Source organism: Agelaius tricolor, unplaced genomic scaffold (genome assembly GCF_023055355.1).
Source record: "Agelaius tricolor isolate 1412-34295 unplaced genomic scaffold, bAgeTri1.0.p SCAF_4, whole genome shotgun sequence".
NCBI lineage: Eukaryota > Metazoa > Chordata > Aves > Passeriformes > Icteridae > Agelaius > Agelaius tricolor.
This window is the reverse complement of record NW_027269264.1, coordinates 34,493,237-34,781,594: the sequence shown is the minus strand read 5'-3', so window position 1 is coordinate 34,781,594 and position 288,358 is coordinate 34,493,237. Positions and strand designations below refer to the sequence as shown.

Genomic DNA, 288,358 nt, shown 5'->3' with positions numbered 1-288,358 from the left:
GAAGGGCCACAGAACTGACCAGAGAGCTGTAGCACCTCTCTTATGTGAAAAGGATGAGAGAGTTGGGGTTGTTCCATTTGCAGAAAAGAAGGTAATGGGGAGACCTCTCAGTACCTAAGGGGGACCTCCAGGAAAGATGGGGAGGGTTTCTTATCAGTGTAATTATAGGATAAGGGTGAATGAAAGAGCACAGCTTATATTAGATATTAGGAATAATTATTTACTGTGAGTCCACTGAGGCACTGGAAGAAGTTGCTCAGGGAAGCTGTGGATGCCCCATTCCTGGAAGTATTCAAGGCCAGGTTGGGTGGGGCTTTGAGCAACCTGGTCCAGTGGAAGGTTTCCTTGTCCATGGCAGGGTGTGCAACTAGGAGATCTTTAAGGTCCTTTCCAACTCAAACTATTTTACGAACCTATGATTCTATCACCTGAAAATAGTAGGTAGCTGATGTGCTTATATTTTAAATCCTAAAAATCATTAATTCAATTGCTGCCACCACTTTCTGCAGCTTCTTCAGCCTCATGTTCATGCACTGGTTTTAAGTGTGCTGATGTAGAGTGCAGACCAGACAGCATGGGAATCCCAGTGATGAAATGTGTGCATCCAAGGAAAAGCATGAGATTTTTGCTGTAGGTCAGAAGATATGAATAGGAGACATGACTGAAACAGAAACAGAGACTGAAGGCAAAAAATGGGATCCAGTTGCTTGCCTGCTAAATACGTTCTGGTCTGTGCAGTAAAAGTTAGGGACTCTGAGAGTACAGAGGGCACAACAATATAATTATACATTAAATGATAAAGCAAAAAAACTTAATTGAGATGACAGTGGTGTTAAAGCAGTCAACAACTGGAAAGTATAGTTCTCGCATTTCTGAAGCACTTGAGAGCCTTACTGCAATGATAACAATGTTCTCCTCATGTTGATTTTCTTTGTGATGTATCAATGAGCTCAGCCATATTTTGACTTTGGTTACTATCTCGCATTCTGAGGATCTAGGGCTAGGAACATATTTCTGTTCTTACTAACTCTAACTTAAATTCCAAGTAACTGAACTGAACTCAAAGAGGTGTCATCATCAAAAAACCCCCAATAAACAAAGAGATGCAACCATCAATGAAATAACATCATATTCTTATGTAATCAACAGAAACTTACAAGTGGCAAGTATGGTAAAAAAATACCATTCTGAAAGCCTAAAGTGAAGACTGTTATCTTTACTTTGCATAAAAGGATTTTTTACTCCAAATGAGCCTTATGGATTCCAAAATACACTTTGTAAAGCCACTGCTAACGTCAATTGAGTCACTCCAACTGAAGCCAGTAGAAAAAAATCATGCCAGTGCAGTTGTCAAGAGTTAGGTATTTCAAGGCTCTAGACTATTTTTAACAGTATAGAGAATATAAAACATGTAATCATTCAAAAGAAAGTTACACAATCTGAAAAGTACAGTGTTTTCAAAATAAGCAAGTATCCTGACACCTGTAACATTGCTGCAATTTGGTTGGCACTATGACAACACCAACTATTAGTGCAGCTGTCACTGCACTAATAGTTGGCAATTCAACAAAATGCTGAATACAAACAACCAGTAAATGCTTTATTTAGGTGAGCAAACATAGGGGATCTAAATCAATGTCAATAGAAAGATCTTCCTTGGCTAACTGCAGTAGTGTAACACACATAGTTTGGCAGGAGGATGGTGCTGCAAAATGAGAACACATTTTCTCAGTTTGGGATCATGTTCCTGCAAAGTCTGACATAACCATTTGAAATCGCAAAATGAGATTAGCTCAGTTCATTAGAGCATGATGTTAATAATGCCAAAGTTGTGCATTTGATCCCCATATAGACCATTCACTTAAGAGCTGGACTTGATAATCCTTGGGTCCGTTCCAGCTCAGAATATTCTGTGATTCTGTGAAATTTCTCCTCCAGCTTGAAGAGTGGGGGTACATGTATATGCGTGAAGACTTCTATACCAACACTGTTCAGTTTGCATGGACAGATTTTGGTAGCAAGGGAGCTGACAGAGGTGCCTGCTGTAAGAAACTGCCAGAAGCTTCCACTGCAGCCCCAGGAGGGGTCCCTCATCCGAGCAGGTGAACACCTGAAAGGAGCCTGTGAAGCTTTTTGGAGCACAGTCCTAGCAGGGACCCGTGAACCTAGAGAGGGATGGTCAAGCTGAAGTAGGTTCCCGGTAGGACTTGCGTCCCTGTGGAGGACCCACACTGGAGCAGACTGTGGCTGAAGGACTGCACCCTGTGAAGAGGGGCTCATGCTGGAGCAGTTAATGGAGAACCACTGCCTGTAGTATAGATGCACATTGGAGAAGTTTGTGGAGGACTGTCTCCTGAGGGAGGGACCCCACACTGGAGCAGAAGAAGGACCCCTCTCCTTGTGCAGTGGCAGGAACAACTTGTGATGAACTGGCTGTAACCCTTATTTCCTGTCTCCCTGCACAGGTAGGAAGTAGAGCTTGGAAAAGAGGAAGGGATGCGGGGAAGGAGTTTTTAAGATTTTATCTTACTCCTCATTATCCTGCTCTGATTTTTTTAGTAATCAATTCAAGTAAGATCCTGAAGTTCAGTCTGTTCTGCTGGCAACAGTATTTGGCGAGTGACTTCTCCTTATCTCAATCCATGAACGCTTTGTTGTATTTTCTCTCTCCTGTCCACTGGCAGAAGGGAGTGAGAGTGTGGCTTTGGTGGGTGCTTGGCATCAAGCCAGCATCCAACCACTACCTTGCTCCTGCAAAACCTGACACAACCATTTTGATTTCTCCTGCAGCCTGAAGAGCTGGGGCAGGTGTACGTGTGTGCAGAGTTCTGTACCAGCGTCCAAGCCGTTATCTACTTAGTAAAACTGGCCTATGAGCTTCAGCAGTCAGATCATTAGGTGATGGCAGCCAGTGTGCACTCACTGAAGTCAGGGTGAAATCCCAGTTGAGGGTCCTATCTTTACCTTCCAGAATCTGTAGGTTTCTCTTTTGAGCTGTCAAACCCAGGCACACTGTCTAGTGAACAGAAACTTGTTTCTTTCAAAGCAAAACAAATAAAAACTATGGCGAACAAAATGACATGACTTGTTAGTTAAAATCCCCCAAGAAAACATACTCTTTACCTAAATCAGCAGTGGCAGCTATTAATAATCCTGCCAGCTGTTACAGGAAGCCTTTGAAGTATACTGAGATCTCCACTTAAAGGTCTCCTGATAACACATCTACTGCAGCATTTTAAAAATGAGCCTTACACTCAGTTAAGCCTTTTTAATCTTTATTTGTAATGACTGAAGTGATTTATCTAGGCTTCAACAGTTCATTAGTTTTAATGGTGGATACTGGGAATTGGCATATTACCGTAGCCAGGTGTCAGCAGTGTCTAGGGGAAAGAAAATACTGAATGCAAGTCACAGGACAGTGAGGAAAGAAGTGAGCATCATGTCAATGTTGTAGACAGTTGTTTAAATATTTTTGTAATGCTTCACCATCACTCAAATAACTCCAAATAAACAGACATGGATTTTGCAGAAGACCTGAGGAAGAAGGAATGTAGCAGCTTGTTCACACTTCCAAAGCGTGAAAGGTTACAAGCATTAAAACCACATTCAGTTTTCACTCAACTCTGGCTCTGGCAAAATTCAACGGAAATGGGCATTTGAGCAAGCAAGGTGCAGACTTCAATCATCACCCTAATGGGAGGATGTCTGCAGGGTGCCACATGTACAGACATGAGGGAAAACAGGTAAAGCTGAAAGTCACATCCATCTTTCATATGTATTTCCCGATCAGTCAAAGCATACAAAAACTATCTAAGTTTGTAATGAAGCCCCACATATTGCAAATTCATCAGAAGATATATCCTTCTTTAAATACACTAAAGACAAACAGTGGGTAAAGTTATTTTAGGGAGCTTTTGTACTGTGAGCAATTTCCAAGTCAAGTGTTTATTATATAAAGGTAGAAGTCTCAAATGAAGTATTTATATGATAAAATGTAAAATGGAACAACTGCATTAAAAAAGTGTTCTTTTCAAGAACATCTCGGTTATATCCTCCTTCTCCAAGTGCTTTAAAAAGCTCTGAACTGTTGGACAGGGGACTTGTCCATCCAGTTATGTTGTGCCCAACCTGAACAAAGAGAAGAAGCCCACTTCTAGTGGCCCCCTAGTAACCATGTTCACATCACATTGACTCTGTAGTAGGTAACAACTGCTCATGGCCAAGTAACACACCCAGACAGAAGCTCTGCTCTTTTGTATCAATCACAATCAATAAACCCCAAACCTCTTGGTCAACAAAGGCCAGAAAGTCTCTCAGAAAGACTCCCAAACAGAAAATACACCCCAGATATGCCTCAGCGGGGTTTTTCCTGCCACTGTCTTCAGGAAGGATGAGTGCACCTACATTACATTATATCTATTAACACAGTTGTATGCAGACCTGCCTCTAAGCAAATCTTTGGGGTCACCATAAATTTGCATAACGTTACACAACAGACAATGGCTCTTTAAAAAACACGTGACAACATAAAAAAACCTGAAATGGTCAACTGCCGTGCCACTTACTGATTGTATCACCTTCTTTTTTTTTTAACCTATGCTTCTCTGCTATGCTCAGTAGAAGAATGCTGGACTTGCCAGCCTGCCAAGCCATCTCCAAAACTCTGGTTTAATCTTTACCATTAATCTTTACCATTCAGACTCATCACATGCTTATTGTTCTTGCGATTTAACCTCTGTAGAATCATGAATCCCAGCTTCAAAGACAACTGCTGAAAGGTAGAGTGGTCAGCAGATTTTTCCTCACTGGAAGGACTTCAACTGCCAATTCTCCTTAGGCTCTTTGCTGGTTTTCTTACTAATGTGAGTTCAATACTTTCTTCTGCTTGCCTAATATGCCTACATCCTCTACCCCAGCTATATCCAAAAGCCAATCAGTTCTTGACTGTACCTTCTGTGGTAATCACAGAGTTGCAAAGTAGCTGAGGTTGGAAAGAACATCCGGTGGTTTTCTTTTCCAACTCCCTGCTCAAGCAGGGCCACATAGAAATGGTTGCTTTTTGAATACCTCTAAAAAGGGAAAAAATAGTCTTATTTCTAGTGCATAGTTGAAGAATCAAACAGAATGATTAAGGATTTGCCAAGGAACTTACAGAACAGAAACTGTAATTTTGATTCACAATAAGCCTTACTCAACATCACTGGGCACTTTATTCCTGCCTGGTGGTGGTACAGGCTGAGTAAAGAGGATAAGATGCTGAAAAAACAAGCCCAGCAAGCAATCTGATGGTGGTAACTCAAATATCACAGTTTTACTTACTCAGCATCTTGTTTTTTATGTGTAGAAAGCAGCTAAATCAAGAAATCTGATGATCTAGAGAAAAAAATAAGCTAGAGGAAGCAATAAAGGAAGAAATAAAGGACTGAAGGAGGAAAATGCTGGAGGTGAACAGGTTATTGTGCAGGACTCAGACTGCTACACATTCTAGCTCGACAACCTGTGAATTTTCCAGTCCCACGAAGTACAGCAGTTGAGGTTTGGCCAAAGCACACCACCTGCAGCAGGAACCAGGCTTGTCTGAAGACTATCAAGGCAACATCATTGTCCTTGGACAGAAAAGGGAAGGAATATGAACAGAGGCGCTGGGTAGCAGGGGCTGTAAGGCTTTTTACAACACAGAGGCAGGGCATGACAGATTCAATTTAGGAGTCAGCTCTGTGTGAATGAGGTGCTCTGCTGACTCCCTTGGTGGGCCACGCTAGCTCTTCCTGGCATCTTTCTCAAGATCACTCCTGAGACACCACTCATTCATTCTTAGGATCATTTCTAAGTCTAAATGTTAAAAAAGTAATGTAAGTGTACTTTTAAACTACTATCGACAGCTCCCGTTTTCGTTTGTCTACCTGTCTTTTGGTAATGTGATGCATTCCCTACTCCCTTCGCTGCTCCTGAGCTGCAGAGCAGCATACCAGCGGGCAGCTGGAGGCCCGTGCCGGCGTCGTGCCTCTGCCCTGCCCGGCGGGGGAAGCCGCGGGCGGCGCGGTGCCGGCCGACGCCGCGCCGGGCCCCGCTCCCCTCTTGCCCCGCGCCGTGAGGGCAGACAAGATGGCGGCGGGGAGGAGGCTGGCGGGCGGCGCGGGCCGGCCCCTGCAGCGGGAGGCGCTGCTGGGCGCTGCTACTGGGCGGCCTCCCGGGCACAGCGCGGGAAACCAGGCCGTCAGCCGCGTTTCTTCCCTTGCCCTATTAACGAAGAGCTGCAGGAGCGGCAGCATGTGTCCTGTTTGCAGCGCTGAAATGACACCAGGATGCTTGGGCACAGACGGAGAAGAGCGGATGGTGCCCCGGTGCGCTGAAGGGCTGAACAGGATCACTGCTGCTGTAAAGCCATATGCAGGTACGTTCATCAGCAGAGAAGCAGTGCTGGATTAAAATAAGGTGCAGATGAAACCCCTTTAGAAATCAGAAACTCGCTGAGAAAAAAATTCCCACGTTTAGAGATCAGAGCATTTGGAAAAAGATCACACAGAAAAAAATCCACTGGAATGCACTTTTCAGTACGTCTTCTCGGTAACTAAGATGCTGGTTTTGACCTCTCTTCTGCTGCTGTGGATTCATCTGCTGGAAAGACCCAGTCTTTCACTAAACACAACCTTCACATAACCAGCTGCAGCAGCTTTGCTGGAACAAACACTCCTGTTTCATCCTACTTTGTTTTGTAAAAGCAGTTCATGTGCAGATAGTTCGGGGCCTTGCACACAACACTGATTGCACTCCATGTTTTTCTGTGCCAGCTGGACGGTTCCGCTCTTAATATAAGAATGTACCTACTACTCTTTATTTTGTATTTCAGAAATATGTTTGCTAAGTTGACAAAATTCACTGTGAGGACTACAAAAAACTGTTTATATAAACTGATTAATTTTATTCTTAAGAACTTTAGGATTATAGGTATTCACTAACAGTATTTATATATAAAGCAAACTGCTAAAACTTGACTTTAGCTGTATAAAAAAGTAGCTTGAAGTGTCATAAGCTGGGAAAGGCAACAGGATGGTTGGAGGACTGAGAAGGTAAGACAGTTCACCTTTATGCTGTATCTTACTGGTTATAGCCTCCAAAATTATAATAGTGCAATAGCAACTCATGTTCCCCTTCTGACATGAGGGAAAGCAGTACTGCATTTGCACATAAGACTTGCACACCACTGGTGGTTTTCACCTCATTTGTAAGAGGTGACTGAAGGATGAAAAGTCATATTTAGCACAATACAAGTCTTCCTACTCAATAAAGGCACACAACTGCTTGATGACAATTACTCAAACTTACCTCCAGTTGTTTTGTTAACAATCTGTGTATTAATGGTAGTGTTTTTTCCACTTCCCTAGGCAGCATCAAGAGAGAATAGGATTTGTCGCACCAACACTGAAAACCAAGACTAAGCTTCAGCCCTTTATATGGAACTGCTGAAAGAGGAAGCTGCAGTACTGAAAGCAGTCAGTCTTGACTGCGTGAGACCATGCCTCTCACAGAAAGCAAATGATGTCTTACTTCAAAAGCTTCATGAAATGCAAACTTGTTGATTTACTGTTCTTAGAGCTGTTACACTTGAATAACTGGGGAGAGGGGAAGTTATGGTTCCTACTCACACCACATTAAGGTTTATAGTTTGATTTACTTTGAAGACTACAGAACTAAAAAGAAAAAAAGGTAAAAACATTATTTTAGCATACAGGGGCTTTTTCCTTCTGCTGGCAGGAAGAGGCTTTTAGATAAATGGTGATCTAAAACTTAACAACTACAGACCAGAACTTACAGAACATTTTTTCCACAGGTATAAAAAGCCTCTGAAAAGGTGAAGTTGCCAATAAAAAGGAATGCAACAGCAAAGTACATAATATGGCAATACTTGTATATTATTGCAAAAGCAATAATACATGTCTGTCACTAAATCAGTAGAAAACTAACTGCTTACAAAGGCAAACAGCAACCTCATTTTAGTTATGCTGCTCCATGCACTGAGTGCAGATAATTTTATCTTCACCTCTGTCTGCAGAAGAGTAAGGTATGCTTTGCTTTGTAAACTTGGGCAAGTTTCATGATTTAAATAATAGACTGGACATTTTGCTTCATACTGTATGTGTCTAGATTAAGACAAATGGCTGGTAACTTGTTCTGCTTTTACTCCACAGTGCTTCACAGTTGTGTGCATGATCTGGTAGGATGGTGAGACTACGATGTTTTCCTTGGACAAGTATCAGAACTTCAACTTGAACAAAGTGGGATTAAGTTTTACTCATTTTAGAAGAGCATTCCCATCCCAAAGACAGTTTGAAGAAGCACACTGCTTAAATTGACAATGATTTATTGTGTTTAGGAACATTCAATAAACACCAATCTTTTAGCTTCAGTTTGGAAATCCTTCCCCATCAAAAATCAGTTATTTGTGTTGTTTTTTTCTGGCATAAACTCCATTGCCAGCAATGGATGTATCAGAAAAAGAAGTTAATAAATACAAACAGACAGCAGTTTTCTAAACAAACCTCCTCTTTTAAAGGCATGATACAGATTTACTAAACAAATCTCAAACAAGTTCTTCACAGAAGAAAATTTTGCTACAAGCTGTCTCTGAACATTGTTTTCTTCACTAATGCTGGTAGTTTATTTCATGGAGTATGGTATTTTTGAACAGTAATGATGAATCATTTAAAAACAAGCCTTTTCCCCCTTTTCCTTTGCCAAATGTCTGCTGAGACATGTAGCTAGTACTGAACTGTGTGAATTTAAGAGTGGTGTGCCTCTTGTTGAGCACATCATGACAAACATGAAGAAACAGCAATATGGTACTTTTTTTACTAGGGATCTGGGGAATTTATTTTTTCATCTTGATTTTAAACCACTGTTCAAGTGTAAAGGTATCATATTTAAGTGTAACAGATGTTTTGCGTAACTTTCTGTGAAGTGTAAAAACAATGGAAGATTCCTGTTTCTGATGAAAATAATTTTCAAGTACTTAAATTTGAATATCCCTCTAAACTCCATTCATATCGTATTAAAAATGTGTATAAAAGCATGAAGACTACAGAAAACCAGTTAACAGAACAGAGTTAATCTTGAATAAGGTTTTCCACAACTGTATTTTACATATAACCAAACTCCTGCTTTAGCAAAAGCAAAAAGAATAAAAATAAATTCTCTCCCAACTATTTATACTCAGGAATTACCTTGCTGTGGGACTAGATAGTTCAGTCTACAGTCCCTCTAACCCAAAGTGTACTCTTAGCTGTATCCCTTTGTGATTTAGGGTCTTGGAAGTTTTCAGCAAACCTCTCTCTTGCTTTATCCCAGTTCTTTTTATTCTTGCTCTGGACAAGCTGAACATCTTCAATTGAGGCTGGTCTCCTAGTACCTAAACCTGCATGCTTCTGATGTAACTCCAGTTGGATCTGTCAAATACATGAAATATTATTGTAATTGCAAGTTAGGTATTCTAAATACTACAAATTCTGGTTTTCTAATACACATGCCACCCCCTCTCCCCAAGCACTTCTCTTTTATGTTCTAAACACCTAGATCATACATGAACAGTACCATGAAAATGATGTGTCACATCACCACTTCTGGAACTATGATGTAGAGTCCTGAATAATATCCCAAAATGCCACAAAAATAACTATTATACACCTCACCAAGTGAGCAGCATATGATCCCTGTGCTGGCTAGTTTGACAACACAGGGTATGGTGTGGCTCTGAGTAGCACTACTGCCAAAAGACAACACATCTCTGGTGACAAAAATGGGGCTAACATGGTTGCCACAGAGGCCCACAACTTCCTGGCTACAGTGACTTCTGCCAGCTTTTCCTCTCTCAATGCCCATCATCTAGCTTGATTTTTGTGCTACGTCAGCCTCTGAGAAAGAATTCCACCCTAAACTGATCTTCAAATCACATCACAAATTATTCCAATTTTCCTCCAGACTTTGTATACAAATATGAGATTACTAATTCAATGGCTAGAAACTGTCTGTCTTCCTTTGCTTACTTTCCTAATGAACACAGTGTAGGAAGGGACAACACTACTGAAAAATTTCAAAATATCCCATTAGTCAAAGAAAAAAGAATTTGAGGTTAGTCCTACTGAGATTATTCTTTCTTAACCAGGCTTTTTATAAGTTTCAAGTGAATAGTGGCATAGAATTATATACTTTTCTCTACAAATACATTCCTATTATTTTTGTCTCAAGTGAAAACCAGAAAGACCTACCGGATCCTTCATGCCACCACCATCCTTTCCCAGACCTTCCCCCTTCTTCCATCCCATCTTCTCCAACATTTTATGTCCTTTGTTGCTGTTGCTGATTTCACTTTGAAGAAAGTTTAAGATAACTGATAAGCAAGAGTTAATATAAAAGAGTATGCTTTCAAATACTGAAAAACAGAAATGTGCATACATATAGAAATCAGGAATCAGTCCATCAAGAGCTCTATAGAAGAACAAGCCTCAGGTCAATATCAGCTTTCTAAAACCTCCTGAACTACTTGTTTGCTTTAGGAGTTAAAAGATACATCACGGTTAGGAGGGTATGGATTACAATATGGAAAAAGTGGTATCGCTGCCAAATCATCCTCCTGCACCTATTTATCATCTCACGCTTCCTTTTATTAATTATCATGCACCTACAAGTTCATGCTTCTTAAAAAAAACCCCAACTACAGCTACAGAGGCAATGTAACAACTGAAGGAACATCAAGTGTCATTTGAGAGGTATGTAAACACATCTCCTGTGAGTGGCTGGATATTGACAGTGAGAGAAGCTGCAGGTGAAAAATCTGCATGTGCACTATTACTGGAACTGAATAGGAAAAATAAAAACTGAACCACTTGAAAAACAGACACTATTGAAGATGTCACTAATGCAGCTGGGGAGTTCTTTACATTTTTGAGATGTAAGTGTCCTTACCGCCATCCTCAAGTCCTTCCATATATTTTTATATGGAAGGTGATGAGTTAATATATAAAAGAACGTGAAATGGGAAGTGTGAAAAACTTAAAATTTTCTAGCTCTCCTAACACAATATATACAGGTTATCTGTAATTTAACAAACTGCAGCCTAGTAACAAATTGGTACTTATTTCATTATGATTTTTTTAAAGATTCACAAGAGAAGAACATGGAGGATACTTTCCCCCACCCACAACTTACATATGAACAGAAGCTGAACTATCATCTCTCTGGAAGGTTCCTTCACTTCCAACGGTCTCTCTGCGTTTTCCTGCTCTGTCTTTGTACTTTGGATTTTTCACTGCCTTGTTGTCTTCATATTCTGTGTTCTTTCCAAGCAGATTTAATTGCATCAAGACAAAGAGAGTGGGGTTTAAATTCTTTGTTTTTGTTAACTTCCCTTTTTCCCTCCAAAAGTATGGGAGCTTCAGCCTTTTTTAGGAATTCTAAATCTTGCAACAAAATCTGCAGTCCTCACTTAGTATTTTCTTAGCTTACAAGCATACCTTGGAAACCACATTACTGCCATCATCACGTAACATTGCCAAATTCAGTAATTTCTCAGAAGCTGTAAATAAAATAACAGATTCTTTTGACTCTTCTCTTGGTACGAAGAGTCAATCTCTCCATATTAAGCAGAAAATCATGTGCACATCACATTGGCTTTTTATATAACCATTTAGCCTGTTCCTCAGCAACTACTTTTTTTTCAGAATAAATGACAGAATTAAGTATGTTTATGGATTCTGTATCAGTATTATTTTGGTATCTGAAGAATTTCATAGAAATGATGGCATTTTGTTTTCTACATGAATACTCAGTACAAATGCTGGAAGCAACAGCATGTTAAAATTATCTCTACAACAGAAGTAATTTGAATACATATATTATATTGCCTGTATGTTCATGTTTCTGTTCTCCTATGGACTTAAAAACCTGAAAAAATTCCCATTCCCTTCCATAATTTTTTCAGTTGCTCATTGTGTTTTCTTTCCAAATGAAAGACAGGACTGCAACTCAGTGAAAACTTAGTCTACAGACATAAAAACGAAGTATCTTGCAAAATCTTAACTTCCAAAGGATTAGGAATCTTGTACACTTTGAAAGGATCTTCAATTTTCAATGGAACTTTCCTGTCCTCTTATCATCATCTTTCTTTGTAGAGGTTTGTAAAAAATACTTATTCAGGGTACAAAAGACAAACAAGGATAAGTTTAAGGGCATTTGAAAACCTCCCTTATTCAACAAAGTCTATGGCTTAAAATAGGAATCACAAAGTACTTAAAAGAACCACAAGATTACAAAAACTTAATCAACTTCTACTGTAAACTCACCTGTAAACCGTATTTTACCCGTATTTGTTTTAATGCTTTTCTTCTGACTAGCTCTCTCTCTTCTTTGCTAAGTGCTGGACAAACTAAAAGGAAGAACATAGGATTGAATTTGCAATTACTAAGGTAACAATGTTCTGAATTATAAGACAAAGGAGAGAATTTTTGTTCTGACATTATTATACATAGACACATATACCAAGAAGAAAATACATCATTATGTACAACTATTACAAGCTGACAAGAAAACTATATGAAAACGGAACGAATTTATTTTTATAAAGTAAACAGCCATAATAAAATATGTATCCTGTGATGATATTACTAACCAGAAGACTCTTTTTTCTTGTCCAGGCGAAGATGTGCTCTAACTTGTCCTGGTTCACATCCATCACAAGTATCACTGCCGGGGTGAATATGAAAAGAAAGCACAGTTTCGCCAATCTTCACCTCATCTCCATGCTCCAGGATGTAGGGATCACACTTTGTTTTAGGCTACAGCAAACAAAAGTTTTAGCAGGCAAATTTAAAACTCATGAAGGACACGAACTCTATTTCATGCACACTACTTACAACTCAGCAGTTCAGTTTGCTCTCACAAATGTAGGCAACTGTTTAATTACAGTGGATATTTCACTCTAGTGACTGTAACCATAGCGGATTTTTCCTAGCAAACATTAAGTACTCCAAGTGGCTAAAATCAGAAGGGAACCAAGGCACGCAGTAATGTATGAAAGAAGACATACAATGGCATTGTAAGTGATTTGCCATAAAACATTTAAAATGACCACAAGATTAGTTTTCTGCAATATAAAGAGCACTAAAACAGGAGGTACTCACCTGGAGAATCTGATTTCCATTAACAACTGTTCCATTCTGACTGCCTTGATCCACAAGAACATAATTTTGCAAATCGTGGTCAAAATACACTTCTGCATGAAACTGACAAATAGAAGCCTAAGTTAAACGTTCTTGTTAAGTGAATACTTAACAATTTAAATGTTATTTTACAGTAAGATTTCAGAATATATTTTGAAACCTTTAAAATGAGCGGCTCTGGTGCTCCACGTTAATAAAGTTTTCATATTTTATGATTTCATTCTTATGAAAGGTAAATGAATGGGCCACAACAGTATGAACTAATGTATACAGTTAACGTAATGACTTTGTTCATAAGCTGATTCATTACTGGACAACTACATTCTTCCAACGTGGCAAGTATGCTTTACTTAAAGTAACTGTAAGATTCGGTAATATAGCCTTCTTAACTGTTCTTCTAAATAACAGGCTTTTTCCTCTTAAAGTATTTTAGAGCACTGGCATTTAAAAATGGAAGCACTGCTTCCATTTACTTGGTCTTTCATATCTGAAATAACTCCCTAAATACCATGCTTTTGTAACTTTCATATAACTCACCTTCTCCTGCATCTTAATACTTAGGACACAATCAGTACCAATCTTCTGCTGTTTCTTTTATCTCCTTTCTGATATTGAGACTAATAATATGGTGGGTTTTTTTGTTTTGTTTTGTTTTTTTTTTGTCTTGTTGCAGTTCTGTATAGGTATTGCTCCCACAGACCAGAAAAAGTGCAACTCCTAGCCAAATTCATAAAGACATGTACTACCTCCAAAAAAGGCCACTGAACAAACCCAAGTATCAACTTCTCCAACCCACTAGAACTTTCAGTAAAAGCAGTAAGTCTAGAGAAGTGGCTGTTGAAAAGTGAGTGTTTCAAAATTGACAATTTAAAGCAATTGTAGTTGCTGTTTTCAGTTAAGAAAAAATAAAAATTGAAGATTGGCTAGCATTTCTTACTACATGCAACACTCCCATAATGATGCAGACTGACTCTAGCTCATTCAATAGACATTTCATTTTCTACTTCTGCTTTGCTGAATAGAACTAAAACTTCTAAAGGGGTCAAATCTGCAAGGTGTAGCATTTTTTAAAATCTCACTTTCCACTCAAGAAAAGCAAACACCAAAGTTGATCACAGCTAAAAAGTAAGAACAGTGAGGAAAACAACTAGTACATAACTTTTTATTTCTGCAGATATGTAATTTATCTTTTCACCTTTGACTCCTTATCTAAAAAGTGAAGTAACTTCTTATATAAACTGTCAGTACCTGTAAAGTACTAAAATGGTAACATTACAGAAAAATAAAAGTCTTTTGGTTTCTTTATTTGCCCAGTTTCAAACACATGCCTTAAAAAGTTATTAATAGCAGGGAAATATTTACTCCGGAAATTTTTCTGTATGAAATATAGCAACTGATTAATGAAAACTATCATTTAAAGTAGAAACAGTCAAGTGTGTTTCATGAGATACTTGCATTTATAGATTTTTTTTTTAACAAACTTTTTGCTTGGATGACACAACTTTGTCAATCTACAGTTTTATTTTATTAGGAGTGCTGTATAGAGCACAGAATTTATAACAAAAATTTCTATTCAATCTACCATTGAAAGGAATTCTGTTAATTTTTCAAACTCTCTCTACATAATTTCCACAGTTGCTTGAAAGAAAATAAAAGAAACCCCTTTGCTCTGAGCGTAACTGCAAGGATTGCATTACTTGGTAAAGAAATTCTTACTATCTAGCATCAAAATTTTATATATCATTAGTACTTAACAGGATTTGTTCTCAAGTTCAATAACTACAAAATTAAAGACTCAAAGCTTTTGAAAACACACTGTTGATCGCGTTAAGTTCCCATTCAGTAAAATACTGTATGTTTTCATTTTTTCTAAATTCAAGTCTGGCTAAACCCATATCTCATTCCGAAAGTTCTTTCAAAAGATTAACACAATGTTCCAAATTTAAAGCCATAAAATCTAAACCTTCATTCATACATTTATATCTTCTGATCTACCTTTCAGCAGACATGAACAAGAGTTACCTTACTGACTCCAACTTCAGGAATCTGAAGTGTGTGTCCAACATCTTTTTCTCTGGAAAGGCAAGTTGATATACAAATCACAACAAAGTATAAGTAGGTGTTTTAAGTGGCTCATGAAAGGTATATTTCAGTTGAACTGTAGTATTCTATTTCTCTTCAAAGCTATTAGGAATTTTTTACAGATAGAAAGTATTGTGTTGCTGTATACACAATGTAAAGACTTGCTTTAGGTCCCTTCTGCCATTTGTATAAATGATATAAAGCAGATGATTATAAATGATCAAAGAGTACCAATAAATTCTTATTTATAAAACTGATATTTCTATCTGAACTGTCATGCGATGCCTTTAACACTCTGAACTCTGCATCCTTCAGGCTCTTTAGTGCATCTTGGTGTCCGTGTTCCATGGTGAAGCTGAACTCTTGGTCGCATTAGGCAGGTAATACAAGTAAACAAAGAGTAATCTCTACAACAGGGTGAGTTTTGGTTTATTTGCATTTTTTGTTGTCAAAACAGTGCAGTAGTAGGAAGAAGGGATTTGTGTATTACATTCTTATACTAAGGGATTAAGAAGCAAGGCAGCTAGTAAAAGACCTATATGCAAATTCAAAGCAGAGCTGTCTGTTGATCTTCACATACATGACTCAACCTTTAAGAGCAAATCAAAACATGTCTATCAGCATTAGACAGAAACAGCTTTTCCAGGGTAAGGTTTTCAAGTAAGCATGGAAGAAAGCTTTACATCATCATTAAATTCATCATCCACACTGAACAAACCAGGTTTAGAACTGTAAGAATGCATACAGTCTAGCACAAACCAGCTTATCATCCAAAGCCAATGAACAAACCCTACTGAAATTTGAAGGTGTGAGGAAGTCTAGTGATCCTGGATTTCTGAAGGGCATTCTTCCATTTCTGAAAAAAAAGTACTTCAGTGGCCTGGGACAACATTTACTTACTTTCTAGGAAACAAGTTTTCAAAGAAGGGCTTGCAGCTGTTCTGCCACTGGAACTCAGTCACAACATCAAGTTATCACTAACTATTCAGGTGTGCTGAGCTGCATTAAGTGTGTATGCTGTTACATTATCATGATGACATGTTATGTGACCTGATTTCCATTTCTTACTGTGGACTCAGAGTTCCTCACAACTGATTTGGTTCCTAACCAAACTCAGAGTTCCTCACAACTGCTACAGGCTAGGGAGACAAGCATGAGGAGTAGAGACAAGCAATCCTAAGTGCTTTTCACAGCTTTTAAAGAGAGGTAGTTTGAGATATAGATGTAAAAAAATTAATTCAGTCTTACCTTCCAATTGTAGCAGGTTTCACAGCAGTGATAATATAAAGTGACCCAGTCTGTAGAACTGGTGATCTTATTACAATTACTCTGATACAAGGAGGCCAGATCTTTTCTTCATCTATAATTATATAGGAAAAAAAATCACCACCACCATTACTACCAACACGTTTCAATTTTAACTTTATAGTCTATAGTTTTCAAAAAACTGAAAAACATTCAGCCTTTAGCTGGCTGAATAATATACAACTTTCATTAAAAGAAATATGTAACAACATCTGAGAGAAAACTTTGATGAGATTGTGGTTTCAAAGGCTGAGTGCACACCAAAGTATTACAAATATTTTCCTAATTCTGGTTTACATGTGGACAACTCTTTAGTTACAGCAGTAAAATATATATACATTTACAAAATTTACTATATATAAAGTATACTATAAATTTATGGATCATTAATTGTTACAGATTAGAAAACAATTTTACTTTGAGAAAAGGCAGCACCTTTTTGTTCACCACATCACAGACCTACTGCATATCAAACTTTGTATCTGACAATTTCTATGTCAAATGCATTTTTACTGTTTTTTTTTCTCTTAGGAGTGCTGTTCATCAACATGGATAAGAAAAAATAATAGCTAGAACCTACAGATGCATATGCTTTTTTGCCTGATGATTATATTAAGATACTATATTCTGACAGCTGCATGAATTCTGTACTTGGATGTACATCTGTAAAACAATCTCCAATGATCTCAGCTAGGAGCAGACATAGATAAGAAGACACTACCTTAAAAGGTACTAGGGGAAGAGAAACTGTCCCCAGTTTTTATTACTTCAGCAATACTGCCAAATTGGATATTAAGAAAAGACAATTTAGTCTGAAAGCCTGATGGTAGCAAGCACATTTTGGTTAGCATTAATCAGCCACAATCTGAGTAGTTAAGTAAAGTAATGAAAACATAAGAAACAAACTGACAATAAACTGTGAGCAGGGCACAGGCTACAATACAGTTTTCTATGGGTTGTATTTAATTCTGTGATTTGGAATGTCCTTTGCACATACAGAGTTCCAACTGGCTGCATCAAGCCTTTCACAGGTTACCTTTACTTTTTGTTTTGGTTTTTTAAGGACCTAGTACAACACTTTGTTATAAAACAATATACAGGTTTCCTGTCTATATCCATTTCTCACAATTTGCCACTGGAATATAACAAAATAGGATTTCAACTAGTACTGACTACTCCACACTGCTTTTCACCACAGTAGACTGATCTTGCATTCAATTGCACATGATGGTTTACAAACAGTATAAAAAATACTGTATATTAATTTGAGAGAGTCAATACACAGAATTACTGTAAATTACTGTCTAGAACCCCTATTTTAGCAAGATTTAGAGTTTCTTTTCTCCTTTCACTTTCCCAATCAAACAAAATTTTTGGAATCCCTGAGGTTTTTACACAAGCACAGACGTTACATCAGTAACAGCTTTTATAGAAACTACTATTTACTTTTGTACAAGTGATGAGAGGGAAAGAAATGCTGGTAACATATAGCACGTTTTCAAAACACCCCAAGTCACATACTTTTATATATTTTTCAAATTATACAAACTGTTTTTTTTAACAGGCTTCTGGAAAAGTACAGTAATACCATATATAATCCACAATAATTCACCTTCATTTTCTGAGTATTCTGAATCACCAGTTTCTTCACTTGTTAATTCCTCCTCACTGTAGGTTTCACACTCAGAATCTGTAATTTCACCTTCTTCTAGTTCACTCTCTGTGTCTGCTGTTCTACTGTCATCTGTACACGCTGCAGCATCTGGTGTACTTTTGTGCGAATGTGAATTTATACCATCTGTAGAAATGGATTCTTTGGCTGTTAGACTGTTTAGTGGTTTTATGTCCATTTTAGTCTTCTTTCTTATATTTGGAGACTCATCTTCTTCAGTAGAACTTACTTGCTCGGTGGTGGAAAAGCAATTCAGACTGTTAGATGATTTCTGCTCTTCTGTGTCCAAATCCTGGAGGGGAGTTATACAATGTTACAGTCTTTACAGATTGAATTTTTCTAAAGAATAGCCTGGAAGTAACTTCTTCACTTAGGAAGAATTATTTTTAGAACGATTAAGAAATAGTTTATTTCACACATGCAGTCAGGAGAACTTTTACATTTCAGTGAAAATATTTTCACATCCTGTTGGATGTGACTGAGACCATCTTCTATTTGGGAAAGTGTGACTGCCCTCCTCTTCTAAACTTCACTTACTCCTCTTCTAAACGTCACTCTTTTCTCACACTTTAGAAATGTTTAGAAACTTTAGAATCTTGTCCTCATTTTCAAACTTGTACAACATCACTCTGAATATTTTCCTATTTTGCTTTTATGACACTCACTTCTGTCCCTCTCTTATTCAATTCTTGCAACTTGCTTAGAAGGTCTTTAACAGATCTTCATTGTATCTTCCTGCTGTTTTTTCTTCTTTTTTATTACCAGAGTCTAGAGTATCTGGAATGCTCACTCATGCTTTAACTATAGACCTGTTCTTCCTCCTTTCAAAACCACATCTTTAACAGAGCCTTTAATCAAGACAGCAGACAGAGAGTGCAAGCTTAACTTATGCTATGCGAAATAGTTATACTAAAAATCCATTTTCTACTGCCAAAAGTTTCTCAATTTCTCTACTGAATATCAGACAGATTGGATCATTACAGGTTTTTCCACTTCCACTTATTTCATCATCAGAAAAAAAAAAACAACAACATTTTTTAACGGAGAAACCTGAAGTTTCATATTAATTTTGCCAGAGTACCTTAAAAATGTAATTCTCAATCTAGTAGCTTGACAACTATGTTAAAAAAATAAAAGGAAAACAAATAGACAATAGAGAAAGAAGAACAGAAGTATCTTTAAAAGATAAATAAAATCTCAGATTAAATTATGTGCCACTTTGAGTTCAGAGTAAATGCATTCAATTGCCTTGAATTGTATCAAATATTGCAATACAACGGGTAAAAAATACATCCTTGACCACCTTCCATGTGTTTCCATTTCAAGATAAGTGAAATAATGTGAATATTAATATAATGGAAGTTAAAGCACTTTCAGAATTGTTAAAATGCATCAGTGCTACAGACTGACAAACACAAGAATTCCTCTCAGCTATTGGTTAGGAGAGTGTACATTTGAAACACCTTCAGTAAGACAGCAGGTTCTCAGGTAAAACCAATGCTTTTATGCTTTAACTGAAAGACTATTGGTTTGTTCAGGGTTTCTCTATAATGCACTTGCCCTCCTCCCTGAACTCCTTAAGTTCTTGAATAGAAAGGAACAGGACAGGAAGGTCACTGTCTAATGTTGTTTATTTTAAACAAAAAAGTAGTAGTCTTGCCCTAAATAAGCCTACACAGTTTAGACATGTCAAACACATTAATTCCATTAGAAATATTTTTTGAAAATCTGATTTTTCCTTTTATGAGTTATATTTTTCAGTATGTCTGTCTATATTTATGTTTGGTACGGGTATTATATTGATACCAAACATACTAAGGTGTTCTGCACTCTAAAACATATTACTTCTATTACAGAGTAATCTAATAAAGTAGCTCAGGGTACTAATGTAATCTGAAAACAAAGAAGCTACACCATCTGCTCAAATCACAAGCAAGGTGAAACAAGACATGACTGTGATGCACTGATGCCCAAGTATGAGGCTCTAACCACTCAACTCCACAGTGAACCCCATGACATTCTTTGATTTTTGGCATAATTTCAGATATTTTAAACTAGAAAGTAAAAAGGTGCTGTTTCAAAGCCTGGCTACTAAAAAGACTCTTGGTTCTGTGTTCAAAACAGGAATTTTTAAAAACAGTCTTATAAACAGACCAAGGATTCCACACATACATTCATTCTATGATTTTGCCAATATGACCATTAAGCCTCTTCTCAGCAGCTTCTCTATTTTTTCACAATTGCTGCATTCAACTGTTAAGAAAGCAAATAAACTAAATAGTCAAGTACTGATAAAAATGCAGTCTTTACATTTGAAAACCATGTATGAAATAAAGAATTTTAAAATGGAATATGCATTTTGAGCACTTCGTGATTTCATGGATCTGTATTAAAATGCACATCTGGACAAAGTGCAGATGTATAAACATTAAGCATATGGATAATGAATGAACCTTATAGCATTTGACACAATCTTGTGTTGCAGAAATGCTCTTCCATTGTGTGTGACTATGTACTGGTTTCGGCTGGGGTAAAGCTAATTTCATTCACCGTGCCTAGTGCAGGGCTGTGCTTTGGATTTGTATTGAAGATGTGGCTGATAATGCAGAGATTTGTTTCTAGTTTATTGCTGAGCAGCGCTTACACAAACCAAGGCCTCTTCTTGCACCACTCCACCAGCAAGGAGGCTGGGAGCGCACAAGGAGATGGAAGCAAGACACAACCTATATAGTTGATCCCAGCTGTCCACAGGGTATCCCACACCATATGGCATCATGCTTACCAATAAATGCTGGGGGAGGGACAAGGAAGCAGGAGGGATGTTGAGACTTTGGCCTTTGTCACTATTACCTGTGCTGGAGCCCTGCATTCCTGGGGATGCCTGCCCGGGCAGGGAAACAGTGAATTAATTTCTTGCCTTTTCTTTTGTTTGCGCATGTGGCTATATCTCAATCCACAGGTTTTCTTACTCCTGTCCTTCCAATGCTCTTCCCAGTCCTGCTGCTGGTGGAGTGAGTGAGCAGCTGTCTGGAACTCAGCTGCTGACTGGAGTAACCATGGCTGACTACCCGTTAAAAAAATAAACTACCCGTACTAACACAGAACATGTGTAGCATGTAATAAAGTCTAACTAGGCAAACAGCACCTAATGCCTTGCCTCTGTAGAGTCATCACTTAAAAACCAGGAACTGGCAGTAAGCACAAAATTTGGTAAATACTAGTCTAGTATTTCAGGGTACTAGTGTACCATGAAAAATGCAGTAAATTCTAGCAATGTACTTGATTTCTCAATGACTATCTAACTCTTCATCCCAAACTCACTCCACAAGACACAAAGTATGCAAGCAGATGCTGATTTTAACCATTTTTTACACCATGATATTTTCTCATACACATACATTTTTTCATTGTCACCTTGCCCAATACATCTAGACTGACACCAACAGTCATGAGTTAGACATGGATAGACTCAATGTGATCCAGATTTGAAAAACTTTATATCTACTGGGTATTACCACATGATCTCTGGGATTTTTCTCACTAAACTGAAGCGGAAAGGTGCAATCAATCTGACAGATAATGAACTATTTTTTAACTACAGAGTTGAGTTGGTTCATATTTCTGCATCCCTGACAAAGTCAGCCAAAAGTACTTTGAAATCAGGATATTTATGTATCCTATTAGGACTGATCTTATAAGAATAACAAATAATGCCTATGTGACTGGAACTGATTGTTTTACATTACAGAAAATATGCCACAAACTTTTACAATGACCTGTTGAAGTACAGACTGTCCCACTTAGAAAATATATATTATCATTGTCATTGAACTGTTTTTAATGAAAATTTCAAAGTATTTTAAGCATTTAACTATACATTTTGCTTTACTGTTACAGAGCAAGACATTTTGTCTTTCAACACTTCAATTTTTCTGTACTATGGCTGACCACCATGCATGTTCATGCAATTCTTCAGCATCCCCATACATGGGAACTTATTATTGTGAGCATAATTGGCTCAATTCTAAGAACTGCACTGTTTAAATTTTTTTTTTTTCTAAATTTATTTTATACAAAGCAGAGAAATATAGACAGATACAACTTTTCTCAAATGTGTAGCCTGTTTTTTGGTCTGCTAGAAGTTCAGTAGGTGATTTAGCAGATTCATTTGTTCTCAGCACTCTTCTACAGGACTGAATAGTACGCCTTTAGCATTGACACCCTCAATATGAAATTAATCTGAAATTCAGTATTTTACTAAAGAAGTAGTTTCAAACACTTAAAAACAGCTCTTCCACTCAAATGACTAAGGTTTCATGTGCTAAAATCATTCCGCAAGTACTTTAGTTACTCTTATCCACTCTACACAATACTCAATTTTCCAGTGCAAAAAATCTAATTAAATGTCAGAAAAAAAATCCTCTTCCTACAGCCTATTGGAGCCATTTTATACACTGGTGGTGGACAGCTCTGAATTAAATAACAGTACCTAAAGAATGAGGAGTTTCTTTAGTCCAGTTGATTTATGTTATACAGGGATGCTAAATACTTCTCTTCCCAAATATTCTAGAATGCCATCAAAGTTTTCTTCAGATGTTACTTACAAAGTATTTAAAATCTATTTGAAAGCTACTTTCCAGGTGAATGAATTTTGATTAAATAGCTTTAAAAGATTTATTAATTCCTTTAGGAAAAAAAGGTATCCAAACATCAATTACTAGATATTCTTTTTTCTTCAACAAAAATATCAAGGTTAAAGGTAAACATCCATGGACTAATGTGTGTTTGTTGTCTCAACTCTACCTTTACCAGAAGCTGCCAATCCAAAAGAAGAAATCTTCAGATTAGCCATGGTTTCTGTCAACTGACGTACCTAAAGATGGGATGAATATCAGCAAAAAGTAAACTACATGTGATAAAAAAAGTAAAAAGTCACTGCTTCAAGAGTTGTATGGGAAACACTGCTAAAACCACCTTGCCTCTCCTACAGATGTAGCTATGATGAATCTATAATGGAAAAGAACATGGTAGAAGTTAATTTTAAGTACCACACTGAAATAAAATTTAGTAGGTGGTAGCTTGAAAATTAAAAAAAAAAAAATTATGGAAAAAATGGCACGTGTCAGAACTTCCTTCTAAATTTTGCTATGTACTTCTAACAGCCCAAATGCAGCAAGTAGAACTGCAGGATCACTACTGCACACAGTCTATTCTCCAAACTACGTGGAAGCCCTGGATCTTGATACTGGGCCAGGGATCCTATTATCACTTATGTCACCTTTTAAAAAATTTTTCAACTTTTCCAAATTTAGTTATTTAAAGGTTTTTCTTGTACAGAAGAAAATACCATGTTTCTTGTCCCACCTTTTTTCTGACCTATCCCTTCAAAAAGATACTAGAAGTCAACTGCATGTCTAAAAGTTTCAAGGTATTCTACCAATGCTTTTTTATGAACTGCACAGAGGCCAGCACTTCATCCTGGCAAAAAAATCCTGACTGTCAGTTAAAAACAAGGAAGTAGAGATAGCATACTTTGTTTCACAAGTCAAAAGAAAACTATTTGCAATACAGTTTCAGTTTGTGACTGAAAAGCAAGGATGTCTTTAAGGAAAGTTCTTGTATGAATTAGGAACATTTCCCAGGTGATAGTAAGCACACGATTTTCCACTCTGCTGTTTTTTACAATTAGAATTACTTTCATATTAGCCAACATTTATGAGTATTTTCTTGTTTTTCAAAAGGTTATTCACCTCTTAAAAAATGCAATAATATTTTAACATATTAATTTTATCCTTTGCAATCTCAGAATTATATTGGATTTTTTTTAAGAATGCTACAATATTTTTTGACAACTCACTTGTCAAAAAACAATTAACGCCTATTTCTGTAGGGTTAAGTATCCTAGTTTCCCACTTACAAATAAATACTGTATGTAAGATAGCTGAGTACATGAATTTCCTCACAATAGCTAGAAATTAAACCACAACAAAAAACCCTTCTGTGACCAGAAACAAAGTTAATGGATTGTTCCAGTTACAATAGTTTTTAAAACAAAAAAGGCACTTTGGTTTATATTAAGTCATTCAAAAAATCACACGCAATTTTGGTAAACATCATTGCTTACTAATACCATCTACCTAGACATATATGCTTGATAATCTACACACATAACTGCTAAATTTCCTTATTTCTTGTATTTGACAATTTCTAAGTAATTATAAATATCTATAAATATTTGTTCACATTTATTCCTTTAACTGAAAAAGAGTTCTGTAAGTACTGCTGTCTTCCCCTGCCTTAAGGGGAATGGATATTCTTATAAAGAATAAGAATGGATATTCTTATAAACCACCTCAGCTTCAACCAAGAATTATAAAGTTCATGGGGTGAATGACCTGTTCCAGAAGGACACCCTGTTTTCTTAACACTAGTGGTCTATAGCCCAGGCATTAAACCAAATCCTCCTCCTACCTGTAGAAAGGCAAGTAAAACCTACTTTGGTCAAGAAATGAGGCAATGTTGGGACCAGTTTTCAGGCTAGCAGCACAATTTAATAATGAATTGGGAAAAGCAGTAATGATGTACTAGTCTTCAAAAGCATTGTAATAACCTGAATAATTTAAACAGCATTCAGGGAAAGAAAAGGGAGAAGGCTGGGCAGTATGTTTGGAGAAAAGCATTTCAATATACAATGCTTCAACTACGAAGTCCTGTTTAAAACCAGATGTTTTTAGTTTTATTCTACCATGAATGAATTAGTGCCTTTGCCAATACAAGACTAAACTGGACAATAATAATACTGCCAAAAAACACCATGCATCTATGCACTTGACTGTGCAGCTTATAAACTAATTTTCCAATTTTGTAACAGAAAAATACTGTCTTTTATTCTAGAAAATCTTAATCTTTTATATTAATGTAACATGGAATTTTTAAGTGATTAATAACAGTACAAGAATGAAATGTTTTAACTCAGCTATGTAAACTGTATCTGTAAGTTTTTCTTCTAAATCCAGCAGTGCATTTACGAAGAAGTGCACTAATAAAAAGGCATTATTTTATTTTTGAAGTTTAAAATTGAGAGTGTCCTATGTTTCACTTTGTATTCTCCCTGTTTTTGTTTAAAAAAATAAAAAAAGACCACAATTACTTCTTTGACATAGGCCTTCACTCCCTGTTCACAGAAGAAAAGATCTGTGCACTACAGTATACTTTAAATGATTTCCCTGTTACCTTTTTGGTGAAACTAATTAATTCACAAATAAAGCAAAGTACTCAGTTCTCCATTAATAAAACAGACTAGAAAAAAATGGATGTTTACCTCCTACCTTGTGACTGTGGAAGTCTCACAGAAAAGATCTGCTAACAAGACTAAACAAAAATATTGGTATAAAATAAGCTTAAGACAAACCTCTATTTCTAGTATAATGAGATTACAGAAGCAGACTATGATGGGAGTCTAAAAAGTAGTCAACATTATTTGATAGGTCAGAGCTATACATGGCTTAAAACTTTTATAAACACTCTTGTTGGTTTAGGTAACAGTTCATCACAGAATTAAATTTAAGGGACCTATTAATCAGTTTATGATAAAGACTTATTCCCATGAGCTTTTCGTGATTCTTTCCTGACACATGATGGATAAAGTTCTGTATTGACCAATGCCTTTTGAGAGTGGCAGAATGCTAATTCAGCATTTGCACAGAGCAGGCTGTGAACCTGGGTGCTGGTAAAACTGCACTTCCACTGCAATAGCTCTGTTCTCTTAAGTCTAAAGAATCGTTATGCTTAGTGTTTGTAAGTACCCAGATCAAGCTTTCCAAATGGAAAGGTTCACTTGAGATTTCCTCAAGAAGCAGAAATTCCTGCATTAGCCACAATTTGTTTATAAACAATCAGTCAACAACCACTATACATGTAACCTATTTACACTTTTTCTTAATGTAAATAGTTTCCATTTTCAAGTCTTTCAGATGACCTCACTCTTGATTAAAATTTTTAACTGTGCACTGATATTATATGACTATTACGTATGGATATCTGGACAGTAATGTAATTATTTCAGGTTTTAACCAATCTGCATGTCTGAGGCCTATATAATGAAGTCATGTAATGGTTAAAGCAATAGCTTTGAAGAATGCAAACCAAAGAGAATTCAAACTGGAGAAATCAATATATTCCATTTTATCTTAAAGTAATAAAACAAATTGACAGAATAGAATTCAACATCAGTAAGAGTGTTCGTAACAGAAATGCTTCCTGAGGTTTAATAGCTGTGTTAGTACTTCTTGGTGTTTAGGAGTCAGTAATGTTTTTCAAGAAATGGTATGCTTTCTTAGCACTCAGAAAAATTTTGTAATTTAAAATACGTATTAATTACAATGGGCATTTATTAAGATGTACAGCTTATCCACACACTTATGACAATGAAAATGCAGTGAGCAAGTATCAATAGGAGAACATAATATGCAAAGAAAGAAAAAGAACTTCAAAAACACCAATCCCAAATGATAGCAGAGATACAGTAAAATGGCAATGGACTGCACTCTGGAATGCAGTCACAGAGAAAGGATTGTGTATGAGTGTATTTTCAAAATTTAAGGTTTTTTTGTTCATAATGTGAATCTGAAAAAATCCAACCACACATAAAAACCAACACCAAATCATAAGCCAAAATCCCAAACCCAAGACATTGGATTTACATTCTGATGTAAATCCAGCCCACAAAACACTGAATTCATTGTAGTGTACCTGCTATTCAAAACACTCAATTTTAGACTCCTTTACAGTAGGGTAGTATTTAAAAAAACTTGAAAAAGTGAGGGGATCCAAGTTAAAAGTTTAATTCTTAATCACTCAATGGGAAAGTTATTTGAACACTAACTACACGTTAGCAACCTGCTGTATATAGTTTTAGTATGTTTAAATAGTTTAAAAAATAAAGCATACATTCTCTGCATAAAACCAAGCCCCACAGTCTGTAAATTGCATCATAGACAAAAAACCCAATAGATTTTGCATTTTCTGTCTATCCGTTCTGAGGTTACCTTATACTCATCTGCAGCAATCCAGTCTGGTTCTTTTCTCTTCTTTTTCCCCTTTTTATCCTTGGTATGCTTAGTACCAGAGGCCTGGTAAGACTGCAGATCCACTCGTGAATGAAACTGGTATCGGCCGCTTTCCACATCACAGTAGTAATAAATTCCAGTTGCTGGGTCATAATACAGTTGGTTTTCCTTTATAAGAAATGAAGAACAATGTTATCACATCAATAAAAATACTGTTCAAAGAAGCATCTAATTAATAAAGAACCATATTTGAGTTTTGATAAAATGAAAGAACTGTGGTGGCTTGATCCTGGATGGCTACCAGATGCCCATCCAACCACTCTGTCCACTCTCCTCCTCAACAAGACTGGTAAAGAAAATAAGATGGAAAGCTCATGAGTCAAGATGAAAGTCACTATCATGGGCAAGCCAGATTTGACTTGGAAATAGCTAAAATACAGCTGGATGATAAGGATTAAATTAAAACATCTCTTCCATTTTTTTTTTCACAAGCTCAATGGTACTACTTCATTCCCAGCTCCTCTCCCTGTCTTCTCCCACTTGAGCGGTGCAGGGAAATGAGGAGTAGAGGGGCTGAGATCAGTTAATGAAAGTCTCTCTCTGCTGCTGCTTCTCCCCTGCCCAGCATGGGATCTTCAAGAACTGCTCAAGCATGGGTCCTCCACAGGCCACAGTTCCTACCAGGGAAGCTCCTACCAGGGAGATGTGCTCTGAGCTCTGGCATGGGCTCTCCAGTCCCCTAAGTGATGCCTTAGGATTTTAGCTTTTATATTTTTCATGTATTTGTAATCCTGCAGTTTATTAGTGTCTAACTCCAAACTCCTTATAGAGTGTTAGCTACTGCTTTCCCATTTTGGCCAGACAAAACAATTCCTCTCCAGGCCTGGGAATTAAGAAATGTAAACAAAAGTGAGCTGTGGGTGGAAGCAGACTTGGGGTAAATGACTTCATTATCTGAAAGTGTAAATGGAAGATTAACCCCAAAAATGCAAATGGACCAAACTTATATAAATATAAAAACCCATGACCTGTTGTCCATTTTTTGGGCGTAGCCTCTAGGGGGGCTTTGGCTGCCCTAAATGTACCTAAAGGCCCTTCAATAAATGTAACTGCTTATTCCCTTGATTTTGTCTGGTCTCTGTGTTTAGGTAGCCAAAGAAGGCATCATAAGGAGCTGCTTCTGTGTGGGATCCTCCATGGACTGTAGTATGAGTAGTTTCTGCATGGTCTGCTCTGGTGCTTGGAGAACCTCCTCCTGCTCCTTCTTCTTTGCCCCTGGTGTTCACAGGGTTATTTTTCACACTCACCCCCCATACAGACTCCACTGTGCACAGTTATGCCCCTTCTTACACTGGTTTCAGAGAGGCACCACCAGCTTCTCTGATGGCCGTGCTGTGCCCTGCAGTGGGACCAGCCATGTCCAGGCAGCCCCTGGCCTTCTTCTCAGAGAGATTATCTCTGCACCCCGGCCCCATCATCAGAACTTTGCCAGCAAACCCAATGCAAGAACACTTCCTGTAATTCAGAACACTTATGTACCAAGAAAAGATATTCTTTTGGATAATTTGGATAATTTTACCATAAACTGTAATCTATAGCCCCAAACATTTATGTATAACGAGATCCACAAACAATGTCAAAACCAATGGTATCCTTTAAGACCTTAAAAACGAAGTCCAGAAGCATCCTGAACAGAGTTGCCTACCTGATTCATTTTCTACAGTCGAGTTGAATATAACACAGCAAACAAACTCTCTGTTCTCAGTGCAGTACAGTGTATACATATCTATCCACAGATCTGTATACATATACAAACACACCTCAGAAGACAAAAAGAAAACCTTTGCAAAAGCTATATAAAAACAAACATCAAAAAGTAACCATTAAGAATTTCTAACCCATCATCTAATCTTCTTCTAACATTTCTAAAAGAAGTGTCTTCTTTTCCTGTAGAATCAAACTAGTTGGTAACAGTACTCAAGTAAAAGCACAAACATTTTGTGTATTTTCTCCCAAGACTCTTTTCACTGTGGAGAACTGACTTCAGAAATATGTTTTTTTTTCTAAACAAGACATCTTTAAGCTCAAGCTTTTAGGTTTGAAAGAGTTACAGATCAACTTTATAGCATATAATCTGTACAATTCCAAGTAACTTAGAGACCTATGAGACATCAAAAACAGAATTAAAATCTAAACTTGTATCTTAGCCTGCTATCTTTAATTTGACTGAAATAATTAATAAACTAATTAACAAACTTTTAACTATTCATTTTCAGTAACCTGTTTTACAAAACATAAGATCAGCTTGGATTTTAGTTCTTTGCTCATATCAACTTTTACTAACAAAACTTTTGTGATAGACAAAATATTCCAAGGATTTAGGAAATGATCCTTACTGAATTGTAGTAGAATCCAGTGCTATGGTCATAATACAATCCTGTATTTTCATCATATATAAATCCAGTTTGTGAAACAGCAGCTTCTGCAGCAGCTCTCAAGCTCTCTGCCAAAGAACCTTCTGGTGCTGAAGTTTCTTCTTTCTCCTGATAACAGAAAGCAAGAAAGATAAGTGGTCTGTGAATCTGGACTGTTTCAGAAGGCAAAAATCTGGCTGTGGTTTACTGGAAAACTCCTACTTATTTAACAAGGACCAAGACTTCAGCCTGTGTCTTTCATTTTTCTCCAGCTTTACTCAAAAGTGACTCACACCAAATATACACACAAGAAATATCTTTCAGAGCATCCCTAAGACAGATTTCTGACATCTATTCCATTTCAGATGCTCGATGCACAAACTCAGTAAACTGAGTGACCTAAGAGAAGGCTGAAGATCAGGGAAGAAAACCAACCCACCACAAAATAAACAAAGAAACTCCACCACCAATGTTCTTCTCCTTATATCTTGCTTCCTTACGTCAATGGAAGAAAAAACAAAAAGCACTATTTAAGAAAATCAGCATGGACATATTGGACATACTATGCTGAAAAAAAGATCTCGCTTCCAGGCTATGCAGGATATATATGCCTTTTCACAAGATCTCTCAAATTCCAAGACACAAATCTAAGAGGGTGCTCCACCTGGAACATACTACAAAAAGAACTAGTTTTGAAGTACAAGGGAATTATCAGCACTAGACCATCACAAAAAATCATTTTGTATAAAGCTCTCAGGACCGCAAGCACATCTTTTAGATGGAATATTAACAGAATACTGATTTCAAAACTGATAAAACTCCAGACAGTCCAAAAACCTGTGAATTCTGGACGAAATTTTCCTCTTCTCCACCTTCAATAGCTCTGGTGCTATCCTTCCTCAGCACAATATTAACACCTGCCTCCGATTCCTCTGTGGAGTTATGCTCAGTGCCTTCACTCTCATGACTGTGCTGCACTGGTAGCTCAGATGCACAATCTTGAGTATCAGTGTGATTGTAATAATTTTCATAGTAGTAATAATCTGTTGGGGAAGAGAAAGAAAAGTTGAAGTTGCATAAATTAGCAAGGGAGTATTTTACTAATGCAGTTTAAGGATGCTAAATCTTAAACTGGAAATTTATACAATTAAGTAGTCTAACGAAAATCAAATATTAGGTAGTGCCTCTACTCTGTATTTACTCCAATCCTATGTCTTGTTTTCATATACTTCAAAAATTGGTAAAGCATGTATGCTTGCAACATGAGATTACTACGTAACAAATTACAATGGCATGAATTCTGCTACTTCACGCTACATTTTATCCTGAATTAATGCCTTGAATGAATACCAAAAGGTCTGAAAGATAATGTCAGGTTAAGGAATTTAATTCAGCAAAGGATATAGACCCGAAATGTATTCTATATTACAACATTTTCAAACTAAGATACTGTTCTATATCCCTAGTTAAACAGTCACCACCCTCTCTACCTGCTTGTGACCATGCAGCACAGTCCTCTGTCTGTACTTCTACACTAGACGTATCCTTCTCCTTTCTATTATGGATTTCTTTAGTGAGTTCTTCTACCTGAAAGAAAAATTGCATGTTAAAAACACAATACTGCCATCAATTTTAGTGGTCTGCCATCTCAGAAAAGAGAGTCAGCCTATTTCGCATTCTGTAATTCAAACAAAACATAATGGCATCACAGGTGTTTCAAGTGATTTTGTTTGGCAGGAGACAATTTTGTACTTGAATGGCTGGCATGAAGAAACACATAATTTCTGCTCACAAAGGAGCACAGAAACTTAACCGAGGTTATTCCTAAATGCCCTCCCTGTAAACTTGGATTTCAAGCAACGATCACTGTCCTGTAGTGATGACTGTGGCATTTACAAAGCACAGAATGTTCTGAACTAGAAGGAAACCACGAGGATCACCGAGTCCAACTCTCGGCCCTGCACAGGACACCCCAAGAATCACACCATGTGCCTGAGAGCATTGTCCAAACGCTCCTTGAGCTCTGGCAGGCTTAGTGCTGCGACTGCTTCTCTGCGGGACCTCTTCCATTGCCCAAGCATCCCCTGTGCCAAGAACTTTTTTCCAATATCCAATCTAAAATGCCCCTGACACAACTTGAGGCCGTTCCCTTGGGTCCTGCCAGAGAGGAGATCAGTGCTGCCCGGCTGCCTCCCCTCACAAGGAAGCTGTACACCGCAGAGAGGACTCCCCTAAACTTCCCTTTTTTGCCAAAAGCATTCACAGAGACGCCTTGCCATTCTTCCTTTACCTAACACTTCGTCCAATAAACTTCTTTTCCTCTGATACATGTAATTTTTCCTTCTGACTGCAAATCTAACCCTGTGGTAGAGAAGGTGTTACCATTCTCACCACCAAGCTCTGACTCGAGACCTCAAACCTGCTCTGCCCCTCGCAGGCCAGGAGAGCCCGGCGAGCTCCGGGAGCTGAGGAACCCTGTGGAACGGGCACATCGGGAGGAGGGGACAAGCGGAGCGCATGCCGAGCGGCTCCCGGCCGGGGGGCGGAAGGGTCGGAGGCCGCGGTATCCGGGGCGCGGGGCCCTACCTGCCTCCTGAGCGCCTCGCCGCTCTCCCGCTCCCGCCGGTACAGGCGTTGGGCGCGCCGCAGCCGCCGCCGCGCCCGCTCCAGTTGCTCACGGCACGCGCCCAGTTCGGCCTGCAACGCCGCCACCGCCTCCTGCTCGCCCGGGTCCGCTCGGCTCTCGGCGCCCGGCGGGGAGGCCATGGTCGCCGGCCCGCTCGCCCCTGTGCCGCAGCTCAGCGCCCGCCCTCCGCCCGCCCCGCAGCGCCCGCGCGGCTCCGCCCGCCGGCCCCGGCCATGGCCATGGCGCCCGCCGGGCGCGAGGGCAGGAAGCGGCGCAGGGCGCGCGCCGCCGCCGCACCGAGAGCTGTCCCGCGCGGCGCACGAGGGTCCGTCCGTGGGGCGGGGGCGGGAAAGCGGCGCGGGGCCCGGAAACGCGGGGAGCAGCCGGAAGCGGCGCGCGCGGTAGTGCGCGTGCGCACGGGAAAGGGCTGCGGCGGGGCCGGGGGCGGGGCTGGGGCCGGAGCGGGGGCGGGGCCAGGGCCGGGGCCGGGGCCGGGGGCGGGGCGGGGGCGTGGCGAGGGCGGGGGCGGGGCAGGCGGAGCGGGGGCTCCCGGGGACTGGGCCGACACCGGGAGCTGGGGCGGGCCGTGCCGCCCGTTTACGGCGGTAGCGTCGGGAACAAGATGAAGGATGAGCAGCAACGCCCAAAGGCGGGGTGGTCTCGGCGCCGGACGTGCTCGAAGTCTGTTACTGAGCTCCACCATCACCTAGGCTTGGTCGTGTCAGGCAGAGCTTGCTGCTGGTGGTGGGCCCCAGGGTTCCAGCTGCATCACATAAGAAAATGAAAAGTAATTCTAGCGTGTGCTTTCATGCAAAAGTAGGGCACATTTTTGTTTGAGGGTTTTTTTGTGTGCGTTTGTTTGTTTTAGAGTGGGGAGGGGGATGTTTCTTGAGACTTCTCAGTCAACAGTGTGGCAAACCACACCGTCTCCTGGCTAGAAATTGCCGCGTCCGGAGGCTGTTGCAGTTGGAGCCATTTACACATCATTCAGAGTCAGTGCTGAGAGCTGCGGTACTGCAGCCCTGGATAAATTTCTGCTCCTGAGATTTCTAGACGCAGTTGCAGAAGGTTCTTGGGCTTTCCCCCTGAGCCCCATCTCAATATCATAATTTTCCAAAATTAACCTCACAGGCTTCTTATTTTAAGTGTGCTTAAATGATGATGATGATGATCACGGTGCTTCTCAGTTTTCAATAAAATGTGTAATACACTCTGTTGCTTTTGTGTCTTGCTGCAGAAACGAGAAGTATATCATAGTAGGCTATTAGGTCATAGCCTAATAGCTTTCAGATGTGGCAACAGTGAGTGTGCTGCATACATGGACATCTACATCTGCTTTCAGATATATCCTGAATGATGCACCACCTTTACACTTCAAGTACACTTTAAGTAATATATTAATTTCATTTGCATGCATATGTTTTTAACATATTACATTTCCAAAAATACAGTCTAAGGACACCTGAGTTTGAAAAGCATGGTACCTGGCGGTGCTAATTTAACAAGAATGCTACTGTTCTCTGTGAAGACATGCTGTTATGCGCCACTCATCAGGTACTGTTCTGACTGAAAACCACCACAATCTAATGCCTGATCTCTATGAGGTGGGCTACATGAGCAGGCAAGAAGCAAATCGACTTCTGTCCATATCCTAACTCAAAGGAAATAGGAAAAATAATACATATATTTTGTCTTTAAAGCATTTTGTGAAAGGATGTAAAGCTCAACTGTGGACTGGAGGTCCTGAGAGATACTAAAATAACTAACACAGTTTCAGACCTCAATATTCCTCATTGGAAAGGTATGTCTCATCAGTTGAGAATTAGTGTATTGTCTCTATCCAAAAGTGTTTTATTTTAGATAATGGCTTTTGTTTGCATCAGGATGGTTTCACTCAATGTGTATAAGTAAAGAGACCTGAGCTGGAGTGAGATACTTCCTGAAAGAGCAGATTTCATTCACTGCCCTGTGTTAAATTGTGTGAAGTTTAGGGAACTGCACTATCTTCTTTTTAAAAGACTGGCCTTTGATCTGTACATTAAATATTCAATTGTAAAAGTAATGGATGTTGCAGTTTAGGCAGTGAAAAGAAGATGAAGAATGATGCCAGCTCTCTAAACAGTGCCTATTCCTAAAGGTTTGCAGCAGAGAGAAATGGAGAGGGTGGAGATGATGTGCATCCCTGCCACCAATCTGTCAGTGCCTCTCAATATGCCATGTTCCTACCCATGCTCTTAGTGTGCCCTTGACATGGACTGATGAACTGCTTTTGCCAGCACCCTGCAGTTGCCACCACCCTGTCCGTACTCCTCCTTCATCCTCTAGGATTGAGTCCTTGTGCTTGGAAGTATAGGTGGCATCTCAATCCAGCTAGACAAGAAAGAGATGCTTAGCTCCTGCACCTCGTGTACTAAAAGGAGGTGAGGACTTTGGTCATAGGGGCATTTGCCACCAAAGGACAGAGTGCTGTGGAATAAAGATGAAGTGGCTTGTAGGAAGCAGGGACAGCAAGGCTGCTGAAACACAAACTGTCTGGCCAAGGGCATTATCTCCAGAAGAGCTTTCCTCACTAAAAAGCTGTCACGAGCCCAGACCTGCATGAAAGAAAATGCCACAGTGCATGCTGCCAGCTTTTATGGCTCCAGGATTGCTCTCTCTATTTCCTCATTCCCCTACGCCAGTGGAGGATGTGGTCCTCATCTATTCCTTTTTGCAGGTTTCTCCTTCTAAGGGGAGTGCAAAGAAGTGGATGAGTGCTTGAAGCCATCATTGCTATCACATCTTCAAGGCATTGCCCCACCTCTGAGACGGTAAAAGCCTCTGTGAATATGATTACATGTGTTTTCTATTGCAAAAATGAGCTTAAATATAGTGATTCAAAATTCCTTGTCATTTGTAACCTTGGTGCTCATAGTTCTGTATTCTTGTCTTGTCTTCTCTTCTTCCATGTGAGTGCCAGCCCCACTGCACTCCAGGTTTTGGGGTAAATCTCTGACTGTTCTTTTCAGGTTTGAAGTTTCTTAGGAAGTGGTGATCATGGCTTTGGCAGATACATATTTTTAGCCTTGCAACAACATGGAGATTCTGAAAAAGCTCTTCAGGTGGTGATATCATATCTTGAGGTATGGATTTTCACAGCAAAATCTTCAAAAATCTTCCTGGAACTTAATGGTTCCTTCATCAGCATATCACATTTGATGAGGCAATGACAAATGCAAATTTCAGTGCCCTATTTAAAGCAATAGTGGCACTACTGCACACATCAAAACCTACGCATATATCTTAAAGAGAAATCAGCTACAGGGAAAGGAAAGAGAAAACCAGTTGAAGTAGATCAAGCTGCAGATCTTTTCAGCAGGGAATCGAGATTTTCTTCCCTGTCAGCACTCTCCTTTTCTTATGGATGTATATTATTTGAAAAATGGATGCTTCCAAGCTTGATCTAAGCTCTCTGGTGTGGCCCTAAGCTTTTTTTAAAGGCGAGAACATTGTCTAGAGTGGCACTTCTCAGAGAATAAGTTCTTTAGTACATCCCCTGGAGTCTCATGGTCTACCTCTTGCCATGGTGCTGCTTTGAAGAAGGCAGATTGATTGCCTGTGAGTGGATTAAGGGATCCTTTGCCATGATGAGGAGTCAATACTGCAGGAGAGCAGAATGTGTCATGCCAGAGAACTTCATGCAGTTCCTCAGAGCTTGGGCAGATCTCTGGTTTGGCTTTGCTCTGGTCTGGGGTCCCAGCTGATTGCTGATCAGGGGTCCCAGCAACATCTTCTCAGAGACATGAGGAGTATTTCTGCAGAAAAGCAGCCCCAGAACATTATGTATCCAAACAGAGGACAGCTGGTCAGTGACCTCTGTTCTGATAGGTACTGAGGATATGGCACAGGGGTTTTGTCAAGCAGGACCAGGAAGTGCTTGTGAAAGGCTGCAGGTACCAGCAAAAAGTCGGTAATTTGAGCTGGAATTCATGCTATATAAACCCTTTCAGCCAGCGTTAGCTTGTTTTGCAATGCTCAGAGATTTCAAATAGAATCAGTGAACTACTTGCTACAATCTTGCTGTGGCAACTTTGAACCAGTTTTAAGACACCAGTATTAATAAGGATTTAAAATTTCTGCACGTGAGATTCCTTTTGTGCCTGCACCATGGGTGGCTGTCTCCCGTGACAGCATCCTAAGGCTTCTGGGTTCACCCAGACACCAACTGCATGTCGTAGGCCTACCCATTGTCCTACTGCAAGGACAGGCTCCCCAGTTTGCAGCTGGGGATACAGCTCCCATGTTGAGGCATTTGAAAATGAGACATCACAGCACACAGATTGCAGAGCTTGAGCTCTATGAGCATATTTCCAATATTCCTAGAACTTCTGACCTGGAGACATGCAAGTGAACTCAGAAAATCCAAACAGGTCTAACCATGACTCCATGCAGTGGTCCTTTTCCACTGGTGTCTCCCTGTAAAGCAGGGATGTTAAAATAGCTTTTACCAGTAGGTGGCATTTAAGGATCGGGTTTGGTGGTTTTTGTGGTTTTGTTTGGTTTTTCTTCTTTTTTTTTTTTTCATTTTTCCCTATTTTTAATTTTTTAAAATTTAATGCTCTGAAATACAGTATTTAAAATTGCCTAACTAGGCCAAATGCATTGCTAACCTGATTTTCTCCCTCCCTCCAGCTGCTGGAGACTGTCACTGAAATTGGCTTGTGGCTGTTTCTTGAGATGATCTAAGGGCTGCCAGCAGAGTAAAGGAGCAAGACTTGCCTATTGTGTCTATAGGAATTGGTACCCTAGAGAGAGTGAATCACCTGCTTCTAAGGGACAGATTCTTTCTACCCTTCTCCTTGGAAATGTCTGCTGCTGGGAGATACCTGTATCCTTAGTGCTGTAGAGTGAACAGATAACGTTAGCACAGACACCTGAGCTGCTCCAAAGTCGGAATGTTCTTTTTTGAACTTGCTATTAGTGCTGAGGAGTAAATATGGATGTGCCTTTCTTGCTGTACAAGAGATAACACTGCATGCATTTTATCATTACCCCCTGAGGAGCTTGTCTCAAAGAGTACATGCAGATTCCGAGCATGTGTGACTCACCATCCAGCATCAACCTAAACTCTTTGGCTTTGATGCTAACTTTGCTTACTTTATAAAGGCTATTAAATACATTTTTTCAGTTGCAAAAAGCTTCCAAATATCCGAAATCTTTGCTTAGTGATTGTGAATAAACTTTGACAACTTTGCTGAATTACAAAGGCAAAAATAGATTAATCCAGGAAAGAGTCAAAGTGGTAAATGAAGGCTGGTCTCTGAAGACAGCAGAGTTCAATATTGGGGGCTCAGGCTGAAAATCCCAGAAAAAAACAAGATCTGATGCTAATGATGCCAAAATAGTTGCAGGTAGCCCTCTCTGCAATGCTACATCCCCATCACAGAAGGATCCCACTGGCATGACAATCATGGTGGATTTGTTAGCTTGTGTCATGCGTGCCCCTTTGTCAGTGCAGCAGCAGGTGAGATCTTACTTTTCTTTGGGGTGTGGTGCTGTGGTGTCCAGTGCCTGTCATATGCTCACACCCAAGGAGCATGCCTTCCCACGTGCTCTTTCCAAGTACTCACGTGCAAACCCACTTCATCCGCTCCATCTGCACTTCTGCACCAGCTGTGCTGATATTCCTCTTGCTCTTCACCCTGGCCTCTGCCAAATCTTAGGCTAACAATGGCCAGGCAATGACAAAGTGTGTGGTTTGCCTCACACTGCCTACAGGGCATTTCTCTGCCTGTAGCATGCCCCAGAATCAAAGATGACAGTGCTTGTTACAGGAAGAGAATCAATCACACAGGTCAATTAAAAGCAGATGGCTAAGACCCAGAAAACTGCCCGTGTGGGTTTTTTTATCATGTGATATCAGGGCAGAAAGTGTGCCCACCTCTCCATGGCCCATCACACACTAAGAGCATGCAAATTTTATGCCTGTTTGATCAGCAATTGTTAAACATTAGTAATTGCTACTAGTAATACCATAGTACTTATAGTATTAATTATTATACATATTTCTGGAAGTTGCAGTATTCCCACTTCCTCTCACCGTGCAACAGTACAGGTTGCATAATTTTTAAGTTCTGGTTTTAGTAAAGAATCAAAAGGAACACAGAAAGACTGGATGATGTGCAGGTATGAATTTGAAACGCTTAAACAAATTGCTGACAATTAAAAAGCTCTCTTTACAGGACTTTTTCTTGCAAATGCCGAATGTTTCCATCTGGATAAATGTGGGGAAAATGAAAAAAAAAACCAAAAGAGATAGTTTTGTGAGGGAAACTAGGAAGCAAAGGAAGAAAACTCATCACAGGGTTAATTAAACTGTCAGGTTTCTTCAGCTGATTCATACTTCATGTAAAATTCTATAGGTGTATTATCTGTTAAAAAGTAGCTGGAGTAGTGATCCCAAAACTGCTTTAGACATTTATAGCCATGGACAGATGCATGTAACTATTTATATTCCAATGCTATTTTGTAGAGGCTCCAATTAAGAACAAATCAGGTATGACATATTTTAATACATATGCCATAGGAATTACCTGACATTCTGCTGGAAACCTGATGAGTTAAAATTATTTTAATAGCTTTATTATCTGAATTGGAGCCAAATGGAGTTTAATCTCATTAAAACAACAAAAATTTTAATATTAATTATTAGATAATTAAATGAGAACCAAATGCAACTCAATGTCCAGATTATCCACAGTTTTGATATGAAGCCAAATTTTTAATTTTTACATGTCTTTGGGTTGACATGGGCAATATATCAGATTTTTATCTAGTATATTGCGGTTTTATCTGCAAAAATTACCATCTTTTCTATTCTATGATAAAGTAACATTGAGGATTGTGGAGTTTTAGCTTTTTTCATTCTTGACAGCCTCTTGAGTCTGATTCATTCCTCACATCCAGAACAGCTTCCATCCCTATGGAATGGAACAAAAGTTGTGTCAGATAAGCAATGTTCAACATGATATCCTGTTCCCAATTATACCCCTATGATTTCCCTGTGGTTTCTCCTCCTGGGGGCCCATTTGTCCTGAAAGAGAACACTCAGGCTGTAGTATTTTCAGTTTGCCATGTGAAACAGGTCTTTCAGTACAAACTTTAAAAGGTATTTGTGAATATACTGTCAGAATTTGTATCTGCATTTAACTTGTACTTTCATGTCACACACACACACACACTCATGAGAATGAAAGAGGGTTTAGAGATTTTATAATGAAAAATACAGGGTTTTTTGAGTCACTCAAATAGAGTGGTTTAAAGGGGCATACTTTATTCCCCCCACTTAGTCCTCATCAGAAATTTTCTTATAATTTTCCCAATATATTCCATCAAGTCCTAAACCAGATCAGGAGTGGTGTTCACTGTGAAGAAAGCATAGGGCATGACTAGGAAGGTTGTGCTCTTGAAGGGACATGCTCTACTGTGGGTCAATAGCTGAGGTTCAGCTCAACTCCAAAAACACTGCTGACAAGCCAAAGTGGGGGGATGTGGATGTGCTTCAGAGGGTTCCCTCTGCATGATGGTGAAACTTGTGGTGTCTTTCTTTTCTCACCACTCTGTTTAGCTGGCTTCCCAAACATCAGTAAATCACAAAAATTAATGTTTTTTTAGTATGAGCTCTGAAAAAGTTATTTTCCTGCTGTGTGTTAGAAAAGTGCATCAAGTAAGCAGGAATGCATCTGTGTTTTGAAAGCAGGAAGGTGAGCCATGAAAATTCCACCAAGACCATGGTCTCAAAGCAGTCCTCAATTTGCATGGCTTTTTGTTTTCCCCAGAAGCTATTACAATGGTTTCTTTCCACACAGAGATTCTTAGAAATCAGCTGCTTTGAAACATTTGGGTTTACCAGGGCCTTCTTTTTAACTGGTGCTCAGGGCAGGTGTGTAAAGAGACAGGTAGGAGAATGTTGTTCCTCAGGTGGCAATGTCTACTTTTCTCTCTTTGCCAGCACAAATACACTAAATTCCTTTGCTAGAATTTCCCTGATACTAACTAGCCTGTACTGTTTGTTTGCCACTGTATTATTTCCTTAAATTTCTGTTGAGATTTACATGTGCAAATACACAAATCACCACAAAATTTATGTCTAGATCTCCATCAGCTGCAAGGCATAACAGCTGCCTCTTGTTATTAATCACACCAAAATTGACTATTTGGACTTCTCACTGCAGAGTGCCAGTTTGCCTGCCCAGTTTTTGAAGAGTGTGAGACTGGCTACAAATGAGACCAAGAGAAAGCAAAACTTGTCACTGTTACTACAGTTTTAGATACCTAATCCAGCTACTGAGTTGGTGATGACAAGCCAACTTTGAAACAGTAGCAAAACTGAATTAACGTCTAACTTATACATGAGGCCGCTCGTATTTTCCCTTCTCTTTCTCTCCGCTTTCTTACTGCTAGTTTTGCCTCTGCCAAGTCCTTTAGCAGTCCTCTTTTTCACTGCAGATGGAGCACAAACAATTCTATAAGTCTCTGCTCATGATGATGTTCATAACCACAATGATGTTCAGAACGCAGCTACTCATTTAATGCTGTAGTATTAAAATGTAATGCTACTCACTGTCGTGCCTCTGTTCAAATGACTTCTTGGTCAGTAATCAGTCCCAGCATCATAACTCTGGTGCAAACATCTATGTTTTTCCTCTGCATAATGGGAGGATTGAGGAGAGAATTTTGTTACTACATTGCCAGTATAAACTAATCATCTCTACCCTGAGAAACATACTAATAGCTTTTCACATGAGAGGGGGAAAAATTCTGCTCTGTGCTAGCTAGATTTGTCAGGATACTTTAATAGCAGATAATTTATCTTTTGCCAAAGTAGCAACGAGGGACAGAGAGATAAAAACAATGGGTGATTTTGATGTGAAACTGGACAAGAATTAGGAACTTATTTCAACAGCTATGATGTACTGAGAAATAAATATATTCTCAAGCCATTAAAAGTCTTGGAGGGGCCTGATGGCTGCCAGTGACAAAGGTCTGTGACTTTGATACATGCACCCTTGTCCAACAGCTCTTCAGAGAAAACTGGAAAATTTCACAACGCAAACATTCTTTCTTATAATCAAGCATATCAGACCACTTTGTTCCATGGGATGGTGAAGTTTCCCCCTGATCACTTTGATCCTTCCTCTCTCCCCAGTCTTTCTGATACCCTATGAGGTTATGTGAAGTAGCTGGGGAGCTGGACTGCTAGGCCTGACTGCATGTTGTTACAGCTAATGGAAAAGATCTTTTCTGCAAGGCTCAGGGCTCGTACCTGGGGCAAGCAGCTAGCTTGTTCAAAAGCCATCAGCAGCCACTGGGCCCTCTAACCTGGATTTGCTGAACAAAAAGGAAGGTCAGTCAGTCCCTCTCACAGGAGCGGAGAACTGAAAGAGCGGGCAAAGGCCACAGCTGCAGCAGTGGCTGCATCCTACATGGCCCCAGCCACACAGTTCTGTGAGTGCCTCTGGCATGTGCAGAAATTGAATGGCGAAGGGAAAAGCACATCATTGGTGGTTCTGTGCTCATCATGCTCTCACCTTGGCCATAGCTAGAGCCAAGAGGCACCGGCTCCTCTGCCACCCCAGGACAAGGGTGGCCAGCAGGGTCCTTCCTTCCTGTGCAGGAGCAGGGGAGCCACAGGGACGGCCAGTGGGGGGTACGAGTGTGCTGGCCTGGGGAATTGTGCTCAGGACTGTCCCTGTAGGTGCTTGAATTTGTTAGTGGCAATGCAGCTGTGGTGTATCACTGTTCAGCCCCACAAGGTTCTCCTCAGCTTCTGGAGTTACACAAGCAAGCCTAGTGCTTCCCTGCCCTCACATAGCTGTATGCAAATACTGAGTGTGTGAGAGAGGATTCTGCAGGACTCTTGTGACTCTCCCTTCTTGAGACTAGTTTTCTTGAGATGTTGTGGTCAGAATTTGAGATTAATGAGATTTTTTTCAGGGATTTATAGCAGAATTTGTAGGGGGTGGGGGGGAGTATTTGAGTACTCACGTGGGCTGCTGAGATGTTCTGTCTCTCAGAGAAAAGTGTTTTTTTCCAAATAAAATGGTAGGGCAGCTTGAAATCCATCTTAGCTGTAAGAAGTTGCAAAACTTTAACATCCAGTACTCCAAGCAGATGTTATCAGTGCCTGTAACTCATCTTTTCAGTCACCCTGGTGAAGGGTCATGGTAATATCCCACAAGTTACATATACTTCCCTATAGCCAAAAAGTAACTATGCTAATAAGATGCTTCTTCCTGGAAAATCTGATCAAATAAATGTCTTTCCCTGCAGCAATTGCTCTATGAAATCCTTTGAAATAAATTTTTTTAAAATTTAGAGCCTTGGAGAGTTCTTTAGGTGATGTTTCCTTTTGGAATCCACTAAGGCAGCATCTGCATTTTTCAGTCCAGAAGGTTTTCAGGTGAAGTGAACCATAAGATTTCTCCCAAGTAAACATTCAACTCTAGCTAGAAATGGCCTCATTACTCAGCAGGTTGTACATTCATTACTGGTTCTCATCTGGAGATCTTGCAGAGTCACCTGGAGCCTCGTCTAAGTGTTTTAGCATTGGCAAAAATGGGTATTAATGATTGGACCTAATAGGGCCCCATTGTAAGATTTGATTTGAATGCCACTGAGTAACTGGGCCACCTGGAGTTGACCTGCCTGAAAATGTCAGTACAGCATGTGACTATTGAGAGGGCTAGGCACTGCTGTTTCGATTAGTCATTTTATGACTCTGTCCCTAAATCCATCCATTCAGCCTTTTTTGGGCTTAAATCCAAGCCCAGCTGCTCAGGCTGGGAACTGCCTTCTCTTAGGAAGACCAAAGGAAATTATTTGTGCTGTGTCTGTTTGAATCAAAGATCAGCAGGGGAGACTTTCTTCCCGTCACAAGTGAGTTCAAGGCTCTGGGTGACAGGTAGGCCACCACTGTAGCTTATAATTACTCCAGTTAAATCCCCAGCTGCATAAATATAGTGAAAATTAAATTAGGATATTGTAAATTAGGATATTGTACAATATTAGATATTGCATGGTTCCAGATGTTGGTGTCTTGCTTTCTTAAAATAATCTTTAAAATGCAGTCACATACCTAAAGCTCTGTGATGTGGTAAAACTTTTCTGTCAAGCCATGACAGGTACCAATGGGCTATGCTGCATCTGAATGTATTAGGCAAATCTGACTCCAACTCTAACAATTAAGAGATGCTGTATTTTGAGATAGCCATCCCTGGAGTCATCCCTCTTATTCAAAAGTGGAGTTACAGACTAAATGTTGAGATCAAAATTATAAATGAAGTGAATTTTTTAAATTGCATGAATTGTGGTGGCTGATTTCAGGAAAATGTAGTGATCTCCACTTTTCAGCAATAATATCCATATAGTTGGTGTCTGATTATGGGATTGAAGGATAATTCAAGTCATAACGGATTTTCAGAAGTCCTTAGAGGAAATTCATGCCCAGAACATAGTCAGCAATGAGGCCAAACCAGATTATACAGGATTTGTCACATTACTTCAATGTCCATTGGTCTTTGCCCTTACCTTCTTTCCTCCTGTACAATCTGAGGATCACACACATAAAGGTGGTTGGACTTGATGATCTTGGAGGTCTTTCCTAACCTTAATGATTCCATGAGAGTCTCCCAAGTTTGCACCAAATGATGTGAATGTATGTTTAATATATATATTTATGTTAGGAATGAGTGAGAGCTCCTACCTTAGGCTCAGATTTCTAGCAGTAGCTTTATTTGAGGCAACCTGCATGCACACCAAATTGCTCTCTCTCACAAGTTCTTAAGGATGGCCAAGTAGGTCTATTATAAAATGAATTATGTACACAAGATTGACAAACAAAAGATTTTAACAGACTATTTACACCACAGGATAAACAAAAGAATGGCTAGTACATACATGAACAGTGCATGATGAAGGTACCTATGTTAGCGTTCAAACACACATAATCACATAAGCGGTTATATGCGGTGCTTTTTATTTAAGAGCTCTGGGAATCGGGGTAGTTTCCACCCAAATCTGATTCCGACCATACATTTGAGGAGAACGTGTTTTATACTCTATCATTACATAACTTGCATGTTAATTATTAAACTTATATTGTTCTATTGTATACACAGATTTCAGCTAAACATAGCCCCCTTTAAATTTCCAACATAGTTTCTCACTATTCTTCTTATGGTTATGTAATAATTATATTTAATTACTAAACAATCATCACATCTAACAATTATATCTTTTATCATACTGCTTACTCAGGTGCAGTGATCTGAGAAAACACAAAGCCCAATATTTTCAAAGACTATTTTTAACATTTTCCAGGGCTCCACTATCACCTATATTACAGGTAGTGAAGAAACAGCGCAGACTTAGGAAACCAGTGCAACTTACCACTGAATTGATGACAGAGCACACGACTTTCCTTTCACTCAGTTTCCAGGAAAGTCACTCAAGACAGGTGTCTTCATTTTGAGGAGAGGTCCCCACACATTTCCAGAGAATGCGCAGAAGACTTGCTTTGTGGAAATTTTGTGTAGCTTTTATGATTTGTAAAGTGAAGTGTTGGTCAGTCAGAAACACAAGGCTTACCTCCCTTCAATTTGCTCTCAAGGCAAGAGATAACTCACGACTGAAGAGCTGTCCAGCCTGGGTTATCTCACCAGTTAGCAAATTCATTTGAGGGGGAAAATGCCCTGAGTTATTGGACCAGCTGATAGACAAAACAGAAAAGCTCTTCCATGGTAGAAGTCCTGCTACAATATATTAGAAAAATACTGGAAAATGGAACCCAAAATGCCTCTGCTCTTATTTACACCTTATTAAGTTGGTTCAGTTCATCCTTAGTTTTGATTCTTGCATGACCATCTTTCTTCAGCATTATCAGGCTCTCACAGAGTAACATTCAATTTCTGCATTAAAAACATTTACAAAAATGTGCCATATTTTTGCCACGTAGCTGTCACTATGATAGGAATGTCTCAGAAAAATAATTATTTTATACACAGCAGAATTATATTTCTGAGTTGCACACTGGTCACAGGTCTGTTTCAATTGGCTTGCCAGTTCTTTCACATATATCTTTTTCATGTTCACAAGTACAGACTTCCTTTCTTTGGTGTGTGATAAAAGATGTCTGTTGTTGATACTACAGTCCAGCTTGTCAGTTGATTACAAGGTTGTATGAATTTGCTACCCTATTTCAATACACCATTAATTTTCCTTGGAAAGATCTTAAACAGATGATCTTACTCTTTTAGGCACTTTGGAGAGATACCTCCATTTATTATTCTGTGAATGATATATCTTTAATGAAATACCAGCAGAAATATTTCCAAATCATCATCACTCCTTCCTGTCTGTGCAGGAGTTGATCTTTGACCAAAATGGAGACTGATCTCCAGACTGAAGCAGCTTGGGTGCTCTCCCCGTCTGCTTCAAAGATGCCCTCAAGGACTTGGCTGCCAGATGCTTGCAAATAAGTAGTGTTAATGCTGGAAGTTACCAATGCTGGAAGTTAGGAGAAAGCAGTGACACAACTTCTTTTGCCTATTCTTCAGATTCTATTTACCAAGCAAGCTCTCATCTTGGGCTGAAAGCATGACTCAGACCTGTGTGAAAAAGTATTTCAAGAAGCTCATGAGTCTTAATCATTATCCTCCACCAGATGTCAGGGAGCTCTCAAAGTTTTTCAGAGACAAAACTCCAGTTCTTATCCATCTGCTCGGGACTAATTAAAATATGGTCTGGACAAGACAAAAACGTATGTTGAATAACAGCACAGAAAAAAAGCAAGATAGCTTCTGTGAAACAATTAGCACTCTGCAGGCCACAAACATTTGGTGCTGTTGCCATCCTTTTGCACAGTAATGTTAACAGGCAATCTTTTTGTCCCTGTGCTTATGAGGAATGACTGTAAATGGTCCCATTACTTTTAGTATCCATCTACAGGCCCCAAAAATCCATTTTGGACAACCAAGGCTGAGCTGATCTGTGTTGGTGGCTTTTGCATAACTTTGCTGCATCGTGGTGCAGGCTGGTATGGAGAAGTGTTGTAGGTTTGTCACAGTGCAAAAGAAGATGGTGTTTGTCATCATTGCCTAAAGAAAGGCAGGGAATGTAGAAACAGCATTCAGGAAAAAGGGAACAATTCCTGAAACAATTAATCTAGAGGAATTGCATTCAAAAACAGGATAATGGAGGGATAGTTCTTCTCTAATAGGAGTGAAAGAGGTTTTTGTCTTTAGTTGTTAGTGATAAATAAAAAAATATACATTTTTATGAACACCTGAGAGAGCAAGTAGTCATAATAGAAATCTTCACATAAAATCCAGCTTCTAAGCGTAGAAGTATAAAAGGTTGTTTAGCCTGGAGAAAAAGAGGCTCATGAGACACTTTATCACTCTCTTCAATTTCCTGAAAGAAGATTGTAGCCAGGTGGGTGGTGGCTTTCTCCCAAGTAAGAGGCAATAGGACGAGAGAAAATGGCCTCAAGTTGCACCAGGGGAAGTTTAACTGGATATTAGAATTTTTTTTTCTTGGAAAGAGTTGTAAAGTATAGAAACAGGCTTTCCGGGGAAGTGGTGGAGTCACCATCTCTGGAAGTATTTAAAAGACATGTAGATGTGGCACTTGGTATGTGGTTTAATGGTAGACTTGGCCATGCTGGGCTAATGGTTGAATTTCATGATCTCAAGGGTCTTTTTCAACCTAAACAATTCTATGATTCTATGGTTCTAAATAACAATTCAAAGTTAAAACAATCTGTATTATTCCATACAGTGGGTTAAAAAAAGAAATATAAATCACAGGGGATTCACACTGAAATTTCATTCCGGTGACTCAGATACTTGTTTCCAGAAGAAGCCCCATACATAAAATGTACGATAAGAGAAATAAACTAATTATTTTTAAAACCTGTAAATTGTAGAGACTCATTTCCCCCTCCTCCCCTTATCTGCTTCACCAATGCCATCACAAAGCTATCACCCAGCAAGCAGAGAAGGTAGCACTGCAGAAAATATGTGCAAGGAATTGGGAAGCAGGTAATATGAAAAAATGTCATGCTACATAAGAATATATTTCCTTTGGGACATTCATATTAAAGTGACAGCTACATCCTAAGAAATATGGGATTTTTTTTCTAAAATGCGAAAGTTAAAAGTTTCTCTGCAAGATTCAATCTAAACCTGAAAAAAACAGGCCTGATTTCTAGACTAGCTGATGAATGTATGTAGCACTTTTCCAATTTGTTTTGTGGAATGGTAAGACTCTGGCATAAAAGAGCAATACTGGAAGACATATTCAGTAGCTCTTGGGAAAAGCTGGTGTGAGGGCCAAAAAGGGGAAATGAAGGAAAAGCTCTGCATTCCTGTTGTGAGCTCTGGGCCTTTTAATTTGGATTCTGACTGATAAAGTTTCATACTTCCTACATGATCTTTCTCCTTAAGGTACAAATTGTTAAACCTGAAGTATTCAATTAATCTAGAGGAATTGCATTCAAAAACAGTAATGGACGGATAGTTCTTCTCTAATAGGAGTTAAAGAAGAGGTTTTTGTCTTTAGTTGTTAGTGATAAATAAAAAAATACACATTTTTATGAATACCAAAATAATGTCTTCCACTGTATAACTGTTGTGATATTTAATTATGTGAAGTTACAGCCTTAGCTAATTAGTTGACAAAAATACATTTTTTAGAGCTTTTCCTCTGGATTTTTTCATGGAACTAAGGATGTTTGTTTTTTCTTTAGCTACATAATAAGAAAAGGCTTCAGGAGATGTTCATCAGGAGAACAATGACTATTTGGAATATGAATTTTTCTTTTGAATCATCTTTTCAAGGAAAACTTACATATATCTTACAAAAACACTTCCCATGATTTCCCATGGGGAAAGGTTTTCACAGCTACGTGTGCTGCCTCTACACAATTGCTTGTGTTCAGCTCTTTAGGGAACCAAAACTGAATAGACCAATTTCAAGGATACCTTGATGACTGGTAATAGATGAATATCAGGAAATACTCATCTGATTTAGGGGTTTTGTCTTAACACCTGAGAAAAACAGCAGATATATAAAAACCCAAACACAATGAAATCATAAACATTTAGTCTCATGAGCATTTGAGTGAATTCAAGAGACAACATTGGAGAAGTGGGCTTATATGATACCTGCAGGGTTTTATTTAATTTCAGTCCTCGTCTGTCCTTGATTCTTCAGAGAATCCAAAGACATCAGCTTGGATCTGTGGGCTTTGTCACACCTACAGCTAAGTGATTAATTTGAAATTTGGAAGGACTTTCTGGTTGAGTCATAACCTCCAAAGGCACCTCTTCTGCAATGCCAACAAGCATTTCCACCTTCAGCATGCAGCCACATATTACCGTAACACAGTGAGCCTCCTGTTTGAGTCTGTCCAAAATTTCCTGGTGATAGCTAGGAAAAAGAAAAAAAAAAGGTTGCTTTTATTCTGCTTCATTTTCCTGTTCTGCTGTACAGTGTTGCCCCTGTGTCACTGGGTGGTGGGAAGTAACCAGGTGAGATCTCCAGTACCTTGTCCCAGGTGACACACTCAGTCAAGCCCTTCCCCAGGAGAAAAGATGGGTTTCAAAATGTTTTCCCCTAACAGCTGCTTCTGCTGTGATGCAGCCAGGCAGTTAGATAGGTGTCTGGACCAGTTACCAGAGCCAAGGGTTGCAAGAAGTCCCAGCACATGCCGATGCCCCCCAGGAGAGGACTTGTGTTTACAGCCATAGGCAAGTAGAAGATAGGGGCAGGTGCAGTGGCTCTCAGCTTGGGAGACCATGCTGTTTTTATGATGAGACTGGAGCCAAGGGCCTGCCTTGCTTGCCAAGGGTAGCCAGAAAACTTCCATGGACCTGGGAGGCTGGGAAGAACGTGGGAAGTGCAGTTATTCTCAGCTCTCAGGAGCCGCCTCCATATACCACCCCTAATTTCTTCAGCCTTTACTGTCTGTTTATTAAGCCAATTTAATCTAGCCTTAAAGTAGCTAATATTAAGATCTGTTTCCTGTGCAGAAGGCAGCAGGTCCCAGAAGCTGTCTCACCTGGAGACACATGATTCTGGAGCCGAAAAGCCCCTCCATCACCATGGGCTTCTTGCAACATGCAAAGTTTGGTTTGCAGCTCAGGAAGGTGAGGTGTTGGTCAGAAAGAGGACAAAATGGCTTTTCCCTTCACTAATGTCAAGGTCATGGCTAACATTTCCTTTTCCAGGAATATGGCTTACTTGTTTTCAGTTTCTTCTCTTGGTCTACTCTAGAACTATTATAAAGGTGATTTTTATTACTTTATTAGTGACTAAGTGGCTTTAAAATGGGACTTTTACAATGATGTTATACTAATATCTAATGGAAAATATTTTATTGAAACCTGAATCATGTTGGCATTTTAACTTCACCTCTGACTCAAATAATTAATACATTAAATGGGCACTGAAATATCTTGAACAGCCAGATTTGAAGTAAAGTATCTTAAATTGAAAAAAAATTAAAGCTAATTGAACATGACATATCTTTCAGAAATTTGAAATAACAGCTCAGATGCACTGAATACCAACCCCCTTCCTTCTCCCGTGCACAAAAAGTATTTGTTTCTTTTAAACATCAAAATGTCATGAATGTGCCTTTTAACCACATTTGTTAAGAAATGCACTGAGCGGTGGTTAGAAGTAAACATGAGTTTTAAATGTTCTTAATTGTTTATCCTGCCCATTGTACAGTCTTGGAGCTCATTTGCCCCAAATGAGAAAACAAACAACAGTTATTTCCATGACTCACAAGCACTCAGAAAAAAAAATAATGGAGTGTTTAAATACTAATCTGAGATTTTCTTGCTCCTTGGAGTAAAAAGATATTCTCAGCCAGTAAAAAACCACTTTGGTCAGCTCTAGTCATAAAGGACTAGTAGTAATTGCATTCAGGAGCTCAAAATGTTGGTGCTGCTGTTGGCTCTTTCTGTTCTTGTACCCTAGTCTTGGTCTTTGTCATGTAATGGACAAGACATAATCAAGTTTTTCAGTAAGATAAATAACCTGCTCTCCTTCTTTGAAAGTTAAATAAGATTTACGGGATGGAATGGAGATCTTTACTAGCTTTGTAATTTAAAAACAATTGCTATTAATGAACAGCTTTCTTACGAAACACACAAACCACTTTTGATTCCTATACTACCAATGAAGTAAAAGGCATCCGAAATGTCAAGAATGGTTTTCATTTAATCAATGTTAATGTTTATTCATCAGTTGAGGGATTTATTAAGAAATCATCTCTAGAGGAAAGATGAGGGGGGAAGCTGATGCATCTTTTTAACGGTGGAGCCTTAAGATACAAAAGATACAGACTAGGGCATGCTCATGGCAAAAGATACAGACTAGGGCATGCTCAGAGGAACAAGAAAGTCAACTAATGCAATAAAGAAAAAGGATCTGAGATGAAAGAGGACACTCAGATCTCCCACTCCTTTGGGGACACAGCTGTCTCCACAGGAGCTGGCAGCATCTTGCTGAACACAGAACACAGTTCTGGATAGTCTCACATGGTCACTGAGGCTACCCCAGTCTGGGAACACCCAGGCCATCTGGGCCTCTAGGTCTTGGGGCTCAATGACCTCTCCAGAGCATACCTGGTACTGCCCAGCACATTTGAATGTATGCTCCAGCATGTGGCATCAGCTTCTGCAGCATTCTCAGCAAGGCTGGTGTAAAGGGAGCAGCAGAGGTGGGGCAGCATGGAGGCAGCACCCTTTGGTGACCTAAGCTGGATGACATCTTCCAGCCACATGTTTGTTGTCTATTTTAATGTTGGAAATGTTAGTTTGACCCACAATCATAATGTGGTTTTACAACTCTTGTCCCTTGTGTCCTACTGGTGTCTGATTTTTGGCAGAGTAAGCTAGTCACATGCAGGTTGATCCATGCTGCCTGGAAGAAACTGCTCTCTGAAACATGCCCAGGTTTTGTACTGAAGAGATCTGGTACAGAACACAGGCTAGCAGCAGGTCAACACTTGCCCAGACTGATGGTTGATGGTTCATCAGCCTTTTTTGGTTGCTGGCACCCTGTGGTTAAATGATATAAATATTTTCAGTGAATCTCAAGAATCAACATTCAGGATAACAAATCTATGCTATTCCATTAACATATCCTCCTGCTTTATGAACTGAGCTGACAAAAAAAAAAGGGGAAATTACTTCTCTGTGTTTTGATCTCCCCAAAACAGCTGTATTTCAGCATACAGTTTGACCCATAAATTTTCTCAACTTGCAATTACCTTATTTGATGCATGCAAACTCATGTTGTGGCTTAGAATAATTCTAGATTATCTACTTGAAGCATCTTTGCTATTAAAGTCCTTCCAGTTTTGTAGGAAGAGCTGTACCACTTCCAGTTCCTACACACAAAGTACTATCTCCTTCTACTTTATTCAAGTATCAGTAAAAGTTAATGGATGGAAAAACCTAATATCACTACAGCTAAAACATGATCTCAGTATATCTCCGTGCAATCATTTTCTTTAGGCCTGCATAGAGGGAAGAAGGGTGGAGGATTTTGGACCCTAGCCAGGATCCCTATTAAAGGCTAATTTATTCTTCATTGTTTAATAGACAATGTTGAAAACACAAATATCAGTGGGATAAAAATGGTTTATGTAAGTAGCAGTGGGGAAACTCTGTGGTAAACCAAAGGTGAGACTAATCCCCTAACAGAGAGGAGTGAGTAATCACAGCTGAGTCAGAGAGAGCAAGGTTTTGCTGGGTGTTGAATGTGTCCATGAGGAGCTGAGCATTTCTATTCCTGTGACAGTGGTCACTACAAGCAAGGCAGGACCTATGTGAGCACCACAACAATTTGGAGACAACTGAATTTCTTGAATTTCTAGTGAAACTGGACCAAGTGGCTTTTTACCATCTGTGAAATGAGAATTACCACTGAGCAATTCATTACTGGAGGTAAAAATGCTCCATGTTAGTACTGCAAAAAAACCAAAGAAGAATCATTACTATGCATTTCTTTAAAAAGGCCAGATAACCTTTTCAAGAGCGCTATTAAGCCAGGAACAGCATGATCTAGAAAAAGAGATGTATTTCCAATACTCAGCTAAGATCGTGCCACTTTATAGCTCTTGTTAAAAGTGTGCAACATCAGGGGAGAATTTAGTATGCTGTTTCTCAGGGGAGCCATTTGCCTTATGGTATTTGCAGCTTGCACAAATAGAGGATGAGAGGGATGTTGATTCTGAGTCTTTTCCGTAAGTATTAATACTGAAGAAAACAAAACATGTGGGTGGCTAGGCCCCAGAGTGTGCTTGGAAGATTGCAAAGGGAAATCGTCTCCTTCAACATATCCATTTGCAAACTTCAGTCTAATGGGTTGTCCCTGGAAAGCAAAGGTGTGTTCCAAAGCAATATCAGATCCTTAGTTAGCTGTTGTCTCAACAAACTGGGAAGTCTCAGGCTGTTCCAGCAACCTGTCACTGCCAGAAAGGGGAGATTGTGTTTCCACCCTCTCCCAGCCTCAGTTACTCACACCTGGCCCCGAATCAGAGTGGCTCACTGAGTCCTTTGCTAAGCTGCACTGTCTCACTGGCTTGGCAAGGAGTGATGTGACAGGTTCTCCATGGGAGTGGCACAGAGGAAGGTCACACACACTGGAGAAGCCAGAAGGAAGGAAGAGGAGGACATGAGTGGTGTGACTCCGGCCTCAGTGACTAGCATCCTCTGACATCTCAGCAGAGTGGACAAAACCTACTCTTTTCCTGGCTTCTTTTTTTTTTTTAAAGAAGTAAACAGCTTTAGACCTTCTCTTCTCCCTGTCTCCACCATCATGAAGGATGATGATGGTGATGATATGAACACAACTTACCTGCTGGCTTCATTTGCTGGTGTGTCTGTGTAGGGTCCTAGCACCTCCCCTTGGGGTCTGTGTTCTCCCTGGCAGAGTTATGGTGCTCCCTTACCTTCATGGCTCTTGAGGCTTATCTAGTCTTGATAAAGCAAAAGGGTGAAAATAAACCACACTACAGACTTCAGTCAGATGTTCACTTCTAAACACAGGCTTGTGTTCAGTATCAATGCACATCAGTGCATTGCTATCAGTATCAATGCACATCAGTGACCGTATTGTTCAGTCTTGCATTTGGGAGTGCTTTCCAATTAAAAGCAAATCACTGAAAGCGACTTTCAAATTGGTTTCATTGAAGAAGAAGAAATGAAGGGAAGCTACTCGAGATCTGACAATAGTTGGAGTGATTTGTAAGCATGAAGCATGCAAGATAACATTTAATTAACAGTGGCAAAAATAGAACATCACTTTGAATTTACGTAAGTTCTCTTGTTCTACATATGAGCAATGCCCTCTCTTTAAGTTCCTCTTTTCAGAAAAATGTATTAACCCTCCATTCCTGTAGATGATGTAACAGTCACAGGTTGGGCAGCATTTCCCCTCCCTTTTTTGAAGATTTCAATACTCACATATAGGGTATCCAGACAGTATGTTCCAAAAAATCTCAATCAAATAATTTTCCCTAAAGCGGTGAAAATTACTGTTTGTATAGTAGAAGTTACAAATAAATCCTCATATCTAACTGTGCAGAGATTTGTTTATTAGCTGCTGCATGAATTTGAAGCATCTCTGGCTTAATCAAGTATTATGTCCAGAGCATATGGAGAAGCTGGGATGCCTGTAACTCAGGTGACAATCCTGGCCCCCCTGATCAGCAGAGCCAATCAAACAGGGTTTTGGTGCCAGTCGCCTGATCCATTTTGGATGCCTGCTGTTCCCAGGCACTATTTCTCACTGATGACCAGTGAGAGGACCCTGACACTGTGGATGACTCCAATTATTCAGAGGGTCTTGGCTCAGAGCACTTCCCAACCCCATTATTACTCCAGTGATTCCAATGGATGGGATCCTACAGCCTCTACTCAGCACACTGTATGACAGTGTTACTGTCTGTATCCAATTTCCATCCTGCATCAGAATGCCGGTGTTGAGACACCACTGAAATGGCCATTAGGTTTGCTTCAAAGCCCCCTCCAACCCCTCTGGCCTGCTGCATCTCCCTTTGCAGGGAAGCTGGGCAAGTTGCCTCTCTAAGGACACCATTCCTGCCCACCAGCTTTGAGAGCCAGTGATGGCAGGCTGATGACAGAACAGCAGCTGTTTAGTGGGGCCCATGGTGCTGGACAGGGTACCCACCTTATTCTCTGCTCTTGCAATTCCCTTGTGATGGAGAGGGTGTTTTGGACCTAGAATACAATTGGAGGGACCATATAATGCTGAGTAGCCAGGGTATGGCCTCCCTGTCCATGGAGAACTCCACCCTTCACTGGCTAAGGCCCTGAGCATCTTGGTGTGACTATGGAGCAAGCACCCAGATATCTGCTGAGTCCTCTCCAGACAGAGCATCTTTGAGGGGCTGGGCACTGCAGTGAGTGCACGGCTCACTGGCATTTGAACACACTTGGTTTTACTCCACTCTTGAGTTTTGCAGGCTTACTGCATACTATACTACACCTCTGTAAGTTAGAAAAATCAAAGAAACCATATCCCAATATGAAAACCAGCAGTAATTAGTAGTGATAGTAAGCTGTACGGGAATTAGTAGTTAACCCACTAGTAATCAATAACTAATTATACATGGCAATTAATCAATTCTACAGGAAACATGAGCATAGGTGGGATCTATTTCTGTGATCTTATTATTCAGAATTAAGCTGTGCTCCAGTTTTTGTGACAGCTGTTTTGAAGTTGCTGGCAGAACTGATGGCTTTTCAATGATGGTGCCTCCTAATTGTACCCCTGGGTCATGATGAACCAGCTTGGTCTTTTCCAAATTATTTTCCTTTTTGCATTTGATGCAATGCAAGATCCAAAATCTGCTTGACTTTGATGTGTCCTCTGTAAAGTATGCGAATACACGCTTGTCAGAGCTTTCCCTTCCAGATCCACTTTTCCTTAATAAGATGGTAAGAACAACTGTTCAAATCAGCCAAGAGATGGGAATACACTCTGATGGATCATGCTCCTCAATTAGTCTGGTTTTGGATAAGAGCAAGCCACAACCACTGAGACAAATCCCCCAGGATTCAGATTAGTTCATTCTTTATTTTAGATTAGATCTTCTGAACACCATTGCCACTGTATCCTCACCTCCCCACAAAATGGTACCATTTACTGCCTGTAGAGATTGACAGCTCAGATGGGCTGAGAATGAGCAGGTTTCTTATTTTTGTAATCACTGTTATCTGTGTTCAATCTAACCAGATTATGATAGCACACACAGAGCAATTTCCATGTTTCCATGTGAAGAATCTGTTTCTAACATGAAAAATATTGAATTTGGACAGGTAGGGCTGATATAGCTGTAGCGGCAAATGGATCAGCCAAAACCAATCTCCTTCCAAAAAATAGCTACATATTTGGATGTAATGAGATGATAAATGTGGGTGTCAGCTGCATTAAGAATGGACTTTATTATGCAGGGATGGCTCTGTGAAGCTTTCCAGATTTACTTATTTTCTGCCTTTTATTTTGAGGATTCAATTCTTCCTGCTTCTAAGCAAGTTTTTTTTTTTATTATTTTTATCATCTCCTCTCTTAAAGGAACTCAGTGTACTTGAAGGAGTCTTTTTTCACCAGTTACACTAGTAATATTTCTTCTTCCCAAAGCTTCAGGCCAGACCCAGAGCATCATGAAGACAAAGGATTTTTAGTACAATAACAAACTGCCTGTACATTCCCAAAGGTGAGGTTGGAGCTTGACTGATTAAACACTCAGAGAACCTATTTGGTTACCACTTCATTTGGGATACTTCATTTTAGGCTTCCAATCGATTGTTGTATTTGGCAGAACTTAAGGAAGATTTACTATAACTCAAATTCAATTATGGTAGCGTAAGAAACATGCCTTATCAATCTCATTTGCCTTGCAAACTGGCCAGATTTCCAAACCGAAGTATTTTGAAGAGAAACCAAAAACCTGGGTTTGTGTTTTGACTTCTTTCAAAAGGTGCCTATTTCAATGCTCAGTTTGCTACAATATCTGAAATTGAGCAGGAATGAGACCAACAGCTACTTAGAAATATTGTTGGTTTTGTCATGTCTTGTATCCTCACAGAAGAGACCACAAAGTGCTTTGAGCCTGCTTGTTGTTGTGTCTGATTGGTGCAGTTCTTGGGCCCAAAGAATTCATCAGAAGAGAATTTTTCCCTTGTAAATATAGACTTCTTAATTCAAGAGGTTATGAAATCTTTCCAGAGAGGTTAGGTTTTGACTGTACCCCTATACACCTAGCTCCATACTGAAGGGGTTTTTGGGACCCACAACATCCACATGCAGAGATCTCTGATATCAAGAGGTGCCTGGCTTGGGTTGCAGTAGGTGGCAGGCAGGTGTAGGTTGTGAAGCTGCATGTGTCCAGCTCCTGCTGAGCCACTCACCTCGTGTGACTCCTCACCACCACAAGGGGTTTTGGTCTGGGAAAAGCAAGGTAGGATCAGCTGAGAATCTCAGCAAGTACCCCCATCACTGTAATTGAACTCCTGACATCTGAACAGAAGAAGTCATCACCATCCAGGTTCTTTGAGTTCTACTGTGCTGTACATATCTGCTGTCAGTTAATTAAAGCTGAGTTTTCCAACGACAGTGATTGTTCTTCAGACAAATTATTATGATTTTTTATAATCTGCCATTATGATAATTCTGTAGTTATTTTGTTGTGTGACAAGTACTCAGTCATGCCCTCTACTATTGCCTCTTATTGTTTCAATAACTGAGCTTTATATAGTGTTTTATTTAAATGCATGTCACTGCCTGCCTTTATCTGCACATGTCCAAGGTATGTGCAGTGGTCAGTGGGCCCTGATGATGGTCAGACTGAGTGATAGAGTAGCTTCTTCTGCTCTCCTCCACAAAAATGATCCTTCCCCAAGCACCTCCTCACCACCAGCATTGGGAAGCATCTCAGGGCAGGAGAAATCCTGTGGGAGAAGAGCCAAGATTATCCTCAATCAACAAGAGAGAGCCAGGCATGGCACCAGGGCAAAGGAGGAGAACTGGTGTGCTGTGCCTGTGACCTTAAAATTCAGAAGATGTTTCTCCTCCAGCTTTGGGGCATGTGAGTTCCTGGCAGAAGCAATAAGGCATTTCTCATATGGCTTCTCCTCTAGGTGCTTTCCCTTCTTCATAGCCCTCCTCTGGATGATCTCTAATAGCTTTATATTTTTCTTACACTGTTGCACCCAGAGCTGCCCCAGCACTGGAGGTGAGGCTGCCCCAGTGCAGAGCACAGCAGGACAATCCCCTCCCTTGCCCAGCTGGCCATGCTGGGCCTGATGCCCCCCAGGACACGGGTGGCCCTCCTGGCTGCCAGGGCACAGTGGATGCCAAGTGGTGGGACACCCATGAGAAATGTGCCCTTTGTGAAACAAGCATCGTGTGCTTGGCTTGAAGGACATGCTAGGGGCTCTTCAAAATGCTGTGTGAGTCCTGATGAGGGATACTGAGCACCAGTATATAGATGGAAGGCAAATTTTGGTAATAAATCTGCTTGCTTTCCTGTTGAGGGGCAAAGTTATAAAAAAAACTATTAGTCAACACTGTAATTGATGGTTTGATGGTAATTTGCAGCAGCATGGTACCATGAGTATCAATTTTATTCAAAAGAACAGATAATGAAAACTTTTCATTTTGTAGTGACTCACGTGTAATACACTGCATTTCCTTTAATAGGAAATGATGTGCGTACAAAATCCATAGTTGCTATGATTAGTTGTTGCTGATCTTTAAAGATAAGAAGCAAAGTGGGGGGAAAAAATTGAAAACTGTGTCAATTTATCTACAAGAAAGTTACTCAGATACTGTAAGTAATGAGTCTCTGAATAAAAATGACTATAATGAATCACTTCCTTGAAGTATAATTTAGCTGTGTTTAGAACTGAGTAAGTACAGCTTTGAGGTCCTAAGGAGTGTGCATTTCATGAAGGCAAGTGAAATTTCTTAGACCCATTAAAAATTAGCTTAATCTCTGTAATGTAATTGGTAATACAAATACTCCAGTGAAGGATAATGGAATCTAGAGCTTTTTGAACCCTATGTGAAAGAAATAATGTAGTCCCTGCAGATACATAAAATCTAATTGGCATGTGAGGCCCGTGTAGTGTGATGGCACACAAAATGTATTTTAAATTTGCAGGAGCAGACTTTGGGTGGGAAGGAGGTTATACAGTCAAGCAGTTATTATGTTCTGCAAATCTACTTTCCTTACTTTTCAGCTTTCATGAAACTCCTCCCTGACTGTTGATTGAAACTTCACCACAGAGAAAGCAGGGCATGATTTCACAGACTCAATGTCAGAGCAGATATTTAGGAGATGTTTTAAAGTTGCTCAGACTGCTGTTCAGAAGGACCAGACACGTCTCGCTCTGAGTGCTTATTTTCATTGTCAGTTGTGAAAGATAAAAATCAACATAATTTTAGCAGCAAAACTTCAACTTTAAAAAGATATTGTACATTGTTACAGGGAGTAGCACAGTACTGCTAATAAACCTATGATTTTTTTGTTGCTGCCTTATGAAGAAAGACTCTAATTCTGAGAACATACGGTCACTTCACAAAAAAAAATCGTTGTAATTTCTCACTATTGCTGGTCATTCTAAGTTACAATTGTTCTGAATTTTTACCTCTGAAGACAGAAATCAATGGAATTGAAGAATCATTAAATATCCTGAGTTGGAAGGAAGGCACAAGAATCAAGGTGCATGTCCTGGCCCTGTACAGGACATCACTGTGAATCCCACCATGTGCCTGAGAGCATTGTCCAAATAATTCTTGAGCTCTGCTTGGCTTGGTGCTGGAGAGCCTGTTCCAGTGCCCAACCACCCTCTGGGTAAAGATCCTTTTTCTGACATCCAACCCTGTTACAAATTCAGGCCATTCCTGTGGGTCCTGTCACTGGTCACCACAGAGAAGAGATCAGTGCCTGTCCATCCTCTTCCCCTCACCAGAACAAGATGTAGGCTGCAATGAGGTCTCCCCTCAGTGTCCTCCAGGCTGAACAGACCAGGTGACCTCAGCTGCTCCTCATAGGGCTTCCCCTCAAGGCTCTTCAGCATCCTCGGGGTGCTCCTTTGGACACTCTCTAGCCTTGCATGAGGCTATTGTGGCACCCAGAGCTGCCCCAGCACTGGAGGTGAGGCTGCCCCAGTGCAGAGCACAGCAGGACAATCTCCTCCCTTGCCCAGCTGGCCATGCTGGGCCTGATGCCCCCAGGACACGGGTGGCCCTCCTGGCTGCCAGGGCACTGCTGACCATGTTCAACTTGCCATCAACCAGGACCCACTGGTCCCTTTTCATGTTGCTGCTTCCCAGCATCTCATTTCCCATTCTGTCCATACATCCAGGATTGCCCCATCCCAGGGCAGAATCTGTTACTTGCCATTGTTGAACTTCGCATGATTGGTGATTGTCCATCTCTCTAATTTGTTGAGGTCTCTCTGTGGGGCCTCTCTGCCTTCAAGGGAGTCAACAGCTCATCCCAATTAAGTGTGATCAGGACAACTTTGATAAAAGATTTCTAATCCACCTTACTTATTGAAAATAACCCTTAATTTCTAAGTGTTTTTTTTTTTCCCCTAAGAATCCCAAACAGCTTGAACAAATCTCTATCTGTTCCTGTATCAAGTCCTGTATTATAAGGCTCTTGGCTGTGATTCTCTCAGTTTGTTAGAGCATAGTGCAAATAACACCAGGATTGTGGGTTTGATCCCAGTATGGAGACCATTCAGTAAAGAGTTGGACTTCATGATCCTTGTGAGTCCCTTTCACCTCAGAATATTCTGTGATCTGTGATTGCTCTGTGCTGGTGGGTCTGGTAACAATGTTCCCCTTTCCATTGCCAAAAAACTTGTGACAAATCAGACAACTTTTTCAGCTGACTGATTCTTTCAAATGCCTAGAGTCACTTCTCTAGGAACAGATTTTTTTCCCAGCACCTCCAGAATATTTCCGTCTTCTCTTCTGAATAATTTTGACAACAAAGACTCTGCACTCTCTATTAAATCTCTGCATTATAATTCACATATTTCATTTATACCTGGTATAGATGGAGAGAAAAACCTGAACAATTCAGCTGAAGAATTAATGCATGGTTTTAAGTAAAAGAGTTTTCATTGTCAAACCTCGGTGGATTTGAGATTTTTAAGGTGGGAAATTCAACTTCCCCCTGGGCGCTACATTATTTTTTCTGAACAGCCACCCTGGATTTAATATTGTTTCCTGTCCTATATCCCTCTGTCTTTGATGAGGTTTTTTTTTGCAGTTAGAATTGTTGATTATTTCTTTTCCCTGCCTTCAACAACTCTTGACAGTAGGCTCTTTAGTAGTTTTTGTGGTGCTGCAGAGTTTTTCAGCTTGCTGCTTCACTGCTTAAGTGTTGGCTCACCTATGAGTTCAAGGCTTGTTGTTTTCTTTCCAAGCCTAGCACAGTGCTCTTGTGCCATGTGCTGCTGTGGTATCATGACCCCTTTTATATCACTTCCTTAAAAAATTTCAGTGGTGACGCCAAGTAAAAAAAGATGAAGAAAACTGGTCAATTCTCAGACATCAGAGTCTGCACTAACACTGTCACTCACACTTTTCCCCCAGGATTTTTTTGGTTTTAGCATTAATTGTGAGATTTGATGATTTTGCCTGCAGTTATGGATGACAGGGTGTCTAAATAGTGGACATACAGCTTCTTATCAAAGCCAACATTTCAAAACACTTCCTCTTCAAAGACTTTCATTACATTTTTATTGTTAGGGTCTTGATTTCTTTCTTTATTCTTAGGAGGCTTTCCATTTCTTGTCATCCTCCAGGTTACAACCTTGTTAATTGATAAGTGCTTTCCTTGCTTCTTTCAATAGATGTTCAAGTTATTCACCTATATCTAATCTTTTTCTTTTTACTCATTTGCAAAATTTCCAGTTGCCTTATTTTTTATTTTTCTTCTTGCAGTGCTTTTATTGTCTTTTTAAAAACTTTTTCACTTATGAGGATACTTATTTCCTTATTTCTCCGGTACTAAACCCTTGAGGATTCATGCCATTTGACATCTGAGAGCTGAGTTCTTGTGACTGAAGTTCTGCAACTCCTGAAATGATGAGGGCCTCCATAAATACACATACACGGATTGAAGTGACTTGATTTTCTTCATGAGGTAGGTGTTACAGCACAGACCAGAGAATGCCTCGTTGTTTGGGATCTAGGTTTGTCTAAGACAGCCATCAGGGAGGAGTGATACCATTGATGGTGATGCCTAAATTTATGTTGATTGGAAGACAGCCAGTTCTAAGAAAACCAATATGTACTGGAGTACTTCACATGAAACAGGATCAACAGGAGGTGCTGCCCATCATATCCTGTCTTCTTCATTTTCCTTTATCCATAACAATAAATTTTCTTACTAATAAAGTTGACTTCTGTTCAACATGGAAGGTAAAATCTCAAATATCTTAGCATTAAGATTCTTTTCTACAAGGCCTTGGTGTTTTGGAGGTATTTAAGCAATGTTAGCATTGAAAAAAAGGTACAACAAGAAGCTGAAAGGTGGAAAATCCCACTATGAAACTGCATGAAGTAAAAGACTCTGAGTTTACCTTCACTGGTGACTTAGTCCTCAGCTATTGGATCTGAAAGTTGTTGAAGTTTCAACTCCTCTGTTTCCTAGTGACCAAGGTGTAGTGTTTTAAAGACCTCTACCTCTCCCCACTTTGAAGGGAGGCATATGAATGGGAACAGTGTGACATAAGAGCTTCTTCCCAAATGGCGCAGTGCAGAAACTGCTCTGGTTCACTGAAGGGTGCTCAGAAAATGCTGGTGGGACTACACACAGCTAGGGTCACCCTGACAGGTACAGGCACCCAGAAAGAATGAACTGAGCAAGATGTTAGGGGACAGACATGCTCTGTCACTTCAAGCTTTCTCAGAAAAAAAGCTTTTTCATTGAAAAACCCCTGTTTTTCTCTCCCTGACTGACCAAATCAGTGGCCTTCTATAATGGAGTGACTAAATCAGTGGACAAGGGAAGGGTTACAGATGTTATTTATCTGGTCTTCTATAAAGCCTTTGAAACAGTCCCTCACAATATCCTTCTCTCTAAATTGGAGAGAAGGATTTTATGGGTGGATTGTTAGGTGGATGAGGATTGGCTTGATAGCTGCATCCAGAGTGTAGAGTCAATGGCTCAGAGTCCCAGTGTACATCAGTGACAGGTGGTGTCCCTCAGGGGCCTGTACTGGGACCAGTGTGATTTAATATCTTCACTATTGTCACAGATGAGGGGACCAAGTGCACTCTCAGCAAATTTGCAGATGACACCAAGCTGAATGCACCTGATGCCATCCAGAGGGACCTGGACAAACTCTTGAGAGGGCCATGGGAATCTCATGAGGTTTAACAAGGTGCTGCCCATGGGTCAGAGCAGCCCTGGTACCAGCCCAGGCTGGGGATGAACAGATCCCAGCAGCCCTGCCCAGAAGGAATTGGGGGTGCTGGTGGCTGAGGCTGGACATGACCCAGCCATGGGTACTCCCAGCCCAGAGAGCCACACGTGTCCTGGGCTGCATCCAGAGCAGGGTGGGCAGCAGGGCCAGGGAGGGGATTCTGCCCCTCTGCCCTGCCCTGCTGAGACCCCACCTGCAGGGCTGCATCAGCTCTGGGCTCCCAGCACAGGAAGGACAGGGACCTGCTGGAGGGAGTCCAGAGGAGGCCACAGAGATGCTTAGAGAACACCTAAGAACACCTCTCCTCTCAGGAAAGGCAGAGACAACTGGACTTTTTCAGCCTGGAAAGGAGAAGTGCTAGGGGTGATCTAATTTTGGCCTTCCAGTACCTGAAGGGATCCTACAAGAAAGATGGAGAGAGGTTTTTTACAAGAGCATGCAATGGCAGGATAAGGGACATGGATTCAAACTGGTTAGGTTAGGTATTAGGAAGGAATTCTTTACTGTGAGGGTGGTGAGACACTGGAACAGGTTGCCCAAGAAAGTCGTGCATGCCCCATCCCCAGAAGTGTTCAAGGCCAGGCTGGATGGAGCTCTGGGCAGCTTGGTCTAGTGAAAGGTGTTCCTGCCTACAGCAGGAGGGATGGAACTACATGACATTTAAGGTCCTTTCAAACTCAGGCCATTCTATGATTTTAGGATTATAGGATGTGATGTTTCTGACATTGGGTGGTGATACCAACACTGCTAGCATTTCAGCACAGCTTGGAAAGCCCACAGTGGTTTGCATGAGGCTGGAGCAGGGATGTAGTGGCCAAGAACCCCCCAGTCAGAGACCCGAGTCAGGGTTGCTTCATGTCATGGAACAGCCATCAGTATTTCTGTCTGTTTTCCTTGGAATGAAGTGAAGCATTCCCACAGTCCCCACTTTTCCATAAACACAGCCCTGCAGGGGTGGATACACTCACCAAGTCTGACCAGTCTGCCAAAGACATCCATCTGTTTATGAGTCAGTCACAAAAACAGGGCTTCCAAAACCAAAAGAGGGAGATTCTGAGGCATCCTGTGGTATTCATCCTCTTCAGTCACAGAGATTAACTGCAGAGCTGCTGAATAATCAAGACACTTGATTTTGGATGCATGACTGTGAGATTAAGAGCCATAATTTAGAGTGCAAGATTTCAGGAATGCAGCTGGGTCAATTAGGCTTCATCGTTCATTGAGCCCTGGAGGAGGAACAGTGTACTCTTGTTACTGGCAGGTGCCACTCCCAGAAAATATACCAATCAGACCTTGCTCTCAAAGCTAGGACACAGCTCTGGTCCTCTACTGTACTTGTGCTTCCCAGAGTTCTTCAAGGCTGACAGTCCTTTCCTAGAAAGGCCTGGAAAAAATAAATCTATATTTTTGTATCCTTGCCTTCACGGGTCAGCAGGACACCTGACCAAAAATCTGAAAGAGGGAAGGTACCAGTAAGTGTACTTCTGAAACTGATTCTGTGTGGAGGGAAAACCAACCTAGAGAAACCAAATTTTTGCTCATAATAGTTCATGGTTTTTCAGCAACATGTATTCAAAATTTTCATTTCCAGAAAACTGCACAAGACTTAGGAAGTTTAATCAGTGTGTTAAAAGACCTCTTCATAAAAAAGACAATATAAGAAATCTTTGCCAACTCTTTGAATGTATTTATTTATGTTTGGATTTGTGTAAGGAAGACTCATGCTATAAATTTTCATTAAAAACATGTCATTAGAAATAAATAGTACATTTATAGTCATAAGTAAAACAGTAGTTTTTACGCACACGAATGTTTGGCTTCCTCTTACAAAACAGGAATTGTATTTCACCACCTTTTTTTGTTTATTTGTTTATACTTGATATAAAAGGATAAAGCTGCTGCATGAAGTTTATATTTATTGTGGATTTAATATATCCCCAGACTAGTTATTTTGTCTATTTTCCTAATAATATTGACACAGGAAAAGTACCCCTCTATTCTTGTTATTGATTTTCGATATGGTAAATGAGCTTAAACATCACAGAAAGAATATAATGATAATAACAAAGATTAATACATTTTTTGCTTTCTTCTGCTTGCTGATGGGAATGACTGATTTGTATGAGAAAAGAATTATGTTTATAGAAAGGCTTGACACCACCAGCTACTTAAAGGAAAAAGTACATTATTATAGAACTTTATTTTCATTAGCTATGTGAAGATGCATGTCCTGGTTTCTCAGATACTAGGAAAGCAGAATTCCTCAATGCTGTTCTCCTTTCTTGTTTCTGTTTCCTGCAGATCCAGCTGATGATACTCAAATGTCACACGGTTGATGTGTTTGCCACTGGAGACCATCCGCAGCACAGTGTTGTCACAGCCAATCTTCATTTGGGCTGTTTAGGGAAAAGAGATATAAAGGGGCTATAAAGACACATTTATATGACAGAAAGTGAGGGAAAAGAGATATATAATGATGGGAATTATGAAGCACTAATACATGCAGTTTTGGAAATAAAGAAAATTTGTGTGTCGTGATGACCTGCTGGTGGTGATATTGCTGATTAACATTTGTGTTTGTGAGTTTTGCTTTACCATGCTTGGGTATTTAATCAAGTATCCTTCCCTCCTCCAAAGGCTACTCCATATCTATGTGCTACTGTTAGATACCATGAGTGATGGGTAAGGGTAATGGCACCCTATCCTGGAGTTAGCCAAAATTAGCAACATCAAAATGTTTCCCATTAGAAGGATGAGTGGATTTGTGTGTAAGGACGTTCTTCACAGGAAGAAAGGCATTTGAGAGTCCCATCAAGACAAACTCAAATGGTAGTGCCCAGCACGTGGTCCTTCCACTCTGAGGGAAATTGAGTGTCACTAACTGCTGCTTTAGGCAAGCCATTTGAGTGGAGGCTTGGCAAAGCCTTTTCTTTTGGGGAGCTTGGGGGAACTTCCTCACTTGAGATCAGGAGCTGCTGAGATGGATTTCCACTTCCTTCACACCACCAGGAAAACACATTTTAATTCCAGTGCTCAGGATTATCATTTAACAGCAGCGCTTACCAGTTAAATCTTTGAAAAGTGCCTGGACTGTTAAGTTGTAGTGTGATGAAAGGCAAGGGAGACAACAAGGACCAGGCATGTTCCTGCCCTGCAAGTTTTTGGAAATGCTGCTTCTCCAGTGCCCTGTTGGTACTCCTGAGAAATGGCAGATGTGCCACAGGGGTTAGTCTGTCATATCACTGCCACACTTTACAGTCTGCTATTGAATATTAGGGAAACTGGAAGTTCTTATTTTTATGGGGAGAAAGAAGGCACTGGACTAGCATGATAATGAAACAGGTTCAGAACCCCAGCAAGTTCAAAGTATAGAATGGGCTTTTGGGATATGTGTTACACCACCAGCAGAAAAGGTCTTGGGAACACTAAGTAAATGAGAGAAAAGCTCTTTAACTGAAAATGTAACTATCTGTCTTCATTTGTAGTGAATTTCCAGACCTTTTTATGTGCTGACATTTTAATATTTGTTTTTGTCATAGGACAAGAATTTTTAAAATATGTCTAATTCAGCCTTGTCATAATGACTACTAAAGGGGCAAATGAAGGTGGTCATGGGTGTGCTGTAACACATAGCCAAACCACAGGCTTCAGCTCTCATGTTCTGCTAAATGTGAAATTCACCCTCTAGCAGGAAGTCCAGGTGTGTGGGGGGATCCCTGCATGTCTTATTATGGTTAATTTTATTATGTGGAGGTAATTGGAAGAAGTTCTTACCAGACCCATGAAAGGAATGGCAGAGGTCAGCTAGTGGAAACATCTTGGATGGGTCTAAGCCAGCTCCTCCAAGAAGCTCTACAAAATCTCCCACTCCTGCACAGCTTGCAGATGGTTTCTTAAAAAGGCAGAGGCCAAAAGTTATTTACCATTCATCTTCAAAATGTAGCAGTTCTGCAGACATTATTGGAACTAACAATAGGTTTTAGAAATCCCCTGTGCTTAAAGCTGTGTGAAATCAGTTTCTCATCCTAAGCAGTACTACCTTCATTTTATATTAGTAAGTTAATTTTCTTAAGGCATTCCAAAGAAAGACCTAAGTAGACTCTGAAAATTACTGACAAGTAGAAAAGGTGTTGATTCAACTGCTTTTAATGCAGATAGGCAATCTGGTTCTGGGTGCTTAAACACGTAATCAAATTAATGCAGGCATGGGCTGTATGTATGCCTATATTCAGCTGGCAGGCAGAAACTTCAGTTTCACTATACCATACTCATTCCTAAAAAATGCTAAAATGCACCATTGTGGCAAAGTTCAGTTAAGGTAGAAATTAACAAAAAGAGTATCTTCTTTTAAAGCAATGGCTTACTGTATATTAAACCCACAATTTTCCTGAAATTAATGCTGTTTGCCAAAAATCTCTTGTATAGACACCTTGAGCACCTTTGGGCTGTCACCCCTATGCTACTATTTAAGTGCCTGCTTTCTTTACCTTCCTTTGCTGTTGTCCTTTTCTGCTCACCACTGAAAAAGTCAACTAATTCACTTGCCCATCTCTCAAAACCTAGTTTGTTCAGACACTGGCAATCTCCTTGAAGAGCTCAGGCTGTCAGACTCACTGCCAGGACAAAAAAAAATTCCTTGCTCTATTCTTCTGAATATTTTGTAATTGATACCTTCTTACACCACCCAGGCACAGGTATCACCAATAGCTCCTGTCTTCTTTTGTTGGTTTGTCATCAAACACCAAATACCCCGGATCAGAGCAGAGAATGCTGAGCATATGGAGCAGGCAATCAGCTGTGAGCACATTTGTATTTTGTCTGTGACAAAATACCTTGCTATCTAGTGGCTTCATTCTCTCTTCAGAGCGTTTGCTGCTTTCATTAATTTAAATACAGACAGACAGCTCTCGGAGAGAGGGCTCCTTTCTTTATAATGACATACTTACCCTTTGCTATGGCAAGCAATAGTTACTTTCATTAATGGTGCTTTGCATGATCTGGCTGCCATTGCAAGATTACAGAGACAATAGTGACAGAGACAGCCCCAGCTCTCCTCTCTGGGAGAAACCAGAGCCCTCATCGTGCACACAAGAGGTCCAGAACACCCATGCCTTAGCAGCCAGCATCACAGCCTGTCCCTGCTTCACCCCTTCCCGCTTCTGTGCCCACAAAAATTGCACATGCTAATATTTTCTTAGGCAATAAAGATCTCACCTTTAAAAAGAGACCATTTAAATGTCCCAGGATAAGATCAGATATTTTTATCACCACTGGGTAGATTATGGAGAAGCTGCAGTTTCTGTGCTGGTGAGGAATGACCATGGTAAACCTTCCTGAGGGGGTCTGAGAGATGACATTGCAAGCTGGGACATGGGAAAAGGTACAAGAGTTACTTGTCCAGTCATCGCTGCATGTAGCAAAACTACATCATTACAGTACCAAAAAAGCAGAGATATAGTTTAATTACTGTGAGTTACAACCAAAGGCTGAAAAAAAAAATTGTGGCATTTTCTGAGGTTCTTGCATAGCATTTGTTCCTTAAAAATTCCCTCCCCCTTTTTTTACTATATAGCATGAGGTCTGGCAGAACCTGAGGGTGAAGCAGTCATTAGAAGAGCTCACACCTGAAATCTGTACATCAGGGGCTCATGCTGTCAAGGGCTCATACAGTTTGCCAGTTTGAAGGAGGCTAAACATGGGTAGAGGGAGGAATTGTGTTTAGTTTTGACAGCTTATCGCCTGATATTGCCAGCAATTCCCTAAATCCTATTCAGCTCCTCTGAACTGGAGTTCCTTACATTGCAAAATATCTCATTGAAATGGGAGCATGATTTTATCTTTAAGTTCAAACTTATGAGTTCAGGTAAAGGAGTATCTTCTACGTGAGCAACCCGAGGGATCCTTGGCATAGCTCTGGAGTCCTGCAGTTGCTTCAGCAGGACAGTGACACCAGCCACCTCCAGCAGCTGAATATAATAATCACATCTGTAGGCATGAAGCCACGCCAGAGTGGGGACCTAGCTTGCAGGCCCAAGTCTGAATAACTTGGAGTAAAGACATAGCAGACATACTGTCACTGCTTTTTGGTTTGGGGGGCTTTTTTTTTTTTTGGTGTTTTTATTCGTGTTTTTTTTTTTCCTTTTGTTGTTTTTGGGGGGTTTGTTTGTTGTTTGGGTGGGGGTTTTTGTTTGTTTGGTTTTTGGTTTTTGGTTTTTGTTTTGTTTGTTCTGCTTTTGTTTTGTTTGGTCACTTTGAGTAGTTAGCAGATAAATCAGACTGGCCTGAACAATAATTGTTAAATGTCCTGTCCTCTCTGGAAAACATAATTCAAGTGAGGAACATGTTGCCCAGTCAAGTTGTGGGTGTCCCACTGCTGGAAAATTTCACAACCAGGTTGGATGAGGCCCTGGATAACCTGGTCTACCATGTGACATTCCTGGCCATGGTGAGGGGGGTTGAAAGAAGATGATCTTTATGAACTCTTTCAACCCAAGCTATTCTACGATTCTGTGATAATTTGTGCCTTGCCAGCTCAGTGGCTTAGGCAAAGAACTTGCGGGTAGATCTCTGTGATCATATATCTCTCATAACTACCATATAACATTCAATACACTGATTTTACTGTTGACCTTTTTCAAATATTTTTTCCTCATTGTTCACCCAGATCTAGAAAATGCTGAGATTGAAGTTACTCAATTAATACTATTTGTTCTAGCTAAATGTGTTGGAACATGCCAATATTAGATTGGGAGGGATCTTATTTGAAAGAAAGAGCCTTATGGTCTTGCATATTGAAGCCTGTGTGACCTCTTAAGCTCCTTTGTTTTCTTGGGACACACACTGAGGCTGAGTCAAGCCTGCAGGCATGCAGGTGCACATGGTTCCACCGCAGCCATGTCAGTGCAGACAACCACAGTGAGAAACTCAGTGCAAAGCAACACATTCTCTTGGCTTCCTGCCCCAAATTCAAGCCCCTTTGGCAGAATGAATTGCAGACTTACGGAAGAGATTGCTGCTTTTCTTGACTGTGACAGTAAATCCATTGCCTGGTAGCTGAATCCTGAAGAAGATCATTGCCACGTTCTGTGATGATCTGATGGTCCTCTGAATATTCCCACTTTCACAGAAGTCTACGTATCTTTGAGAAGTGGTGAGAGGATGGTCCAAGGAACTGGGAAATTTCTCTCCCTTGAGTATCCATCCATCAAACACCTACAGAGGTCCAATAATATAAAACTAGGTTTTGCTTAATACTCTGTTAGCAGAGAGCAGAAACATGAAGTATAACAGACACTCTTTTCTTTTGACACCAAATAACCTGTTCAAAGCCACAAACTGAAAACAAAAATTCACTGTATTTATTGATTTCCTAACATTTGACTAATTATTCATGCTTCAATGGATGTTTAGGAAAGGGATGCATATAACTTTTGTTTTTATCTCCTTCAGGTGACAGCTTTTGTTACCTACTTTTTTTTTTTTCACGTTCTTTTTTTTTTTCTTTGCAATTGCATTGTTACTATAAGGAGTTTTTGACCAGCTTGATTTAGATGCTTTACAGCTTGTCATTAATGGTCCCAGTGGACATGCAGAGATATTGGAATACAGAAAACTTTAGGGAGGAATTATTGGCAGAGGTTTTGCTCTCGCTTGTGTCAGCTATTTTACCTCATCCTAACCACTAGAAAACAAAACAAATTCTGCATTATTTATCTGGACTTTAAGTATCAACTTCTACAAATCTTTTCTTCATTAAAAAAAGCAACAATTTTCCCTCACCATCTTCAGATCAGAAGCAGAAATACGTATTAGTTCTAGCATAGATACACAGCTGCCTGCCTTGTTGTTTCAATACCCTCCTAGCTGCTCTCACATGGCAATTCCTTGAACACTTCAGTCAATATTCCCAAAATTCAAGGATCAGGTTCAGCTGTCGCTTCAGTCAGTAATTCTGATGTGAGACTTCCTGATGAAAAAAAGTCAGGATTTGCCAGAACTGTAAGTTTCTGAAGTAATGGGATGTAGGTGTTCAAATTACATGAGAGGAAAGCTGCCTGTATATATATACAGAGAGAGCAATATAATAGAGAAGTTTGGGACACCATTACCAAAGAAAGGAAAGCCCAATAAAACATAAAAGATATCTTGGCATTTTTCTAGCCTCCATGAGCGACCATAAGTGCAGGTACAAAAGCCTTAGCCCCACAAGAGACTGAAATCAGCCTCCCTGCAGCCACGTGGGGAGACATCTCAGCCAAGATATGGAATGGAAGGACAGAATTCTGAGCAGGAGAAAAGGAAAGGGCTGAAGGGCAGCTTTCCTCCTTCACCCTGTTCCCGGACCTCAGCTTGCCACTAGACGGGTTGTGGTCTCTTCTGTGCCTTGCCAGTTCAGCAAAAAGGGAAAAGTGCAAGGCGAAGGGAGCCAGGGACCATTGAACCTCCCCTTCTGTCCTTGACTGAGTTCAGATCTTGGTGAATGCTCCTGCCTGCCAGAGAAATGTGCTGGTAAAGTTTTTCAACACTGGAATATAAATGGTTCTGAGTCATGAGCCTCCTTCTGTTCAGAGCCAATATCCTGAAAAGTTCTAGCAGGGAATTTTTAAAGAAAACCTGCAATGATCCACTCACTATTAATCTGGTGCTAAGTGACCTGAGAGCAGAGGTCCCAGAGCAGTAACAACGATCCAGAGATCTGTATCATTATCTGCTGGCTCATCTGATTCACAGCACAATGAGTAAATCCTACTGCCCAAATTTTCAGCTGTTCACCTGGGTATGGACACTCCACTGAGGCACTTCTGGAAAAGTTCAGGAGAGGTACTGTAGGCTGGAGAGGGATCCTCATCCCACGTCTGGCTTTGTTTTAGAGGAGTGGTGATGGGGGGAACACAGAGTGCCTCAGGGAGGGGAAAGAGCCATCCCAGGGGAGGTTGCCTTGCCTGCTTTTTACACACAAACACACACAAGACGCAGATGTGCACGTGTGTTCGCCTGCCCCTTGCACACACAGTAAACACCTCAAAAGCAGCTTCTTACCTTCAGGAAGTCCCCCCCTTGGCAGTCGATGTTTACAAAGTCGTAGTGAACTGTGATGAGCTCCTCGGGCTCCCCGATGAAGAAGGTTGCGCAGTGCAGCTGTGGTTGGTCTGCGGTGAAGGTGAACTGCCCCTCTATACTCAGCATGTCAATGCACCCTGGAGAAGCAGGGACAAAGGGCTGCTGCTGCTGCCTGCTCTGGAGGAAGACTCCGTGCCAGCTCCCACTGTGCAGGGAAGGAGGGGGATAGGAGAGACCACCCCCCCGCACTGGGATCCGGCTGGCACTGAGGACAGGGAGAGCCAGCTGAAGCAATTAGGAGCCTGCTGAGCATCAGAGGATGAATAGTAACTGGCAGGTGTGAGCACAAACGTGTGACGGGGGGAACGAGGGGGGACGGTGTCTCAGTGCATCTCTGAGCAGAAAACTCTGTGTGTACATGTGCACAAGTGCACAAGCACTCTATTCTTTCACATTTCTCTCCGCTCACAGCTGCTACACCTGCCCCACCCCTTGGCAATGTGACCCTGCCTAGCGACATGGGTGGGAAATCCCCATCTGACTCCAGTTATTTGGGACCATTAACTATGAACCCCAACCCTCTGCCTTAAACCACAGGTTTCTGCAGGTTTAATGCTTTGTCCTTCTTCTCCCTAGTCTTGCAAAAAGCTCCTGCAGCTCTGTTACTCCCAATTAGCCCTTTTCCTTCCCTGAGGTACACCCAGGATTCTCTACCTGTCAGTAGTCCCTACCAGAGCACCAAAGAAACTCACGGAGCGACCGCCGGTAGATCTGTCCTGCAGACAGCTCTCGCTTCAGATCCTCACTGAGTAGTAGGAAGGGGTCATCTTCACCAGCATCCCTCACCTGGTTGAAGATGGAGGGCAAAAAGAGTCTGGGGCAAAGTGAAATGCAGCTCTCTCCCTGCACCTCTCAAGAACAGGCACAGCATATTATGTCCCCCGTCCAGAAACAGTGCAGCTCTGGAAGAGCTCAGGCTGAAAGCTGCCAACCTGCAGTAGAGGGGAAATAAACTTGGGATCTAAGAGATGAGCCCAGCAGCTGAGTGCACTGAGAGTTTCTTAAATCCTCAGCAAAATTGCTGAGCATAAATTAATAGAGAGGTAGTACAGAATACACGGGACTGTTGCATTAATGTTACCCAGGCAGAAGTTTAATGCAGGAGAAGTGGGAATAGGAAATGGAGAGAGAATAAAGCACAACGCTTGAAAGATGAGAGCACAAGTTAGAAGACAGCAGCTAAAAGCACAGTGAGATGTTTAATCTCTAGCCCTATTGCTCACCTCCAGGTATCTGGTTTCTCCTTTGGAAGCTGCCAGGAAGATGAGAACGAGGTGGCATTGAAACTGGAAAGCAGACGGCATGCTGACACCTCCTCTGGCAGCTGTCCCCCCGTGACCAAGTTTCTCCGGGTCTGTGCCGGTATGCAGAAGCCGCTGGGGTGTCTTGGAGCGACTCTTTTTATAGAGCTGTTGGGAGGGGAGGCACTTGGTCCCTGTACTGATAGGGTAACCCATGGTAACTGAATTCCTCTCACAGTGACACAGTACGTGGGCATGACAAGGGTCCAAATTACAGCCACAAATTTTCAAGACGGTTGAATTCCCCTCTCTGGCAGATGTCTTTCCTCCTAATCTGTCTGGTGGAATAGCTGAAAACCTGTGGGGGAGAGAGCCTATCCCTGTGCATATATACGGGGCACTCATACACTGTGTTTATTTCCAGTTATTCCAAAGCAAGCAATGAGGAGCAACCCTCCCTCCTCCTGGGGCAGTACAGGGTATTTCAGACTGCAGGGCTTTCTGCCTACCTTGTGCTGCTCTGTGATATGCAGCTCTCTGCAGTGCCTGTGCCTGTGCCAGGCGCTTCCTTCTGGCCAGGCCTGGGTGGGCACCCCTGTCCCAGGCAGGTTTGCAGCCTGTGCATCCCTCCAGGGCTCTGCAGCAAGCACACAGGCAAAACCAGACAGCTCTTCCCACTGAAAACAGCTTTCATACAGAAATTATGAAAACTTGGGCTTCCCAAGGGCATATTCATTACAAAACCCCTGATACCACTTCAGCCTTGATCCCCAAGTGAAACCTGAGAAGACTTTTAAAAGTTGAGCCTGTGAGAGTTCTGCAGAGTTAAAAAAAATCTGGAACTCAGCAAAGGTATTAGATGTAGGGTATATATCTGAAATCCAATGAAGTTCCTTGGGAATTACAAGTTTTGTTGGAAAAATGAAGGGTTTAGTCCCAGTCTGCATTAGAGGATGGCTGGAACATTAATCAGGAAGGTGAGAGGTGCCTTGGAGACCATGAGGACCAGAAAGGGCTGCAGAGGAGCCCAGCCTTACTTTCTTTTTTTTTTTGCTCACTCTCTAAAGAGATTGATAAGGTTAAAATTATAGCTCGACCCCTCCAATCCCAAAATCTGGCTGCAGTGTCCCAGTTTGCCCTGCCAGTCCCCAACCTATACCTCAGACACTGAGTGTTGAGGAATATTCAGTGCAGGGAGGTGGGTGTGCAGCTGCAGTGAGAGCTGCAGATGGAGGAGTGGGGGCCAGGAGTCTGAGCCCAAAGTAAGAGGCTGTGAACTGCCAGCCTCTTGAATTCCAGAAGGGACCTGTAGTGCCAGGCAGGTGACCAGACATTACAGCAAGAGTCGCAGATTCAGCTGGAAGACCACAGAGCTTCACATCCATAGACTGCGAGGGTGCAAAAGCCCAGGCATTCCTTTGTTCAGGGTCCCTCTCTGGATGCACCAGCTCAAGGTTTCTATTCTGCTGCTGCACCGTTTAAAATTACCTAAAAGAGACAGAGGTCTGAGAGTCTGCTGTGGGAAACCTGGGTTTGAACTGGTGAGGAAAGATAGCCTGCCTGCATGTGGGATGTGTAGGGAGTTGAGTGGGGACCCATCAGCTCACTGGAGCTGCCTGCTATGAAGGAGTTTGGATCCCAGCAGTTAAAGGCTCTCATGGTGGGTGTGACTGCCTGAATGCCTCCTGAATGGTCAGACTGGGACATTATCTTGCTGTGAGTCCTTGAAGATCGTCAGTGAAGGACAGCGTGTTTGATTGTGTGTCAATTTGTTACTGAAGATTTCAGATTTCAGAATTCAACTCCAAAAATTAGTGAAGGACACATGGTACTGCAGCTAAAATATTATGACTCTGTTAAACCAGATATGAGGTAATCTGCTCAGAATGAAACATACAGCAATGATATCACCATAGTTTAAACTCTTGCCTATGAACAGCTAAAATGTGGGCTTAGCACAACATTCACCGGTGGAAGAAAAGCAGGAAGCTCCACAGTCTGGAGGACACTCTGGCAGATGAAGTGAGGGTACTGTCCTTCTCCAATAAACAAGGCGGTGGGAGAGACAATAGGTGACATCTCCATATCTGCTATAATTTATTGCTCACACAGGGCCTAAGGTGACTTTGAAATTCCTATGCAACACCTTGGAGCTTGTTATGAATATACAGATATTCTGTGCAAAAGCTGAACTCAGGTATTCTTTGCTGTTGATGTGGAACTTAATTTTAACAAAAGTGCTAAGATTTTTTTCCCCCCCCCCACTTTTCAGCTCTGGGCTCAGCAGGAGCTGATAAAGCACAATGACATCCTGACCAGCATCACAAAGCCCCCCAGTGCCTGGAGTAACTCTCTGTGTCTTCAAAGACAGGGCTGTCCTCAGCCCCAGTCTCATATGCCTGCTTTTGTGCAGATCTAATGCTTGGGGAAGACAAGAGTTCGGGATGGAGTAGGGAACCACACTCAAATAGATGCAGCTGCTGCTGCTGCCTGGGGCTCTGCTGCCTCAGGTGGAGCTCAAACAGATCCCCAAAAGGGACCACTCAAAGGGAAAAGAGGGGGTTCATCTCCTAGCCCTGTATCCCAGCTGCCAGAAGGTGAGAGAGGATGTGAGGCCATCTTCTCACTCAACTCTGCTGCCTCCTCAGTGTATCACAAGTCCCCTTCCCCTCTACCCTCCCTTTGTCTCCTGCAGCACTGCTTTTGTTAAAAGTCACTTGCAGAAGCTGAGATTTTCAGGGGATGAGAATGTGACTAACAAAGCAAAGAAAAATCTCTTTGCATTGGGTTCAAAACACCCCTGCAGCATTTCAGAAGGAAAAAGCACCTTCAATGTGATACAAACCCTTGGTGAATGAGGAGAGTGTCATTTTTCTTTCATGGAGTTGAGTCATGATAACACTCTGAAGGACAATTTTTTTTGTTAATATCAAATTGTTTAGCGCAGTAAAATGCCTTCCCAGTGACACCCTGTTACAGGCTAAACAATGCAGTTGATTGGCACCTTGGTCTGCTAACAACTGTGGGTTATCCTGGGAGCAGCCCCTTTCCCTGGCAGAAATGACGGAAAGCCATGATGCTGGTTAGAGCCTGGGCTGAGTGCAGGGCATCACTCACTCTGCTCTGCTGCAGCTCAAGAAGGTATTGTTTAGGCACCCCAGCCTTTGCAGAGCCTTGGGCTGTTAAAGCAGGGCTCATGGGTGGTCTTTTCAGGAATGTGCTTTGGAGGACCTGCCTTCCCCACTCGTGCTCAAAGCTTGTAGATGTCTTGTCAGCTATTATAGAAAAGAAGAAATCCCAGCTGTAGTAAGAAGTGGAGAAAATAAAGCTGAATAAAGATGGTAGTGAAACAAACTCCATTTACCCTCTCCCATAGTGATCAAATCATGCTTTGTCCTACAATATAGATGGTAAATGCAGCTTCTTCTCATAAAAAGTAACAGGAAGAATACACTTGAAGAGCTCAGTAGTGAGATTTCTTAGTGAGAAGTGCTTGAGCTACAGACAATCCTTAGGGATGCCTCCCTGTAGCAAAGAGGGGCCAGGTGTTGTGAACCCTTTTGGCTCTCAAAAAGGGTCCCATGGGTGCCCATCTCTTCTTACACCTCAGCTGCAACCAGACTTCATGCACAAGCAGCTTGAGCAGACCAAACCCCTCACTAGCATCAGGGTCTTAAACATGAGTCAATATTTTCTGAATAGACACAGTTCCAAGCAAGCTTCACCCCACAGGGATCAGCCTGGCTGCTGCATGTCCTGTGGGGGCTCCTCTCCTTGTCTGTGACTGGTGGTTCCTTGAACTGAGAGGAGCAGCAGTGAGACTGCAGTACAACTGCTCCAGGGAAGAGGAGCAGTCCTGCCTCAGGCACTCTGTCCTCAGCTGTTCATGCTGATTTCTCACTACTGCTCAGTGCTGGCTGAAGAGATGCCATGTGGGGTCATGCACAGTGTGAGACATCTGACTGGGCTTTAAACTTCAAATCGTGTCTGTCAGCTGCTAAACATTGTGCTGAGCTACACTTATTTCCCTTATGCTTTTTCCCACTCTAATTGAGAATTCATTCAGGGGTTAGCTTTTCATTTCCCTCGTGGTGTCTGTGAGATGCAGTACTAGTCATTCCTGTCTTGTTATCATGTGGCTGCAGGTCTTGTACCAATATCAGTGTCTTTGAAGAGCAGGAGATTGCTACACATCACTTCTAGTTTATTACACATGTTCAACTGTTTGTGAATCCTTCAGTATATTGTTTCTGTACAACCAGATCAGTTAGCCCAGATTAAAATGAGAAAGAAATCTAGTGTCTCTATAGTTTCACAACTGCTACAGTGAAGGCTAAATTTTTTGTCCCATTTTTGCTAAATCCCAGTTAATCACTGCTTTGAAATAACACCCCAGAAAATAAAGCAAGGGGAAGACTGTTCAGCAATTCACAGTCCTGAAAGCCATTAGGAAACCACATCTTTGATACAGACATGTACAAGATTTCACTTCAAACTCTGTCTGAGCCAAAGACAAATGTGCAAGAAGTTCCTGTTCCTGGCTCACAGGACTATGGACATACAATAGGAAAGATAGAATTCAGCATGGCTAAAGTAAGTTGGCCCTGTCAATGGTTTGAAGATATGTCCTTTTTGCAAGAACCCAATCAGAGTTACAGTGACAGCTGAAGGAGAACATTTCTAGCTGCAGGAACACAAAGTCTGAGATCACATTTTGTGCTTCAATCCTTTACTCGTGTTTGTTTCAATATCAGGCAGGTGTTCCAAGAGTCCATGATCCAACCTGAGCCCAGGACTCCTCCCTCTGTAATCAGTCCACAACTCCATCACTGATTTCTCTCGCTACCTGTCTGCCTCAGCTTTGTGCTGGGTATGACAAGCCTCTTCCAAACCTCTCCACACATCTCTCTGTAACATCACTTCTATTACTTCTCTGTGTGTGTCTAAATTGGCTTTAAATAGAGCTGAACTTTCCATTAGGTGAAGTAAGAGTGGCTTGTTAACTCTGGGCAGTTTGACACAAGAGATGGTGTGATTTGTCACATTAAGTGGCTCACAGGGATGGCAAACGCATGTGATTTATGAACTGAAAGTCTATCAGCATCATGCAGGCTTGACAATAAATCTTGCATTAACTCTATTTATGGCATTGGCTAAAAGCAAAGACTGTGAAACTCGCAGTTTAGCGGGTTACAAATAATCAAGCAAACATTATATTCAGACACTGAGATTATCCTGAGGGCGGTTATCACAACCAGCTCTGCCTGTGAGTCAACCAGCATCTACACAAAGCAGTCAGGGCCAAGAAGTGGGAGAAAAGTTTTTTCTCAGGAAGGAGAAAAGAGATATGAGAATGGGTGACTGGAAAAAGCACATGCCATTGCTCTGGTGCCAGTACTGGATGTTTCTTGAGCTGTTTAATTTTATCGTGGACTTTCCTCCTCTGTGGATCCTTTAAACAGAATCTCTGCCCTCAAGGGTTGCTGCAAGAAGGCCTCAACACCAGAGCTGCACGCAGGTGTCAGCATGGCCCCCAGGCGGCCTCTTTGAGCCCATCATATTTGCCTTTGCCAGCTGCAGCAGCTACTCTCATCAGTACCAGTGCCCCTGCAGAAGAACAGTCTCCTTTCCAAAACATGGCACAGTTACTGCATCTAGACTTTGTTTGGAAGCGTAACCCTCATGGCCCAGGTCACATCCTGTTCTAGATCTCCTTTCCCACAGCTGCAACTTTCTCCCAGTGATCCTCCCCAAAGCAACAGCCCCTGTTCCTTCTCTCCCAAATTTTCTGTTCAGCTTGGGGCTACTAGAACATTTATCACTTTGTTTTCAATGCCGAGCCAGTTTATTACATAGAATATAATCTCAGAGGTGTTGAGAAATCCCTGCATTTCCACATATCATGTTTCAAAATTTGTTTCATCTCTGAAATAACTTTGAAAAAGGACCACTTTCCTAAGTGATATTTTAAAATGCTTTGGGTTTTTTATCCAAGGACAAGAATTTCTTAGCTAAAGTGACTCTCCCTGAGGAGAATAATTCTCATCCAGAAAAAACTGTAATTCAACACAATTCTGGCAGTGTTAGACATCACAGTAATGGACCCAACTTCAGAAACACTGTGAACTGTTCACAATTCAGGCAGTCAGTATGAGTCAGATAAGAGATGTCAGCATACCAAACATAATAGTATATTTATCCTTTCAACTGCTCCCTCTGCATAGTCCTTTGTTTTTCATGTGTGTGATTCCTTACCAGTCATCCCCAGTACTGTGCAGTCTACAGAGCCAATTTGATCAATTAGGCTCCAAATGCTTTTAGGTGAAAGTACAGGAATATCTTGTGTTAGTGTAGAAATCACATATGTTGAAGGACCTTGGCTCACCTGGTCAGCATTTTTCCACTTCCTGATGTCTAAAGGCAACTTCACCTTTGCTAGCAATGTTACAGAGCATCTTCAGCTCAAGTGTAGTAATAGGCTTTTTAATTTCAAACATTAACTATTCTCCTTGCAATACTACTCCTAGGGCACCAAAATGACCAAAAAACCCCCTCCTCTGAGAGAGAGGTCTTTCCTAAAAGTGCAGAATTCGGTCATTAGTGCAAGGGCAAAACCAGTTTTGCTTTCATCTACCGAAGGCATCGATAGTGCAATGGGATGGAACTCTCCAGCCCTGTGTCTTATCCAGACCCATCATTCAGCCACAGGGATCTGCCACTTGATGTCCCCAGCCAGAGCTGAGGAATTTACATTCTTCTGCAGCAGTCTCAACTTCTCACCATTTTTCTGCTCCAAGAAAACAATCTTAAGTAGGGCTCCAGGTGGTTCAGTTGCTTTTCTGCCCTTTATAACTTGTTCTACACACAGATCTTTTTCCTGCCATAGCTTTATTCTGTAGTGCTTTTCTGAGTTCATGCAACTACTGGGAATGTAAAATCAAATCCATACATGGAGTTTTAAGGCAGAGTCCATTGACAGATATTTGAAAGCAATACTGTGATGATTGCTCTGCACTCCATACAGTCAAACAGGACTTGAGAGGGCAGCTTGAGATTTAAAGCAAATGTGTGACAGGAACATTTTGCACTGATTTTCCCCCAAAGACTTGGGTTCTGAGCAACTACTTCTTCTGTCCTCCTCTTTGCTGTCTTGTTGCAATATTTGCAGTTTTATAGACATGTCCTTATTTAGCCAACCAGCTTACAGAAACACAACTTTCCATTGAAGGCTAATTTAGAGTCTCAAGCACATGTTCTCAGCTGCTGCAAAATTATGCCACTGAGTGCAATAGGCTCTGTCATTTTACATCAGCTGAGAATCTGCTTGCAAGGGCAAAATAAGTGGATGCAGCTGCAGTTCTCTTCCTTGGGAGTTGCCCCTTATACACAACTGATAGCAGGTGGCTGAGAGCTGGTATTTAAAAATGACAAGATTTGTGGTGTTTCTTTTTTTTTTTAATATTTTTGCTGAAGTTCATTCATGTGCTCTCTTTGATGGCTGCCTGGTCTATAGCCCACCATCCTCCAACTCAGAGGAAAGGATGTGGACAGAAGTAATTTAGAAAATGGATTTCCAGATCATAAATTAAACATTCTCTCTCATGCCATATCATGTGGCAGAAGAAAGATCAAATCGAAAATGTTACCCCTTTTTTCTTCAAATAATACAGTGCTATTCAACAGACGTAATTATCCCTAAAGGCACATGCAATAATTGATGGCCTGTCAATCAAAGCCCTTATTAGACATGCACATGATGTCACATCACAGTTTAAATCTTAATCTAAATCTCAATCTTCCTGCCAGTCAAAAACCTTTATATAGATTAACCTGATTTCAGATACAAGTTTTGTGTGCGACCTTTTACCCAACCTTTTCAAGGCTGTGATCAGAGAGGAACTGGATCTTTTATGTGTGCTGTTGAGTTCATATGATGGACTCTGGGCTGTCCCTGAAAGTTTTTTCTCCTGGCCCTGCCCTGCTTTATGCTGTAGCATGGAGCCTGGAAAAGGGGTCTGCCTTGGGTGGCTGAGGGACCTGGGGTGGACCTACACTGCTACATTGGTGGACGGCAATTAATAACATTACTAGCTACTGGAAACATCATCTGTTCTGCTGGAGTCTCCTGGGGTCACTTCTCTTTCCCTTCTCACAAAGCCAGGCAACTTTGTCTCTCATCTTTACAGGGAGAAAATGGTGTTGTGGGAGATTGTTATCCCATTACACTTGACGCCTTCCAGCTGCTTGGGATTATTCTCCTACTGCACTTCCACACCTTCCTTTGAAAGGTGGTGCCTTCCTACTGGACCTAGCTGGTAAGTCACAGCTTGGAGGCACAGCTCCATTACAAACTCCTTGTCTTCATGGGGGTGTCATGCACAGCTCTGCAGGATTGGTAGCTGGATAACAAATCTGAAGAAGTTATAAATTTACCAACAGGTAATGCATCAAGCTTTGTGTTGCCAATTGCACAGGCACTTCAAATCTCTTTTGAACTGAAATAAAAGCAAATGGCAGAGGCTGAGGCTTTCAAGATAGTGGAATTTGTCTTCTGCAAATCTGCTCTTTAGATGTCAAGCAAAGAAATTTCACAATATAGAGAAAAGATCTTGTCTGGCATTGTTCTATTTTTATTGGTCTTTGATGTAACTGGAAAATATTAGGCCATGTTTTGGTGTTCAAATTTCTATAGGTTTTTAAGACAGCCTGATATAACAAATGGAAAAAATGTCTGTAATTAGACATAATTTCTAATGCTGAGGCACTCTGGAGAAAGCCATACAGCAAGCTTGATCTGCATGTAAAACTTCAAAGTACTCACTAGATCCATGAATTACAGAAGACTTGAAGTCAGTGGGCAAATGTCAGTAAAAAAATCCTGCCTTCAGGTTTGAAAGAGAGAATGAAGACCCAAAAAGGTTCGCATCAACAGGACATCATGTTCATAGTGAGGCTGGCCTTGTATGCACCCTCTTGCATAGCCAATGTCCGTGGTTTCAATGCCATCTTCCTTCTTGAGGAGTGCTTACAGAACAGAGGATTACTCACAGTTTTTTTTTTGGCTCAGAGGCAATTCAAAACTTTCAGGTGATCCTCATATATCTTTCTTAGAAGCGATGTCTACTGGAACAACTAATGGTCTAATGGAACATTAGTTGGCTCCTGTGTGAGAGGAGTGAGAGAGGGTGCCGTGGGTCAGCCCACAGGTAGCCCAAGAATAGGATGGCTAGTCTTACCCCAGGGGCCCATATTGTGTGAAGGCTTTGTGGGTTTGAGCTTTTGAATGTGTTTTGTGCATTTTCTTAGTTTTCTGCTTGGTTTCCTGTCTTTGTACAAAAAGGTTTCTTCTGACAGAACAGACAGAGTTGTAGTTAAAACAGCAACAAAGAAACACCTAACAAGACAAGCTAAAACCAGTGATTTATGAGGTTTTATGAAACTTTGTTGGAAAAAAGATCATTTGAGTCATTCTCCTCTGACTCTCCCACAGCTCATCTGCAAGTAAGCCCCTTCCACAGAGCAGTTAGGATGCACACAATCCCTAGCAAATTCAGCTGATGAGATGGCTCTCTGGCCCTCTCCGCTGCAGCAGTGACTCTTGCTGCCTGACTCCAGGGGAAATTGCTGCTGCCAGCTGTGACCCAGCATAATTCTGCTATGCACATGGGCTGCTACATGTACAAGGGTTCATCAGGGATGGGTTTCTTTCTGGAGCTTCTTTCCAGAAAGATTCTTGTTCAATTTTTTTAGAGAAGGAAGTGGCTTCTACTGGGATAACCTTACTCCTTTTAGCTTGGAGTTGAAGATTTAAACAGGTCTTCTTTCACTTCCCCTTGGAGAACAGGGAAAGGTATAGTGGCTAGCAACTCTCTGGGGCCCCTGAGAAACCGTAAAAGTGGTCTTATATTTTCTGGCTGATACTTTTGCCATCCTGGTCCAACACTTGCAATGATATTGAGGTACACGACATTAAAGGGAGCAAAAAGTTGTCCATTTGTTGCCAGTTTTACTTTTGTACTTTCTGTCATGTTGGCCTAGAAGATATTTTGTGAATCCTGCATAACTTTTTCATTCAAGGGTTAAAGCATGCTGTGGCACTGTCACCATTGCAAAGTTTGCTTTTCTTCCCAGATAACACCATTTGGTGGTGGCCCTGTTCTTAGGATGCTGTCTGCCCCTTGTTACATTTATTACACCCTGCAAAATCCCCTGCTAATAAGAAATTACATCTTCTTAATCATATGTAATTTCATACAAATGTACACTTTGCTAAATGATATTTGGATGCCTGGGAAGGAAAGACAAGTGAACTAATTCTGCAAATATTGCCTAGCAGGGCACATCTTCATTGGGGAGTGGTTTTTTAATAATGTCTTACACAAACAGAAATTCTTCATTTAATTCAGATGCCCTTTATTATAGTTTGAGGTTACCAGCAAAATAACAAGGATATAAGAGCTCTCTGTGCAGGAAAAAAAGCCACAATATCCTGCCACTGAGGATGCTTAAGTATGCTTAATTCAAACAGGAGTGTGTAAATATTCTTAACTCAACCCAGGAGCAAGCTAACACTGGAAGGAGTTTGCCTACTCTCTCTTTGCCTGGCCGTGGGGCTCAGGGAACCCCTACTTCCATACAGGGTGGGGATCAGTGTAAGATGAAATAACAATTTTTCCATAAGATGACTCACATTACAAAGCTGTACCCTGGAATTTCATCATTAAATCTTCCACAAGTGGTCCTAAAAGGCCTCCTTTTAACCATGCCAAAGTAGTCAAAGCAGAAGGCATTTACACATTTCCCCCAAAGTCCTTCCATCAGCCCTCCAAGCAATTTGGTGACTAAATCTTCTATGTACTTGAATAATTTATAATATGAATAAATTCATTTATGCCAAGTGAAGAGGTTGACTACTGGGATGCAGCGATGCCAACAGAACAAAATTGAAGCTGGAGACAGGAGGAAATGAACCCATAACAATGGCAAGCAGTATTGTATGCTCCAGCAGCAAGAGACAGCTGTGACCACATCTGAAATATGAGTGTGGGGAGCAGCAACTAACAAAGGTTTTAGAATAAGCAGAACTGAGCTAAAAAGAATCTGCTGGTTTTGAGCTGCAAAATAAGATTATTATAAAATGACTGATAACTAAATTGCAGGTGTTGTGTCTCATTCCAAATTTTTTCCATGCAGAAGGTATATAAGTAACATTCCCCTGCCTTTTACTTTCCACTGACATTGGAGAAATAGAAGTCTCAACTCGTGCCAAATGATCTGTCACCCCAAGCCCTTGACCTGGCCAACTGATGAAGGCATGTTACAGATGCATGGAGTGCAAAGACTGGAAATATTGCACATCTCAAGTAGTGTAAGCTGGCTGTAGTCCAGCTTACACCAGCTGCTGACTAGGTCCATAAATGTCTTAGAGCAGTAACAGTTGGAGGAATTATGGTTCGCATTTACTAATCACCAATGAGGGCTACCTAACTAGGCATGCTTTGCTTGCATTTGTGGACTGGAGATTGATTACATAGAGGATTTTTAAAATTCCTCTTTCTTTAGCTGTTCTTCAAAGAAATCATTACATGCCACTGTCAAAGCAGCAACCAGAATGACAAATTCATTAAAATCCACTTCATTGTCCTTATTGGAGTCCAGGTCATTCATAATTTTATCGACCAGGAGGGGGTCCTTTTGTCCCTAGAGAGAAAGAAAAGTGACTTAGCTGTGCAGGTCTTGAATGTGCACTTCTGACATGCCTGGCACCACTGCTATGTTACAAGGCTGGTGTTATTAAATAAAGGCTGAATTAAATATGCACCTAAAAAGTAATACATCTCTAGTCACTGCAACATCAGAAACTAAAGAGAGTGCAGCCCTTAAAAGGTATACAGGTTCTAAATGAGGACTGAAATGAGTCAAACAGATTTTAGGAGATACTAAACATGGATCTCTTTTGTCAAGGTGGATCTGTAAAGTGCATTTCTCTGTATCATCCCTTGACAAACAGTACTTAGATTTCCAACAGAATACTCATAAATTGTCATATTATATATCCATTTACCAAATTCAGAAGAACTCTGGTTGGCAAAAAACCATCCTATTCAGTGGGAGCAAGACCATTGAATCTCATAATAATAAATCAATAGCCAAGATTAAAAGAAAATCCAATTCAAGGAAATGAGTGCAATGTAAAGAAAATCATTCTGGGATAGGGACCACAATAATTTTTATAATTAAGAGGATGCATAAAACCATTATTTTTAAAGCTTTGATTCCATAAAAGCATCTATGCTGTGTAATGTAGAACACAACAAACATGCAAAGAGATATTCAAATCAGCAGATTATCATTGAAAGGATTTCCTTAGCACCTCTCTGCAGGGCACACAAGCATCAGTACTGTGTGGCCAGTATGCACAAGCTACTTTCCTCTCTCATGACAACTGGTTGCTGCATTTAAGTCTTCAATGGAGTTATCTATGCCTTATTATTAAAAACAAACAGACAAACGAACAAACAAACAAATTGACCATTATTTAGCATTGATCTTGCTACTGCTCCTAGGCTGGTCTAGGCCTCCCGCTCAAAAGCACTGTGGAGTTTGCAGAGCATCGGTACCCATCTCTGCTGCCAGTGGTACATGGGAGGGTACTGACCACCCTCTGAAAACATATTTCTCAAACGGGACATTTGACATCATATTCTTCTGTACAGCTCCACAAAGAACTCTTATCTGAGAGACTGTCATAGGATGGGCCTTGCACAAGGAGGTGCTATCCCTGTCCAAGCACTTGGATAGCTGCTTAACCCACTCATGACACAGTCACTCAGGAGGTTCAAAAGCTGCATCTTACTGAAAGGAAGTCAGTGAGCTCACTGGTGAGGAGCTCCTTGAGTTCTCCTTTACTGAGCTTGTTCCTGTCTCCTTCTTTGCCCGAGTAGTGATGGAAAATCCTAATCAAGGTGTCCATTGCATCTTCCAGTGGAGTGGTCATAGCAGTGAGCAGGAGAGCTGTGGGGCAAAGATACTGTCACTGACATTGACACAAACCAAAGGCCAGTCTCTGGGAAAGGAAGGAGGGCCAGATGAAGACAGAGATTGTTAGGCTTAGAGTCAGGCTTTCAGTTGATCCATCCTGTTGGCTGTGTGTGAGAAAGGATGGACTGTAATAAAAAAACTCCATGGTCCTGAACTCATAAGCAATTGCTTCAAAAAGGTGAATGGAAAGAAAGGATTTTTATTTAAGAAAACAAGCTACTGTGTTTCCATTTTATAAAGCTGCTGTAAAAGGAAAACTTTTGTGCCTATACCTGAAAATACAGGAAAAATGAAGGCATACTTTCCTTCCTGATAATTTAAAAATTTTCTCAAGAAAATGTCTTCAAAAAGTTCCATCTGGGAAAGTAAAAGTGCATTTATATAGAAAGCTCCACACCAGTTTAAAGGTGGTCAGAGGAAGATCACCCGTAATAAGAATAACTATCATCTGTCAATTTATTCAGTCATATTTGCTTGGGCTGAGCCTTTTCCTATAAATTGCCTGCAGTAAACAGATGTGAGCTGATCATCCCCAAGGTTTGCTTCACTGAGCATACAGTAAGTATGCTGCTTATGAGTGAGTACACAGGGAAGCAACATAAAAAAAACAGATGGAAATGCAATTACTTGCAAAGTAGTGGATTCCAAAAGTAACTGGAAGTAGAAATCCAGAATAAGTGAAACATGTTGAATGAACCCCAGAGAAAGATTAAAAAGCCAGAATGCACTTCAGAGTAGGACTGGAGTCCTAAACAATATCATAATGCAGAGGTTAAGACTTACCTGCTTTACAGGCTAGCGGAGGTGTACACAAGAAAATACCCAGATCACAGAAGGTGATGGTCACCTTCCTTTCAAAACCCATGCACAGGCTCTTGTTTATCAGGCTGAGAGGGTGGATTACACAGAGACAGACGTATAATTGTCACAGGGATGACAGGTCTTCTGTTTCCCTCTGCATTTGCCTACTCTGTTCAATAAAACCTCTTGCTCTAACTGGGTCACTAAAATATTCACCAGGCAAAGTAAAGGCTCCATTTGGAACACATGGGATACTTTTTATCATTTGACCTTTTACAAATATGCCCATTCAGGGCCTTGAAGGTCAAAATTAGAAAATGCTAACAATCACCAAGTTGATATAAAACAACTTTCCACCATTTTTAAAAGAACACTTCCTAATCTGTCTTTCAGCATTTCTACAGTCTAAGTGCCTCAGTGCTGGCAGCCAGAGTTCAAAGGTGCCTGGGTACCTGGGGGTAGGCTTGCCCGTGAGATTGCCACATATCTCTTGAGATACCTACTTTAATTGTCAGATATCTCCATACACCTAAAACATTTTCTCTTGATGAATGAAATTCTTGCTGTATTAAATGAGTCCCCAGGAAGAAATCAGGGAACCAGTTTCAGTGGAAGGTGTGCCTGAAATTGCAGTGTACATTGAACAGCAGTCTTGGCTTCATTTTTACAGTCCTGCACAAAAACTGTAGTCTAGCATTCTTTCTCTGAATAAATGACCTGGCCTCAGATTGTCAATAAGTGTCTTCTGCCCAAACTTCAGGAACTTGTTGATGCTGGGAGTGATGGCTGAGGGATACAGGAAGCAGCAGCTTCACCATGATAGGGTGTACCACCCCAAATAACAAATGACCAGGGTTTTCATGACAGACACACGAAACAGAAAACTGCTTGTGAGTTTGCTTGAGGGTTTAGTTTCCCTTAATAAAGCCTTGTACCAGCTGCACACACTTGTCCGGCAAGAACAACTGTGCAGACGAACAGTGGAGCTGCAGCTCCTTCTTTGTTTCATTCCAGCCAGAGGGAAAGAGAATTAGGTGGGCATTGTTTTTAGCTCTGAAATCCTCTAAGCACTCCTAATTTTGACTACTACCATATATCTCAGCCCACACCCCTGCCTGCCTCCGGTGCCTTCAGATGTGTTTCTTCTGCCTGTGCTGTTGTGACAAGACTCCACAACCTGGGGGCCTTGTGTGGGCCTCTGGGGAAAAAGGGAGGGAAGAAGAGGGGGTGGAACACATAGAAATACTGGATCCCAGTGATAAGGGAAGTGACCATGAGTAAAGTTTCATTTCCAAAATACGCAGGCCCTTCTGGCTAGGGGTCCCTGTCGGCATGCACGGTGCTGTGTGCAGGGCATACACCTGCAACTGCCATCCCTGTGGCCAGGAGTACTCACCAGGGAGGGGCAAGCCAGCACTCAGGGAATTGTTATAAAAGGTTAAGGTAGAAACCAGAGGAACAAGAGGAACATATCTCTCCTGCAGTCAGAGGAAAGTGAAGGAGGAGAGCTGCTCTCCATACCTCTTCTGTATTTGGGGAAAGCTCATGGGTGCCTGATATCGTGCAGGAGTTGTCCTTGTGCTTCTGTCCTCCTACAAACACTGGGATTTAGCTGGATCATATAGAGCATATGAGAGAAGAACATGAGTGATATCAGGCACAGCATATATCTCCCACTCAGTTCTCGGAATCCTCTGTGTCTGCAGATGAGAAGAAAAAGCACGGAGCTCCTAATGTAGCTACAGCCACATGGTTCTCTCTTGCCTGTGATTCACTAATGATTATAACTATTGCTCAGAAATATTATACAGATAAACATCAAAATACTTGGTTGTTTTTTGTTGTTGGGTTTATGTGGGTTTTTGCCATTTATTCAACAGCAGCTTCACCCACGCCCAGAAGAAAAACCACAGCTGACTCAATATATAAGCATGAAATCCCTTTGTTTGTCTATATATTATTACACTGATCCTCTGGCTAATGAATATTGCAAATTAATTATCTAAGCAGAGCCTACAGGAGGTACAACTTCCAGGAAGCAGGTGTAAACTTTCAGAGTTGCCATCCTTAGGACAGAAGAAAGGAAGAGTTTCCTCTATTATCTCCAGAACATCAGCTCAATAATTTATACAGTGATATAATATGCACAGATTCTTTCTACAGGTACTTTCACTCCAGCTAATTGTGCAAGGAACCTTCTTTTCCACCCATTAGTGGGTGACATACACAGGGAGCAGCTGCAGTGAGCTTGTTTGTCAAGGGGTCCACGCAGTTTGCTGTGACCAGTCCTTTCCTCCCTCACTAGCAAAATCCTGCCAGTGGCTCCAGTGACAGCAGATGTCTCACAACTTCTATGAAGGCAAGTCCCAGCACTGTATACTGAAAATTCATGATTATCAATCAATCAGCTGTTTCATACTTCCTCATCCAACACCCCAGAGCAATCTGGTTTAGTATGATAACCAGTTGGCACTGAAGATAACTAAAGTCAGCACAGCCTGTAAAGCACTTCAGTATCAGGCCAAGACCTGACTGTGTCAGCAAACACCACTCTCCCATCAGTTCTCACCCTGCACTCTGGGTTTCCAGCAGGTTAAGCACAGGAGCAGCACCAGATGTGGCTGACAGAGAATGTAGACATGGTGAAGGATGGTGTCTTCCTCATTCATGCCTTAACTTTGTCCATCAGAGCCTGCAAAATGTGTTGGTGGGAAAGAACCTCTGGAGACGCTTAGTTCCACTGCCTGCTCAAAGCTGGATAATCTTCAGCATTAGACTAGACAGACACAGCTTTGTTCGGTAAATATTAAAAATCTCCAAGGATGGAGATTTCACAAGTTCTTGGGTAACCTGCTTAGGTGTTGCTCTATCTCCCTGGGGAAGATGACTGCCCTAACATCCAGTCTGAGCATCCCAAAGTACAGTGGTGGGCACTGGCCATTTTTGCACCACCTACCACTACACCACAAATACTTTGACCTTATAAATTACCTTCAAATAGTCTTGACTCTTCACTTAAACTCAAAAATAAATTTGGAAGCAGTCTATCTATCTACCAGTCTACCCTGACTCACCCAATCTATTTCCATGTTTTACTGTCGTTTCATGTTATGTCCTTGACCCTTATATATTCTCCCAATTAGTGTTTCAACATTAAAGAGTGCCCTGTGGAAGTGATGGCTGTCAGAAGGCAAAGGGGCAGAGTCTCCACCTGGCCTGGCACAAGTAGTCTACAAGGCTGAATTCTGTGTGCCATGTTTTCTCAATCAAGCGATAGACTTATGCTAGCTAGGCTTATACAATGAGACAGTCACCGTGACTTCCAGAAGATCATCAGAGGGATGGGGTACCTCTCACGTGAGGACAAGCTGAGTGACCTGAGGTTGTTCAGCCTGGAGAAGAGAAAGCTCTGGGGTGATCTAATTGTGGCCTTCCAGTACCCAAAGGGAGCTGATAAGAAGGCTGAGAGGGGCTTGTAAAAGAGCAGGTAGTCACAGGACAAGGGGTAATGGCAGCAAATGGACAGAGAGTTGGTTTACATTTGATAAAAGGAGCACATTATTTTCTGAGGGTGGTGAGGCACTGGCACAGGTTGCCCAAGGAAGTTGTGGATGCCCCATGCCCGGAAGTCTTCAAGGCCAGGCTGGATGGAGCTCTGGGAAACCTGGTCTAGTGAAAGGTGCCCCTGGACACTGCAGATGAGTTGGAACCGGGTGATCCTTAAGGTGATCCTTCCAAACCAAAGTTTTCTGTGATTCTATGATTTCACTGGAGGCTGTTGAGAGAAAGGAAGGTTGTTCCTTGCTCTGTAAATCTGAGAAAGGACCCAACATGCAGGACTGATTCCCCTTATTTTAGTTAGGGTAATATAAACATGCACCCAGCTAGAAGGGTCTATAGTACTGTTTCTCCCCTCCCACTTGGAGATGGGACAGTTAGATCATAGGCAAAAAATCTTATTATTCTTTTTGAGGTCTCTGCTCCTCAAACAATGAGCAGAGCTCTGACTTGTTTGAAAATAGTCAGTCTTTGACATAGGTCAGCAGTCTTCTTCCTCCACAGCTGGGAAGGAGCTTTGACTTATTCACCAGGATTTCTCCTTGATCTCGAGACAACATGACATAAGCTGCCTCTAAGCCAGAGCAGTTTATAAAGTGCCACTCTAAGCCATAGTAAAATACTACTCAGCTTAAGTGTGAAAATCTTGTACTTAGGGCATTTGGCTTTCAACATTTGCCAGAATGTATGAGGGGAACATTTTCTCAAAAGTAATTGTTGCACTGGGAAAGGCAAGTCAGCCTCCCACCTACGTCCTGTCATTATTTATTTTTCCCAAACTCACACAGCTCTTGGTATGTACATATTTTGAATCAGTGTTGTAGTCCCAAAGTGGGAAAAGGGTGAGATGGAAGGCAAAACTGCAAGGTTCATAAAGACATTTATACTACACAATAAAAATCCTATATTGGATTAGAGCCTAGATTAGACCAGAGTGTATTAAATAGATTAAGGAGTTTATGAGACTTACATTCGAGTTAGAAGTTCTTGTTAAATTATAATGAGCATTTTTTCATTTTAGGATTGTTAGCATTTTCATTGGTGGTTTGTTGCCATATCTGGGTGGCTGATTGATCTATTCATTTACATAAGAAATGTCTCCCTCCCCTGTAGGTTCCAGCGGACATCTTCAAAGTTGTTTAAACTGCTGTGATCCCATAGGCAGCAGAATAGCAAACAACAGTTGAATGTCTTGCTAGTAGCTTTTACCATCTGGATTTGGTAGTTTACTCTAGGTATCTTTTTTAATGTGTTACACTTCAAGGGCTGCCCAACTGAAGTGTGTCCTTATATTCTCTGTTGAGTCCTGTTTTGAACAAGTTACACACCTCTTTTCCAAATACATAAGTGACTTTTTCACTGAACTGTCAAGATCATTGAACCCTGCTTGTTCCCATAGTGGTCATTCCTCTTGTGATACCCACTTAGCACAGAAATTGTGGCATTGTCAGTATTTGAGGTACTGACTTCAGTTACCACATACTGCTTTCTCCTCCTTCTCATAGAAAATTTTTCACCATTTCCTACCTCTGTGAGCAACCATCCATTACTAGCCTGTGAAGGCAACATCTACTGTATATGAATGTACTGTGCTGTATATGAATATGTAAAATATGTAGAAAACTTTCATTAACCCTAAACTGGAGTTTAGAAGTATTTCTGGCTAAAGTTCTTTCTTCCTCTTATGCCTCTGAAGCAGAGAGATCTGTGCAGCTGTGTATCAGCCAAGAAATTTATGAATTTAACATTGTCTATCTACGCCCAGGAAGGATGCCAAAATAGTGTAAAATATCTTGGTGTAGATGGAGAATCTGAACCAGTTGTGCTCCAGGTAGTGGCAGAGGGTCCCATTACAGAGCAGCCTGGTAATCAGAGACCACACACCCAGTGCCAGCTGGCTGTGGCAGCTCACATTACAGCTAGTACTTGGCAATACATCACCATCTGAACAAAGCCAGGATACTCATTCCCCTTGCATTAGATCTGCTGAGCAGTAGGGCAAACCCATCCCTATGGTGGCTCTGACTGGCTCATGTTTTTTCTAATTCATACCAAAATGCAGCAGTCTTCAGTCTGATTCACTCCAATGTCTGGTTCCTTCCACAAGGGTTTTGGAGCTAGGTCCAGGTTATGTTTCATAATTATTGGGATCTCTCCTTGCAGGCAGTGGTCCTGTGTCCCAAGATGGTGAGCAAGGCACCTAGTAAGTTGTAGTGGTAACAAAATCTTACACAAATTTTCCATAGTCTTAGGTGGGTTGTTGAATTATTCCTGCCTCAGTTCCTCCTTCCTGGTTTCCAAGAATTCATACAGCAGCTGCTACTTTGGGAACAGGACTCCAGGGCCTTGTGTGAGTACCTTTCTGTTGGCAAGGAGCATCTCTGAGCAGTGAGGGCTCCTGCCCCATGCAACTATGCAATGCTACATGTGCTTGGCCATGCCATGGTGTGTGGGGTGGCCACCATAGCTCCAGATGCAGATCTCACTGCGTTTTTCCATCTTCTCTACCCACTCTGTGAGCTCAAGCAGGCCCATTTACAGATGACTGGGAAATAAATTCACACCTTCTTCATCACCAGTGCCAAACTAAATAGTAAAAATGCAACAGGAAAAAAAGCATTCCAAATCAACTTGATTCAGTTTTTCTGGGCACTACTGATGTTAAATCAATATAGAAAAATGAGGAAAATATAGTGTTTTCTTAATTTGTGTGTATATAAAAAGTAGGAATATTCCTTTGGTCTGGAGCTGCCCCTTAGTGTCCTGCTGAAGAACTGCTTCTTCCAGATCTCAAACTAGCAGCAACTGCCAAAGCTGTGGCAACCAAGGGAGAGGAACCCCCTCCTGTCTGCTCCAAGGTACACACAGATGTTTCACTACTGCTTTAGTACAGTAAGCCCCGTACAGGGGTCAGCATTGTCAACAGCACACCAGTCAAGAAAAATTATCATTCAAAATTATGGAGGAAAGAAATAACCATTGCACACAGCCCTGTTAGTAGAGGTATAAACTCTGCGGAGAATTTAAGTACTTAATATAGGTCAGTGTTAAAAGAATGGAATTTAGGCTCATGATTTGCTGAAGTCAGGCTTTGTATTCCACTATTGGCCCTTAACAACTCATCCCAAATTTACCAGCTGCAGAGGGAAAAAGAAAGTTCAGAAGCACTTAAGGTTAATGCTCCTGTTTGAAGGGTAAATGCAGGAAAGGTCTAGAATAGTGTAATGTTCTCCAGAAATGTTACAGGAGCATTCTGCAAACAGCCACGGACTCTTGTCCAAGTGCAATGGGATCAAGGAACCTCAAGAGGGCATCGAGAGTCAGTAGATGGTGAGGGTATAGAAGGAAGGCTTTAAAAAGGTAAGGACTGAAAGCCTAAGCATTTTGCATGTGTTTTTGCTGTTGTGGAGCTTGAAGAGGTTCGCAGAGGATAGAGAAAGAGATATGTTGAAGGATCTGTCCTAGTCTAAAGTGAAGGTGGAAGATGTTATAGGACAGATCCTCAAAACAAGAGGTAACAAGCCAGGATGGGATGGAATCCAGCCTAGGCTTCTGAAGAACTTGAGGTAGATGAACAATGGGAGCCTCTGGCTCAGGAACACAGCAAGGAAAACTGACTGGTACAATGCCAAATACTACCCAGAAAGCCAGTGAACATCAGGTCTGCTGTCATGTTGGACAAAGAGGTAGAGACCCACCTGAAAACCAGAAGGGTGAGAACACAACTAAATACAGTACACTGGGGAAAAGTAAAGAACAGTCACAATGCAAATCTGCTGGCACTCCCTGAAGGAGTTTGTGATGACTGACCTCCCTGATTACTGCCCACATTGTTCCCAGAAAGCATTCCTCACTCTTAAGGAAACTAGGCTGCCATGGAATACAATTAAAAGAATCACACAGGAGATGTCTAACTGGAAGATAGGTAATAATAAATTATTGGGTTTTACAAGGGAACAGAACAAGCAATGGGGTCTCACAGGCACACGTGCTGGAGGCAGTGCTAATCAATATGGTCATTGGTTATTTCAGAAAGGGAAGGAGAATGAATGAACTTTTTGTTCATAAAAGTTAAAGTTCTGCTGTGAAGGATGCAAGAGAACCTCATGAAATTAAGTGATATAGTGTCAGATAAATTCAACACAGATTAAATACAAAGTGTCATGGGTACATTTTAAGCTCTGATTTGACTATAAGAATTCATGAGAGAGATCTTGAGGTTACTGCAAGTGAACATGTTCGTTCAGTAAGAACCTTAAAACAAACAGGGCTAGGAAAGAAATGGAACACAAAAAACCAGAAGTGTTTTTATGCCACTGAGCTCAAGGGAAGGCCATTTATTCAACATCATGGCATTCTTCCCACCTTCATCTTCCTCTCAGTACAGCAGAATTATAAGAGCAGCAAAGAAACAGTTTCTATGTTAGAAAGAGCTAAATATACGAGACATCTCAGCCTGCAGAAGTATTTAACTGGGAATGTCAAAGAATTATGTGTATTCAATAGTGGCACAGAGAAGGTAAGAAGTAATTACTCATTGTGCCTACAGTACTCCCTGGATGTTCTTACAGCTATTGCAGCTGCAGTTGCTCTGAGGGATCTGCTCCAGAAAAGTGAATTTCTGATAGTACTAGGAAAGAAGCTAGACGAACCCTACAGGTGCAATGCATGTCTCAGCAGAAGCTAGCTTGAGTGTTAGAGGCTGATGCGAATTAGGAGGCAGAGGTAGAGGTAGTTAATACACAATTGATTTAATTGTCTTTAAAAGACAAGGAAATTAGTTGGTTGTTCCTGGTTTAATGAGCACCATAAATGGCCCAGAGATATTTTGCATGCATGTGAAAATCAAGAACAGCTGAGATGGTGGAAGTAACTGAGAAAGTCAACAGGCATAATTTCCTCTTCACACCTTAGAGTGTGGGGCTGCATGTTTTCTCTCTATTTGGAGGAGGAATTGATAATACACTATCGTGTGTAGATACACTCCAATGTATCAGCAAGATGCACCACCCCTTCTGTTGTGCCTCCACCCCTCCCTTTGCAGGGCAGTAGCAGGAGCTCCTGGCTCCCAAAGCCCTGGCAGGTACCACATGCAAGCCATACCTCATGCAAGCTGTACCTGGCCAGACAGGGAGCTCCTTCATGTCAACAATGCGATGGTCCCTGGGCTTCCTCTTGGTCTCCTGGCTCACACCCTGGCCACACACTGCCAATCTCATACCACAGCCCTGTGCCACCTGGCATGTATGGTGCCAAGAGGCTAGGTATAAGCCCAGCATGGTGACACAGAATGCACTTGCACTTGTGTGTCCCTGGAAACTGCACAAACATATTCTCAAGCCTTTGCCAGCACTTGCTGGGTACTGCTGTTCTGATTCCTCTGTCACTTCTCTTTGCTGTTTTTATCTTTGCTTCTGCACCTCCCATGAATAACACTTGAAGCATTTCAGCCCCCGCATTTGCAAAGGGCTCCCCTGGCTCTAGTAGCCTTCATCGCATCTCAGTCTGCAGCATGAGTTTCTTACAAGGTTGTGCATCATTTCCCATCATCCTGCTACAGGAAGCCTGTTTTCTGTGGGTGATCAGTTAGCTCACTTTCAAGTCTGCTACATTAGATGCCGAAACTTAGCGTGAATGGAAAAAAAATTAGTATTTCAGCAAACACCTTCAGTGCATAAAGCCAAAGACATAGATGTTGGACGAGACAAAGCAAACACAGGTGATTGCAGAACTATTACTCAACAAATACACATCATGGTTAAAATATATCATCAAAATTTGGAAAAAGAGGGAAATAAAATCGCCAAAGTGAGTTAAAATGGGTGAGTAAGAGTTTTGAAGGATTGAAAGCCTACAAAGCAATTACACTGAAATGTGCACTATGTCCCACTAAAATAAGACATCATGTCTGCTGTAGGAAACAGAGCAGTCATCCACAAATCCTTTGCTCTATTGCCTTCTAAAAGGATGTTATGTTTTATTGCTCTTGTTCTATTTCCCAAGTACTTCTATAACAAAGCCTTGAAAAAGCTTAAGTTACATTCACAGCCTCCTCCTCATCTCCTCCCTGCCATGGTGAACAGTATTACACCTTTTATCAAAATGTCTTCTCTTTACTTCAAGGAGTGACATAACACTGTTTAAACTCTTTCTGAATCACAGGACATTGTACAGGTTGCATTCAAACTCTGTGATTGCAGTTGGTTTTCTATATCTGTTATACCTGAGAGTTTAATAATATTAATATTGTACCTTCTAAGAAGCATATATCACTCTGAACAGAAATTCCTTCATAATCAGATTCATACAAATTTCTGTTATTTGCTTTTCAGATATTTGAAAATACCAGAGTCCCTGAGCTATGAAAAGGAGAATGTCAGTGACTCATATGATGTGCGACATTTTAAAATTTATACTTTTACTTTCCCTGCAAGTATTTTTTGCCTTTTTTTCTTGCAGTGATTTTAGTGTGACATTAGATTTTAGCTGTATGGAAAGTCTTTTCCAAACTAACTCTTTTGCCTTCATTTAAAGGTTTTTTTTAAAGTTCATTGTCACTCTGTTATTTCCAGTGAAAGCAGGACAATACACTGACACATATGCAGAGACTGGTGTTAAATGAGGTTTTAGGTGTACTTTTGATGATACAAAGCACTACCATTAGTGAATTAAAAGGCTTGATGATATCACCATCCCTACTTGTTCTCTTGTTCTAGAATATTCTGGTTTCTTGGGGTAATTGGCAAATATAAGAGGCTGGTGGGTTTGCAGGAGCAAGTTTATGCTACTGTCTTCTTTCTATTGTGTTGAGTTGGATATTTAAATATGTTCCTTTTGGTACAAAAGTGAAAGCATCCTTATTTTCAGATAAAAAGAAGCAATATCAAATAACTGAGGCTGTTAAGACTCCTTGGAGGCATACTCTGAAAGAAGTATGTCAGAAACTAGTATTACATCATTAGTGACTGCTGCCTTAATTGTACAGCCCTCTAATTATGGTTCCTTTATTAATTACACATGCTGTATCTTCCAGTGGTCATTGAAAAATAACAGGCACTGATGTCTTTTATAGTAGGGACTATCTATGTAAAATGATGCCACTCATGGAACTTACAAACAAATGACAGATGTTGCTGATCTGTGGAAAGTTCCTAAATGATATAACAAATTATGTGGCTTTTTTGTCAGGCAACTGAGCCCAGGCATTTCCCATTCTTCATTCTTCATGTTACTGTCAAGAAAAGTCTGCAGAAAAATGAAAGGCAGATGCTCTCATTTCCTCTAATGATGCAATTCCACTAGTAGGACAGGTCCAGCACTCTCAGTTGTTCCTGACTCACCTGACACAATAGGTTGCAGCTCAAGAAATGCATCCCAGCCCATGTTCTGCCTGTGATATCAAAGAGAAGGACTTGCAGCATCTTGCAAGGGTATTACAATTCCTCACTGAGGAATCACAGAATCACACAGAATCACTAGGTTGGAAGAGACTCTTAAAATCATTGAGTCCAACCCATGCCCTAACACCTCAACTAAACCATGGCAGCAAGTGCCACATCTTTTTTTAAACAAATCCAGGGATGATGACTCCACCACCATTCCAGTACTTTATCACCCTTTCTATAAAAAACTTTTTCCTAATATCCAACCTATATTGGATAGATGGCAAAAATTAGGTGCATATCAAGCTCTGCTTTTGCTCAAATATTGATTTCTTACTTAAGAAGTACATTTTTTTCTTGAGTCCACTCTTATGAAGCAGCCTCAGCCACCACTCTCAGCAATATGAAGTTATTTGTAACTACAATGGCCATGGTAAATATGCATTAAGTCAAAAGTAGAAGGTGCAGGTGAAGCAACATTTCCACAATGGAAAGCTTCACATGGGCTCAGATGATCTGGAAATAAAGACAGAAATCAACTATCACTGACAATAAACTTCTGCCTGTCATACTATTCCAGAAATCTGGAGATTAAAAGACGTAGACAGGAACATCTCTTCTTGCTCAGATAAGCTTATGCTTTGAAGATTTGGTTTTAGCAGTGTTTCAAATCAAAGAAAAAACAAAGGAGATTGAAAGATATTGTGAGAATATTCTGCTTTGAAAGTTACACTCCAGGAGCCCCATATCTCCCCAGCAATCTGCTTCCCTGATCCCAAACCTAGCAGGGATATTTAATATCACCTGTTAAGTCGATCTTCTTCTCTTGCATCAGATATGTATGTGTATTTTGAAATGGGGTATTACAAAATAAAGCATAGCACACGGAAACCGGATTGTCTTTCACGCTTGTTTGTTAAAGAGTGTGCAATAACAGTTGGGAACAGAAGAGGGAGCCTTTAATCACAGTATCAGCTCTGTTTGGCGATACTCGGAAAGTTAAAGCATTATCCTGCATGCAACATTCTTTTCCCAGATGATCGACGTCCTCAGCTAGTTCCAAAATATCACTGACCTTCTTGGGCTTGGACTGACAGCTTGGCTGGCGTGTGACACGTACCTCTCCCCCTTCGCTTGCACCTTGCCGTGTCCCTTTTGTCTGCCCAGACGGCACCGTATCCAGCACTGTGAGCCTCCTGAAGCTAGGAGGCTGCTCTGCAACAGTGTGGGTGTGATCTCAGCGGAGGGCTGTCTACTCCACGGAAACACCAAGAGCTAAAAACCTTGCATCTCTGACTTTAGTACAATGGCTTCGGCTCCTCATGGGGAAGTGGGTGCTCTGGGAGGGAGGAAAGAGGCGGCCAGGCAAGATGAACTACCTTCTGCAGGTGTCTGCCTACTCATTTAGGATGCTTAGATACCAAAGTAGAGATGTGTGTCTTGAGCTCACTTCTGATTACAAACTGTGAGGAACTCTCTCTTTGAGAAAAGAATTAATTGCTCAGCCAAGAGGAACCATGAATTCATGCTAAGGGAAACTGTGCATCAGCTGGCATAAGATGTGTCCCATGTGCACACTTGAGTAACACCAGTACCTGAACAAGAACACAAATGGTCCTCAAGCCACAATGCCCTGTGGAGCCTTTGGTCTTCCCAATCACATCTGACAGGTCTGGTTCAGTGTCTTTGAGTGTTATAACCAGACTCTAGGGTTGGTGTTCATGCCAAACACTGTTTAAACTTAAAGCACACATGGAATATCAAAGATTGTTGAAACAAGAGGGCTGCTTTCTAAAGACCTGCTATCTTGATTTCAGGTGTAAGCAGTGGAAAACATGACCTTAGCAGCAATGTCAGGTAGTGCCATTTCCCCATGCCTGGCAGAGGTATCTCCACTCTGTGCTATCCCATGTCCTAGAGACAGAACCTTTGTTATCCATCTGCTCATGCCCTGCTATAGCACAGTTACCAAAGTGAAGGTAGCTGGCAGTGGACTCTCTCTCTCCTCTCTCTCTTGCCATCTCTTCCTCAGTACCTTCTTGGCTCAAGCTGCAGAATTTGATTACACAGACCTCACTGTGGGCTGACTTTTGCTGATGCTGGTGCCAGCCCTACATCCTTCAATAGCAAACCTGAAAAAAGGCACCTGCATTCTTCAGAGGCATCAGACCAAACAGACCCTTGACAAGCAGTTCACCAACCATCACCTTTAGAGATTTTCTTTGTCATCTCCATTGCTGACCCTGCTAACCAAAATGCCATGCTTGCTGGGAGTGCTGCAAGGCTCCTCAACCTTGTCGGCTCACCCAGGGTCTGGCAGTCACTCAGACATTTACTGAGGATAATCTTACTGGCTATTGTTGTAGTGTTCATGACTCTGCCTATTTAGTCATAGTGACACAGAGAGCTTCCAGGCAACCAGCCTAATACACACAACACAGTCTTTATAAATTATGACAGAGCAGTTCCATAACTTCCTTTCAGCATTTCATTTCGCCATCAAATCACTCTTCATGTCAGTAGCATACTTCCCCCAGCTCACAAATAATATCACTACAATATAGCATCCCAAGCATTTCAAGCTGTGCTCCTGAAATTAATGGAGACACATTAGTGACTTCAAAGCAGGCAACTTCACTTGAATGGGATACAGCACCACTTGCCTCCAACATGTCCTGGATTAGTGCTATTGTCCGAGATACTTTTACTCTTTGAACCATGTTGTTCAGCTTATCCACTCACAGAAAGCCAGACAGGTTTGCCAGACTGGGATTTGAAGATGAAATGTCAAGGGTCGTGTTGTGTCAATCTGAAAGTATGTGCTAGTCCTGAGTCACCGCCAGCTAAATACAGGGAACACCACAGTGTGGCGCTCCCTCCCGAGACAATGCAGTCATTTTGGCTCATCGACGGCTTCTTGTGTTTTCTTTATATCCCCCTGGCTTCTGACAATGCATGACACAGGACACTCTTCAGCACATTAAGGAAACTCCTACCCATCACATTTTATCTTTTAATTTACGTTCTTCAAGTTAATTATTTCATTTATTTCCTCTTATTTAGTGGGTTACCCTCTCCAAAGAAGCAGCATATCCCCTTGTTTTACCTACCCAAATTACTCCTTTTTCCCCAAGTGCTTACATATACAGACGCAGGCTCCATCCAAACGAGCTCTAACTCTCCACTTGCTGCAGTCCACAGGATTATGTGACAGAGCAGTCTATGACTGCAGTCATTCAGCTGGGGAAGCATGGACCCAACTGCTAAACCACAACACTATGAGTACATACTGTCCTGAACTCAGACTCTCAGAAAGCATGAATACTGCTAGTGTTCTGTACTACTACACTGCCATATACTTAAAGGCAGCATAGCCCAAATGTTCAAGACTTCCCTGAACTAAGCCCTTACTAAGCAACAGGATCTGTATTCATACCATGAACTATGGAAGAGTATTATCTCCTCTACAAGATATCACATAGCCATTAAAATCCTGGTAAATGCTATAAATTAGGGAAGGGAGGGGAAAGGGTATTATCAAATAAACAGCACTTCAGACTCAAACATACTGAACTCTGTCCCCAGTAGTTTGCTTCTTGAAGGTGAGGCACAAAGCTGGAGTGCAGTTACTGAACCAAATGTAGTTGATAACTGCAACAGAGATATTCACTCATGCCACTCATGTTTGTTCTCAGATGCACTCACCACTTGATGCATGCTCGACAATTAAAATCCTGCCAGCCTTAAGAATTACTGTACATTGATTTTTAGAAGTATTTTAAAACACAGACATCCCTCCTGTCCATTGTTTCACCAGAGATCTCTGCACCAACTGACTGGTTATGGGAGCTGTAATACCTGGAGGCGACCTACTGATAGAGCTGAGAGTTGTTATCAGGGCATTTCTCAAGTTCCATATGTAGATTGGTCAAATTTAGGCTTTTCTTCTCCTCCCACATTTTGTTGCCTTGCTTCACGATACAAGTGCTCATTCATGCTCTTTACTGCATATTACTAACACTTTTGAAACAAAGGATTGAGGCTCAGTCCATGTGTGATACCTGCAGACCTTGTTGTTGACACGCAGAACTCCCAACACAGACCTAACTTTAGCAGCAGGACTTTACTTTACAACATGCATAATAATCCTATGGAGACCAGGTGTAGCAAGTTCTACCATGAAGATGCAGTCTCTAGGTTCCAGCTACATTGGGGCTCTAGCTATGGGTCAGGTGATCCGAGATTACACTCATTCTCTCCTGTGGACACTCCTATGCTCTGGCAAAAAGCAATATCCAGGTGAGCACCACACTGACACAAGTCGCACATAGCATTCAACAGCTATGTGGCAGGGAAGCAGGGTACCCAGAGACATGGGAATGGACACACTAGCTATCTCTGCACTTGGAATGCTGCATCTATACTGAGGCACAGATGCTGGAGATTGACAGGATTTAGTCACAAATACCAGGTCGTCCTTGGTACTACTGAGCTGACTCTGTACCACAGATGCAATTCCAGGTTCTTAATGAACTCCAGAGTAGCTATGAACCTACTTGTCTCCACGTTCACACAAATAGACCTTTTCCCCCTTTTTTCTGGCCTCACCATCAGGGAAGCTGGTTGTGGACATACTTCAATGACATAAAAATCCATGTCACAAAAGCTAGCACTGGATCAGTGAGTCCTCATGGATTGAGAGAAGTGGTCACAGCATCTCTGCACAGCATTCCATGCATCCTTCACAATCTCTAGTCTTTTTTCCATTATCTGAAGCATCTCCACCTCCCTTGGCCTGGATGACAGAGAGCTGACTATGTAGCCAGCCTGTTGTACTGGTCCTGCTAGCAAACAGTGCCTGGAGAATGTTTACCTGCAAACCCAAAGAAGGTTATCACTCCTGAGACAAAACATGTAGGTAATATATACCCTCCTGGCTGTTGTTGAATCAAAATGATGACTACTGTGTTTATGCCATATTTAAGAGTGATGCTGTTTATTAACCGTGTTCAAAGAGCCTGTGACAGATCAAATACATCCGTAATGAAACTTAGGTCCCAAATGGCTGTTTTTGTAGGTAGGCATTATACTGCTTGATTCCCAGGGCAGTTACAACATAATGTGCTAAATATCTTCAGTCATCATACCACAGTCAGACAAAATGAATGCTAAACTTGGTGGGCACAGGTGGTATTCATTGAGGAGATATGAAAAAACTTAAGACAAAAAAAGCTGAATTACTAACTGAAGTGGGTTATCTTTTGCCAGAATTATACCTGAGTACTGGGAGCCAATGCTGTAATCAATAAAAGGTTCTGACATGTCAAGGGAAATATAGTTCCATAAGCTCAATACAAGTACTGAGCAGACAGTGAAGAGCCTAAGAAAGGTCATCACTATGGAACTTCTTGACCTTTCCGGTAAAAGTCACCACTGTTTTTGTTAAGAGAATTCTGGACCTAAAAACTTTATGGAGTTCTTGGAAGAGGCCAAGCACAAGTGGAGATAAGGATGATCCAGCATATCCAGTCTACTTGGATTTCCAAAAGATTTTTTTGGCACAATTTCTGATCAAAGATTTTCAAATAAAGTAGTCAGCCATGGAATAAGAGGGAAGGTTATTCTAGAATAAGTGATTGCAAAGAAAGAAATACACAGTAGCAGAAAAACAGTCAGTCATCACTATGCCAGTAACTCACCAGTGTGGTGCCAGACTTGTAATGTTCTACATGTTTATAAATGGTCTGAAGAGTGTAAAGCACTGAGGAACAAAAGTTTGCAGCTAACATTCTAACTTGGCATACAGAACTACGGCTTGTGAAAAGACTGTAACCAGTCAGGAGAGAGATGTAATTAGACAGCTGCACAAAAATACCAGCTCATTGCTAAGGAGCAGGAGAAAAAAAAAAAATTAAAACCAACCTTGAATAGTCAGGGCAATTGGGGAAGCAACACAGTGCAAAATAGAAGTCATCACTGTACCATCCACAGCTTGACTACTATGTGTCATTTGGAGACAGTGTATGGAAATGGGAAGGTCTGAGAGAAAGGAAACAAGTCTGCTGCTGAGTGGCTGACTGGGAAGGAACTGGCTATGACACTGCAATTTGCAAAGTACCTAAGAGGGAATATGATACTGGCTTACAAAATTTCAAGTGGATGGACAAGACAGTTAGGGACTTACTCATATTATCTTCTTTAGGAAAGAGGGGCCATCCAATGAAGACTGTGGGTCCTGATTCAAAGTGAATAAAGTGAGGTTGACAACATGACACTCAAATGAGGCCAGCCAAAAATTCTAATGCTGAAGGCAGCAGGATTTTGAGACACTGTGATGGGGGATGTGATTCTTGGCTGTGTTGGTTTTACTCCTACCTGAGTGTCTGCCTCTAACTTCTTTTTGTTGCTGTTACACATTCTCTAGTCAGATAGACCTGCTCAGCAGCAGCTTTCCTCACAGCTGGCAAGGACTTCAGCTGCCCCAGCTTTTGTCTCCTTTTTCTTTCTGAACTTCAGAGCACATTTCAACTATGCTCCAAACTGCAGCACACAAGATGTGGTGCTGGCCACATCTTCTGTGTATCTGGTGTGCTGGCCAGGTGCCTCGTGCAGCAGTCCTGCTGTTTTCTTGACATGTCCCTTGATGCCTTGCTATCTTGTTGACCTCCAGAGGAGAAGGTGAGAAGATTACTCTAGCAGAGCTGGATCTACCCTGAGCCAAAGTGAGCAGAGCTATTCCTATGGTCATGGGTGGAGGCTTGCTCCCTGCTGCTTGGAAGATTAGGCAGCTACTGTGCTTTGATTTGCCTTGTAGTTGCACAGTGGAAGCATGTTGATGGTGAGACAGTCTGAGCCTCTCTCCTGTTCTGGACACAGAGCTCATCCAGCAAAACAACCAAATACTGTTCCAAGCCAAAAGTAAACTTTTCACCATCCTCCTAGTTTAACTTTAACCCAGAGCCGATCCAGTCCACCCCAAGGTCACACTTGCTTGTGACAGTATGAAGAAACAGTGTGATCACACAGCTGGGTTAAGGGAAAGGCTAATCTATTTCTCAGGTGCGGCATAAGCTTGAGCTGCTTGTGAAAGCTTGACACGGTGCACATAAAATACACCTGATTTTCAACTCCCCGATGCTTTCATGAATGTTGCACTGATTATTTTTTTAGCATCTAAACCTTTAATCAGTAATAGGCAGGAAGAATTTTTGGGTTCTCTTAGTGTTTGAATTACAAAGTTGGCACTGTTCAGGCATATATTAATTTTAAGCTGAAGACAATTACCTTTATACCAACCAACCCTGCCCAAGGGTACAGCCTCCCCTTCTCCACTCCCCCTCCCAAAAAGGTTTAAGCAACCACCTCCACCCTCACAGGCTGTATTTTTTACCCTACCACTACCTGGCTGCACAGGCACATAATCAGCAATTCCAGGAACTAAATAAAATCAAATGAAGAACCAGACTAGTCTAACTGCTTTGTTAATTGAAGCAAACTAATTCATGCTAAATTCAGGAAAAGGATTTGCAATATAGCTACACAAAAGGAAAGCTTCACTTAAATGACTGTGAGCTCTTTGAATAGTATTCTCCAAAATCTGTCACACATCACAGAGCCCCATTTTAAAAAGAAATCATTCTATTTTTTAGAACTTCTTTCTCAAGAAGCTTTCAACATACTGCAGTACCGTCTAATTCTTACTTGTACCATTGGCAGACCTCCACTGTTGCCACAGGTAAGAAAGATCCTTCATTGCAGCCTGCTTTGCCAACCTGCAGGTGAAAGCTAGAAGGGAGAGATGGTCAAGAGGATCAGCACTTTCCTTCACAGGAGCTGCAATAGAGTTGTCTAATTATTTGACAGGAATGACAGGAAAGAAACAAAGCAAGTATAGATATACAAAGAGTGCTTAGTGCACTTCTGATTAAATAATGCAAGAAATAAATTTTGTTCCCCAAAAGACAGGCTATATGAAGCATGTCATATTTTAGACATTTAACAGTCATCTGTGAATCATGAGCAGTCTCTTTGTGGTATTATACAGACACACACTGCCAATCTATCATCTTTACAACACATAACCTATAACCTTTGTACTCCTGACAGAGCACAGGTAGGTCTGTAAGTACATGAACTGAATGCCCTTTCTTCATATTACTCACTACTGCATATAGAGCAGGAAGCATACTGCTTAGCATGATAAAGGGAACAGACTATGGTAAGAGTTCAGACAGCCTTTTGTGAAGACAGTGTAACTCTTAATTTCAAATTCTTCCAGTGAACTGTGGCCTCTTATGTATGTTCATTTTCCAGAATGAAAGGGTGCTAACACCTTCAGTTCAGTAATAAATATGCAATTATTTCCCTGCACTTGTCAGGAACAGAAAATTGTTTATGTCTGAGAAGCATTTGTGTTCCATGTCATCTAGAGCTGGAGTAACTCTCCACTCCTTAATGAGACATATGTTAATATACATTGCTATTTTAGCTAGGCCCTCTGAAATACTATCACAAAACATCCTACTTTCATTGCTCTCCAAACAAACGTGTCATTAGGTAAATTTTACTTAACCCGTTTAGACATTACAGCTACAGTTGTCATGCTTGTAACAATTGTTAGGAATATCATCTTTGTTATGTGAAGCCAGGCAAGCTGAACTAGTCAAGTTGAACTACTTTTGAAGTGCATGTAAAAGAACAAAAGAGAGCACTCAACTCAAATGTGTTACAAAAAAAATCTTATTTAGATGTCTTAAAAAATACAAGGCGTATTTTATAAAATCAAATATCTATCCATCAAAACTTTGTTGTATATCCCCATATAAGATCATGTACTGGCAAATGTTAAGTAACAGTGGATAATCTCAACTAACATTTTATCCCAGCGCTAGCTGATAAGATCAGCTTGTCAACTCAAATAGGATAACATTATAGGTTTTTGCTATGTTAGTATTTACAGCACAACTTGGAAAACAAAATATAAATTATATTATACCAAAGATAATAAGCAATCTAATCCAAGATGGTGAAGAGGATTCTCTTCTACTTCTCTCTACAGCTTCAAATGATAATCAGTATAAGCAGGTAGACAGAGCAAGGTCCTATACACACAATCTGTTCAGCTGCTTAATAGATTACAGTTACAGTTAAACAAAACAGATTTTTCTGGCAATTAAAAACACTAACAATACTGTGTAATATTCCAGAGACATTTTGCTTATTAGCAACTTTTATATTCAACAAGAATGTCTTCAGCCTCACTTCTAGGTCAGCAGCATTTTTGCACAGCATCTGAAATGTCTTCTTTTTTTCCCCCAGTTTCCCAGGAAGATTTATCTGCTTATAATTTCTACATAAAATAAGCAACTGTCAGTTCCAAATTCCAGACTTCAATGTAATTAAAATGCAGAGGTGTTTCATCAGAGTCTCTTGTACAAAGTCTACTGTCACTCACATCCTTTCACCAGTAATAACAAAAGTTCACTTTCCTAAGATTAAACTCAGTAGGTTGATTTATTGGTCCTACTTGAGTTTGAAGAGTAAGAATTTGATTTCTTGAGGTACTTGCTTGATGAGAGAGACACTTGCATCCTCTGTGTAGTTCGCACACTTCGGCAAAGAAGAGCATATTTAAGGTTGTCTCTGAAGTCTTTTGAAATATAATAGTAGATGAATGGATCGATACCACTATTCAAAGCGGAAAGACACAGCGCAGTTATGTACCACACATACAGATGGCTCTGGCTGTAGGTCTTGAGGAGTGAATAGTGCACAATAATCAGCACATTGCTAGGTGTAAAACAGATGAGATACATGGACAGGACAACAATAATGAGTTTGATTGCTCTTTTTCGTTTCTTCCCAGTGCTTACATCTATGATGGAAGCGCTCAGGGTCTTAATCATTAGAATGTATGCGACAGCAGTGATGATAGCCGGGATTAAGAAGAGTCCAATTGCAAGTGAGAGGAAATAACTGAACATATCATGAGCCAAAACATTTTCAGGCAACACATCATGGCAGGTTGTGATGTTTAGATTTGAAATATATGCTGTCTGATTAACAAGATACAATGGTATGTTGCCCAACAAAATCAGTATCCAGATAGCAATGGAGATACCCAAAGCAATTTCTGATTTCTTTTTTGAATTCACTATGGGGTTCACTACAACCCAATACCGTTGTACACTGAGACATGTCATGAAAAGGATGGAACAGTACATATTTCCATAGAAAAATCCAACAAATACTTTGCAGAGACCTTCACCAAATAGCCAGTTATTACCGTTTAGATGGTATGAAATCTTCAGTGGGAACCAGACAACAAAAAGAAGGTCTGCCAATGCCAAGTTAACCATATAAATCACAGCCGGATGTTTCTTCTTTGTTCGGAAAAAAAAGACCCAGAGGGCCATGGCATTGCTCGGCAAGCCAATTATAAAGACAAGTATATAAACAATGGGAATAAAAACTGTAGTCAGCTTTCCTGTGAGGACTTCTGCTACAAATTCATCCACCTTGTATAACTCTTCTGAATTATTTGCAATTGGAACCTTATAGCCAATGAAACTTCTTCCTTTTGGTTTGCTGGAGCCATCATTCTCTAAAATTAAAAAAAAAAAAAAAAGTTGTTACTGGTGTTAAAGTACAGACTTTTTGCCCTTTTAAGAAATAAACTAGATACAACGATTTGCTCTGAACATTTACAGACAGCCTCATCAGCAGAAGAATTAAAACTGATATTCAAACACTTGATGATTTATCTTCCTTTTCTTTTAAATTTATTACCCAAAGGACAACCTTTATCCCTTCAAGAATTCAAGGATTCTACCAGAAACCAAAACACTTCTCCATGTCACCAGTGATATTAAAAATGCCTTGTTAAAAGGCTCCTACCACCTGAACAGTTACAGTAGAAACTGCTTCAACTACCCCAGGGCACCATTAGCTTTTCACAGAGAAGAGCCAGATCACCTGAGTGCTGGGTCACAGCAGGCTAATTTAACTGCAGTAGCTTTGCCAGTTTAGATGGCCCAAAAATCAGGTATGCAGTTAAAAGAGAACATATTACCTTTCAGACAAGCTAAAACTGAAAGTCAGAATGCCATGTCCAAAGCCCTCTCTATGGCATGCCACACATTACAGTGTATCCAAACAGAAATTTGAACACACTATCTCTGTGCATGAAGTTGCAAAAGCATCTGGGATCTCCTTGAGGAGAGTTGCTCCCTGTGATTTTTACTCGAAGTATCAGGTGGTAGAGCTGACTGACACCTAAGGTTGCTTCATACACAAACTGCTGTCACTACAAGCTTTGCTCTGCCTCTTTGAATGCTGTGGGAGCTTACAAGCTGTATGGGTGAGGCAGGTGCTCCTGACTCGAGTCCTGTAGGACAGACTTTGAACAGCCCAGTTCAGAACCTCTGCACACACAGCACAGTCCTCCTCTGCTAACAGGCTAAACTGCACAAGCAATATCCTGGAATCCACACCATTCTGAAAAGTTAGACATTCACCTATTGACATCCATTCCACACAGCTAAACTGTACGGACATGGAAGCTGACTGGTTTAGGGAGGATTATTTCTAAACTTTCAATCAATATTTGTGGTTTTGTTTAGCCAAAGCCCCCCAATTGTAATATAAAAAGAGTCTTTTTGAGTGCCTGAACAGTGAGCAGCCATGAACAATGTTGAAGCACAGCCTCCCCCTTTGTTAAAAATTATTAATACAGTTCCAAATGAAAAAATGCTTCCACCTTACATTTTAAAGAATTCTTACACAATATGTAAATACACAAGCGTGTGTTTCTCAGTACAGATTCCACAAGGCAGTCCACTTTAGATGGCTGTTCCTTTCAAATTATAACTGCAAAAGTCTGATGTACAGCATTGATTCCTGTCTAGACTCTGCAACCTTCTGAAAATGCATACAGAAATATGCACACTCTTGAGAATTTTGAATTCAGTTAACTTTGATTCACTTGAGCACTTAAAGATCTCCAGACCCAGGCAGCCTTCTCTGGAAAACTGAGGTGCAAGAAAACTTTTTGCCTGTACAATGACATGGACAAATCTTTGCAGTAGACTGCATGAAGACAGAGGCTTAAATTATACTAACAAAACCACCATCCTAAAGAAAATTAATACAAATGCCAAATAGTCATTTTGGTCTATATGTGGTGTAATTACAACAAACAAAGCAGAATAATAAAAATTCTCCGTTCAGACATTCAAGCCCCATGACCACATCCGCATACTGTTCACTGTACTGCAAAAGTTAATTATAATGCAGCAATCCTAGTTCCCTATGCTGAGCTATGAACAGGAGAACCCATAAAACCACCCTAAAGGACATAGCTTACAGATACCAGATACTGAAGTGATAATGAGCTAAGCAATGCTGATTTATTAGGCTCACAGCTTAGCTGAGAAAGATCCTGGGAGATGCTTGGAAGCAGACCCTACAGACTAAGTTGATAGCAGTGATCAGGATACAGTAATAAAATGCAACATACAGTGCTATGTTAAGTACCTGTCCATCAGAAAGTGGTCGATACCATCAAATTCCAGTCATGCTATTTTTATCCCATTCCAAAGACTCAAATTATTGTAGAGAACCAGAAGAGTAAATAATACCACTTTGTTATTACTAAAGTTTTATGATCAGATATAAAACAACGCTTTGCAATTGAAGTTCAGAGGTTAGGTAGGAAAAAAATAAAAAGCCTCATCAAAAAGTCCTGAAGTGTTAGTGTGAGACACTACAGTAAGAGGTACACTAAAGTGGATGCACAGATACCTGAACCACAGACAGGACTTTGTACTGCAAGAGTGTCAGCATAGAGACAAAGGTTTGTTTTATTCTACTTTGTAAGACAGAGTGATTTCACAAACCAAGTCTTGTTTTTATGCTGACTTTAATTCGAGCCTCAAAACATACTGGGCAGCTTTTTTTCAGACCAACTAGCAACCTATACATATAAGGACACAGTGTCCTGTTACCCTGCAGTTAACACTCCCTCACTGAGCAACCAATCCTTTGTTAGGTATGTGCATTTCTACATCCTTTCTTTACTCATTCACCACTTGGCGTTTTCCATAACAATCAAGCTCTTTTCCAAGACTGAGTTTCACCCTGCTTGACTCACATACAGAGAATGCAGTTGACTTGCTAATCTGCCCATGGGAAAAGCGTTACTCTCTCCTCCCACAAAAGACTGTTTCAACACCTCTGCCATTTGTCCAGAAGATATAACCCACTACAAACCAAACACAGGATTATGCCTACCCTGCAGACACAAAAGTGACAGCAAAAAATTAACTAGTTTACTCGTGGTAGTAATACTCCCAACAGGACTAAATTTAAGATTATTCTGGGTTTTGGATCTTTAACCTCTCTCCCTCTTCCCCGAGAATTCCAAATTCCTTACTCCGTCCAGGTCAGACAATTAGGCTATTAAATGGCAGCTTGATTCAGGAACTCCGCTCTGAAGAACACAATTTGCAGTTACCTATTATCGATCCCTTGAGAAAATATGACGTATGCTTGGCTTCAATACGTATATAACGTATATCCTGTGCTTGGCTTCAATATTTGCACAATCTTTACGCATATGATTTTATTAGGTAAATAAGCCCGGTAAATGAAATATGGAAGGACACAGCGAAAAGGTATGCACAGATATGGCAATGGGGTTTATTACAAAACGTGGCAAAAAGTTAACTTCAAGCAGTGAAATATTAATATAGTTAAGGCTTTTTTCCTCAAACTGCACTTATGTTCAACAAGCAATAGCACAGACTAAAAAATTTAAAGAGAATCCTAGCTTTTTAAATCAGGGAAAAAAACCTAACATGGTCTTTAAAGATTTTTCATGTTTATCGCAAGGGGAGGCGGGAAGGGGACTATAAGAAGGTTGGACAGGGGCATTTTACAAGGCCACTAAGTGACAGGACCAGACGAAATGGTTTTAAATAGAAAGAGAGCAGATTTAGACTACACGGTAGGAAGAAACTCTTTATGTGAGGGTGGTGAGGGGCTGGAACAGGTTGCCCACAGAAGTTATGGATGTCCCGTCTGCGCCAGTGTTCAAGGCCAGGCTAGACAGGGCTCTAAGCAAACTGGTCTAGTGGAAGTTGTCCCTGCCCGGGACAGAGGGGAAGGGTTGGAACTAGACGGGAGCTTTTCGGTCCCTTCCAAGCCAGACCGTTCCACGATTCTCTACAAGGCGAGTGAAGCCAAGCCCCACGCGTCCCACAAGCCCTGAGAGGGCTGCGGGCTGCTCGAGGCGCCAGGCTGTGCTTGCCCGTGAAGCGCTTTCCCCGACGGCCAGGGAGCCCTGCCCGCGGGTCCCGGCAGCCACACTGCCACCCACACGAGCTTTCCAACCCTCTCCGTTCCGGGCTCCCCGAACCCCAGACAGGCCAAACACCTGCCCCGCCGAGCGCCCCGCCGTGCCCCCGCCCGCGGCTGAGGGGCGGCCGAGCCCGCCGGGGTGCCGCGCTCGCCGCCCCGCTGATGCCAGCCGAGCTGGCAGCTCACGCCGCTCCGCTCACCTTCAGCAGTGGCGGCAGCTCGCAGCAGCACACAGAACAGCAGCACCAGGCACAACCCACGGCGTGCAGCCATCTCACCGCGCTCCGGCCGCCGCCACTCGGCCCCCACTCCCGGCCAGTTTCACCTGATACCTGAGCGGGGCGGGGCGGAGGGCGCGGCCGGGCCCAGGACCAGCCCCGTGGTGGGCGGGGCCAGGTCGGGCCCTTCCCTCTCGGCCGAGGGTGGCGGCGCAGTCCCGAAATGGTGGGAGTCGCTCGCTGCCGCCTCCGGTTAGCCCGGCGCAAAATGGCGGGTGCGCAGCAGCCCCCGCAGGTTGTTGGTCACCGTCAGGCCGTGCCTGGCAACCGCTCGGCCGCTGAGGGGCGGAGCAGCTCCGGGGGTCCCGGCTCTTACCCTGCTCACGCTGCGCCCGCGGTCGCCCGTCCCCGAGCCCGCCGGTGGGCCCTGCCCGCGGGGACTGCGCTGTAAACGGCCCCTCACTGCCCAGTCTAGCTGAGCGGCGCGGCTGCAGGAGCGGTCCGTGCCAGGCTGCTGCTGGAGCAGGGCAGGATTGTTCTGTGCCACACCGGCAGGGCCCAGCAGCGTTCAGTGGGGGCGTGTTACTTCGGCTGCCTCGTAACACACTGTGTTGTGCCTTCCAGGTTTCTTATTCTTCCGTGTTATAACATCCCAGAATCGTGGAATCTTAGAACAGGGCATATTGGAAAAGGCCATAGAAATCATCTCATCTAGTCTCCCTGCCCAAGCAGGTTCCTCTGGAGTGCATTACTCAGGATTTTGTCCTGTCCAGTCAGCTTTTGAATACTTCTGGAGAAGGAGACTCCACACCTTCTCTGGTGAATCTGTTCAGTGCTCTGTCGCCCTCACAGTAGAGAAATTCTTGCTCATGTTCATGAGGAACGTCCTGTGCATCAGTTTTTGCCTGTTACATTTCTTCTGTTGCTTGGCACAACTGTGAAAAGCATGGTCCATCTTCTTGACAGCCTCCCTTCAGATCATTAAAGACATTGATGAGGTCCCGTCTGTCATGGGTGGCTGCACAGCACTCCGGATAACAGTGACTCCTCCCAGCTTTGTGTTGTCAGCAAGTTCTCTGGGGAGGCATCTGGCCCTTCATCGAAGTCATGGATGAGCACGTCAAACAGCACTGGGCCCAGATATGTCATCTATGTGTTACATGCGTCATATGACAGATAGGCAGGAAAATGTCTAATTGCTGCTTAACCCCCAAGCATTTTGTGGTAGTACACTGGCATGAACCAGTAAGAAAGGTTAAGTAAGATGTTTTCACTTTGCAGCTTTACTTAAGCTTAGAATACACCAACTTCCCTTTGGTTTTGTAAATAGGTATTTCAGGAACAAAATTAAGCACAAAGTAATGTCATCAGTATTTTCTGTTTATCTGCACAGATAAGAATTTTGAACATTTTCATGGTCATCAAATCAAGAACACTGCTTACCAAATTCCAGAATTAAAAGCATGTGTTCAACCCTGGTTGGTTCATACCTACAGTCAGAAATGCTCTCTCTGCCTTATTCTGCAAAATGCTCTGTGTGCAAGCAGTGATAAAATTGCCTTCTTTTCCTCTTTTTTGAATGAGCGTTATATTTATATGCATATACTCTGTGGTTCTGGTTTTACATGGTTCTGAAAGAGAATAAATATTTTTGGTTTTGTCTTTCTGTGGTGGCCATGAGATACAGTTGGGAGTAGATGTCTGGGAGTACAGAGAGATGAAGGTAAATGGCACTGGGAAGTTTTGGGTGTTCAAATTGACATTAAGGGCCTCTTGGTTTTGAGTCTTTGTTATAAATTACTGCATGCTTAAAGCACAGTTCCTGTTTGTCTTCCACACAAGTTCCTGTTTGTCACCCACACAGTTTATGGATTTCTCATCTAAGTCCCAGCCTTCTAGCTAAACACTGGGAAAGTCATAGCCCATCCCTGCAGCCTACCTCCCTGTCTCACTTTCAGTGCCATTTTATTTACTTTACCATTATAAACCACTTCAGAGGCATTTAATCCTGCTTTTAATCACCTTGTACAGTGAGCTGTAGTCTTCTCATTTCGCTTTTTATTTAGCCTCCCTTTACTAGTCTCCAGAGTTTTTCCTCTCAGATCTCTATTACTAAGGAGTGGTCAGTCTTTCTCATCCACCAGCTGTAGCTGGTGCTTTCTGGCCAGTGCCCTGTTACAGTTTTCATTCTTAGTACACTCTTGATTTATTCCATCCAGTCCATCTTTTTGTCCCCTTTATATTCAGAGCAGACAGCTCTTTCTCTCTCTTTCTTGGGTCCAGCAACAGTGGAAGAAACTAAGCACACATGAGAAAAGTATTTATTGCTGTTGCTAAGTAAAATCTGTTCCCAGCTGTCCTGTGACAGATCATGACAGGAGAAGTCCTGTGGCTGTGTGTAGAAGCACGTGTCACTGCAAGCAGCTCTGGACTTTGCTCCAGGTGAGTGTAAGGAAATGATACCAGCATAGATTTGTAATTTGTCTAGTTTCTTGTAGAGGTGTCAGAAACATGTAATTGATGGGAAGATAACTTCCTTCAAATTTTTATATTAATATAAAATCATTAGATTCCCAAACAATTAAAAATGGAGCTTACAAAAGAGAATGTCAGGAGACTTTAATATCAGAGAACACTATCAACCTGTCTTATAAGAGAGACCTTATTGCTGCCTAATGTAGAAGGGGCTTTTGAGAAAGGTAGGGAGAAACATTTTACCTGTAGTGATAGGACAAGGGCTAAGATGTTTAGCTAAAAAGAAGGTAGATTTAGATAAGTGATAAGAAAGCGATTCTTTACTGTGAGGTGGTGGGACAGTGGAATAGGCTGCCAAGAGACATTGTGGATGGGGCATTTCTGGAAGAGTTCAAGGCCAGGTTGAATGGGGCTTTGAGCAACCTGGTCTTATAAAAGGTGTCCCTGCCCATGGAATGGCATTGTACTAGATGATCATTAAAGATCTCTTCCAACACAAATTACTCTATGATTCTATAGCAAACTAATGGTCTTTGGCACCTGTAAGCAGTTCCTGCAGTCTGTACAGTGCCAGCCAGGCTTTTGTTCTGATTTTGTTCTACTCAATTTATTGAGAAATTAGAGTTCCTAGTTTACACTTTCAGAAGGCATAATATTTGTTACGAAGATTCCCCACATATAGTCTATAAATCAGTTCTTCCTCAAGACTTAAAAAATACTTAAGAGAAATTAGAAATTGTCTTACTCCTGCTCAAATCACTAGGACTTCTCAACAGAGCAATGTCAAATCTTGCTTATTTTAGATGTTTTTATTGAAGACAGCTGATTTGTCAAACCTATTTGCAGTCCTAGTGTGTCATTTATCAAACAGTTTGGAAAGAAAATTAACAATTTGTAAATAAACAAAAGCAACTGTGTTCTTCTTCACACTTGTTTATAATTGATTTAAATACAACTGCCACAGGAAAAGTAAGTACATGACTGTAGAGGCTTATGAAACCTTCGTTCTCTGTTACAAATCGGGTTCCCAATTTTCTTGGGTTTTCTATGTACTTTTCTTTTTCTGTTACATATCTGTTTATATCTGTGTCTGTGTACACACACATATATATATAAAATACATATATATGCATATATAAATATAAAAATAAACATATACTCCTATGTTATATTATAATGTGTTGGGAAAAATCATCTTTAATACAGTGGCTTGAAGGGAAGTTTGACCTTGCACATCATTGCTTATCAAAGCATACCCAAAGCTGACAAAAGGTAAGTGAACAGCAGCTTGTCATTCCCTGCTCTGTCAATGTTTGTTTGGAGCATGTTGTCGTGAGAGTCTCGTGCACCTTGGGACAAAGGCCATTACTGGAAATGTACCCTCCCTTGCACTTTGAGTAGCTGGCGAGTGTGGTTTTAACACAGCTCAGCACAGGGGCTCCAAAGGGGACCTTCTGTGATACACTCCTTGGGCCTTGAGTCATTTTAACAGCACGGTGATGTCATGTAATCATGAAGATATATTACTGTCAAAGATAATTGTTACCCCTTTAGTAATTGAGAAATGAACGTGGTGTCATTGCAAGGTATTTGTCAGTACTCGTGAAGTGTGTGCTAGAATAAATGGGTGGGAGCATTTTTATTATGTAGGGTTTGTCGTGTGTACTTTTTTGCTCCATGGGAGTTTCTAAATTCAGATGGCAAATATGTTTTTAGTGTGTGGCTTATTTTAATTATATGGTATGTCTGTTGGGGGAGAAGATAAGAGATAGTTGTTTGTGCCTTGTATCTGACACAAATATATGGATTTTTTTTTAAGGAGCAGGAAGAATTTGGTTTTGGAAGGGAGAAGAAATAAAAATGCCATAACTTTAAAAATCAGTATGTCTTTTAGGGCTGGCACAGCACTTAAAATATCCTTCAAAGAATGTGGCCAGTGCAAGTGTTCTTGGAGGGAGAGTAAAGGTTGGATCAAATGAAACAATGTCAAGAATTTAATTTTAAAAACTAATGTAATTTTGGACTCAGAAGAGCTGATGCATTATCTCTCAGTGCTTTATCCTGCCCTCAGGCTAGCCACCTGTCTTCTTGGAAACTTAGGGGAGTGGAGTACCTAATGTACTCAGTTCTCAGGAATGTAGAACCATGCTACCTTGGTTCTTGCTTGGTGCCTAGTAATTTTGAACATCCACACCAGTGCAGGTATGTTCTGGTGATAAAACTGAGGGCTCAGTTTAGCTTGGTTAAATATGTTTGATAATGTATTTGTGGAACTGACTGCCATAGCTAGTATGTCTGCCCTCCTACTGCCCTCTGCTACTGGGCTGGGGAGGTCTATGTGTGCCCTCACATGCATTATGTGATAAGGTTTCTCTCAGTGGGAGATGAGATGAATTAATTTTGAGAGCAAGTTAAACAATTTTTCGTTTGATATGTCCTTCAATAAAGAATGTTCTGCTCTCTCAGCTATCCTAGCTACATACACCGAATCCATGACTAAATTAAATAGTTGTTTGAATTTCTCAAAGGCCCTAATGGTGGTTGCTAATTCAGCGATTTGAGGAATCCCTTCAACTGCTTGAACTTCACACTCCCACTTCTGAGTGTTCGGATTTCTCTACGTCATCACAGATTTGTGTGACCTCCCAGAACCATCAGTAAAAACAGAGCCTTGAGTGGTGTCTTACTTTTTAAAGAATTTGGGACCAGATGAAACATTTCTTTGAGTAATTTGTGTTTTGGATAATGAGTTGAAATTTGGCCGGGATAACTGTCAAGAGGAATTGGAGATATTAGTTTGTCTGGAGTAGTTTCTAATTCGTTAAGTTTCAGTGGTAAATAAATGCCTGTGAGGTCCCACCCAGCAAGGGTCTGGATGCAGGTTCTGGCCTTAGTAATAAGTTGGGTCATTAGCTCTTGAGGAGTAGTTATGGTTTTCTTTGGTTGGTGGGGTAAAAACAACCACTCAATAATTAATAATTGGGCTACAGAGGAAGGGTCCCATTGAAAAAGAAGACCATGGAACTGGGGGGACTTACCAAGGACTGCAAACTGGAAGGGAAAAATTGGATCAATGCACTGAGCTTGACGAGTTGAGATTGCATGCGCTACTTTCTGTAGGGTGTTATGGGCTTCGGGGGTGATGATGTGTTGTGAGTCCAGGTTATTGTCTCCTCGCAACAGGTCAAAAAGAGATGCTAGTTCTTCAGTAGTCAATCCTAAAAGGGATCGGATCCAATTGATGGAACCACACAATTGTTGTAGATCTCTCAGGGTTTGGGGGTCATCTTTGATGGCAGTGTTTTGAGGGACGATGGTCTGTTTGCCAGTTAAAAAGCTGAGGTATTCCCATGGACAAGTGTGTTGGATTTTTTCTGGAGCGATCTTGAAACCCACTTCCTCAATGGCTATGACAGTCCTTTTAATTACGGAATCGAATAAGTCTTTGTCTTTGAACAGATTAAGATGTCATCCATGTAAAGAAGGACAACAGCTTCTGGGAAGACTTTTCTTATCAGTGATAAGATTCTGGTAACAAACATTTGGCACAACACGGGAATTTTTCATTCCCTGTGTAAAATACACTATTGATATCTTTTAAAGGGAGCTTTATGGTTGACTTATGGGACTGAAAAGGCAAATCTGGGAGCATACCTGGGGTGGAGCGGAATATTAAAGAAACAGTCCTTGTTATCCAGAACTGTGAGTTGCCAGTCCTTGGCGAGCATGGAGGGTGAGGGGAGACCTGGCTGTAAAGGACCCATATCTTCCAGGATTCATTGATCTTGCAGAGGTCCTGGAGGAGTCTCCACTTGTCTTTACCTGGTTTCTTTGTAACATAAACAGGGGTTTTCCAAGGACTAGTGGATGGTATAATGTGCCCCTTGGATGATTGCTTGTCAGCTAGTAATTGGAGCGCCTCAAGTTTGTCATTTGTGAGGGGCCACTGATCCACCCACACTGGTTCGTTGGTCTTCCAGAAAGTGGTGGAATGGCGCACTCCACAGTGGCCCCAGCTAGAAATCCCAGGTTGGTTGCAGGATTTCTAGCCTCGCTCCCACTGGGACAAAACATCTCTGCCCAATAATATGATGTTGCTTGGTACTATAAAAGGTCTCACTGTTGCAATTTATCCCTCTGGCCTTTCCACATTGATAAGATTTTTGCTCCCCAGGGAGGTGACAACTCCTCTGATCCTGGAAATTGTGCCACTGGGAGACACCAACTTCCAGTCATCTGGCCATTTGGACTGTGGAATGAGGGTGATATCAGCTCCAGTGTCAGCCATTCCTGTGATAGAAAGAGTCTTTTCTTTATAAGACATGGCAATGCAAACCTTTGGCTTTTCCCTGCCGAGGACATGAGAAAGGTAAATGTCATAATGATCTAAGTAATCTTGTCCATTTAATACATACATTTGGGCAAAGGGCGTGATCTTGGTTAAAGTGAAAGGTGGGTTAGTACAGATGATTGAAACAGTCACCTCTTGACCAGGATCACCTGAGATGACTTCTGGTGTGATGTAATGTTGTTGAGAGTGTGAATAATATCTCCCATTAGCAGTACTCGGGTGGGTCTCTCACCTAGGCTAGGGTCGAGGTATCCTGCAGGTACCCTTACAACACTTTCATCATTGAGCGTCAGGTACAGAGAGCTGTATAAAACATGACTTGTTGATTGATTTAATTGGTTGGTTTGCTGGAAAAAGCGGAGTCCCTCTGAGTGATCTCTTTCCTCTGAAATGTACTGTCTGGGAATTGGTCTCCTGGATGGTGGGGAAACTGGGGCAATACAGCCTTCCACTTGTTGTCATGGCATGGTGTTGTGTCATGATCTGCAGTCCATTTCCCAGCCGATACTGTGGACATTAATCTCTGGATGACTTAAACACAGGGTGAGGACAATGTGCTCAGATGTGCCCCATCTGCCCACAGTTAAAACACTTGATATTGTTCTGTGTTGCCAGTACTTCCCCCACCCCTTTACTGACTGCTAAGGCAACAGTGTGTTCAAAGGAAGTTACCTTTGAGCAGGTTTCCACCATCTGATGAATCGTTGATTCTGGATCCTGAGGTAGTGTTCTTAATACCTTTTTACATTCGGAGTTGGCATTATTGGCTGCCATTTTTCTCAGGAGTTCCTCCCTGGCCTCTATGTTATCTATTTGCTTGTCTATAGTGTCCTTTAACCTGTCAATGAACTTGATAAAAGATTCATCAATGCCCTGTTGGATGGCAGAAAAGTTCTACTGGGGGGCGTTGCCATCTGGTATTTTGAGTAATGCTGAGCGAGTGGCATCTTTGTTGTCATGTAAAACAGGAAAGGGTAGCTTGGCCTGAATGAATTATCAAATTCACTCTCCCCTGACAAAGTGTCCATGGCATCTTTTGCATCTCTGTCTCCCACCTCATGCTTTGCAATTAGCAATTTTTTAATTTTAGCAATTTTTTCCATTGTGTCTCCCATAACATAAATTCAGAGGGAGACAACAGGATCGTCATTAAATACCGAATGTAATGTGGTACCAATGTATGTCCTGAAAAAGTAATTTCAAGCACATTTTTGAAATAGGGTGAGCTCCTTCCATAGTCTTTTGCTGCCTTTCTCAGTTTTTTCACTTCATTGTATGGTATTTGTTCCTACATGGGATTCCTTCCCCTCCTTAAAATAACTGGTGCAATAAAGCAGTCTAAGTCTTGTACTAAATCTAGATTCCCATCTTTCAAGGCATCTTCCCTAATCTGTGCCCAGCTCCCTCCCGGCTGGATGTTGTGGTCTGAGGTGTCACTGTCCTCATCTTCCAAGGAGACAGGGAAGGACAGGCTGCGGTATGAAGTCTCCTGTTGACCGGTAGGATCCGGTGGCATGGACCTGTTAAGGCCAAAATGAACCTTCTTCTGGCCAGTCCCACTTCTGGTTCCGGTGGCACAGGAACCGGAAGCAGCAAGTGTTGAAGGGGAATGGCCTACATCAGGGGTAGGCCACAATTGGCTTTGCAGGGGAAGGGGTGGGTCCCAACGCACACACCATCAACGTCACAGGCAGGGAGGGACCCAACACAGGGTGGAATGCAATGACTGGGGATGGAGAGGTGGAATGGCAGGAAGGGCTGAATATGAGGGGAAACCACCATTTTGTGCCTTGGGACTTAAGATGGGGGTCACTGCCATGTGGCCAACAGCATGGGATTTGTACCCACTTTGGCCCATTATGTTCAATGAACACAGAGGAGAAGGAGGGTAAGGCGGTGTTGGATCAAGGAGGAGGTTAGGGCTTGGACTGGTGTGGCCAGTGCCAGCCCAAGAAAGGGACGAGGGGGACAGGAGGTAGCAGGAGGCATGTGGCTCTCCTGTGCCTCGGGGCAGGTTCTCCATCCTGGCCCACCCTTTGGGGAAGAGGAATTAGGGTTGGGGAGGGAGGAGGGGGACAACTGGGGAGAACCGGGGCCCCAACTTTCCCCCTTTTCCTTTACTAACGTAACAATAGCATCAAACAGAGGATAAGCTCTCCCGACCTTAAAATTCCCACTGACCTGTTCCCTGTATGAACATTTGCCAACCTTTCCCCAGAACCTAAACAGAATTGACATCCTCCTGGGTAATTCCTGGCAAGCGTTTAAACAGAAAGCAAACAAAAAACTTTAAATATTTTTTCGAAAAAGAAACATCTCCCAACAGCAGGGCTCCCTTAACTTGGATATAGATCTCCCACTGCACGATGGACAGTTTAATTCCCAAGGCTGCCTTCCCACGAGATAAAAGTAGAACAGAAAAGAAGAGCTTGTGTGGGTACCTCCCCCAGCACCCAGCAGCACCCTAGCTGCAGCATTTACCAAGCAGAACACAAGCCAAAAGAAAGGGTCTTGTGGGGGTCTGTCGGTTCCAGGTGATTCTCTGAAGACGTCAGACTCTGCAGGACGTGCTCCAAGAGGGTTGTCAACTGGCCAGTTGAAGGATGTCTCAGACAATCAAGATGATCTTCTTATGGAGCTGGAGTTCTGAGGCGACTGGTGTCCAGGCACAAGGACTCACGGAGCCGAAGCATGCTGGAGACGCTCTCAGGGATCCTCCAGAAGAGGTCCCTGTTTGGGCGCCAGCTGCAGCTGCATGGCAGATGTCGCTGGGATGGCCACCTTCTCAAGACCATCTTCCCCAAGAAGATGGATAGCCCAGTCAAGCACCAGATGCTCATATGGCCAGTTGTTGAGGTTAAACCAACAGAAGGAAGCAGGAGTGGCTCTTGTATGGGATTCCAGTGACTGTTTACTGACAGGTGCACTGAAGGGGGGGTCCAGGGACAGCAAAGAGCCCCGAACGAGGGAGAGTCCAGGCTTTTTAACCAACCCAGAGTCGGAGGTATATAACAACCTGAAGGCCAGTGGGTGAAAGGACAAGGAGAGGTACAAAAGTGGGATCAGGGGACAGCAACCAATGAGGGAACAGGGGAGGAGTGACAAAAATGTGGACCAATTGGAAGATAGAGAACAATGAACTTTCCAGAACTGGGGTGGGGATTGAGGGTGATGTTACAAGTACTATTAACATAAAACCCACAGAATTGTGGGGAAAAGGTCCAAGGAGTCACTCTAACCTGAACCATGCTATCCTCCCAAGGCATCTCAGCCTCTCCTTCATCCATGTGGGATACTACAGCTGAGTTTGTAAAGTTGTCTTGAGGGGAATTGACATTTATTTTCAGTATGGATTTATTACAACTCTTGTCTTGTTTGTACCTCTATGCTGGAAGGAATATAGGGAGGAGTGTATAAAATAACAATTCCTCTTCAGGTAATCTGAATCACTACATAGTGAATCACAAACATACTGTGTGCCCACAGTGTTGTCTTGCATCAGAAAAGGTTGTTGTCTGTAACATACTTCAGTGTAGTTTGTTTGCTGTTCCATTGAGCACCAATATATTATTTGTTGGATATTCTTTACTCCATCCAAATCTTCCCTAAAGAAAACTGGACAAAGTCCAGAGATTATGTAAACAACTGGAATACCTGAAGAACCTTTGTATTCTAAAGACTTGTTGAGTCTAAAGAACATTTGTAGAGACCTGATAATATACCTAAAATATGTCCAGGGCTGCAGCATATTTTCCATATTCACTGAGTTGGCTAAAGTGTTGGCAAAGCTACATATTAGGAAAAATGTTTTAACAATCAGCACCTGTTTTGTGGAGCACTCATTTTCTGGAGAATCTGTAGGACATCCATCACTGTCACTTTTAAAGTTGAGACAAATGAGAATGATGTAGGCATGTGTAGTTTATCCTGGCAGGAGAATTAGGTGATGCCTTGAGCACAGAAGTAATGCCTCCAGCACAGCAAATAGTGACTCTTCAGCAATGTTTCTAGCTGAATCAAATCCCAGTCCTTTATTGCACTGACCTCAGTGGTCTTACTTTTGTTTAGAATCTGAATACAATAAGATTTGATGTAGTGTTCTACCTTGTAATTCACCTTCAATGGTTTCACAGAGTTTCACTTCTGTTAAAAAATAAAACAAACAAAAAAAGCTATTGGAATGCTTTCAAGACCCTGTCTAATCTGATTCTGACTAGGAGCATCAGATCTTTAGGTCATGCTCAACATTACTGAGCAATTGTGAGTCAGGCAACAAGGAGGAATCGTTACCTTTTGAGAGAGAAACTGTTCAGCCCCCCTGCATTTTTGCTTCCCCACCACACAGATGACAACAGTTTTCCCAACCAAATGAAAGACCAGTAGCTCAGAGGGAGAAGCACCAGGTGGAGCACTGAAGAAAACCACCACCAACTAGGTTTCAGAGTAGCAGTAGACCACTGAGGATCCCCATGGGATTTGTACCCATTTTGAAGAGCTAAACCACAGGTGTGGAAAAATGCCAATCACAAGCCACAAAGTTTGGTGAACGCTGGGAATAACTGCTTTTTGAGTTTGAGATAAAGAGCATGAAGAGAGTGACATTAAACCACATGCCTGGTCCCCTTCAAAGTGCAGTACCTCATGCATCTACTTCCACCAGCCATTTCATGTTTCTCAGTTTACTAGAAGTATATTTTTGAGCGATGTTCTGCTACCCTACTGTTACTATGCCTCACATCACAGTTCTCAGAATTTTTGACTCCCTCTGGCTCATGTGTAGGGTATGCCTATGAAAAGAAATTCACAAATCAAGGGAAAAAGCAGTGATTTATGAGTAATGACTTGGTGATACTTTTTTTCTTTCCCTCTCAAGGTCCCTTTTTCTGCTTACCAGAACTACAACATACTGTGCAGCATTTAAGTAAATCTCCCGCAAATCCACAGATGAGAAAAATGCATGTGGAGAAACAGGGATGGGCTGAGGAGAAGTTGTGTGAAAGGAAGAACAGTATTCCTCAGAAGAGGCTCCTGAAATCTATGCCAAGTTAAAACTGTAAACTTGCTTTAACCTAAGCAGTAGTCAGTAAAAGCAGGTGGTGCTTTACTGCTGAAGTGAACAGCTGATACAATGTGAGCTGTGATTTGGTCAGTGCATTCTGCACATGTCAGTTTCAAATGGTGTTGGTTTTGATTACCTCAATTTTGTTGAGAATATGTAATTATCTAGTCAGATATATAAGTCCTGATACAGCTGTAGGGATTGATGAACTCTGAGAATTGTTGATGGTTCCTTGAACTTAGAGTTTGCCCAAGCAGTAATGCCATTCTCAGTTGCAAATGAATGCCAAGAGTCAGCATCCATTTCATGGCAACAATGAAATCCTGTGCACAACAATTAAGCACTTGCTAATCCTGGGATCTGTCTAATCAGATAATCTTTTTAGATTCCAAATGATACTTTTAAAGAACAAAATAGAAATTAATTCTGAGAGCTTAATGGAAGATCTCTGTGCAAAGATTTTAGTTCAGTTGGACAGATGAACATGTGACATTCATTCATCATAGGGCTGACCAATGTAAAAAATATATGAACAGTATGAACATTGTTAAATAAAGAGGGCTTAAGGACAGAATTCCTAAATCTGAAAACTCTCCTACTCTAAACAGTTTTTCTCTATGTAGTTGTTTCATCAACTTTCTATTTTTAGGACCTGTCTCTTCCTCATCCTTGAAAATTGATACTTGTAATAAATTAAAAGTAATAACTTTTAGGATTATATGATTTATTGAATCACAGCATCATGTTCTAAATTGGGATGAGTCTAAGGTTTATACAGTACCTGATTATTTCCCCATTTTTATTCTGTAGCCTTTGGAAGTTTATGATAGCTGCTCTGAATTGGCCACATCTCCTAACCAGTTGTGAAAATTTTAACAGAATCATTAATTTATTAACTTCTGACTGTGAATTTAACCTGTGTATTTACCTGGTATGTCAGTATATCCATGTTACATACATATGTTCCTAATTTATCAGTGATCTAAATAAGATATGAGCAATTGTAATTTTTCTATTCATCATGATAGTGAAATTTTGCAGCTGGCATCTGGTAGAAGGATGGGGGAAAAGAAAATACTTGAAAGGCCATAGATTTTCTTTTTCTTCACAATGTACGTTGACTTGTACTATTTCCATACCATCTGTGTAGGCTGGCCCATAGGCTGGGGCAACTACATAAGAATCATGGCATACTTATTCAAAGAGAGGCAGAATTTTAACAAGATCAGTTCTCCAGTCTGGTTGATGTCATGCCTATGTTGATGTAAAAGGGAGAGTGTTTCAGATACGTGCTTAAAAAGTCCAAGGGTGGGTCAGGCAGTTCATGTGGTAACAGTCCTGGTTTATGATATTTAAAGGATGCATGATGTTAGAGTTCAAAAAAGGCAAGTAGAAGAAATTATTGTTTTGGCATTGTCTGTTTTGGCAGGGACTAATATCTTGACTATTTTAGTTTTGCGCCAATAGATTAATATCAAGGAAGTTAAGCAATAGACATACCAATGACTCTTACAAGCTACATTGAACAGGATTAAAGTTAACTTCTACTGCTTGGCATAACATACAAAATGGTCACATTAATAATTTAGGCTTTGACAGGAGTCCAACGGTATTTATGGCACATGATAGAAGTGATAGAAAGATGATAGAAAATGTTGCATCACATTTGTATAAGACTTGACTTAGGCACCTGGGAACACTTCAGTCTATTCACAACCTATTCTTCACAACTAGGGACTGGGGTCAACCACCCAAACAGTGAACCAGATTCAGATATAAAAATCATGGCACAAAGGGCATCCAGAAGGTAGGAGACTTGTGAAGTTTCTTGACAAATGCTGGGCATGCAAGAGGTTTCCACAAATTCTCATGAGCATGGTGCAACTCTTGTGGATTACTAAAGAGACAAACCATAACTAACTGGTGAATTTCCCTGAGCAGAATGTATTATTTGAGTGAAAGAGTAATTGGGGAAATACCATTAGTATTTGTCCTCTTTTTCTTTTCTGTGTATCTGCTTATGGTGACTGTTGTGGCTGGTATCCAGGCCAGTGAGTCTTCCTTTGAATAGTGTGTTCATTTGCCATAGTTTTCAGGCTCTTCTGAGGTATAGGTTGAACTTTAGTAGGGCCATGTGTCATTATGGATGTTATTCAGGTTACACTCTGATGTCCATTGCTTCTCTGTGTTTCCTTCTGCATGCCAGCACAGACACAATTTGCTGATGGAGAGGACTCCTGGAGCCATTCTGTACTCTCCAGGGAGACCAATTGTGTCATGCATTGGAAGGATCTGCAGGTTTGGCTGGGCAAGCATCCACAACAGTGGACTGCAATAAAGATCACCATTTGAGAGAGATGCTGGCACTTTGTAACTTTGCAGAATTTCCTGCATCAAAAGTTTTCTGTGAAAGGATAGGGCAGGTCTCTGTACATGCTGCCTTGTGATAGACCTTCCTTGCAAACAGATGTTGTTAGTTGTGGCTTCAGGATGGGCAAATTGGAAAGGCTGAAGGAGAAAAGAAATCTTTGTTTGAACCCATGTATCTCCCAGTTCTCTAACATGGAGGTGATGTGTCCGTTTGGTTTGAGCACATACGGTCTTTTCATAGTTTTGGTGTCATCCCTCTAATTCCAGTAAATGCTATTTCACCATAATTCAAGTGGTTTGCAGATAACTTTTTTGAGAATTCTTGTTATCATTGTCATTAAGGTGAAAGGGGGCTGCTTTTTTCCTCCTAGGGATCGTTTAATAAAAAATGCAGAGATTTGAACTATTTCTAGTTGTTTTATCAGTGGCTTGTGGTCTATCTAGAAGCAGAGCCCAATGTCCACAAAGAAATTAGTTTAATGGATAAAGTGTGTCAGTTGACCAGGATGCCTGAAAATTATTTGGAAATTCCCAGTTGAAGAAGCATGTGAGGAGGAGATCCATGCAGCTGTGCTGAGTCACAGGCTTTCCACACAGCATCCTGTCTGTTCTCACAGTGTTTATTCAGTGCGGCAGGATACACCCTTGTCCCCTCCCAGTGTCTCAACCCACCTCCCACTGTCTGAACCATCAGGGAAAAACCACAAACACTTTATCATATTCAATACCATTGATTGGCCCAAAATTGAAGCCTGCCACAGTATTAAAAAAAGCTAGTGTTATGACCAAAAATAATTTTATTACCAATGGTATAATTTCTTTATAATTTTAATGAACAACATAATAATTATTATAATTCATATTTAGAAAAAAAATTTTCTATTCAGCTGAAATTTTTCTAACTTTTAAACTGCAGATACATAATGTGTATGTCCTAGATATAGTATGTTCTAGACATTGATTATGAAAATGCTTAGTCAATTCATATTTAGAAGCAAAGTGCTTCTAAAGAAGCAAAGAGCTGTTAGGATTTGCAGTTTATTTGCTGCATGTGCAGAGCAGTCACTTTCACCACTGAAGAGAAAAACTGTTAGAGAAGGACAGAAAACTTCCATCTGCCTTGCTGCAGGAGGACCATCTTGGAATGCCATACCTCTGGATGATACATTGTCCCTGCTTCTGCCCTGATGTCCTTTGGAGTGGCAGGGAGAAGTGAACACAAGCAATACTATACACCAGCAACCCTAACCTGATCACCTGAGCACAGCACAGCAGTACTGGAGCCCACCTCAAATGTGGGGCTATTGCTGCAAGGCACAAAATCAGGAAACATTTTCATTTTCTCCTTTTTCTGTCTAAAACTGTTAAGTGTTTTTGGGGGATGCACAGGGAGGAAGCAGGACTTGGATTGCTAATCAGCCCCCAGTGCAAGGAGCAAGCAGTTAATTCCTTCAGGAGGGGTGAAATAGTTTCTTCTGACAGTTGTATTTATTCCAGCTGCACTGTATTGTACCAGTCCCAGGCAATTTTCACTATTTTGGTTGCTAGGTGACTATGTGAAGTGAGATACTTCATCCCAAGATGCAGGCATAAGAGCATTCAGCAACAGCCTGTCTTCACCAGCTTCTTGTGAGGGATAATCTTGATTTTTTGATGGCCTGTTGTTTCCAGTTCTCAGGTAGTGGTGTACTTCGCACAAGCCAGGGTCTGTTACGGAGGCTTCACATACCTGCTTCTGCCAAGGTTCTAGTTCAGTATCCACTGCAAGTCTGGGCTTGGTTTCTGCAGGCACAGTTGCTTCTGAGACCCTCTTTCTCACAGAATCACAGAATGGGCCAGGTAAGGGACCCCTGTGGGTCATGTTGTCCAACCTCCCTGCTCCAGAAGGGTCATCCTAGAGCACATGGCACAGGATTGTGTCCAGATGGTTCTTGAATATCTCCAATGAAATTCTCCACAACCTCTCTGGTCAGTCTGTTCCAGTGTCTGATCACCTGCACAGCAAAAAAGTTCTTCATGTTCAGGTGGAACTTCAAGTACATAAGTTTCTACCTATGGCTTCTTGGCCTATTGCCTGGCACTATTTCTGCTGTGCTTAAGGCAACTAAACTCACAATTCTGGCTCTTGATGAGTGAGGAGCTGTTTTCCCCTTTTCCTTCCTCTCTCGCAGCCAAATATTGGTGCAGCAGGGTGAGGTCAGAGATCTCCTGCCAGTTTCCCTCACTGCTGGGGGAAGGTCCCTGATAAACACACACCCACCAGCTTCCTTTGCTAAATCCAAGTAAACCTTTTTATGCTATGTTTAATAATTTTACATTGAAACAATATGATCTTACCTCTGTGTACTCTTTTAGCAGTTAAGAATTGTCATTTTGCAAAACAGTATAAGAGACTAAAGTGTAGGAGCAGCAGTACTTGGATTTTAGCTCCCTACAAGTTCTGCATGGTAGTTACCTGTAGTAGCTACTCAGTATATTAGCTAAGGTCTCTGGCTTTGACAGCAAATTAACTAGGAGTATGGGTGTGGGAATTAAGAAAGTCTAAATGTTTCACAAATGTTTTCTCATTGAAAGGTATAGTCTTAGGGTTGCAAAGGTTAATTCTGAATATTTAATTCAACATATCAATTGATGCTGGCAACTTCAACACTAGCCTTACTGCTGAGCATTTTCGGCAAAATGAAGCCCAGTACTTTTCTACCTACCTACCAATCTGTGGTTCCAGGGATTTGAAATAAAGAAAATATTGGATTTTATTTTGCCCAGTGTATTTAAGCTTGTTGAGACTTTAGCAGAAAAGCTGGTTGATCTGGTTTTTCTAGGATGGAGTCATAACTGTATTACCTTTCTTGACCTGATGAAAGATAGGTTTTTTTATAGCATGCATATTGTGGTGTACACATAAAAATTATTTAAATATGATTAATCTACCTCTACTTATATAGAAAAATTACATTAAAATATATAATGAATATGCAATTAAATATTCAGTACTGGTCATAGGAGAATACAATGAAGTATTGTATGAAGATCTGAAGGATTTATGAAAAGTAATTAGATGGTTCAGGTAAAAACCTGATCCAAAGAGATAAAACTCTTGGTATTTGGCTTTCAACTCCCCGCAAAGAAAGTAGCCTTGTTCCTGCCAGCCTCCCACGCTGGGCGGAGCAGCAAGAGGCTGCCCGAGTGAGCTTGGACCTCTGGATGAACTGCAGGCAAGGCTGTCCCTGCTGGAACAAACTAGCTTCCTTTGGCCTTAATGGGAGTTACAGATACTGTCTTGTGGAAGATTTGTCTGAGCGGAGCTGGGGGAGAACAGGTCTGGCTGTTTCTCCTCTGTAAAAGCATGACACTTTCTGCTCTGTAAAAGCAGACACCCTGACTGCAAAGACAAAAAACTGCCCCAAAACCAGCAGTATGTCCTTCCTGCAGGCAGAGTTAGGGCCCTCTGTGCCTAAGGGCTATGGGGCTGGCTGCTGAAAGTAAAAGTGCAGTCTGCTCCATGTCTGAGAGACATCAGATCTCTAATGCAGAAGATCCTGATTCTGCTTTACCACTGGATGTGGCAACAAAAATTTCTTCCTTGCTCTCAACCTTCTCCTCCCCAAAAGAAAATCTGCAGAGAAACAGAAGGAAGAGGAACACTGCCCTTTTTTACCCATTACCTTGAGGACTGAGATGTGTAAAGGTAGCTTAGGTAGCTCTTCATACAAAGCAGTGCTTCTATCACCAAGTTAAAAAAGAACTGCAGTGTTTGGACATTTTGCTTTCTATTTATATCCTGACCTGGCAGGATATGACCTAACACCACAAAATCTTCAAAAATGTGAAATAAAAATATGAAGGGTCATTCCCTACATTGCTTTCCACATTCTCAATATCTACAGCAATGAAGTGAACAATTTAAACATGCACCAAAACTTTACAATTTTCAGGTACATTCCTGACTGAATTATCAGGTTCATTCCTGACAGCAATGAATTCCCCTATTTTATTACTGACTATGTAACATAATGGCAAACATCATATTGCCAGACTGTACAGTCTTTTTTAGAGTGCTTGTTCAGGGACCTATAAAATAATTTTAACTGGTATATATTAATTCATTTTAATTAGTATATATTTTCCCTTTCTTTAGACCTCTCTCTTTAGTTCCCAAAACACTACCTCTTACCAGGCAATTGGAAAAAAACACAGAACTGTTGAAAATTAGACAGTGGTAATAGCATGTCTATAGTTGAGTTAAAAAGAAGCTGTTGACAGTCACTACCCAGGTTGATACTATTTTGCAAATAATAAGCATAGTTTTTCATTCATTTATTGTCTGTACCTTTAGCGATTAGAATATATGCAAGTTGCATTTTTAAAGGATTTTTAGTTCTTCTGGGAAAGTCAGGACTTTTTTCAAAATTTTATACAAAAGCTGGATTCTCACTGTAACTAAGTTCAGCATTTAAACGTTAAGAAAATACAGTAATTATAATCCTCATCATAAAGCCTCTTGGATAGTAATTATCAGCTCTTCAGGGCAAGGATTGCATAGTGGCTTACTCACTTTGCACTGTTTGTGCTTGCTTTTTCTAGGCGCTATCAAAATATACATTCAACTCACTAACTTTTAAGGAAAAACCCATCCTGAAGTGATGAAATGAGGAGGTAGCCTGGAGTGATGCCACTATGTGCTGATGCCAACACTGAGCTCTTGACACAGAAGCTCACTGCGCATGGAGAGCAACAAGGATATTTATTGCTGCCTATGCCTTTTTCTTTTGTGTTTTCTGTTCCCCACCCATGTGTAAGTCTTACAATAAAATGAGTCAGATAATACTATGCCATATCCGGCCTTCCAAAGGACAGGATCCCCTCCCCACTGGACAGTGCCAAAATAAAGGACTTGATGTCTCAGTTCATCTAGTGAGCCTGTGCCCGAGGACATTATCTGCATCATCCTATGGTTTTCAGCAGTCAAATACAACATGATATGAGCAGAAAGATGGGCTTCTGGAAAAGAAGACCAGTTTTGTTTAAATCAGGGGAAAAAAAAAATTTAAAAACTTGGGATGAGGAGCAGGAAACTGAAGAGGAACATAAAGATTCCATGAGGATATGCAAAGAGAAAACTGTAACAGGCAAAGTACTGCCTTAAAATACAATACAAAATCTTTTTATAAATACGTTGACTCCAAAAGGTGGTGTAAGGAGAATCTCCATCCTTTATCGGATGTGGAGCCAAACAGTGACAAAGGAAGAGAAAAAGGCTGAGGTTCTTAAGTGCCTTCTGTTCTTCAGAATGAAGCAAAATTAAAGAGCAGAATGAAACTCCCATAATCCAAGGGGAAATAGTCAGTAATTTGCTATACCACTTATACACAACTCTATGGGGCCAGATGGGATCTACCTAAGGGTTCTGAGGGAGCTGCTGGAAGTGCTCACCAAGCTTCTTTGCATCATGTATCAGCAGTCCTGGCTAAATGGGGAGATCCCAGTTGGCTGGGGGCTGGCACAAGAAGGGCTGGAAGGAGGATCCACAGAACTGGCTATGGTCAGTCAGACCTTGGTGCCAGGGAAGGTCACAGAGCAGGTCATCCTGAGTGTCATCACCCATCCAACATGGATTTGTGAAAGGCAGGTCCTGCTTGACCAACCCGATCTCCTTCTAAGACAAGGTGACACATTTAGTGGACAAAGGAAAGGCTCTGTATTTTTTCTGCATATATATTTAAAAAGCCTTTGGCCATTTCCCACAGCATTATTCCAGAGAAATCAGCTGCTCAGGGCTTGCACAGGTGCACTGTTTTCTGGGTAGAAAATTGGCTGGATAGTAAAGACCAGAGAGTGGCAGTGAATGGAATTATATCCAGCTGGTGGCCAGTCACCAGTGCTGTTTCCCAGGGCTCAGCACTGGGGCAAGTCATATTTAGTACCTTTACTGATGATCTGGATGAGGGCATTGAGTGCCCCCTCAGTAAGTTCAGAGATGACACCAAGCTGGGTGGGAGTGCTGATCTGCTGGAGGGCAGGAAGGCTCTGCAGAGGGATCTGGGCAGGCTGGATCATGGCTGAGGCCAATGGTGTGAGGTTCAACAAGGCCCAGTGCTGGGTCCTGCCCTTGGGTCACAACAACCCCAGGCAGTGCCACAGGCTGGGGCAGAGTGGCTGGAAAGGCCCTGGGGGTGCTGGTGACAGCAGCTGAACATGAGCCAGGCTGTGCCCAGGTGGCCAAGAAGGCCAATGGCATCCTGGCCTGGATCAGCAATGCTGTGGCCAGCAGGACCAGGGCAGGGATTGGCCCCCTGTGCTGGGCACTGGGGAGGCAACAGCTCAAATCTTGTGCTTTCATTTTTGGGACCCTCACAAAAGGAAGTACATTGAAGTGCTGGAGTGAGTCCAGAGAAGAGCAAGCAAGCTGGTGAAGGGTCTGGAGCACAAGTCCTATGAGGAACAGCTGAGGGAGTGGGGGATATGTAACCTGGAGGAGGGACATTGCTCTCTACAAATACCTGACAATGCAGCCTGGTCAGTCTGTTCTTCCGAGTAACAAGTGACAGGATCAGAAGCAATGGGTTCAAGTTTCATCAGGAGAGATTAGAAATGGAAATGGTTATTCAAGAAGAGGGTTGTCAAACATTGGGACGGGCTAGCAAGGAAGTTGTGGAATCATCATCCCTGGAAGTGCTCACATGTGGATGTGGCACTTTGGGACATGTTTAGTGGTGAACTTGGCAATGTTAGGTTAACACTTGGACGTGATGATCTTAAGAGTGATTTCTCATTGAAATGATTCTGTGATGATTGGCAGTTATTTTAATTCTATTTCTAAATAGAACTAAACTGTTCAGATTTAAAAGAACAATATTTTGTAATTAGTGTTCCTCTTCAGAATGGTTTATTATCTCACTGTTTTTGTCATAATGAGTGTAAGGTTCCAGTAGATGATAATGGGTAATTTCCATCATACATATTTGATGTACTAATCTGAGCTCTGACTTGGGGACAGGCAGTGCAAGATCAAGATTTAAGTGCATTTAAATAGGAGGAGTCAGTTAGTGATGCTAACTGAGTCAGTTAGTGATGAGTAACCTGAAAAAGCTGCACTTTCACGTATGGTTAAAAGCAAACCTTCAGTAGATGAAAGACTCTTCAGTCCTGCCCTTTACTGAAAAGAAGGTGAAAAGAATGGAAAATCCCTTGAATGCATAGTGAAAGCTAATGAAAGGGTGAAAAACTCATGGTTATTAATGATTGCCGTATCCTCAATTTAGACCAAAAGATAATTTTTTTAATGAACTGGTAGAGAGTGTTTCTATACTGTCAGCTTTTCCCAGCCCTGCTTATTAATGGAATCATAACACAGTGACAAAATGCACAGCAAGAATAACATGTGGAAGGAAGTAATCTGCAAAATGGCTTAGTGTTTGGATGGTTATGAAGTCATGCTTCCTACCTGGCACTGAATTTTACTGTAGCTATTACAAAGTGAGTGTTGCTGACAGCTTTGGCAATTCATTGTGCTGAATCTCACTGAAATTGCACAGTGCAATGACTTGCCTTTAATTAAAGAAACAGTTACACTTGATAGAACCGGCTGCCCATGATACCAAACCAAGACATATGCAAAATATGTTGGCAGTGACTCCAGCAGAAACTGCAGCAACAAAACCTAAAAAACCTTTCTGGATAGAGCTCTGACTACACAACAGAGGAAGTTATTAGCAGAGAGAGAGAAAGGCCTGCTACTCTCTATCTAATATCTTCATTCTTTGTGCAATTAAAATTTGTAGTGCAATGAATAGAACTGCTACAGTAAACATCCAGCCATATAATTTGTACCTATGAAAGAGTTGTTGAGAGAAAGTTCTTAGCTGTGTATGAAAAGGAGAGCACAGCGATTGCATGGATGATTATGATTAGATTTATTGTTGATACAATAATATTGCCAGGGAAGTATAAATAAATAATCACTTTGTCATCTACTGCAATAGATTATAGTATAGTCAGGTCATGTCCCTCCTGTTGAGTTGCAAAGTTCAGTAAGACCACAATCGCTTTCTAAATTTCTCAGGGAAGTCTAGGTGCAGCTAGGTTTACTCATTCCAAGACTGGTCAACAGTTGATCTCCAAAGTGCTACAATATAAGCAGGTTTAGCTAGAAATGTTTAGGTTTAGAGTCTTTGGCCTTACAAAAGTCCCAATTGCAAAGCAACAAAGCACCTATGTTGCTACTTTAGGATTTCATGTCTGTATGGTAGCACTTTTTACTCACCCTCCAAAAGTGAGTGTTCCTTGCAGGCATCCCTGCCAGGGAGGAGGTCCACCCTGAAGCTGCCTGCAACATCAGGAGAATAGTTTGCCCAGCTGACCTAGCCTCCATCAATGCTTTAGCCTTATGCAGGCTGATGTGCACCAAAGTCAATCAAAAACATCTCAGCTCCCCCATCTCTGGAATACATTAATTATGCCATCATCCAGACAGTTCTTCCTGCAATATCTGCCTGGTGTTTTATATTAGGACAAACCATATTGACTGCTCCAGGGACAGTGGTGTGGTGGGGAAGGACACACATGAAGATCTGTTTTGTCTTTCTTCACCATCACAGTGAACTGCTAGCAACACTCAATAGGATTTTAGAATAAGCAGTAAATGTACTATATGCTGAAAGTTGGTTATAAAACTAGGGCTGTGATAGCAAGCTGTACTGCCCATGACACAAATGAAGCTGCCCTTGCTATGCTTCAATCAAAATATGTTGCAATTATAGTAGGTTCTTGTCCAATACAACAAGCAAGAGTCAAAAACTCTCCAAGCAACCTCTTACAGAAAAGACAGCAATGCTATCTATTTGTCCCTGCCTTTGTCCCAAAATATTTTTTGATGAGTTTAAGGAGCTACCACATCCTGCAAGGACTCACTCATGGTATTTCAGCTTTGTTTATAAAATGAGCTCCAAATGTTTTTCTATGTAGAATTTATTCCTGTTGAACTATACTGAAAGATCATCTTTGAAAATGTCATGCTTTTGTTGCATGTAGACTGGTTTGCTAGAGAAGTCCTGGGTTTAAGCTGTGGGGCTGGATGTTGTTATCAGTGTCATTATGAGCAGTGATTGACTCTGGTTTTATGGCTCAGAAAACATCTGCTTCTCTGTGTGAGGAAGAAAAACAGGAAATGCCTGCTTGAGAATGCTGTTGTTGCAGTGTTTCAGTGACAGCAATCAATTAAAATAAAACTCTGATAAATGACTAATACAGGTCAGGGAGCTGTCAGGGTGGGTTCCCATTGTGCATACACTCCCAAGTGGCTCCACGTTTTGCATTAGAGCAGTGTTTGATATGGTTGCTCTATAACCTCACATACCTGCAGGTCCCCAGCCAGCAGAGAGATTGTTCCAGTTCTTTAACCCAAGAGTAATGCCATCTCTATCTCCATGGTCCCCACATAGGGCCTTCCTCCTACTCCTCCCCTGTTAGGAGCAGAGTAAGTCTGGGCTGTTTGTATATTGCTTATGCAGGAGGAAGAAATGAAAGAAAGCTGGAGGCAGAAAGTTGCTTTTCTTTAGCACCAAAGAAAAGGGAGGCCAAGAGGGGTTATTCCTCAGTCAATAGAAACTCCGGAATTAGCCTATTCAAGGTCACTCAGTAGCCAAACCCACAAATTTTTAAGTGGGAGAAGCCTGTTTGCTGATTCATTAAGCTAAATCTTGTTTTTTTTTCACCAGAGGCAGCTAAATCTTAGAGGCTGTGCCTGGTTTGTGACACAAGCAAGACTAGTATGTGCCTATTAATGAGGGCAGCAAAAATTCCTGCCCTGTATATGATAGAGGAATCCCAGGTTTTGCCTGGAACTAACATTCTCAGACAGAGCTGTTCCTTTGCTTGGGGCCAGAGGCTAGGAAAGCTCCTGAGCTCCAGAGAAACAGGAGGCAGAGCCTTGCTTGCTGCACATCCTAGAGCTTGTATGCTGCTTCATGTGAGCCCAGAGAGCATCAGATGGATGTGGATTCATCCTTCCTGCCTCTCTTCCTCCTTCTCCTCCTCCTCCTCCTCCTCCTCCTCCTCCTCCTCCTCCTCCTCCTCAGTTTGGGTGTGTAGCTGTGCTCACAAGAGTTGGCAGGTCAGGGATGGAAGGGCCATGAGGGCCAGGACAGCCAAATCACAAAGGCACCTGCTGCCACTCCAGCTGTCCCCAGGGGGCTGTTTCTCCCCAGTCCCAGCTTGAGGATGTGATGCTGGGCTGGGTACATGAAGCAGTCAATGTAGCTGCAAATCGTCTACTTGCTCTGCTGAATGAATTTGCCTTTCTTTGATGGTTTTGAAAATCATGACAGTTCAAGAAAATCTAAAATCCCACTTAGATTTCAGTAGTGCTATCCAGCCACTACAGGTACCTCTCTCACTTGAGCGCCTCATAAAGCATACAAAAGTTGAAAAGAAGATTCCATCAATGTATTTGTAGAGTTTCCTGTATATTCATAAGTGAACTCTAACCCTCTTTATGTGGGCAATGGTTTTACAGTCCTTAGTTTACCCCACAGTGTAAAAAAATAGCCCTGAATGGAGAAGTAGCTTTCTCTTGAATGGCTGTTCTTTGCTCAGTTTGGTTTTTATATTCTGGTCTGGAAAGGGGGGGTGAGGAAAACTAAAACACCTTGTTTCATTAGAGTACAAACAGGACATACTGTGATGAACCAAAGATAAAATACTTTGCTTAAAATAACAGTTGCTCTTAATGACTGATTTTCAAGTTAGAAAATATTTTCACTGCTTTCACAGATCATGTCAGTGCACTACTAATACCAGTTCATAAAAAAGATAATAAAATATAGACCTGAAAGGTACCTAGAATGGTTTAAATTACAAAAAGCCCATTTTTTTCCCTATCACAATGTACACAATGTATAAGTGGATGAACAAGAGATAATATACTTTCAGACAAGCCTGTCTCTTAAGCAGTTTTAAGATTTGAAATATAATTTTGAAAGTATTTTTAGTAATAATATTCAGTATCTCTGCTGTAGTAAAAAGGGTTAAAGACTCTGATATAAAAGGGTTAGAAACCATTTAATGAAAAAATTCTATACAGCTCAGCAAATTAAATTTTATGTTTCATCTAGTGAGGGAAGTGCAGTAAGTCTCTCCTTACAAAAACTTTAGTAAAGAAAACATGCAAGTAAAAATAAGAAAAAAAAATAAAGCAAAGTAAGATATCTATCTATGCTGCATTTCAGAACTTCTGTAAATACAGTTTTCAGTGATAGGGGAACTATATTCTATTTTTACACCTCCTAGCTTGTTTTTGAATGACAAAAGCAGAAATCTTCAGCATATTTTTAATTTCCTTGGTCATTAAAGCTGTGATAAGTAACTAGATGTATTATATTCTTTCCTGGGTAGGATTGCATTTATTTCTTGGAGTCAGGAAAAGGAGACTTAAACCAAAGTGTGAAAATAAACTGAAAGAAGTGCTACAAGTGGCATTAATATACAGGTTTACTTCTTATGTGACTGTTGTATGTTGTGTTTAGTAAAGTTGATTTGGCACAGCCTGGATTTTGGTAGTGGGGAGAGCCACAGAAGAGGTTTCTGTGAAAAGCTGCTAGAAGCTTCCACCATGTCTGACAGAGCCAGTCCCTGATGGCTCTGGAGATGGACTGCTGGCCCAATTAGAGAGGTTGGTAATGCCTCTGTGATGACATATTTAAGAAGAAAATGAAAAGAGTGCAAGCGCAGTTTTTTCCAGGGATGGGGAGGCAGTGCTGCCAAGGCTGTCCCGGCACAGCACGTGGCGATGCGCTGCGGGCAGAAGGGCAGAGTGGCAGTGGTGGCTTCTCCTTCCTGGTGCCCCACATGAAGAGAGGCATTAAATAGCACCAGCACCAGGGTGGCCACCACTGCCTGCTGTGCTGGTGGGGCCACCTGGCCAGCAGCAGAAGCATGGTGAGCGATTCCCCAATGTAGAACCTAGATGAGATCAATCAACTTCTCAGCGCAACGGGATCCTGCAGGAATCTTTGAATTGGTAGGACTCATTGGCAGTAGTACCTACAGGCAGCAGTTTTTCTTCTAGTCAGATAAGAGAAGGAAGGCAGGGCGTGAGGGAGAACAACATGAAGGCATCAAAGTCAGGGGAGAAGGAGGGGGAGGAGGTGCTCCAAGCACCAGACCCAAGATTCCTCTGCAGGCCATGGTGAGGACCATGATGAAGCAGCTGTGCCCCTGAAGCCCATGGGGATCCATGGGGGATGCAGAGATCCACTTGCACTCATGAGAGAAGTACTCGCATGGCAGCAGGCAGGAGAAAATTGTGATCCCAGGGAGATGGCCCCTGCTTCCAAACTAGAGCAGCCTTTCCTTAGAGGACTGCATCCTGTGGAGGAGTAATCCATGCCATGCTTCCCCAACAGTTTTGGGAAGATTGTTTGCCTGTGGGAGGGACCCCAGGGCATAGCAGAGAAAAGGGTCCTCTCCCTGGGTGAATAGTAGAAGACCTTGGGTGATGAACTAACCAAAAGCCCCCATGCCCTGTCTCCCTGAGCTGTTGGCAGGAAAGAGGGAGAGGCTGGGAATAAAGAGGTGCTTTAATGGCTTATTTTACTTCTCATTATCCTTCTCTGACTCTGTTAAAATAAATTTACCTTATACCTTTAAATTTAAACCTGTTTTGCCCTAAGAGTGTTTTTTCCCACTTCTTATATTGACTCATAAGCCCTTGGTTAATTTTTCCCCCCTGTCCACTGCCCAACTTTCTGTAGCAAGAAAGAGTGAGCAAATGGCTTTTGTGGATGTCTGGTGTTTGGCCAATGTCAAACCACAACAGTGACCTATAGGAAAAGCATCCAACAAAAATGTCCTTGGAGTTATTCAGAAAGAGGAAGAAATATTAACACTTGAACAGACAGATAAAACAATATAGAAGTTTGGCTAGCAACATTTTCTCCCTCCTGCTGTTTGTTCTTCCCCATCTGGGACTGAATTCTCAGTACATATGCTTTAGGCAAGCTGTAAAGGTTTATCCACATTCAGGTTATACAACTACTCTAGTTATGCTAGCTGATCCAATTTTGGAGCTGAATTTTTTTGCATTATATAGTTCCTCCAAAAAATGTCAGATGTGAATGGTATCATGGTCAGATGTGAATGGTATTTACAAATCCACAGGTTTGCTGCAGGCAGGAAGAAATCTTCTTGCTTAGAGCATAGTGTTAATAACACAAGGGTCATGGGTTGGATCCCTTTTTTGATCACTCACTTAAGGGTTGGACTTAACCAACTCAGAATATTCTGTGATTCTTCTATTTGCAACTATATTGATGAGCAATAGAAGATTGAATAGGCAGTAAGGATTGTTTCTTTTAAAAGAGAAAAGATGAGAGGAAAATCAAAGGAGTGACCACATCAGAAAATAAATACTTGAATCTCTGAGTTAAGTTGTTGAGTAATGACTAACTAGGTGACAGCAAACCCTGTGTGCTTTGAAAGTAGATCTCCAAGACATCTTGCTGTATAAATGATGATGGGAACTGTGTGGGATATTGTCTTGAACAAGAAGCACTCAGTGTGTCGGGAGGTTTCGGTAAACAGGACATAGTAGGAGGTGGCAGTAACAGAATGCACACTTCCAGAGCTGGATGCCTGTTTTCAATTAAGTGCCATTCTATGAGAAAGGAAGTGTTCAGCAGCATCATCATTTCCCATCAGTGTTACTGCTGGCTTGTGTCCACCATATCACCTTCTAGCAGATACACAGGGTCTAAGTGCTCCCCACCCTCTAGAGTGGATGCACCTGAGTGCCTGGCTGAAATTGAAGGTTTGGTTTTAGGAACATAGCCTGCTTCCTGTACTGTTGATAGTGAATGCTCTTTCCAGTTGGTAAGAAAAAAAATTGCATTATTGAAACACATATCTAAAGGGGGGGAAAAAGGAGCATTATAAGGAGCCAAAAGTGATTAAAACTTTTAGAGGTAATCTGGCTCTAAAAGTATATTCAATAATTTCCATTTCTATGTTCCCTTCTGAGGAAAGCATCTGTAAAAGAAGCCTGCCATCTGTACAGGAGTCAAAGTGAGAGACATGGCAAGCCAGCGACAGTGGGCTGTGAGTCGCATGGGAGTGTGAACTGGGAGCCCTGAGCCCAAGTGCTGTGGCACCACCTTCACTGCTGCCCTGGGCACATGCTGCTCCAACCCTGAGGATGAGAATACATATATAGGAGCTTCCCAAGAATTGCTGGCTCTGGTACATTATAGTGTGGCACAAAAAAAATAGTGAAGACACGAAGTTCCTAACACAAAAGTGAAATGATCCAAAGGCAAGAATAGTGACTTTCCCTGGTCCATAAAGGAACAAAGAAGAATTTGACTCAATGTCATTGATTTTTATTTTAGTGAGGGAAGAGCAGGACAGATTTTTATTGTAGGTTGACGTTATCAACTCTGACCTTGGTGGGATTATGTTGTGTGCAATGCATTTTGTGACATGTTTTAAATGTCAGACCCTGCTTTTGAGGAGAGATGCTTGTTTAGAGGCTACAGACACCACTACTGTAAGGCTGGTAGCACAAAGATAAAAAAAATATTTCCCAAAACTTTGTTGAACCTTTTTGCAGGTTCTGTTTAAAATAAAGCCACTTACTTTTTCAACAAAATTCCAGTATTTTTTCACCTTTTCAAGTACAGACAGTGGTTGAGAGGGCTAATCAGTATTTTACAGTTCAGCATGATACTCAGATCTGGTTTCTAGTGGTCTCCTCCCCAACAAATCAAATTACAACAGCCATATCTAGTTATTTTAATGCTCTCTAGTGTTGACTTGGATTATAGCATGTTATTTTTCATCCTCTGCAGCTGTATTAGCAATGACTAAACCATTTTCCAGCACTTGCAAAATATAATGATAAAGCCTGTATTTGGGTCATCAATGTTAGAGGTTACATTAATTTCTTTTTTTTAAATTTGCTCAGCATCTTTTAAGATTTTACTGTGGTTAGATCAAAAAAGATGAAAATGATCGTAAAAAAGGCCTTATTCAGGAATTTATTTAAATATTGCACTGAGCATGTTAGACCCTTCTCATTCTTCCCCTGGCTCTTGGAGACCTCCAGTGCAAAGCCAAAACTGATGATCTACTGGCAGATTCGTACTTTCTTTCCACTTCTGGATTCTGTCTAAAGTGGGGAGAGATCCAATGACCTGATGCAGTTTGCCTGTTGCAAAACATTGTTAACAAACTTTGCAGCCATGCTCGCATTTCTGGCTAGGGTTCACCTAAATAGGTACATAGAACCTAGAGCCAGCAGACCATATTTTGTCTGAGTCAGGCTGCATGCAGGTGGCAGGCTGTAAGGCAGGTGCATGCTCAGCATTACCTCATACAATGCTTCTAGTGAGAACATGCCAATCCCTGCAAAATCCTTGCCTTGCTAAATTAAGCAAATCCTCCCATGTGAAATTAGTTATGCCAGTGACTGCTGGCATATGAGGTATTCTACCAAGAGAAACCATGTTGATTGCAAATCTTCCTCCACCAATATTGCTGCAACATGCAGCTGGCATAACTGGAAGATTAGCAAGCTTCCTTATGCATGTTTAGTGCCTGACACATCCTTGTCTCCAAATGTTATATAGCAAAAGCTGATTCTATAGCTTGCTTCACATAGAAAATTATTCATTTTATATTCAACATTATGGAAGAAAAATGAAGGAAAGACTCAAGAGCAGAAGGTAGGGGTAAAACAGCATATACATAAATGGTTTCACTTCTCTTGGTCAGATGTTTACTTCTTCCTCTTCCCCCTGAAACAAGCTGTTAATTTTCTTTCCCAGCTAGCAGTGCAAGCATGAATATATGGCTAGGTTTTCCTGTTAATTTAAGCATGTCAGTCTAAATTGCAGTAGTTTCCTGGTTCAGTTTCTTCAAAAAGCTACCACATTCTGCTTTGCTGCATGGCCATGCTCAGCAGTTCATAGAATCTTCAATTCATAGAATGGCTTGAATTGGAAAGGACCTTACAGATACCCAGTTCCAACCCCTTGCTGTGGGCAGATATTCCTTCCACTAGACCAGGCTGCTCAGAGCCCCATCCAACCTTGGCTTGAACACTTCCAAGGATGGAGCATCCAGAACTTCTCTGGGCAACTAAATCTACTCTGCTTTGGTTTAAAGCCATTATGCCATATCCTATCCCTGAAGGTCCTGGTAAGTCTCCCTCTCTTTCTTATCAACTTCCTTCAGGTTCTGAAAGGCTGAAGTAAGGTCACCCTGAGTCCTCTCCAGGCTGAACAACCCCAGCTGTCTTAGCCTATCCTAACAGGAGAGGTGTTCCATTCCTCCTCTCAACATGGGCTAAAGAGCAGTCCCCCAGGCTGTAACTCCAGGAAGCACAGAGGTAATTCTTTTCAGCCAGGAAAGAGCAAATGTGTCTTGATGGTTTCAAGATGGATTTGGATTTTGCTGAAAAACAAGACCATCCCTAATGTGATATTAAACAAAATGAGAATGTAACTTATGTCCATTTGTGGAGTCTTAGGCTTGCAAACCACATAGATGTATCATTCTCACTCATGTACTTAAAAATGGCAAAACCTTGAGAATTAAAATCTATGCTTGAATCCATTAAGGAACAGACACAAACCAATAAGAGATCATAGTTAGAAAGTCTCTCACTGTCACACCATATGCAGGAAGATTAGGTCTTGCATCACTTGTGCTGGACTAAAGACACCTCTTTTCCACTGCTGTACTTATTGGCAGATTTTTGTGGCAAATCCTATAAACAAATTCCTACTTAATTGATTTCCATTTTCATGTACAGTCCTATTACTTACATGCTTGTTTCTAAAACTGAATTTCTGTTATTTTTGCTTTACTGTTCTTTGCAGCAAAAGACTGCTCCACAGAATGAAGTTAGCTATTGGTTAGCTAAATACCACAGCCATTTCAGTAGATATGGACACAGTGTAAAATGTGAAAAATGTCCATGCTAGCAGGGATAAAGGATATTTTCAAGTCCTAAACATATGTTTGATGACTAACCACGTGCAAGAAAGCACATTTGGAAACAGCATAACAAGATGATAAATAGAGATTTTCCAATGTATTTTTGGAGAACCATTTACTTATTGTGAAACAAAATCTCACAAATTTTTCTGAAACTAATTCTCAAAAATACCACATTCCTAACTGAAACGCCTAGCATACACTAATGGTAGCAAAACCAAAAACAAGCTAGCTCCAGCTGCTGGAAATTATCTCCCATGTCACACACTGCACCATGCAATAGCTCGGTTTTGGTTCCTCACATTCTGAAAACCATACAGACTGTTTTGAAGTAGAATATGTAAAAACATAAAATGAATAATTTCAGTGTCCAGAGATATAAAATAATGCTAAGAAAGTAAGTTAACAGATAATTCTAGAAATTACATATAGGAGAAAAAAAAAAAGCCTGGAAAGGTATTTTCACTTTTTTCAGGAACAACTGGATGGATAGAGTGATTCCATATATAATAATTTATTCAACCTGATAGGTATAGTTCAAAATACTAAACCGGGATTTCTACAATAAACTGAACAATGCAAAGGATTTGTCTGAAAAAAAAGTTTATTTGAAAAACACTCAACAACTATTATTAAGAAATTATTTTTCCTTTCTACATTAACATATTTACATATACTATACACCTTTATATATATGTATCTATGCACACACACATACAGAGTTTTAATTTGAATTGTGTATTACTATATTGGATCCATAAAGCTATGTATCGTACAACAACTTGGTGTAAGGTTTTGCATTTCTTGGATATAACAGTCTTCTTTTTGTCTGTAACTGTGTAAAATTGACTAATTTGAAGACAGGTTATCTCAATGCATTGCAAGTAATTTCCTGTAGACACTGTTATTCACATTAGTAGTCAATGTAGCCCTTCTAGTACTAGTGGTAGACATCAACTGGCCACTGCTGTTACTAATGTTAGGATCAAAAGTCTTTTTACAATTGAAGAGACTGAAAAATTGTCTCTGATACTGAGAAGAAGCATAGTAGTAAATAAAGGGGTCAATGCAGCAGCTAATGCTGCTGACAGAAACACAGAGTAGATAGGCAAAGTAGAGATACTCTAAGCTGTTGTCATATGAAAAATGGATATAATGAATTAAGAGGAGAACATTTGTTGGTCCAAAGCAAATAACAAAAACAGAAAAAACAGCCACACACAAGAGCAAGGCACGTGTCTTCTTATTTTGCTTTGCAACAATGGTGGAAGAACTAAGACAGCGAATGATACACACATAACAGACAGTAGAAATTATAAATGGCACTATGAAAAACACAGAAGAGAAGATAGAGAAGAAGTGGACGTAATAGCTGTGAAGTTCGGATTCTCTCAGCACATCGTGGCACGTCGTTATATTTAACCTGGGTATTTCCATTGTTTGCTCTCGTAGGAGAAAAGGTATAACCCCGGTTATTGCTACAAGCCATATGATGAAACAAACCAGTGAGGCACGAGGTAGCGTACGCCACCCCAGGGACTGCATGGGGTACACCACAGCTAGGAAGCGATCGACACTTATGCTCATCATAAGCATTATTGAGCAGTACATGTTGCAGAAGAAGGCCGCAGTGATGAAACGGCACATCTGAGGCCCAAAAACCCAGTCATTTCCAGAAAAGTGATAAACAATCTTAAATGGAAGCACACTTACAAAGAGAACATCTGCAAGAGCCAAATTCAGCATGTATATTACAGCTGGCTTTTCGATTTTCATCTTTTTCAGAAACACGAGTATCGCTGTAATGTTCAGAGGGAGACTCAGCACAAGCACTACGGTGTAAACCGAAGGAACAAAACGAGTCAGCCATGGACTAGTGAGGTATCTTGCCGTTTGAACTGACATCATTCGTCGTTCAGGTAGAAATGATGCAGTCTGATTGGTGGCTCCTGATCCAACTTCCAAGTCATTTTCAGTATCACCGTCAACAGGAATAAGATCAGCCACTGGACTGGAAGAAAAACGGATGGAAAAACTTCTGATGATGTGTGGTATGCTGCTGTTATTTGGAAAGCCTGAAAAGTAAAAAGTATTAAGATTAATAAGTCAATATTTAGATGGTATGGGGAAGTGAAAACATCTTTCAAGAAGGAAAGTTAAGATTAGATTAGGTAAACAAAATAATAAGGTTAATTTCTGATTCAAAGCACAGGTTGCCCACAGGTCATCCATTTTATTTTACCTCCTCCTGCTACAAATTTAGGTAAGATGTCCTTCTTTGTTTCCCATCTCTTAGCTTGAAAGCTTTTATTAGTAGTGATTCTAGCTATGCTCAAGGATCCTACCTAATCTATGCTCCCCTTGGGCAACTTTAACACAACAGGCAATCTGCCAGCCTTGAACTGTCTTGGCCAGACCCTTCACACATTTTGTAAGAAATGAGATGCTGGCATAAGTGCTCATGCACAAAATTCCCACTGGAAGTACTAGAAGTACTCGTCACCAAAATCACAAAAAGTAAAAGTGCAACTAAAGCATCATGGTTTGGAAATATTTCTGTGTGCTCTGGAAACATCTTACACAACTCGAAGGCCCCCATTAAGAGAGATGGCAGAGCAGTTTTCTAGGTAGATATGGATCAACCTTTTGCTTGTAACAGATGGTTAGCCACAGATGGCACTGAAACACTTCCCGAGTTCTACTTACCCTAACCCACAGCGTGCAGGACAGGATGTGTCTGCCATACCCCCAGGGCCCTTCTGAAACCTACAGTTCCCTCTACAGTGAAGTCTTCTGCAGCATGCTTTCATAGCTAAGTCATGACAGGCTATATCTACTTTTTGAATGTAACAAGCCAGGAAATCAGTGTCATGAAGCATTAACTGTCTGGCAGGGGATTATTTATGTAAAAAAGAAAAAAACAACCAATTAATCAAAAGAACTATTTAGGCATTATTTCAGCAAAGTTGTTTGTATGGAGAAATACTTTCTAAGACTGTAATTTTCAGTTTTGGCTTAATCTGCTTTGGCATAGAGTAATTCAAGTGTACTGTGGGTAGACAGAAGTGAGAAAATTACACCTACTCAAGTAACCAGTCACCTGTTTGCCTGTGCAATTGATCCTTTGTTGGATCTTTGATAATTAAAACAAAAATGAGGTGTCTTAGCTCACATCTGTGAGTTGAAAGTACATGATTCACCTGTGTAAGATCGTGCTTGTTAGAAGCAATTATTTGTTCTATAGTAATTGAAACCATTTTTTTTTAGCAAAATATCTTAAGGAAGCAGATGGCAAAGAGAAAAATGGCTCCATCTTTAAGCAGGAGTTACCTCCCTTTGTGCACAGGCAGTGGCAGAAGGGCCCTACCCGGCATGGATTTTTGTGAAATTCAAACTTGAATGTGGGGGGGAGATCAGAGGACTGGTAAGGCAATTTAGTGATTTTATTTAGAGTGGCTGTGCTTTATGTACCATGCTGTGTCACAGCAGCATTCTAGGGGCAGAGAGACAAAAGGGAAGTGTTGGAGAGAACAGTTTTCATATGCAAAGTGACTAGATTGCAACCTCTGCTGGTCAGAAAAAAAGATGCTGGGAGCTCATTACAGAAACTGTAGTAGGAATGATGTAGTTTGAAACAGAAATGATAGAAGTACTTGAGATTTGGTGATTGCACAGAAGGGCACTAAACACATTTATACTAGGGTCTATTCTGTCTTTTTAAAGAGAACAACGGCAGAACTATAGGTCCTTAATCTTTAACACATTATACACTTAGTCCAAGCAGCTGCATGGCTCAAAGAGTCAGCTCCTAGCTTTGCAGCCAAGCTGCAGCACAAGTCCTTTTGTATGACACCTCTAACTTCAGCCTGTGGCTGACATCAAAGAGTTAGGAGATTTCCTATATTTAATGATCATTGCAATAGAAATATGTCACAAATGACAGGACTGATCTTCATCTCTTTTGGGGAGCATTATAACTATACTTGAATGAATAACCTCCTCTCCCCATATTTCTTACACCTGGAAGCTTGACTCCATGGTAAAGACATCAGTAAAAGTGAGGAAAAATCTGTCAACTATACCTACTGTATCTCCAGTACACACAAGTTTTATAAATTTAAGACTTTTAATTCTATGAGTATTTTCAAACCAAAAAACTATTGAAAGAGAAGATAATGATAATTTTAGTCCCCCAAAGGTTGACATGTCCATCTTGCTTTCTCCACCACTGTAGAACAGTGTACAGAACCAAAGAAAGAGGTGACATGGTTCCATGTGAGGAATGCATGTTTTTGGGAACACAAATATTAACAGACTTGAGAGAGGAAAGCCTGGAGTTAGGAACTGTGTTGCCAAGACTACCATGAGGTGGTAACTGAGACACCAGCACCTCTCTCATCCCAGTATCCCTCAGCTTTGAAGGACCTGAGCTGTGCTGCAGTTTCACACTTTTGAGAACCAGCAAACCAACTTAATCAGTCACTGACCCTTAATGACTGAGGTTAAGTCTCTTAGTGTGGGTGCTCTGGGTGATAACCTGACCCACTTCTCCTTACTAACTCCTAACTGAGAACAGTACAAAAATATGCTACAAGAAAAAAAATGCTATGACTGGGACAAGTACCTTTCACTGACTACCAGCCATTGTATTAGCTATTGCTTATAATTAACTGAACATTGCTAATAATTTTAATTATATCCTGAATTCTTGGAGACATCTTATTTACAAGTTTATTAGATGAAGGGATTTAGAGTCACTTTTACTCCATTACAGAAATTTTCTAAAAGTAGAATCCTATTACAATAAATCAGAACAAAAAAAAAGTATAAATACTTCAAGTTTCTTTAAAATTATCTGGAATATTTTGGTGAAAACTATGTGTTCTTTGTATATGCAGAGGCTTTCTAAGTTCAGAGTTGAACTCAACCTTCATTCTGTCAACATCACCTCTATGCTGACTCCTGTTCTCAATCCATGTTCCCATTTTGAACTTAAGATGACATGAGGTACTACTTGCAAGCCAGCTTTGTGGAAAAATGTAATAACGCATCACACTTGCTATTTCGGTGCCACTTGACAATATAAAGAATGGTGACTTAAATTTTCTTGATGAAACTAAATTTAATTTGAAAGCTTGACAGCCATGTATCAGTTCCTATCCTTTACCAAGCTGCTTGTATGACACAGTGTAATTCTAGAAAAAACAGTATGCACTCCATACTCTCTGAAACAGAAAGGCAGACAGATACTGCCCTGAGGTTTTGTATTCTTTTCCTGTCAGTGTTTACATGAAAAAGCTGAAGATAGAGATTTATTCACAGAATGGAACAGGATGAAATAAAGTCATATAATTTCAAAAGACTGTAATGAACCTTCATGGCAAACAAAAAGGCCAGAACAGGAAAGAGGCATTACGTTTAAACTGGGTTAGTACACGACTGCCAATGTACAGTAGCTCTACAGAAAATAGCTACAACTACACCAGAATCTGTGCAATTATTCTTTTCTAGCTGTTTTCAAGCTACAGATACCATTTGTCTAAACATATTTCACTACAGCTTAATTATTTTTTAATAATTAAAAAAATCTGTTAGAAAAACACAAGTAAAGCTTGTATAATGATTACAAATGTTCAGAAGGTCATCTTATTTTTCTAGGCTGCCATCCAATCCTTTTGGAAGAAGTCAAGCTTGGTTGATTTTTATTTTTATAACAAATAGGAACTCTGTCATATCAGCAATGAGAATAACTGCTCTATCAAAATATCTATAAAATTTAACCAGCTATGAAAGAACAAGATTAGTAAACTATGAACAAATCAACAGCAGGATAAAGCAGTGAGGTTTTATCCTTGAGGTGTGTGTACTCAGGACACTGAATAATAAGCAGTCTTTGCCTCCAACAAGTACTTCAAGAGGCAAAAATTACATAGAATCAGTATGACACTCAAGTTGCCCAAAGTCTTCTTTTATTCCCTGGAGTTTTTTCATCAGTTCTCCAACAAGGACATAGAGGAATTACATAGAAAGCTCAGCAAGTTTGTGATTGTTTAATTTTAACACTCCACAATGTGCTATTTTCTATCAATTATTACATATTGTTCATCAGCATATGTGTATAAACTATACACATATGCTGTTACCCTGACATTTTTTTAAAATACAGCGATATTTGTAATTTTTTTTCATGTCTATTTTCATATGCAAAGGACTACTCTGCATCCCACTCTGTGAAAAAAAATACAACAGCTTTGACCAATCTTAAGATCCAGAAGAAACTTGAAAAATATTTCTGTAGGCCCATGAGTACAGACAGGATGTTATAAACCAGCAGACTTCACATCCCTTTGTGATGTGAGAGACTAGAGAATAGGCTCCTACACAAGCCAATCAAATATGTTCCCTATGTGCTGCTGGACAACCAATAATACTGATTTATGGGCATTACTGGTGACAGCTGCATGTAACGAATAGGTTTCTTTTATCTCCTCTTTATATAACCCCAAGTGATAAGCATCTAGAATCTAAATTACTCAGTAGCCCATAAATTAGGCATATGAACGCAGGCTCTGAAGTGCATGCCAGACACATTAATTACAAAATAAGACACAATCTTGTAGGAGTGATGATAGTTATTTGCTTTTATAAAAATAAAACTGAATTTTTTATGCGTTCACATCTCCATTTATACAGAATTCATTATTAGATTACACAACTGATGTAGTAGCGATCTGAACACATTTACTTGCAAGTTGTTTTCTTGCAACTGGGTGTCTGCTCTGTTTTGCTCTCCTTTCTCATCTCTTTAACCACATATGCTGGCTTCAACCAATATAATCACTCTATTTTGCCAGCAGTGTCCCAAGGCAGGGAAGTCCAGGCGAGTTCAGACCTTAGTCAGCTCAACAGCACTGGTCAGATAGTTTGTGGGCACTTGACACCAACCTACTGCCAACCTAGTGCTTTTTCACCTGCCCAAAGGAACAGCACGGTCAGTAATGTGGTAACTGTGCACAGTGAAGGATGAGGGAAAAGCAGGAGAGAAGTTGCAGGTCAAGGCCAGAGCAGATCTCGGAATACAACAGTGCATGGGCAACAGGAACAAAGTACATTGTGGTAAAAACAGGTTATCTAGGACACTGGGGAAATTATATTATTGCAATGGCAATGAGCACAAGAAGAGCAGAAGACATATTCAGACGATCAGGTTTTGTTTGTTTTGTTGTGCATGAAGTAACTGGAAGAATACCACCAACAGTGAAATTTTTGTCTAGCATTAACATGTAAAGTTTGTTATGTTAATAACAAGCCAGCACCTCCTTCTCTTAAAAAGATATTTTCTTTAGACTCCCCATATGAACATGATCTTGACAGCTTCCTTCCCACTTGTCCTTGTGCCAAAAAGTTGTCTAGCAAAAATTATTTACCCTCTCTGATGCTTCCCTCCCAGCATACTTACAAACACTAGGTCTATCCCCTTTCAGTTTAGCTCAGTAGTCAAAGTATGTTATGCTCTGAAATTTCCTCTTAGCTGCTCATCCAATCAGCCCTTTCATGTATGTAGGACCTGAGGCTTTACTGCAGGTCATCTCGTGGGACTAAGTTATTTATACAGCAGCACTATCACCACTAGCTGATTGAAAGAAATCTTAAACTGAATCAAGCAAAACAATAATAGCAAAAAAACCTTGTGCTAATCTCTAAATGCACAATCCTTTGTAGTGCTGTGCCTCTGCCATAAGATGTGAGGTTACATGCACGTATGTCTTCTCCCACCTTCCTTTCCTCAGCATCTCCATCGTCTAACAAGCTCTGAGTGGGACGGAGCCATGGGCTCACCAGTTAGGGTGCTGATGTTGCTATTAGTGAATAACCCTGAAATATCCATGGAAATCATCTATCTACTCGGGGTGCATATTCTGAACTGTTCTGTGCTTGGCAGATCATCCGAAGTTTGCGCCGCCTAGAAATTGAGCTGGCACTCCCTCCTACGCTGTTAATGAAAGGTTAAGAGAATCCAGCAGCAAGTCTCGCCGACCAGGTCCGTTCCACCACCACCTGCTGCTGCCTGCCGCCCTCCTTAGCTACGGCGTCACTCACCACCCGCAACAGCCTCTCCTCGCCGCTGCTGTGAGCACAAAGAGCCCAAGAAAACTCGGCCCGAACTCGCACTGGAGCTCCCAGGCGGGAGCCGCACGGCCCGGCTGGTGCGGGCACACGGTGCCGTGCGCTCGGACCCGCTCCGGTCGCTCCCCGCGCTGCGGGCACACAGCGGGCCCCGCCGCCAGCCCCGGGCCCGGCCCCCGCCCCGCGCACCCACCTGGCCGGGCCGGCGGGCAGCACAGCAGCGCCAGGGCGCACAGCAGCGCCCGGGGCCGCATGGCCGCGCCTTCCTTCCCGCACTCCGTCCGTCCGTCCGTCCGTCCGTGCGGGCGAACCTCAGCAGGCTGGGGCTGTCGAAGAGCCGCACCGGGACTCGCTGCTGCCGCAGGGAGGGGGCTGCGCTCCGGGGCGCGGCGGCGCGGGAGGGGAGGAGAGGGAAGAGAGAGAGGGAAGGAAGGGGAGGAGAAGGCGCAGGGGCAGCGGCCGCGGCCCCACGGGACACAGAGCCCCGCAGCAGCCCCCGCGCCCGGCTGGGACACGGGAAGCGGTGGCGGGCGCGGCCGGGGTGAGAGGTCGGGAGCGCCGGAACAAAGGGTTATGTTCAAGGAATTATTCTAAGCTAAGTTTGCCGAATTTGCAGTCCGACTGCCTCACGGGAACAGTTCCAAGACCAGATGAAATGCCTGCATTACTCACAGCTGAAAGATCACGCTGGTTCAGAAAAGCCCCTTACAGTTGATCTACTTCGAATAAAGGAGATGACGTCCAAGCTTGCTTTTATTGCATGTGTTCAGTAAACTGCTCTGCAAACACAGGGCAACCCAAAAGTGATTCATTGCCCGGCTCTGCGGCCCTGTCCGCTGTACCAAAATCCCCGAGAAAGCGGTGGCGCTCCCCAGTGCAGTGGCATGTGCCATGGACAAACTTGTGCGCTCCTTTAGAGATGCTCATGAATCAAGAGGGGTTGAAGCAAAACCTACGTGAAGGTTATACAGGAAAACATTTTGGTAATTTTGCAGCTATTAATTAGAAGCTTTGCTTTACAAACATCCCACTGATGTTTAAGTGCTTTGTGTTTATTAAGCCCGTAAGACAGTCAGAAGCTTTAAAGTGGACACTGGCTTGCTAGGGTGTGCTATCCATGCCTCAACTGTACTGTTTACAGCAGTATATACAAAATGGGAAGGAGGGGAAGGTTGATTTGAACTTGCTTATATGTATGAAGTGCCTTTATTACTGCAGAAGCACCGACCTTCGTTTTTAATGGAGAATAAAGACCCTGGAAAACAAATTTCCCTCATCATAAATACTGGTTCCCAGCAAGCTCTGTGTCCCTGTGGTGTTCTTCTCACAGTACTAGCGCCAGTTATATGGCATGGTTGAAGCTGACTCTGTATAGAGCAAGAAATAAATAAAAGTTTTACAGCTGGCCAGCCTTCCTACAGTTCTAGCATCCCACATGCTCTGGGAAACCTAGAAAAAATGCCTTATACTTAATTGAACTATTTATCTGTTTGGAAAATACCGTGATAAGAGGTGATTATTTCATCTGGGAAGAGAAAGTGAAGCTATTCTTGGTCATTTCTGTGGTCTCACAGTTCTGTAAACACACACAAAGGTTGCTCTTCTAACTTTCTAAACCCAAAACAGAACTGAACAAAACCAGGTAATTTTAAAAATTACTCAGGTTCTCAAAAAAACCATATATTGCCAATATTTTTCTTAAATTTCAAGAAGCCTTAACCAGTGGGTCAATGTTTGAGGAATACATTAGATTACAGAGTTTGTGAAACATACGAAGAGAAACTCAGATTGAACCTCCAGGAAGTATTTTAGTCACAGACATTAGAAATAGTCCTAGTGCTATTCTATTTCATCTTTGTAACCTAGTTATTATAAATACAGCAAGTGAATAAAACTCATGCTTGTTAAATTTTATGTCTGCATATGAAAACCAAATTTAAATTTTGTATCCTTTAGTTTTGTGAATCAACTTGCTCCTTCCTCTCACGATAACTTATTGTAACAGAGATGAAGAGTTCATGACTTATAAAACTTTAGTTTTTAATTCTACTTTTTGCATCTTTTTCAGAATTTTCGGGTTTTTTTAGTAGAGGTATGTTACAGAACAAAACTTCATTCCTGTTAAACACACCAAGTTTACCAAAAAAAGACTGCACCTACCTAGTAAGACTGCTACATCATTACTGTTTGTGGAAGATCATTCTTGCTGCCAATACAGATTACCCTGTAGCATGTCAGAGGTGGGTAGTTACTGCTGAAAGATGAGCATAGAAACATACCTCAAAAGCAGGGAAATCAGTCATCTAGGTAGATGGTTGTGTATCTAGTTACAAACTTTTCAAAATCACATGTGGCTGTCAGGGTTTGGATTTTCTGGGAATGAAGGTTTTTGTTTTATTCCTGTATTCTTTAAAAGAAAGTTGGACAGCTAAAGTAGGTCCACAGACCAGTGCAAAGTGAAATAGAAAAATCTAGTGCTTGTGTTGGTGTTCCTGTCTGCCTGGCCTAAGCAGAAGGATGTTGTTCTGCAATTTTGTGGGTAGTTTTGTATCTTCAGAGGCCCTTGAGAATGGAGAAGTTCCAAAATAAACTAAGTTAGCTGCCAAGCACTCTTAGTCAACTCTGAAGACACATGATAGAAAAATGCAAGCCTTGGGGTTAACAGGCTGAGACTATTGCCTATTATAATTTCTTTTCACTACCACCAGTTAAGGAGGACAGAGTTGAGAGATAGGCAGGTTGTGCAAAGAAAGATGCATTTTCTCCTGTACCAACAACTGATGCATAGGTCCAATTCAGTTGTACTGGCTTTTTTTCCTCAGATTTTGAATCGGCAATGCAAGTCTTTCCACACCACCATTTCATGACTGAAGCTGGTTTCAGCAAGTCCTATCTACTGTTGAAGTCCCCACATTGTATCTTACAGTAGCCTCTATAAAGCCTTTCTTTTTTGTTGTAGTTAGTAGCAGTCAGCAGCAGTGGGTGATAACAGAATCACTTTGCTCATTTGTATGGTGCTTCACACTACCATCAATCTTATGTGGGGGTAGAAAACATTGTGGTCAGTCCTGTTTAGCAGGGTTCATATTATTGTTCAGTGGCAAGGCCCTAAATGGAACTACCTAATTAAGGAAAAAAGCTTATAAAGGAGTTCAAAGGAATTAAATGGAAGTTACTCTTTGATGTGCACTAGGAAGAACAGGAAGCCCAGGAAATGGCTGGAAAAGGAGTGTGCTGGTACACAGACTGTACCATTCATACTTGTCATTATGTGGGAACCAAAGAAGCTTTTCTAAGCTTGCCTGCTCCAGGAAATAACAGAGGAATGTGCTATTTGCATTAGAACCAGGCAGGTACTAGATGTGTCAAGTGTATCACACAAAATTGCATATCGAGGAGTGAGTTACTCCTATCAAGGCTGTGGGTCTCTGGCCTGTCTCACCAGCACAACTCCAGGCTTTTGACACATTTCCTCAAGAGTCTGTTCTTAGAAGCAACATCACACCTGTGGCAGATATAGTGCTCAGCTAGAGTTTGTTAAAAATACAGCCATTAGTCAACTCCGTTGCAAATAAAAAGGGGAACAAAAGATTGGGAATTTAATTGATATTCAAGTAAAATTCAGTTCTCTTCTTTGGAAGGAAAAGTGATGCACTGTTTTCACTTTTCTATCCAGCTATTTTAAGTGAAGCAGGGTATCAATACTACAGCGTTTATGTCATATTAAAATAGTTTATACATAAACAGCTAGAAGAAAAATGGAATCACATCATAGTTTTTTAATCCTGTAATTCGGGATATTATCTGTTTTAAAGTAGTCATGTATTCAAACTTAATGTCATGCATAAATTAATATCTCTGGCAAATGTAATAATTTTTTCAGCTCATGTAACACCACAGATCAGTTAGTATATCAGCTGAGTCTGTAATCCATCTATCTGCCAGTGACTTGACACTGTTCTATTCCCTTACCAGATTTAATATTTATTTAATATTTGCTTTTATAATTTGTTCCAGAATGTCTCATTCTCCATCTTCTGAAGTGTTTGTTACAAGAAAAGTGAGAGAAGGAAGTATTTTCTATTGGTCACATTACCTATGGCACAAACTTTTTCTCTGTAGATATAAGTGGTAGTTCCAAAGCAAAATCATCATCACATTCAATAGCATAAAGGCCATGAAGTCTTCACTGCTGAGCAGCTTTCCTCAAGTGTACTGGGGACAGTCAGGCTTAGTTGCATGCAATTTTATAAATGCTCTGAAAGAAGTTCTTTCAATTACCATCTAAATTTCAGCTTTAATAATTCCTTGAAATGAAATTTAGGGACCAAGCCAGTTTAATTAGGTAATGTTTATTTTACATAAAACAATCTCCAAAGAATATTTTAAAAACCCAATCTAAATACTGATTTTATTGCATTTATTTTCTTACAAAAAAAAAAAAGACAGACAGGCACAATTTAGGTATTCAAATACTTCAAACTGAACAACTGTTCGCTATTCAGATTTCCCCAATACCACTCCAAAGGCTGTGAAAGTAGAAAATGTCATTTTGCACGAGGCAGTAGTGCATTTAGTAGGAACGAATCGCAAAATATATTTTTGTGAAGCAAGTCGTTATTATCGCTTTATAATTACCTGTAAAATTTTTTGAATTGCACAATAAGTTTGCTTTGCAATTGACAACTGCCACAAAATAGGCCTAGTATGTAACTAAGTATCTGCTCAAACTATCCCTTAGAAACAAATTAGGTTTTCTTTTGGTAAATACTTAAAAGTCTAGTATCAGCTATATTATATATCTGAGGTAATTTTAAAAATGTTTCAATAGGAAAAGGTTTATATATTTAACTAAATTCAATTTCTGCCTACCTTAAAATCTACACAATAGCTGTGTGTCATAAAGAATATTTTGATTTGAAAGTACCAACACCAATGAAATCTTGAGCTGTTTAAATGAATAGATTTCTTGGTTTTCTGTTTTTTTATCAATGCTGAAAAGGCACTGTGTACATTCTTCTGAACTTTTGGTGTTTTAGGGTGTGTTTTTAAAATTTAACAAGCATCCAACGACAAACTTCAAATGTTTATAAGCAAAAAAATACTGAATAGACTTCCCACTGATTGATGAAGTCCATGATATCTGAAAGTACTCATTTGCCATAGAACTTCTTATTCAGCAAGAATATGAGCAAATTCACATTCACTTTAGCTTTATCAAACATTTTCATTACAGCCACACCTTCATACTGCATCTGAAGCAAATCCTGAAATGAGAAAAAAATCATTAGTGTCTGTCTGAATCCATACCTTACAGTAACAAGATGTGATAAACATCACCAACTCCAGGTTCTTCATTACTTAAACAATTGCATGCAAGTATTAGATACATGCAGAAAACATTACATGTCCTCTAGATCTTAAGCTACAGATGGTCAGTAACAGCAAACCAGAAGAAATACTGTTTTCTGTGTATTTCCTTTTTTTTTTAGTATTTCCTGCTTGCTGCCTGAACTAACGTGGAGGTTGATTTCATATACTTGCCCCAAGATAAACATTAATTCAATGCCCATGCCCAGCATCCTGCAGAAATTACATAGTTGTTTTCCACATTAGCTGCTGCTCTGTACTGATTGACTGGTTCATGGATACATGTGAAAAAATATTGAAAAGGTTTGAGTTATACGAAATGCAACAGCAGCTGTACAGCAAAGTAACAAAATTCAAACCTGGAAATGGAGCTGCACTTTTTCCATCTCAACTCCTAAAAATTTTGCTTTGATTTCAAAGTCACCCACTTCTTCTCCAGGTGTGATATCAAACATCACATTCTTAAACCTTGAAACAAGAAAGGTAATTGAATACATAGGCTGTGCAGTTTTGTATAATCCAGAGACAGTTTTGGGGAAAAAGCCTGCAGAACATAGAACTTTGACCACAAGCTGTGTCGTTGGTCTCAAAAGAATTGCTCCATCCCTCCCTGCACTGCATTCTATACAGTGTCTTCTTAGAGACTTTCTGGTAGTATTGGTAATATGAAATACAGAATTCTGAAGTCTTTGGTACTGGAGAAACACCCCCCCAAAAAAACCCAACCCAAAAAAACCCTACCAAATAAAACAACCTACCAACTAAAACCAAACCAACAACAAAAAACTCAACAAAACAAGACACCAAAAAAGAAAAAAAAGTCTTTGGGAAGTTTAGTGAACAAATTGGATCCAACACCCAGTGGATAGAAACAGGACAACCAGATTTTCCTTCTGCCATGCCCAAGGATCTCCTTGCAGGTACATATTTGCTTCATGTGGCTTCCCCTACCTGATAAATCCACTTGAGGGGAAAAAAAAAAAAGAAAAAAAAACTGGAAAAAACTTTTCCATGCAGAAGGTGAATGGCAAGGTGCAAAGAATGGAAGACAACTTTCACTACCACAGCCTCAAAATGGAGGAATACAAAAGGGATGTTAAACCACCACATCCGTTCACCCTGCCGTAGAGTGAGGAAGAGCAGAAAACCTGAGGGTAACTAAGTTATTTGAAAGTGACTGGTCAATATATGAAAAAAATTATGACAACTGCATAAAAACGTGGTCATTAATAGTGAGTCTGCTGCTAAACTTGCACATGTCCATGTAAGACAGTGCTAGGGCTGGCTTGTTAAAATATTTTCCCAAAGTAATAATACAGCAAGGTACAAAGTTAAAAAAAATTATAACAATTAGACTGTAGCATCCTTCTGAATGCAGAAGTCTGAGGCAATTTTAGCTGTGCACAGGAAATTGTTAAGATTTCTTTTATCAAAGCCAGGCCCTTTCAGAAATTGTTGATTAGAAAATACTTGGAATTGCACTTACTGATTGGTTTGAAGATCTTCAATTTCTAGGATGACACCTTTTTCATGAAGTCTTGCAGCTGTATACTTTAGTGAGGTCTGTTTCAGCTTTTTGCTTCCCTTCACCTCCTCTTTTCCATCAAATTTAATTGACCTCCTTGAATTTCTGGGAAGAGAACAAGAAAACTGGCTTTTGGTGTGTTTATCAGATCCTTAATACTTCAGTTACTCTTCAGCCATATTTAACTTTCTTTCACTCTTTCTTGAACTTCTCTAAAAAAACCAAATTAACATCCCAAAAAATCTAAGAGTTAGAGGAATTTTTAGCATGCAGTGAATCATCTAAATATCTTGCCAATGGTTTTGAATCATCTTTTAGCACTTCTTTCAATTCTAGTGTGAAATGCAACTCTGATCCTCAAAAGTCCTCAATCTTCAGTTTAAAATAGCAATTTGTAAACTTAAGGTGACATAAATAGCAAATACTCTGTAATTAGAGTTAATTTTTGGATCAATGAAGCATATACTAGGAAAATTCCTATTCATGTCAGTAAAGTGTTTCAATTTTAACACTTTGGTGGCATTGGTGGGGGGATTGCTTCAAGAAACTCCATCATATCTGAAAGGTAAAATTATTTAGGTATTTATTTCCCCTTTTTCCATTCTAAAAATAAACCCCAAACTATAAAAAAGGAAGAAACCAATAATTACTTCCCAAAGCTTCATGACCTCCAACCTTGCAAGTAGATCTGCAAAGTAGCACCAATTAAATATATTGAAAACATCTACACATCTCTTTACATAGACATAGACTTTTCTTTCTCCAGGTAGTCATTAATAAATGCAAGACTTTAATATCCAGGTGCTGACACAGTTAACAACTCTCACAGACCTTTTGCAGACTGTCAATCTGTTGGAATCAAAACTTTAAACTACAGATTAACACCTGCTCTCACTCTTGATAAAACACACTAAAAGACACATTAAAAGAAAGACTCAACTCACCTCCTTGTTAAGTTGTCCAAGCAAGTTTTTATATAGGTGTTGTAATAATTAATTTGTTCCTCATAAAATGCTGTCTTTGAGTTAAGTGCATTCAAAGTCTGCTGGAGTTTCACCAGTTCAGCTTTTCGATGATGTCTGTATCTTCTTTGATTCCGGATATCCTAAATAAATTTATTAATTTCATTGTTTTATTAATTTGAAATTTTAAAAAGCCTCAGTTTATTACCATTCCAATTTGTAATTACAAAATCTGACTTCATTACTGAGAGAAAGCACAAAATTATCCTGTTAGTTCTTACAAGAACAGTACCTGTAGGGAGTACTACAGTTTCTTCACATGGCAATCACATTGCTGCTCATATATAGAAGTGGTGTTGAACTTTGCTGTGCTCTACAGGGCCTAACAGACGAAGAACTCAAAAGAAAAATGTCATTGTTGTGCTAAAGATAGTTGAATATTCTAAGGTTCTTATGACCAGTATGGGTTGTGGGTGTGGAATAGGATTTGTTGAGAGCAGTCCCTGTACTTTATCAGCATCAGGATGAGCACCACATTGGCCCACTATTCTTGTGTCCTGCCTAACCACAGCAGATCAGTGTTAGTAACAATCGGATTATCTTTCATAGGGGTTTAAGGCTTTTGAAACCTTACCAAGACCACAGCCATTCTTAATTGAAACACCACCAAGAAATTCCAATTAATTGGAATTGTTAAAGTATACGACATTATATTGAAACATTATAGAGGAGGAGTTAAATCATCATCAGCATCAAATTCAATATCAGATTTGGATCACAAAGGTTGCAGTTTTATGTCATTCATTTCAGACAGCTATTCAGGAGTGTACTGTCTCTCACTTATTTTGTCAGTGAACGAAAACAATTTGCTTCGTATGTGGATACTTCAGTACCTTAGGGTAGCATTCCCTAAAAAATATGTTTTACTTCTCTGATTGGAATGTATTTAGGCTAGATGTTAAACAACATTGATATACAGGGAAACACTCAATTTACCTTAGCAATCTCATTTATAATTTCTTGGTACTTAGTTGCTGAAGACACTAGTCCTGCTTGTTCCAATGTCCGGAGATTTCTCTGAATTTTCCTTTTCTTTTGTTCTATTGGTAGCTGCCCATCTTCAAAAATAGACTGACTGTGCTTCATTTTCTCTGGAGTTTTGGAATCTAAGATGGCACGTTTTTCTACAAGTTTCAAATTCTCAGATTCCTGGAGGTGGGGGGGGAAATCCAGAACAGTTATTTTCCAGATTTTAATAACAGTTAAGAGTTCAAGTACATTGAATTCTCAAGTACATTGAATAGGAGATTTTCAGGAATCAGGGCGCAATCTTTATGTCCTATTACCACTTGGTCTCAAAGTACCCCATTTACTATGTCTTTGGACATACTTTAGGTACGTAGTGACAACACTGAGACACACATTTGAATTAATCAAAATGTCTAATTCAGCCAGGCTCAATGACTTCACCACCTTGTGGGAAGACTGCCCAGATCTCACATATGCACACACTGAGGTGAGCTAAAATCTGCACATTATTAGAATGCAGTTTTGTGTGTCAGTGTCTATGGGAAAGACTTCAGCTGTGAGCTCTTCCCACTCGATTCCCATACTAAGGATAGCAGTAGTTCCCTGAGATTTGCTTGTATAGATTAAGCAAATAAACTAAAAGGTCAGGCAAGTTGAGTTACAATACTGAATTTAATGAGGGGGAGAAAAAAGATGAGTAGAAAGATTCACCTCAGCTATTTGTTGTGTTATAATATAGGAGAGAAAAGGCCATGTTAACAAAAAAGTAAAGAAAAAAATATTCTAGTCACATTCTAGTGACTCCAATACAGCAAGAAAAAATATTCTAATCTAGTCTAGCTCACAGCAAGACTTATATTTTGTTTTCATCTGAAGTTGTTTTCCAATTATACAGTAAATAAACCCAAATATACAAGTCTCATATTTTAAAGACTCTAAGTCTGAATAGTCTAAAACTGTCAACAAACAATTTCATTGTTATAATATGATGGAGAAAGCTGTCAGAGATCTGTTAAGGTGTTCAAATAGCTATAATAAAATACTTCCTTCCCTATTCAGGCACAGTATAACACTTACCTGTTGTGCAGTGGCTGGTGTTTCTAATATTTCTAAGAGTGTATCCCCTGGTTGTGTTCGTATCACGTCCACAATGAGTCTTTTGGTCCTTTTGAAAAGGATATGTAGATATTACAAAACAGTTATGACTGTATCACTTGTACATGTCATTTCTTCGATCATAAAAGAAGTAAACTCCCCCTTTATTATGGATTATTGGTAAAATTTGCTTTTTAGCTTTTTATGTTTCACAGCTTCCTTTAACAACATTGAGTATCTGGTTTCTACACAGTCTGAATAGAGAAATACATGTAAGCTTCCCTCCATTTATTTTAGAAAACAGACAACCTACTAGCACAGTAAAACAATTACTGTTAATAAAATACAAGCAACAACTCACATGTGGATTTTAATTGTGATCATGACAAAATAGCAGACAGAAATGTAACATTTGAAAAGCCTGAGCTACTCAACATTCCATTAAGGGTCATATTTACTGAATACAGTGGAAATGCACTCAGAAGTGCTGAACTTTGAATGAATTTTTCATTTGATGCAGCGCATTTACAAAAACCATTTAAGGACGCATATTTCTCTAGCGACCACAGACAAGAAGCATTTCCTTGCTAAAAAAGGGAAGCTGCTACACCCTGATATGTTAACCAGTTCTTTTCTTGGTAAGAATTTATCTAATTCCTGCTATATAATACTTCCAAGAACATCCTGCTACAGAATTCTATTAATTTAGAGGACAGGATTACTGAAATAGCTCATTATTCTTAACAATTAACAGAAAATTAAAGATGCAGCTTAAGTTTCCAAGGAAAATGTCTAAATATTGTAAAAATTTCTATGATAAAGCCTAATAGAGTTTAAAGTGATAGTCTACCTAAGTACAGTTGCTTCTTCAGTAAAACATTACACCATTGAACAAATCCAGAATACTTATTTCTGATTTAAAAAACCCAAACAGCTTAATAGATCAGATTTTAATTACAGCCCATGTCTGCCCTCCTAGTTATTGGTGCTGTCTTTCCATTTTAATGTGAATTTTTGCCTTCACACACATGGGGTACATATAAGCCCAGTAATAGAAGAGAGCAGCATTCGGTTCTCCCCCTTTCTCAGATTGTACTAGGATCTGAAGTAGGCCAATCCCTTTTCTGGATAGCTTGAAATAACGTCAAAAGATGGATGCCAATAATGTGAAAAAACTGCTGTTATATAATTAATTTTTACTATAAAGTAGCCTGCATTCCAGTATATCCCTGCAGCCATTTTTTAATTTGTTCCCAAGACAAAATAAACACAATTTTCTTTCCTGGATAAAAGCATGAAGCATGTGCTATTCCTGCTGAAGTAACAGTTACATTCTTTAAAAATGGCTGATGACAGTATATCTGGAAAGTGTTTATTTTTGAGGGGGAGCTAAGGACATGGTAATACTGTCTGACCCTCATAAGTGTAGACTGCTTTTCATCTCTGCTTTCCCAGGGCTGAGGCATTTTAAAGTAGAGTGCTTATACAGCTTCATGAAAAAACATTTCCTAGATAATGATGCAGTCATGCTCCAAAACAAAGATAGCAATATATTTCTTTTTTCTGGAAAAACTGGCAGTTATTCTGATTTTTGTAAAAGTTTGAGTAGCACTGAACACAAACTGTCTTTTGAAAACTGAATGCACTCAGCACCTCAGAAATGTACTTAGGCAGGGTAAATATTTAAAAAGCAATAGTTAAAAACAAACAAACAAACAGTAAGTATTGCCAGAATATACATGTTTGAGCAAAACTTACTTTATCATCAAACTTTTGAGATCCTGATCTTCACCTTCTCGTAACTCATATTTGCTTGTTAGAGACAGTGAAATCTCTGTTTTTGCAAGTTGATTCAGTGTGCTTTCCCTGTTGGGGTCGTTGGGATCAACAGCTCCTTCCCCTAAAAGGAAACATATTTTACTCCAAGTTTTCCAATTTTCCCACGATTCAGTACATGAAGCAAAGAAGTACCTAGATGAATCACTGTAAATATTCAGAAATATTAAACTTATTATATAGTGCCTCCAGCTCCTTTCACTTAGAAGCAGTCTTTTTTTGGACATTGAACAATCAAAACAACAACTTAGCTATTTATAAGCCCAGCTACAATGTTTTGGAAATTACACCAATCCTTGCTTTTCAGGCTCCTGATGTGCAAAAGACTTTCATGTTGTCTTCTTAAAGAATAATACAAACAATGTAACATCCTTTATCCTAACATGCAGTGATAATGAAGAAACAGAAGAGTAGCAGCTATGTTAACAGGCTACTCACTTGAATGTTGGTGTTATCCGTGACTCCTAGCTACTTTCTAAACAGTTTTCTACAATACATGCAAATTAAATACTACTCAAATGCATTACTTTCTAAGGAATTTGCATAATTTTAACAAAGTAATTTTTATTTGGATAATTAAGTATCAAAAGAAAAAATGTCTGGTTTTAGAATTTTCTATAGTGGATCATTCAAAATAATAGTAATGTTTGGATTTTGAATCACACAATTTTTAGAGTGAGTAATGCAGTTAAGAAAAAGGTTCAAATATATGGTTCAATGTTACAATAAGTGTTTGGAAAATAATTCTGTAGTAAACAGAGAAGCAGAAGCTATTGGTCTGAGAGACACAAGAGTATTTAAGTCAAGCCTCTGTTTAATTCTGCCCCTAAAATGAAGTTACCCATAAAGACAAAAAACAACATACCAAGGAAAGATTCTATATCAGGAACAGGTCCCAGACCTTCCAGCAATTCATTCAGCAGGTCCTTAGTCTCAGTGGCAATGGCATCCTGGTGTTCCAAAAGCAGCTATAAACAAATGTAAATGATATCATTATCCAGAAAAAGCTTTCCTGGTATCTTTATACTTGAAAATAAGCCTGGAAACTAAATATAGAAAAACATAGACCTATCATGATCAGGATCATGGAGGACCTTCCCAAAATCAGGAAGCACCCTGGATTCTGGGCTAGAGTTTGGAATTGCCCTTGCTGTAAAACAGCTTGTCTTGCTTCTCCAGCTATTGTCTCTGGAGTGCTCAATATCATGGCTGAGCAGAAGATTTGCAATTAGGACTAACAAAGTCCTAATTGTCACAGAATAAAAGATAATAATCCCAAGCAGAGCATTTTGGTGCTGCATCCTTAACACCCAAAGGAATAAAGACAGTGTTGGTGATCCACAGAAAGATACTATTTTATGTATATCCGTTCCAGTAGCTTACAACAGTGTCAGTGATACCTTTCAGAAAGGACTGTATTTTCTAAGTGAGGAACAAGCTCTGCAGCACCCTCTGCACCACCTAATAGACATGTTATGCCAGTCACTAAACTCACTGGAGGGACTAATGCTCACATACAACTTCTGGTCATTACCTGCAGGCATAAGTCTGTTGCTTCAAAAATTAAAAGAACAGGCAAAAAGACAGACCAGAAAGTTTTTTTTAGCAGATTAGGTTATTTGTTTTCACTTTAACTTATAGAGTGGCCCACTGTGAGTTGGGTGTTCTACCTTTTCCATAGTGTACCTGGCAGTATTTGAGAGAGATTCTTTGTGGTGTTTGTGGCCTTTTTTTTTTTATGGGGAAATGTTGTTGTGGGTTTTTTTTTTTTACTTGGGTGGGGGAACACACAGGAGACATATTGCAAGCCAGGAAACAGATAGTAGTATCCCAGTTTTAGGAGTAACAAGTGGTAAACATTTAACTTACACCCTATTAAGTCATACTTCAGACTGCAGTTACTCTGCTCTTTACCCACAGTAAGAACAGGAATGATACCACAATGTCAATTTTTCTAAATCTGATGTTTTTCTTGGCTTCCAAGCAGTCACATGACAATGCTAGAGCCACAATATACAGTTTCTATTCACAAAGGTTTTGCTTCAAGCTTTCACTTTCTTACCCAAGACAGAAGATTGTTTTAAAGTTAGAAATGTCACACGAGACTGGAACATAATTGTTCTTTCCCCTTATCAGAAAGTGTTACATACTAACTATTATTCAAGATGATGCTGTTGCATGAAAGCAGCATTTACATTTTTCCTAGGGAAAAAAATAAATCTAATATTCAGCTTCAGAATATTTCAGAGATGAAGTAAAGAAATAGCTTCAAAAATAAGAATGAAAACTAAGCTTTCCCCAGAGAGTGCAAATATTTGATAATCTGTATACCATAGTCCATTGACTAGTCTGTTTTGATTGACTTACTGAATGGGTATTGATAATTTCTTCAATAGAAATATATATGACAGGCTTGCTAAGGGTCACCATATCAGAGTATTCATCAATATTGAATTTCTCCTCTGGTTCAGGAACATCACACGCTGCTTGAAAAAAATTCCTAAGAGAAAATGAGAAAGACTTCAATAATTGTCCCTTATAAATTCTCTTTATTTAGCCTGTATAAAAAAGCCATAGTCAAGTCTTTGACATGCATTATGTTTCTCTTATAGCCTGCAATCTACCCTCAATGTTTCAAGGAGGCAATATGTCAATACAAATAAGTCTTCTCTTTCCTGGGTAGCTGGTGGAAGACTATTTTAAAGGGGCTGGGTTTTTTCCCCTACTTAGTAAACAAAGTACATTTTAAGGACTTAGAGAAATATCTATTTAATAGCCATTAAATAGATATTTCTCTAAGTCCTTAAAATTATAAAAGGATTTCCCTGTTATTTTATGAAGGCAATTCACAGTATGAGGTGTGCTGAGAAGGAATTGATTGAAATAGATGCACAAAATTCCCATTTGTCCCACAGATATTTATATTGCTGTTAGGCAGAAAATGAGGTGTTCAAAATGAGAGAAAATTTAGATTGTTTATAAATAGAAGAATCGTGAGAGGAAAAAATGCAGTGTGGTTGAAATGTTACTTCAGTATGACTAGCATGCACATGGAGTACTGAGACCTGCTTCCCAAAACAACAACTGGTGTCTCTCCAAGCAACTGCCTTCTTCAGGGATGAGCACAGATAACCAAGAACCAGCAGGGTCCTCTTGTAGAGAACCAATTTGTTTTCTGAAGTGAAAAGACCTGAAATGCAGCAGCTGGGAAAAACAGGGTTTTGGATGATGCCTATGGGTTTCCTCCAGGAGCCATATTGTGCAGCAGCCCTATGGTGTTGAAGAGGATATGTGTTTCAGGTTCGCAGCACCTTTAAAGTATTGGAAAACAATAATTAAAAAGAAAAAAGAAAATGGGCTGAGATTCTTCACTTTGGAGAGAAAAAGCTGGGGACTACACATCAAGTTATGCAAAATCACAGTGGTATTGCATGAGATGTGTTCAGAATTCATTAATCAGTCCAAAAACTAATGGCCAGTAGGGTATGCAATGAAACTGCAGGAAAATTTTAATTTTAACTAACAGGTAGCAAACCGCTAAATATTGCTACAGGAGGAGTTGTGAAAGCAGATGATCTCAAAGGCTTAGGAAGGGTGTGGACAAATTTCTGCACAAGTTCATAATTGCAGAGTAAAAGATCCAGGCAGGCTTAAAAGCTTTGAGCATAGCTAACATTGCTAATATTGTTCCAAAGGGGACCAGGCAGCTAAGGGCAGCCACTGTTGCTGTCTAGGAAGGGCTAAGTACAGAGCATAGGCATACAGATATTTAAGTTAGCTTAATTAGTTGTAGCAATCAAGGGCTGACTAGAGCAGTGCTCTTTTATTAGCATTTGTTATTCTAGCTGTAACACTTTCTACCTTATAGCTTCTTCATGTTTATGTCATGTGCTTAAATACTTCATTAAAATTACTAATTATCTTATTATTATTAAAATTGCTAATTATGTATCATACTTTTTATGAATTGAATCATCTCTGTGTCCATGGTTGACGTCTCTCAAGGAAACCCATTATATGAACAGTGCATTTGCTTTCACAAAGGGCAGACACTAAAGACAGAAACTCTGAGTGCAAGTTTATTGCAAAACTCAACAATACCACAATGTAATAGCAATGAATGGGCAATAACCCCAAAGAACTTGTGTCCCAGAATGTAGGAAAACGTGCAGTTTCCTACAATTGCAAGATAAAAGAATGATATCTGTATGGAATCCGTCAGCAAAGATGAGAGAATAAAAACAAACCCTACAACTTTGTCCTGACAAGTATTTTTTTCTTCCTCAGACAAAATGTCCAGATGTCCTCCCAAATCAAAGGAGACATTGATTCGTCTGGATAATGATTTACCACAGTCTGTTCTAAGTCTGTTTTGCTGTAAGGCAGCAGAGGCGATCTCAAATTAATGCACAAGCTAAAATGCAACCTATTACTCCTGCTCCAGTTTCCTTGTCAAGTGAGCATTTCCCTTTGCCATATCACTCAACATTTTTAATATTTTGAACAGGAAATTCCTATCAACAAGGAGTCCACCTCCCTTACTCATCCTAGAGGAAAGCTCTTACTCTGTAGGTATTTGTGAGGGCTGTGCATACCTGAACTTCTGGTAGGTCTGTGAGAGGTAAGAGTTCATAGATGACAGATGTTCGCTCTCTCCTTCAAAGAGTTTGTTAGAAGCAGCATGCTGGAGGACTTTTGCCACACAGCCTAGGTTCCTCCTCTGGTCAGGGTGTATCTGACCCCCAGCTGTTATATCAATTATATCAAAGCCATCAGGAGCAACTATGGCCGGGTTCATGTAGCGATAGTACAGAAGGTTGCCAACAATCTAAAGAAACAGTTAGAGAAGAAAGTTAAGAGATCTTCCCCTTGCCTACAGGAATGACACCTTACAAAACATGACCAATCATTTCTACTTCTAAATTAGACATAGGAACTGGTGCTACAAGAATCCTTAAGACACACATTACCTATGGGGCTAACTGGAAGAACCTCTTACATGATACTTCTCCTACAACACCTCTGTGAACATCAGTTATGGACTTTTACAACCACATTTCAATTTGATACTGGCTGTAGTTCAGCTAATGCAAAGCATGGAGTTAAACACAACTCTTCTAAATTTTGCAAGGTTCTGCTCCCAAGGCTCATTCTTTGAAGTGCTGCAGATACTGGCAGCATTTAATGCACTTGTTGATAAGGGGACCCATTAATTCTCAAAGGGACTGGACTGCAATGCAGCCCTAGAAATCTAGAGAACAGATTTCCCAAACTGCAGTTTCTGTAGCAATGCTGCAGCATCTTCTGAAGATGGCAACTTCAAAGCATTCCTGGTCTCAGAAACAGGCAGGACTTTGCTTTCTGCAATTTGCTTTAGCTGATATGCATGCATCTGCAAAACTTCCAGCTTACACATTCAAAGACTTTCAAGGGGGTACTCCATTTGTTATCTAAGTTTTTTAATGTGTTGAGCAGTTATAATCAGTATTGCTGGAGTGATGAACAGTGAAGAATAGGGAAGTTTAGCTAAAATGAAAACCTTGTACTTTTAGAACCATGAAATTAAACACTGATAAAAGAGTCTTTATTGAAGTGCAAAATAGTCCTAATTTGACAGGGTTGTCCGTCTCTCAGCTGTTTAGAAGGCTTATGGAGCAAAGCCTCTAAGTCCTCTAAAGAGACACCATGGCTGTGGTAGGATAACAACAGCCACTGTGCCAGTACCATACTTACACTCACACCTTATTTTTCAGTCTGCACAAATGCTATTTCTACAACTTTTACAAGCATCTTAAGTGTAATGTAATCAAAGTGTAGTATAATCTACTCAGACTTTTCTTTTAGAAACCTTCCTCATTGGATTTAAGTTACAATTTCTTAACATTTTAACGACTTTAGATAGGGGAGAAAAAAAGAAGAGGACTACAGTGTTCTCCAATGAAAGGACTGGTGATCACAAAGACCTCACTACCAATCCAAGCCCCAGGATGATTCAGATAAACTCCAGCCTTGTCAGTACAGTTACTATCCAAAACAGATTGAGCACCCTCTTCCATAAGAATTGCTGAGCACCCAGATTAACATACTTAGATTGTGGCAACAGAATTCCCCATTCCCCCTTCCTCAGCCCCTTTGCAACTCAATAAGAAGTGCCAAATTCCTTCAATAAATGCTGCTTTCCCAGTTCCTTAGAATATTTAGTGTTAATAAAAATCTACTTTGTCAGTAAAACAACAAGCTGCTGGCAGTGTGCCCTAGGAAGTCTACCTTTAATAATTCATCTTCAGTTGCATCCGGGAATTTCGCATGGAGTGAGCTCTTCAGAACTTTGGCTATGTATCTCATTCCATAACTACATGTAGAACAGATGAAAAGGCAAAATATTGGAAAAGACTTAGATGAAATAGAAAGCAATCATTCTAGTCAGCGTAAGTTACTGGCTTCTTGCCCACTTGCCCGTGAAACACTAGAATGAGTTGATAATGGAAAACACAAAATGTTTCAAATACAAGGAGAGGTTTGCCAGGCTGCTAAAGCAGGGCAGAGGCAGCGAAACCACTCCCTCTACTGGGCAACCCATCCCAGAGGAAGTATCACAAGCCTTTGATAGCATGGGAAGGATTTGAAAGGATCTCCATCACAGAGGTTCAAGTGAACTGCGCATGAACTGCCTCTTGGAGAGTCCTAACAGAGCACTTACGGCATCATATTGAGAGAAGAGAATATGGATGTGAGAACTTTGTCAGTTACTGCCCGCAAACTCTGAATAGATGATTCCAGTTTATTGACCACTTCTGCGTGTGTCAGTGCTTGTTCTGTGGTCACATCGTATGGCAGTTTGCTGCAAAGCAAAAAAATAAACATGAAACCAGGTTATATACATTTGAGAATAACATTTTTTTTTCTTCATAAGGGCCATTAGTGAACAAAAGTCTAACAAGTACAACTGAAGCTGGATTTTGTTACTAAAATTGTTTTGTTGTGTTAGATGCTTTGGCTTCCTTTTTTTGGAGGCAAGTAATTTGCTTAGTTGGGAGTGCACATGTTATCATGTACCTTCCCTTAGTAACAAAAGCAGAATACAAATATAAAGCATGCATCTCCACATCCCTATCCCAGCATAGCTCATCAAAAGCCTTGGACACTACTAACATGCCGTAAGTAAAAAACTTGAGAAAAAGACTAAGTTGTTCCATGGCATAATCTATTACATTTACAAAGATTAAGTAATTGACTTTGGAAGGACATGACAATAAACGTGATCCTTTCATTTTTCAGAACAAGTTAAAGCACCTGTTTGTCAAGCATTTCTCCCCTAAAATCTCTCTGCTGAAGGAAGACTGAGAAGGGGTGCATGGGCACGCATACAGAACAGTTTGACAGAGAAAGAATAGGAGAGCAGAACTGAGGGGTTCCTTATGTGTATGGTACAATATGTCCATCTTCCTCACTCACCTGGCCTCACCAGTCTGCATTTCTAGCTGGTTTACCCATGCCTTGTAAACATCCACAGGACTAGTGTTGATTATGAGAGACTTGTCCTCCATGATTTCCTTCACCACAGGGGCCAGGAGCTGGCGCAGGGTGTTCTGCCCACGAGCGCCTCGATTGAAGCTGACAACCATCTTAATGACAGTGGGGTTTCCAGTCACGATATCCTGGATCTGGTCTACCTTAGAGCTGTATCAGGAACAGAAGAGTTATGACTTATGTGTGCAGTAATCCATATTTTTGAATCCCACACTTTCAAAACTACTCTGTTTCTATGTTGAAACCTCTTTATATAGCCTACTTCTTAAGGCTTTTATATAAAATAAAGTGGTACATAGAGACTACCGTCTGAATTCTGCATGTGTTATAGTAATGTCCTGGAACAGCATAGTTCATGGCAGCTAATTTATACCTGATTCAGACCCAAATACCTGTTCAGCCAGTATCCATTAAGGGTATAAAATAACATTTCATTATTTCAGGATTTACAGAACATAAGATTATATGAAGAAAGATAATACTTTACTCTTACATACTCAAGCACAAACCAAGAAGCCCTAGCCTCTTTTTACAAGCCATTTTTTCATAGAGGAATATAGTCTACCATAGAAAGATTATTTTTTTCTTGAATCAGGGATCACTTGAGTTTAAGAGTGACACCCAGAAAACAAAGTTCTCTTGTAATAAAATTATGTATGTAATTTAATGATAGTTTAAAGATTAACCACCAGCTTCCTTTAATCATGAAGTGTTCATTGAACTGTCTAAAACACAAACTAGCTGAACACTTTCTGTGACTGCACATACGTTATCTCCTCTTCTAGAGCAGTTTTGAAGAGTTTCAGAAGCAGGTATTCTTCCCGTTGATTGGAGGCATAGTTGTATAGAGTGAAGATGACTGTATCCATAAACTTCGTTGATTTGTTTTGTGGCATCTGGAAAATCAGCTTTGCCAGATACGTAGGATTAGTCTACAAAGCAAAAGAAAATCACTTGTATATGGTTGTCCCGGACAAACTCCCCCACCTTGGAGGGCAGCTCTCTACGTTTGTTCACACCTAAAGCAGTTATGTTGACTCAACTATATGTCAATTTTCCATACGTGTTTTACTTTTCTCCAAATCCTAGTACATAAGAAACACAGAATACTGCACAGTCAGTGAGAAACTCCGTCAAGTATTTTATTTACAGTCTCTGGATAGCAAATAGAGAGTCTCTGCATCTAGTCTATGTATTTGTTGACAATTAGAATTTACCATATGACAATAGCTATCTACCAATAAAACTTTGCATACTACATGTCTGCTTTGGAGGGAGTCTGCCCTGGCAGAATCTAAAATTCTTCTAGAAAAATATCAGTGAGGTCAGATAAAAAAAGCACAAGAACAGATACATCATGTCCTGTGAACTGCATTGCAGACCACTTCCCTAGCACCACATAAAATGTACGCCACTAGTGACAGTAATTTATGTGGACTACAGGGAGGTAAACATTTCTCTTCAGACAGAATGTTCTGTACAGACTGAAGTATGCTCAAGCAAAAGCCAGCCATATTTGCTGCACACTTTAAAAACAACAAGGATTTTCTCAATTACAGGAAGTATTAGAAATTGACCATAGTGTCTGCTGCAGTCTGCATGTTATTTGGAAATATTTTCATAATCACTAATACAATTATTTAAAAAATAAATATTACAATATTTATTACAATACATTTCTAATACAATACATTTCTAATACAATACATTTCTAATACAATACAATTTCTATACAATGTATTTCTAATTTTTCTTAAAAAAAATTGCTGCCATGTTAATTTTTGCATTAAAATTTACCTGTAGAAGGTAGAATAAGTGTTGATAAGCCTCTAATTTTTTTCTTCTCTCCTTACTCAAACCTTTGATGCCCTGTTTGTCAACCATAACCATCTCTTCCAGTTGACTTTTGCTCTTTTTGTTAAGTTTCTTACTGTGCAGTACCACATCCTGCAGAAAGATGATCAAAACTCTGGATTATATATTGACAAAACAGGCAGATTGGAAAAATGAACATTTTCCCAACCATGTTAAATGCAGTATTACTCTAAGTGCCTTAATTAGCAAATTTGTAAATTTTGCTGTGCTACTCATTACCCAGTTTTTTAACATCTTCATCTCTCATCATTATGGCTTACTAACAATGATTGTGTGAGGTCTGATCTCCTACACAGACTAATTCATGATTAATTAGCATTGAACAAGCTGTTGAATATGATCAGAAGTCTACTCTAACACAGAAAAGACGTAAAAAATTTTAAATCTGCCAAGTAATTACTATTGTCCACAACTGGCAAAATACAGTGACGTACAACTCAGGACAACAGAACATCTAGCACAAGGCAGAAACATGCAAAGATAGTGCTTAATTTACCAGGAGTACTTTGACTGAGCACTAGTACAGGCTGCTCAGATTGTTGGAGATAATTAGCCATCTGGACATGGTCCTGGGCAACCTGTTCTGGGTGTCCCTGCTTGTGTAGTGGGTTTGGACCAGATGATCTCCAGAGATCCCTTCCAGCCTCAGCTGTGATTGTGTAACCTTGAGTTCCTTCCACAATGGGAAGTGCTCAGTGCATGCTACTAAGGGAGCCTGAACAGAGCCTGCTGACCTGAAGAGTGATTCTGTTTTTCACCAGCAATCCAATCTTTATGTCCATTAAGTTCAAATCCTTCTCCAGCTGTTGATTGGATCGAATTTTTGTAACCACTTCTTCCCTTAACCTCATTACTTCCAGTTCTTCTTGAAAGTCTAAGTCACTTTGGTCCAAGAGGTAGGCAAATTTGCGCAGAACAGTCAAGGGTGGATTTTCAGCACCAACTGCAGTTGAAGAAAATAGGCTTGTTAGTTGATGCAATACTGAACATCCCTAAAGCCCTCAGGAAGCTGATCACTATGCAGAAAATGTGAAGTTTATGCCAATTATGCAATATTTTTGTCATACTTTAAAAGTACAGCTATACAAAATAGTTTCAGCTGTAGAACAATTGTGTTACAAACACTTGGACCTGCTTTTAAATAAGAGACTGAAATCTCATGTGAAACTTATAAAAAACCTTAGAGCACAGTAACATACTTGCCCCCAAATATACAACACCCAAATGTTACTACTTACTTAGTGTTCTGTAGTCCTCCCTGGCCTTGTTTGCTCTAAGAAATGCTTGTATTTTCACAATTTGGTCATTCTGAAAAGGGTCAAGATTAGGCAAAATAATTAGCTGTGACACACTTCTGCTCAGAAGCATACTGCAAAACTTGCACCCTCTTTCCTGTTTCCCAAAACTGCTCCTGCATACGTACTACCATGCTTTAATATTTCATCTTCAAAATGGATAAAAAATTACTTACGTGATCCTTGAAGTATTGTAGGCGGTTCCTGTAAGCTCTCCTTGCTAGCCACATTTTGACCCATGACTGAATCTGAAAATTAAATAAATTAATTTTAAAAGTTAAGGGACACTGCACAAACTTTCATGTGTGTAAGTTTACTTTTGAATGTCTGCTTCTGCAGCCATGCTGTTCCTGTGTGCTCAGGGCCACAGATGACTGTACCACCAGGCTCCTACTGGCCAGTGACCAGATAAAGGGGTTCCCACTAGGCCACTATATCAAGCAGAGTTCAGGTTTCTACCACCTGTGTGTAACATTATCTTTGGAAATAATTTATACCTTCAGGTCTCAGATCTCAATTCTAAACCAGTTCCCCTCAAAAACAGGAGATTCTGTCACAATATTCCATCTGTGATCTACAATCCAATCGTGATATAATGGTCCCATTAGCATCTCAGAAAAGTGAGCATTTTTCAGAGAGAGAGATTTGACAGCTTTTAAGGAAATAATACACTGTCATCCCAAATGTTTTCTAGTTTAGTGCTGGGAATAGAGATATAAGGAAATCTCTTTCAAGAGCCCTTCAAGTTCGGCAAAGCCTGTTGAAAGTCAAATGCAGAGCTTTTAAGAAGCAATTTGCTTAACCTATCAGCTAAACAACTTTGAATGCCATGCAAATTTCTGGAAAACCTCCAGCCCTGTGCTCCTAGTCTCTGATTCCCAGGTGGTGATGGACTATATCAAGGAATAAAGCATACTTGATCCCCAAAACACATTGGGTGTTCTTACCTTAACAATAGCAGCAACATTGCCTTGAAGCACCTTTAACCTGTCAACATAGCTTTTCCTTTGTTTGAATCCTTTCCAGAAAGCCTGTTTTAGAGAAGGCAGAAGACTATTATCCCTAGTAACAAACTCATGTTTATTAAATCTATGTAACATACTAAAATCATTAACAGTGATTTTTTAGGAAAAAGTCTGCTATTGTGATAAAGAGATAACTAAGGTATAAGTAAGCTTGCCTCTGCCACTATTTTTTAAGGTGCCCTCATACATGACATGTTAATTTTGATCAATCTCAGCACATTTTATTGTCCAGTGCTATTTCCTTCACCATCCTGAATTCATCCTTACTCTTATCACCAGTACACCCACATCCTTAGCATCCCAGTCACTGGCTTCATCCCACAAGTGACTTCCAGCTCTTGCCATTACTTAGCCTCATCTCCCATCCCTGGAACAGCAATGGAGTGCCTCAGTCTGGGGACCACCTCTGTCCACGTGGATAACAATATGATGATCAGGAATAGTCACCATGGGTTTGTAAAGTAAGTGTGTAAGGGTAAGGGGAGAGTGGTGGATATTGTCTACTTGATGTCAGTAGGGATTTCAAGACTGTCTCCTAACAATATCCTCATAGACAAACTCAGGAATGCGGGCTGGATGAGTGGACAGTGAGGTGGATCAAGGACTGGCTGAACAACAGATTCAGAGGGTTACAATCAGTGTCACAGGGTCTAGTTGGAGGCCTGTCCCTAGTGGTGTCCCTCTAGTGTCACCCCTAGTGGTGTTCAATGCTGTACTCTTCAATTTATTCATCCATTACTTGGATGAAGGGGCAGATGCCTCCTCAGCAAAGGACACAAAGCTGGGCAGAGTGGCTGATACCCTGGAGTGCTGTGCAGCCCTTCAGAAGGACATCAGCAGGTTGGAAAGATGGACAAAGAACCATCTGAAATTCAGCAAGGGCAAGTGCAGGGTCCTGCACCTGGGGAGGAACAGCCCCAGGCACCAGCACAGGCTGGGGCTGCTCTGCTGGGGAGCAGCTCTGTGGAGAAGGACCTGGGAGTCCTGGTGGACAAGAAGCTTCCATGAGCCAGAGTGTGTCCTGGTGGCCAAGAAGGCCAATGGTATCCTGGGGGGCATTGGGAAGAGCATTGCCAGCAGGTGGAGGGAGGTGATCCTGCCCCTGTACTCAGCCCTGGTGAGGCCTCACCTGGAGTGCTGTGTCCAGTTCTGGGCTCCTCAGGACAACAGAGACATGGAGCTCCTGGAGTGGGTTCAGTGGAGTCTAAAAACATGATGTGGGGTCTAGAACATCTCCCTTACAAGGAAAAGCAGAGGGAGCTGGGCCTGTTTAGCCTTAAGAAGAGATGACCGAGAGGGCACCTCATCAATGTCAGTAATTATCTGAAGGGAGGGTATCAAGAGGGTGGATCAGGCTCTTCTCAGTAGTGCTGAGCAAAAGGGACAGGAGGCAATGGGCAGACACGGATGCACAATAAGTTCCACCTGAGTATGGGGGAAGAACTTCTTTACAGGTGGCCATGTACTGCAACAGATTGACCAGAGAAGTTGCAGAGACTTTGGAGATATTCCAGAACCATGTGGATAAAAGCCTGTGCCATGTGCTTCAAGCATAACCCTGCTTGAAAAGTGAGTTTGGACCAGATGACCTGCTGTGGTCTCTACCAGCCCTACCCATTTTGTCACTCTGTTGCATCCAGAAATTGTCCCTTACCTATCTGGACCCACATTGCTCTTGCCCTGGTCTCTTTTCCAAGTTAATTCCTTCAGCTGACTCTGTTTGCTAGCTCAGAAACAAACACTTGTCAAGGAATCCAATGACAGGGATGTCAGATACTTTTACTGCTGCTTTTGCCTGTCTTCTCTATCAGCCAGTGACACCAGCCTTGTTCTCTACTTGTTGTCTTTCCACAAGTCTTTTTTACTTTAATGCAAATAGAAAGAAAACAGAGAACAACTTTATTTACCTACATTTCTCCATATTTTGAACTTATTCGCACAGACTTTGAATTTCTCAAAGTACAATTCTTTACTGGGCTCAGACACCATGCCGGAAAATGAAAAGTCAATCCCAATAACAACCACTAGAGGTAAAGATATTTGTCATAATGAATTGTTAAACATAGTTACTGTAGATTAAAAAAATTCTCTTGTGTATTTTTCCTTTTTTTTTTTTTTTGGTGGGTGGGTGGTAGAACAAATTGCTCCTAATGGGAGCTGTATATTTCACCATCTAAAACCAGTGTGCATGCCTCTGTCAGTGTTTGCGCCCTCAGCCGGAAACATCCAAGAAATACTTCCAAAGAACACCAGGGCAGCTGCCACTCCCTGTCCAGTTATGACTTCATGGAGCAGAAACTAACCACTTCCAACTAGGGATAGTCTAGTAAGGAATGTATTTCTTATGTCATGCTTTGCCAAGGAATTTTTGCTTCGATACTTAACAAATACCTTCTGGTGTTGTACTGTGCATAGTTAGGCATACCACAAAAAAATCTGAGCATGCCAGAACAAAGCCAGGGCTGTGCATTAATGAGCTTTTCCCAAGTAACTTTCACTGGAGGTGGATACAATAGATTCTTTTAAAATTGGATATTTGCTGTGTGAAAGAACATAAACTTGTGCTTTCACACACTTCTACAGATGTAGAAGTTTAAATTGCTGCTGCTGGAAACAGGGAGATAGATCTGTTTGAGAATTTTATCAGTGGTAGTAACCAGTCATGTCACCTGTTATATGCAAAAAGCAGCCCAAGTCACATTACCTTCTTGTTCTAGAACAGTACCTGTATTTTGATGGCAGATGGTTCCTGGTTTTGAAGATAGGCTTTTCTCTCCTGAAAGTTTTTTCTGACTAAGAATCCCCTTGCTCGGGCTTGCAGCCCAACAATCAGATTTTCATTGGCAAGCCACAGCTGCTCTCGATTGTAATCTGCTGTAACTTGCCCAGCAATGTTCTGTTAAGAGATTATGGAAAAAGGTCATTTAAAAGACAAAACTGTCCTGGAATTTGTACTATGTTCTCTCCACCTCCGCAGTTCATGTTCATCCTATCCAAGTCCCTCTGATTTACCCTTACATTTTAATCAGTAAGAAGAAAGATCTGTGGGGTTACTGCTGAACCCTACATGACAGGTAACTGAACAGCTTACAGGCTTCAGTTATTCAAAAGGCTATGCAATTTTAAGAGGGTATTCTTTTATACATTAGCAGGGTTCTGCTTTCCTAACACAAGTGTCTTGTACAACTCAGACATGTAGAAGTACTAACTGAAGCAGCAAGCTCTCTGTTTCAGAAGGACTTACACTGACTCAAGCTCTTTGTGTAGAGGAGTAAGCCTGTAACTTAGGTGAGCTGCATCAGAATATAGAAGAACAAATTACTCAGAGGCTTGTGTGATCTGCTTTGTTCTATTTCACACTCGTGCAAAACCTCTACAGTAAGGGAGCTAAAATGGCACACTCATCCTCTTGAATCTGGAGATACATGAATGCTGTCAGAGGATTAGATTTAAACAGAAAATGGTGGTTCCACCTGCTCACAAATACATCATAAAATTATTTGTTATAGGCCAATGCAAAGTCCTATAAAAGGATATGGAAGCAATCAGACTTTACTCCATTGTTGTCTGCTGATGGTCATTAAAAGAAATGCTGTAACTTCCAGTAAGGAAATCCCTAAATCATTGTCAGACACTAGACAGGAGACTGTGCTGCCTATCACTGTCTGCTTAGACTTAAGTTGCTGCTCTTGTCAGAAGCAGATACTGATAAAGTGACCTTCAGTTTGACCCACCACAGCCTCTTGATAATTTCATGCCTCACGCTTTCTCAAATGTTTATGTTGCTTTTGCAATAAAAACCAATGTTTTAGCCACCTACCTGGATTTCTTCACCAGTTAACCATGAAGTTTTTGGTACAACTCCTTTGGGGGCAACACAGGTACCCTCTTCAGTTTCCACATTGTAATAGTAATCATACATGGCTTTCATTAAAAGTTTAATCCATGGACTTTCACTAGAACCTAAAAGCAGTTCATACCGTTAGTATACATTTGTGTCCTGTTTCACTGATAAATTACAGGTCTCCCTACTCATTTCCCCTTCCTGTACTTGCTATGAATCCCTTTGACACGCAAAATCTCTGTATATCTTGGGCCTTTTTGTAGCAAGGATTTTCAGAATCCCCTGCTAGGTGGATGAGAGTCATTCCTCTAGAGCAAACTGGTGATAAGGTTAATAAAACATCTATAAGGTTGGTACAGATCCACTCCTACCCTCTCCAAACCCTAACATGTCAAGTTAGTGCTCCTGAAACAGTGTGTCCTCTGTCTTACGTAATCTCTCATAAGTGAAACAGACTGTGTTTATAAAAAATATTTTTCTTGTCTTCTGCCCAAATTCTGGACTTACTGACTCTTAGCTCACACATGACATTTCCTATATCCACATCATTTTCTTGCTTATTGCTTTGGTAAACCAGTCTGCATCCTGACAGGCAGGAAAAACCTCATTTCCTCATGGACAAAAGGCCCCAAGATAAAACTAGTAAGGCCTTAAAAATATTCATGTTGCAAAGTGAAACATGCCCATCTACTGTAAGAACGGGTGCTACACCGACAGTAATTTTTTTTGTAACCATTAGCTAACCTTGGCTGTTGTCAGCTCTGACAAAACATCCCATCATCTGCTAAGAACAGATTCTAGCCCCAGCTTTTGCTGGTAACTGCTGCTCTGGCAATGCACAAGGACCATAATTGGGCTGTGAACACTGTCAGATGCTGGCTTGATCTTTGACAGCAATCTGTAAGACTGATGCGTGCATCTCTGCATCTGCTAATATGAAAAAAATTGTCAGCGAGCAATAGTTTTCTGAGAGAATGGACTAATCTATTGACAGTCACAGAGGAGTTGCCATAAATTCACTCAGAGGAAGGTTTGAGATTCTATGAAGCCTCTGCTAGACTCTAGAAGTCACTAGACTTACTTCTCAGCAGGTACTGTGGTCTGCATTATGTGCACAACAGGACAATGTTACATAAAATGCACTTGGAAAAGTATAACATTTGCCAAAAGATTTTAAAGCAGCAGCTGTCTCCCTCAATTTACAGATACCTCCTGTTCTAGCTTTCTGGTTGCCTCAGTGATATGAACATGTGGAACTGTCCTGTTTAGGAAGTTCTTTACCTTCTGTAGTTTTCATGTTCTTGGCTTCAGAGAGCTTCCAGAAGTAGGCTTCAGCACATTCAGGAATGACTCGTAGTCCAAACCTTGACTGTAGTATCATCAGGATTGGCTGTGAATCACCATTCTCCAAGCTCTTGTTAATCATTGATATTCCAACAGCCACTAGGGTCAAATAATAACAGAGAAAAATTAAGTGTCTTATACTCTATGTACCCCTCACTGTAGCCTCCAAAAACTTTGAAAATAGACTTCTAACACTGGCACACACAGACAGCATGGCATACACAGCAATTCAGTGCTTTACTCATTTGCATCTTCCTTCATGCTTGTTAGGACAAGTGTCTTAGATAGAAAGTGTCTGCTCCACCCAGGCTTGGATGCAGCCACAGCAGAACAGAGAGCTGTCTGAGGGCATAGCTGCTCCCCATCACGGGACATGCCAGGTGACAGCAGGGCAGGGGTTGAGGATGGCAGGTAGCCACACACTCAGCCTGCCCTAACAGACAGGCCATCATCTGCTGATCACCTGCAGCCTTCTAGAGGTACATGAAGTAATTTGGTTACAGGCTGTAAATGTTAACATTCACGTCTACTGTACAAAATGGGAATTAAAACTGGTTGCCTTGAGTAAATTCTTGCAGCAGCATAGTCAGCATCGTAAAGCAACCTCACCTCCTCAGGAACTTGTTGAAAGCTAATTCACGGCCTCGAATTTGCCAGAGATGCAGCTTTTGCTTTCAGGGCATATAAAAGCACCCTGAGAGGTGATGCTGTGAAGGATGTGCAGACTTTGATGTCATGTGGCATTACCCATACTCTAATTCAGGGCTTCCTTGCTCAGATCCCACCATCACTGAGGGAACAGATTCCACAACACCTGGCAGCATACATGTGGAAGCACATGCCACTTCAAAAGTACCTTACCCACTAGATGTTTAGGCTGCTTTAGAAATCACTGCTCTGGTTTTTAAAGGTGTTCCTTCACATCTAAATTCAAGATCCATGCACAGAGGAACAATTGAATAGGACTAGAACATCCATTCTGTGCTTTGGAACAGACCTCTGCCCAGCACACACATGTACTGGAAATGTCTTTCTACCATTGCTGCAGCACTGTGATATCCAGGCATTGGGCCTCAGCAGCGAGGAAGCAGAAAAAACTGGGAAGCTACACATTACAGCTGGCTGCTGCTGGCCCCAGGCTCATACACAGTCCCATATGCCTCATCAACTCTGTTCAGCAGTATTTGAATGCTTTCCTTCCTCCTTTTCATCATGCAGTTAAGAGGGCTGGAAGATATTTTTACAAAGACAAAAGAAAACATAAGCTAAGATGCATTTATGGAGGTTCACTGCCATCTGGCTTTTCCCCATCCTTTAATTAATGATGTTTGTATTTTTGAAGGAAAAGGTAAGAAAAGTATTTATCAGGGAAAAAAACTCAACTCAGCAGAAATGACTCCTTTCCTTTTAAGTGCTAGCAATTAATACTGTGGCTATTGCTCTAGAGAAAGGCCATTTGGACCCTGAAAAATCATAAGATAACTGGGGGTTAGCCATCCCCAACTGCCAGAAAACTGTCAGCTCCAGTCTGCTTCTCTAGCAGTTAGGATGCCAGTACCAGATCAACACTGCAAAGGGCTTTTTTCCACACCCATCCTCCCTTTTAAACAGCTGTGATATACAAAGCCACAGTTGTCTGGTGTGATAAGCCTGAACTCTCAACAAGGCCAAAGATCAGCTTTTTCCTATAACTTGGACTCTCTCAGGACACACAGACTTCCTGCTTTGACAGACTCTTCCTGTGCAAGACTGAAGTCAGTGTTCAAATCTACTCCTGAAGGCTATATAGCTGATATTTGGCTGATCTCTTTTTGTCCTCCACTTAGATAAGAAGTACAATAGTTGAACTCATTAAAGAAGTGAAGCAAGGTGATGCAAAACACAGAGCAAGCACCACAAGAAGTTAGGAAGTGCACCAGCACTTACTGAACATTTCTTCCTAAATAAAGGTAGAAGAAGTCCTTTACTGACAGGGATGACTGTAAAAGCCTTTCAAAATTTTAGTATTGTACCATTAAGTATTTATATAAGGCATAAAAGTTAGTTTGGAAGTGATCAAGACTGTTTCAGTACCACTGCCAGTATCTTCTCTTATTTTACTGCTGATTTTATTGCCATTACTGCAGGAATCTCAAAACCACTTTTTAAACTGAAAAATACATCTTTGACTACCTTGTGAAAGTTTTGGAGTTGTTTGCCTTTCAAAAATAGTGCCTGTGTGATAGATCAAATAAAAGTTCCTTTCCAAGTGGTGATCAAGCTGAACTTCATGTTTAGACTACGTGAACACAACATGCAAACTTCCTGAGACAGGATGTGTTGGTTATAGGAAGTATCAGGTTCTGTGCTGTGGGGAAAGGTTAAATCTCAGGTTTTAGTTGCAAAACTTAAGAGCTCTTTAAGAATGAATGCCCTGTGCTGACAGTGCTTCTTTTCAACTCACAGGGCAGAATACACAAAATTAGGGTTTTTTTTCCTAAAAGTGAAATGTTAAAACAGTTCCACTGAGCATCATTGATTGTGAAAAGCTGTGCATTTACTACCAACACAGATTATAAGAAAAGATTTTAGTACAACAACTAGGTAGTGGATGGACCAGTGATTTACCATTAGCAACACTGTATGGTATTGCTGTATGAATTATGCTGTCTTAATTTCTGCAGGGTGCTTATGATACATATTCTTAATGCTTTTACTCCAGTGAACACTAATGAGGCAATTTTTAAGTTGCTCTTTAGGTTTAACTCAAATCTGTTTAGAAGCTACGTGTTTCCTTCTCTTCTATGTGCTCATGTTTCCTCATGGCTCTGGGTGGCATTCATGGGAAGCAGGTTTTTCCACAAAAGAAGGTATCAGCACTCCCTCCTTCCTCACTACAAAAGCTTGGTTGAGACAATGTGTGTGTATCTGACCCTGTCTCAGAAAACACAAGCCCAGTGCTTTCTATGGATATGTGACCTACAAAAATACTTCACCTATCTTCAGTGTATCTGCCTTGTTATGTGAAGATATTAGTTGTTTAAATAATTTCTAAAGTTATAGTAACACAAAATGCAACGTTCCTGTAGCAGGGATAGCTATTTGTGGTGTCCATCTGTGTTCTCTTCCATCCACCCCTTCCCAAGCAGTAACTCCTGGCGTGCCTGTGGGCTCACGGCACAGGGGATGGCTGAGCACGGCACTGCAGGAATGCACCGACTCCAGCACTTGCATTCACAAGCTCCAAAGGTGCAACAGAAAGCAACACTGACTCACCCACAGCCAAGGGAAGCAGAAGGCTGACCAACACCCACTGCCTTGTCTGTGCTGTGCTGGCCTGGCCTGGAACAGGCAGGCACATCACCGTGCTCTCCAACCTGCCCCATAAACCCAGCGGCGCTTGCTTCTACATTGCTTGCCAAAGTTTATTATGTATCATGAATATTTTTTTCTATAATTATTATATTCAATCAAAGCTTTGACAAAAGGTGTTGAGTGCATTCAGTACACAACATTCAGACAGATTAAGCCTCAACATTTTTCCTACAGATTTCCTCTTCCTTACAGATTGGAAGAGCATATACTTTTCAAAAAGAGCTAGCATTCCTCGTACACCGCTTTAAAAGTTAATATGTTCCTGATTTTTGTTTGTCAGCAATCCATAAAAGACAATAGAAAGAAATATGAATAAGCAAAGTTGTAAACATAAAAATTTTCCCTTAAAACATGCATAAAGATTTTCATTTTAAATATAGCAAAACAAGATCCTGAACAGCATATCTGTTCTCATTCATATATTTCAGGAGTTACATGAAGATACAGTGACATTGGAAAGATTGGTCATGATGAAAACCTGTATAACCAAATCTGTTGAATTATTAGCCACACCTTAAAGATTACCACTTTAGATGGGATAGGACTAACACCACTCCGGTAGTTTTAAGTCATCTCAGTTTTAGTATGACAAAGAACACACACTAATTTCTTTTCATGTATTTAAAGGCTTGCACCTTCCCTGAAGTGGAAAACAAAAATTACCAATTTCATTTTCTCAAGACCAAGAAAAACAAGAGCAGTGGAGACGCAGGTTAATGCTTACAGGCTGCTGCTTCTTTTATGTTGTTATTGCTGTCATTGATTCCTCTTTGTATTTCATCCAGCCACAGAAGTGCTGATTCATCTTGAGATTCCTGGGAAAAGGACAGTAAAAAGCCTTGAAAAAACTGAATAATAAGAGTTCTCTCAATAGTGGGATACAGCTGCAATATACAATCTTTGCTTTGCAAAGCTCTAGAACACAAAAAAGGATTTGACTGTGTAAAGTCATCAATGAAACACATTCATATTCTATTTACTGACTGGAAAACAATCCTGTTCAGATACAAATCTCTGAAAGTTTTGATGTCTAGAAAAACAGAATTTGCTAATACTGCTGGCATAGAATTCATTCTACTAAAGATCAATAAAAATTGAAACATTTTTATTTCCACAATATGTAGGCAAAGTAGTCTGAGTCACATAAAATCACACATTACCAGGAAGCACTGTGATAGTAGGAGAGAATAGCAGAAGGCTGCAGGAAGTTGGCTTTCTTTCAAAATCCCTTATTTGGAAAGGATCCTTGTGTATATCTAAATACATGTTATATTAGAAAATAGCAGTGAATAGTCTCATAGAAAGACAGCTCAGCTTTAGTAATGATGACTTAGCTCATGCAAGCATTTCTATAACTAAGCAGGAGAATAGGTACCCCTCTTCTTTCAGGTCTAAAGTGCATGACATTAAACCCAATGTAAAATAGGAGGTGTAGTAGAGTGGGATCAACATCCCCACTAACCAGCCCTACTGCCTAGGTTCACTGGTGATACCAGCACTTCAGCAGATAAAACAGGGTTAAAGTGATATTTAAAATCTAATCCAGTAGGGTGGGTGGGAAATTCATGCTAAAGAGGAAATAGGAGTGTCAGGCCTATAAGAGACTAATGATGAGAGAAGCTGGAATGTATCAATTAAGAGACATCTAGGAAAATATACACACAAATATTTCAGGGAAGAAAACCAGCTAGAAACACATTCAAACTAAAACAGTGTGGACAAAGAAGCAGGTTTGCAATAAGTATCCCTGGTTAAGCGCTGAACCTCAGGCCAAAGATCTAATAAATCTGATATCCACAGAAGCTACAAAGAGAAAACAGGGTAAAAAACCACTGAAGACATGCTCTTCAGCTTGCATCATATGTGTAAACAAGGTAGCAGAATACATAAATAACATGAAGTGGTGTCAGACAATCACAGGACAGTGGACACATACTGCTTATTTTTCTACCAAATGAGAGTTAGCACTTGAGAGAATGTTTAATAAATTCCCAAACTGCCACTGAATTTTGAGAAAAGCATTGAGAGTTCCTAATCTGGTACCCAGCTTTTACACATTAAATACAAGAACAGAAACAAATACTGCTCCGGAGACAAGTACAACTTATGCTGAGCCTCACAACTAGCCTGGACGCTTGACCAAGGCTTGGGCTAATTTTGCTTGCTGAAACAAGCTGTCGCTATTTGGCATTGAAGGGAAAAAAGACGGAGGCGGGTGGGCGGGGCGGGGAAGCCAGTCAGAGTAAAAGGAAGGGATCAACAAAGCTGCGAGTGAAAATAGGGGAAAGGTTTTAGAGGCTGCAGTCTGTGGAGGGGTGGAAATTGTCTGAAGAGAGGAAGTAGGTGGATTGAAGGAGCCAGACAGCTAACAGTGGGCAGGGAGGCAAAAGGCAAAGCAGAAGGCAGTTTTCCTAAGGCATTTTTGTATGTGTGGCTTCTTTCCACCTTTGCCTTTTGCTAAACTGAGTTCATCACACTCTTCTGCAAGCCCAGCTTTTCTCTGGAGAAGAGTACAGAGTTCAGCCACATGACATTTTGGTCTCTGAATGAGACCCTTGAGGATTTACTAAAGACATCCCCTGATTTTTCCAAAAAACATCTTTTTACTCCAAATATCTGTATGCACATATGTCAGTAGAACCCTCCATATTAGCTTCAGGCTTGTGGTAAATTAGGAGTTAAAATGCTGCTGTAAAGCAATTTTATCTCTGTGTTGGGCTGAGGCTGAAACTGAGTCATGTGTGCATATTTGGATACGTCACACCCTCTTGCTGAAGTAGACAAAGAACAAATTAGTTCCTTACCATAAACCTCATGCTTACAGGATGCTTCTGGAGGACAGATCAATCATTCCTTAATCCCTTACACAGGGGAAAAAAGCCCCCACAAAACATCTCTTGAGATGAACTAGCACAGCACCATTGTTCAGCTGGCTGGATTTCACACACTACAATGAAGATACTGTTTTTCACTGGACTGCTCTCTTTTACCTCCAGTCTTTGCACTACAGGTGAGTCCTCCTTTCTGTATTTATTGCATCTTTTAGTCAATAACATGGACTTTTTGATAATGCTGTTGCTCTACCAGCTGTGAACATGAAATGAGTTGTACATGCATGTACCAATTACGAAAAACTGTTCCAGGATGTCTCCTTTAAAGCAGATTTTTATTCTTTCACTTCAGTGACACCTTACCTCTGCCAGTCATTTTCTGTAAAGAATTTTTTAAGGGCACTTTCTGCACTTACTGAAGACACATCTTTTATCTAGTATTTTTGTAACAATACAATAATTTTAAACCTGCAGTGTCTTGTTTTGCAACTTTACAGATGGTGTTATTAGAAGGAAATGCTCAGATGACTATTGTGATAAAAATAACTAAAGGAAATGATCAAATAATAAACCTTCCTAGAATTAAAACTGTTTTCAAACCAAGCTCATTTTGAAAAGCTGGTATACATAAATATATATATACACACACATATATATATAATATACATCTATATATGTATTTATACCTATATCAATCCATCTACACACACCAGACAATGCAGGCACATGTATGACTTTTAATGAGTGATTACAACCAGCTCTCTGGAGTAACCATCAAAAAAAACTACTAAAAATTATGTAGTCTGCTAATTCTTATTTTAAAACATACTACTGTAAATCTGACAGTGAACATTAATAAAACTATTATCTTTATTTTATTCAAATATGGAAAAGTAAAAAAAGGTTCAAAGATTTTCACCCATATTTCAGTTTGCTTCTGAATTTCAGTTTCATGGTGCATGCTGAAGGCTTTACAATAAGTATTCTTGCATTAAATGCAGCTAAGAAAACTTAAGTGACACAAATAATTACACAGTTGTTTACTGCGCAAAATCTATTTTACAACACATGGCTTTAAAAAGCATTTTGAACACATTTGGGCTTCATGTGAAGATGTCAATGTCCCTACAAATTTGTCAGCTAAAGACTGAGGAACAGGTGTTAATAAAATAGTATTACTGTTTTTGCCCGCATGCTGACAATATTTACCCAGAGATAATTTTCCTGCTGCTTGAAAAGTTTTATTCACTCCCCAGTAAATTACACCTAATACCTGCCCAATCATTTGTTTTCAATTCTTAGGACATTGCCCTTGCTCAGGTATGAGAACCTGAGAAGATCTGGTTTGCACTAGTCAGAAGCTGAAGAAAAACAATTTCACATGTGAGACCAAAAAAACCAAGGATAATTTCAGTTTTCTAATTTGAAAGTTTCAGTTTGTCTTAGGCTAGAGAGTGCTTTTTGCAACTTTTGCAGTCATTCATTTCATACATGAAGTGACAAGGATAGTAATGGTGTTTGATCAAGCCTAAACAAAGACTGCTTATATGATGAATGACCAACATTCCTGCTACTGGGAAATACCCTCCACTGGTCATAAGAATTACAGAAGTTTCTTATGTTTTTCACCAAAGATTACTGAAAACACTCAAAATGCAGAAAGATCAGCTAACACTACATTAATGATGAATTTTCAAGATTTGGTGTGAAATGATAAATGAAGACTGATATCTGTACACTTGAGCACCAAAAGCAGAGGAGAATATCTCCAAATATTTTAAACTTATATTGCTTTTCATGTAGAAATGGTTATCTTTCTCTGCTCCTGAGTTACATGGTTAATACAGTAGTTTGTCCTTTTTAACAATTTTCACTTTGTTTTATTTTTAAGCTTCAGAATTTTCACAGAATGGCTCTGCAATTAAAACAGTGTCTCTTATCAAAACTTTTCGGGGAATTTCAGCGAGAGACTATGATTACATCCCCCCTTATGCTATAGAAGGGGAAACAACAACCATCCATATCAGAGAAAACAAATGCACTTCAAAAAAGTCAAATGACTCCACATTAACAGAAGTGAGCAACACCACACTGGAGTACCTCACTAGCTCTCTGAGCACCAAGCTAATACCTGCTGTCTACCTCAGTGCTCTGTTATTGGGTGTGCCTTCTAATGCCATCATTCTGTGGATGCTACTCTTCAGGATCCGCTCCGTGTGCACCGCCGTCCTCTACACAAACCTGGCTGTTTCAGACCTGCTCTTCTGCATCATACTGCCCTTCAAAATAGCCTACCACATCAACGGGAACAACTGGGTATTTGGGGAGACCATGTGTCGGGCGGCCATGGCGGTGTTTTACGGCAACATGTACTGCTCCATTCTGCTGCTCACGTGCATCAGTGTCAGCCGCTACCTGGCCATCGTCCACCCCTTCACCTACAAGAGCCTCCCGAAGCGCGCCTACGCCATCGCAGCCTGCGCCGCCGTCTGGGCCATCGTCTTCTTCTACATGCTCCCGCTCGCCATCACGCAGCAAAGCTATTATGTGAAGCAGCTGGACATTTATACCTGCCACGACGTGCACAGCGCCTGTGAAACTGTGTCTTCCTTCCAGTTCTACTACTACGGGTCCTTGGCTGTATTTGGGTTTTTAATACCGCTTGCAACTATCGTGTTCTGCTATGTCTCGATTATACGAACACTCAAGACTCACGAATGGTTCTGGTATGTCAAAGTCAGTCTTTTGATTCTTACCATCTTTGCTATTTGCTTTGTGCCAAGCAATATTATCCTTATTATCCATCACATCAACTATTACTATTACAACACGGACAGGCTGTATTCTTTTTATCTAATTGCTTTATGTCTTAGCAGCCTAAACAGCTGTCTTGATCCTTTCCTTTATTTTCTGATGTCAAAAATTAGAAGTCAATCCAATATTTATCTGACAATGGTTAAAATATCCAGGGAAAAATGAATTTATTTCTATTACTGGAATTATGGTTTTGTACAGTACTAACACTGACAGCAACAAATCTCAGGTGTGACATTTATACTTCAAGTAAAATGGGTTAGAAAACACAATCTCAGTTAAATTTACTTCCTTCCACACAAGGAATATCTCCAAAAATACACTCTCCAGCTCTATAACTTTATTACATGTGTTGCAACACCTGTGGTACCTAGATTCAGGGAAGCAGCTCTGCACCTCCATTTCCTTCTGAGATCGCTTTCTGGCCATGGAGAAGCTGCCAGAGTATCAGGCACCCCAGCTTCTAAATACCAGAAGAGGAGTCAGCATCCAAAGAGCACTTCTAGGGCAATTCATGACACTTGAAATTAGCTCTCAGCCAACAATCACTGCAGGAACAGTGTTACAAAAACAAGTTTTTGGCCTGGTGAAAATGGGAACAAGCACTTGGTACATGCCAGGGAGCAATCAAGAGCAAGTACTGCCCAGGATGTTGGAAATACAGAGTCCCCATAGGTTCACAAAACAGTAAGTCTACAGCAGTGGATGCAGAACCTGACTCTTCCAAGGCTACCTCTCCCATGAGGCTGCTTAACCAGCTCTGCACTGGAGACTTGTTCTTCCACTTCGTCAGCACCTGCACTTCCCTAACCCACAGGGATTGCTGGGAGCTAACCCTTATCAGTGTGAATCCAGGCATATATTACTCTTGCTTAGTAAGCAAAACAGAGAAGCTATTTTGTAGTATTCTCTATTTCCACATCCTCACAGGAAATACCTACAGTGTTACAAATACTGCAGCTAGTTACCGTTGACTATTAGTAAAACAATGGGTCAATTTTTACCTTTACAGAAACTCAAAACTTACTTATATACTAAGTTCCTAGAAAATTATCTCAGTGATGTCATTTGAATTTGTAACTGCAGCATGTAAGTGAGGATAAAAATGTTTTATGTTGTTTTGATAATAGTATTGTAAAAAAACTTTACTTAAATAAACTGAGTTGCACTGGAAAATGCCTCAAGGGAATTTGCAGCCTGGTGACATCCCCTTTTTCTATTTCTTCTTGTTCTTAATTTAAGTTAATTTTAATCCTGCCATTCCTTCAACATGCACAAGAACAAACTTTAAAGATAACTCTAAAATAATTCAAATATTACACAACTGTTGAAAATATAAATGAGGTGAACCCAACTAAAACCTCTGTACCTATCACACAAAAAATGCTACAACCAAACATAGTAATTTGGTCCATCTGTTTAACTTTCCAGCTATCCACAATATGCTCCCTTAAGACAGTATTTCTCTCCACTGGGACCTGAATACATTTGCCTTGAAAAGGCTTTCAAAACTGTTAAAAGCTGTGGTTTAAGATTTACAGGACAAATGAGTTCCAGGGTTTTCGGTTTCAAGCAAGGAACAGATAGGTCAGATCTGAGATGAGGACCTCAGATTATAAGGATAATGTGTTCTGGCAGATTTGGGTGCAGACTCCTCCAAATCACAGAATCACAGAATTTCTAGGTTGGAAGAGACCTTTAAGATCATTGAGTCCAACCCATGTTCTAACACCTCAACTAGATCATGGCACCAAGTGCTACATCCAGTCTTTTTTTAAACACATCGAGGGATGGTGACTCCACCACCTCCCTGGGTAGATGTTTCCAGTATTTGACCACTCTTTCTGTGAAAAACTTTGTCCTTAATTCTAGCCTGTATCTCCCTTGGCGCAGCTTGAGACTGTGTCCTCTTGTTCTGTCTGTTGTTGCCCGGAGAAAGAGACCAACCCCCAGCTCACCACAGTCACCCTTCAGGAAGCTGAAGAGAGTGATAAGGTCACCTCTGAGTCTCCTTTTCTCCAGGCTGAACAACCCCAGCTCCCTCAGTCGTTCCTCACAGGGTTTGTGTTCCAAGCCCCTCTCCAGCCTCGTTGCTCTCCTTTGGACACACTCAAGCATCTCAATGTCCCTCCTAAACTGAGGGGCCCAGAACTGGACACAGCACCCAAGGTGTGGCCTCACCAGTGCCGAGTATGAATGACCTCCCTGCTCCTGCTGGCCACACTGCTCCTGACACAGGCCAGGATGCCTTTGGCCTTCTTGGCCACCAGGGCACACTGCTGGCTCACGTTCAGCCGACTGTCAACCAGCACGCCCAGGTCCCTTTCCTCCTGAGCACTCTCCAGCCACACTTCCCCAGCCTATAACGCTGCAGGGGGTTATTGTGGCCAAAGTGCAGGACTCGGCACTTGGACTTATTGAACTTCATCCCATTGGATTCTGCCCATCCATCCAACTGTTCCAAGTCCCTCTGCAAAGCCCTCCGTCCCTCTAACAGATCGACACACGCTCCCAGCTTAGTGTCATCTGCAAATTTGCTAATGAAAGACTCTAAACCCTCATCCATGTCATCAATAAAAATATTAAACAGAACAGGCCCCAGCACAGACCCCTGAGGGACACCACTGCTGACTGGGCCCAGCTGGATGCAGCACCATTCACCACCACTCTCTGGGCCCGGCCATCCAGCCAGTTCCTAACCCAGCACAGAGTGCTCCTGTCCAAGCCATGGGCTGCCAGCTTGTCCAGGAGTGTGCTGTGGGAGACAGTGTCAAAAATCACCACAGCTATGGGGAAGTGACAGCAAGCTGCTTAGAATAAGTGAGTAGGTTTGACACATATGTTTTTCCAGATGTTGGGGCAGGAAGTTTATAGGGAGACCTATCTGATCCTTGTAAATCAAATACTTCCTTTTACCACAGCTCACTCTTAAAACATGCTAAACACAAATTCTGAGAGATCTGCTTTATAAACAGGGGATCAGAAAAAGTGGAAAATAGACAGACTTCAGAAATTGCGCTCCCCCTTTACAATTGTGTTTGGATTTTTTTTTAAGGAAATGTCAGTCTAAATCATATTTTTACCTAAAGAATGGCCATATCTATGATTGATCTTTGTTAAGAGTAAGTATGCATCTAAGTGTTTCTTTTGGGAGCACTGTGCCTTGTTCTCTTCTGAAACAGGAGCAGCACTCCTGTTCACAGAGAAGGTGCTCTAAGTAGTTGCCAAAAGATTGCAAAACCAAAATAGCTCAGAAGAGAAAGGCCAGTAGAAGTCTCTAGGAACATCAAAAATCTTATAATGAGAAGACTTCAAAGAGATTGTACAATTTTTGTTCCAAAATATGGAAACACTCATTTGTTTCCTATGAGCACATTCACACCAGGACAGGAGAAGGCATCAGGTTTGCATCTGGGGAGCACTGGGGCAGCTGGCAGGAGCGAGCCAGGGTAGGACTGCTGTGTCCTGTGGGCTGCAGGCCTGTGCCTTGGGGACATCCTGGCTCCCTGTGCATACACATGGCATATTTTGGGTCAGCACTGTGCAGCCAGCACCCTCTCTGTGCACAAACACTGACCCCAGCCCATCCAGGACAGGTGAGGTCAGAATGCACGAAACCCTCCCCAGCACACATGCTGAGAGAGAAGGCTTTTCAGCACTGAGGGCTCAGTGAAACCAGCCCTTACCTGGGAACCCTGGTGAGAAATTGATTGTGCAAACACCTTTCAAAAGCTCTGACAGCGTGGTTTCACAGCAGGTACCCCAGGTGAGGTGACACAAATGCTGGAAGACACGTTACAAGCCAAAGTTTGTAGACTTTCCCCAGCTTACCATGTTACCTCAGGGACACACTGTGTGAATTTTGATTGTGTCTTCCAGACACTGGGCATTTTAAGTACTGTGCTGGTAGCTTTAGCTAACCTTCAGTCACATCCTGCAAGCTGCTAGGCTGATCTTTGTTTATGCTTCCCTGAGCTGTAATGCTAACCAGGCCACTGCTTTTGGGGAAGCAGATAGCAACATCCAGCTGAAATAAGTTTAAACTGAAGACATGTGCAAGACCATCAGCTTGTTATTGCATGATAAAGCTGAAAAAGAAATATGTACAAAATTCCACTATAATAAAACAACATAAACAAAGGAGACTCCTCAAAATACTTCCCAAAGATTTGTTAAATAACACCACAGTTGTGACTTCTTTCTGGCAAAAACCTCACTTTCCATCCATACTGCCTGACACAGTCTTGTAACTGTATCCTTATACAAATTCCTAACTGAGAATTGCTGCTGCCTGTATTTTGTAATAGCTGCAGCAACCTAGTAGAATTAAAATAAATGAGATTACAACAGTAGCAAGACATATGCATAAAATGTCTTAATTTTAATATATTGAGAATTAATCCATTTTGCCAGTTAGAAAAGGTTATAGTGCAAAATTACTTAGTGCCAGTTTGTTGTCACTCACTTATTTACAACCTCACTGGGCAAAGACAATGCAAACATCAGGGGACCAGGACAGGGACACAGAAGCAAGTGAAATGAATTGGCATTTCACTTTTCACAGAGAACAGTAAAAATTCTAACCTTGCATTTTTGTGCTTTGGCATGGTGCAGAACATCCTGATAATGCCTTGCATTTACTGGTCTCACATCTTGCAGTTTGGCTGTGGGCAACAGCAGGGCTTCTAGAGTTTTCTCAGGATTTCCTTGGTCAACTGCTTCATTAATGTGTCCAATTGCAATGATTCCTGTGAAATAGAAACGTTATTAAAGATGCACTTATCAAAGAAAGTTGCAACTTTCTGGATATCACATACAAAATCAAAGAAAGTTGCAACTTTTTGGATATCACATACAAACAAAGCAGTAACACGAAGAACAGAAAAATCACGAAACAAGAAGCAGAGGCAGCAACAGCAGCTGATTTTAAATTATTTTTGTTCTTATATTCATTTGAAGCTATACAACTTTCCTTCCTATCACAGTGATTGATATATTTGGATAAAACTCTTCCTAAAAATCAAAATTATCCTTGGTAAAAAAGGGAAAACAGATATTTCTATTTTCTGGGAAGAAGCACCTACATGAAGCTTAAGAAAAAATTGGGTGCCACATATTTATATGTTTAACATATTGGCTCACAGTGATGAAACTTTTATTTCCAAGTGATTTCAGATCACATTAGTTGAAACCCTGATTTGGACAAATACATATAAACTGCACTCCCAGCTACAGCATTACATAGCAACTTAACCTCATTTCTTGTAATTTCTCTGGAAATAACCAACCTAACAATGCTGGCCAGTGGCACTCAGCACTTCAGTCAGGAAGTAAGGCCAAATGTATTTAATAAAACCTTAACTCATTTTCTTCAGACTGGGCCCAACAATTTCAAATCCATTTCCTCCTGCCCCTAAACAGTACTGAAATGCACTGCTTGTATTCCCTAAAGGGAATCACAGAAAGGCATCAGTCAAGGGTTTCACCATCACCTGTGAGGGATGACATCCCTGCTCCCAGGAGATTGTCCCTCAACAAGTGTCTCTAGACCCACCAGACCACCTGGTGAGGTCACAGATCCAGGTCATCATAAGGCTTGGGGAACGAGCAATTTTTCCAAGGTGGTCCAAAAGAGGGACTATGCAGATATGGGACTTGCTTAAAGAAACAGAGGCTCCCTTCTTCTTCTCTCTGCCCATCTACCCTCTCTAAACATTCCCAGGCAGAGGTCAGTGTCACGGAGAGCAAGAGCAGCTATTTTGGTACTGAAGACTTTCACTGCTACTGCAAGGTCTGTTCCAACTCCTAACAAGTGCAGAGGTTCAGACAAAAAAGTGACTCTGCCAGTCAAACTGCTCAGCATCCCACCTTGTTGGAGGGGACAGGGCAAACAAGCTGTGAGGCTCCATGGCAACCACTGGACTAGATTTAGGAAGCAATAATCCAGCCAGTTTTAGAAATTCTGCAATATAAAATTTCCCTTACCAGTATGAAACAGCAGCATGCAGGACACTAATGGCAGTCCAGGAAGGGCAGGAGCAGCCTGTGTCTTACAAAGGCTTTCAAAGTGCACTGAGACTGCTTCCAAAATGGCAGGCAGTCTGAAAGCTGCCTCTTCCTGCTCCAGCAAATTGGGCATAACTTGATAGCCTCAAATTTCTACATACAGTGGAAGAATTTGGTGCTTTAGCTTTTTTGAGGTCCAAATAACCAGCTATCACATTTAATATAACACCACCCTCTTATGGCAAAACAGTTACCTTCAACTTCAAAAATAAACTCTAAATCCATTCACTTGAGAACACATGGGCATAAGAAGCTACTTGTCTGACAGGAAATCAAGTTACCCAAAAGGAGAGCAAGACAGATATTTGCATTGTCTAACTGCTTACTGACTCCTTTGTGAAAAACAATCACTTGGAATCATTTACACATTAAAATACACTTTTCAATGGAACACTGCTTGTAATTTCCTCCCCTATCTCCCAATATGCTCTTTGCTCACAACTGCAAAATCCCCAAAGTGAGACCATCCAGGGCTGGAAGATACTGCCAAGCAGGCAGAACCACAGCATTTTTAACATTGCAGAAGGCAGGCACCCTGTGATATCCTTCAGTTGTCTGAAACAAACAGGAATATTTCAAGGACAGTCAAAGATCATCAGGCTTTCAAAAATTTTAAATGCTCTTCTCTTTTCAGGAGTGTCTGAAGGAGGCCACTCAGTTCATAAATTTACATACCAAAGACCTGACTATGACCTCTGCGGGCAATGTGGAGGAAGAATTACTTACTTTCATTTTCTTCTTGAATTTGCATATTAACCATGTCAATGCAGTTCTGGATATCATTCCAGCTTAAATAATCTTGGCCTTGAGATGAAGCCTCTGACTTAATAGACAATAGTGTATCAGCATAACTATAAGAAGATATAAAATACATAAGTGTATTTCATATGTAAGATAAAGTGCCATAAAGTATTAGTCAGATGTATCATCCATCATTTAGTGACTAGTATTTTTTTTTTTCCAATGACTCAATTTCAGACAAACTCAGCTCTTGGCAGGAATTATACAGACATGCAAGCTGCCTGTTCTACACATGCATTTCAGGATCTGAAGAAATGGCCCTGTAATTCAGAGAACTATTCTTGGTTATATGGCATGATGGCAGTACATACACACACATACAACTTGCTATGTGGTGCAACAGATAAATGTGGGGATAATTAGTCAGCTTCTTGCTCTAGAAAGCAACTGTTGCCTTCTAGACACTAATTCAAAGACCAGAATGTCAGTCAGTAGTGTCAGGTAGTAGCATCTCCTGCTACATCCATGAGGAAGATGATGAACCATGGGCAAGGGACTAAAAAAAAAATTATGCCCCTCTTCCCACAGCTCAAGATCATCCAAGCACAGACTCTGTAGCCTGTGTCTACGCTTCCTAGAAAGCTCAAGATCAGATGAGCTTCACAGTACTCAACATTTGCCCTACTTCACAGTAGTGCAAATTCACATGTATATAAGTTAAATAATTTTCATATTCCCAAATCAAGCGTAGAACTACTACAGTATCTCAGATAAAATACATATCTTCTATTTCCATCAGTAGCCTGAGGAATGAATGCCTAGCAGAAAAAAAATAGGAGAGATTCAGAATTTCCTAATCTGATTTGTCTTTCCAGCATCTAGTAGCCTGTGTCTAAGGATTTCTGGAGCTGGAGACTGTGTATCACTTTAATTGTTGCAAACAAGTCTACACTCCATTAATTTACCTGCTCTATTTTAAAATCTTATGAATTATTGAGGAATTAGCCCCACTATGGGTTTTTTGAGATGACAGCTTTTTAAAAAAACAATTAAACTTTATATTTGACAGATCCAATATTTACTTCATTAAATTCTCAAAAATCCCCAAACAACTAGAGCTACTAGAATCTGATTCTAGTAACTAATTCTAGTAACCTTCTTCACAACATTCACAGTTTTGGAGACCTATGACATATTTCCCCTGAATTCTCTCTTCCAGAAAACACATTCCAAACAAGTCCATCTCTTCTGATAGAAAGCCATTGGACAGCATCTTCCTCAATGAAATTTTTCTAGGTCTACTCTATCTCTTCTGGTACTGTGCAAATCAAAGCTTCCTGCGATATTCAACATATGGTTGGCAGCACAGGTTAACATAATGGCATAATAAAAATTTATTTAGTTGTCAAGTCCAGCTAATTCCTACCTGTTTCATCTGTGTTTCCTGACAGTGTAATCTAAAGATTGGGTCAGTAACATTACCAGAAATGCTGCACTTGGGACACTTTGGGGCCATTCCTGCATATTTCTAACATTGCTTCTCTTGCTCACAAGCATCACCTCACATCAGCAGAGGCAAAGTAGCAGATTAGTTTTGCTCCATTTTATGTCATTCTTCTCTCTCTCACCAAAACTGGCCTCTTATTTGTAATCTGACTGCCTTCCTTCTGGCTTTGAGACACCCAGCAAGGGCTGCTCTCAGATTCATGTCCCCAGACAGCCTAGTGAAGATCTTCAGCTTCTGTGGTCCCTTTTGCCCACTAAGGCCTTCCAGAAGCATGTGGAGCCTTCCACCACCTGTGCAAGGGACAGGAACTGGTCCACATTTCCATGCTCTCCTTTGCATGCTGGGGGCACAGGTCTCTTGTGTTGCCTGATTTTTTATTGATAGACAAGAGAGCAATTGCAGTAACAGCACTCCTATGGTAAGTCAGGCAAGCGGCAGGGCAAGCAGCTGGCAGCCAAGTGGAGGCTATCATGTAATGTTGAACACAGGTGCATGCCACAGCATTTTATTCACTCATCCAGCAAGCAAAAAAGGGCTTGGCCATGGCTCAAGAGATCACCTGGACCCTGAGGCATTAAACACTATCTCATTCCAAAGACCATCTTTCAGAATTACAGAATGGTTAGTGATTAACAGTTTCCAGCTACAGTTGTTTCACATTTTAGTGTCTGCAAAAATCCTTGTAAGATCTTCATGTTTGCTTTCTGAAGATATTTTCCCTGCAACTCACACGTCTACAGCCTTCAAGGCTGTTATTGCTTATATTTAGATTCAACTAGTACAGCAATTGTCACACTCTTCCTTATTAATTTAATCCACAGATGTTTATCTTGCAGCCCTTTCAACTTCACAGCCACAACACAGGACAGCCCACCCAAAAAAAAAGCCTACTTATTTTTTTCAGAAGTTGCCAAGTCTCATCCAGACAAGACAAAATGAACCTTTACCGTTGCAAGTTTTCCTCTTCCAGATTATTGAAGCCAAGACATGGGTTTCTGAGATGATTTTTTATCATTAGGATGTCCTTATTTTCCAAGGTCTGGTTTAGCAACACAACAGCTGACAACATTTCTACTGCAATAGACAGTTCATCATGTGCCAGGTAGTTCTGTAGGACAATAATGTACTGCAGTCAGGAAGCTAAATAAGCAGTGTAACAGATTTGAGTTACACACTCTAGATACCATCAAGGAGATGGGTTTGATTTAAGAAGCCTGGAAAGTTTCCTGGTCACAGACATGCCAGACTGACACAACAGCAATGGTGGAGCTCAGTGGGTTTCTATGTTCCATCCAGTCTCCCTTTCCTTCTTTTGCCCCACAATCTCATCTCTTCTGACCCTACTCATAACAGGAGATTACTTTTCTACATAATATATAAACCAGAGTTAGTCCTCATTAAGAGCATGCAACAATTAAAAAAAGTCAGTTGATTTGTTGCAACACAAGAGCTCAGCCAGACTGAAGTGTGGCAAGAAACAAACTATGCAATTAAATATTGCCTTTTCAACCAAAATGATTCATGCAATACATAACACCATGGCAAGAGAATTATGTCTGATTTTACACAACAACATGCTATGTTTGTGCTCTTTCATGGTCTGGCTACACAACATCAACGAGCAGGTTGTAAGTTTTTCACTCTTACCACAGCATTCTGTTGTTGGAGGTTGAACAGCTCAGTCTGATAGACAGCAGCAGCAAATGAGTGAACAACAGGCAGCTGTGCCTCAGGTTTCATCAGTGCAACCAGTGTTTTACTAGGATCACAGTTACGAATTGCTGTATTGATATTGTCAACCGCTATAAGTTCTAAAGAACAGCAGGGAAAAAAAGCTTATTAATTTTCATATGCTGTTTGCTCTTCATGCCATGTAGATGACAACTAGGTTATTTCAAAGAATATAATTTTCTGTCAAAAGAGAAAAAAACATTTTTCTGAAATGATATGACTGCTGAATGTTGCAAAAACTGTCTCTGTTCAAAGGTATCAAGCAAAAAATGGACTGGAGGACTTTAACATTTCTGGACTTTTAGAAATGAGGGACTACTTATTGCACCTCTAACACAAAACAAGGAGCTGACTCCACCCTAGCACAGAGAAAGATCAAACTCCTCCTGGGTGTGCTTGCAGCAGCTATTGCTGTGTATGTCAGCTCCAGCAACTCAGTTTTGCTTCACCCCAAATGCTCCCTTCCTTCTGCACCACATTTCCTCTCTCACCTCTTCCTTTGGCAGGTTCGAATTGAGCTAGCTAAAACAGGCCAGTACCTGAAGCACCAACAGCATTATTAGTATCCATTTCAGGAGGCCTGGTGGAAATCAGCCAAATGTATTAGAGGGGTGGGATATTCTGCCAGAAAATTAGTAGCTGAACAGATGAAAAACCACATGCTATGGTTTCTAGAGCTTCCTCTACATACCAACACCTGTTTGCTTTTCTGCCAGTGTGGAAGATCAGTCCTTACAGGCACTGCCACCTAGAAATTAATCCCTTTGCTACAGCTCAGATTTTAAATTAAACAGGCAAATAAAGGAATGTGGGGGTACGAGTGTAAACCTTTTCAGTACCTCAACAATTTGCCTGTTTTGCTGTTTGCTGGACTGACTTTGTCAGGGGTTTGAAGCCCAGCAGAAAAATGCTGAAAAACACTCCCCACTTGGGCAGCTGCAGAAGCATTACATCATCCCTCAGCTTAGTCACTGCCACCATAATTGCACACCTGGAGGAGCCATCTTTGGAGATAGCCAGGCCAGGACACACCCAGGAACACACTGTAAAAGGCACCACTCTGGTCTGGCAGAAAGGGAAGCAGCCTTGAAGGTTAGAGCACATGTGGCTAGTTGAAGAATAGCAATTATGCAAATGCCTTTTCCATCAATAAGCCCCACTCCTCTACCTTATCACATGGCTTTTCTGTGTACTGTTACCCAGGGAACATTTTTAGTTACCACTGATTGCTCAAATCTGAGACAAGACTTCTTGTACAGAAGATACCATCCACAGTTCATGTATACAGCAACACTCAGAGCTTATTGTACAAAACAAAGTCTTTAAAAACCTTCTAGCCAGGCACACCTGAAAAAGCCCCTCGCCTCTTGTGTAATTTTCTCTGAAGCATAGTCATATGGGGCCACGTTGTCCCTGAAGACTGTCTCTATTGGCTATTCCTAAAGTTAGAAACCAGGAAAGGCTCTCATAGCTACAGCATGCATTCATGCTTTTTTAAAGAAAAAAGTAAAGAGGAAAGGAGTCGAGGTCCACAAATGGACTAGACTAGTTCTGCAGCCAATAACCAAGCTACTGACTTCTAGTTTTGAAACCCAGCATGCGAATTGCAAAACATATTTTACATTGCTCACAGTCCTATAACAAAAGCCACTATTTTTTTTCTTCTCAAGCCAAACAGAAGAACTAAGTTACTCTCCAGATTGCTGTTAATGCTTTTCACACATCACATCTTCTTCCCTTTATCAAGAGGTAACTCTTTCAGAGAAAGTACTCTTCACCATGGCTAACTAATCTGAAACAGGCTAACATTTAAGGTATAAAGTCAAATTTATCTTCTGACTGAAGCTGACCTCACAATATAGCCTTTAAGGCGCATCACAAAAGCAATCAGCCTGGATTTCAAAGCATTGAACACAGTACCAGAGACAAAACAGCCATGCCCAAATGCAGTATGAAATGACAGGAGATCAACCAAAGGTTAACTTCCTAGCAAAGAAGTTTCCAGTCAAAAGCAGCAACACATGCACTGCAAATTTAGATCCCCTTTAACTATATATATTTTTACTTGTGTTGTGTGGCATTCTTAACAGACTAAGAATAGGTTAGATTTAGGTAATATGTGTCTAAAAGTGAGAAAATTTTTTCCCTGCAATGTGAAAAATATTCCTCTGTCTTAATTCTACAAGTATGGTCATTGCTCCCAAATGAGAATTAATACTGCACTGATAAATATTTGTTCAAGCCATCAAGTTTTCAGTTTTTTGCTGCTGTGATTGCCAATAGCTCAAATCTCATTTATCTCAATAAGAGTACATATATACTTTATAAGAGTACATCCAATGGAGCACAGATTGGTGACTTGGCAATTGTGACACTGAGAAGAAAGATTATGAGTGTAAAATGCAACACATATGGTTTCAGTTTGAGAAACCTTGTTTATGTGCAAGAATTGGTGGACTCAATTATCTTAACATAATTAAATGGTGATGGTAAAGAGTATTAAAACAGTTACTCACTAAGCTTGTGAGCCTCAGCTTCCACATTGGCAACACTAACTTCTTTCTGTATTTCACTTTTGTCGAGCATATTTGGAATGCCTGCTATCTAACAGATCAGAAAAACAAGGTTTGATTATGCTTTTGTTTTATGGGAGATAAGGGATAAAGTCTGGTGATGGTACACTGGAATTTGATTGTACTATCACCTGTGCATCAAATAAAAGGCTAAGTAAACACAGCATTAATCTTCTCCTGTGATTTTCATCTTACTTAAATTAATAGATTTTCTCCTTAAAACCTAACTGGCACTTTATTTTAATGTTAATGATTCAATATTACTTTTATTTGTACTCAAGTTATAACTCACTTTGGAAACAAAATATTAGGGGCTGCATGTTATGCCTTAAATTTTCTTCTTGTATCTTAGTTAGTAAATACTCAGAAGGATACCATGCTCTTTAGAGCAAATGCAGCTCTTTGGTGTTGATTAATACATCAATTATTCTCAAATCTTTATAAAACTTTTCATAAATGATGCAGAAAGGCAGAGTAAAGACAATTTCTCTCTGGATTAAAACCAGCTAAAAAAGTGCAAACTGACATGTAGTACCTGTTCATTTCGATTACCTGCATTTTCTGTTCTTTAGAATCACACAATTGCAATAGATACCATGAGGAATTTTGCGGCAGAACTTCAAGTAGGCTCAGAGCAGGGCGGTTCAAGCCTGCCATCAGTGCCCCTTCATCTTGCCGGTCAATAGCCTCATTCACTTGGACTAAAGCTATGTGAACTGAAAGGAAAACAATGCCTATAAACAGCAAATACAGCTTTCCTGGGGAAAAGAAGTCCATTGCTGTCAGCATCTCACTTTTTGCAAAAGCCAGCTAGCATGGCAATCTTTAGCAGAGAATTACCTCTTTCATGTCCAATCCTACAAAGGGAGTCTCTGGCTCTGTGTGAGCCTGGGTGGAAGCAGTTCAACCACAGCTAAGCAAAAGTCTATGAATTAATTTTGGGTCTATATAGAAGAGGGGGTCAAAATTTACAGTATACTGCACAGAAAAAGAACATAAAGAAACAGAGCAGGCAATAAATGATTTGATTCTGAACTGAGGAATCCTTACAGCAAAAACCACAAACAGAAATTAGCCCCTCCCCCAGCAAAGATTAGTAGAGAAGGAATGGCATGACAGAAACAGTTGTAGACAGGTATTAGGCACTTGTGCATATTTTACAAGTTTCCAAAGAAATATTTTGTTTGTTCAGGTGGACTCTAGTTGTGTTCCGCTGGAATCTGGGAGATGACATATTTTGTGCACACTTCTATGAGGATCCAGAATAGCTTACTGTTTATTTTATTGATATTGCCTTGAATCTCAGCTTGTGTCAGCAATTCCTCGTAGACATCTCTCTCTTCATCAGAAATTGTGCCATTCTAAGAAAACAAAATTGTTGCTAGTTCACACAAAACAGTTTGCAGAGAGAAAAGCTATTAGCCAAAGCCATTAAAACTGCATCAGCTAAAGCATTTGCTGAATGTATTTGTAAAGCAATTTATTGACTAAGTGAACTGAGGAAATTGGCACTTTGTCATAGAGACCATTAGCTCTCATGTAAAAGAACACTGCAAATAATTTCACATCAAATATCTGTGGCAGAGGTTATACTTTATACTCAAAGAAGGGTATTATTGTGTTTACAACTTTTTAAGCAGTAGATTTGTTTTTCCTAAAGCAATTAATGGAAGAAAACTAGGTTTTTTTACTATTTAGTCTTCTGGTATATTTAGCCTTTGGGCAAAGTTAAGCTGCATCGTACTCATAGTAATCATATTCTTATAAAATTGGCTTTTAGCTTATTTCATTATCATTATTTCTCTTAGTTATCTTAAAAGTGGAGGTTTCTTCCCAACTGTAATAATTTTAAAAATTAAGTTAATTTTTAGAGCAATAATAATGCTATAGCGTGACAAGAAATATGAAGAAACACATGTACTAGAGTACAAATAAAACACCACTACCTTGAGTCTTGCATTTGATTCTTTCTTCCTTTTAGCATCAAAGAGCTCATTCTGATAGTCCTGTGCCAGTTCCTCATCCACGTTGAGCAACATTGCATTTGGATTCCTCAGGGTCACGATGGTTTGCTCTGCTATTCCCTTCTCCACAGCTTCGTTGATTGCTATTACAGCTGCATGCACTAAAATTGAAAGCACAGTCCTAAACTTCAGGAAGCAAAAAAAGTCAAAGCTGTCACTGTTTCTTCTGATTTATTGGAAAGGAGTGTTGGATTTATATTCAGTAATTTACAGATTTGAACATTCCACACCATTTTCCCTCTAGACTGCAGAACTTTGTGTTTACTCAAAGGTGGCACATTGCTGTCTGTTCCATGTTCACCCTTCCCCCAAACAGGGGGGTGCTCATTTCAGCTGGGGTAGAGTTAATTTTTTTCTCAGTGGCTGCTATGGGGCTGTGTTTTGGATTTGTGCTGAACAGAGGGTTGATAATACAGAGATGTTTTTGTTACTGCTGAGCAGGGCTTGCTCAGAGCCAAGGCCTTTTCTGCTTCTGGTACAGCCACTCTGGGGAGGGACTGGGGGTGCTTGGCAGGCTGGGAGGAGACAGAGCCAGGACAGGTGACCCAAACTGACCAAAGGGATATTCCAGACCATGTGGCAACAAGCTCAGTGTATAAAGTGGGGAGGAGAAGGAAGAGGGGGACGTTTGTAGTAATGGAGTGTGTCTTCCCAAGTCACTATCACATGTGATGGGGCCTGGCTCTCCCGGAGATGGCTGAACACTTGCCTGCTCATGGGAAGCACTGAATTAATTCTTTGGTTTGTTTTGCTTGTGTGTGTGGCCTTTGCATTTCCAATCAAACTGTTTTTTTCTTAGCCCATGAGTTCTCCAGCTTTTACCCTTCTGATCTTGCTGGTTGGGGAATGAGTGAGGGACTGTGTGGGGCTTGGCTGCTGGCTGAGGGTAAACCATGATATGGTTAATATTTTACTGACAGAAAAAAACCCCCATTATTTATATTTTATCATTCAAGTCCTATTTTATTTAGAAGGTAATTACATGTAGGAATTGAAAGTATTTTTGGTAATTTTTATCTTAAAGCTGTATGTCTCCATATAAGACTACTGTCTAAACTGAGTATATCTGAGATATGCTGCACAAGAATAAGGAAATTGAAGTTCCATTAAACTAATCCTCTGGAAAAACACATTTAAGACCCTTCCCCCACAGGCAGGATGCAGCCCTGCACATCACATTTGAGCCTCCCTGAGATGGATCTTTGCACATCAAGATCTCCATGAACCCCTAGACACATGAGACACCCTGATGTAATGGTCCCTCCTCCTGTCACCTGCAAAGCCACAAGACAGCAGAGTTCAAGCAGAGGCAAAAAACATTCAGCAGGCTTTGCAGGTCCTCAAAACACAGGAAAAAGGGAAAAGAGTGCCATAGAATGGACTCACTGCAGACACTGATCAGCTTAAGTGTTAAGCCTTTCCTTTGAGAAATAAACTTCATCTACTAAACAAATAATTGACTCCAAGAATTTAAGAGTCACAAAATCTCATGCTTTTTCATACAGTAAATTTGCATGAGTGTATAAATTCAAAACCACTTATAGCTGAATTAGATGTAGAGTAATAGCTAATATACCCCTCCCAGTTACTCCCTGAACATATTTGGCCCTAAGATCAGTCTGGATGAAGGACTTGCACTAGAGCTGCACTTTATATCTGGGCCTTCATGCCACAAAGAGACCCCAGTACCTGTCTGGTGGCACATTAATCTCAAATATTTTACAGACTGTGTATCTAGGTCATATCCCAAAGGAGGAACATTGCAGCTCCCCATTTATCAGCACAGCAGCTTGCCTAGGATTTACTTTCATGCCACCAAGGAGATGTGTGAAGGGAAAACACAATGACCATCTTTCCTTACTTTGTCAATACTTACTTTCTACTTGGCCCTGCATTGTGCTGCTAAAGTGGAGAAAAGCATGCAGTAAAAAGAGGTTATTTGGATTAAGTTTCACTGTAGGTCTAAATATCTGAGTCCAAAAGACTTTAATTTCTCTCACTTTATGAAAGAAAGTAGAGATGCTTCAGATTTGAGGTTTTAGGGAAAAAAGGACTGTACAAATTTAGGGAAGTCAGACAAAAGATCATATCACTGAAGACTCAATAGGGTCAAATGAAGGATGAAGTGAAGCTATACACCCTCAGAGATGGCAGCTACTGGAACTTGCATAGCTGTTGGTGGATAATCCATTGCTTAGCACTGAGCTCATGCCAGAAGGTTGTTCTAAAATTGTTTCACTCTAGCTCAGCAGAATACAGCTGGGCAGTAGAAGCAGCTAGCAAGGTGGAGGAGATACAAGCAGAGAAGCACACTGGTTTCATTTGTCACTGAACTTTGTGAAAAGACAAAGTTCACATTGAGCAGTAGGAAAGGTTTTTCATTGAAAGGGTGGTAATCACTGGAACAGGCTCCCCAGGGAAATGGTCACAGCTCAAACCTGACAGAGTCCAAGGAGCATCTAGACAATGCTCTTAGCTGTATGGTTTAGTTTTATGTAATTCTATGCAGATCAGAAACTTGGACTCAATTGTCCACATGGGTCCCTCCCTGCTTGAGGCATTCTGTGGTTCTGTGTACATCCATACCCACTCCAAGGGACTAAGAAAACTGTCCTTAGACACATATATGATCCAAACATCCTCATATAACAAAACACATAGGAAGAGTGTGATCTCTTCCACAGTTGTGTAAGAGGCTTCAGTAACCTAAATGGAGCTAGCAAAAAGCAGTCAAAAGATACGTTCAAGATTAGGAGAGAATCAAACAGATGTTGGTAGATGTGAACCACCTACCAGGAGAAAAAATGAGAAGCCTGACTGGACTTGAAAGAGCAGGCTGGAAGCTGGTAATAAGAGAGAGGTTTCCTTCCCGAAAAAGCTCTCTGTGAAAGCACCTCAACTTATTCTTCCCATGCTGATTTATACTATTGCTGGCAGCAGAGCGGGAGTCATCAGCAGTTGTTCTACTTTTCTATCTCCTTTTGCATACTCCACTTAGGAAGAGGACGGTAGACCCCTTCCTTTGGCAGGATCTCCATTATCCAACCTCACTAGTGTGTGGGTTCCCATAGCAGATGTTTCCTGTCGTGGGGCAGAGCATGTTATCTACAGCACAATCCTTGTTCAGAGGGACAGAACCAGCATCAGGAAACCCTGCTTTTTTAAGATTGAAAACACTTCACAAGTTCAAGGAAGCCCTACACACTATAATAAGACTTTTAGTGAAGGATGTTTCATCTTCAGTGGAGGGAGCTCCCTGAAAAAATACTTGGTAGTCACTAAATATCTAAAAATCTGCTAAAAAACTCCTGCCACTTTAAAAAACAGCATTTTAAGATCTAGCTTTGGTGAAGCATGCACACATTAAGCAGGTTTCAAAATACGCAACACAGACAATTAGAATCAACGTCAAGTGGGTTTTAAGTTAGGCTCTGAAAATTTCAGCACACTAAGTAATATCATGAATCAGCTTGCCACTTTGCAGGGTTGAATAAAGTAGCAAAGACAACCCTTCTGTTCCTCAGTTTACTCTTCTGAAAAGACAACTAAGATCTTAAAATAACTAGAGCTCAAGTGTTGATTTAAGGGAATGCACTTGATTTCATATAATTTAAACTCAAGCAATTTTTTTTGGTAATGTATCACTTCATTTCACACACACAAAAAAAGTGATATAGAGAAAAACACCAAGACTTACACATGAATAGGCATGAGCAGCAGAAAAAATTCTGGTTTTGAATGGAAGCTGCTCAAGATAGACTCAAAAGAACCCTAATTGTCCAGCAGGGCCTACCCTCCAGCAGGGTTCTACCATGCAATGGGTCAGACCCCTGTGGTCAGACAGATTGAGAGCTACCCAGGGAGGCAAGTTCCAAACATACAACACCATATGTGAGAGAGTCCTCTGTCTGGAACAATGACTTTTCCTCACAGCAAAATGTTTGGGTGTTGTAGGAAAACTGCAAAAGGCAAAAAATAAAAAGAGGCAGCACAGAGAAGGCACCATGTTCCCATGGCTGTCTTCATTGTACTCATATGGTGCAGAGGCACTCACAGAGATCAATTCATTATTCTAGAGGAGCGCTACCTACCAGAAAACACAAAACAGAAACACAGAAACATCAAAATATTGTGAGAAATCTTTGCTTTTGGTAGCACTTCCTATAGGTCAATGGAGATACCAAAAAACCTCAGACTGCAAATTTTGAAGAGGTGTTGTAACAATAAAGCAATGTGGTAGTGAAAATTTGTTTGCTTTCCTTTCTAGCTCTTAAGAGGTGGCAAACTAAGTGAATGAGAGCACAGAACATACGTTGTTGGCATTCTGTCAAAGCATTTGGTAGAGAACAGGAGTCACACTTACAGGCAGCTTCGTCCACTGATAATTCACTGGCCAGAATCCCACCAATTTTACTGAAAGATGGCATCTGTATACCATATTTCTCTAGCTCCTTTCGCATGTTGCTGATTTCTTCCTCTATTCAGACAAAAAAAAAAAAATTGTCAGAACAGAAACATGACAATTTCACTATGAATAATCATACCTACAAAAATGTTTCTGAAAGTGCTTCTGACCAGGGCTTTTGAGAAGTTTTCCTCCCCGTTTTGAAGGACTCTAAGATATGACAAGTATTCAATGAAAATTCCCTCCCTCCTGTGCAGCCTTCCACCTGTTTAATTTGTAACAGTGTTTGTAACAATGTTGTCAGACGAGAGAGGCCATAATAGAAAATATGTACAATGTTAGCAGATTTTCAGTGTAAAAAAACATTTAATATATGCTTAGATAAGCATTTTTTTACCTGTGAAGTCTACTTTTCCCAGAAGGTCCTGGATCTGTGGAGCTAGTCCTAGTTTGAAGAGATATAAACTGCAAAGAAGAAAATTAGGGTTTAAAGTTCTGCATGTGGTTGAGAAGTTTACTTTCTGTACAAAAGAAAAGCACTTTTATAGAAGCTTGTCCTTTAACCCTTGACTTGCATGTGGCAATACAGAATAAATTGTCACTTCAATTTTCTTTATGCTGTATTTTTAAATCTTACAAAAAAAGAAATCTTTTATTTCCAAGAAGCACCTCTGAGAGAGAGGCACTGTCTGTGTATCTCAGGTCACAGGGGATGTATAAACAAGAGGAAAGCCTCAGTGAAAGATAGGTAAAGAAATACAAAAGCTAGTACTGGGGGAAAATCAAGATCTGAAAGCATTTTAGCACAGCTTATATCTTTGGATCTATGTTATGGTTTAACTTGCATAAATTACACCCCTGTAATTACTAACAGAAGACACAAATCACTGACACCCTTCTTACTAAGGGTAGAGGAACAATGACCTGTAAGCCCACCCCACACCATCTCAAAATATTTGTGTCATTAGCTATTTTACTCTTGGAAAATGAAGAAAGTTGATTTTATGTACTATCCAAGAATACTTTCATTTCAATATAGCATGAAAAATACCTTCACTCATTCCTAGAGCTCTGGGGTGATATTGGAAATAAAACAGCTGAATACATACATATTTTGTCAGTAGCTTTGAAACACAAGGCATGTACTTATCTACATAAGACTTATGTTTCTATAATTTATCAGTGAAATTCAATAAACAAGTAAGTTAAGCAAGAAAGAATGAAAAAAGATAAGTTGTAAAAATCTATGTTATGTAAATAACACATTCTTCCAAAAGGATTGTTTTTCACCTCTTTTGAAACTTACTTCACCCCAGCATCATTCATTGCAAATGTGCTTCGTGTTTTAGGGGTTTTGTTTCTAGAGAAGCATATATCCCTTCTGTGTTTTGTTGTAGAGGCGATTTTTTGTACTAGCAAATTATGGGATGACATTTCAAAGCACGTAGTTTGTAGCTGTCGTACATATTTAGGAGCACAGGGAGTCCTCATTTATCTTCCATGCTGCCACAGCTACTCCTCTGTCCTGCCCCCATGTGGATGAACACAACAAAGGATCTCAGGTAGGTCAATCTGCCTTTACAGCTTCTCAAAACTACTGCTGATACCATTCTTATATTTCAAATCTGTCTAAAATGTAAATTGCTGTTTCAGGGGGAAAAAAAAGCACATAGACTTTAGAAGACTATATTTAGGAACCAGGTTCCTCTGTTACCCAGGTCTGCCTTCCAGTCTTTCTGAGTAAAGAAAGATTTTGCTCCAAGTTTGAGACAGGGACACAATCCTGTATGAAATGCTGGGTGTCATACAAACAGTTATGGAAATCAGCAGCTGATGGTGCTGACTCTTTTTTGGGTCACCACAATAAAAAGATACAAGAAAAAAGAGTAAAGAGTGCTATGAACATTAAAGACTATTCCTTTTGCTGTTCAGCACTTCCAGAAGGATGTTGAACCATGTATGGTATTTCCTATACTCCTTTGTTTGGATAAACTTATTAACCACCAGATGGTGCTGAAAATGTTCTTCAAGTCTTGCAGAGAACACAAAGACACTTCCCCTATAATTTCACTTGAAACAGCTTGCTTAATGCTTTTGTTGTGTAACTTGAACCTCAGAAAACACACAAAGTCAAAAGCAGGGATCCCCGTGGTTAAGAAAACTGAATTTGTCAGGAGCAAGGGGAAAAGAAAGGAGAAAGAGGAGTTCCTAGGTGAAACTCCTTTCAATAGAAAGCATCACCCACAGAGAACTGCATCTCATATCAGGCAGATGTTCCCAGGACTTGCTTTAGGATTAGCTCATGTATAACATGCTGTGAAAAATAGATATGAAAATAGCATGATTTTTCTTTTACAGCATGCTTGTTATTCTGCTGCTTCCTAGGAAAACAATGCTTTGAAGCAGTCCAGCTTCCAGAGGGATAGTTTCTGTAGATATAGCACTGATCTTCTCACAAAGATAATTTGAAAACTAAATTTTTTGGTGAAAAAATATCCCCAAGTACTGCTATTTATGAAGAAGAATCACTTAGCATCTTAATTTAAATGAAGCTGTTCCTAACCTCATTTAGTGCACGAATAAACATAAGTCTGCTTTCAGCAAAAAAATGGTGCAAGAAATGGAATCTATGCCTTTGTATTTTTCAGGTCGGAAGCACGACGTTCTAGTTCTACCACTGATTTCTTCCCGGCCTTTAGCCCAGTCAATACTTCAAGTATTGATGTTCCAGTGAGAGAAAAGCAAGAGGTAATTACATTCATCAGGAATATAATAAGAAATTGTTTGCTAAGTAGCTCCTTCCTGGCCAGAGCAGTGTTATATTTGACAGCTCAAGTCATCCCACATGCTTTAAGTGCAATGGTCTTAATTTCAGTCTTGAATCCGTACATATCCTAAAACTATATTTAAACCATGATGCTTAGAGTACCCATCTATCTTCAGGCCTTCTAGTAGCAAAAGATCAGCAAAATAATAAACTGCCAATGACTTTTCCTGCAAAATATTATTTTTTCAGATGTCAAATATAGGTTTTGAATACAGCTCTGCATTCCTCTGTGCCAGTCCACCTGGGAGCACTGATGGCCAAGCAAAGCACACTGTGCTTAATTCTATTCTTTCCCAAACAGCTTCCAATGTACCTTGTGTGACATTGCGTGACTGAGATTGAAGTTTGATTTAAAAGATTAAAGTGAAGGACTTCTGGCATGCATTTTACCATTTAAGGTATGGAAATAAAGCTCAATCATTGCTTCTTCTATTCTTACATCCTGCACAGGATACAAGCACAGGGGCCTACAATCTCATGGGAAAGCATAATAAATAAAAGCATTCCAGGCCTATTCCCCTTCAGTATGGCATGACACATTTGATATAAAGTCCATTTCTAAAATAATAGCACTAAAAAAAGCCCCAAAAACATAATAAGTACACAGGTACAGAGCTGGAGCTTTGTGCTGATATGCATCAAGAAAAAGTAATTTAAAGAGGACAACCTTCGAAGCGAAAGCTGAGACAACACAGGCTAATTCTGGTACTGCATAAATCTTGGGGCATGCCAAGATGGAGAAAGGAAAATTTTTACCATAGGTCAATCCACTGTAAACCTCAGTTCAGGATAAGAGGCATTGCCATTGCAATGATAAAGCAGATATTAAGAAGATATTTGATGGAGCTGTTGTTTACGAAGCATTCAAATCCAGAGTTAATAATGTCCTATATACATGAGAGAGCAAATATTAAAATTAAATGTGTTCTTGCACCTCCTGCAAAACATCCGAGCTGGCCCATAACACAGCTGGGGGGTGGGGGGTACACAGCCCCTGAGTCAGCCTGACCTGGTTTGGTTGTAGCCCCACATATTCTCTTTAGGAAATCACTTCAAGCTTACACAAGACACCTGCTGTCAGAATAGACTGCACTACCAAGTTACAGGCAAGAACCACCCTCAAATAGTCCTGGTGTCAATTCCCAGTTAATAGTACACCAAGTACAATAATTTCAAGGGGGAACTCTTGTCAAAGATGTCAAAAATATACTGGGCTGTCAAGTATGAACACCTGACATGTTAAGCAAATACAGTGAACATTAGTGACATAAGTCCTGTTTACTGGGAGTGAGTGCACATCCCATAATTCAAGAGTGGGCACATCATTTCAAGGATTAACCCTAAAGAAGATTCAATAAAGCATGTATTAAATAGTTTCTGTCTTACAGCCCTGGAGCAGATAATGTGCCTTTGAACAACATTAGAAACAGAGAAGAAAGTTTGGAGTGCAAGTTAATTCTGTTCCTGTGAAAGATTAGTGCCAAAAATATTTAAAGGGAAAGGTCTCTATGTGGAGGAAATTAACTAGAAAAACCACAGGAGGGTGGAGCTGTCTGCCAACAACACTGCCCCTCACACCAGGGACAGCACAGGGCAGATGTTTTTGTGCTAAACATAAAGAAAATCCTTAAGGCAGAACACAAAAAAACCTTAATCACTTCTTTCAGTGGTGTAGTCAAAGCCTCTCTGACTTTACATTAAAAGTCAAGTTGCTCAGAATTTTGAAGTCTTTGAGAATGTATCATTTTTACATTAATCACCACAGAATACAGTAATTAGTTGCTTCAGTTTTGGGACAGAAATACGTCAGTTCATCATTATTTTCACTCTGATCAGCATGTCTGCTCCATGGTTTTACTAATGTTTTGCTAAGTTTCTCTTAATTTGTTTGATTTTTGGTTGAAGTCTGTATTTTGAAATTGTATGTTAATTTTGCAAGGGGGGGTGTACTATTGAGAGAGGGATATGTGTGCTAAATTCAGTAGTCCTTAATATCTATTTTGAAAGTCATTTGTCCAATAGACCTGACAAAGTTCAATTTTTGTCTCCAACTTATAACTAATGAACTCGAAAATTCTGACAGATTTTGATACACTGGTTATGCTGAAACCATTTCAAGACTTACACTCCAAACTTTGGCAGTTACTATGACTTTTATAGGTGTCAGCAGTTACCTTAGAGCGTGAATGCAGTATATCATCCTAGGGATGTTTTTCCGATCATAGACATCTGTAGTCTCTGGGTAAAAGATCTAAAAGGCAAAGAGCACACACTTAAAAGAGAAGACTTATGACTGAGCAGAAACATTTACTCTGCAGAACCATACCTTAAATTTACAGAATTTCAGCTGTTACTTTTATACAGCCATGAGTCACATCTCTTCTGATGTTATTTTAACTCAATCAGTAGTTTTCATAAAGAGCAGCTAAATAAAGCATAAAAGCTACTTAATAAGAGGGGAAAAAAGGAAGATGAGGAGGCAGCATTTCAATAAGATTTTTAGAAAATGTTCTTTGGCATAAGCCCAGCCAGTAGTGCTTGTCCTCTACAGACACGCAAAATCTGGAATGCAGTTACAATTTGCAAAGCCTCATTACAAACCAAACCTATCAAGTATGGTTTAAAAATGCATAATTCTAATTGCCAGCACCCTTAACTTTGTGAATACATCATTTGCAAAGGAAGATATTTAGAGAGAGGAATATTAAGCAATTTAGCCAAGAAGTCACATCATAAGTTCCAGTTCTGGTTCTACCACTAATTTGTTCCTGGCCTTGGTCCCAGTCACTAAACACTGTTTCTCCACAGAAATATAATAAAAAGACTTAGTTAGCCGTGAGAGTTGGCAGCATGTGTCCAGCCCCAGCTGGTCACTCGGGGCTGCACTGTCCCATGGTTAATAGGACCAGACTGAGTAAGTCAGGAGCACAGTGCCCTCTTCATCATTTACTCAAAACAGCTTTGTGAGGGAGAATTGGGAAAGCTTTTGGCCATGACCATCCTTTGCGACAGAAACACAATCTTTCAGAGGAGAGATGGCAGGGTGGAAATCAGCCAGCTGAACAGAGGACTGAAGGACTCAACTGGAAAAAAAAACACCTAACCTGGAAAGGGCAGGAAACCTTCCCACCTCTCTGGCATTTCTGATGGCAGTCATGAGTCCCCTTTTTGTTATGGGCACCTGCAGAGAGTTTGCCTACAGCAGCTGACCCTTGGTCCATTCTGCCCTTCAAGGAGCTGCCTGAGCATCCCCACTGTGCCTGACCACAGTGCCTCAGGCAGCACTCAGGCTGTGGGCACCCAGACACCCTGGGGTGGGGAACTGCTCACCTTGGCCTGTGTGTTGCTGCTGGAAGGTACAAACAAGCAGCATAGGTGTTTCCACACAGCCCTTTCTTAAAGGATTTTCATCCAAAATAGACTCACTGGTGCCCAGAAACAGCAGCAGAGGGGGGAGATGACAAGTGAAGACCCTCAAGGAGGAAGGTAAATATAAGAGGTGACCCAAGAAAGCAGCTGGTGGAAGAAGAGCAGCAGCACAGTCACGCAGATGCACTGAAGGGTGCAAGAACAGTCTGGAAACAGGGTAGAAGCAGAGAAACTGGCACGTACAGTAAGAGGAGGAGGCAGCAAGAGGCACGATGCGAAGAGGTAACCTAAAGGAAGCAAATATTTAAGTTTTCTGTTTTAAACCATGTTCCTTCTAGGCCCCCCCTCGAGACTGCATTAGCAGTAAGATATCAAGTGTTTGAGCTAGCTCAAGCACTGCTAGTGTCCCTGCCTCAGCCCACACACACTGCCAGCAGCAACACAGCACTGACACTCCCACTGCTTTCCACATTACCGTCTCCTCAGATTTGTTTTTTGAATTACCCCTTCCCTGTAGACTTACTATAAGGAACTGTTTATGCTCAAGAAAATGAAAAGGGATCTCAGTGAGCCAATGATTTGAGCCAATGGTTTTATTTAAATTTCTTTGCTGAAATTTAAAGGCTTACCTTAGGCAGACCAATGGACTCCATTGCTCTTAACCACTGCACAGTGTTGTCAGTGTGTCGAAAATGAAGGCCAGATCTCTATTGGAAACGTAGAAGATTATGAAAGTCACATTAAGAAAATTCTCAACTTATTGATCCTCCTGTTGTTTCCCAGTTTTATATCCTGAAGTTGAGTTCACAGAATTTTCCCTTATTTGAACCCAGAGACCAAAGTGTAACAGCTTCAATTTTGCTAATGAAGCATCCTAACACATAAACAGCTCCATGCTGAGTTCAGCTCATTCTTTCATGTTACATAAGCCAGATTTGTACCCATTAGGGTGGACTGTGATGGAAGTAGAGATTTGTACAGTCCTTCAGTATTCTTTGGGAGTAGAGGTTGGATGTCAAAGACAAGGAACCAAAACACAGGAGTTGCAACACTGCTCAGCACTACCATGAAGAACAGATAAGGAAATCTTGCAAGTCTTCAGTTCTACCTGAATACCTGACCCTCCCTAAAGCCTATACAAGCAGCATAAGAATACAGTGGGAATGTATTTTTTATTTTATTTTCAATGTTAATTTTTAGGGTAAAGGGAAAAAGGAATCTCTCGAGTTTTTGAGATTTTCAAGAGAAATATTTAAATGTAACTGGAATTCTTAACCATGAACTTTTTCTGCCCCCTCTACATGTTGAGATAATGCATTCTATAGTGGGACTACTGTGCATGAGTATACATGTCTTTGTATTATCAAGGTTCTTGGAGCTAGCAAAAGCCTGCACAGGGAACAAGCTAGGCTTAGTTACCGGTGGCTTGGTTTTGGCTTCTTGTTGTTAAAAGTTGATAAAATAAACACAGATATCAAATGAAGTGAATTTCAACATAGAAAATGAAGAACGTTTGAAATAGTTGTTAAATTGCTTTTGACTTCTATTCCTAATGAGAAATAACTTTATCAGTTGAAAAGCTCATGATTTTCATGGAGCCAGAAGTGTAATTTGTGCATCTTTAAAAACTTGAAACAACACCAAAACATTTTTTCTAAGGGTAGAATATTTCTAACTTATCATGCAGGCTTCCTGCAGCTGTGCATCTTCTATCTCGTCCCTACAGCCTTTAAAGAAAGATACAGAAATCTAACCAGCCATGCTTGGGAATCTTTAGGAGCTGGAAGACAAACATTGCTGGGTTTTGTCATCCTTGTGAGAGAACTGAGAAAGTTATTACCTTGTAGCGTGCCTGCTCCACATCATAGATCTTTTTGTCTGACACCACATTAGGTGCAAAGAATTTTGCAAGCTTGGCAAGGTAAACACCATTTCTTAAGCCTTCTTCCAGTTCTGTAGTTGGGGGCAGCTCTTCGTCCAAGCAGACCTCCATCCATCTACAGAGACATTTGAGAAACATTGTTATTTGGGTTTTAATATGAGTTACAGCTTTTGCCTACAGCTATCATACTTTAAATGTCACCATCACAATGTTATTATAACAGAAAAGGACAAGGGCTAAGGAGAAAATTCTTGCATTCATTCACATGGCATATCAAAATGATTAGAGGGTCATATCTGTGATTGTAAGCCATCAATAAGCAAACAGCATGCTTTGAAGTATTCACAACCCAGGGAGTCTAACTCAAATATTTTGAACAGTACTAGGCTTTTGAATTAACAGTAATTAAAGCTGAAAACCAGAAGAAAACATGGAGTGTATTATTGATGTTTGCATTCAAAAAAACCTCAGTGATTTCTATGCCAGTGCTGAGCCTCATGAGCATCAAGGACAGAGTTCTGGGCAAGGCAGGCTCCTGCAGCCAATGTGCTGTGCAACACAATCTCAGGCAATGCCCAGCTCAGTACAGAGCACTCCTGCAGATTATCTTCCTCCTCCTGCATGGGAGCTCTCCACTGTCACCCATGAAACCCAATACTGGTGCTGGAGGGATGAGTGAGGGTCTTGTGGAAAAGCCCAGGGTAATTTACACACTTGAGGTCTGCCTGGCAGTAAGCAGGTTGAAACATGGCTTTTCCTTAGTGACAGTGACTAAACTCTCTGAGGTCGGAGGATTAACTAAACTGAGTTTAACTAAACTCGTTATGCATTTGAGACTTAAGATGTGATAGACATTGTGCTAGACAGAAAACAGTATTAATTGAATACATAGCCAGTTCAGAAGGCAAATAACAGACATGAAACCTTATTATCCAGTATGTTTATATTGAGTAGCCAAGAAAAATTGCTTCCAAAGCATTTCCAAGAAAGATTAGTCTCTTAATCACTGAACCAGAAGTTCTTTACATTGGTGGTCTAAGTGCTTTGGCCCTGTGATATTATTCTTATTTCCAGCAGCTAAATCACATTACAAGAGCTTTAAATCTGCTTAGTTCTTCACAGTGTTGTTTTTTATTTGCTTAGTCAATCTCTCATGCTTTTAGGACATTAATATCAATACAAATAAGAAAGCTGAAGGGCAAGAATAAAGTGGAAGACATTAGTTCACTTTGCTTACTGTCACTAAGGCAGCATCACTGTAAGCAAGACAGCATTACAAATCTAACATCACCTCCATAGGGGTGACTTCAGAAACCAGAAATCTTGGAGCCAGGCTGGAAATGAGCCAGTTTTCACTCCGTCATGTAGAAGAAGAAAGCTCACTACATCATTTTGTTTAACATTAAAACTCTAGACAAATGTTCGACTCCATTCCACTTTTGGATGTGTTACAGGACATATGAAAGTTGTTTCACTGAAGCACAGACTACCCAAATAGCTCTTTAGGAAAACAACACCCATAAATTGAACACAATATCACACAGAACTGCACTAAGCAAGTGTCATTAGGAGAACTGTATTCTGCAGTGAAAAAGCTGCTTTAGTGAGGAGAATTATATTCCTGATGAGTTTCCCAGCTTTATCCTGCACTACATGTTTGCATGTTATGGAACTATGCCAAGGGTCCCAAAATAGCATTTTAGAAACTAAATAGATTTATACACTAAATCTAAATCATACTTGGCATCTCCAAAAAAGACAAGGAAGAATATACATAGGTGTACTTCTAGGCAAATATGATTTTTATCTGAGCCAGTTAACTTTTGCTACAGAATTTATTTCCTAGAATGTGACTTCTAGAAAAAGAATTGTAGAGGTAAGCATCAGGAGTTTGCTGAACCCCAGCAGGTATTCACTATGAGCCACAGCTGACTCTGCTGCTCAGTAGACCATCTCCAGAGATATGAACTGTGTGCTCAGAGCAGCATTTTGTACCTTGCACTGGATTCTTTGCACTTCTAATTCTCAGTTTTCTTGTGGAAGGGTTTTTCTAACATCTTAAGTCCAGGGCACCAACAAGGTACTGCATTGGAACTGTTTTTGAAGAAGATACGCACATGCGCCCACATGGAATTTCTTTTCTTCCTTACAGTACAAAAATTTACTACTTTTATATAAAACTGGGCCATTTCCTGAACTCTAAATGAGATGCTAATCCAAAGTGAAAGCTACTCCTTGTCTTGTCAAACCTCTTGTAATTCAACAACAGTAAAATTGTTGTAGGTTTTTCTCCAGCACGGTGATAAGCCTTTAAAATTAATCTGGAACCCTCCTGTTCTAGTTAGGGAAGTTACTGTGTCTAGCACGTAAATGTAGTAACCTGAGGAACAAACAGGAAACAGTATGAGGGTGCAAATAAAGCAGAAAGAAGAAAAAAGGTAATGTAGAATACAGCTATCAAACAAACAAATCCAGATAAATATACAAGGGAGTAAATATCTTTTGTGAAGGAGAATGTTTGCAACTGTGTGGAAAAAAGAGGGGAAAAGCTAGAGAGAACTAAGTGGAGCAGGCTTGAAAGATGCAAACTTTCTTTTCAATTTATGGCCAAAAATCTCTAAGTTATATCAACTCTAGAAAAAATTAGGGGTCTGCGATAAGGCAACTAACAACATTTGGTAATCAGTATCCAAGACTGAGAACACAGCTCTAGCTGTATTACATGTAAGGTATGTTTTACCAATGCCTGGAAGTTGCAGAATTCAGCTACAAGATCTACTGTGAAAGGATTTACTGTGTTTTGCACATGTTTAACCAGAGGAAGGAAAAACCTCAGGATTTTAATTAAATCCTGCTAGCATACAAACAACTTTGCAACTTAGTTATGCAAACAGCTGGAAGGTGCTATAAGTATTCTGCAGAGCCTTCTCTTCTCCAGGCTGAACAACCCCGACTCTCTCAGCCTGTCCCCACAGAAGAGGTGCTCCAGCCCCCTGATCGATTTTGCAACCCTCCCCTGGGACCTGCTGGACTAGGTCACATCGTTCCTGTGCTGGGAGCCCAGAGCTGATGCAGCCCTGCAGGTGGGGTCTCAGCAGGGCAGGGCAGAGGGGCAGAATCCCCTCCCTGGCCCTGCTGCCCACCCTGCTCTGGATGCAGCCCAGGACACGTGTGGCTCTCTGGGCTGGGAGTGCCCATGGCTGGGTCATGGTGAACTTCCTGTCAACCAGCATATCTGTAGTACTTTTCTCCCCAGTGCTTCTTGCAATAACAGAAGTTTTGTTCCCTTTACACTGATCCAGTTAAAAGGCAATTGAGGTTTTAAACAGAAAGAACATTACTTCCAACCTTGTGAGGTTCTGCTTTTTAAGACATAGTTTGGTGAGTTTATGAAGGTTTATATGACATGGTAGAGTCAGCAGAAGCAGACTGGACTGAGAAAACCAGAAATGCTTCCACTTTTATTTCGTTAAGTGAAATCGAGAATATCCACATGACAGAAAGGATTTATAGGGACCTTTGGAGCAATTTATTTTGCTTCAATGCTAAAGAAGCAGCATTGCTTTTGGCTCACCTACTGTTTTCCTGAGCACAGAGAACTGCAGCATCAGCATCACCTTTCAATCTGTTGCAGAAACTGTTGCCCAAAAAAAGTAGTTAATACTGTTGATACACATGATGAGGGGTCTATAACTCAATCTCAGTTAGTATGTTTTCCTTCAGTAAGAAAGCTTGTAGAATAAGACTGTTATAGCTATCAAATGTGCACAGGCATTTCTACCATCCCTTTTAAACAATATAATCCCATAACAGTACTTCTAACAACTTTAAGTTAAAGACTGAGGTAGGCCATGAAAAATTTACAAATTGGTGAACATGATGGTTTATTTGGTCTCTCATTTAAGCTAAACCCAAACCCAACTCCATGGTGGATAGACAAAAGTCAGCTTCAGGGAGCAGAGTAAAGCATACAGCATCACTGAAGTTCGGGGTTGTACTATGTAAAATTAAAAATCATTCTAACAGTCCTACTGAGTTACCCATGCCAGTTATAGTCCTATTGTCTGGATAAAACATGCATAAGCAGGTGTTTTCCTAAAGACAGATTCTTGGGAATGAATAAGTAGAGCCCACTTTGATTTTCATAATACTGCAGTACTTACCAACACACAAACAAAGGATTTGCCTTAGACAAAAAAGCAAATCTAGATCTGATCAATGAAAATATATCTCCAAAACTTCAGTTCCAATACATAGTAGTAGAGAGCCAGCCAGGCATGAGTATTGAGTATTTGCTTTGCTCAGTTCTGTTTTAACTCTTGACAATCCATGGCAGAGCTGTTCAGCAGGGAATTTCTGGGAGGAAAATGTGTGACGACTTCAATGCCAGACAGACTCAAGAGCAACAAAGAGCATGCCACTGAACAGGAGATCCAGTTTCCACATTTGACTATGTGAGGGAACAGATTGCCCAGAGAAGTTGTTGAGTCTCCCTCACTGGAAATACTCAAGAACTGGCTGGACTCGATACTGTGCAACTGCTCTGAGATGACCCTGCACGAGCAGGGAAGTTGGGCCAGATGACTGACTGTGGTCCCTCCCAACTTTAACCATTCTGCCATTGCATGAAAGCAGCAGCAGTAAAATTATCTTGGACTGCATTTTAAAACAAAACCCCCTTTCTGAATCTCATTCAAGGCAAGGTCAAGGGAACTGGAAGCAACAGTGCTGCACTATGAACTTAACCAGTTATGAAGTTGTCATTGACAGTCTCTGTGGTCAGCAAAGCAGACACACAGGTCAAGAGACTGGAAATGCTGGAGTCAATGTTCAGCAGAGAAGAGAGGATACATTGCACAACCCACCCAAAGCCCATCGCATTCACCACGCAACCACGCAGTAAAATTTATACTTTTGCTGCCCTGCCCTTTCAGATTTTTGTGGCAAGATGTGGATCCAAGGGCACCAGGTTTACACCCTGTGGGAAGCAGACCTTCAAAGAAGAAAATATGGGACTTCAGAGCCAAAGCTTAGAGCTTTGCTGTATGCTGCTGTGGAAAAGGTATAGTGAAGACAAGATAAATGTAAGTTATGACTCATTTATTACCTCCCTTGCTCACAACCACAGTCTTTCAACCTAGTTCAGCACAAGTGAAACAGACTGCTGACCTAGAGAGTACAATGTGGCCAACTTGTTCCAAAGAAAAATATCTTTTTTCTAGAAAATAATAGTAACCACAATCAGACCCAAAGTAAAATGTTAGACTCTAGCTTTAAATGTCTGTGAAGTGGTGGAAGTGGTTTAAGTCAAAAGTTTTACTTAGAGATATGCAAAAATACAGAACTATATGAAGCACATGAACTCATAATTTAAAATTCCATACTATTATGTCTCTAGTTTCTGACTCTACAGATTTGTTAAGAAATCTCAGCTTCTAAATTTCCATTTGCTTAAAAAAAAATATAAATTTCTTTTAGCTGCCAACATTCCCTTAAATATTATTTGTTTTATAAAGGATGGTGACAGCAGCCAAAGCAACCCAGGTGTGTTCCTTGGCTGAGTAGGGGGGTGGTAGTACTGTTGATTTGTTTATAAGGAAAATCTGCGTGTTAACTTTGGAATTTGTTCTCATTATACTGCAAGCTTTAGTATGATACATCTCCTAAACCAGAAAACTTAGGAAAAGGTTATTTCACAAACAGCCACAGGCTACTTCCAGGGAAAAAGCAGGCAAAACTTCCAGCCATTCCAGGAAAAGAGATAGATAAAATTTGAATACCATCACAGCAAAAACCGATTAGTTGTATAAAAAAAGTGCACAACCTTGGAGGGTTGACTTTGAGGCTGTGGAGAGTAGAGTGGATAGCTGAAAAAACTACTTTCTTCCTTTTTCCCCCCCTCATGTTTTAGTACATTCAGCCCCAAATCATTCTTGAGATGAGAGCCTTAGCTCAAGACAGAGCTACAGTTCTCTGATGCCAACTTACTCCTGGAGCCAGACACCCTGGAAACATCAGCTTCTAAACTTGAGGCTCTAGTTTCATACTCCAGAGACAGTCTATACTGCATCTATAGTTTACCCATCCTAAGAACTTACCTTGTCCGAAAGAAATCAAACTGTGATTGTGGGTCACCACAGCAGCAGGGTGAAGGAAGGTGGGATATAGGTCACCCCAGTCACAAGTTTTCTTGTGTTACATACAAGAAGTAATGTGAAAGCAGCAACATGGAGGATACCATGAATCACTTGGCTACACAAGGTCTCAGAACCTCAGCACATAAAGAAAATGTCAAATCCTTTAGTAAGAGATTTTGGGTAAAATTGCAGTTGACAATTTTTTTACACTTCCATGAGTGGGTTCAAATTCAAAGCTGCATATCTTTGAATCTCCAGCTAGTGTTAGATTTAACAGCATCTCAGCTTTCTACAATCATGATTTCACCAGGGAGGATACTGACTTTCAGCAAGAGCCACACTGAAAACTATGAAACATTCATGTGTGGATTCTTAGTGTATAAATGTTAAAACAATACAGATCTCACTGCACATTTTTGCATTTAGTTGAGCCATGCATGAGCCTGAAGTTGGTTGCAACATTCATTTCCCTGATCAAAGCCCTTCTGATGCATTTCATATTCAATTAAATTAAGCAGAAGCTAGGAGCAGTGACGCCTTGCCTGACCTGCACAGCACACTAAACCAGCAATAAATCATATCAGCAACATTTTTCTACACCAGATTTCTGCTGTCATGACAACACTGCCATGTTTACAAAATAATCTTAAAGGTGTTATAAAATTCTGGTGCACAAGATGGCAGCACAGATACTATGTGCTGGTTTAATCTGTTTTATTCCAGCCACCCTTTATGTGGGTTAATCAGTGATTAAAGTTCACAAGGCAAGGTGCTGCTGAGGAAGCTCTGGAGCCACGACCTGGCCCCACTGCCATTGCAGGCTGCATGCACCCAGCAGCAGCCAAGTCCTGTTCACTCTGTAGTCTTTTGGTGGAGAAAAGATACAAAGACGCTCAACCAACACCACAGCTGACAACAGCAACACACTGTGCATGTATTGCAGGACAGTCATCAACCTTAGCAAACAGCAAGGCTTTGTTTTGCTGCCTTGTCTGTTTACAGAGACATTAGGATTTAGCACTGGGTATCAACTACAAACTCCAGGACTGCTATTTGAGACAATGGCGCTTGAGTGGGGGGCCAACAAAGCCCTGGCTGATGGCTACAGGGATGCCTCATCTTTTCCCCCTGCTCTTGGCCAGGCTCCGAGGTGCCAAGGTCTGGAGAAGAAAGCTGAAGAGGCAGTAGAAAGAGCAGTGCCAGAAAGGGAGCTCACCATGGTGGCAGAGACTGATCAACCACAGCAAATATGTGTCCTTAAGAAACTTCACCTAGTTTTTCTAAGCAGAAACAACAGCACTCAACAGGTTACCTGAGCAAATGAGGTGGAATTATTAAGCCTGTGTTCAAAGGTCTCAGGAGAGGTTAAGTATCTGCTGATTGTATGGTGTGAAGTAGCCTTTTTATGTGAAGAACTGGATTTTCATTTGAACGAAAAGGGGAAAAAAGGATGGAACAGAATAGTGCTAAAAATCTTGCAAAACCTGCACAACTAAGTTAACACAACTCAGACTGACATGTATCACCCAGCTGCAGTGTCTAGACCAGTTTTAATAGCCTCTTCCAACAGGCAGCAGAGACACAACAGCAGAAACACAAGTATTTCCTGTGTTAGTCTGGCAGTGGTGGCTCAGTGGCCCCTGGAAAGCATAATTTCAGACAGATGACAGACTCAAATCACTAATGCAATTTTAGGTAGTGCAGACACAAGCTCTGTAACAAGTCCCACATACAAACATAAATGGTCTCCCTACAAATAAAACACCACTTTTCTCTGAAAAGAAGAGAAGATGAATTTGGCATATGAATTAATCTCAACTTAGTTTTTCACTAATCTGTATAGACACTGATTTGATAAACAGAAGCAGACACAGCAATAAAAGCACTTATACAGTATAGCATTTGTACATATGGAAATGTTGCAAAACACGTTCTTACCCCTGAACACACATGTTTGCTTTAGGAAAGCACTGCAGATTGTAGTTTAGACTTTCACATTATAATGTCTTGCTACATGCTACAGCAGTTTGCTTTGCCCTATTGTATCTTCTATAGCTACACTATGGTAATACAGTTTAGAGCACACTCTTAAAACAGCATATGGTATTTTAGACCTACCAATTTAAAAGGTTCTGGCCTGGAATAATCTCATAGTCTTCCAAGCAATCCACTTCAGCAGAAGATTCATGCCCTTGGCAAGTCTCAGAAATATGGCAGTAAAATAACCAATGAGTCCTGGAGATAATCTTCACACCTTCTTCACACAGTAGTCCCACTAATCTTAAATCATAGTCTTTACTCAAGGCCCACACCCTGTCATGGCAGTAATTCCTATCCAAATCCATAGAAAATATAGCTACAATCTCCATGAAGTGATCTAACAGTCATTTTGATGAAGCTTCTACTGAAACTAAATCACAGCTGTCCATTAGGAAACATGCTAACATGTCCATTAGAAAATAAGCTAACCCTCTCCCAAAATCCACTGCATCATCAGATGTGTTGTTTCTAGCAGCTGTCAAACTAGCCACACATGGAAGAACATCTAAAAATACCATCAAAGTAATACAGTAATTCTTACATCAAGACCTAGTATTATATGTGTTTGCCCCTTACCACTGCAAAGTGCCTTCCATGCAAGTAATAGTCCTCAGGTGTCCAAGGGATGTGCTATTACCTTTCTTTGCAGGTGAGCAGAAAGGCATAAACATTCCCACCCTGCCTACAATCATCACACCTTTCTAGGGAAGAAAAGTAACCCAGGGAAATACCTCCTGTGTAGGTTCAACACAGAAGTTTTTATAGTGTGCAAGTGTTAAAGCCAAGGCTACAATTCAAGATCAGCAACAGGAGACAGTTCTGCCTGCAGACCTGCTTTTTGGCAACTAAAGCAGCTGGATCAGCAGAAACTCCCAAAGGACGTGCAGACTGAAAATTGCATTGAGGCCACACAGATGAACTATGGTAGAAGAGGAAACCAAACTTGAGCCTGGCAGGATGCAGAGTGCTGTTCTGACTCCTTGAACAGTTCGAGTCCACTGGATCAGATGTGGACATTTATATTTTCCTGACTAGTACCTAACAAAGGTTAGTTTTGTGAAAGCAGCTAGCAGCAAGTCTGCAGGTACAGGAGCCATAAAATAACCCAAGACATACATCTTCTAGACTAGCAGCTGAAACTTTTAGAGAAAGGTGCAGGACAGCAGCCAAATCAGAATTAAAAGCCACGCATGAGAGAACAAGATGTTAAAAGAGTGAAAAGACTGAAAGAGCCAGCTTGTGAAAGGCTGAACTGTTGTTCAAAGCATTTACTGTTACGTAAACTTTACAAAACTGCAACAAGCAGTTTCAACTTGGTCCCATGTCAAAAAGAAACACAAGATTGAGGAACAAAGATAAAACCAAGGCATTTAGGTGAGACACAACATGCATAACACCTACAGTTACCTGTTCCTGTTTATTTCTTCCCATGATAATACAAGAAATGCTCTCCTCCACTTTCCATGGCTCCCTACCCACTTAACAATCTATAAAATTCTGAAAGCACATGCACACAAATTAAGTCTGCTATAGAGGAGGAAAATGCAGGCAGCAGTATAATAGCATTTGATAATCCATAAAGAAATGAAAACTGAAGAAAGGAATGGTGTGACTTCACACTGGTGAAGAAAAGCAGCCACTCTATAGGAGAAAACAGGAAAAATATTCATGAGTGCCCTGCAGCCTCACTTTTATCATCAGAATATAGGCTAATAACTGCTGAACAAAGCTTTGGATCCTCCAGGACCATATCTTTTTGCCAGTTTCAAAACTGCATAGTGTTTTATTCACACACCTGAGGTAAACAATTAGCACTGCTTTACATTTACACTAAGGGTCATAACCAGAATTCCTATATGATATGTAGACATTGGCTCTCAGTGAAGAACTGGCTTTAATTTTCCCAGTGTAAGTTGGAGTTTTTCTTGAGAACATATAACCAAATGCTACATAAAACAGTAACTCAAACACATCTTTCTAGATAACATTTAAGATACAGTAATATAGTCATTCTTTAAGAAAATGAACTGGAGGAATTAAGTGGTAAAACAAGAGGTTTTAGCTGCAGAATTCTAAAATAGTCACTTGGAATGAGGAATGTACTAAGAAATTATATTAATGTATTAAGGTAGCAATAGGACGGTGTGAAAGCTAAACTGTAGTCCAAAGACTAGGTTAGGCTAGGAAGAAAAAAAAGGTGATTGTAATCAGCATGGTAAAAATTAAACAGCATGTCATGCAAAAAGTACCCAGTGTCTGGTGACAGAACTTCAGTTTAAGGGTTTTGAGCTCACCATCCCCAACATCCGTGTACATAAGACAATCTCTTCTCCAAGAACAAACAGTGATACACCCCTATCAGAGTACTCACCAAGTGATAAGAATCTACCATCTATGCCCTAGTATTCAAGTTACTCGAGACTGTAAGAGACGTACAAGCAATACTTAATCAGCTAAGAGCCTTCAAGTTACCAGACAAGGTATTAAGGACTGGCAAAAGCAGGCTACTGGGGACACCATTTGGTTCAAAGGCCACAAACATGTCAATGGTGTATCAAGTCTGTCTAGTGGAATCTAGAACCAGTTGAGAACACCCTCCCCTGCCACCACCTTGACTTCAAGTACCAGAATATGCAATCTTTCTATCCTGTCAAAAAGCAAAAAAAAAGTATTTCAAAAGTGTTTTCAATGGGTAAACCATCTATCAGCATCCACACAGTTGGATGGCTCGCCTCTCCAGGCAGCCCTCATTGTCTGGCTAGCTGACTCAGTAACACAAGAACCACATGTCCATGGCTGATCCAGGCTCTGTAACACCATTGCCACTGCGGCTGTCACTCAGGCAAGCCATGAATGCCTCTGGATATTCAGTGTCACTGTGTCAACCAGCAGCAGAAAAGCAAAGCGGCAGGTGATTCCTTGCCAGTGGCAGCCCAAGCCAAGTGGAGCACATAGCAGCCACACAACCCCAGCCAGAATGCTATCACCATTACTGGTCACATTGTTTAATCACAAGATGCAATATGCAAGAAAAGTCTTCTTAAACCCTATTTTGGGTGTTTGAGACTACTTACGAGAAACCACAGTGTTTTATGCAGAGTGGTACATGCAAAACAAAGTTCTTCTTTGTTTTCTTGTTCATGCACAAAGAGGAAATAAAAATGCAAGAATTTTAAAATCCGAAGGAAAAACTGACAAGTTTTAGAGACTATTTCAAACCATTCATGGAGCTTATGTACTATATCTCTGTTTTCAGTGAGGTTTCAGCATGCTCTAACCCTCTAGCAAATAGTTAGCCGCACAAAGGCTCGCCCATCAATTTCTGTAGAAGTAATTTCTGAAAAATAAAAACTGCTTCAGAGAAGCTCAGTAGAGACTTTTTCAACCATCACAATGCCCTATTAGGAAATACTCCTGCACAACCTCCAAGAGCTTTCAGACACAGAAATTAACTTTAAAACTTCTGTATTAGAATATGGAAGTAGCTACCATCTTTTTTTTTTTTTTTTTTTGAAATCAAAGTGAACCACAGGGCAGACACCCAGGCATCCTTATCAGCACTCTTTCATTAGGAAACTAATTTTTAGGCTGGTATAGCTCATTGTATTATTGTCACAAAAAGGCAACAAGAAAGAAGAAACACCAAAACGTCTACAGGAGCACTTTCCTACTTTTCTTCATAAACAGCATTAATCTCAGGGCCTCTAATTTGCACTTAGCTAACAATTTAACACAGGCAAAAAAAACCCATTGTACCTGTGAACTTGAACCAAAAAGTATTTTAAGTCAATTTACCTTGCTGCCAAGCCTATTCATGACCTAGTTACTTTGATCAAGTTAATCAGCAAACCATCACAACTTGTTAACTCTCAGCCCTCCACTGAGACCTAAGCGACTTAGGTTGCTACTTTGGTTGTGAATTTGCTCCCTTTCTTCCTCTGCCCTTTCCTCTACACTTCATCCCAATCAAGTACAGCACCTGCACAGTGCCATTCATACACTCTAGGAAGATACTGCTGCAGTTACATCCAGAAGCCACCACAAAAACTGGATCCTCACTTTCCCCTACAATTCATAGAGCATGTTTTTGTATGTTTTCAGTAGGACTCAGGTATTCTGAGCTACTGGCAACTGCAGCCTGCAGAGCCTGACCATCACAGGCAGTATGAAGCCTCATGTAAGAGGGCAGTGATGCCACTGGCTCTTATGGCAACCTCTCCTGCAGCATCCATCAGCCAGCCTGCACTGTGGCAAGCAAAGCAGTGCAGGGTGTGAGGACACTAGTCAGTCACCAGTGCTGGGAAAACAACTGCCACAGGGGAGAAGAAGAGAAACACAACCGTCACCATGCCAAACAGTTCCTTTCAACAAGAGAAATGGACAGGAAGAGTCAACCACAGTAGAAACTAGATAAGGAAGAAGCACAGGATGAACACCAGGACAGAAATATCTACAGGAAATAAAAAGCCTGATAGACAATGATGACTGAGGTTTTAAAGGGGTATGGAGGTTTCTGTACCTCAGCCCAGGTCAAAAAAAAAATGCAAAAATAAGACTTGCCAAACTCTAAGGAATACATGAGATCCCTACCCTCCCATCAACTTAATTATCAGACGTCTGAACACGAGCACTGGAAAAGATGCTTAACCGGGGGCAGAAAATTGCCTGGTGATCACAGCAGATTTGTCAGAAATAGTGAATCTAAAATTTTTCATGAGAAACTTAGGAAAAGAAGGAAGACCCCAAAAGATAGCGTTAGTATAACTATGCCCATATTCCAACAGGTACAAGTTGAAACTAAACAAACACAAAGTTCTGACACTGAGCACCTTCGTCCCTAGATCTTCCCCTTCACCAAAGATTTTAAAAGTATGTCTTGCAGAACTTCTGCACATTTACTTTGAAATCCAGCCAACTTAAACAACATATTTTTTTCAGCTTTTCATATGAAATTCAATATCATCAAAATGTCTCCATACTCTTTTTCCTCAGGAGAACTAATATATATTCAAAGAAACTTAACAGCCAAGTTGCTCCTAATTTTGAACATGAGAGTTACGCTCTGATTTCAGGAGTGCAAGGGTTCTTGCAATGAAGTGAAAAGCCCAGCAGAAGTTCCATGCTCACCAAAGCAGATATTTCCTATGCAGAAGGGCAAGTTGTTTTTCTCTCACTGGGCTGCAAAAATACCCAAAGACCCTCTCAACAACTTTCATCTACTTCAGATGGGGGAAAAAGGGAACAAGAAGAGTCCTCTTGTCCTTTTTGTTCACTCATAACATTGTCAGCCTCTAGAACTTCATCTGCTTCTCGTACCAGCTTCTAGTACAAGCAGGAGGCATTTGTGCGGACAGCCAGTTCCAAGTTCCTGAGACTGGTAGCATGTTTTCATCACCGCACTACAATAAGGGAGTTTCTCCAAAGTGGAAAAGCAGAATTCTACCTAGCTGCCAAGTAATACCTTGTCCCATCTTCCATAGCATCAAGTTCTCAAACAGGCCAAATCTTTGTAGCTTTAGCATTCAGCTACTTTCAACATATTTGTTTATCAAGAGGCTGGAAGTTTATCCAAGTGTCAAATGTCCAGTCCCTTAAAATTAAAAAACTGTGTTCAGGAGATACCTGCATATCCTTCCTTGCAATGCTGCCACCACAACACTGCACATAGGGTAAGCCCGATTGAGACTAGGCAATGGCATGCTAAATGCTTCGTTTAAAAAAGAAAGTAATCAAAGGCACATTTCAGCTGTTATGTGTCTGGCAGAAGTAGGCTTCTCATGGAGGGGAGGGACAATCCTTTATACCAAAGAAAACAAACACAGCACTACTGAATTCTATAATATAACCTGTAAATCCAGTATCTAAATGGGAAGAATGTTTATAGATACGCACATAAAGATATTCAAAGAATTTTGATGCCAGCATAAAAGTACCTGGGTGATGGCAGTCTGGAAAAGCAAGTGCAGAAGGGCATTCAAGAGCTGAGCAAACCCCAGTGTTGCCCACCCAGTGACTCAGCATCTGACCATCCTCTCTCCTTATTGCTATAGGGCACTGCATGCAAGCACATTAAAGTGACACTAGGATGTGGGCTGGGGAAGCATATGAAAGTTTAAAAAAAAAAAAGAAAAAGGCATACATCCAGCCTAATGAGCCAAATGGGATGCACAGACCCTACCTGAGCAGCAGGTTTGATCAGCCCATTTTGTAAGTACTAGAAATAAAAAGGTTTAACAGCAACTGCTTTTCCACTAATCGTCTTACATGTTACTTTGAATATACAAGAAAAACATATTATATTCGTGCACAGTAACAGACAGTGTACATCTTTGAAAGAAACACTAGACTAATTCTTCTACCCATCAACTGATCATGGCAAGTACATAATCTTTACTTCTCTTAGTCCTATGAAAAATAGTGGAATATGCCAGCATGCAGATGGCATAAAGTCCTAATTCAAAGATATTCCCTTTTCTCAGACAAAGAGCTGGAAATTATTCTTTTCTATATATCAGCACAAAATTACTTTGTCTTCACTATGGCTGGCCAGGGAAAGAGTGTAAGCATTTTTCTTCAGAAATAAGGGGTTTTTCTCCTTGCCAATTGATTTACAAACATGGTAAGTGAAAGATAAGCTGTCTTTTCAATATCGCTCTGGCAGATGTAGTTCTAAACTACAAACAGCTTGTTAACAAAATCCTGAGCAACTTAATTCTACATTTATAAATGTATATGTTATTACTGAATTATAGCACACTCCTTTCACACAGCTTACTTTACATAAACACTGCCTCTCTGCTCCATTCTTGTTTGCTTTGGAAAAAACCCCCTCCTGCCACTGCAGCATACCATATCCCAGGGTAAAGTATTTGCAACAACTAAATAGAGAAACACCAACTGTGTGAAGCAAGAGAATCAAGAATATTCTAGATTAAGAGGGAGAGTAAACTTAGATTTTTTTCAGAAAGTTTTCAGGGTTTTTTTTATGCATTGTGTTTTTAAACTGATTTCAGTATGGATGTATTCAATTACTGATTGTGCTTACAGGCAAATGGTAAACTCCCAATCTCATGCTGGGTGTTAAGGTTAGATTTTCCTACATGCAAATTTTTAGATCGTTTGGGGTTTTAAGTCAAACACAAACTTGACATGGAATTTTTAAAATTTAAATTAAGATAATTGCGTACTTGAGAGACAGCACCATACATTAGAGTATTTGCTATATAGCAGTAATCACACATCTGCCTTTACTTTTAAGAGTTTAACCAGAAAATGATGGTGGGCAAAAATTTAAACACTGTATTTATATTGCCAATTACCACCATTCAACAGTGGCAAGACATCAAAAGCTACCTTTGTGTTATATCAATTTCTGCTATATAGAGGAAATAGCAGTACACTATGTAAGAACAAAAAATTTAACCTGTACACAGCTGTAGTTCTTCAGTTCAAGGAAGAACTTTCAGTCTCTCCTTCATCCTCTGTCAAAGTGACCTAATTTTCCATGACAAAATACCGGCCCAAGAAAACTTAATTCTAATTTTCAGCAATAGCCAGTGCCTTCATCTTGCCTTTTCAAAATTCTAGAAGAGGTGATTGTTTGTTGCTTTGGTTTGTTTTTTCTACAAAAATCTTGACTCAGTGTATTCTACTTTAACATGACTAAAAGTAAATTTATATTATTGTAGCAACTTTTATTATTAGTATGTAGGCTTATAGGAATGTGCATCAGGCTGCCCAGCAGTCCTCCAGTTACTCAGTTTTGAATTCACAAATCTTGTCACCACAATACTCCCTCCTAAGCACTGGGATTGTTTCAGCTCTGTTCTATGCATGTGAGTTTGCATGGCCAGAGTTTTTCAAGAGCAGAATGTCCATGTCAAGGGAAAGCAGAATGCTCAAAAGCATCTAGAAATATTGAAGCAATGTGGATCCAAGTCTGGGTGGGGGCTTGAAATATTTAAACAAGAGGAATGCATTGCAACTCCTTTTAGTTTTGCATACATATTATCAGGTCTGTACTTAGCTCTCCTAATACCATGGTTTTCTCTTTGGCAAAGCATTTATGACATATGAAGAACAATTATTTGAACCAAGATGAACAATATCTGATGTTCTATGCTCTTAGTTATAGACTGGTGGGAACATAATCTCTTTTGATAGTACCTGTCACCTCAATGCCTGAATGGGAAGGCAATCAAATCATGAGCCCTTCTAACTCCTTTTAAGTTACAGGTCAAAGATATGATATAGGTTAGGGACAATTGAAGGGCAAAGATCTTTCTGAATGAGTTTTAAATTATGAAAATTTTGACTTAAATGCTGTATTTAATGGTCTTACCAGAAACATCTGTTGGTATTCTGGTGGCAATAATCAGGAGCAGAAGAAGCAGTAAAGCACAGTGCTTTAAGGGGCAGAACCAGTACTATATCACATAGGGAAATGAAGTGCACAGGCTGAACATCTAGACTTATCTTGCTTAGTGCTGTGCTTTAATACAGGTGGATCAGTTTACATGCCAGGTTTCATTCACTGTCTGGTTTTAACACAGAACACAGAGACAGAAATGAAGTAATAAGAAACATGCTGCTCAGTTCATTTATTTTGGGAATACTCTGTGTACCATATTCCAGACCAGGGTCAGACATCTGAAAACATGACAGTTAGTAGCAAGTTAAATTCCACATACATTCCCAAACCAGCAGAACTCAAATTTATGCATCTGCCAGAAACAGGAGAGGAATAGAACAAAAAACTAGTGTTAGAATACAGCTAATTTTCCCACAAAATCATATCTGTTAGCCTCTTTTGCCTTTGACATTTGACAAAGGAGAAGCCTTTGACTCTAGTCTTACTTAATGCAAATTTCATCTGCCTGTGCAGGCCACTGGCCAGGAGCTCCATCGCTGTGTGCCAGCATCAGAGTGCCCCAAGTTGCTGTGACAAAGGACTCCTGAGGATGGCAAGTTGCTTCCCAGGGTAGTGCTTCTCCAGGTCCCAGTATAGCAGAGTGACCACAAACAGCAAATGCTGGTTTTTTGGACCATGTAGCGTGGGGGTGAAGAGGACAAAAAGAAGCATCTCATGTCAATACGTAAGATGTTTACATCTGAAATTCTGCCAAACTGCTTAAGGGAGGCTAAGGATATAATTTCAAGTTTGCTTTATGGTACAGATAGATAGCCACTGGACAAGTTAGTGTGCTTCTCCTGCTTCCCATTCTCTACTGCACTCTTGTCTGCATTTCCCCGTCAATTTTGGCCACATCAGTGCCCCAGGGATAGCGGGGAGAGTAGAACCAGGGAACTGATCCTGCTGAGAGCTAATGCAGCAACACAAGATACATATGTTAGTGTTTGACCAAATAAATTCCCTGATCTGACACAGCTTGACTGCATGAACTATTGCTGGCACAAGACAAACAGCAGGAGAACAGGATTACCCACTCTGCGGTCATCAGAAAACACAGTTCAAGAAACACTGAAGCTTTTCTTTTGCACTTTTTTCTTTTTGCCTATTGCACAACTCCTGTATTTAATAAGCACACACACAATTATACAGATTTAAAATTGAGATATTCATCTGAAATGCAGCTATTTCCTTTTTGTAGTTGTCAGCCTAATTTCTAAATACCCTTTGGTTTGTACGTGGGATACTACAGTATCCAGATGATATCATTTTCTGGCAACTCTGGCAGGCCTAGCCTGTGAGTCACTTTGCAAAATGTGGGGAGAGCCTAGCTTGGGAAGTACACGATTCAAAGGTTTCTATTGTTCTAGTGGACCATGGGGTCCAGACAAGTTCAGCCAACGCTCAGTACAGAAAAAGCAGCTATAAATGAAAAGCAGCACCTTAGAGGAAAGATCAGGCAAATACAATTCTACAGCCCCAAACACCAGTTACACTATCACATGCTTGCATGGATTGGTTTATTAATGGCAGGTATGCAAACACACACTGAGGTACAAGTTACTTTATCTGCTTTTTCCAGCTGAACATTTCCACAGCTGTAAGCAGCAGTTTCACTAACCCTGTTCACAAGGCAAGGCTACAGGACTACAACAAGGCTTCTCTACTCAACACTGCCCAACCCTCCAATTAATTTACCTGGGAAATAGATAGAAAGACACATAGAAGACTACAGAAAAAATTTCTCATTACAGACAACTTGAGGAATAATGCTAATTAACATGGAAGTGTTTCCAGTTCTTCACTGAATCCAGATACTTATCCACCCCGAGAAGAATGTTTCCTCTTTAGTCACTAATTGGATCTTGTTTCTAAAGCCAATCTTTGTTTCTAAGTCTGTCACAGTTTGGGAACAAGGTTGCTTTAGGGCCAGAAGATTTAACTGACTATCCACAGCTGACAGAGACAGTAGAAATATTGTCCACAGATAAAAGCATGGCACGCATTAACGTATACAACTTTCCTTTTAGCTTTTATTTTGTAGCTTGGGTAAGATCTAACACTAATAACTCTTTTCAAGGTATATTGGAAGTATTTCATCTACCGCAACTGGAGAGTCTAATTTCACGTTTGCTAACCAGAAGGGCTGTCTGCACACCAAATGGCAGATTAATTAATTGCTTAAAGAGATATGTACTCCAAGAGAGAACAAGCGCTGCTCATTGAAGGCAGTGGTGCATACAGGAGCAAGATACAGGTTTGAACCAATGTTTCCTTGGTTCAGACACAACCATTCCTCCCCTCCCAAATAATGGCGTTAGCTAAAAATACCCAAAATGCTGTGGCTGAGTTTGTGATATGTGTACATCTCCTTCATGTGACATTGGAAACAGACTTTTTTCCACATTTTTCTACCCCTGGTCCCTAAAGTAATTTTAGAACTTTAAAAGTAACCATAATTTGATGATTTATATCCAACAAGTACATTTAATGTGTTTCTGCATTTCATGACATTAAAAAACTAACACAATTACCATTAAAAAGCCACCCTTATGTTAGAGTATTGTATAGTGCTCTCTACCTTTTTTTTTTTTTTGTCATCTTTGGCTTCAAGTTTTCTGACCTCTAGTCAAGCAAAGGCCAATGATACACTATGTTCTTTGAACTCTAGCAGAGACCACAGCATCCTGAAGTATTTTGCACTCCAGCTGTGGAGGATGCTAACTTCTCCCAGCACACAGCACTGGATGAATTTTCAGACACAGTACCAGGTGGCCTCCACAAGCCAAGAAATCCTCAGCAGTAAAAAGATACAGAGCAAAGCTGTCATTAAGCCAGCTCTGTCCTGCCTCACCTTCACCCCTCCCTAAGTCACTGAGACATCATCCAAGCAGTCCCAAGCTCTCCTCTCAACTGCAGCTGTGCTTCTGAGAGAAGAGCAGCAGAGGGGTTTTCACTGTCCCTGCTTTTAGAGCTGTGTACAGAACACTCACATGCTAAGCTGTCACATCATGCAGCACCCAAGACAGAAAATCAGTATTTGTTTTCTATCTGCTTTTCTAAAATAAAAGACCATGCCTGTGTCTATACCGCAATATGATAAAATTGCATGGTGAGCTAAAAGTAGTTTAGATATACCTTATCATCTCAAAAAAGATGGGAAAATGTGTCTTTTCTGCACCTGTGAAAACAAGGGGAGAGCAAGGCTTTCAAAGTAGTGGAAGAATGGCTCTAATTCCTGTGCTCAGTGAATTTGGATGCAGCAATCACTCCTGCTCTTATTATGCAGAACAGCTCTTTAATCAAAGACCAATTTCCCCAGGACATGGCTGTCTGGAGAAGGAGCAGTAACCAATGTTCACCTAGGTGAGTCAAGTCAAGTCAGTCAAATCTATCATACTCACATTCAAATTGAAACCACAAAGGAAAAGCACAGAATTTTTGATGGGAAAATTGGATTCCTATAAAAGCTAGTCAGCAGCACCATTTTGGTTTTATCAATTAGAATAAAATAGTGCAGGTTTGTATGCACTATCTATGCTTACTCTCAAAAGCCAGTACTTCAAGTCAAACTACTGGACTAGCCGGATCTGTTGCCTGCTTTGTAAAATATTCTCCAAATACTTACAAAAGCACTTTTTATCAACTACATCTGAAATTGTTATTTTTAGTACCAGGTTCATCCATTTATGTGAGTAAGTGTCTTAATTTCATACTCCTGTTAAACCACTCCCTGAGAAGTGTTTGTCATCATCAGTGTGCTGGGCTTTACAGAGCAAGTGTAAGTTTCTTCTTGCCATCAGAAGACTCCAAGCAAATAGTTTATGACAATTTCAGTTGTGCATCTAAAAGTTCACCTGAATATGAGAAACATACCAGAGAACATAAGCTGGAGTGACAGTTACACAGGCAGGACAAGAGAACCACAGCTCCATACTTTACTTCCCAGCATATCCAACTAAGTACAAATATGTTTATAAATTAACCTCAGAATACTCTGAGGTTTCATTGAGGCTCAGTTTCTCACAAGTTAAAAATTATTTTAAACATGTGATTTCTCTGTACTACCTACTTCAGAGGGCAAAACCAGAGCAGGAAGAAATGTGACAGGTTTGTAATGAGCTTCTGTTCTGAGTACCATTAGACCTAAAGTTTAGGTACAAGACATCACGCTTCTTTGCACACAAACAGTACTGGGCACTATTCAAGTGGCTGTTACAGAGCACATCATTTATTCCAGCAGCTGCACTGTGGGAGGGCACAGGTGTGTGCAGATGGAGCACAACAAAAGCAGCATTCCCGAGAAATGAAGGCTCAAAGTTACTTGGTTCTTTCAAAAGGCATCAAAACACAGCACTTGGAATCATGTCAGGCTGAAATCCAATTAATACTCATTTTATTAGTGAATCTAGACATTTTTCTATGCATTTACATGAAATGCATGAAGGACTAAGAGGGACTAGTCTAATTATCTTGAGCAGAGCTAAGCTACTGCTCAATTTTTTTTTACTAATCTACAAATGAGAGCTTTGTGGAGATCAAAGGCTGTCACTAAATTATGGGTCATTACCCCACCATCTTGAAGATGTACTTGCCTGCTCTTTGTCAGAGAGATCAGTGTGTTTCGTTATGAGGTGTAGATCTGTTCTGCCTGATTTGAATACTTGCTTTATGTATGGTCCTCTATGCATCTCCTCTACAAACTGAGGCAATGACATGAGTCTGGGGACAGTGGTACTCGCTACCTTCTAAAAACTCTTTACTCTGCTTCCAAGGCAAAGATCACCAAAGCTGCTACGTTATTGTGCAGCTGAAGCTAAGTTTGCGTTCTGGCCTGAATTCTTAGCCTAGGATTTATGGGCCATGTCTGAATCACTAACAAAAAAAAAAAATGGCATCATATGCAGTGTCTGAAGTTGACCATCTGACACAGCAGGTTAGATGCTACAGATGTATGTATGACCCCTTCACCTTTAGCATTGAGAGCAAGGACAGAAAGGCTGTGTGTCTTTATCACTACCCTTTCAAGTGACAAACACACTGATGTGCAAAGGTTGCTTTCCAATAGAATGGTTCAACACTCTCATTAAACAAATATATTGTTTCTTTTCATACTCAATCTCTATTTAAACATCTTTTTTTTTTTAAATCCAAGTGGTATTTAATTACATTCTGGATGGAGATAATTTCAAAAGAATAAGAGTTATTTTTTAAGAACCCAAAGTTGATGCTTTTGAATAATTTATGATTTAAAAGGAGAATATGGGTGGCTTTTTGGCTGACTTTAACAGCTCTGACACCACATCTTCATGATAAATTTTCATCTGGTCAGTAGTGCTCACACAGAGGTCTTCTTTGATATATCCATTTCAAAGGAAATAAATCTTGCACAGAGAGGAACTTGGCAACTGCCTCTAACCAAGAGTGCTTCTTGAACCAAAGTAAAACAATGAAGCCTAATTCATTCTGACCCAGAACAGGCTACTACTATAACTGCTGGAATTTCTCCAGATCTCCACAAGTACCTTGATGGAAGCTGCAATAACCTCGAACAACTGGTTAGTGCTTAGACAGCAACCTTGGCATACAGCAGAAAGCTGTTTCCATAGTTTCATTAGAGTTCTTCCATGTGTTATAATCAGCCTTTGCCTCACTACTGACTGGTAATCCTGATGGCCACTCTTTCAGGGCTCCCCAGCAAAGGGAAAGTCAAACATTCCCTTTAGTTTTCTGAGTTAACCCTTTGGCCTGACCCAGGAGTCAGTTGCTCACCCATCACATGAAGTGTTTATCCAGCTGTGTGCTGAATATTTTGTCCAGAAGGACCCTGCAAGAGACAGTATCAAAAGCTTTACTGAAATCCAAAAAGATCACATCAAATGGCTTCCCCTGATCAGCTAGGTGGGTTACCTTGTCATGAAAGGAGATCAGGTTTGATAAACCAGACTTTCCTCTCGTGAAACCATACTGGCTGTGACACGTCACTGCATGGTCTTTCAGGTGGTTCTCAAAGCATCACAGAATAATCTTATCCATAAATTTACCAGGTATTGAACTGAGACTGACAACTCTAGTTACCAGAGTTGTCCTCCTTGCCTCTTCTGAGAACTGGGACAACTTCATCAGCTTCCAGTCAGCTGGGACCTCTCTGGACTTCCAAGGCCACTCAATCATCAGGAGAGGTTTAGTAATGAACTCATCCAGCTCTTTGAGGATTCTTGGGTGGATCCTACAGTCTCCACAGATTTTTAGGAATCCAGCTGTAGCAGCAGATCCCCAACTCCACATATTCTATAATTCTGAGAAATAACACTTAAAAATAAGACTAATTAGGCCATGAGTACTGGATGTACACATTTTCTACTCAATTGTGTGACGTCTAATCAGCAAGTCAGTGATAGGTATGTTGACTTAAGCAAGTGTGCTCCTATGGGGAGAACCAGATGCGACCACAACCTAGAAGAACTGAATGCTAATTTGATTTCTACATGCAATGAAAGCCACAGCCAGCACTATTTGTCTACACTGCCCAACACACTGGCTGTATTGCCACTTGCCTTTCTTACATCAAATGCTAAAATGAAATAGCAAGTAAATTGCAAGAGCTTCCAAATTCAATGATAAAAGACAATCATCTCCAATGCCTGGAAATTGCGAAATGACGATTAATAATCATGAACATCTGGCTACCATCAAATCATTCTTTGAGCATCAGAGAGGAGCATTAGCTGAACCAAAAGTATCTAGTGTTCCTACCTTCATGCACACCAAATGGAGATATCCTGGCCAGAAAAATATCTGCACTGCACATAATAACAAACAGCTGTTTTGAAGCCAAACCAAGTGTCTTTCCCAGGGAAAAAAAAAATGTCAGCCAGCAAGGAGCACAGCACAGCAGATGCAACTGTGCCACAGCAGCCACTTTCTCTACCAGTGCCCACTTGCTGAAGGCAAAAGGAGAAAATCTCTTCCAGGTTACATCACACCTGCCAGGGTTTGCTCTGAAAGAGGATGAAAGCTAATGAGGTCAGGGAGGCTTGGTTTGCAGCAATCATGATTTGCATGAAAAAGAAACCTTCCAGAAACAAGACTACACCAAGGTGTAGACACATGCTTATAAATAAACAAACCAAATGGTTAGGTGACTGACTTTGACAAATTTTGCACCTCTTAAGCCCAAGTCTGAACATTAAATAAGAATCAACAGATGCATATCTGTTTTCTATGTCATTATGCTTATGTTCTTACGTAAAAAGCAGCATTCTTGAGCTGATAGCATTCTGTTATGGGGTAGGATAGCTTAAAAGGACAAATATTACACAATGATTCTTTTCAAGCACAGCATACTGGCAAACTTCCATCACTTGCAAACAAGAAGTTTGACCTGGGGGGATGAAATTCTATAGAATTTAAGATCTCATTAAAATACATAGTTAGGGTTTCTCATTGCAGCAAAAAACATAAAAGTATCACCTACTTGCTAAGCATGTAGACGAATTGGTACAGTATTTTAATTATAATTTATTGCCTTTGCAAAACCAGGGAGATGATTCTAAATAATTGCTTCTGATGTTCAAGATAAAGAAAGATGCACACCTCTCTGGGGCAAAGAAGGGGATGCCAGTAAAAGGTGGGAGCCTATTTGGCAGTCATAAGCAGGAAGCAAGTCTCTCAAGCATCCCAAAAGCAAAGACTGAGGAAGATGCAGTAGTGGGAAGAGATCAAATGAACTGTAACAAAATTGCAAAAAGGGAGCCAGAAGAAAACTTCACTTTTTTTTAAAATGAAAGTAAGGAGGCAGAACAAGAGTTGGAACATATAATGAGGTTTGGACTTTTGTAGTTTTTGGTTTCCCCCTCCTTCCCTTCAAAAAATAGAAAGACACTGATTAGGTTTCATCTAGGGTTGGCAACAAGATCTGCTGAAAAATACAAGATCTTATCCCCACAGCCACTTTCCTTCTTTTTAAAAAGATCCTTCCCTGACCATGCTTTAATTTTCATGCTTGCCATTAGCTAACAAGCAGCTTTTAAAGTATTGCTCAGGCTACACAAATAGTCAAGGATTTTCAGCCTGCTTTAGATCAGGCACACACCCATTTGAAGCAGATGTGAGAGATAGTAGCAAGAAAAAGCCTGTGATGCAGGGACACAGCAGGCAGTGCTGTACATATGAGTAAAAGTGCATCAGTTAGTAAACAGCAAGCAAGAAACAAATCTCTGGGATTTTAGTATTTCTTAAATGAAATCATAGAAAAATAGAAACTGCATAAAGAAATGCTCAGTATTCCTGCACAGATCATATTTCTCCTTCTGTTAAGAATAACTGGTATAAATCAAATTACAGGTCCTATGTTTTGCTCAGGAAACACTGCTCAGGTTTGCACAGAATACATGTCCAGTAAGCCAAATGTTTAAAAAGTTTTCTTCCCATGCAAAGTCAAAAGAAGAAAGGACAGAAACAGAGGACAATAATTAGAACTTAAGTTTCACATTCACTTCTCACAGATGACAAACAGCAAACCAGGAGCTGATTCAAAGTTAAGCAGGAAGCAATGAATGACCATGTAAAACTGATCTAGAGAATACATTGCATGAGCCTTTGTCTGGATGACTTTTCTTTTTAGATAGTTCACAGGTCACAGATTTTACCAGATCAGCACAAAATACTCACCAATAAGACTCAATTCATCCCAGGAATTAGCCTCATACCAAGTCTGGATGGCTCCTTACGTTTTGTCATCTTTCCCCATTCCCAAACTATTTCATTTGTTTGATGTTTTTTTATTTGTGCTTCTATATACAGTACAGGTCTCTGTTTTTCAAACACTATTTGATTTGTCCTGTCCTGTTTACTTTAAAGTTTTTTGGCTATTCAGTCCTTGACTATAATGCCCATCTTCAAAACAAAAACTCCACTGTAACACAATGTGTTTAATAACATGTTTTTAACTGTCAAAATTACTATAGCAAATTACCCCTTGATTGTCAAATATCTTGGTCATACAAACTGTTTAATCTGACATGATCAGAAGTTGTTTAATCTAGGGATCAGTGACTATCAGGTCTTAGGCACTCCAAGGAATGTACCACCAAGGATAGGCAGACCTTGTCCCCATCCCTGTAGTTGAGTCCCCCACCAAGTACAGAGCTGTGATCTAACAATCACCACATAGCATAAATGTGTTGATAGTTATAGCACTTCTAGGCTACTTAAAAAGAGCAAAGACCACAGTGTGCTTTTGCAGTTCATTATTAGATGCAAATCATTGTTTATCCCATGAATATACAGAGCTTACAGTTCAACATTTGGATGGACCAGAACAAAGATCTTATCTTTACAGAAGTGAGCACTCAGCACTTGTTCTGAGGGAAGATCAATGTTTAAACTGTACTATTCAAAATTTCAACAATTGAAAAGAATTATTTAAAAAAAAAGCATAATCATGACTAATTTAGCTGTTCATAGCACTACAGGAAGTATTAGCACTGTACCTGCTAAACTAAGAGAGGTTACAACAAAACTATGTCCTGGCAACTATCAGAAGCCCACCATGGGGCAAGCCTACATTACCTGATGGTCCTGCAGGCTGTCAACTTCCTGCATAACATGCCACCACCTGGATTTTCATCCATCCCTTTCACCACAGCTCCAACCTGACTGGACTCCAATCCATTCTCCCATTCCACAAGTTCACTGCCTTGCAATCCCATCTGTCTATCCACCTCTTGCCCGCATGCCTGAGGCAAAGAACAGTTTTTCATCCTCTGAAGAATCAATCTTCCCCCCCTCATTTGAAAAGCTCTCCTCAGTTCCTCATCTCCTCCTTCACTGCTTGACGGTGGCCTGTTGGGGCAGGCTCCTGGGAGAAGTTTGCAGAGTTTGCTGTGGCTGCTCTTCTCCCTGCATGGGTCACCTCTGCTCTCCCACACCATCAACACATGTTTGCTTCTGCTCTTCATCTGGTTCCTTTCCTTCAAGCTCACACTTGAATTCTTTTGATGTCATCCGAGTCTAATTTCTGACATAAAGACAATTCATGACTTTGCCAGCTGCTTTTCCCAGGACATACTCTGAGACTAAAGCAGATGAACAGCAAGACAAAGTCTCTTCAAACTCAGGAACAGACTTTATAATCAGTATCTAGGGAACTGCAACCCCAAATCTGTCCCCAACACTCAGATGGAACAGAAGTGACCATTCAGATCTCACACTCAGAATAGCTTTTCATCTTTCCCTTCCCTCTTTCTCTGTTGATGAAACCATTTGCTTATGGTATCATCAGAGGGAGCATCTGAACATCATCTTACCTGCTTTTTTTTACCAGTGCACGTCTGTAAGTATTGCTATTTCCTCATCCAAACCTCATGCTTTGGCACACTCAGTGACAGTAATAAACCATCTGCACTGCACCATGTTCAAAAGTTTTCATTCTCTGCCTGCCTACCAGAAAGCCATATGTGCTACAGCAGTGCCATACTTGCTGTGCAATGCCTTTTATATATACTGAGACAGGATATGCACTGTATTCAACCCTAATCTGTTCAAGTAGGTCACTCAGAGTTCAGTGTAGCACACACCACTGACATAGAGTATCTGGAAAACAGTATTTCCCCAAATACTCTGAAAAAGCGTGTCAAACACAGACCTCAATCAATGCAACTACCTATTAAAAAACCCAGATTTAATCAGAGCAATAATTTGACAAAGTCAGAACTGTGACATCCCCTTATCTGTAGATGTAGGTCTTCAGTTGCTAATAAAGCACTTCCAAAATTAAAAGTAGTGGGAGTGAAAGGAGAGAAGTGACAGAAAAAAAAGAGATTGGACCCCTCTGCTCTGGTGAAATCCCAGAGCTTGGAGCACTGCATTCAGCTCTGGGCTGGGAAGGACATTGACCTGTTGGAGCAAGCCCAGAGGAGGAACACCAAGCTGATTAGAGGAACTGAGCACCTCTCCTACAGAGAGACTTGGATTTGTTCAGCCTTAAAAAGAGAAGGCTTATGGGTAACCTAAATGTGGCATTCCAATACCTGTAAGGAGCCTACAAGAAGGACAGAGAGAGACTTTTGATGGAAAGATAGATGTAACAGGGGAGGAAAAACGGAAAGAACAGGTTTACATTTGATATTGGGGAAAAATTCTTTACTGTGAGGGTGGTGAGGCACCAGAACAGGTTGCCCAAAGAAGCTGTGGATATCCCATCCCTGGAATTGTTCAAGACCAGACATGGAGGGGCTTTGAAAACCTGGTCTAGTGAAAGGTGTCCCTACCCAAGTCAGGGGTTTGGAAATAGGTGGTCTCTAATGTCCCTTTTAACCCAAACCATTCTATGATTTCAGCAGCTAGCATCAGATCCTCCAACACACTCAATCAGTGGTGAAGACTTGCAATCTAATTCTTACACACCAGAAGAACAGAGCTACTGCTGACTTTAATGAGGCAGGCCCAGAAGTTAACATGAAAAAGTTAAATCTTAGAGATTGCATTTTTCAAGTTATGGGAAAAGGAATTAATGGGCTCCTTAGAAACCTGGGTGCATGGTTCTTTACTGTTCACATAAAAATTGTCAAACCTGAAGCAAGTCGAATGAAACAAAGCTGTGAGTCTCCTCTCTGTATCACAGCACTTTCCCAGTGAAAGAAGAAAAGGTCTGGATCACTATAAAGCACCTACTGACTGTTTCTTACACAGTTTTTCTCAGGAAAGTGGAAGGAGTTCATCTTCAACTCCCATGTAAAAGTCCATCTACACTCACATTATAATTCAAAACACTTCTTCCAGTCTCCAACCTTGAAAATCTACCATGGGACAATAAGCTATTTAACAAGCTGTTAGGAAACTTCTGCAGATCAAGTGATAAGCCTCTGATGTATCTTGACAGGTTCACATCAATTAATAAATTGTAGTTAGAAGCTTTACCTCTAGGAAAATCCAGTACAGTTCACTGATAGCACCATAAGCCAGCATAGCTAACAGAAATGAATAATGAAAAGGCTCATTTTTATCACCAGATTAAGCACTTTTGACCTTTAAAACATGACCTCTATTCAAGGCAGAATTGTACTTTAGACTCATTAAGGACATATTATGTCAGGGTACTTCATCACAATTTCTGAATGTGTGCCTTGAGAGAAACTTTCCAGCAGATGATGCAGCAAGAGAAAAGATGCCTGAAGTTATTCAGGTTTTTGGCTTCTTGATCAGACTCCTTGGAGTAATATGGTCATCATGAAAACATTCTGCAAACACTAACGCCATAGTATTTCAATGTTTAAATGTCAAAATTCGATGAAAGCAGTATTGTGCAAAAGCACTAACAACTGTTATTTTAGAAAGTGCTTTATCAGGCATTACCAAAGCTGTACTTCTAAACAAAGCAGTTTTCTTGTTTTACTTCCACGCCCTAATGCTTGCCAGACAGAATTTTTACTAGTAGGCAGCCATGCGAAAGGATTCACTGCCTTGAGGTGATATATCCCATTTTACACGAGACACATTCTTATTTTAACAGCAACACCCAAAAAGCTGAATGCTTCACATCAAATATTTTTAGACCTAGCTCAGGTAACAAATTTGCACACACTCTTCCCAAATCTTTGCACTACCAGTCATGAGAAATTTAGTTTTCTCTCCTGTAGCAGGAGGAAAACCCCAGCTACAGATTATTCTTCTGTACCTGCTTCTGCCACTACAGATGCTCTAGCAAACCCAGGCTACCCTTCCTTGCTCTGTCCCAGCACTGCATGCACCAGCACAATTATCTGACCTGAAAAAAATGGCTAAGAGAAAGTGACCACAGAGAAAGGTCAGGGGCTTTGTTCCTCAAATGAATCTGAGAAGTGGAACACCTGAAAAACAACAAGAGCAAGTAATTCCTTCAGCACCTTTTAAGCACAGCCAACATCAGCCAAAAGCATTTTTTTTCCCAAAGAAACAATGGACTGTTTTCCATGCATGGAAAAGCACAAACTGTCATAGCATTTCATTTACAAAAACTGTTTCTTTCACCTTATTCTGTCAGTCAGAAGAAAAGAAGAAAAAATTTAAAAAGAAAAAATTTAAAAAGGAAAAAATTTAAAAAGGAAAAATTTAAAAAGGAAAAATTAAAAAGGAAAAATTTAAAAAGGGACTATTTTGGTGAACTGTCTGTCCCTCTGAAAGGCCAGAAAGCCATTTTCATACCAGTTTTATTTTCACCAATTGGTTGGGGTGGAGGAGAGGGGAAAGTGTTAAAAGGAATTTGCTTATTCTTGAAAACTCCCAAATGAACTTCACACTCCCTCTCACTCCCAATCCTTGCCATTCCTGTAAACAAGAGAAAAAGACTCAGATAAAATCAAAACATTCTACAAATTTCTTATTACGCCCTTTTTGTTGGTGATGAACCATAAGCCTTTTGTAGATTGGAGGAAGTTTTTCATTACCATCACCTGCTTATTCACATCTTGCATCACATGAAAGGCCACAGAGCACACTCAGCATTAATTATTAATCTAATCATGTTATCGAAGTACCAGCTAAGCAGGATCTTCAGAGAAGACACAACTCCTCTGGTGACACCCAGTTCAGACAGCACAGAAACACAATAACTAGAGAGCCTTGTGAACTCTGCCCTGAGACAGTCGCTTCTTTTGAAACACAGGATCTTGACACCGATGCAATTCAGAAGCACTGCATGCATGTTTTCTCTTGGAACTTGCTGGAAACTAGTGGATTGCTGAAAAATCTGCACTGCAGTGTAGGTATCAAGGCTTTTAGGAAGCCTGTAAAGCAATGGCAGAATTCAGCCCTTGGTTTTGAAATCTAAAGACAAGCCACAAGAAGGTGAAAGTGCTCAGAGATGAACAGATCAAATTCTTTCTGCATTAAGGATGAATCCAAACAAAAAATGCATGAAATATAATCTCTTGCCAATTACAGATTGGCAGAATACAGATAGAGATTTTGAGTTCATCTGCTGAAAGCAGAACAAATACAAATAACAGTTTTGCTGACCCTAGTGAATATTCAGTACATAAGGAGCCCTTTGCAGATTTCAGAGGAGGTCTCAATTCAGCAGCTGCAGTGTGTTGCCTCTTCCTTGGCACCTCAGGTTATTAAAGGTCAACCTTGTCAAATCCTCCAGTTACCCCAGCTTTCCTAATTTTTTTTGCACTGTAATGCAAAATTCAAACATTCATTAGAGACTTTTACAAAGGTCTGAAAAGGCTGTTAAATGAGTGTTTTTTTATTTATTATGGTCATTGTTGTTATCATCATCACTATTGTTATTATCATCATTATAATAATTAAAAGGTTCTTCACCCATAGGTGACGTTCCCCAGGATATTGGTCACAACACCAAGCCTGACAGAGGTCAAGAAGTATTTGAATGACACTGTTAGGCACATGGTGATTTTTGGGGTCATCCTGTGCAGGGGCAGGAGTTGGCCTTTGATGTTTCTTGTGGGTCCCTTCCAACTCAGGATATTCTACGATTCTATGATTTCCCAAGAAGCAAAATAATTGCTGTTGACATTGAAAATACCATTGCAATCTCAGGCAGTAACCACCACAGCAAATGAGTTACTCCCTGCAAGTTTCAGACACTGAAAACTTTAGCAGACATGATTTTTCTTACTTATATTGTTCGTCAACAAGAAAGAAACAGAAGATGCTACAAAAATAATGAGAAGTCTGCCTATACTCCTACCTTTTCCTCAACAGAGTAGGAGTGCATAAGCTCACAAATAAATAACACTTTCTGTTTTTCACAAATTCTGTTTTCTTTTATTGCTTCTCAATTAGAAAAACAGTATGTGCTACTAACTGTCATGTGATATCACTTTGACCCTGAGGAAGTGGAGAAAATGTTGAAATTGGAATCACAACAGAACTATATTTACTTAGGAAAGACAGATCAAGGTCTCTGTTGAGACAGAAAGCAGCAGGAGTATTAAAAATTATATCTGGCTTTATGCACACAAAAAAAGAAAAAATGCCAATGCCATTCAATACTATACTTCACATTTACCAAGACTTCAAGTGTAAGTTCTCCTCAAAAAGACAGTAGACATCCCAGTATTAAGTATTATACTAATCACAAGGTAAGATCAGGGCTCTTGTGGGAAGGAAAAAAAAAAAGGAAAAGAAACACGAACAAAGGATTTGAAAATACTGTAAAAGCATGCTATTAAAAATTCAAAAACCTGAAAACACACATCTCCTTCAATGCCATCAGTACTTCATAGAAAAAAACCAAAAAGCAAACCACAATTTTTTCTCCTCTCCCAATAGCTTGCATTCAACATTAAGTGGAATTTTGATTTTTATTTTTTAAAACACTTGAAGATAGTGTGCCTCAAAAGTTACTGGGTGGATCAAGTCAACACTTCCCTATTCTGTAGATGTTAAACAGAAAAATGGGAAGCGCTGAAAACCAACTTCAGTCACGAATCCCATTGAACTCTGTTCCAGCAAAGAGGCTGCCAGACCAAGGCCTGGCACTCCCCCAAACATGCTGCAAAGTAAATCCCACATGACCGGGTCTGTACATCAGGCAAATGCAGATGTACTTGAATGAAGCACACTGTGCTTTCCTTGGATCACGGCAAGGGAGGGGATGCAATCTGCAACTTGGAAACTGTCAGGAAAGAAATACATTCCAGCTTTTAACATCTACTGATGTGACATAATTTCACTGCTTTGTTTCTTTAACAGAGAAAAAGAGTTTGGCACAATGTGTAAACAGATATTTGATTTTTACCCATTTTAGAGCAGCCTGTTTGACAGCCAAGCTTTAAAGACAGTCCTTCCACAGAGTGTAACTTATGATACAATTGATGTTTTGAACCTTTCTCCAAGGCCAGTGACAAGCTGCCCTATGGGCAAATGTGACTGGCATGCAGCAGCATCCTCCATAACCCCACTCATCTTCACACCCCAGGAACAGCAGCCAGGGTCCATAACCTGCATGCAATGGCCCTCCACAAATTCTTCCCATGTTAAGCCTCCTACTTGGAGTTTTTTGCACATTTCAAGTGAGCCATTCCCCTGTCTTTCCTTGCTCCCACAGCTTCTTCTATTCTATCCACTGTCAAACAAAATACATGAGTGACCTGAACATAGCTACAACACAGCAGGGCAATTTCTGTGCTGTGGGATATGGATGCCTGCAGGAATCTGTGTTTTTATTGTCTCAGTGGACGAATTCTGCGTTTAGACCTACAATAAGCAGACTTAGAGAACAGAATGACAGGGGTAATGAAAAGAATTGAGTTTAAGTCAATTTCATCCATTAGAAGAACTCCTCCAACACCCTTATGGCGTCGAATTTTAAAATGCATCTACCTGCATTGACGGCAAACGAGTTCTAAGAATAGTTAACATGCTATAGTTGACAGAAGGGCTCCAGTTGCCAGACTAGCTTTATCACTTCTCTTGTGAGGTGAATGCATCACCAATAGCACATATGGGAGCAATAAAAGCCAGAGTGAGAATACAGTCTCTCATGTTTGCTGCCTTGCAAAGTGAGTAATGTACTCCTGCCTTGCAGGAATTACACATCTTCACAATGGCAAACCATGGACTCTCATTCCAGGGCAGTCAAGCTCTTTGCTCTCTGGATAGCTGAGAAATTATACATGCCATTAGCCATCATCCTACCACAATAAATCTGCACTCAATGCCATAGTACAACTCACTTGTCAAAACTTACCAATTCAATTAAAATGATAAAAAAAGCCCTGTAAGATGCTCTCCCCTTTAAGATAGTAGAGCTGCTACACTTGCAGATCATGGAGGTGTCTTCTCCCAAGCCAGAACCTGCCTAGCATTTATAGACACTAGAAGCTGTACAAAGTACTTCCTAGCACTTCAAGCTCAAGAGCAGCTCCTTCCATTCACTTGAGAGGATTCATTAACAACCCTTCCCCCAGACTCGAATTTTCCAGGCTTAAAACCTGTTCACAGCTCAGTCTCTGCTTCTGGAACCAATTTCAGGCCTTAGTTGTCAGGAATGGTGCTAATGTACAGTAGAAACAGTGGAGTATGTTAAATGCTCGAGGCCATGTCCTGGTGCCACTGCTGAAACAGAGAACCAGTACCTCTCCTCTTTTTTTGTGCCTACCGCAAGGCTAATTCTGAACACATGCACCAGATTACAGCAATATTTGGGCTACCATTTCTCATTTCACAGAAGAGGTAACTCCACAGTTGGTCTTTTGTCTTTCTAATGGCACCAACCACCTCACATGAGACACCAACAAGTTCATATGATTTGAAACTGTAAAATAAAAATCTTGTCAGGAAATTTTTTCCTTATGTTTTAAAGAAAACATTCAACTGAATTACTTTAAGTTGTACTAATTCAAGAATGCCTGCCAGTTCCACAACACAGTTGAAAAACAAATACATCACTTAAATTTTCCAGGGGATGGTTTGGCTTAAAGGATCTTTCCCCCTTTTGGTGTTAAATCTGGGATTGAAGAGATTACCCTGGAACCTGTCTTCCTGTGCATTACAGAAAGTGCATAATTAATTCAAAGAAACATGGAGAGCTGGAAAACAGAAACCATGAACAGAGGCATTTTCACAGCTCTCCCTAATTTGAGTGAGGTGGAAAGAATTTGAGAGATTTACATAGCCACACACAGAGGTCTGCACATGCCTATCTAAATCTAGCAACAAAAATAGCAAAAGCAATTATGGGAGGCTGTCAAATTATCAGCCTCAAATGACAATGATTCCAGAACTCAAGAAGTGCACTCTGACAAATGTCCAAGCTCCTACAAAGTCCATATAGACTCTTGTCTCCTCTGGGACACTACTATACCTCTTAAGAGACCCTTACATTTAAATACAGGTGAATACAAAGTCATCTTTATATAAGCACATGAATTATTGGAGACTAACAGCAATCAAAAGCATCACACAGTGCACACAGCTGAGCCACACAACCTCACAACCCAATCCAGCCCAGTTGCAAATCTGACCACATATTGCTTTAAAAAGCAACCACACCCCTTGCAGAGCAGTGCCACCCATCTCCTGATGGGGAGCACTGGTTGTGCAACAGCTCTATCTACTAACACAGGATTCACATGGTCTGTGGCCAGCAACGTCCACAGCCAAAGCAGTTCCCAGCATTACTCCATTCTTAAATATGAGATACAAACTGCCAGAGTGCTCCTTTTCTGGACAGTGAACAGTTGGGACATTTGCAACAGAAGTGATTTTCGAAGGAATCCAGACCACACGCCTCAAAAATGGTCTTATTCTATAAAGTGTTCGCTTGCAGTACCTAGAAGGCAAAAGCTGGGTGCAACGCCATACCTGCACATTCAGTGAGCACTGACCCTTCCAGTCCTTGAGCTGCTTTTCCCATCCAGGGCTGGGGCTACAGCAGCACACTGGAGGGGGTTTTTGCAAATCTAAACATTCATTAGACCAATTTTAGGACTTTCAGTCTCAAAACAGTAGCTAAGTCACGGAGATGTGGATTTCTAGCATCCATGAAGTAATTGCAAAAGCCTCCTGCTCTAGCAGCATGTTTCTTGTGAGCAGTCATTTCTTACATCCAATACACAGTAAGATCCCATACACACCTGTGGGCACCTCACTCGCATCAGTGGTCAGTACAAAGTAGTGCTGTAGAGCTGACTACATACAGCTGCTGACCTATGAAGAGCTATTCATACCTCCCCACAATGCTTTCTGACAGAGCCTGAATTAACACTTCCTCCAAAGATCAACAGCTCTCCAGGACACGGTAAGCTGAGAAAGAAGGATCTCAACATGTGAAAAGTACACTCCTGCAAAGGGGCTTTTAAGAAGCAAACTCCTTCAGTCCAGGTAATCTCCTACTCTGGTCCAAGGCAAACAGGCAGATGATGACTGCTTGCCTTGGACCAGAGGAGGAGATTAAGCATAAAGCAGTGAGTGCTACACTAGGGATATAGTCCAACGGGACGTGTGCCAGGGAGAATGCACCACTCTCTGGCCAGCTGCTCCAGCAGCATGGCATGCAGCCACCACAGCCTGCAGTCCGGACTGGGTGGCATAGGCAAAGCACACAAGCACTGCCATGACATGCTGTCACTTATTCTGTCATTAACACACAGAGAAGCAAAGGCCTTGGCTGCTCTCAGGTAAATATGAAACAGGTGCAGAAGGATTTACCCAAAGGTCAAGAGCAACACTTAAGCCCTTCAACACTAAGCAGAAGATGTTCTTCCTTCCCATGATGTCCTTCCTACTGTCACAGATCCTTCCCAACAGCATGATTCTCTTAAGCAAGGTACAAGCCCTAAGTACATCTAATCCCCACAGCTCTGTTCCTCTCTACACATCTCAGCCCCAAGCTTTCCTTTAGCAACCTTCCAGATAAGGAGTTTTGGGCTGGTGATGTACAAGCACCCCCACCGGTATCCCTACTCCTTCATGTGCTCCCCATGATAATGTAACAACTCAGCCACTACTGATACCTTGGTGAGGCCACCTCAGGTCATGCTTAATATTAACCCCGAGCTACCCAGGGTGCAGAATGAAGCCCCTGCTTTGACCTGGCAATTGGGTAGACTTGTGAGTGGAGTATAAAGTCATAGAAGCTTTCTAGTTGCACCTCAGATAATCCAAGATGTAGAGGAGAAAGTGAAGGAGAAATGAAAATGCTGTGTGCTCTCTTGGTGAAATTTAGCCTACAAACATCAATACATGGGCAGCAGAGCATGAACTAGCTTCAAATTTGTCAGTCTTCCATTAAAAAAAAACAAACAAAACAATGAATTACAATTCCTTTTATAAGACAGCAGTGCCTAAAAGAAAGGTGGAAAACTAAGAAAGAGAACTAACTGGCTCTGAAGTGACTGTACTGTTAGCTCCAGTGCATGCTATGGGACAAGTGCCATATGGTTCAGTCTAAAAAACAAAGGTCACATCCATCATTACTGGGCATCATTATTCCACAAGTATACACACAGAGCAATGACCCGTTATACGTTACCTCAACGTGCCAGGAAGCAGGTCAATGCATCCTGCACAGAAACTAGCACAAAAGGTTTCTCTCGCCTTTAGATCTCACCATTGAGACTTTTCATATGCAAATATCACTATCCAAGCAATTATTGGATTGATTGATACCACTGACATCACACTTGCATACAAAAATTCTGGCTTATCAGCACAATTGTATAACTCTCCAAAACAAAATGCTCTTCTACCAATATCTGGCAGTCTAGGTAAGTGTGCTGAGGACCAAGACATGAAACAGCAAGTACACTTGTTGATCAGTACTTCTGTGTGGACCAGGATACTTCAGCAATAGGTATAACACAGCTAAGTAGGTCTTTTTCAAGGAATTTCACGTCATGACACACCCTAATTTCAAACATTTGACCTTTACAGAGGTGCTGCCAGACACGTTCACTAGTATTTTATTTGGCTAAAAGCAGGCAGAGGTGGGGAGACAAAGTTCATAATTTACAACATGGTAGTAGACTACCAATACCAAAAGAATTTTCTGACAAACCCCTACAAAACTTGTTACTAAGAAATATTTTAATATTTTCTGTCTAAAATTAGGTAGTTTTACAACTGGATTACAATATTTTATATTTACTAAGGGCACAGGTCTTTAAATATTTCCTGTAGTCTGAAAGTATTTGAGTAATATTAATTCACTCATGGCCTGCCAGGGCTGAATGGTTACCATAATTTTATTCCTGGAGAAACAGCAACATGAAACCTGGCAGACTTCACTCATAGTACACCAAGTCTTTGTAGGACTCTGGTACCTTCCCCAGAAGCAGTGACCCCCTTAGCCACCCTCCATGATCCCACAGTCCTGGCAACTTGAGCTTTCTGTTTTGCTATGGTACTGCAAAGCTTTTGGCTTTAACAAAAGCCAAGTAAACACTTCAGGGTTTGACCTTTTAAGTACATTAAACCGTAGGTACATTTTTGTTCAGCAAGTCATAACTGTCATATCATCAACCAATACTGCAACTAGCCACGCAAACCAATTAACAAAACCAACATTATGAAAAAGGCAGGTTTTAGAAACAAAACAGGACAATTTGTTTTTCTATTGAAAATAAGTTGCAGAAGAATGAGAAAAGACTTATTCAACATAAAAAAAAAAAACTCCTCAAAAAGAAATTTCCTGGATAGATGTCTTTTACTGTATCTTTATTGTCTTAATACTGAAGCTAAAACTTCAGTGTTTTATACAAGTTACTGCCTTGCTGAACAGCTGAGCAAGAAAAAAAAATGTTCTGGCAGCTCTGTTTATGAAATTGCAGAATATGCTTTATGAAACAAAGTATATTGCATTTCATGCAGGGAGAGTCAAGGCTAGTAAAATGAGGAGTTCCATGGTTCAAATTCAATCTTATCATAAGAAAGTATAATTTCTAAAAAGCCAAGAGAAACAGTATCTACTTCATTATAGATGATTATAAGCCTAGCCAGCCACAACACATTTAGTGAAAATTTGATTTGCTTTATATGCCAAAGCTTCAATCACAATTTAAATTCTTCAAATCTGTATTATCTTTGCAGTGCAGTAATTACACATCAGCAGAGACAAGCAACAGCAAAAGCCAAACCCAAGCCAGAATTTGGTGTGCTGGGTCATTTCCTTTGGAAAGGAGGATGCTGTGGTCAATATTACCTTTGCCAGACTGGGGCTGGGAAAAATGCAGGCATGGACCTGTTAAAATTCACATAATACAAGACAACCTGAGGGCTTGTAACACAGCTCTTTATGCCCACCTTAGACTTTTGCTATTTACTAGTATGATTGTCCAAATTATACTGGATATATGTCTGGGTAACATTCTGTTAGTGGCATCCATGGCTACATTTCTTGAAGTGCAAAAATCCCTATTCTTAATTGTATATTCTTGATTTTTTTTCTTCTCAGAAGCTCAAGGAAATGGGATGCTACCAATTTTTTGCTCCTTTTTGGTTTTTTGTTTAATATGCAAGAAACTTTGCTTAATGATAAAATATATACCAGCAACCAAAACCTCATTTTATCAGCTGTGCAATCTCAGGAAGAAAGGGGCCCAGCAACCTAACAAAAAAAAAAAGATTCTTTCCTCAATATCAAATATAACACTCTATCAAACTTTACTGACCTCTGCAGATATTACAAGCCTGCTCATTGTATTTAAAAACCAATTTCCTATGTTGTATAGGTGTAACAGATACTCTGCCTAGCTCAGAAGGTATTTGCAGAAGCATCAGCTACCAGTGACAGGATTCTTTTTTCATGTTGAACTTTTAGCCAGGTTTTTATTAAAGCTGGGCTACCATAATTAAATATACAAACAGTGATCTGAAAAGCAGCTGAAAGTGTACATTCTTTACCTGTTTAATTAATTCTGGAATTTTAAAGTGCAGAGCTGCTACAAAGTAATGTTTTCATTACAAACATGGTGAGAAGCAAAATATGCCTCCTGACACAGCCCCAGTCATGTTCTGCTTGATCTTTTGCTATTTATTGTTTATTTCAGTATTTATTACTCTCCAATATGGACCAAAGCACACTGTATTTGCACACATTTGATTATCCAAAATAGTATTTATTTAAATAGTATTTATTTTAATAGTATTTAAGTATGTCATTTCAGCAGCTGCCAACTGGAAAAACTCACCTTGACTTACTCATTCAGTCTGTATATTGTTATTGATATCCACAGCATTATGAATATTAAGAAGTCCTCTCCAAGCATTCAGGACAAAGATAAATATGTCTTAAAGGCAGTTCCCACTCCCCAGATTCACCCAGGAGGGTACTGGTGTGAGCAAGCAGAGCTCTGGGTGGTTTCACAACCAGCTGCTGCACCTGGGGCTGAAGGCACCACCCTGCCTTCTCTGAGTCAGACCCACTGCCACAAGCACACAGCAGGAGAAGAGGGCCTGCACATCCCATGAGTGTTGCTGCAGAGCTGGGCAGCACCCAGCTGGGACCCCTCCATCCAGCAGCAGCCAAAGCTGCAGATGCCCATCACTTGGGAATGTTTCCTGCGAAAGCACTCTCCCAGTGCAGCTGAAGGCAGGACCCACCACATGTTGTGGAAGAAGCTTACACTTGAGCCTCCCCAGCTGGTCTCATTTGAATTGTGACCCTGTTGCTCTCCATCTCACTTTCCAGAGTCCCCAGTTTTGTTCAGGCTCTGTAGTGACAGCAAAAATGCTATAATCATGCAGGTACAGACAAGGACTGCAAATGAACGAGTTTCACCCCTAATCAAGCTCACAGAGTGAATAACCATGCAGTGAGAAGAGATACAGAACTTTCTCATGTTTCCCATTTCTCCAGATTGGTGCTGGGAAAAGCGTGGTCATGCACCTCTGACATCCGAGCCTGGGGCTGGCACTAGCTCAGCTTCCCTGGACAACATAGGTCTCCTCCTGGAAAAGCAGGGCTAGGGGCTACACAGCCCTGGGACTCAGGCATTTTTACTTTTCTACTTTGTAGAAAAGCATTTTTGAAGCTGTTTGTTGCTGGGTTGTTTTCACAGTAGCAAGAGTGTCTTGGGGCAAAGTCTCATGGTACAACAAAATTACCTCAATGGTTCTCTGTGAAGGGAGAAGATTCCCCTCACACTCTGTTTTCTCACAGCAGCTCTGTCTACCCAAAACCACTCGCAGGGCCACCACCATGCCCTGCATGGTCACCCCTTCCTTCCTAACGAGCACTGGGACTGGTGCACTGAGGCAGAGGAGGACATCCAGCAGCATCGTGCTGCCACTTCAGCTCCATCCATGACAGCCCAATCCCTTAGTAAGGGAAGTACAATGCTCCTCACACTGCAGAACTCATCCCCACCTTATGAAGTAATCACCATTGAACAGTATTAGTAGATTCTGATTTTCCAAACAGAGAACCAGAAAAGCTTCCAGGTACCTAACTACCCTGGAAGTAATTGTCCTGGATAGGAAGTCCCATCATGGACTGCAGAGCTAAAACAATGTTTCCTCTAGAGAACTGCTAGTGGCAAGAATCTCTATGAAAATAAATACAAGGAAGGGGAGGAGGTTACTCACAGCAGATGCTATTTTAAGTCATTAGTTGTAAAAATAATTTCACATCTCCTTGTGAAATATCAAGGGAGCTGCTTCAAATTAGCTACAGGACTAAATTTCAAAATGACAAGTAGCCTGGGAAAGGGGAAGGTTGAAGAGAGCCAGGAAGAAAAAGTAGTCGTAATAGCAGCGGAAGAGAAAAAGTTGAATTTGGAGACTAGATGCCATAAGGCAGAAGATAGGTGAGTTGCAACATACCAAGGAGAAACCTTGAGTGAAATCAAACCTTGACTCACTGAGGTTAGCTGATACAGTGGACCTGATCTAACACCTCCACAAGTGAAATCTGCTCCCTTCCCTCTCTCCAGTGTGCAGCTGCACCCCATCCTCTTCCTCTTGCCTGCTCAGGTTCTCCTCTGACCCCTTGGTCAGACCAGTCAGCTCACTAAACCACAGAAAACTAACTCAGCAAAAGACCTTCACATAGCCAGCGTAGCAAGCTGACTCATCTGACTGAGGGCAATCTCTTCCACTGCACAATGGGGGCAGCAGGATCATGTGGAGCAGGTCAGTCCTCCCTGGCAGCAGGATGACACTTGCCATCTTAAATATCTGAACAGGGAACCACTGCAGGAGAAAGAGGAAGAAAGGGCAAAGAAGGCAATGTTTGCTACACCAAATGGAACAATGTAGTGAAGAGGAAGTAAGAATGGCTGATTTTTATAACAATACCCCTGGGACAAAACCATTGGCAGCTATTGAAAGGGAAACTCTGTGGATTCAAGGCCCAGAGCACAATTTAATAGTAGATTACTGACTGAAATACACTTGTTTAAACCATTACAAAGATGCTAAGCTTCATCTTCACACTAAGGTTTCACAGCTTGCACTACTAATCACCGTTCAAGTTTTCTTTTCTCAATAGAAATTCATAGGAAAGTCATCCAAATACAGTTTATAAGTAAAACACCATCATCAAGAAACACAGAGCAGAAGCAGGACGCTACCAGTGGTGCCAATAACAATAACGTGAGTATAAGAGGCATCTTTGAAAAAGTCTGATCAGACAGAATATAAAATAGGCTTTTACATATGTAATAATTGTAGCACTTGAAGCTACTTCAAAAGCACAAGGATATTGTACCCTGTTTCCCTGCTCTCTAATTATGAAAATGTTGTTGAATATTTGTTTTGAGAATGAAGTGAACATAGCACAGTACATTTGCACAAAGGTGATCAAAACTCTGTGCACTTTCAAATCAGTGTTACATCACTGTTTCTGTTGCTTTAAGAGATGAGTACTGCTGACCAGTAGGAACTGAAGCAGGAGCAGAGTCCATCTTCTCTTATTGCCCTGCCTGCACTTACCACTGTAACACAAAGATGATTCAATTATTAAACCTGTAAGAGCCCAGGTGATTTTCTGCCATCTTAGTGACCTGAGTCACTCCACAAGAAGTAGCACCAAGGGGGGGAGCACAGCCGCAGAGCCAGGAGAAAAATACTTTCTCCAGTTAGTCACATAAGGCTGACTCAGTTTCTCACAAAACTACAGCCTTATTTTAGTATCCAGCCCCAATTTTCAGTGAAAATGGACACCACAGCCAGTTTCAGGATGTTGTCTTGATTATTTCTAAATCTTTCTTTGAATCAGACTTTTCATACTGGCCATTAATTTCTCATACTGAGCGCTATGATACTCCAACATTCAGTTAATCCAAGTAATTCAAGATGTTGGATCAAAAATTATGATGCTCAAGAACACAACAGGCCTGAATGTCCACATTTAAAGGCCAGAATAAGTGTGCTTTCTTTTACTCACCTTTTTGCTTCTTCTAAGTGGCACAGATACTCATAAGCAATATTCTGACGCCTCCTCTCATCCATTTCCTCTGCAGAAAGCCTTTCATCATCCACAATAGCTGCAAACAGAAACCCATATCAAGTTATACACGAGTCTGGGTGATTTTTAGAGCAATTTTACTTAGAACCTGGGTGAATTGCTGAAGAAGGGAAATAAAAATAGTTATCACTTCTCTTTAAAAGAGGCCTTTTATAGTATGGTGCACAAAGATGTCTAGGTCACCAAGAGTATTCTGTTCTTTCTACAGAGAATTCCTCAAGTTTCACTTCTTCAAGCATGTATTGCTCTGAGGCCATTTCTGGGTTTGGGGACAGGATGGAGCCCTCACGGTGGGGCTGATGGAGCACTCAAACACAGGGGGCTGAGGCTGGGAGCCAGCAGAGTTTCAGCTTACACATTCTCAGAAGAGTTTGAGGACTCTCATGAGGAAGCTCAAGGCAAGAAGCAGGTGGAGCAGCCCCATGCTAAGCAGATCCTCAACACCAGAGACAAAGACAGCACACTGCAAAGGTATCTCAAGGACAGCATGGGAATTGGCTGCTGCTTCAGGAACCCATGAGACTGCAACATGCTGAGCTGCCTCCCACTGATGGAGGTGACAACGGTTGTAATCAAATGAACCATCTGTGGTTTCTCCTACTTACTGCTGCAACCTCATCACCTCCCATAAAAAACACTCTCCCAGCCTATTAAGCATAGGTGTCTGTGCACATTTCCAGCTGCAAATAACTCCAATTATTTATATCTACTACCCAGTGACTGGTCTTTCTCTACTTTTAGAGTACAGAGGGGGCCTCTGTGAGCAGCTCTCCAATTCTTCCAAATGTTTCTAGCAGTGAGTCTGAAGGAGCATACTGTTGTGCTGACTTCTAGATGAATTTCAGCCACAGCAGTGAGACTTTTGTTAACAGCCTTCATATACCAGTTACCAAAATTACACCCTATTTGTACTAAGCTGAGTGTTGGACTAGATCATCTTGAAGAGATCTTCCAACCTCGATCATTCTGTGAAAAATGTGGTCCTACATTCTTTCATGTTTTCAGTCACATGCTCACATCACCTCTCACACCATAGCTGGCAACCCAGTGAACCAGAATGAGGGGCAGCTCTTGCTAAAGTGACCTGTTTCTGGGAGGATTGGCTCCCTGATCTGAGCCACTGCATACTTGCAGGCACCGTGGTGCAGGCACAAGGGAGGGGACGGAAACGCTGGGCTGGACTAGCTGCTTTCTGTGGCATCTCACAAGGCAGTTAGCTGAGAACATCGTGACACATCCTCAGTAAAAAACCACAGCCCCTGCTCCTCCTGAAATGCACTGTGATGTGCTTTGCTAGTTCCATTCCCACACAGACTTGTGCATGCCACAAGCAAGTTTTCAGCTTTTCCCTGACAATTGCTTCAAGTAGGGGATAAACAGTTTCAGGTAATGCATACAGGAAACGAAGGTAAAAGGCACTTAAAAACAGTAGGACTCCTCCGAGTTTTGCAAGTACTTGCATACCTTGAAATCTGTACCTCAAAAAAAAAAAAAAACCAAGAGCCAGAGAAATTATCTCACATGCATTTAATGAGGACACAAAAGAAATTACACTACACATCCACATTTTGGACTGATGCTACCATACATTTGTTAAGGTCTTGTATAGCTGCTTCAAGCTTTGTAGTTTAAGTTTTAATGACCATATGGGAGTTGATATCTCTCATCTTCCTTTGCTTTTAAGATTGCACTTCCTAATTACCCAGATGTTTCATACACCAATCAAACAAATACATGTCTTGCTCAAAGTTTCTTTTAAGTCTGGTAGCTCCAATAAGCATGACTCACTCTAAAATGAGCTCTCAGATACTGTAATCAGGATATCACTTGCCATGAACCAAAACATTAGTTTGGAGGCAAACATGGGATGCAGATGGTAAAGCACTGTGCCTGGCAAACTGGCCATGGAGGCTGCTCTAATACTGCTCTTGCCCTCACCACCATCAGCACAACCAGACAGGCTGCTCTGACTTCCACAGCAGAGCTCCTCTGCTGCAGAGGGCTCCTGACTTCCCAGAGCAAGGGAAAAAAACTGATGAGCCTTGACACTGAAACATAATATATCATTTTATTGTTTGCAATGCTGAGATCAAGGGCCCCTTTTCAAAAGCTCTGCCAGCTATGAGTGCTCACAAGTGGAGACAAGTGCTGTCAGAAGAGCCCAGCTGATTGTCCTACTTGGCTGTGGTACTGTCAGCTAGAGTGGGACAGCCAATACCAGGTCAAGCCTTCATCCCCCCATGGCAATTCCCATGCCCTGTTCCTTGTAACTTGTTAAACAGTTGTTTACTCCTGCCCTCCAAAGACAACTCAACACAGCCATAAGCAAATCTGAAAAAAGGAAGCTTGTCTGAATATAGGTGAAGGAAACCACATGACCCATGTGATAAGTATCAGTCTAGGAATTAACCTGAATAACACTAATGTTTTGCAATTTAGTCCTGGATCTGCACGTCCTTGGGTGCCTCCCATACCCAACAAAGGTATCCTAGGTCAAGCAGCCCTGGCCAAACTCAAATCCCTCATTAAAATTATTTGCAAAGATTGATTCAGAGAGTGGATGAAGGCACCAACAGATATTGTGGAATTGTAATAGTTGCTCTGCTTAGCAAACACTGCAACAATGAGAGGTAAGAGCAAGATTCAAAAAGAAGTAACTTGTACACTCTGGGAAGTGGAAAACCCAGCTCCTTTCTGGAGGGGTTATCAGCAGCCCACAAGCTGGAAATCAGACTTTTCTGTTTGGGAAAAGCAGCTAAAGTTTCTGGGCTGGATATCTGACCACTGGAAATACAGAGCACAGGGAATGCCAACACCTACAGTGCTAATCCTGGGAGGAGTCTCTTACAACACCAGCTTCCAATAAGTCTGATTACACACTTACCCTTACTGGCTTCAAAGCAACTCTGCTATCACATCAAGAGTTGTTGCAGACACAACTTTAGAAATAGAAATAACAACCTGCAGGTAGCCTCAGGACTGAGCTGCAGAGGCAATTACTTTGAAGGCTTGGGTTCTTAAAGTCTAGTCTATAATAATATATTTTGGCAAGGGCTTCAGCTTTTGACTAGAGTCCTGTGTACCTCTTCCTTCAAACATCCTGAGAGCATCCATCAAGCCAGCCACACCAAGTTCAACAGACAAACAAGTTTGGTTTGGAGACAGAAAGCTCAGTCTTTCTGCTTAACAGAGCAAGTATTAGTCAGAAGACTAGGAAGATTGATGAAAGAATAAACATATTTCTGCTATATCAGTAACACTTTGATAATGCTCAGCTCACAATGGAAGAGAGTGCTGCAATAAAGGGTGTTATGTGGCAGAGTAATCAGGGCTGGGCTTCACCTGAAGATCTACACCAAGCCGGATCCTGACACAAAATCTTCCAGCTGAGAAAATCCAAATGCCATAGAACAAGGTACATTCTCCATGAAAGTTATACTGAGGGGAAAAGTAATGTAAACAACATCTTATGATTAAATTCATTAATTATGTGAACTTAACTTCAAATTCAGAGGAATTCCCTTGAAGGGGGAACATTAGGAGCACATCTGGACAACCAACAAGATCTAATAAAAAATACTAGCCTTAAAGCTATTTCAATTCATTTTACATGTTAACTCTGGGTTAGCCAAGAGTCAGTAGACATAAAACATGTGCTAAGATACCAAGTTCACTCATAGACACTTCTTCACGAAAAAAACCACTAAAGGAAGAGTGTGTATGAAACACATGGCACAGTGAGCAGTACTAAAACTTAGTAAATTGCCACACATGGGAGATTTATTCTGGTACTCAGTACAGCACACCAACTTTCCAATTCTTCCCACAACTGATACAACAGAAATAAAGGAACATTCTACTGACAGCTTCCTATGTATGTATAGTCTACATATTTAGCACGAAAGTAAGTGTTTACCAAGGAGTTTTCCTAAATTGAAGACTTGGTCATCTTCCATCAACAGACACATCGTACTTACAAGCACCCTCCTCATCCTAAAATTGCCCTGTGTAGACAGTATCTAGGACTAATTGATGTTTGAGGTCTGATTGTCAATTGCAAAAACTTTCTGATGTGCCCTGATCCAAGACAGCCACTCCAGTTGTTGGCAAATTCTTGAAGCTATGGCAGTTGCTGACCACAGAGCTGAGAACTCAACCAAGGCACTCCATGACCTACAGTCAACACGGTGCCTGCAGGATCTACTAATTCAGACTCAGTGTTAGTAGACAACATGAAAACACTTGAAATTTCTGGATTTGAGCAAGTTTTCAGAAATAGAGCCACCACGTCTGAAGATGCAATATTATTACTGAAACTAGCAATCAGCCCAGGTGCACAAGGGTCACTGGAGTCATGACATTACTAGCAGAATCCAGAAAGAGAATCAAAACTTCAGGTTCACAGAGATGTGGTCACTTTATAGACGAATTTTAAAAACAAGTATTGTCTCTCTAAACATCATCATCCAGTTCTGAGTTCATCTTCATATTACATCTATGACAAGGATTTTTGGGGTCCCAAGACCACAGAGATAATTTACATTGATACTGAGCTTACTGGAAATCTAATCACTGTTTCAGTGCCTCACCACCCTTAGAGAATTTCTTCCTAATGTCTAATCTAAATCAATCCTCTTTCAGTCTGAAGCCATTCCCACTTGTCCTATCACTACATACCCTTACAAAAAGTGCCTCTCCATCTTCCTTGTAGGCCACAATAAGCTCTCTCAGAACCTTCTCTTCCCCAGGCAGAACAACCCCAATCTTCTTAGTCTTTCCTCACAGGACAGATGTTTCAGCCTTCTGATCATTTCTGTGGCCTCCTCTTCCAGACCCGTTTTACAGGATCCTTCCTATGCTTGGGGCCCCAGAGCTGGATGCAGAGCTCCAGATGGGCTGTTTTGTGGCTGGAGTGGAGCAGCTATAATCACCTCCATTGACCTGCTGGTCACAGTAGTTTAGGTTTGAATTTACATTTACTAAGAGATGTTTCACAGATCTAACATGCAACAGAGTTTGCAAATTTGTCCATGGACTGTACTTTTAAAGGGTGTTAAATTTAAATTAATATGTAACAAAAAAGCATGCAAGGAAAAGTAATATTTGTTACCATTTCTAAATACAAATTTATGAAACACTTCTTGAAGCATAATCCTTAAGTAATCCAGGTATAACCATTTACCACACAGGTTTTGTTATCTTGGAAAAACTGATGCTGGAAAAAAAACACTGCAAAACTTACAACAGCACTTAAGGCTTCCTGGTCATTAATTTTCTCTCACACATATGACTATCTGCAACAGTTCAAGAATAGCACATGGCTGCTCCTAGCAGGCAGACCCTTTAATAAGGCATTTGCCACAGACATATCAAAGGACTTCTTACACTGAAGGCAAAGAAAGGCATAGAGGCTTTTATTTCCCAGGGCCAATCCCCCTCAATTTCCTGCCACCAGAGACTTTTTCCCATGGAAAGCAAGACGTGAGCAATAAGGAGGAGGGCTCTTTTGGCACCACAACCGGGAAGCTCAATGAACAAGACATAACAGACTATGGAGAGAACAAAATCCTCTTACGGTGATAGAATAGAATCTGTAAAGTCAGAGCTGGGGTGAGGGGGGGAAAGAAAAGATACAGGAGTACATACTATAAAATGCTGGGATAAAAGTTTTTCATGAAAGCGTTTGAATTAAACATTAGCTAAAGCACATTTTGCAGTCTCAGCTGTCTGCAGCCACACAGAAAGCAAGGCAAGGCAATGTTTCAGTTCACTGGAAAGAAGTTTGGCAAATTCTGTATATGCCCCCCTTACATCTTGCTGCCTCCTCCTCCCAAGCTCATACCCCCTATCCAAAAGTACACATTGGAGCCACCCTATAACAAAAACAAAAGCCAGGGAGCCTTTCTTGCACAAAAACTTCTGACTGACTGTTTGCTGGCCACAGCCAGTCCCAGTAACAGCTGAGCCCAGTACAACAGGATCTAGGCAGCATCCCATTTATGTCTCGCTGTAGTGAGAGGACCTTAGGCATCTGTTATCACAATTCACTGCTGTAGCTTCAAGAAGAAGCTAGCTGCATTTTAGATGGTCACAGTGACTTAAAACCATATGTAATGAGAGAATATATAACTATCTTGTCCTAGTTTAAAAGAGGCCAATAAACTCATCTTTTGCCTTCTTTTTATTCCTAGTAAAATTCATACTCTCAGGTACTTAGCATCCCATGAGTGCTTGCCTTGGGCAGTTCAACTCCATGGTTGCTCCTAGTTTGGCAGTTCATGTGCTGCACCAGCCAAGCCCCATACATGGAGCAGGTTGAGCTGGCAATGCTCTGAGGCAGGCTCCTGCCACCCGAGCTGTCCTCATTGCAACAGGACAGGAGCTCAGATCGCTGCTAGGAAGCTGCAAAATACAGGGGAAAGATTCATGTACAGATACCAGAAAAACAATTCTCAAAGCTACAAGCAGATGGAGTTCCCCCCTGAGCCTCCACTCCCATATCAACTTGCAGGTATCCAATGTAATGATTTATTAAATATGCAGAAGCAAGTGTGTCAACTATAACAACGTGAACAGAGAGAATTCAACAGGCTACTTAGAAAAAATGGCTTTACAGCACCAAAAACATATTGCAAGTGTTCCATTATTAAGGTATTTTGTACCTACAGGTCTATTTTATGCTGGAAGTTGTTTATCTTTGGATGAATAATTTAAGGCTCTGATGAAAACAACTTTCGATAGACTTCTTCTGTCAAAAAATACAAATGCAAGCAACTAGCATGTGTCTCACAGCAATGAGACCAGATGGCCTGAACATTTTTCTGTGTCTCCAGTTAGGGGCATTCAGTCCATTCCCTGAAATTTGCTCACAGGAAGGTCTCTAGACAAAGGCAGACACTGCAAGCACTGAAAAACCTATGGCAGCTGTGAACTTGGAGGGCAGATTCACATGAGAGAGTAGACTAATACACTTAATTAAAGAGTGGGGGTCTTCAATATGTAACTTGTCAAATATTTCCAACATTGAACTACTCTCTCCCTTAAAAATGGCTGTATCTCTCCTAATCTAGTTATTTCATTGTGAAAGCATGCATGTATTTTCAAACAAAAATATAAATGTATCTTCTGGCCAGCAGATAGATATTATCCACTCTTGCAAATTATGTGTCACACAGGATCTCCAGGGCCACTGTTCTGGACTACGTCTAACTGCCAGACACTGCGCAAACAGGGAAAGCAAACACACACCATTAGCATGGGAGTGTTGAACAGAGATATCCAGTAAAAGACATCCTGATATAAAATTAAAAATATTTGCTAAATCAGTCTTTCCCCTGAGCTTTCCCAGAGAGCCTCATTCCTGTGCATTTACTTTCCCAAGTCCTCCTCCTTCTCCCATTTCCTTGGTAAAGGTCTTATTTCAGTCATGTATATCTGCTACCACAAGGCCAGCCACATCCATTTACAGATACTGAGTGCTATTGCAATACATGGACCTTGGGACTATCATACAAGGGGACAGTGATGCAACAGCAACCACATTCCATGCTCCTGAACCCAACTCTCAAAACCACTTCATTTCAGCCAGACACTGACAAAAGTCTGTAGGGCTCCTCAGACACATCTCAACATACTTCAATCCCCACAAAAGTTTAGAAAAAATCTCATTTAACCACAGACACAAGTTGGCTTTGGCATTGAGCAAGTGACTACATATGCTGCCAAAAAGTTTAACATTCAATTCTCTGCTTATGGGTACACATTCTGTACTCTGCTTTTAAACCTCCAGCTTTCTACAGTATCATCACATGAGACTTCAGTAGAGGTAAATATTAAAGGACACTAAGTAGTTCTGACATAACCTTACTGTATGATGATACTAGAGAATGGACATCTCTTTCTTAGTACAGTAATTTAACCCTGTGCAGAAATAAAACGTTTCATTTTATCTTAACTTCATTATAATTGTTCAGTATGTTTGGAAGAACAAGGAGATAAAGTAATGGAATTGAAGGAAGCAGATGAAAACCCAACTGTTTTAATTTAGCTGCAAGTGTTGCCATCTACGATTACAAACATGGAATGCAATGTATCAGCTTGTTGCTCAACCACTTCCACCAACATTTAACTGCTGGTCTCACAGACTACAGCACACTTGGTGTAATTGCTTAATAAAATAGTAACTGTTTATCTTTGCATACCTTGCTAGCTGGTCAGTTCAAGGCACAACAGGTTCTCCCAAGATTGAGGTGCTCACAAAACACCATTAAAACTCTAGCTCCTTTCTGTGACCTTAAACTTTTAGGTCAATTTAGACAATTGACCTTAGCACTCTTCACTCACTTTTTTTTTTAAACACTCTTTACTCATACTCACTATTTACTAATAAACCCTCAGTCTAGGTTCCCAAAAAAGGCACAAGTGTAAGGAAGCACTCACACTGATGGACCCTGAGGAGGCAGTGAACACCAATTACAAGCTACTTCTCTCACTCAGAGGCCATACTATCTCCACATGCTTAGTCCAAATACATGAGCACGGCCAAACTTCAAGGCAGCTTTCAGAAGCTTTCCTTCTCCAGAGATTAGTTCATAAGAAAACAAAGAGTCAAGGGTTACTTTACCACCTTTATCCATTTGCTGTTTTCTTAAATAAGGAACTTGTAACTTGAATTCTATGCATTTTGACACACCTTTTGCTTTGCTCATTTCACTGGAATTACTTTAACCTGCTTGCTTTTTATTACTAATATACCTAAAAATCCTAAATAAAATAGACAAAATTTTACCATACAGATTCCATTTCCTTGCATTTTACCTACTGTGACCTCAATTCAACTTAACACAAGCAGACTGTAAACAAAATAACAAGAAAGACAGTTTAATCTTGCCAGGCTAGTAAAATGCATTATGCAACTATGAAAGACAGAAAAATGCTAGTGTCTATAATGTGCCTTGGTATGAACCCTGTAATTAGATTCAGACAGAAGACAAATGCAAGTATTTTGCCTAAAAATGCCTTCAAATTTACTTCTAGTATTAGGCAGTTTATATTTAATTTTTCTCTGAAGAGAATTGCACATATATCAATAAATCAGATCTATACACACATCTACATAAAAGGACAAGTAACTTGTGATCGCTAAAATACTGTGATGATGATGCCAAAAAACCAAAAAACAACTAATCCAAAAGGCATTCATCCCTATGCAAGCAGTTGGAATAAAGAGTCTCAACAAGTTAACAGGAAAGGTGACTGCAGCATGCAGCCTTCTGCAGAAGCCCAAAGGCAGCTTTCATTGTGTGTAATCACATCACACCACTGCCTGAGGCCACAACCGCACCCATCAACATTGGTGGCAGGCCAGAAAGCCACTGCAGAAGAGGAGTGGAAGAACAGGAAAGTGGGGCTGGAGACCATCAGTAGGAAGGGTAGGGCACAGACAGAACTCACTACAGTGGCAGTGGGAAATTCAAATTCAGGCTTGTCTGCCCAGTGTCTGTTCACACACACGGCTACCTACACTTCTGTGGCACTCCTCTTAGCTATTTGCACAGCAAAACCTCTGACCTAGCAACAGTAAGATCACCCTAATTGTGTTGTTAAAGACACCTCAGGAACACACAGGGCCAGAATAAATCACAAGGCTTACTGTGGCAAAGAAGGACCCTACCTGAGGAAGGTAGGCATGTTTGACAAGAGCTACTGATGATTCACCAAAGGCAAACTACTTGAAATGAAGAGCATAACACAAATGTTTTCTGCATCTGTTGCTACTACTTGGTAGAAATTCAAAAGACAGATAGGCATTTAAACAATAGCTAATTAAGACAGTGCCCTGCAAATACTGCACATTTTCTGGCTAAGTCAAGACCTTGTTCAATTTCTGTTTCAGTCTTGAAAAGGCAAAAAAGACCTGATCTGCATTACAACTTGAGGCCAGTGATTGCTACTTGAGAACAGTGATTCATAAATACACTTGTAGCAAACCTCTTCTACCCAGGGGCTGTTTAGGGAAGGCTACACTTGAATGCAATAAAGAGGAAGACAAGAACAGGGACAGGGGAAGTGAAAGAGAGGGGAAGGGGTGAAAAACTTATACCTTCTGAAAGAAGTTTGGGAGGAAGGAGTTACCTAATGGATTCAATATTCAGATCATTGGACAGCTGAAACCAAAAAGCTTCCTATCACCAAACTCTCAGTACAGTAACCAACTGAAAGAAATGTGGTAATGTGTAGCTTAAAGAACAGAAAATTAGGATGACAGGCAGGAATTCTGGAATAAAAGAGAATCTGCAGAGAAAGCCGTGTCTGGGTCACTAAGTAACTCATACTGTAGAGCTTTAGGAGCCTTGATCTGGGCCATGAGACTCCAGAGGACTGAAACACCTGCCTAGGAAAAGCCATAGAGCAAGAGCACCACTTAATCACTGAGTAAATTGGAAATTGCCATGAAAAAGACTGCTGTGTAGAAACCCTCAGCCTTGACATCTGGTCTTTATTCTACTGTTGACAATTCATCATCTTCTGGTTCTTTCACAGCCAGTCTTTTGCAGGGTCCTTCTACCAAGGTCTGAATGAACCATCTGTTCACTTTTTCCACATTCTGAAAGGAGCTTCAGAAAATACCTGAAACGTTGTAGCACATTTTTCCTTCAAGATACTAATATAAGTCTGTGATTATACCATCAGGTCAAACTGCAAGAGCACATTTACCTCTGCCTGGGTTTTAATTCCTAAGTAATTCTTACGGTCACAATATCTTCCAAGTTTGTAATTCAAAATTCTTTGGCTTAAAGGCACAATGGATTTTTTTTTATTTTTTTGTTTAATCTTAGTGGGGAGAAAAAAAACTTATGTATTCGGGACAATAGAACTGAAAATTCAGTTTGCAGCTAGAGACCCAGACAATGAGATTGAATGGTTTAAACACAAAAATTACTTCGAATTCACAAGAACATAAAGAAATGCCATATGTTGCATAATACTTATATATAGATATGGTAAGTTTAGGTGATGAGCAGGACCCTTGGGCACTCAGAGGCAGAGAAGAACAGAGCCATGGCAACTCCTGTCCTCTCCCCAGCACTCCTGACTCCCCTCGGAAGACAGCCAAGCTGCTTGTTGAACAAGTCCCAAAACTGCTGTGCATTCAGTACTGTTTCTACAGCTGAAATGGCCCAGCACAAGCAGGAGCCACAAAAGAAAGGGTGGAGGCACAACATCAGGCTCATAAGTTAGAATCTCACTCCAAAACCTCTCAGCTTTGTTGACTGTGCTGGTCCACACAGAGGCAGAAAGGCACAGAGGATGGAGATGTACCTTCTTTGTTCCTGCTTCGTGGCGAGATGATCAACTCTTGCAGGAAGAAGGCAAATGCAGTGTGCCTGTACAAGTGCTCAGCTCAGGGGCAGTGCCAGGCCAGCAATGACCTCGGTTATCACTTGAGGCCTGCCTGGCTGCTTTCACTGTGCAATAAGCAAGTGTTTGCTAAAGTATTGGAGCTGATACTGCTGGCTCCAGGGTAACCTCCTCCCAGTAGTCCCTGGTAGGTCACTTCAGGTGCACAGGCAGGCATTGCTTGTAGGGCACTTGTCCACAGAGCTTCTGGACAACTCTGACCCTTATTTCTTACTTGCATAAATACCCAGTAATATGAATTATTTTTTCCTTCATCATCAGGAGTTAGAACCATAGGTGAGAGCAAAATCACAAAGTGTTTGAGCCTTGAATAACAGACCTTTGAGCAAGGTTTGAAAAGAACAGACAAATCTTGACCTTTTAAGTCAGTACATCCAGTACGTATTTACTGAAACTCGAAGCTGTTCTGAGTGACAATGACACATCTATCATTGCATATATCACTGCAAAATCAGATACAGACTGAGCTAGATATTGCTCCTAACTTATCAATAAACCAAGTACTTCCATTTCCAGGACAAGTCTTTGACAGCTGCACCCAAAAGATAAATTTTTACCTAAACCATATACTAAAAAACTTGTGAGTGTTTGTTCTATTAAATTTGCTCTAAACTGAAACTTTGTTCATAGCATCTTGAATAACTTAATTTTTCACGTTATTTGCTTAGGTCTGCCTTATAACCCAAAGTAATTTTGGGGTTAATGGAGCAAGTACTGACCTCAAAAAGGCCTCCTCATTACCTTGAGTGCTTTCCTCTAATGAGAACTATCATCACAGTGACAATGCTAAATATCAATTGCATAAAAATATCAGGAGCATATCAGAAGCATTATGTAAACACCCAAAACCCAAGTATTTTGCTTGAAACAGCAATATTAAGACCTTCAAAATAAAGGAAGCATAACTAGCTTTCAATCACTGTTATGGTAACAGCAGTACGAGCAACAAAAACTTAAGACCAAACTAAGTTATGTGTTTGCAATTTTTGAAGTCTCTATCCAAAAAAGAAATTTGGGCCTTTGTGCCATGCATAAGGGCTGGGCACAGAATTATATAATCTTTTGTATAGCTGCAGTTTGCTTTCTTTCTTGAAGCACTTCTTCACAAAATCAAGTCAGTTGCTCAGCTTCTAGCAGTTCTTCTTCCAAGTTTTGCCCTGGTTTCCAGTTCACACTCTATGGACAGCTTCCTTAAAGTGAGGCATTTACTTCTGCTAGAGAGAGTGGAGCAGTGTAGAAATATGCTTCATCAGCAGTACCTTACCCAGGTGAGTTTCGACCATTCCTATTCTGTATAGTAACTATTTTTGTATAGACCCACTGTCACAAGAAGCCTTGCTCATCACAAGTTTTCATCTTCTTCTTGGCTTCCACACTAAAGGCTGTGAAGTGTGAGCACATGTGAAATACCTTCTACCTAATTTGTAACAGTTTTCATACAAATGGTCAACTTTCAAGAAAGTCTATACTTTATAACTTGAGGAAATGATATTAAAAAACTTGATCACATGTAAATTTGCATCTGAAATGTGCCTGAGAAGCTACTAGAGACAATTTCTACTACTTCTATGGGAACCCAAAATTGTTAACTGCTCATTTCTTTGTCCTTTTGGGGAGTCCAGGCCTGTCAATGGGCAGCATTTGCAGCCTGGACAGAAGCAGCCTACCAGTCAGCAGCTTCCTGACACAGTTTCAGGAAAAAGAATACAGATGAACATTACAGAAATCCACCTCTGTTTTTATCAGAAACTTCTGCAAACATTTATGAAGCTACTTAATTTTTTTTAAGTTTGGCAGCAACAAAACAAAAAAAAACCTCCCCCCTACCCCTCTTCCCCCCCAAAAAAGAGGAAATACTAAATGTTATTGCCATGGTTCAGTGTTATAGGAAACACCAGCCTTTGTTTTGCCTGTTACTAACTACAGTACTAAGAAAGTTGATTCATTTTGTTCTAGGACAGCTCATATCTGTGTAATCTTCAGCAAAACCATGTGGTCTTACTTCTCATTTTCTGTGTGTAGATATATGTTGGTGCACAAGGGGCTGGTTTCACAAGTGATAAAAAGTTGTGTATTTTCTGGACTCGTCTAAGCCATTTGTTAAACATCACTGCCATAGTCAGAGGTGATATAAATTAGCAGGCAGTCACATCCAGTCCTTGTAGGTCAGTTATCTATCCACCTTCAATAATCAGCTGCCATGCAGCTTCGAATGCCAAGCCAAGGCTGGTTCTTCTCCCAGCATCCACTAAATCACAGTGAAGAAATCTGTGCTCTGCTGTGGCCTGAAAAGCAGTATTCAAAACAACTTCTTAGCTCAGATGTAGTGAAATCATGTTTACTGTGTGCCTCATTTTAAAACAGCTGACATTTTTCCTTGGTTAAATCTTTGCCCCAGATTTCTCTAAACATAATCCCTGCTCTACCCTCCTTCTTGTTCCTTTTCAGTTACACCACAACCTACTCATGCTGATACTTATTCTGCCACACTGTATTGAAAAGATATGAAATTTTAAAACTGTTTACCACTGAACAGATACCATCCAGCCAGTTGTAGCTTGGGTAAATCAATTAGTCTTGAAAAAATAAAAATCACAGAAATAAGCAGCACATAACACAAGTTACATCTCATCCCCAGCTTTGAGGCCTCGCAAGTCAAGAGTAATTTTATCAGCTACAAAAAAAAAAGAGGTTGCAAAAGCATCTTGAATTTCACTTAGTGTAAAAAAAGCATTTATTTTTCTTTCTTGGTTGGTAGTTTAGAACTCAGTTTCTTCAAATTTTCTTAACACTGTAGCATTGCCTGGCAAACACTGCCATGCCTTTACAGACATGGATTTGTGAAATTACAGCACTAAAGACAAGATTACCTTAAAATATTTCTGCAATTCAAAACTCCCTGGGCAACAGGGAGCTGAAAGCAGCCCCAGCTGCATCAGGCAGACAGGGCATAAGGCTGCCAGCAGCACCGCAGCAGAGGCAGCTGGGGACGCCAGGGCAATGCATGTGACACTCCTTCCTGTGTGCCCCAGTCCACCTTTGAGTTCTGCTTGCACGTTTTCCTGCCCCACTGCATGCACACTTTCCAGATCTCTATATGCAGCAGTAGCACAACTTTAACTTGATCTGCTGTTCTTCCAGGTGCTGGTGCTCATCTCTACTCAAGCTACTCTGTCATGCTGGCCTGCCTGCAGGCTGCAAACCAGACTGGGGACCTAATCCAGCCAAAAATAATTCCGTAGGAGGAGTCAAGGTCACTTGTTCCACCAGCAGAGTTGACTGAAAGCACACTCAAAACCACAGTTTCAGGGTGCGGTTCCAGGGCAATTTTAACACCTCTAAACTCTGTCTGCCACAGCCCCACCTGGCCAGAAAGTCCCCCTGCCTTGGCTAGCAAGTGAAGCTGTGAGACCTGCTGTCACCCACTGCACAGACCAGAGGTAACTGCAAATCCAGCAATGCAAATCAGCTCTGCTAGGAGAGATTAGCTTCCTGACAGATTGGGTATTCAGGCTGGCAAGAGGTGAAGTTGTCTTCAGCAGCGTGACAGAGCAGCTGAAGACAAGTTCATGCTGCTGAAACCTCACCAGCTGCAGCAAAGCAGTAATTCAGCCAGAGTATCAGGCACAGGTACCCCCAGTACTCAGCTATGATTCCTCAAAACATCTTTGAAACAATGCCCTTAAAACACAAGTGAAACATTTACTGGCCTATAGCTCAATCCTACAACCCTGTGGAAAAGCAGTTGCCTTCATGAAGCACACTTCTGTACAGAATTTGGGCATTTCCCATTCCAGCTGCCTCTGGATTAATCTGTGCTCTCCTCCCAAAAAAGGAGAGTCCAATCCCACAAATATAATCAGTTTACAGAGCAGTTTTATAAATCAAGCACAAATGCAGGAGGTCATTATTCATTTCAGGAGGAACAGACAGTAGAGGATTGATAGCCTGCATGACTACAAATTCTTCTACACACTTTGAAGCCTGGTAAGAGTTGCTTTAAATACCTTGCTAGATGCCACAAAAGCTTTTACTGCACTTTCAAAGAAGCAGGTCAGAGTCCACAAGAGAGGACTGGCAGAGACCACATCCTTCATCACTCACTTTAGCAGAAGCCACGGACTGCTTAGCCTCATACACTGCTTAGCCTTATACACGAAGGCCAAGATAAGCATCTGAGATGAGGACAGTAGTTTCTAACAGCTTTGGAGCCTGGCTGGCAGACAGGACCACACCTGGAGGCAGAAAGTCTTTATGGGTTGGCAGCAGTTTGCCAGCTGCTGTGAGTCAGAGCTCTGAAGTGCTCCTTGAATCTGATTCCTGAAGAATTTCTGTCTAGATGACCTCAGCTTGGTCAATAAGTGATAAAGAATATTCCCTCTGGATAAGTATTTTTTGCTAGTGCATATTCATTTGAGCGAAACAGTAATTTGTAATTTCAGCACTGAAATCAGCCATCAGCACAAGTTCTTAATGGCTGTTTATTTGCTTACACATTTCAAAACGTATTTAGAAGCTAAGTGTTTCACTGTGCAGAGTTTGTAGGACAGCCATCTGGTTTAGTACCCCATTCTTTCCCTCTCCTGCCACCTTACCAAGGCTGTTGGCCACCAGAGAACACACTGCAAGCACTGCCTGCCCCACCAGCCCCTCACCACCACGGGCCAGGGCACTCTTGTGCTGCGTCACAGCAACTGGCAAAACTCAACTGGAGTAGTGCCAGGGCAACATGTTGGTCTCCACCACAACCCCATCCTTGTATCAGATACTCAGCAGCCCACTTCTCCTCCCAGCAGTAAAAATAAGGCAGTATATGTTCAGCAAACCTCTTCAAAGCCCAGCTGGCACCACTCTGAAGGGAGCATTGCTGTCTTCTGAAGGTGAACCTAAGTGCCAAGGTGCAGGAAGTGCTGACCCAAGAATGAGCCGTGCAGGACACAGCCCTCGTATCAGCCTGTCTTATCAGAGATCAGCAAATGAGGCGTGTACAGCAGGCATCCCTCCCAGGATGGGGGCACCTGGCCCCTGCCCCCCAGGCACGGTCCCCAGGCCAGGGTGGGCACATCTCCTCCCCTGTCCAGTACCTGCACTTTCATTCCACAACATGCAGTAGTTCAAGGATACCTGTTCCAGAAAAACAACGAAACAGCCTGAACAAGTGAAGCAAACACAGCAGGTTAATAATTTCCTGCAAGGAGCAAGCACAGGAGAGCACTCTTGCTTATCATCACACTGAAATATGACCCACCAGTCCTGCCTGTCATTGACAGGCTTTTTTTTTTTTTCTACTGTAGGGTTATTCCTAGTAAAACATAGTCAGCTTGAACCAGCAACAGTATCGAGCAAACTTTGAGCTGGAAAAATTATGTAACAAGCCCCACTTGACAGAAGAGGTGAGCTAAAAACCTGCATGCTTCCTACTCCCTGCCTCAAGTATTGGACTTGATGTAGCACGCTCACATTTGCTATAAATCCTGTTTCCAGTGCAATATTAATATTTCCTGTTTCAACAGCATTCAAGCAGCTTTAAGCATGCTCTAACATAGCTCTGTCCGTCCTTTCTTTACCAGCAGACTTCAGGGGAGATGAACCTGCTTTGTACAAAAAGCACACAGAGAACCACTCCTACCAAGTGAATTATGTGCACTTGGTTCAACAAAGCAGTTAAACTTTTTGAGTTCTCATTCAGCAGTTTAATTATTAGCAACCTACAAAAAGAGTGGAAGAGATAAACAGTGTATTTGGTTGCCAAATAACACCCATCAATAAAAAAGGAGAAAAGTGTTCTCATAAGTCACAGGCACTACAAGAAAGCATACACCCAAAAGAATATATATGCATAGGACACAGCAAAACTTTTTTTTTAAGTTTCGAAAAACATTTAAAAAAAACCCAAAATCCCATCTGTTTTCACTTAGGAAAATCCTATGGAACTTTTACCAAAAGACATTTCCTCCTTTTTAGACTGAAAAAGAGTCATTTGTTTCACTGCACTTACTAGACATGCAGACAAATTTATAGTGTTTTATGTTAAAAGCTTTTCAAAAAGCCACTGGTTTGCAAACTTTCACATCCTGCTGAGCAAAGAAGCTAGGTATAGTTTCATAGAGAGGCGTAGGCTGTGTTTCACTTCAGGTTTGCCCTGCCTGTCTCCACAGGCAGAGCAGCACTCCCTCATGAAGCTTTATGCTGCTTATGTCTCATCTCCAAACTCCTAGTGCCAAACAGCAGCAATTCTGGGAGCCAGCACCAGAAGCACAAGCAATGCCCTCATCACTGGATACCAAAATCTGTTTTCCCCTGTTTTAACCCATCATCCATGTCCCATGAAGCTACCTTTCTGATCTCAGCAGCAGAGGTGAAGACTTATTTGTGCCTCCAACAGAAGCATCTGCTGATGTTGGAACACCTAGCTCAGTAGATAGGGACTCAGGGCATTCAATATTGATTCAGCTACTCTGAGCATGTTAATGCCTAAAATCCTTTTCGAATCCAGAGACTCACTCTCCATAGCTTCACTACATTCCTGGAAGTGCAGTGAAGCCTTTCAGATAGTTCACAAAAACTTAAACATTTGTTTCTGCACACAGATTTCAGGGAAAACTAGCTATAAAGGAGCTGGGAATGTCAGGAAATGAGCATTCTCAAAGACACCATTGCCTGATTTGGTGTCTTCCTATGTTCAGTCTGTGAGGCGCACCTGAGATGTGTACTTTTTTTGTCTTCATAATCTTCCACAGTTATAAAAATGGCTCATACCTCTAGTTTAATATAAGTCCCAATTCTCTGCAGTTTTGTGAACCTCCGCTTCTGATTGTGTTGGGATTGAGAAATAAACCAGGCAACAGCTGTAGCCAGACTGGAAACCACTATGTAAATTCAGTTGCAGTGTGCCTGTTAACACAGTTTCAGCTGGATAAACTGGCTTCCTTGTAATTTGACATTCTCACTTGAATTGGTACTGGAGATAAATATCTGTCTGAAGGGCTCAGTGGAGCACCAACAGAAATCTCTTCTGCATCTCTTTTAAGCTATTGACAGCAAGCAGAGCTGGAGGCACCTTTCAACAAGTGGTCCAGGAAGCCACAAAACTTTTGCCCTAATACTCCAAGGGAAGGCTCCAGGAGTTTGCTCTGAGCCCTGATTCTCCCATGAACCATGCTTATCCTGAATTAGCACCAGCCCAGAAAGGGACTGTCTTTTTGGATTTCATTCATCAATTTCCTGACTTTAAATATGAAAATGATCAGCTCTAACTTTTTTTTTTCCTAGATGTTTTTTGTGTCACTATATCAGCAAAGCTTGCAATGTACAACTTCTTTCATGTTCAGGATACGTCTTCCAGTGAAATGCTACTCATAATCACGCACCAGTTATATAGTACCTGGCAGAAAGTTATGATAGTAAAATGCTAGCATTCTTCAGAGCAATATACAAACTCTGTTAGGAACTTGAAGCCAAAGTCAAAAGTCCAAGTTAAGTTAAATGTTTAAAACAGTTCTAGGTCACTAAAGCAAGCGGTTTTAGAAATTTGATCACCTAACTTGGACAACTTATTAACTCCTTAGGAAATCCAGCATAGATGTGGTGTTCTCAACAAAGGTTACTGTTTGTCAGTAATCCAAAGTGAAGTTTTAGTTATGTAGGGAACCTGCAACTTATGATGGGCTTTCATAAGAGCTCACATAACACCAGTGTTAATTTTCTAGTTAGGGAGCTTTTTCTTTTTTTGGTTTTGTTTTTTTTTTTTAAGGTGCTGGGTCTCTTAGCTTCTCAAAATGGCAGCCAAATGCAATGCAGATAAAACATATGTATTTCTCTAAACACAGGCTAAAAAACCCAAACATGCAGTTCAACTTGTCACTACAGACAAGGCTATGGCTTGTTCTTTAAAGTAAAGAGATCTCCATGGAGTTTTTTGGTGTATTTTTCTTAAATATTGCCATCAGTCCGGCATATTTCAAGAGCCTTTGCCTACTCTCTTGAAAGGAATATTATTTTAAAGGTTCCTGCAGCAAAAATTTCACTCCAAAAAGAAGTGGATGGAGTGCGGCACAGCAGTGACAGCTTCTCACTCAGGGAAGGACAGAATTACTATCCAATCCCAAGCAAGCAGAAGTTACTGGTAAGAGGGGAGTCACCATTAGAAAAGACAAATGTACTCTCATCCACTCTTGTACCTGGGGCAGAGAGACCTGACACCAAGACTGGCTACAACTCAGAACATGAACATCCCCATGGTAACTAGAACAAAATGCTCTCAACTACCATAGCAAAGCATAAGCACTGAGGGGACAGACCGTATCTTCAAAACTGTATTTAGTGTCCTTAACACGGTCATTCTTTCCCATAATAATTGAGGGCTACAATCCTTAAAATACTCTGAGCAGCTCTGGCAATAAGGTGATGCCATCCTCAGTGCCCAGGCAGGAACAAGACTCAAAGGATGAGCCCTTTGCTTTAAGTCAAAGCCTAATCTTTGCCTTTATCAGAAGTCATGACACACAGACTTCTACCTGTCCAGACCCATATATCCTGAGACCAGCCACGCCAGATCTCCACAGGAAAGCCCCTGCTGCTGGAGTCCTCATGGGCATACAACAAACATTTCCCCATCTCTACAAGATGGGCAGTGTCCAAGCTGAGGCTGGAGCAGGATGCTGCACACCTGGACACTGCCCAGCTATACGTGCAATGGCACAAGCAGCTGGGAGGACTGGTTTCACAAGCAAAATAGTCACCTTTGCTAACACAACACCATGGGCACTCAGACTATGCCTGTAGTAACCAGTGAACAAACACCTTCACAAGGATGTAATCCACCTACTGGGTAAAACGAAAAACGAACCTACAGGCAGGTTCCACAAGCTGCCCCAATAGAGGGCATCAATAGGGTGAATCGGTCATTAAGGAGGAGAAATGCTCAGAAGAGCATGGCATCCTGCAAGCTGAAGGTCTTACTGCCAAGCTTTTTCTACTTGTCTTAGGTGGAATCTAGGTGGCCCTTAACACTGTTAAGGAGTTTTGTGTTTCTTTCTAAAGGGAGGTTTCAAAACCGGTTTTAGACAAAGCCAGTACGATAAGAACTGGGTAGTTGCTCATTAGACAACAGGATGCCAGGGTTGTTGAGAACTTTGCAAACAATTTGTGTGTTCCCATTTTACAATGCCTGAAGTATCAGAAGCATTTCTTGTAGGAATGGCACAGCCACGGGCTTGAGCTGCTCTGGCCCACAAGAGCCGGGAAAAGCACAGGCTGGTGCAAGATCCCAGCACGGCAGAGCACGGGCGGGAGAGACCAGCAGCAGGAGGAGGCAAGGTGCTTCAAGGGTTTTCCTTAAACACACGTTTGGGAAGTAATTACACCCCCTCCGAAAAGAAATGCCTGGTACCTGCACGGTCTCTCCCCATATCCCAAGTACTTCAGAGTTGCAAAGGTCTAAGACAAAGTTATAAAACTAGAAAGCAAAGGTTTATTTTATAATCCGAAATTCCGAAGTGATAATCCAAAGGTTACCAAGTTACAACCTGAAACGGCAGTCATAACTCAAGTTACGAAGTTAAAACCCAAACCCATACCTGTAACACCAAGTTACAACACTAAAACCCGAAGCTCGACCTCTAATCTGAACTAATCTGAAACTCCCGAGCTGCAATGCGGAATTACAGATATAAACCATTCACAAAGTTACAGAACAAAAAGCAGCCCCCTGAAAACATGTTCAAAACCCAGCCGGAGCCGGCTGCGAGCTAACTTAAAAGGAGCCGGAGTGCTGCGCGCTGCCGCAGAGTCTGCTGGGCGGGTTTTATTTTGCCTTCAACTCGCTCTTTTAAATCGAGAAAGCAGCAAGGGAGTGGGAAATAAAAATAATAAAAAAATAAACCCCAAACAAACAAACAAACAAAAAAACAAACCAAAAAAAACCCAAAAAAACCAAACAAAAAAAAAACCAAACCAAACATAACCCCCCAAAAAAAAACCCTTAGAAGAGGTCCCCAAACGCCCCCCAGGACCCCACTCACAGCCATAGCGGGGCCGCTGCAGAGACGCCAGCTCCTCATGGTGCATCCTGCCGCCGCCGGGAGGGACGGCGCCGGCCCCCGCCCGCCCTTCTTATGCGCAGCCCGGGCCCCGCTGATTTGCTGCGCCCGCGGCCGCGCCCGCCCCGCGCCGGGCCGGGGCCACCCGGGGCGGGCCGGCGGGGCCGGGGCGGCCGGAGCGCGGGAGAGCGCGGCGGGCGGGGGAAAGCGCGGATCGACAGAGGAAAGGGGAGAAAGAAAGTGAGAGACGAGGGAAACAACAAAACAAAACAAAACACAACCCCAAGCAAACAACAGCAACAACAAAAAAAGGTAGAAAAGCGCCAGGTCAGAAAGTAGAAAAAGAAGGGAGGATAAATCAAAACGTAACCAAAAAAAAAAAAAGAAAAAAAATCTTCCCCCCTCAAAAAAACCCCACAAACAAAAAACCAAAAAACAACAAGAACTCAAGCCCCAAAGCAAAGGAAAAAAAAATCAACCAAAAACCCCCAAAACCACAAAAAACCCCCAAAAGGCTGCCAAACAACAACAACACAACAAACTAAAACCAAAAAAAAAAAAAAAAAACAATCAAAAGGCAAGGCCCAAGGCAAAATAAAAAAAAATTAAAAAAAAAAAACAAGAAAAAACACAACACAACAAAACATACCCAACCAGCAAACCAAAAAATAAAGTCGAAAGAAATTAAATCCACTGCCCCCAAGAGCTGATGAAACAAGGGGGGGAAAAATGCAAGCAAAACAAACAACAAAAGCAGAATAACCCCCCTCTCAAAAAACATAACAGAATAAAACAAAACAAAAAGAGTCCTAAAATCAAAAAGCGGAAACCCTTCCCTCCCAAATGCAGGAAAGAACCCAAATCAGCAATCCATGCAAACCCTCTGAATGAAAGGGAAACAAACAAAAAAACACCACCCCAAACCACCAAACAGTTTAAATAAACCAAATTCCACAGTGCAGAAGGCCAAGGAATCTCCCCTATGGTGTTTTGGCCGGGTGGACTTTGAAGAGAGGTGAAGAACCAAGCCTAACACTCCCTCCTGTAGTTTTGCTGTTTCAAAAAATTCTCACTCAAACAAGCAGCGTTTCTACCAAACCACAAAGCCATCACCATGACCTGCAGGCACTTTTGGAGTTGGGTTTACTTGTGTGGACCTGTCGCATGTTGCTGCTCCTTTCTAAGGAGTTTTGTGAGGGAGCTAGGCATGTTCCTCGATTTCAGACTCCTCTCCAGGGTGTCTCTGTCAGAGAGGGCTTGATTTTGGAGAGCTGAGCAGCAAGTCCATGAATCAATGATTCACATTTTGGGGCCACAGGCTCCCAGGTCACTATGAAATGCACCTGAAGATGGTTTCTCAAATTGCAGGATATTATACGGCAGGACTATACCCTCTCGAAAGTCACTATGCCCATACCATGAAGTTTTATGGAAGACAGGATGAGGTAGTGTCTCTGCACAGCCACAGCCTGCCCGTGGGACAAAATGCACCTGAGCATGCTTGTATTTTAATGACATGTACCAGGTGACTCTTAACCTGTGTGTTTGCAGGTTGTCTGGAAGATTTTAGTCATTTGTGTTTCAAAATAAAACACTGCTGGATCTGTAGAGTCTCCTCTGTGGTTGGGCACAGCTCACAGAGGTAGGGAAAGACACTCCTCATAGTACTTAAGGCATGGATTGTTGAGGAAGAAAAGATTGACAGAGCACGGGAGAAAAACACCTCAGAGGAAACATTGTTTTTTTTCTTGAGGTGCTTTTGATTTCCCCTGCTACCTTTTCCTGCGTCCCTAGAGATCAGGGAGGATGACTTAACAGCAGAGGTGTGTGATGCAAGCACCAGTAGAGCTGCAGTTCACACTTGGCTTTCTGAACACTTTCTTGAATTTTAAACAAATACCCATTTACTTGCTTCTTCTCTTGTATAAAAAAGTGTGTGAACAAACCCAACATGAAAAAGAATAAATTTGCTTCTACAATTTAAAGAGTTATTGAAAATCTTGCATTTGCTTCAAATGACCATTTCTACAGCCTTTTACACTGTTACATAGCCTAAGTCAAGAATGCACTGTAGAACACTTTCTCCATGTCTTTTATCCTTTAGTCAAAGAAAGATAATTCAAAGTTTTCTTAAAAATATATTTTCTGACTAAAATCAAGGAGCCTTTTCCCCCTGATAAGTTTCATTTTGGCACAACTGCATCATGCTTCAAATGACAACACTTCTCTCTGAGAAGTGCTTGGCCTGGTCTGCAGGTTGCGTAGATATGGTGTGATACAGTAACGTAGGGGTCTCTGTCCTGAAGGAACAATCTGCTAAAGCCCCAGAGGGTCTCTGTGTGATATTGCCAGTCTCTGGTGAGTTTTCTTATTCCCCTACCTGCTGAAAAGACAAGGGTGTGTGCAGGCATGATGTCACACACACATGCATTGACACCTTTGCTGAGAAAATGTTCCTCCCTGTCTCTCAGCCTCTGTGCCTGCAATGCGTCCCCACCCTCCTCCTCCTCCATGGGTGTCCTTGGTCTAGGTTGGCACTAGCGCTTTTGTCACTGCATGGGGACTCAGAGAGTTGTCCCGGATTGAAAAATAACTTTTTTCTCTTAGTAGGGTTGTTTCTTAGGCCAGCAGTTGGTTTGTTGCTTTCACACACCTGTCTCTTGAATGCATGTGCCAGCTTAGAGCAGGGGGCAGACCAGGGTAAGAAATGAAACGCCAGGGTAGGGAGAAGTGAGAATGTTTTTTTGGCAGCAGTACCTCTGTAATGCTTTCAGAACACCAGGCATGACAGAAACCAACTGCTCTCAGTGGGAACTAAGACAGGTAAAAGAATATTGGAGTAACAAGCAGCAGCCACACAGGCCTGCTCATGACATTCTGCATTAGGTTTGTTAATCCCCACTTTTCTTAGTTTAAAGGCAAATTCCATCAGCTGTTTGTGGTATGAAGATTTAAACACCTCTGGAAGGGACCAGGCAGAGAAGTTGCAGCCTGCCCCTGTAAACTGCTGGGTGCTCTGCATGGGGTGCAGCCCCTCTGCACCTCCCTCCTCTCCTTCTTCCTTCTGGGCCTTCCAAAGTCCTACTGCAGCTGTGACTGGCTGGAAAGGTTCCCTGCAAGAAAGGCTGTGTTTTTTCCCACTTTCTTATGGGGAAAAAACCCGAGTGCAGTAGAAGATTTAAAGTGAACCACAGATTTTAGGCAGCCTACACCAGAGCTAACACTACGGACACTACATTCTTTTTTATGAAAATTCACAAGCACTCTACTTCTATATGTTACAAAGGAGTATGCTCTAAAGAAATCAGTGTAGTCAGCTATCTAGAGTAAATGTTTGAATGTGAACATTTCCTGTTCATACTCTGGGTCCTTTAATGGAGCTTAAGATCAATGTCCTCGCCATATTATCAAGGACACTGTGGATAACATGCTTTCCACTGCATTCATACTAACAATCCAGCTTGAACTTCCACACCTGCCTGTGAGGAACACTGTGCCCCAGTAGGAACAGAATGTGAGAGCCAGCTAGGAACAAATAGTCTGTATTTAAATACAACAACTGTGTGTTCAGAGGCACTCTGGACTGCTCAAGGTCTAGAGGAGAATAAGCTGAAAGAACGGAGGGATAAAAATGTACCCTTCCTATGTATCATTGCCTGTAAATGGATCAAAAAACTGCAGAGGCCTCTGCTACTTCAAGTTTTCTGACAGTCCTGTTGTGTACAGAGAGATTTTATATGGTGAAGGATATTGATATTTGAAATTCTTGGGTGGCTTATGTAGCAGTGACGCAAGTACATGCAGGTAATTAGAGACACTAGGCTTTTTGTTGGAAATAGAGGCTTTAATGTCACTTTTTCTGTGACAATACCTGAATTTGTTGTTACATCATGTGCCTTGGCTGGTTGCATTTGCCCTACAGAAAGGAAAACTGCATTTGTTAATTTAGAAGAGGTTTTGTTTGGTGGCTTTGGTTTTGATTTGTTTGGGGTTTTCTGTTGTTGTTGTTTCCTATTAGCTATTGTAGAGAAAGTCCATATTCTTTTTAATTTTGCAGAGAGAAAATCTGGGCTGGAGAGATTGCCCTGGTGAGTAGGAGTGGGGAAGCTGCTCCTAGGGCAGGTCAGCCTGAATCTCTGCAGCACAATACAGAAGATTAGCTCCAGGCAGGCTCCCAGTTACTGCAAAGACCTTTTCAATTGTTTCCTTCTTACAGCTAATTAAAGGCTGACAAACTTAAGCTGAACGTGCCACACGGTGCTTGTGCAGACCCAACACCAGTGTGCTGTAACCAAAAATGTCTTGCTGCCCTTTATGCTCCGTGTGCTTCCAGGGAATGAACTGGTGGAATGAACTCTCAGTGCCTCAGGATGGTGGGAGGGGTCCCTCAGCCCTGCTGGATATCGGAGGTCACCAAAGTGATGGTCACTCACAGGGACATGAGCTGGTGTCCTCGTGTGCTGCCAAGGATACTAGTGGGACTAGTGGGAACACAAGGTGAACCTAGACTAATAATTTTGTCTGCATTGCAGAGAAAAGGCCACAGCTGCTGTGTTTATGAATTCAACTCAAAGGTCAAGAGGCGCTCAAGGCTATGTTAGGGAACACAAAATCAGGAAGTGTCCCCAGCACAGCTGCCTCTAAGGTCTGCTGTGGGTCTTGCAAGCAGCTGTCTCTGCAGGGAAAGGGATCAGCTCTGGGAATTGTGCTGGGTTACTGCCTCCCCCTCAGAACAGTATTCTTCTTATGCATTATTTGTTATCATGAGGTAAGTAAACAATTAAGTCATCACATAATTGGCCACAGTGATCCTGGAGAAAATACAGACTGTATCAGTGGGGACACTGTAAGTCCCTTGCTCAGGAAAAGCAAGTTAGAGATATCACTTGCCTCCGTCCCCTTCCTTGTGTGCCTAGAAGAGAAAGGTGATGGTGCAACCCAGCCCTTACTTACCTCGTTCTCTCCTCAGCTCTTTCTTTCCAATAAGTGAGGGCCTGTCATCACAGCAGAAACCTTATTTAAAAAGGTATATTAAGTTCAAGCTAGACTGGAGCTGCATCAGTCAAAGGAACTTAAAGAAATGTGAGATTTTACAAATTCAAAATATCATGGCAAACTGAATGGCAGGTTAAATGGAGACCTGTAATAAAAGAGATGAAGTGCCTTTTTCTCTTAGCAGGAATGATTCCTTCCCATTGAGGAAGTGATTTTTACTTCTCAACTGTCCTAGCATATGGTTGGAGGGAACACTAAACACCAAACCTTTGTATTTAGAGGAACACATTACTCAGATTTTGTAATGATTTCTAGGGTAAGACAAAGTAGTTGGAAATATGCCTAACTCTATTGGGCATCAATATAAATAAAAGAAACCAAATTATATTATTATTTGATAAAATTGAAAACTCATTTTTTAAAAGCAAAAGAAGCAGTCTGTGGGATGGAGAAGAAACAAACATGTGAATAACTTTGACCAAACTTGTAAAAAAGAAACCTGAAAATGTGGATTAAAAGGCATGTTAAAGTGTAAAGTGTTACGTTAAATGTGTGTAAAATGGTGTATTTGTATAGCACTGACACCTGAAAAAGAAAATGTTTAGAGAAATTGCTTCAGAAATCTGTATTCTTTCTGCACTTGCAAACCTGATGTTGTTTGCCTTTAAGCTCCGGCTGCCAAAGTAAGAAGGTGCTTAAGCACCCACACTTCAGTTGTTCTGAGGAAAATAGCCTTTTTAGACCTCACGTTTTTAGGGAAAACTAGCAAATACAGTCCTGGAAATATGAATAGCAGTTTATCCTCCAGTGTTTTTGTCAGAAACACTTTGTGACTTCCAATTTAATAGTAAATCCAAGGATTTTTATTTCAAACACTGGCATCCTGGAGAAAGCAATATTGTGATTTCTCAGTGACTCTTCCCAGGCCCTAGATTGCATGTTACAAACTGGAGAAACACAGCTCATGCTGACTGACAGAGCTGTGCTCATAGGGCTGTCTGTAGGGTCACACCATTATCTCAGTCATGGGACTAAGCTAACCGAATGTTCCTCGTTGCTGCCCAAAAGCTGTGGTTTTCTTTTTCAGAAGCCAGCTCAGCTCCCAAAAAGCTGCTTAATTGTAACAGAGGCTGGAGTGATGTGTCGTGTGCTGAAAGTGAGAAGCAGTAGTGGAGTGGCAATACCACATTACAGCACAGCTTCTTGTGTCTACTTCTAATTGCCTAAATGTCATGCATCTAACATTACTTAAGGTGCATTTTGAAGGTGTACTATTATATGCCCTTTTCTATCAGGTGAGGGCTCCCTCTGCTTTCCCCATCTGGGCAAGACTTTGTTAAATCTTGTCTGTCAAGGTACCTAAGAAACCAGTTTCTCTGCTTGAACAGGTTTTTTAAAAAAGGAGTATTTGTTCAAAATGTCTTGGACAAATGCCCTGGTTCCTGCAAAAGTGGCATGAATTTAGCAAGACAGAGGTGGAAATCTTTCTGCCAGCACCCTGACAGAAAAGAGCTTTCTCCATTTTCCTGTTGGAATAAATATTTATTCATTTAACAGAGTGCTTCGGAGTGGAGTGACTCTCCTTGTCTAGACGTAATGAATAACCATAAAAATGAATTCAGAACTGTTTGAAAGCAGGGAACATCTGTGGCCGGCTGCAGCTCAGGGATTCAGGAAAAAAGCATTCTTTATTGAGTTGGATGTAGCAAAACTAAGATCTTGATTGTTTCCTCGCATGTTATCCACAAGCTATAAGTGGTTTGCCTGTGGCAGTGTTTCTTTTGGGGGGTGGGATTTTTATAGGTTTTGGAGTGGCATTTTTTTGGTTTTGTAACACAGCATCTGTGTGCTTCTTTGTGATTGCATGTGCTTAGCAATGTTTCCACTCCACTAAAAGTCTATGCATTATTCACTCATTAATGTTTTATTTATTTATTACTCTTGAGGCACAGCATTAGGAGCTTTGCATTTACAGCATACTGAGTGACAGCTAAGGCAACCCTACAACTATTTCTTGCCTGCCAACAGTTGCCCCACAGATAAAGCACAGGCTGAACTCCCATGGATTTCCACTAGATTAATTCTGGTCTTCTTATTTCCATCACTTTTCCACTGGCACAGCTCCAGCCTTTTGAAAAGCTCCTCATTATTCACATTAGTGTAAAAATATGAAGAACATGTCTAAAAGCCTGACAAATTCAGGCTCCAGGAGGCTCAGCTAGGAGAGCTAATCCCAACATCCAGGACCCTTCACAGAGAGCACAGTGTCGGCAGCCTCCTCTTATTTAAATCAAAATGGCTCCCATTTGAATTGCACTCCGGGAAGAGTCTTTCTTGTTTTCCGAAAGGAAACCAGGTATTCCTCAGATAACCAGATTCCAAATCAGTTGTGTCTGTAGCACTAAAATGAGCATGAGAAAAATGAGCAGTGAAAAGTTAATCAGCATCTTGTGTAGGTTGGGGAGCATCAGTATCCTGACACTGGCTCCTTGGGTTATGGCAGCCCTGCTCGCATAGACCCCCAAAGCTGGCCCCA

At 40.8% G+C, this 288,358-nt stretch overlaps 7 protein-coding genes and 1 non-coding gene across 14 annotated transcripts; 2 read left to right on the top strand and 6 right to left on the bottom strand.

The window, feature by feature from the left end:
• The first annotated feature begins 7,055 nt into the window (after nucleotides 1–7,055).
• Nucleotides 7,056–7,184, top strand: LOC139589539 (small nucleolar RNA SNORA47). The gene has a single exon (XR_011679045.1). It is a non-coding gene; the product is annotated as a small nucleolar RNA SNORA47 (small nucleolar RNA).
• Nucleotides 7,185–8,345: 1,161 nt separating this feature from the next.
• Nucleotides 8,346–32,809, bottom strand: AGGF1 (angiogenic factor with G-patch and FHA domains 1). Of its 2 annotated transcripts, none has more exons than XM_071425236.1 (14): nucleotides 32,339–32,809; nucleotides 31,243–31,339; nucleotides 30,590–30,795; nucleotides 29,735–29,881; nucleotides 27,318–27,506; nucleotides 23,074–23,143; nucleotides 16,542–16,653; nucleotides 15,234–15,285; nucleotides 13,173–13,274; nucleotides 12,662–12,827; nucleotides 12,336–12,418; nucleotides 11,203–11,330; nucleotides 10,263–10,362; nucleotides 8,346–9,443 (listed from the first exon to the last, which is right to left on the bottom strand). In XM_071425236.1, exons 1-14 carry the CDS (start codon nucleotides 32,516–32,518, stop codon nucleotides 9,243–9,245), a joined length of 1,833 nt encoding a protein of 610 aa, XP_071281337.1. In that variant the 5' UTR covers nucleotides 32,519–32,809; the 3' UTR covers nucleotides 8,346–9,242. The 2 variants fall into 2 exon arrangements, with proteins under 2 accessions (XP_071281337.1, XP_071281336.1); XM_071425235.1 differs by lacking the exon at nucleotides 23,074–23,143 and adding an exon at nucleotides 18,211–18,562 and having other exon boundaries at nucleotides 32,339–32,756.
• Nucleotides 32,810–64,578: 31,769 nt separating this feature from the next.
• CRHBP (corticotropin releasing hormone binding protein) lies at nucleotides 64,579–73,422 on the bottom strand. Its single transcript, XM_071425234.1, has 7 exons — nucleotides 73,258–73,422; nucleotides 72,727–72,820; nucleotides 71,954–72,111; nucleotides 69,916–70,126; nucleotides 68,129–68,277; nucleotides 66,689–66,806; nucleotides 64,579–65,310 (listed from the first exon to the last, which is right to left on the bottom strand). The coding sequence occupies exons 1-7, from the start codon at nucleotides 73,336–73,338 to the stop codon at nucleotides 65,153–65,155; spliced, it is 969 nt and encodes a 322-aa protein (XP_071281335.1). The 5' UTR covers nucleotides 73,339–73,422; the 3' UTR covers nucleotides 64,579–65,152.
• Nucleotides 73,423–84,816: 11,394 nt separating this feature from the next.
• S100Z (S100 calcium binding protein Z) lies at nucleotides 84,817–86,318 on the bottom strand. Its single transcript, XM_071425953.1, has 2 exons — nucleotides 86,132–86,318; nucleotides 84,817–84,975 (listed from the first exon to the last, which is right to left on the bottom strand). The coding sequence occupies exons 1-2, from the start codon at nucleotides 86,270–86,272 to the stop codon at nucleotides 84,817–84,819; spliced, it is 300 nt and encodes a 99-aa protein (XP_071282054.1). The 5' UTR covers nucleotides 86,273–86,318.
• Nucleotides 86,319–105,761: 19,443 nt separating this feature from the next.
• Nucleotides 105,762–112,880, bottom strand: F2RL1 (F2R like trypsin receptor 1). The gene is made up of 2 exons (XM_071425233.1): nucleotides 112,616–112,880; nucleotides 105,762–108,660 (listed from the first exon to the last, which is right to left on the bottom strand). The coding sequence occupies exons 1-2, from the start codon at nucleotides 112,686–112,688 to the stop codon at nucleotides 107,558–107,560; spliced, it is 1,176 nt and encodes a 391-aa protein (XP_071281334.1). The 5' UTR covers nucleotides 112,689–112,880; the 3' UTR covers nucleotides 105,762–107,557.
• A 31,586-nt stretch (nucleotides 112,881–144,466) lies between these two features.
• On the bottom strand, nucleotides 144,467–152,678 carry F2R (coagulation factor II thrombin receptor). Of its 2 annotated transcripts, none has more exons than XM_071425232.1 (2): nucleotides 152,201–152,678; nucleotides 144,467–145,891 (listed from the first exon to the last, which is right to left on the bottom strand). In XM_071425232.1, exon 2 carries the CDS (start codon nucleotides 145,786–145,788, stop codon nucleotides 144,751–144,753), a length of 1,038 nt encoding a protein of 345 aa, XP_071281333.1. In that variant the 5' UTR covers nucleotides 145,789–145,891; nucleotides 152,201–152,678; the 3' UTR covers nucleotides 144,467–144,750. The 2 variants fall into 2 exon arrangements, with proteins under 2 accessions (XP_071281333.1, XP_071281332.1); XM_071425231.1 differs by having other exon boundaries at nucleotides 144,467–145,955; nucleotides 152,201–152,659.
• Nucleotides 152,679–156,263: 3,585 nt separating this feature from the next.
• Nucleotides 156,264–280,881, bottom strand: IQGAP2 (IQ motif containing GTPase activating protein 2). 5 transcript variants are annotated; one of them, XM_071425224.1, is made up of 38 exons: nucleotides 280,810–280,881; nucleotides 259,286–259,385; nucleotides 216,820–216,976; nucleotides 215,609–215,686; nucleotides 213,785–213,861; nucleotides 209,181–209,248; nucleotides 208,742–208,855; nucleotides 204,301–204,479; nucleotides 203,628–203,715; nucleotides 202,907–203,070; nucleotides 202,298–202,385; nucleotides 199,698–199,861; nucleotides 198,998–199,158; nucleotides 196,529–196,653; nucleotides 194,321–194,484; nucleotides 184,816–184,906; nucleotides 180,675–180,836; nucleotides 179,370–179,512; nucleotides 178,275–178,445; nucleotides 175,472–175,555; nucleotides 174,701–174,772; nucleotides 174,468–174,537; nucleotides 173,964–174,172; nucleotides 173,152–173,301; nucleotides 172,123–172,286; nucleotides 171,280–171,504; nucleotides 170,525–170,665; nucleotides 170,092–170,176; nucleotides 168,420–168,652; nucleotides 166,192–166,324; nucleotides 164,690–164,792; nucleotides 163,747–163,888; nucleotides 161,971–162,058; nucleotides 160,861–161,073; nucleotides 159,847–160,007; nucleotides 158,864–159,007; nucleotides 157,737–157,845; nucleotides 156,264–157,274 (listed from the first exon to the last, which is right to left on the bottom strand). In XM_071425224.1, the coding sequence occupies exons 1-38, from the start codon at nucleotides 280,853–280,855 to the stop codon at nucleotides 157,161–157,163; spliced, it is 4,980 nt and encodes a 1,659-aa protein (XP_071281325.1). In that variant the 5' UTR covers nucleotides 280,856–280,881; the 3' UTR covers nucleotides 156,264–157,160. The 5 variants fall into 5 exon arrangements, with proteins under 5 accessions (XP_071281325.1, XP_071281326.1, XP_071281328.1 ...); XM_071425225.1 differs by lacking the exons at nucleotides 202,298–202,385; nucleotides 202,907–203,070 and having other exon boundaries at nucleotides 156,266–157,274; XM_071425227.1 differs by lacking the exons at nucleotides 215,609–215,686; nucleotides 216,820–216,976; nucleotides 259,286–259,385; nucleotides 280,810–280,881 and adding an exon at nucleotides 215,037–215,154 and having other exon boundaries at nucleotides 156,266–157,274.
• Nucleotides 186,539–191,705, top strand: F2RL2 (coagulation factor II thrombin receptor like 2). Its single transcript, XM_071425230.1, has 2 exons — nucleotides 186,539–187,101; nucleotides 188,814–191,705. The coding sequence occupies exons 1-2, from the start codon at nucleotides 187,044–187,046 to the stop codon at nucleotides 189,899–189,901; spliced, it is 1,146 nt and encodes a 381-aa protein (XP_071281331.1). The 5' UTR covers nucleotides 186,539–187,043; the 3' UTR covers nucleotides 189,902–191,705.
• Nucleotides 280,882–288,358: the final 7,477 nt, after the last annotated feature.

Excerpts from the sequence above, each read along its gene's own strand:
- F2RL2 (XM_071425230.1), top strand. The coding sequence starts at position 187,044 with ATGAAGATACTGTTTTTCACTGGACTGCTCTCTTTTACCTCCAGTCTT. Across the intron at positions 187,102-188,813 it reads CTCCAGTCTTTGCACTACAG|CTTCAGAATTTTCACAGAAT; the intron begins GTGAGTCCTCCT and ends TTTATTTTTAAG.
- F2RL1 (XM_071425233.1), bottom strand. The coding sequence starts at position 112,688 with ATGGCTGCACGCCGTGGGTTGTGCCTGGTGCTGCTGTTCTGTGTGCTG. Across the intron at positions 108,661-112,615 it reads AGCTGCCGCCACTGCTGAAG|AGAATGATGGCTCCAGCAAA; the intron begins GTGAGCGGAGCG and ends TTTTAATTTTAG.
- F2R (XM_071425231.1), bottom strand. The coding sequence starts at position 152,261 with ATGCGGCCCCGGGCGCTGCTGTGCGCCCTGGCGCTGCTGTGCTGCCCG. Across the intron at positions 145,956-152,200 it reads CTGCCCGCCGGCCCGGCCAG|GCTTTCCAAATAACAGCAGC; the intron begins GTGGGTGCGCGG and ends TTTACTTTTCAG.
- AGGF1 (XM_071425235.1), bottom strand. The coding sequence starts at position 32,518 with ATGGCCTCCCCGCCGGGCGCCGAGAGCCGAGCGGACCCGGGCGAGCAG. Across the intron at positions 30,796-31,242 it reads TGCTGCATGGTCACAAGCAG|ATTATTACTACTATGAAAAT; the intron begins GTAGAGAGGGTG and ends CTTCCCCAACAG. Across the intron at positions 18,563-27,317 it reads TTGCTGCAGATGAGTATAAG|GATTTGGACACAGAAGAGCA; the intron begins GTAACCTCAGAA and ends ACTCCCCTCCAG.
- IQGAP2 (XM_071425224.1), bottom strand. The coding sequence starts at position 280,855 with ATGCACCATGAGGAGCTGGCGTCTCTGCAGCGGCCCCGCTATGGCT. Across the intron at positions 175,556-178,274 it reads CATCTGCCATCAAAATACAG|GCTTTCTGGAAAGGATTCAA; the intron begins GTACTGTTCTAG and ends TCTCTAAAACAG. Across the intron at positions 170,177-170,524 it reads TCTTCTCTCAATATGATGCC|TTATGGAATGAGATACATAG; the intron begins GTAAGTGCTCTG and ends TTCTACATGTAG.
- S100Z (XM_071425953.1), bottom strand. The coding sequence starts at position 86,272 with ATGACCACTCCACTGGAAGATGCAATGGACACCTTGATTAGGATTTTC. Across the intron at positions 84,976-86,131 it reads AGCTCACTGACTTCCTTTCA|GGACAAAAGGACCCCCTCCT; the intron begins GTAAGATGCAGC and ends CTTTCTCTCTAG.
- CRHBP (XM_071425234.1), bottom strand. The coding sequence starts at position 73,338 with ATGCCGTCTGCTTTCCAGTTTCAATGCCACCTCGTTCTCATCTTCCTG. Across the intron at positions 72,112-72,726 it reads GATCTACCGGCGGTCGCTCC|GGTGCATTGACATGCTGAGT; the intron begins GTGAGTTTCTTT and ends CTGCTTCTCCAG. Across the intron at positions 66,807-68,128 it reads TAAATGGTCTCTTTTTAAAG|AAACCATCTGCAAGCTGTGC; the intron begins GTGAGATCTTTA and ends TGCCTTTTTAAG.